General features: G+C 40.7%; 3 protein-coding genes and 1 long non-coding RNA gene across 12 annotated transcripts; 2 read left to right on the top strand and 2 right to left on the bottom strand.

The window, feature by feature from the left end:
* Positions 1-103497: 103497 nt before the first annotated feature.
* Positions 103498-130994, bottom strand: tent5c (terminal nucleotidyltransferase 5C). Of its 4 annotated transcripts, XM_073045421.1 has the most exons (3): positions 130752-130993; positions 120825-120910; positions 103498-107604 (listed from the first exon to the last, which is right to left on the bottom strand). In XM_073045421.1, the coding sequence occupies exon 3, from the start codon at positions 107578-107580 to the stop codon at positions 106426-106428; it is 1155 nt and encodes a 384-aa protein (XP_072901522.1). In that variant the 5' UTR covers positions 107581-107604; positions 120825-120910; positions 130752-130993; the 3' UTR covers positions 103498-106425. The 4 variants fall into 4 exon arrangements, with proteins under 4 accessions (XP_072901522.1, XP_072901524.1, XP_072901523.1 ...); XM_073045423.1 differs by lacking the exon at positions 120825-120910 and having other exon boundaries at positions 130752-130994; XM_073045422.1 differs by lacking the exons at positions 120825-120910; positions 130752-130993 and adding an exon at positions 112615-112682.
* Positions 130711-149330, top strand: LOC140727724 (uncharacterized). The gene is made up of 6 exons (XR_012098905.1): positions 130711-130822; positions 136670-136837; positions 137272-137392; positions 138982-139037; positions 143772-143903; positions 149212-149330. It is a non-coding gene; the product is annotated as an uncharacterized lncRNA (long non-coding RNA).
* On the bottom strand, positions 136794-199397 carry gdap2 (ganglioside induced differentiation associated protein 2). Of its 2 annotated transcripts, XR_012098904.1 has the most exons (14): positions 198622-199397; positions 186723-186862; positions 185478-185631; positions 184313-184401; positions 175963-176039; positions 173786-173945; positions 171633-171783; positions 161802-161878; positions 160488-160564; positions 153411-153550; positions 152056-152110; positions 146988-147131; positions 138400-138650; positions 136794-137014 (listed from the first exon to the last, which is right to left on the bottom strand). XR_012098904.1 is itself a non-coding variant. In XM_073045420.1 (13 exons), exons 1-13 carry the CDS (start codon positions 198798-198800, stop codon positions 143799-143801), a joined length of 1491 nt encoding a protein of 496 aa, XP_072901521.1. In that variant the 5' UTR covers positions 198801-199396; the 3' UTR covers positions 139918-143798. The 2 variants fall into 2 exon arrangements, 1 of the variants encoding a protein (XP_072901521.1); XM_073045420.1 differs by lacking the exons at positions 136794-137014; positions 138400-138650 and adding an exon at positions 139918-143846 and having other exon boundaries at positions 198622-199396.
* Positions 199398-200267: 870 nt separating this feature from the next.
* Positions 200268-257367, top strand: wdr3 (WD repeat domain 3). 5 transcript variants are annotated; one of them, XM_073045414.1, is made up of 27 exons: positions 200268-200507; positions 201072-201278; positions 202392-202601; positions 202791-202909; positions 203602-203680; positions 208126-208221; positions 212689-212784; positions 213213-213314; positions 214777-214874; positions 221599-221709; positions 223109-223342; positions 225449-225542; positions 229889-229990; positions 231206-231291; positions 234100-234235; positions 237885-237941; positions 238896-238996; positions 239915-240026; positions 243301-243435; positions 246694-246744; positions 247291-247356; positions 247460-247552; positions 253199-253246; positions 254178-254221; positions 254952-255080; positions 255812-255905; positions 256990-257367. In XM_073045414.1, exons 2-27 carry the CDS (start codon positions 201108-201110, stop codon positions 257143-257145), a joined length of 2820 nt encoding a protein of 939 aa, XP_072901515.1. In that variant the 5' UTR covers positions 200268-200507; positions 201072-201107; the 3' UTR covers positions 257146-257367. The 5 variants fall into 5 exon arrangements, with proteins under 5 accessions (XP_072901515.1, XP_072901516.1, XP_072901519.1 ...); XM_073045415.1 differs by having other exon boundaries at positions 200430-200501; XM_073045418.1 differs by having other exon boundaries at positions 200498-200515.
* Positions 257368-288358: the final 30991 nt, after the last annotated feature.

The raw sequence follows: 288358 nt of genomic DNA, 5'->3' as shown, positions 1-288358 counted from the left end.
TCCAGATTTGTACCCTATCAGTGTCCCGCTGTAACCTCTGACAGACCTCCACACTATCCACAACACATCCAACGTTTGTGTCATCAGCAAATTTACTAACCCATCCCTCCACTTCCTCATCCAGGTCATTTATAAAAATCACAAAGAGTAAGGGTCCTGGAACAGATCTTTGAGGCACACCACTGGTGATCGACCTCCATGCAGAATATGACCCATCTACAACCACTCTTTGCCTTCTGTGGGCCAGCCAGTTCTGGATCCACAAAGCAATGTCCCCTTGGATCCCATGCCTCTTTACTTTCTCAACAAGCCTTACATGGGGTACCTTATCAAATGCCTTGCTGAAATCCATATACACTACATCTACTGCTCTACCTTCATCAATGTGATCAGTCACATCCTCAAAAAATTCAATCAGGCTTGTAAGGCACAACCTGCCTTTCACAAAGCTATACTGACTATTCCTAATCATATTATGCCTCTCCAAATGTTCATAAATCCTGCCTCTCAGGATCTTGTCCATCAACTTATCAACCACTGAAGTAAGGCTCACTGGTCTATAATTTCCAGGGCTAATTCTACTCACTTTCTTAAATAAGGGAACAACATCTGCAAACATCCAATCCTTCGGAACCTCTCCCATCCCTATTGATGATGCAAAGATCATTGCCAGAGGCTCAGCATCTCCTCCCTTGCCTCCCACAGTACCCTGAGATACATCTCATCCAGTCCTGGTGACTTATCCATCTTGATGCTTTCCAAAAGCTCTACCACATCCCCTTCCTTTAATATCTACATGCTCAAGCTTTTCAGTCTGCTGTAAGTCACCCCTACAATCGCCAAGATCCTTTTCCATAGTGAATACTGAAGCAAAGTATTCATTAAGTACCTCTGCTATCTCCTTCGGTTCCATACACAATTTTCCACTGTCACACTTGATTGGTCCTATTCTCTCAGGTCTTATCCTTTTGTTCTTCACATACTTGTAGAATGCCTTGGGGTTTTCCTTAATCCTCTCCACCAAGGCCTTCTCATGGCCCCTTCTGGCTCTCCTAATTTCAATCTTAAACTCCTTGCTGCTAGCTTTATAATTTCTAGATCTCTATCATTATCTAGTTTTTTGAACCTTTTGTAAGCTCTTCTTTTCTTCTTGACTAGATTTACAACAGCCTTTGTACACCACAGTTCCTGTACCCTATCACCTTTCCCCTGTCTCATTGGAACGTACCTATGCAGAACTTCACGCATATATCCTGAACATTTGCCACATTTCTTCCGTATGTTTCCCTGAGAACATCTTCAATAATTATCAAAATCTCTTCTCTAGAATAGAGAACCAAGGCAGCTTCGGGTCTCCTGCCTGTCTGTTGTTATATCACCTTTGATTGCTTTCTTCTCTTGCAAGAGAAAAAGTGGATGAATAAGTCTGTTTGGATGATGTGACTGTCATATTTAAATATCAGCTTTTAGAGCTATGATATAAGGATGATAATATTAGAATGAGTTTGAGTGGAAGTACTATATAGAACTACTATTTGATTAATTAATGTGAGGTGATGTTGGGATATATAGCATGGATCAGTGTGTAAAGTTATTTGCATATTTGGGAGAATAGATAGGAAAATATGTTTACTGACCTTAACTGCCCTTGTGGGGTCCAGGTCCTTGCACTGGACTCCTGCACTGACTTTCACTGCAATCTTCTCCCACTGCTCCTTGACTTAGTACTCCCACAGATTCTTACTAACCTTTACTCCCCTCTACACTATAGTGGTAAATTGTAGGTCATGATTCATGGTCATGGGAATGAATGTGCAGGATTGTTTAGGGAGGTGAATTTAAGACAGAAATCAGCAATGCTGGTATAACATCGAATTCAGTAAGAGGTATGGTCAGAAGAACAAAGGACGAAGGATCTCGGTGCAGAGGCTGAAAGGATGGGAATTCAGAAATAGAAAAGGGAAATAGAAGGTGACACCAGTGCATTTCAGAGATGACTTCTATACCACTGAGGAATAGTCTATTAAATATGTCCTAATTGCAGTTAACCAAATTACTGCAACATTCAGACACATTTTATTGTTAAAGAGGAATACTTTTTCTGAGAAATTCCAGTTTATTATAAGTAGTGGGAAAAGGTTGGCGTTGCAAAGATTCAGACCTCAATATGGCAATTGATGTAAATGAGTTCAATTTTGATCCAAATCAAACAAACTCAGTTACTTGTTATCATTTCACTGTATAGCTCTTATAACTCTTGAACCATCTGGCTTGGGGACACCAGCTCCAACGCTAACCTATTTAGTGACAAATAATTTTAACTAATCTGAAAAATGTTGATAAACATTGATAATAAAGTTTGCTTAGTCTGTTTAACTGTACACACTGTTCACATTGCTATGAATGCCAATTATTTACTCTAAGATTTGACATATACTATTTTTTTCAAAGATTCCATATGCATATGCCAAATAATTTTAACCACTATGGAACAGAAGAAAGTTTCCACCTGTGTGATGGATGCCATGCACCTGGTTTTTACACACCTACTAAGGTTTCTGGTGTATTGAGTCTGTATTTGAAATCTCGAAAGGTAATTTAAGTATCAACTACATTTTGTCTGAAGAAACTATTTCCACTAAAGTAATATTTTTGTCAAAAATATTAGTGCTGATCCAAAAACGATCTGCTTTCCGTTTCCAATTCACTTTGTTTATGAACTGTTGACATTTAATGCTTGCCAAAATGAGTTTGATAGGATACCACTTAACTTTTAACCGCTCTTGATTCAACTCATCAATCACAAAGTATTCAAAGATCTTGACAGGGTTTAAGATATGAATTCAATGAACTCTGTGGCAGGTTAAAGGAAAACTCTACAGCACACTTCAAGCTTTCCCCACAAAGTTCCACGGGTTACAACCAAACTGAGGCCTACATCAGCATCAGGGAGAATAGCAGATGAGGTCATGCAAGTAAAATGCAAAGGATTAAGAAAGAGATTAACAAATAGGCTGCTGAAAGAAAATCTGCAGATTACTGAAAGTGTGATGTGACAGCAAATCTGTAGGTGTTATTGATGAAAGGCAGAAGAAAAGGTGTAGGAACTTGAGGTTCTGAGGGCATCTTCTTCTCAGGGAAAGATAAGCCTTGCATGAGTCAGGCAGGTTGCAACTCAATGGGAAGGCGACCAGAAGGGTCTCGGCCCGAAACGTCGACAGTGCTTCTCCTTATAGATGCTGCCTGGCCTGCTGTGTTCCACCAGCATTTTGTATGTGTTGTTGTTAGTCTTGCTAGTGCTGTTTGAAGGAATTTAAACTAGCAAGCCATATGGGATGTTATTCTTTATGGCACACAACATAAGAGTAGAAAGGCTGTACTAGAACTGTAAACACCCCTAGAGGAATAAAAGAATAAGCTAGAAATAGAGGAGGATGAGGACACACTCAAAGGAGGTACATAAAAAAATGAGAGATTTAGCTGCAGTAAATAGGATGGACCCATTTCCATTACCTGAGAGATTAAACGTCAGAGAGCATTGACTTAAATTAATTACTGGACGCATTAACCAGGAGATGATGGGAGGGGTCTGCAACAATGTCTGAAAGGGCATAGAGATAGAAACTCTCATTACAGTTAAACAATACTCTGATATGTATGTATAGAACTGTCACCGCTAAGGTTAAGACCCTCTTGATAGAAGACAGGATTAGGCAGATTACGGTAGTTTTTTGATGAGTATGAACTCAACTTAATCTGCTTAAAAGATTAGTTATTCAGGGAGTCATATAGCATTACAGCACAGACACAGGTCCACGGCCCAGTGAGTCCCATGCTGAACAAGGAGCCCATTCAGCTAGTCCCAATTTCCTGAATTAGACTCTTATCCTTCTAAGCCCCACCCCTCCAGGTACCTATCGGAGTGTTTCTTAGAAGATACTAATGTACCTGCCTCAACCACTTCATGAAGAAGTTGATCCTCAGGTCCCTCTTAAAACTTTCCCCTTTACCCTAAATCTATACTCCCTAGTTTTGCATCCCACAATCCTGGGGTAAAGACTGTTATCTTCCCCTTTAAGTTTCAAGTTTAATTGTCATTCAACCATACATGACAATACATAACCATACATTATGTCTTCCACATAGTCCATTGCTATTTTTATTAGGAGACATTGAAGGGACAATAACGAAATTTAAATTGAATAAGTATCAGAAAAAATTTATAAAAATTGCTTTGGCAGAAGCAAAAAAAGTTATCGCAGTTACTTGGAAATCTGATTTAAATTTAACTATGGATCGTTGGAATAATGAAATACATAGTTGTATTCCATTTGAAAAAATTATGAATAATTTAAGAAATGAATATGAGATATTTTTGAAAATTTGGTCACCATACTTACAAAAGATAGGATTAGATACATAGGTCCTTTGAAGATAAAATTATAGTAATTGGGGAAAGTGAAAATAAATATCAAAATTATTTTGAACTCCATGGAACATGTGGGGATCCTCCGATATCCAGGCAATCTTTCTTCTCTTTTCTTTTTTTTCTTTTTCTTTAGATAAGGGTTAAGGGGGGGGAGGGTTAATATCACTTTTCTTACTATTTTATTATTACATTTATTCTTGTAATTTCTAAAATTCAATAAATAAATAATATTTTTTAAAAACCATACATAAAACCCATGCATACAGCCAAACAAAACAGCATTAATCTATCTATGCCTCTTCATGATTTTAAACATTTTTATCAGTTGCCCTTCATTCCCTTACATTTAAAGAAGTAAAAACCTTGCCCAGTGAACCTTTCCCCAGAATTCAGTCCCTCTATTCCTGGTGACATCCTTGTAAATCTTTTCTTCACTCTTTTCAGTTTAACCACATCATTTCTATAATAGGGCAGCCAAAACTGTATATAGTATTTCAAGTGCAGCCTCATCAACACCTTGTAGAACTGCAGCATAAACAGTTCCTATACCCAGTGCCCTGACTGATGAAGGCACTCTGTCTACCTGTGAAAGTGCTTTCAATGAAATATAGGTCCTTCTGTTCCATTACACTCCTTAAAAACCTACCATTCATAGTGCAAATGCTACTTTGCTTTGAATTTCCAATCTGCATCACCTCACACTTATCTGTATTTAAATCCATTTGCCACTCCTTGGCCCATTTCCCCAACTGATCAAGATCCCTTTGTAATCCATGATAATCTCCTTCGCTATTAACAATTCCTAATTCTATGTCATCAGCATTCACTTCTAAATCATTTATATACGGTAAATAACAACTAACAACTGTTCCAACACTGACCCAAGCAGAATGCCACTTGTCACCTGTCTCCATTCTGAGAGAAAAGACCTTCAACTACCACCCTCTGAGCCAATTTTCAATCCACCAGGATTCCAAGGGACCTGACCTTCCAGATGAGACTACCATGCGAGATCTTGTTGAAGACCTTCCTAAAGTCCAAATAGACACCATCCACTGCCCTTCTGTCATCCAACTTCTTGGTTAACTCTTTAATAACCTCTAAAGGGTTTGTCAAGCATGAATTCCAAAACAAAAACCATGCTGACTCCTCCTAATCAGATTATACTTATCCAAATGCTGGTAGATCCTGTCCCTTAAAATTCCATTCAGGAACCTCTCCACTACTGAAGGCTGGCTGACAGGCCTGTATTTTGCTGGCTTATCCTTGCTAACTGTTTTAAACAATGGAACAACATTAGCTACCTTCCAGTCTTCAGGAACTTCACGATGCCTAACAATGGAACAAATATCTCTGCAAGGATCTCTGTAGTTTCCTCTTTAACCTCCCACAAAGTCCAAGGAAGCACTGACAGTCACGGCCTGAGGATTTCTGCACCTTATTCCACTGTAAGGCTGCAAATACCTTTTCTCTAGTAGTATGAATGTCCTCTGAAACATCTCTGCTTATTTCCCTTTTCTCTTGAACAACCTTGATTTTCTCCTCATAAAAACAAAAAGAAGTATTTATTAAAAATCCCACCCATCTCCTGCAGTTCAATATTTAGGCAGTCCTGCTCATTTCTCTGGGGGACCTACCTTCTCCTTAGCCATCTTTCTAATCCTAATATAGCTATAGAACCTCTGGTAATTTTCAGTAACCTTACCTACCAGATCCATCTCATACCCTCTTTGCCCTCCTAATTTCCATTGTCGTTTTTACCCTTCACCTTAATGGAAGATGCTGGACACTTAATCTTTTCCAACCCATCACTGCTCAACATAGCAAGAGGGCACCGGCAGAACAATGGGAATCATTCTAAGATTCAATATAATGATTATTTAGGTTAACATATTGCTTTCTTACTTTGCCAAATTAGGAATCTCCTATGAAATGTTTTGATAATTCAATATAATGTATAGAAACCATTTCCCACAAAATGTGTCTTGCAGTTGGATCACCAAGGATATTCTTACTTGCATACTGTCCATTACATTGCTGGCATTTAGGGCAGCAGTGAAGGTTTGTCTGTCCATACTGTCGCACACAGACATTGAAGGATTCTTCATTGCTGTTTCCATAACAATAGACAATAGACAATAGGTGCAGAAGTAGACCATTTGGCCCTTCGAGCCTGCACCGCCATTCTGAGATCATGGCTGATCATCTACTATCAATACCCGGTTCCTGCCTTGTCCCCATATCCCTTGATTCCCCCATCCATAAGATACCTATCTAGCTCCTTCTTGAAAGCATCCAGAGAATTGGCCTCCACTGCCTTCTGAGGCAGTGCATTCCAGACCCCCACAACTCTCTGGGAGAAGAAGTTTTTCCTTAACTCTGTCCTAAATGACCCTTATTCTCAAACCATGCTCTCTGGTACTGGACTCTCCCAGCATCTGGAACATATTTCCTGCCTCTATCTTGTCCAATCCCTTAATAATCTTATATGTTGCAATCAGCAACTAGTCAGGGTTTTAGGCCTGAGCTGAACCCCCAAACCTGGTGGACCATTAATAGTCTGGCCTCTACCCTTTGACCTGTTTGGCATGGGGGACTCTACCAAAAGCCAGATCACAAGGCTCTTACTCCAGCCAACATTCTCTCTGGATCATTGAGGCATGCAAGCCTCCAAATCCTATGACAAGGTTGTGGTCTGCTTGAAGGATATAACTATGTAATATTTGGAAGTCTTCCTGTTTTGTCTAAAACAGAAAAAGTCCATTGGTTTAAACTGTGCTTCTTATGAAGAGATGAACTGCATCCATGGCCAAATAACATTGCTCAGAACCCCTCCAATAACTTACGTTTGGAGAAAATAATATTTACGTATTGGTTAGCAGCATTGTAAATAAATTATAAATATGTAAAATACTTCAAATGCTGGAAATATAAATACACAGCATTCAGAATTCATCTCCAGGGAGAACCAGGATCATTGTTATACAAAATCAGAAGTAAATGATATTGTCGTCGTCGTTAGGTCACATCCGGAATTTCCAGTTGGCGGACTATTTCCCTCCATGCCACTCTGGCCCGACACTTGTCCACAACATCCCTAGTCTTGTCCAGTGTTATCACAAATGAATATTAGATACCTTTTTTTATCTTTTGGGTAATACTTCGTTATTCAAAGCAAGTTTTCTTCTAAATTGGAACCTTGCTTAGTGAGTATTAGTAATGGGACCAAAACATATGGTTGTCCAACAGTCACCTCCTGGAGCTTATCATGCCACAACCATTGTCAAGGTCACCTGCAATTCTACAGGACTGATGGAAACAGTTGTTTTTTAGGATGCAGTTTTGCTCCTTCCGCTGACCTGCACCACTTAGGGGCTCTATTTATTCATTCTTCCCTCCCCTACTCACTCTGGTTGAAGTTACTTCTGAGCAATGGAGCTAATCCAATAACAGAAGGCTAATGCTTCCTGCTTGACGTTTGGAGCACCAAACTCCACAACAGTTGCCACTTTGAACCAGATTCCATTCACAACCTTTTGTTAATAAGTTTCCACTAACCTTAGTAAGCCCACATGAAAATTCCTGTTTGCACTGCAGTGTAGTAAAGTACAGTATAAAGTTCAAAAGTTCAAAGTACATTGATTATCAAAGTATGCAGACTTTATACAACCTTCAGATTTGTTCTCTTCAGGCAGCTATGAAACAAAGAAACCCAATAATACCTATTTTATAAAAAAAGAAAACCATCAAACGTCTGATGTGCAGAGAATAAAGAAGTGCAAACAATAAAAATAAGCAAGTAGCATTTAGAACTGAAGTTCACAAGAAGTGAGTCTGCACTTTGATAGTTGCAAACCACAGCCGCAGTTTGGTGCAGAGGTGAGAAAACCTCGTGGAGCAGTGAGCTGGAGTTTACTCCTGTGTCGAGTAAAATTTGCAGAACAGCATCTAAATTGGCCCATCCTCACCTCCAGCCCCAACATCCTGACTTTTCGACAAATAAGTACCTAAAGTAGGAATACAGGCTGTTGGAGTTTCGGAATTTTGGAAATTGGAGAGATGAAATGAACCTATTAACATTTGTAAAAGAGGTGCAAATACATTATTTCCAGTTACTTTTAGAATCCATTTCTGAATTACTCTTCCAGTTTGTTTAAGCTATATTGACAGTTCCTAGTCTTATCATATGTTGTGGAGAGTTTATATTTTAATGGTTTTAATGAGTTGCAATAATTTTATGGAAAAAGTGTCAGAAGGATATAATGCCTCTGAACCCAGCACTCTGTATTTCCATTTGTTACTACAAGTGGGGCTGCAGAACAAAGGGAGGACCATTTGTTATGTTTTTCCATTTTTCCCAAAATATATCATGGGGCCACAAAAGGAGTATGAACTCTGGAAATCCTTCCAACAGCAGGCTTTATGAAATAATTTTTTATAGCTGAAAGGAACAGGGAGAAATAATATAACTCCCAAAAGTAATGGAATTGGATTAGAAAATAGGCTGGGATTTAATGTGGACTACATCAGAGCCCATCCTTGCAAATAAATTTCACACTCAAAATTTGGTTCTGGATTACATAAGTAGATGAGGGATATAACAGTGAAGACATTCACAAGTTGCCTCCAGATGTTGGAAACAGAATTCAATTGAAATTTGGAACGTAATTTGTTAATGAATATTTATCTTTAATGCCTAGGTGGCATGAGGAAGTTGTGCTTCTGATGCATTGTGAGAATTGCCTATGCCAGGGAATGCATAGAATTTTCCAGTGAGCAGAGCCCAGGACCTTGAACAGACAGGAATTAGAATAGCGCGGGACCATTCAATGGCATGTGGATGTTGGAGAAGGGGTCCTACGTAGGAGGGAAGAGAGAGATTCCAGAGCCGTGAAGCCATGAAGAGTCCTTGGGAAGAAATACTTTTCAGAATCTCTTTAGTAATCTGAAATAAAACAGAATCTGTTGGATAAACACAGGTCAGAAAAACAAATACTAGGAAATCTGCAGATGCTGGAAATTCCAACAACACACACAAAATGCTGGTGGAACACAGCAAGCCAGGCAGCATCTATAAGGAGAAGCACTGTCGACATTTCGGGCCGAAACCCTTCATCAGGACTAACTGAAAGGAAAGATAGTAAGAGATTTGAAAGTAGTGGGGGGAGGGGGAAATGCGAAATGATAGGAGAAGACCGGAGGGGGTGGGATGAAGCTAAGAGCTGGAAAGGCGATTGGCAAAAGTGATACAGAGCTGGAGAAGGGAAAGGATCATGGGACGGGAGGCCTCAGGAGAAAGAAACGGGGAGGGGGGAGCACCAGAGGGAGATAGAGAACAGGCAGAGTGATGGACAGAGAGAGAGAAAAAAACAAACAACTAAATATTGTCAGGGATGGGGTAAGAAGGGGAGGAGGGGCATTAACGGAAGTTAGAGAAGTCAATGTTCATGGCATCAGGTTGGAGGCTACCCAGCCGGTATATAAGGTGTTGTTCCTCCAACCTGAGTGTGGCTTCATCTTGACAGTAGAGGAGGCCATGGATAGACATATCAGAATGGGAATGGGACGTGGAATTAAGATGTGTGACCACTGGGAGATCCTGCTTTCTCTGGCAGACCGAGCGTAGGTGTTCAGCGAAACGGTCTCCTAGTCTGCGTCGGGTGTCACCAATATATGAAAGGTCACACCGGGAGCACCGGACGCAGTATACCACATTAGCCGACTCACAGGTGAAGTGTCGCCTCACCTGGAAGGACTGTCTGGGGCCCTGAATGGTGGTGAGGGAGGAAGTGTAAGGGCAGGTGTAGCACTTGTTCTGCTTACAAGGATAAGTGCCAGGAGGGAGATCAGTGGGAAGGGATGGGGGGGACAAGTGGACAAGGGAGTCGGGTAGGGAGCAACCCCTGCAGAAAGCAGAAAGAAGGGGGAAGGGAAAGATGTGCTTGGTAGTGGGATCCCGTTGGAGGTGGCGGAAGTTACGGAGAATTATATGTTGGACCTGGAGGCTGGTGGGGTGGTAGGTGAGGACAAGGGGGACCCTATCCCGAGTGGGGTGGCGGGCGAATGGGGTGAGGGCAGATGTGCGGGAAATCGGAGAGATGCATTTGAGAGCAGAGTTGATGGAGGAAGAAGGGAAGCCCTTCGTATAATTCTCCGTAACTTCCGCCAGCTCCAACAGGATCCCACTACCAAGCACATCTTTCCCTCCCCCCTTCTTTCTGCTTTCTGCAGGGGTCGCTCCCTACGTGGCTCCCTTGTCCACTCGTCCTCCCCATCCTTTCCCACTGATCTCCCTCCTGACACTTATCCTTGTAAACAGAACAAGTGCTACACCTGCTCTTACACTTCCTCCCTCACCACCATTCAGGGCCCCAGACAGTCCTTCCAGGTGAGGCGACACTTCACCTGTGAGTCGGCTGGTGTGGTATACTGCATCCGGTGCTCCCGGTGTGGCCTTTTATATATTGGTATATCCCGACGCAGACTGGGAGACCGTTTCGCTGAACACCTACGCTCGGTCTGCCAGAGAAAGCAGGATCTCCCAGTGGCCATACATCCTAATTCCACGTCCCATTCCCATTCTGATATGTCTATCCATGGCCTCCTCTACTGTCAAGATGAAGCCACACTCAGGTTGGAGGAACAACACCTTATATACCGGCTGGGTAGCCTCCAACCTGATGGCATGAACATTGACTTCTCTAACTTCCGTTAATGCCCCTCCTCCCCTTCTTACCCCATCCCTAACATATTTAGTTGTTTTTTTCTCTCTCTCTGCCTGTTCTCCATCTCCCTCTGGTGCTCCACGCTTCCCCCTTTCTTTCTCCTGAGACCTCCCGTCCCATGATCCTTTCCCTTCTCCAGCTCTGTATCACTTTCGCCAATCACCTTTCCAGCTCTTAGCTTCATCCCACTCCCTCCGGTCTACTCCTATCATTTCACATTTCCCCCTCCCCCCACTACTTTCAAATCTCTTACTATCTTTCCCTTCAGTTGGTCCTGACGAAGAGTCTCGGCCCAAAACGTCGACAGTGCTTCTCCTTATAGATGCTGCCTGGCCTGCTGTGTTCCACCAGCATTTTGTGTGTGTTGTCAGAAAAACAAATATATGTTTCAGGTCCATGATCTTTTATTAGAATTGGGAAAAATGATAAGATGCACAGCAACAGAGAGTGGCAGAGCTTCGAGCCCCAATTTACCCCTAGCCTAATCACGGGGCAATTTACGTTGACCAATGAACCTACCAACTGATAGGTGGACTGTAGGAGGAAGCCAGAACACCTGGAGGAGGCAAACACAGTGACGGAGAGAATGCACAAATTCCTTACAGGGGCGGCAAGGGCCACCCGCACTGTAAAGTGTTAGGCCAACCACCACGCTACGATGCTGCTGGAGGAAAAAACAAATGAAACATAAGATACTAGAAGCGGAGATTTTATGAACCAATTAACAGAACTGGACGGGATAAAAATGGCAGATTATCTGGAAATGTTGAATGCTAGGCTGTGCCTAAGATTTGTAATGTGCTTACAACTGACATGATGGTGTTGAAGTTATATTAGACTTTGCTGGAACAGTGTAGGAGGCTAATGACCAAGAATCAGAGTGGGAGTGGGAGTGAGACTGCAAGTGGACGTTTGTCCTTGTGGACTATGCATAGCTGTTCTGTAAATTATCCTAAATTCCTTTTGGTTTCCCCAGGGTAGAGGAAACCGGACTGTAAACATTGGAGACATTCACTAAGGATGTAAGGAGAATTTCTCTAAGTGAGGGGATAAAAAGTATTAACTGTGTTCTGTGAGAGGGGAATAAGTATCGATGGGGATGGAAGAATGGACCGTAGCGGCACTAATGAGCACTCAGTTGAAAGGATGGGGTATATGGTGATGGCATTGCAATAGATTTACACCCACTAATGGAATTCTTGACCTTCCAAAACCCTGACACCTACCTCTATCTCCCACCATAAGACCACACAATACAGGAGCAGAATTAGGCCATTCAGCCCATTGAGTCTGCTCTACCATTTGATTCTGGCTGATCCATTTTCCTTTCAACTCCATTCTCCTGTAACCTATCATGTCCTGACTTATCAAGAATCTATCAGCCTCTGCCTTAAATACTCCCAATGTCCTAGCCTCCACTGCCCGCCTCTGGCAACAATTTCCACAGATTCACCACCCCCTGGCTAGAGAAACTCCTCCTCATCTCTGTTCTAAGTGGATGTCCCTCTATTCTGAGGCTGTGTCTTCTGGTCCTAGACTCCCTCCATCATATGAAACATCCTCTCCACATCCACCTTATCGAGGCCTTTCGACATTTGATAGTTTTAATGAGCTCCACCCCCCTGCATTCTTCTCAATTCCAGCAAGTACGGTCCCAGAGCCATCAAACACTTCTCATATGATGAGTCTTTCATTCGTGGAATCACTTTCATGAACCTCCTTTGAACCTTGTCCAATGACAGCTCATCCTTTCTTAGGTAAGGGACCAAAAACTGTTCACAATACTCCAAGTGAGGCCTCATCAGTGCCTTAAAGGCCTCAGCATCACATCCTTGTTTTTATATTCTAGTCCTCTTGAAATGAATGTTAACATTGCATTTGTCCTCCTCACCACTGACTCAACCTGCAAGTTAAAATTTGGGGAATCCTGGACAAGGACTCCCAAGTCCTTTTGCACATCTGATTTTTGAATTTTCTCTCTGTTTCAAAAGTAGTTTATGTCTTTATTCTTTCTACTGAATTGCATAACCAGACGCTTTCCGACACCGTATTCCATCTGCCGCTCTTCGTCCATTGTCCTAATCTGCCTAAGTCCTTCGGTAGCCTCCCTGATTCTTCAACACTACCCGCCCCTCCGCCTATCTTCATATTGTCCCCAAACTTGGCCACAAAGTTTGTCATCCAAATCATTGACATATCATATAAAAAGAAGCGGTCCCAACGCCAGTCACTGCAGAACACCACTGGTCCCTGACAGCTAATCAGAAAAGGCCCTCTATATTCGCACTCTTTGCCTTCTGCCAATTAGCCAATGCACTATCCATGCTAGTATCTTTCCTGTAATACCCTGGGCTCTTATCTTGCCAAGCAGAATCATTTGTGGCACCTTGTCAAAGGCCTTCTGATAATCAGAGTACACAACATCCACTAATTGTCCTTTGTCTAGTCTGCTTGTTATTTCCTCAAATAATTCCAATAGCATATCCCTTAATAAAACCTCACTGAATTTGGTTTATTTCATCATGTGCCTCCAAGTACACTGAAATAGCATCCTAACATTCAATTCCAACAACTGAGGTCAGGCTAATTGGTCTCTAATTTCCTTTCTTCTGCCTCCCTTTTTTCATGAAGAGTTATGTGACATTTGCAAATTTTCGGTGCTCCAGAACAATGCCAGAATCTAGCGATTCTTGAAAGATCATTACTAATGCCTCCACAATCTCTTCAGCTACCCCTGGGGCAAAATACATCTGGTCCAGGTGACTTAGCTACCTTCAGACCTTTCACGTTCCCAACACCGACTCCCTAGTAATAGCAACTGCACTCTCTTCTGCTCCCTGACGCTCTCAAATTTCTGGCATACTGCTAGTGCCTTCCACAGTGAAAACTGATTATTCAGAGAAAAATACTTATTCAGTTTGTCCACCATTTTTCTGTGTCCTATTCGTACCTCTTCAGCTTTATTTTCCCGTAGTCCAATATCTACTTTTGCCTCTCTTTTACTCTTTACATACCTGAATAAAAACTTTTGGTATCCTCTTTGATATTGTTGGCTAATTTACCTCCATATTTAATCGTTGCCCCCCTTACGGCTTTTGTTTTCAGTTGCCTTCTGTTCGTTTTTCACAGCTTTCCAACCCTCTAACTTCCCACTGATTTTTGAGCTATTATTTGTCCCTTCTTTTTTTTATTGTGGCTTTGACTTCCCTCACCATGGTTGCATCAACCTACCTTTGGAATAGTTCTTCGTCTTCGGGAAGTGTCTATTCTTCATGTTCTGAATTGCTCCCAGAAATTGTAGTCACTTCCAATCAACTTTGATCAGCTCCTCCCTCATGCCTCTGTAATTCCCTTTACTTCACTTTAATGCTGATAGATTTGACTTTAGCTTCTCCCTCTATTCCATTATATTATGAAGATTGCCATCTTTTGCCTTAAGCTCCATAATCAAAAACGGTCCACTATTCAACACCCAGTCCAGAATAGCTGATCCCGTGGTGGGCTCAACCACCAGCTGCTCTAAAAAGCCACCTTATAGGCATTCTTCAAATTCTCTCTCTTGGAATCCAAAATCAGCAATAACTTTATTTTCCCAATCTGCCTGCATATTGAAATCCCCCATGACTATTGTGACTTTGCCCTTTTGACATGCATTTTCTATCTCCCATTGCAATTTGTAGCCCACATCCCAGCTATTGTCCAGAGGCCTGCATTAAACTCCCATCGGGGTATTTTTACCCTTGCATTTCATTAACTCTACCCACGATATCCTCTGATCCTATGTCACCTCTTTCTAAGGATTTTATTTCATTTGTTACCAACAGAGCCACTCCATCCCCTCTACCTACCAGCCTATCCTTTTGATAAAAGGTGTATCCTTAGATGGTAAGCTCCCAACTATAATCCTCTTTCAGCCACATCTCAGTGATGTCCACAACTGTACTACACGATCATCTATGTTATTCCATATAGTGTGTACAAGTAAATTTGTCACCTTCAGTCCTGTACTCATCACCCTTTTCGATTTTGTCCCCATGATACACTGCAACTCATCCCACTGACCATCATTTTGGCCTATCATTTGCAGACAGCCTGTTTATAAACCAACTAACTCATCCTCAGCCCTAACAGTTTCTCACCCCACTGCTAAGTTAGTTTAAACCCTCTCCTACAGCTCCAGCAAACCTGCCCATAGGATATTAGTCCCCCTCAGGTTCAAATGTAACCTGTCCCTTTTGTAAAGGTCATACTGTGATTGGAGACCTTAACAACTTCAGCTTCAGGCATTCCACCCGCAGGAGGCCTGCGTCCCTGCAGTAATAACAGTAGCCTTGAATCTGATGCTGGGCCCTCTCACCAGTGGAGAGCCTTGTGCAACCGAACTGCATGGGCTAACAGAGTCCTGAGCAGGACATGGGCTGGTCATGGTCTGAGATCGGGCGGTCGAACCACAATGGGCTGAGGCTGGGTTTGTGCTAGCCCTCTTCAGCCTCGTAATGTAGTCCCTCTTACACTCTACCAGTTGATTGTCAAGGTCAAGAGGACCTCCAAGCCCCCTTTTGGCTCTCCCAAGGCACGGGCATCCTTTAGTTTGTCCCGGAGTCCGTGGCAGTACGGAGTGGTCAAGGCTTCCCTCTTCCAACCACTCTCTTGCGTCAAAGTTCATAACCCAACAACATAGCCAGAAGCTGACTGACATCTGAGGCTCTGTTTGTGCCGGAACGATGATGAAATACCTGTCTCCCGGTGTCTGAATCCACACAAATCTCTGACCTTCATTCCCAGTGCACGGCAGCTCAGGCACGGGCTCTCCTTGTCAGGAGAGAGACCATGATGGCCACTTCTTCGCACTCCGAAGGGAATCAGGACAGCTGGAGTTTGAAGACCAGTGACCATTGAATGTGGAAGCCGTGGCAGGAACCAGGGTCTCCCTCGAATCTCTCCAGGGTCAGAAAATGTACTAGCTCCACAGAGTGACCAACAGCCTCACCTGAATGCCTGTGGAATCCTCCTTGCAATAGCAGCCTGGGGGTTGTGTATCTCCAAGTATCGTCTGGAATTCCTCTCGCTGTGGTTGGCTAAGCAGCCGAGAGACACTGATACCCCACTAGATCCACATTGGCTCAATCATACCACGATGAGAGTCCTTGATGAGGATGGTTTGGACCCAAATGCTGGAGGTTCGAAGCAAGGATTGAGAGACTGGATGAAACCGGATCACTAGTAGGCTTATGACTGATCATCGAACAGTTCAGGTGCTCTTTAAATAATCAATTCTTGGCACCCAAAACATGATTGCCAATTATCAGGACCATCCTGACCCCTTAACCGGGCTGCAACAGTTATCCATACTCCAGAGAGTTAAAACAACTAAATCCCGGACACTGGCACGGTTGGGAACATCTTGTGACACAAACTCCTGGGGGAACCCAGCATTAGGCAGCATCTATGGAAATGAATAGTTGATTTTTCAGGCCAAGCTCCTTCTTCAGAACTGGAAAGGAAGGGGGATGATGCCAGAATAAAAAGAGTGGAGGGAGGGGTAGGAGGATAACTAGAAGGTGATAGGTGAAGCCAAGTGGATGGGAAAGGTAAAAGGTAGCAGAGGAAGGAATCTGATAGGAGAGGAGAGTGGATCATAGGAGAAAGAGAAGGAGGAGGTGACCCAATGGGAGGTGATAGGCAGGTGGGAAGAGGTAAGAGGCTTGAGTGGGGAATAGAAGAGGGGAGGGGGAGAGAATTGTTTTTATTGGAAAGCAAAATCAATATTCATGCCATCAGGTTGACGAGTACTCAGATGGAATTTAAGGTGTTGATCCTCCACCCTGAGGGTGGCCTCATTGTGGTACAAGAGGAGGACATAGACAAACATGTCAGAATGAGAATGGGAATGGGAATTAAAACGTTTGGCCACCAGGAAGTTCTGCTTTTGGCGGCTGGAGCAGAGGTGCTCGATGAAGCAGTCTCCTCATTTACAATGGGCCTCACCATTACAGGGGAGGTCATATCGGGAGCACCGGACACAATAGACGACCCCAGCAGATTTTCAGGTGGAGTTCACAGGTACAGTTTATCAATTTCGAGTTCAAGTTTATTGTCATTCAACCCATATTCATGTACATCACCAAATGAAACAACGTTCCTCCATACCAAGGTGCATAACACATACATATAACTGACACACAACATTTAAAGTAATACTACCACAAATAAATTAATATATAATAAGGTACAATTATGACACAAGCTAAAAAGTAAACAGTATAATGCTACAGGTGCTTCATACGTGATGAGACCTGGGTGGTGGCCGGGAGTTTGGTAGCCTTACGGCCTGGGGAAAGAAACAGTTTCTCATCCTGACAGCTCTTCTCCTAATGCTACAGTTCCTCCAACCTGATAGTAGGGTGTCAGAGAGACGGTAGGGAGGTCAAAGAGATGGTTGGATGGATGGGAGGGATCATTGGAAATGCTAAGCGTCCTGTGTATGCAGCGCTCCCGATAAATATCTCTGATGGTTGGATGAGAGACCACGATGATCCTCTCAGCAATCTTCTCAATCCTTTGTAGGGACTTGAATTGAAAGAATTGACTTTATTTCTTACATCTTTCACATACATGAGGAGTAAAAATCTTTATGTTACATCTCTGTCTGAATGTGCAATGTGCAAATTATTGTAATTTGTAATAAATAGTAAGATACACAACAGAACAGTCAATATAGCTTAGAAATACAATTGCGTCAGTGTGAGTTCATCAGTCTGATGGCTTGGTGGAAGAAGCTGTCCCGGACGGAGTCTGTTGGTCCTGGCTTTAATGCTGAGATACCATTTTCTGGATGGTGGCAGCTGGAACAGTTTGTGGTTGGGGTGACTCGGGTCCCTAATGATCCTTCAGGTCCTTTTTACGCACCTGTCATTGTAAATGTCCTGAATAGTGTGAAGTTCACATTTACAGATGTGCTGGGCTGTCCGCACCACTCTCTGCAGAGTCCTGCGATTGAGGGAAGTGCAGTTTCCATACCAGGCAGTGATGCAGCCAGTCAGGATGCTCTCAATTGTGCCCCTGTAGAAAGTCCTTGGGATTTGGGGGGCCATACCAAACTTCCTCAACTGTCTGAGGTGAAAGAGGCACTGTTGTGCTTTTTTCACCACACAGCCGGTGTGTACAGACCACGTGAGATCCTCAGTGATGTGTATGCCGAGGAACTTAAAGCTGTTCACCCCCCCAACCCCAGATCCATTGATGTCAATAGAGGTTAGCCTGTCTCCATTCCTCCTGTAGTCCACAACCAGCTCCTTTATTGTCAGGTGGTTTGTGATCAGCTTCAATTCCCATACCAGATGGTGATGCAGCTGTTAAGGGCACTCTCAAAGGAATTCCTGTAAAAATTTGTTAAAGGGGGAGGTGGGAGGGAAGGGAAATTTCAGGAAGTGGAGACGCTGCTGTGCTTTCTTGATTAAGTATTGGTGTTGAGGAGCCAGGTGAGATAATCTGTTATGGGCACTCCCAGACACTTGATGTTTCTAACCCTAACTCTCTCCAAGGAGGAGCCATTTACATGCAGTGAGGAGCAGTCAGCCTGCACCTTCCCAAACTCCACAGTCATCTCGAGCAGTCAGCCCGCACCTTCCCAAACTCCACAGTCATCTCGAGCAGTCAGCCCGCACCTTCCCAAACTCCACAGTCATCTCGAGCAGTCAGCCCGCACCTTCCCAAACTCCACAGTCATCTCTTTAGTCTTGAGTTGTGCTCGCACCATTCTACCAGCTGCTCCACCTCCACCCTGTATGCTGTCTCATCGACATTGTTAATAAGGCGGTTCATATACGATTTGATCTGGATCTAGCAGTGCAGTTATGCGTCAGCAGTGTGAACAGCACCAGGTTAAGTACGCAGCCCTGGATGGCACTGGTGCTCAGCGTGATGGAGCTGGAGGTGTTGCTGCCAACACAAACTGACTGTGGTCTTTCTGTCAAGAAAGATAATAAATCTACCTTGACGTCGACTGTACCCACTAAATCTTTCCAGCATGATTCCTTTTTAGTTTTGCTTTTTTCTCAGTTGCATTTAGATTGGCTCCAGCCACAAGCCATCCACTTTAAGAGGTGATAATTACCATTTAGTAGGTTAAAGGTATCCCGTAGGCTGGTCCTCAGCTTGTGCTCACAATGAGAGCTCTAGTGGAATTTTCCCTGAGGGCAATTTGCGCTGCTGTGTTAGGAAGCTGGCTTGAACATTCCCTTCCCTGCTGAATCAGGAACTTGGTAGAAGGCTCGGCCCATTCCTGCTTCTCTCACAGTAGCTGTGAAATAGCTGGTGTGAGCTCATCACCACACGACTTAACATGAGGAGAGCCTCCGAGTGAGTGTGAGGAGGCTGCCTATGAACGCTGGTGTGAGTGAAGTGGCCATTCACAACCAAGCGTGGAGCTTAGGGCTGTGCTCGCTGGTGACTGTGGATCATTGCTGGGGATTGGCAGCGCCTGCTCCGTGCTTTGAAAAACCCAGAGCCTGCAGTCTCTCACAGTGGATGTGACGAAAGAAAACATATCCGCTTTGTCTGGCCACACAGCTTCCCCCAGTCCTGAGAATCTGCATGGTGACAAGTCTGATGTCAGATTTACTGTGTGGTCCAGGGCTGCGTAGCCCTGTGCCACACAGAGGTGACATGATTTGCCCTAGTCTGCTTGGCACTGGTCTTCTAAAGGCAGCCTCTGCATGCTGCTTCAGCCTGTTTCATAAGACATAGGAGCAGTATTGGGCCATTCAGCCCATCATCTGCTTAGCCACTCCATCATGGCTGATTTACTATCCCTCTCAAATCCATTCTCCTGCCTTCTCCCCATAACCTTAATGAAGAACTTATCAACCTCCACATTAAGTATACCCAATGACTTGGCCTGCACAGCCATCTGAGGCAATGATTTCCATAGATTCACCATCCTCTGGCGAAAGAAAATTTTCCTCATCTGTTCTAAATGGATGCCCCTTACTTCTGAGGCTGTGTCCTTTGGTCCTGGACTCCCCCACTGTAGGGAACATCCCCTCCACATCCACTTGATCCAGATCTTCCAGTATTCAAGTGGTTGCAATAAGATGCCTCCTCATTCTTCTAAAGCTCCAGTGAGTACAGGCCGTTTCATTCCTGGGATCACTTTCGTGACCCTCCTCTGGACCTTCTCCAATGCCAACACATCTTTTCTTGGGTAAGGGGTCCAAACCAGCTTACAATGCTCCAAGTGTGGTCTGACCAATGCCTTATAAAGCTTCAGCATTACATCCTTGCTTTTGTATTCTTGTCCTCTCGAAGCGAAAGCTAACATTGCATTTAGCTTCCTTACCATTGACTCAACCTGCAAGTTAACCTTTAGGGAAGCCTGTGCAAGGACTCCAAAGTCCCTCTGCACCTCTGATCTTTAAAAATTTTCTCCCCCTTTACAAAACAGTCCACACATTTATTTATTTTGCCAAAGTGCTTGATAATGCACTTCTCTTAATTGTATGTAATATTCCACTTTTGCCCATTCTCTAATCTGTCTAAGTCTAAGTCCTTCTGTAGACACCACAGGTCATCACTATCTGCCCTTCTACCTCTCTTAGTATCGTCTGCAAATTTGGCCACAAAACCATCAATTCCTGCATCCAAATCATTGACATAAATCATGAAAAGAAGAGGTCCCAACACTAACCTCTGCAGCACATCACTAGTCAACGGAAGCCAACTAGAAAAGGGCCCCTTAATTCCTACTCTTTGCCTCCTGCCAGTCAAGCAAACATCTATCCATTTTAGTACCTTTTCTATAATACCATGCTCTCTTATTTTGCTAAGTAGCCTCACCGGGAGCAACTTTTAAAAGGCTTTCTGAAAATCCATATAAACAGCATCCACTTTCTCTCCTTTGTCTATCCTGCCTGTTATTTCCTCAAAGAATTCCAACAGATTTATCAGGCAAGATTTCCTCTTTAGAAAACCATGCTGATGTTGGCCTGTTTTATCATATGCTTCCATGCACCTGAAACTTCATCCGTGATAATTAACTCCAACATTTTTCCAACCACTGAAATCAGGCTAACTGGCCTATAATTTCCATTCTTCTGACTCCCTCCCTTCTTAAAGAGTGAAGTAATATGTGCAGTTTTCCAGTCCTCAGGAATAATTCCCAAATCTAGTGATTTTCGAAAGATTAATACTAATGTCTCCACAATCTTTTCAGCTACCTCTTTCAGATCCCTGGGGTGTAGTCCATCTGGGCCCAGGTGACTTATCCATCTTCAGACCTTTCAGCTTCCCAAGCACCTTCTTCCTTAAGTAAACGCAATGACACCAACTTCTGACCCCTGACATTCTTGCATTTCTAGCATTCTGTTAGTATCTTCCACTGTGAAGACTGACACTAAATACTTAATAAGTTCCTCTGCCGTTTCTTTGTTCCCCATTACTACCTCTCCAGTGTCATTTTCCAGTGGTCTAATATCCATTCTTGTCTCTCTTTTACTTTTTATATATCTGAAAAAATGTTGTGTACCCTCTTTTATATTATTGCCTAGCTTAACTTCATATTTTATCTTTTGTCTCCTTATGGCTATTTTAGTTACCTTCTGTTGGTTTTTAAAAACTTCACCAAATTTCTAATTTCCCCATTAATTTTTGCTATAGTATATCCCCTCTCTTTTTCTTTTATGCTGCATTGACTTCTCTTCTCAGCTGTAGTTGCCTCATCCACCCCCACCTTTAGTATGCTTCTTCATCTTTGGGATGTATCTTTCCTGCACCTTCTGAAATTCCCCTATAAACGCCAGCCATTGCTGTTCTGCTGCCATCCCTGCTAGTGTCCCCTTCCAATCAACTTTGGTCAGCTACTCTCTCAGGTCTCTATCCTTTACTCCACTGTAATACTGATACATTCAGTTTTATCTTTTTCTTCTCAAACTGCAAAGGATGAATTCTATCATATTATGATCACTGTCTCCTAAGGGTTCCTTCGTCTTAAACTCTCAAAGCGAATCTGATTCATTACACAACACCCAATCCAGAATTGCCGTTTCCCTGGAGGGCTCACCCACAAGCTTCTCTTACAAGTTATAGGCATTCTATAAATTTCCTCTCTTGGGACCCAGCACCAAACGGATTTTGCCAGTCTACCTGCCTATTGAAATCCTCCGCGATTATCACGAGATTGCCCTTTTTACATGCCTTTCAATTATTCATTATAATTTGTATCCCTCGTCCTGGCTTCTGTTTGGAGGCCTGTACATGCCTCCTATCAGTGTGCATTTATCCTTGCATTTTGTTAACTCTAACCAGAGGGACTGTGCACCTTTGTTCCATTGCTGTGAAAGAGCCAGTGTTTTTGTAGAGCAGTGTAGCTGAGTTTTTAAACTTAATGCCTTTTTTAAACTTAAATGGAGTACCCACCTATGAGGGCCAAAAGCACAATGATGAGTCAGTATTACTCATTTACTTATTTGTTAATTTACAGGGTTTGTCTTCTTTGTCTGTCTTTGCTAGTGAGTAGTTTTTCATGGGTTCCATTGCCTGCAAGAAAATGAATCTTAATGTAGTACATGGTGACAGATAGGTAGTTTGATAATAAATTTAATTTGATCTTTGAACTTCTGAATCAGAGCTAATTTGAGGTACCGGTGTAAACAGTTGAATATAAATGGAAGACCTAACTTAATGAAAATGAGGTTTCCTGACCAATTTACTGGCCATGGCCCAGCCACATGATCATGAAGGTGCAGCTGGTGCTATTTTTTGCTCAAAAGGTGAGCCAAGGCAAACTTCTGCCCCTTCACATCAGGGATGTGGGAAAACCATCACGTCATAGCAGAGCAAAACCATCAGCACAAGTGTCCCATTCAAACTGAGTCATATTTATTCTTAGTGACGTTAATGCAACTTCCAAACCCACACATTTACCCGAGTCAAGTACATACCACAGCTAAAAAAAGCTCACAAATCATTGCTAAGTACATCTTGCAACGGAAACTTTGCACACCAAAATCCGTGTGCATATGCTTAATTTTCCACACATAACTGTTAAATCACTAAATTAGCTGTGAGCAGGTAACACCCTACAATCAAGCAGATGAGACACATTTTTGTCAGTTTCAGTGATGTACTGGCAAAGTTAAAGGTTAATCTATTGACATTTAAAAGTCATTTCATTGTAAAACTATCACTGACTGGTTCTGACAACAGTTTACTTAAAAAATTAATTACTTGGCTACTGAGTTTTTGGACAACTGAAGTATAGTCCTGCCCCAAGCCAATGAATCACTTTGACTGGCCATTATTTAAAACTAAACCCACCACTCACCACTTCTTTCTCCTTTTTGACCATGAAGTTAACTTCTGGATACTCCAAAACAAATTTAAAATTATTTGCTTCTTATTGCAAATGTCCAAGCATATCTTAAGTGATTTTCTACTAGGATCTTTTTGCATGCATTTGTAACCATTTGACATACTCTCCTGGCCAGTCTCCCACTTTCCATCCTGTGTCAGTATGAGCTCAGTTAAGCTAAAATTCAGGTTCTCCATTGTTACTCACACCAAGACCAATGCAACCATCACATTTGCTGACTTACGAGGGGTGAGTGATAAGTTTGTGTCCTAAGGTAGAAGGAGCCAATTTTAGAAAACCTAGCGCATTTATTTTTCAACATAGTCCCCTCCTACAGTTACACACTTAGTCCAGCGGTCGTGGAGCATACAGATCTTGGACCTCCAGAAAGTGTCTACAGGTGGGTGATTGATAAGTTCGTGGCCTAAGGTGGAAGGAGATGAGTTGCACAGCTCTGTTTACATGCACATGCAGGTCAACTCTTTGAGTGATTATGCAGAAAGTTTGAAGTTAATAACTCATCTCCTATCTTAGGCCACAAACTTATCAGTCACCCCTGATGACAGTGCGATCCTCTGGTGCCACAGTGTCAACAACTACACACAGCACAAAGAACATATAGCACATAGAGTTACAAGAACATATAGCACATAGAGTTACGAGAACATATAGCACCTAGAGTTACAAGAACATATAGCACGTAGAGTTATGAGAACATATAGTACATAGAGTTGCAAGAACATATAGCACATAGAGTTACGAGAACATATAGCACATAGAGTTATAAGAACATATAGCACATAGAGTTACAAGCACAATATACACATAGATTTAGGATAGCAGAAAAGCATACAGTCACAAAAAGCTAATATAACCTAGTCTCTGAATGGCATGGCCTACAGATTGATGGTGAATGTGACGTTATTCTAGAGCCATGTTTCTGCAAATACAAGCACGTAGCAGTTCCTCATAGTGCGCTAGTGCAGCCACAGAGGAACACAATCCAGTTTCCCTTCCAGTGAGTAAACACTGGAGAGCAGTGCCGACAGGAGGGCCAGCCCCCAACCCAGCAGATTCCAGCACGCCCACAACGGCCTTTGTTCTCTCCTACCCTGCCACCAGCATCCCCTCTCCTGGGTGGCTGCAACAGGCAACACGTGGCATGAGGGTCTGGTCCACACAACAACCAAGGCAACACAACTCCCCCGCTAATGAACCATGAACCGGACTTTCAGTTTTCTACATTACCAATGTCCAACAGGATTTTGCAATCACAATAAAAGGGCCCAAAACACACCACCTCTACACAACAACAGTCCAGGCGACAACACGGTATGCAACAAGTCCAGCTCCATCACTATTCAGCAACATGCCAGTGAGGTAAGCTTGCAGTACTCGAAGCTCTTAATATCCAGCAGCATTTTGCAATCAGAAAAAAAGATGTAAAAGGCAATCACACCACTGGTTGAACCCAGAGAGACTGCTGTGACCACGCACATCGTCATTTTATTGAAGAAAATCAATGCCTTCATCTTAAAATGGTCATTCGCATTTTCGAATCTCTCTGTGGTTTCCCCTTTTCAATCGCTACAGCTTTCTTCATCCTCACAACCAAACCTTGTTGGGAGCTTCCGGTCTCTTGCACATCCTGATTTTGATCACCACGACATTGCTTTTCCTGCTTTGAGATGGCCTAAAGCTAGTGTACTCTTTTAGAACTGTTCTGATTCTCTCTCTATTCCTTAAAATCATCTTAACCTGTGGACTCCAGTTCCTTTCTCACCCATTCTCAGTGGAAAAAGTTTGCTTCTATTTACACCCCTCATAATTTTGTATACCTCAATCTCCCCTCATTCTCCTACATTTTATGGAATAAAGTTTTAACCTATTCAACCTTTCCCTATATCTCAGGTCCTCAAGTGATGGCAACACCCTTGTAAATTTTCCCTGCACTCTTTCAAGCTCATTGATATTTTTCCTGTAAGTAGGTGACCAGAACTGCACGCAATACTCCAAATTCGGCCTCACCAATGATTTAAGATTTAAGCTAACATCCAAACTCCTGCACTCAGTATTCTCATTTATCAAGGCTAATGTGCCAAAAGCTTTCTTTACAGCACTATCTAACCGTGATGTCACTTTCAAGCAATTATGCATCTGTATTGCTAGACTCCTTTTTTTCTACCACACTCCTCAGTACTTTCTGTACCCTGGTTTATCCTTCCAAAGTGCAACACCTCTCACTTGTCTGCATTAACTTCCATCTGCCATTTTCTCAGCCCATTTCCCCAGCTGGTCCAGATACAGCTGTAAGCTTTGATAGCCTTTTTTTGCTGTCCACCGTGCCCCTGAACCTGCCGATTTGCTCTTCCAGTTTACCACATTATCATCCGGATAATTAACATAGATAACTAAAAAACAACACACCCATCACCGATCCTGAGGCACAGGACTAGTCAGAAGCCCATAGTCAGCGAGGAGACTACCTACTACCACTCTGACTTCTCCCACTATCCACTAACAATTCCTTGGAATCCTTTGATTATGTATAACTTATGTTTTAGTCAGTAAGGATAAAAATCCTGAAATTAAGATATAAAGGTGTGTAAAATGGATTTTTTGAAGGCTACATGATTCAATTCCAACATAAAAATCAATTTAAAGGAAAATCATGGACTTATTGTATCACACAATATCTATGATTTTCCTCTGCTTCCAACATGTGTTTGACAAGCCTGTGCACGGGTGTGCTAGACTTGTGCAAAGGCATCTAATGACATACAACGAAACGGAAAGTCTTTTCACCTGAGCTGAGAGAGGATTGCTTCAGCTGTACATGGAAAAGGTCTGTTTGAGCTGGTTCTTGGCTGTGAGGATTAACATTAAGTGCCAACTTCAGGAACCTGCCTTTGTGGCAAAGTACTTACCTGGAGCTCCCCACTGCTTTCGTGATCCTCAGCTGCCTTCTCCTGGTTTCCTGAATTTTCTAGTACATCTGCTATTTTTCTGCACACCATATGAAGACGCTCACATTTCCACTACCACCTCAGTGTCGCAGCATGAAACAAGTTTTTATGGAGAAGAGCATGTGTGGTCCCTGCACCATGAAACTTCTCGTGTCAATGGAAGAATTGTTAAGAATAAACATACATGTACAGGTGTTATATTAAATAGGTTTTTATTACTACATATATTCCTGCTAAACTTTCATTAAAGGTCAATTTACTGTATTATAACCACTTGTTTTTAACACTTTGTGAAGAAGTGAAACAAATGATGACCAGTTGTCTTCTCAAAGGAAGGCTGCACTGGTCTCAAAAGACTGCCTGAGCATGAAGTGATTGATGGAATTTTTTTACTTGGCTGTAGCTCAGCAGATGTGTGTTCGTGTAAACTCAATCTGTCTGTTCGGTTCATTGCAAAACTCAGGCACAACATTAGTGACATTCATCATTATATTTCCCATGGAAAGCACAAAGAGAGATTAAAGCTTTGGATAAAAGCAGCATCCTCTCAGAAGAAGACCAAAGGCGTACTGCAAAGCATTGGATAAACGTAAAATTAGTTCATTGTACTGAGCTTGTAATTTGCTATGGACTGAACTAGGGGCATTGGTCATGATAAGTACCATTAGATAATATTCACTTGAAGTACATCTTATAACTCTCATCCAAATTGTGTCCACATGGATTAACCATGGATCCTGTTGAATTCCGGTGGTCAGTAGATTTTAGTAATTCCACGTGGTAATAATCTGAATCAGCCCAAGTTCCTGGAACTGTTCTTCTGTGGTAGCATTTCTAATGTGACTGATTCAGAAATGCACAATGCAAATATTCGGTAGATGACTCACCATGCCTGTGGTCACATCCCACAGATGAAAACTGCCTAATTATGCATCACCTACAGTGGTTGGGTTTAAACTTGTGTGTATTTTACAAACAGGCATTAAGATAAATTGTAGCACAAGAGCAGTTTGGGTTGCTGTCCGGCTGACAAACATCAGACTATGAGACAGAGTGACAATGCTAAATGACATTCATTCATTCATTCATTCAAAATCCGAGCAAGGAACATCTAGCAACCTTGGGGAAACATGTGGATTGGTTATCTGATTGTCCCAGTGAAGAATTTCAACTGGTTGCCTAACGTTACCAGCAGAAAGTGCCAAACCATATTCTAGTGCCCACAGCTTAATTCAACAACCATTTGCCCCTTAGAGGAGTGTGCCAGCCTATGGCTAAATCATCTCAGTTTAATGTGCCTGTTGATTGCCCAGTAGACTAATAATAGTATCTGACTCTCCCGGACGAATGTGATAGTCCTCACGGTGTGAACCATTTTTCAGACCCTCAGAGACATAGGGTATTTCATATCTGAAATGCTGGCACTATTGCAAAGGTAGAGGAAAAGTTGACACAAGAGTCTCTGCAGATGTGGGAAGTCTTAAGCAACACACACAAAAAAACTGGAGGACTCAGCAGGTCGGACAGCAATAATGGAGGGAAATAAATGGTTGACATTTTGGACTGAGACCCCTCATCAGGAGGTAGAGTCATTGTGTCATAGAGCACCACAGCACAGAAACTGGCCATTCGGCCCATCTAGTCCATGCCAAACTATTAATCTCGCTAGACCCAGCAACCTGTATCTGGACCGTAGCCCTCCATACCCCTCCTATCTATTGGTAGCTCATTCCACACTCTCACCATCCTCTGAGTGAAGAAGTTGCCCTTCATGTTCCCCTTCAACATTTCACTTTTCGCCCTTAATCCATTATATCTAGTTTTAGTCTCTCCCAAACCCAGAGGAAAAAATCTGTTTGCATTTACCCTGTCCATATCACTCATCTTTATCAACTCTCCCCTCATTCTCCAACACTCCAGGGAATAAAGTCCTAACCTATACATATAACATACGTCCTCAAGTCCCAACAACACACTTGCAAATTTTCTCTGTACTCTTTCAATCATTGATATCTTTCCTGTAGATAATTGACAAAAACTGCACACAACACTCCAAATTATCCTCACCAATGTTTTATACAATATTATGTCCTCTACTGAATACTTTGATTTATGAAAGCCAATGTACAACCCTATCTACCTGTGACGCTTCTTTCAAGAAATTAGAGATCTATACTCTCGATCCATCTGTTCTACCACACTTCTCTGTGCCCTACTGTTCACTGTTTAAGTTCCACCCTGGTTTGCCCTTCCAAAGTGCAACACACAATTGACTGCATTAAATTCCATCTGCCATTTTTCCAGCTGGTCCAGATCCTACTGCAAGCTTTGATATCCTTCCTTGCTGTCCAGTCTACCCCCAATCTTGGTGTCATCTGCAAATTTACTGATCCAGTTTACTACATTATCATCCAGATAATTGATATAGATTACAAACAATAATGGACACAGCACCAACCCCTATGGCACACCAATAATCAGAGAGGCAAGCATCTACTAACACTGCAACACACACAAAATGCTGGTGGAACACAGCAGGCCAGGCAGCATCTATAGGAAGAAGTACAGTTGACGTTCCAGGACAAGACCCTTTGTCAGGAGTGTCTACTAACACTCTCTGGCTTCTCCCAAGACGCCAATGTAAAATCCAATTTACTATCTCATCCCCTATGCCAAGTGACTGAACCTCCTTGACTAACCTCCCACGTGGGACATCATCAAAAGCCTTGCTAAAGTCCATGTAGACAACATCCACTGCCTTTCCTTTGCCAACTTTCCTGGTAACCTCCTCAAAAGTATCTGTAAGACTGGTGAGATATGATCTACCAGACACAAAGCCATGTTGACCATCACTAATCAGTCCCTGTATATTCAAATACTGTACTTCTATATCTGGTTCCTTGGAATATCTTCCAATAACTCACCCATTACTGATGTCAGGCTCACTGGCCTATAATTTCCTGGCTTATTCTTAGAGTCATTCTTACACAACGGAACAACATTAGCTATCCTCCAATCCTCTGGCACCTCACGCATGGCTAAGGACATTTTAAATACCTCTGCTGGGCCCCAGCAATTTTTGCACCTGCCCCCCACAAGGACTGAGGGAGCACCTTGTCAGGCCCTGGGGATTTATCCACCCTAATTTGCCTCAAGACAGCAGGCATTTCCTCCGAAGTAATCCGTGTATGGTCTGTGACCTCACTGCTGATTTGCCTCACTTCTATAGACTCTGTGTCTGTCTCCCAAGTAAATACAGAAGTCAAATCCAGGTTAGGTTAAGGTAATGGTCTATTCATTTGCTGAAACATCTCAGCATCAGTGATATTAATGATCTGATAATTCATTAAGTGAGTTTGTTTGTGGAATAAGATTTGGCCAAGGTACAAGCACAATCACACGGCTTTACATCCACTTGAGGCCAGAAAGGACGCTTGTTTTTTTCATTTGTGATGAAAAATAGAGCAAAATTACCTTAGTACTGCTAAAAAATAATGAAAATGTAAATGTCTAACTTCTTTCTGCTGAGGTTAGTAAAGCTGTTGTGCATGTACTAACATTAACTAGGCATGGAGTCAGTGAGCAAGTGTCCCATCTGGAAAGTCCACAGATATCTTTGTTGCCCTGAATGACTCCATGGAGAGTTCAGCAGAGTAGGTGCCACCACTAGTTAAACCTGCTCCAATATTAGCTTTCAGCACTGATATTTAGATGGGTCCAACAAAACCTCTGGCACATAATTGGAAGATTGATCCAATATCTATTTATAAATATAATTGCTAGTAGGTTTATTCTGCAAATATATGACCTGCCTGAATAATAAATAATGTTTGGGATCATGACACAAAGTAACTTAAGTGAAGCTAGCCACTGCTTACCCCAGGGCAAACGTTTTTCAGACAGAATTAGGCCTTTTGGCCCATTGAGTCTGCTCCTGCATTCCATCATGGATGATTTATTGTCCCTCTCTCAATTTAATTATCCTACTTTCTCTCGTAACATTTGATGTCCTTACTAAACAAGAACCTAGCAACCTCCACTTTAAATATAACCAATGACTTGGCCTCCACAGCTGACTGTGGCAATGAGTTCCACAGGTTCACCGCTGCAGATTCGGTGTGCTAAAAATGACAGCAATGAAAATCAAGATTAGAATGAAGGTTGGGGTTGATGGTTTTGTCTGTGTTGTGAATGACCAATTGCTTCTTGGGCTGCCCTCTGCCTATTGGTAACAAATGAATATTTGAGAGCAAAAATTCTCTTATAGATTTCCACTGGTCTTGGAGAAAACATTATTATGGAAAATATGAAGTACTCCTCAATATTGTTCAAATTATTTTTCTCTATAATTCATTAAATGTGAAAATTCTATCCCACTAAAAATAGAACACACTGTGTATTTCTGCAGCTTATGGTAAAAGTCACAGCTGTTATACTGGATACCATCGTTTTGGGAAATCATATACTCTGAAGACATTGCTTTCCGTATCATTAAAAGTTGTATGAAACATCCAGTAATGATCAATTGTAACTCCTTTAACTATTGTTGTGCTTAAAGCCTTTAGTAACTGCTATTGAAAGTAGGAATTAAAGCTGTACCTGCAACAATGATTAAAATCACAAACAACAGAGAATCTGCAGATGCTGGAAAATCAAGCAACACACTCAAAATATCTGATGAAGGGCCTTAGCCAGAAACGCCGACTGTCCTCTTTGGATTCCCAGCAGCTGCAGATATTATCTTGTGGGTACTTAACCACCACAACAACTTGTGCAGCAACTTTGACGGCTCCATGGACATGGACCCCAAGATCCTACTGTCTGTCCATACCAGTAAGAAGCCTGCCATTGAGGTTCAACCTCCAAAGTGTATCAGCTCACTCTTTTCCTGATTGAAATCCATCTGTCATTTCTCAGCAGAGCTCTGCATCATATCAATGCCCCGTTGTAATCGAGGACAACCTTTCATGTTATCTACAGTATCACCAATCATCATATCATTTGCAAACTTACTGATCCACCCTTCCACTTTCTTACACAAATCTTTTATAAAAATCACAAGGAGCAGGGGTCTAGGACTGATCAATAAGATCCTAGACCTTGGCCTCAATACTTCCCTGTGCAGTTGGATCTTTCGATTTCCTCACTTGTAGACCCCTGTCAGTTCGGATTGCCAACAACACCCCTTCCACATTCTCCATCAGCACAGGTGATGCATCACTAGGCTGTGTGCTCTACTTGCTTTACACTTATGACTGTAGCTAAGCACAGCTCCAATGTCATATTCAAGTCTGGAGGGACCTACATTTTTAAAAAAAAACGTTGTTTAGGGCAAAGAAGTTAAGAAATTTCTTCACTTTTAAAAAAATAATTTATTATAGAGGTACAGTCATTGAATGTATTCAAGAAAAAGATAAACAGAATTTTATATATTAAAGGATACGGAAGCCATAGAAAGGGTGCAGAGGAGAATTACAAGGATGTTGCCTGGATTGGGGAACATGCCTTATGAGAATAGGTTGAGTGAACTCGGCCTTTTCTCCTTGGAGTGATGGAGGATGAGAGGTGACCTGATAGAGGTGTATAAGATGATGAGAGGCATTGATCATGTGGATTGTCAGAGACTTTTTCCCAGGGCTGAAACGGTTGCCACAAGAGCACACAGGTTTAAGGTGCTGGGGAGCAGGTACAGAGGAGATGTCAAGGGTAAGTTTTTTTACTCAGAGAGTGGTGGGTGCATGGAATGGGCTGCCAGCAATGGTGGTGGAGGCAGATATGATAGGGTCTTTTAAGAGACTTTTGGATAGGTACATGGAGCTTAGAAAAATAGAGGGCTATACGTAAACCTAGTAATTTCTAAGGTAGGGACATGTTCAGGTCAACTTTGTGGGCCAAAGGGCCTGTATTGTGCTGTGGGTTTTCTATGTTAAAAATGAATCTCAGAGTTGTATGTGTGGACATATATGTACTTTGATATTGAATTTATTTGAACTTTGAACAGATCCCTGTGGAACATCACTAGCAACTGATCTCCGTCTACTACCACTCTCTGACTTCTGATGGCGTCATTTCTGAATCTGCGCAGCCTAGTTCCCTTGCATCTGATGCTTCCCAACATCCTGAATGAGTCTACCATGGGGAACCTGGTCAAATGCCTTACTAAAATCCATTTACACCACATCCACTGCTCTACCTTCATCAATGTTTTTAAGTATTCTTTGAAGAATTCAAACAGGCTCAGAAGGCAAGAGCTGCCCCACACAAAGCCATGCTAATTATCCTTAATCAGACTATGCTTCTCTAAATGCTTGCAAATCCTGGCTGTAAGTACCCTCTCTAATAGTTTTCCCACCACTGATGTAGGAATCATTGGTCTATAATTCCCAAAATTATCCCTATTACCTTTCTTGATCAAAAGAGTAACATTTGTCACCCATCCAATCTTTTGGCACTACAGTGTATGGAATTGCATGTTCATGCTCTTTGGTTGAAAGAATATAGCATGAACTATTTTCTAAATGGGGAGTAATTTCAGAAATCGGAGATGCAATGGGACTTGGGAGTCCCTAAGTGTTAACTTGCAGGTTGAGTTGCTGTTAAGGAAGCCTTTTAAGGTTCTCTTTTTTTTCTCTCTTGCTCTGCTTAGCGTAGTAAATGGCCGATGTGTATTCTTCATGCATTCTTCATATTTTCAGAAGGCATTTGATAAGGTCCCACATAGGAGATTGGTGGCTAAAATCAAAGCTCAGGGCATCGGGGGGAAGACATTGACATGGATAGAAAACTGGTTGGCAGATAGAAAGCAAAGGGTAGCGGTGAATGGGTGTTTCTCGGAATGGCAGGTGGTGACTAGTGGGGTGCCACAGTGCTCGGTATTGGGACCACAGCTGTTTACTATTTACGTCAACGATTTGGATGAAGGCATTGAAAATAACATCAGCAAATTTGCTGATGATACTAAGCTGGGTGGCAGTGTGACATGTGATGAGGATGTTAGGAGAATTCAGGGTGACTTGGATAGGCTGGGTGAGTGGGCAGATACTTGGCAGATGACGTTTAATGTGAATAAGTGTGAGGTTATCCACTTTGGGAGTAAGAACAGGAAGGCAGATTATTGTCTGAATGGTGTAGAGTTAGGTAAGGGAGAAATACAAAGAGATCTAGGAGTCCTTGATCATCAGTCACTGAAGGTGAATGAGCAAGTGCAGCAGACAGTGAAGAAGGCTAATGGAATGTTGGCCTTTATTACAAAGGGAATTGAGTACAAGAGCAAGGAAATCCTCTTGCATTTGTACAGAGCCCTGGTGAGACCACACCTGGAGTATTGTGTACAGTTTTGGTCTCCAGGGTTAAGGAAGGACATCCTGGCTGTAGAGGAAGTGCAGCGTAGATTCACGAGGTTAATTCCTGGGATGTCTGGACTGTCTTACGCAGAGAGGTTAGAGAGACTGGGCTTGTACACGCTGGAATTAAGGAGATTGAGAGGGGATCTGATTGCAACATATAAGATTATTAAGGGATTGGACAAGATAGAGGCAGGAAATGTTCCAGATGCTGGGAGAGTCCAGTACCAGAGGGCATGGTTTGAGAATAAGGGGTAGGTCATTTAGGACAGAGTTAAGGAAAAACTTCTTCTCCCAGAGAGTTGTGGGGGTCTGGAATGCACTGCCTCAGAAGATAGTGGAGGCCAATTCTCTGGATGCTTTCAAGAAGGAGCTAGATAGGTATCTTATGGATAGGGGAATCAAGGGATATGGGGACAAGGCAGGAATCGGGTATTGATAGTAGATGATCAGTCATGATCTCAAAATGGCGGTGCAGGCTCGAAGGGCCAAATGGTCTACTTCTGCACCTATTGTCTATTGTCTATTGTCTTTTGAAGGTTGGAGTCATGGGAGACCCTTCAGCTTGTACGGGAGCATGAGGAGATAATTAATATGAGGTACAGGAAAGTGGTCACCCCAAAGTTGCAAGAGGTGTGTAGCCGGGTGACTGTCAGGAGAAATGGAAATGCGAATAAATGAACTGGATGAGGAAGTGGAGGGTTGGGTTAGTAAGTTTTGCTGATGACACAAAGATTGGGGGTGTTGTGGATAGTGTGGAGGGCTGTCAGAGGTTACAGCAGGACATTGATAGGATGCTAAACTGGGCTGAGAAGTGGCAGATGGAGTTCAACCCGGTTAAGTGTGAAGTGGTTCATTTAGGTAGGTCAAACATGATGGCAGAATATAGTATTAGTGATAAGATTCCTGGCAGTGTGGAGGATCAGAGGGATCTTGGGGTCTGAGTCCATAGGACACTCAAAGCTGCTGCACAGGTTGACTGTGTGGTTAAGAAAGCATACAGTGCAATAGCCTTCATCAATCATGAGATTGAGTTTAGGAGCTAAGAGGTATTGTTGCAGCTATATCGGACCCTGGTCAGACCCCACTTGGAGTTCTGTGCTCAGTTCTGGTTGCCTCACTACAGGAAGGATGTGGAAAGAAAGGAAGTTAGATATGGTCCTTGTGGCTAAAGGGATCAGGGGGTATGGAGAGAAAGCAGGTACAGGGTTCTGAGTTGGATGATCAGCCATGATCATACTGAATGGCGGTGCAGGCTTGAAGGGCCGAATGGCCTACTCCTGCACCTATTTTCTATGTTTCTATGAAACCATAGTAAGAGTGCAGAGGAGATTTGTCAGGATGTTGCCTGGATTGGGGTGCAGAGGAGATTTACAATACAATATGTATCCTTGGACATAGATCTCCCAGCTAAAATCTTCTTTCGCCCACAATTCAGTGACACCCACAGCGTCATATATGCCTATCAATAAATGTGCTTCAAGTTTTTCTCCCATATTCCCTATACTGTACACATTCAAGTCCTTCAGTCCTGTATTTACCCTTTTCAATTTTGTCCACCTTTTGCATTACATCTCATCCTGTTGACTGCAATTTTGCCCTATCATCAGCCTCTCCTTGCTAGGAGTCTCACTACACAGTGCCTCTGTTTGTCAACCAGCTACCTCATCCTCTGCACTAACACTCTGGTTCCCATCCCTTAGCTAAATTAGTTTCAACCCTCCCAAACTGCTCTAGCAAAACTGCCTGCAAGGTTTGCTGGAGCTTATTGATCTCCCTTGGGTTCAGGGGTAATCCATCCTTTTGACACAGGTCATACCTTCCCCAGAAGAGATTCCAGTGATTCATTGATCAGAACCCCTGACCCCTGTACCTGTTTCTCAGCTACACATTCATCCAAATTGGATGCAAAGTCATCCTATTCCTGTCCTCAATGGTGTGTGTCAGCAATCCAGAGAGTACTACCAGAGTGTAAGCTTTTCCTAAAATGTTGCCTGTTGTCTCCAGGCTCCTGTACATTAACTTTGATGGTAGTAATGAGAAGAAGGCATGTCCCCGATGGTGGTCATCCTTCATGATGGATGCTGCTTCTCGAGGCATCACATTTTGAGGATGTCCTCGACGGTGAGAAAGCTATCGCCCCTGATGGAGCTGGCTGAGTTTGCAGTCCACTGCAGGTTTTTTCCAAGTCTTCTGGATTCACAGATACAAAATTACATGGAGGCCAGAAAATAGGTGCAAGGATTGCAATACGTGATCAATCAATATTTATTTGATCCAAATCAGAGTTCATGCTGCACTTGCATTATGAAGACTTCAGTGACCAGCCTCTGCCAACCATGTTGTTTCCTGCCTTATTGCATATCTTAGCTGTGTCTGTACTTCTTAAGTGAGATAAGATTACAGCTGAGACCAGTATGAAATACTTTCTTGATGCTATGGAAGCTTGAAGGAAGAGATGGTAAGGGTAAGAATAGGCACCTTGATTTTGTACGTGGATATGGAAATCTGCTGAATGAGGAGAGAGACAGAAAGGGTGTTCTCTAGACAAAGGAAACAAGAAAGCTTCTTAATGTGTATCCAAATGGACTGGGAACAAACAGTTTGTACAATCAATATGAGTAGCCAAGGATATGGACATATTGCCAGAGAAACTCAATGATCTCGCAGACTGGCTCAACGTCAGAAAATACATCACAAACTTTTCCTCACCTTCAATCAACTTCATCACTAACCTCATAGATATCTCTCCAACACATGCTTGGGAAGATATTGCACCAAAGGGAAAATCAAGGATTATGGAGATTCACAAGAAAATTAAAATCAAATTAGTCATGATCAAAATGAATGGTTTACTCAGTTTATACAGGGCTGAAACCTGACATACAAATAGGCAAGAGACCTCACACAATCATCAGCATTCCAAAACACTTCCAGCTTACAAATACTGTTAACTATTCAATTGTACTAGTACATTAACAGAAACAATTTGCAGGCCTTGAATACACTTCTCTCTCTCTTTTGCAATAGAAGGTGGAATATTTTACCCTGTCATCAGAAACAATAGTGGCTCTTACTGAATCCTCTTTCAATGAATGTAAAACTTGAGCCCTTTGTTAATATATGTATATTTATACCCAATCTTCCTTATCATGTCTCCTTATCCCTTCTTTTGACAATCTCTCAGAGTTCACAAGTTGTATGGTGTAATTTCCACTTGGTCCAGACAGTGGGACAGTACCAAGTACTTAATAAAAAGGTGCCCATCAAAAAATTCAATGTTTCGACTCATTGGATCCTCCCTTTACTCTAATGTCAGCTTGGAGGCGAGATCTGTGCCTGGTGATTCTGGAGCCTGGGGAAGGGCAAAGAGTAATTCAGATGCTGATTTTCCAGGAGGGCGAGGTCACAAATGAGTTCTGTTACAAAGAATTGAATGAGGACATCCTGCACTGAGGGCTGAAGGGTGTGTATAATGAAATACAGGGACCTTCCATGCAACAGGGAGCTTTTGATAGACCAGTATGTGTTTTGTATAGAATCTGCAGCCCCTCCTTTCCAGCACAGAGGTGGTCCGCAATCCATTTCAACATTTGTGCACCCAACACTCATTTACTTTCCACATGATTTTCCGCAGGTCAAGGCAGCTTCCTCAGAAGGAAATGGACAGGCGATGTTTCAAATGAAGACCATTCCTCTGGACTAGAAGTCTAGAGGTATATATAGATACTGCTTAGGCAGAAGGGATTAGTTCAGTCGGGCATTTTTTTACTAGTTTAATTAGTCCTGCACAGTATTGTGGGATAAAGGGCCTGTTTACTCTTTTAGGAGCTATGTTCTATGCAAATGTTGAGCTCAGATGGTCTTATAGTCAATAATTGTGGTCAAACAAACAGACCGAGTTAATCAGTTACAAAGGGAAGGCAAGATGGGTATTGTAGTGGAACATAGAATTTATTTAATTCATCATGTGTCATCAGCATCTAAGGCAAAGCCAAAGTTGATATGCTTATAGCTTTTGGGAAAACAGATACAGTCTATATAATGAAGGTATTATTTTTGACCCAAAAAAGACATGTGTATATTAAGTTAGGATGTGATATGATATTGAAGGAATTTATAGCTGGTGGCGTTCATATTCACTCATTGGTTCTGCCTTGTGAATGGTAGAGATAGACAGTTTAGGGAATGCTGACATTTCAGTGGGGTTGGCTTGTGAGATTCCTGAAAGAAAATGTAACCCTTGTGTTCCAGTTAGTTACCGCCTGTTACATCACTTGCGCCTAGGGCAGCAATGAAGATCCTCCATCTCTGTCTGTCCTTGGCCATCTTCTATATTGTGCCCCATGTGGTTCAGGGCTCTCATTTCTGCCCTACAGTATGGCACCAAGTTGCCTTTGGTCTCCCGTGTTTCCTCCATGTTCAAGGGTCCAAGCAAGTGCTGGCTCAATGATGGAGCTGACATCTCTTCTCATCACATATCCAATCCTTCTCCAACCTTTCCTCATGATGATTGTGGCCATGTCCTCCTGGTGACACTGAACGAGTAGGGCCTGGTTGGACATCTTCCTTGGCCAGAAAATATGAAGACTCTTCCAAAAACTCATGGTGTGGAATGACAACAGCTTGGCAAGTTTGTTCTCCCGTCATGTGCCAGTGTTCTGACCCATACAAGAATGTGAACAGAACACAGCTCTGGTACAGCTTCATCTTAGTGTGGATGCTGTACCATCTTCCCTTTCTGAGTATAAAACTGCTTCACTAGTTGCTGCTTTTAGCCTGTCGGACCCTGTCCACCTGCTTTCATTGACACCCAGTGTATGTAGGTTGCAATGACAAATTTCAGCAGATATTTCTGCTAGCTTGCCAGTGTTGTACATGGTTAAGAGCATAAGAACATAAGAAATAGGAGCAGGAGTAGGCCATCCGGCCCATCTATAACAAGTGTATTATGCTCGAACAAGAGTGTAGTCCCAAAATCTAATTTTGGTCTTGATCTTGGTCGTGTTCAGGGCTTTCTTCAACATGCCAGTAGCTTCCTTGCGGTTTTCATCACTGTCCGACATGCAAATCCCAGGTGGACACTCAGGAATACTGTCACACACAGATATAGGATTCTTCATTGCTGTTTTCACAACAATTTTTTTTTGAACAGCCAGGTTTGTTAGCCCTGAGCAGAACCCTTGAACCTGGAGGACCAGTGGACCGCTCTTAGTCTGGCCTCTACCTTTTGATCTGTTTGGCATGGGTGACTCTACCAGAAGTCAAATCACAAGGCCCTGACTCCAGCCAATATTGTTCTCCAGGAGACAAGTTTTTGGTCCTCTTGGAGGTTGTGTTCTATGACACATATTTATGTCCGTAAGACACAGGAGCAGAATTAGGCCACTTGGCCCATCGAGTCTGCTCTGTCATTCCATCATGGCTAATTTAGTATTCCTTTCAATTCATTCCCTGCCTTCTCCACCTGACATTTGAAGCCATGACTAATCAAGAAACTAACAACTTCCACTTAAATATACTAAATGAATCGGCCTCCACAGACACCTCTGGCAATGAATTCCACAGATTCACTACCCTCTAGCTAAAGAGATTCTTCCTCATCTCCGTTCTAAATGGGCATCCATCTATTCTAAGGCTGTGCCCTCTGTCCTAGACTCACCCATTACAGGAAACATTCCCTCCTTAGCTACTCTACCTAGCTCTTATATTCTAGTCCTCTCAGGATAAATTCTAACATTGCATTTCCTTCCCTCACCACTGAATGAACCTGCAAGTTAACCTTTAGGAGATACTGTACAAGGATTCCCAAGTACCTCTGAAACTCTGATTTTGAATTTTCTCCCCATTTACAAAATGGTCTATGCCTTTATTCCTTCTACCAAAATGCATGTTCATGCAATTTCCTACACTGTATTCCTTCTGGCACTTCTTTGCTCATTTTTCCAATCTGTCTAAGCCTTTCTGCTGCCTCCCTGTTTTCTCAACATGTGCTGGAGATTTTGAAAAGCATTACGTTAGATAAGTCACAGGGACTGGACAAGATATACCCTAGGCTACTGCATGAAGCAAGGGAGGAGATTGCTGAGCCTCTGGCATGATCTTTGCATCATGAATAGGGACGGGAGAAGTTCCAGAGGATTGGAGGGTTGCGAATGTTGTTCCCTTGTTCAAGAAAGAGAGTAGAGATAACCCAGGAAATTATAGACCAGTGAATCTTAGCAAGTTGTTGGAGAAGATCCTGTGAGGCAGGATTTATGAGCATTTGGAGAGACATAATCTGATTAGGGATAGTCAGCATGGCTTTGTCAAGGGCAGGTCATGCCTTACGAGCCTGAATGAATTCTTTGAGGATGTAACAAAACAGATTGATGAAGGTAGAGCAGTGGATGTAGTGTATATCGATTTCAGAAAGGCATTTGATAAGGTTCCCCATACAAGGCTCATTCAAACAGTAAGGAGGCATGGGATCCAAGGATCCAGAATTGGCTTGCCCACAGACAGCAAAGAGTGGTTGTAGACAGTTCTGCATGGAGGTCGGTGACCAGCGGTGTTCCACAGGAATCTGTTCTGGGACCCTTCCTCTTCGTGATTTTCCTAAATGACCTGGATGAAGAAGTAGAAGGGTGGGTTAGTAAGTTTCCTGATGACACAAAGGTTGGAGGTTTTGGGGGTAGTCTGGAGTGTTTTCAGAGGTTACAGTGGGACATCGATAGGATGCAGAATTGGGCTGGAAAGTGGCAGATGGAGTTCAACCCAGGTAAGTGTGAAGTGGTTCATTTTGGTAGGTCAAATATGAAGGCAGAATATAATATTAATGGTAAGACTCTTAGCAGTGTGGAGCATCAGAGAGATCTTGGGGTCCAAGTCCATAGGACGCTCAAAGCAGCTGCGCAGGTTGATAGTGTTGTTAAGAAGGCATATGGTGTAGTGGCCTTCATTAAGCATGGGATTGAGTTCAAGAGCCTTGAGGTAATGTTAAAGCTATGTAAGACTTTATATAAGACCCACTAGGAGTACTGTTTTCAGTTTTGGTCACCTCACTACAGGAAGGGTGTGGATACTATAGAGAGAGTGCAGAGAAGATTCACAAGGATGTGGCCTGCATTGGAGAACATGCCTTATGAGAAGAGCTTGAATGAACTCGGCCTTTTCTCCCTGGAGCGATGGAGAATGAGAGATGACCTGATAGACGTGTATAAGATAATGAGAGGCATTGATTGTGTGGATAGTCAGAGGCTTTTTCCCAGGGCTGAAATGACTAAGACGATGTTGCATAGTTTAAGGTGCTTGGAAATAGGTACCGAGGGGATGACAGAGGTAAGTTTTTCACACAGAGAGCGGTGGGTGCATGGAATGCACTGCCCCCAACAGTGGTAGAGGTGGATACAATAGGGTCTTTTAAGAGTCTCTTAGATAGGTACATGGAACTTAGAAAACTAGAGGGTTATGCAGTAGGAGGATTCTTGGCAATTTCTAGAGTAGGTTATAGAATAGGTCCCTTTTATTTCCACTCCTTGCCTCCTGCCAGTCAGACAATCTTCTGTCCATGCTAGTATCTTTCCTGTAATACTTAAGCAGCCTCATATGTGGCACCTTGTAAAAGGCCTTCTGAAAATCCACTGGTGCAACATCCCCCGACTCTCCTTTGTCCACCCTGTCTACTTGTGAGGCAAGATTTTCCCTTAAGGAAAATGATGACTTGGCCTGTTTTGTCATGTGACTCCAAGTATCCCGAAACCACTTCTTTAACAATAGACTCCAACATCTTCCCAAACACTGACACATGGCTAACTTGCCTATAATTTCCTTTCTTTTGCCTCCCTCCAGTTTAAAAGAGTGGAGTGACATGAGCAACTTTTCAGTCCTATTCTTGAAACATCATTACTAATGTCTCCACAGTCTCTTCAGCTACCTCTTTCAGAATCTTAGGTTGTAGTTCATCAGGTCTAGATAACACCTGCTTTCAGACATTTCAGCTTCTCAAACGCCTTCTCCCTAGTAATAGTGACTACATTCACTTCTACCTGCTGACACTCTTGAATTTCTATCATGCTGCAGGTGACTTCCACAGTAAAGACTGATGCAAAATACTCATTCAGTTTATCTACCATTTCTTTGTCCCCACTGCATCATTTTCCACGTCTAATATCCACTCTCGCCTCTCTATAACTCTATATATGTATATCTGAGATAAAGTATTTTATATCATTGGCTAGCTTACCTTCATATTTCCTCTTTTTTTGATTGTCAAAAGCTTTCTGATCCTACAATTCCCCACTAATTTTTGCAAGTATAACACTTTCTGTCCTGTATTCAACAACTTTTTGAGTTTGCCCCTCTGTCACACTTCAACTCATCCCTCTGACTGCAATTTTACTTTATCATCGGGCTGTCCTTCCTCATAGTCTCTCTACACATTGCATCGACTTGTATACTAATTGCCCATCCTCAGCCCTATCACTCTCGATCCCATCCTCTGCCAAATTAGATTATGTTTTAACAGAGCACGTGTTTAATCATTCTTCACTGCACTGCTTGCATGGAGACAGCAAAAGAAATGTAAGAGTTAAGCATCCTACTTCTGATAAATTTGCATAAGTCTATATGTATTGTTGAAACTGATACTGCCATTGTTTAATTTGGGATACTGGACAGCCCAGAGCAGACCACAGACCAGCTGTTGAATTCAACCTTCCCTTATCAGCTACTTAAAGGCCTTGAGTTTCTACATTCATCACCTTTAAAAGATACTTCATAGCAAATTTGTTTTTCCATATATTTTAATTTTAAACTCTATGATAATTTAGTAAAATATTATAACAGCTAATCTCACATTCAATTTCAGATGACAAAATATGATTAAGTGTTAGAAATTACTTTACACATTCAGTTGACCAGTGTTTAAAGTGTCTGTTCACCATTCCTTTACTCACTATTTCGGTAGAGCTGTGTACAATTTTCCTGCCATTAAATAAAGACCTGCACTCATACTAATGTGCTGAATCTCTCAGGGCAAAAGTATGTTGTCTGCTCATAACCATCTGTTGTACAATCATTGTAGAAAATGTAAAGATGTTGTACAAACTTCATTAACCTCAACTATGAACTGTGTCCATAACCTACAATTCATCTTCTAGGTATTATTTATTTAATTTTATTTGCACGATTTGTCTTCCTTTGAACATTGGTTGTTTGTCTCTTTTTGCTTATGGGTAGTTTATCATAAATTCTATTGTATTTCTTTATTTTCCTGTAAGTGCCAACAAGAAAATGAATCTCAAAGTAGTATATGGTCACACACACACACTTTGATGATAAATTTACTTTGATTTGACATGACTTTTGGTTGATTACCATACGAAAAATAGGATCATAAGACATAGGATCACAATTAGGCCATTCAGCCCATCAAGTCTGCTCCACTATTCAATCATGGCTGTTCCTTTTTTCCCCTCCTCAGCCCCACTCCCCAGCCTTCTCCCCGTAACCTTTGGTGCCACATCCAATCAAGAACCTATCAAACTCTGTCTTAAATACAGCCAACAACCTTGCCTCCGCAGCTGTGTACGATAAGAAATTCCACAAATTCACCGTGCTCTGAATAAAGAAATTTCTCTGCATCTCCATTCTAAACGGACACCTCTCTATCCTGAGGCTATGCCCTCTTGTTCTAGACTTCCTCACTAACAGAAACATCCTTTCCACATCTATTCTCAATAGGCCTTTCAACGTTTGAAAGGATTCAATGAGATCCCCCCTCGTCCTACTAATTTCTAGTGAGTATAGGCCCCAGAGCTATCAAACTTTCCTCATATGAGAAGCTTTTCATTCCCAGACTCATCCTTGTGAACCTCCTCTGGACCCTCTCCAAAGCCAGCACCGGATACAGTTGATGATACCAAGAGACTTGTAGGTGAAATGTCACCTCACCTAGAAGGACTCTTGAGGCTCTGAATGGTAGTGAGAGAGGAGGGATAGGGGCAGGTCTGGCATTTCTTTTGCTTGCAACGGTAAGTACCAGGAGGGAGATCAGTGGGGAGGGATGAGTGGATAAGGGAGTCATGTAGGAGCAATCCCTGTGGCAAGTGAGGGAGTGGGGGGGGGGGGGGAGAGAAAGGTGTGCTTGGTGGTGCAATCCCATTAGAAATGGCAGGTTATGGAGAATTATGTGCTGGACGCAGAGGCTGGTGGGGTGGGAGGTGAGGTTAAGAGGAACCCTATCCCTGGTGTGGCGTGGGAGGATGGGCGAGGGTAGATGTGGTAAAATGAAAGAAATTAGGGCTATGGCAGCATTGATGACAGATATTGTGGAGAAAGAGGAACTGAGGGGAAATGGCATTTTTACAACTGGCAGGACAGGGAGAGGTATTGTCTAGATAGCTGTGAGAGTCAGTGGGTTTATAAAAGATATCAGTAGATAGACGGTCTTCAGAGATGGAGGCAGAGAGATTGAGAAAGGGGAGAGAGATGTTGCAAGTGGACCAGGTAAATTTGAGGGCAGGGTGGAAGTTGGAGGCAAAGTTGATGAAATTGATGTGCTCAGCATGGGTGCAGGGGCAGCACCTATGCAGTGGTCAATGTAGAGCAGAAAGAGTTAGGGAGCATTACCACGGAAGACTTAGAACATGGAGTGGTCCATGTAGCTGACGAAAAGACAGGCGTAGCTGTGACCCATACGAGTGCCATGGCTACACCTGGGGTATGAAGGAAGAGAGAGGAGCCAAAGGAGAAACTGTTGAGGTGAGGACCAGTTCTGCTAGACGGAGGACAGTGGTGATGAAGAGGAGCTGGTTGGGACTGTTGTCCAGAAAAAGAAGCAGAGAACTTTAAGTCCCTCCTGATGGGGGATGGAAGTGTATAGGGACTGGACATCTATAGTGAAAGTGAGACAATTGGGGCCAGGGAACTTAAAGTCATTGAAAAGATCGCAAGTGTCACGGATGCAGGTAGGAAGGGACTGAACCAAGGGGGATAAAACAGTCAAAATATGTAGACAGGAGTTCTGTGGGGCAGGAGCAGGCAGAAACAATGGGTCTACCTGAACAGTCAGGTTTGTGGATCTTGGGTAGGAGGTAGAACCGGTAGGTGCAGGGTAAGTGAACATTGAGGTTGGTGGTAATGGATGGGAGATCTTCAGAGTCAATGAGGTCAGTGTTGGTGCAGGAGACAACGGCCTGATGCTCCTTAGTTTGGTCCTATTCAAGAGGTAAGTAAGAAGGGGTGTCTGAGAGTTGCTGTCCCACCTCAGCAGGGTTTCAAAGGTTTCAAAGGTACAGTTAATGTCAAAGAAATGTATACAATATACATCCTCAAATGCTTTTTCACAACCATCCCCAAAGAATGAATGACAGTTAAATGTTAGAACCCCAAAAATTCCACCCCCAGCTCCCCTCCCTCCTGTGCGTAAGCAGCAACAAGCAACAATCCCCCCTTCGCCCACCAGCAAAAAAAGCATCAGCACCCGCCACTAAGCGCTCAAGATTGAGCAAAGCAACAGCAAAGACACAGACTTGCAGTTACCCCAAAGACTTTACACTTCACCCAGTACTCAACATACCACAGGCTCTCTCTCTCTCTCTCTCTCTCTCTCCCCCTCCTTAATAAGGGAGAAAGAGGTGTCTCCGATTTCACAGTGAGAGGGGAGACATAACAACTTGCTGGTTACAATGTTAAAAGTCTGTTACGTCACTTTTTTTTTTTAGCTCTGTGCCCAAAGATCTGGGCACACAGCCATTAATATTCCGACTCCCCCGATGATGTAGGGGTCTCCTGCCATGACACTGACCTTTGATTCACCCATCTCCAGAGCCCCGAGATCCTAGGCTTCCAAAGCTGAGCCGGACTTTCAGGCCGAGCCCCCGGTGTACCGAACAACAATGGCCGGTTATGAAACCTGGGAGCGGGTCCCATTCCTGCAAAGAACCAGAGTCAGCGTGTAACTCCAGGTCAGGGTCTTCAAAAGTGCCCTGAAAGGTAAAAATAGAGATATTAAAGATGGAAATAGAGCAGTTTCCAAAGATGCAAGAAAGGGAGTCATTGTTTAGTGCCATCTTCACTCTGCTCTGTCTCCAGGTGTGGTGAATCCAGGGCTTATCCAGATATGTAATTATTTGGAGCAAGAGCAATGGAAGAAAGCTGTCTAGGCACATGAATGAAAACAAGAATTCCATATAAGTTTGTGTTTACCCCAACATATATTACTGAGGAGCAACTGCAACAGATCTTTTATTCCTGGCGTAAACACAAACTCTTTTAGTGTTGGTCCAGACATACATATGTACAGCACTTACAACTCTGAAGTATCTCCATGATGTGATTGAGAAAAGATCTGGCAGGCAATGTGCCACACTCATCCAAGAACAGGTCTGTTTGATTTTTGGAATACTTTTCATCCAAGAGGAACAGATGGGAGTTCTCTGTTTGCCAGACCACAGTAATCCATCATTGACTCATGATGAGCAGGACCAAAGGAAAACTATGGAAAAATTATAACTGTTTTCAGTCTTTTCTTACAGAGAACTTCTTGTCTATTGTGAATAACTTTTTTTCCTGTCTCTGATCTGGCCCAGGTCTGCTGTTCCAGTGATTGCCAGATTGTTCTTTAATCCCTCTTCCACTTCTTTACTAAATCTGCAAAGTCTGCAGAGACAACAAGCCCCCTCAAAATTTGCCTTTTCCACAGAATCACATCCTTCTCCCAAAAAATCACAGAACTCGTATCCTTCTCCCCTCTTTGGATTCCTCGGCTCAGGGATACAAAAGCAAAATGCTGCATGTTCTGAGAATATGAACTGGAACCAGTCAATGTTAGGGATATAGGAAATGAGGGAGGCAAAGTTGGGAGAGAAGGAAAGAACGCAATTAAATGTCTTTGATGAATTGGACAGCTTAATCAGCAAAATTGGACGTAAAGAAGGACAATATTGGACAGTATGAGGGTAGATTGGCAGTAACAGAACCAACCCCACAGCTCTGAATCTGTTCTTCTCCGTAGAAACGGCCTAACTTGCTGAGTGCATCCTGTCGCTTGTTTTGCTCAGTTTTCTTGTCTTAGTTCTGCTGATGTGTAGACTATCATAAAGATGGAGTCTCTTCAGTGAATCACAGACACGTGGGATAAGGATATCAAAATCTTAACACCATGCACTAACATTGACCTTATTTTGCACATTGGTTATTTATCAGTCTTTATCAATAGTTTTTCGTAAACTCCATTGTATTTCTTTATTTTCCAGTAAGTGCCTGCAAGATAATGAATCTCATGGTAGTATATGTTAATGTATAATAATTTGATCAAGAATTTTACTTGAACCATGACTTTGAATATGAAACTATTGACAAATTGGCATACACGCTATAATTACCAATAACTTTCTCTTCTAACAGCTACTCTAACCATATATTGTGCGCAGTTTTGGCCTCCTTATTTTAGAAAGGATATACTGACACTAAGAGGGTTCAGAGAAGATTCATGAGAATGATTCCAGGAAAGAAGGGTTACTGTATGAGGAATGTCTGGCAGCTCTTGAGCTGTATTCCCTGGAATTACCATCAGGTAGGAGATACAGAAGCCTGAAGGCACACACTCAGTGATTCAGAAACAGCTTCTTCCCTTCTGCCATCTGATTCCTAAATGGACATTGAAGCTTTGGACACTACCTCACTTTTTTTAATACACAGTATTTCTGTTTTTGCACATTTAAAAAATATATTCAATATATGTAATTGATGTACTTGTTTATTTATTATGTTTTATTTTTTTTCTCTCTCTGCTAGATTATGTATTGCATTGAACTGCTGCTGCTAAGTTAACAAACTTCACGTTACATGCCAGTGATAATAAACCTGATTCTGATTCTGATCTCATAGAAACATTCAGATGTTAAAAGGCCTGAACAGATTAGAAATGACAAAGTTGTTTCCCAGGGTAGGGGATTCTAGGCCAAGAAGGCATGACTTCAGGATTGAAGGATGACCTTTTAGAACTGAGATGCAGAGAAATTACTCTAGTAAGAGGGTGGTAAATCTGTGGAATTTGTTGCCACAAGCAGCTGAGGAGGCAAAGTCATTGGGTGTATTTAAGACAGAGATAGATAGGTTCTTGATTAGCCAGGGCATCAAGGGGTATGGGGTGAAAGCAGGGGAGTTGAGATGACTAGAAGAATTGGATCAGCCCATGATTGAATGGTGGAGCAGACTTGATGGGCTGAATGGCCTACTTCTTCTCCTATATCTTATGGTCTTATGGTCTATATAATGATTCTAACTGATATCTCTTTAACATGATGTTCAAGCTAAATAATTACCAAACTTTGTTCAATTGTGATCATAAAAAATAAATTTGCATTCAAGGTGGGTATGTGCCTCTAATGCAATGTTTTATAGCATGTGGTAAGCAACAACATTGTTTTGTCATAGAGGCATCAGAGAGAATGGCTGAGGGCATAGTCTGGACCAGCAATAAAAGTGGAGGAAAGAAAGCAGCAGGCTAACTTTGGATTCAGTGATTAAATTGTGCTGGGTTTTGGTTGTAGGAGTCTGGAAACTGTTGGAGCAAGGACAAAGAATTGATTGAATAAGAATTCTAGAAAAACTGAAGTCCTGTGAAATAGTGGAGGTTACTGTCACCATGTGGCAGCAAGCTAGCACACACAAGCACCCATCCATCAGAGAACTTCTCTGATATCTATATCCTGATTTTAACAACATGGAGAGTTAGGTTCAGTAATGGCACTGTGGTCTGCCCAGTACATGATTGTTAAAGTTCATCCCTATGAAGTAAAGTAAAATACAACCAATCAACGTTGACTACTATAGTGAGTAGTGAGGTGAAATTCCTTGCAAAGTCATTATTACCAATATAGCAACGTTCATATTCTTTCATGGACAAATATCAAATATCAAATGTTGCAATGTGAAACTTGGTTTGTTTACTGCTTAGGGAATGAGTGTAATACAGACCTGTTTCTACCTTTAGCACTCCCATTATATTTTTGCTTGGGAAGACGAAACTTACATTTTCTCAAAACTGCAAAGGTTGTAATAGAACTTACTGTGTTTGGAGATCCATTGATTCATCATGTCTCTTTTTCTCCCTTTATCCTAGTTTAAATTCAGCTCAGACAGCACTGAGCATTCTTGTAGAACATAACTAAATGCTAAATATGACATAAACATGTTAAAGCAAATGGGAATCCAATCAATTTAAGTTTGACCCTCTTGGCACTTGCTTTTCCAGGACCCAGAGGCAGTTTGACTGTTGACATCCTTAAACTGAAATATTAATTTGGCTACATGAGGGCATTTTGTTTTATTCCAAGTGACATAATAGAAACATAGAAACATAGAAAACCTACAGCACAATACAGGCCCTTTGGCCCACAAAGTTGTGCCGAACATGTCCCTACCTTAGAAATTACTAGGCTTACCTATAGCCCTCTATTTTCCTAAGCTCTATGTACCTATCTAAAAGCTTCTTAAAAGACCCTATCATATCCGCCTCCACCACCGTTGCTGGCAGCCCATTCCACTCACTCACCACTCTCTGAGTAAAAAACTTACCTCTGATACCTCCTCTGTACTTACTCCCCAGCACCTTAAACCTGTGTCCTTTTGTGACAACCATTTCAGCCCTGGGAAAAAGTCTCTGACTATCCACACAATCAATGGCTCTCATCATCTCATACACCTCTATCATGTCACCTCTCATCCTCCATCGCTCCAAGGAGAAAAGGCCAACTACACTCAAGCTATACACTCAACCTGTTCTCATAAGGCATGCTCCCCAATCCAGGCAACATCCTTGTAAATCTCCTCTGCACCCTTTCTATGGCTTCCATATCCTTCCCCTAGTGAGGCAACTAGAACTGAGCACGGTACCCCAAGTGGGGTCTGACCAGGGTCGTATATAGCTGCAACATTACCTCTCGGCTCCTAAATTCAATTCCACAATTGATGAAGGCCAATACACCATATGCCTTCTTAATCACAGAGTCAACCTACACAGCTGCTTTGAGCGTCCTATGGACTCGGACCCCAAGATCCCTCTGATCCTCCACACTGCCAAGAGTCTCACCATTAATACTATATTCTGCCATCATATTTGACCTACCAAAATTAACCACTTCACACTTATCTGGGTTGAACTCCATCTGCCACTTCTCAGCCCAGTTTTGCATCCTATCAAAGTCCTGCTATAACCTCTGACAGCCCTCCACACTATCCACAACACCTCCAACCTTTGTGTCATTAGCAAACTTACTAACCCATCCCTCCACTTCCTCATCCAGGTCATTTATAAAAATCACAAAGAGTACGGGTAGGGGACCCAGAACAAATCTGAGACACACCACTGGTGACCGACCTTCATGCAGAATATGACCTGTCTACAACCACTGTTTGCCTTCTGTAGGCAAGTCTGATCTGGATCCACAGAGCAATGTCCCCTTGGATCCCATGCCTCCTTATTTTCTCAGTAAGCCTTGCATGGGGTACCTTATTAAATACCTTGCTAAAATCCATATACACTACATCTACTGCTCTTCCTTCATCAATGTGTTTAGTCATATCCTCAAAAAAATACAATCAGGCTCGTATGGCACAACCTGCCCTTTACAAAGCCATGCTGACTACTCCTAATCATATTATACCTCTCCAAATGTTCATAAATCCTGCCTCCCAGGATCTTCTCCATCAACTTACCAACCACTGAAGTAAGACTCACTGGTCTAATTTCCTGGGCTATCTCTACTCCTTTTCTTGAATAAAGGAACAACATCCGCAACCCTCCAATCCTCCAGAACCTCTCCCGTCCCCATTGATGATGCAAAGATCATCACCAGAGGCTCAGCAATCTCCTCCCTCGCCTCCCACAGTAGCCTGGGGTATATCTCATCCGGTCCCAGCGACTTATCCAACTTGATGCTTTCCAAATGCTCCAGCGCATCCTCTTTCTTAATAGCTACATGCTCAATCTTTTCAGTCTGCTGCAAGTCATCACTACAATCACTAAGATCCTTTTCCATAGTGTGGTAAACTATGTATACTTATCTGGACACGCCCCTCTGCTGACTGCTCCTGTGGCTCCTCCCAAAGACCCCTGTATAAAGGCCGTTGGGGCACTGCTCCTCCCTCAGTCTCCAAGATGTCATGCTCCCTTTTGCTGCTAATAAAAGCCTATTGTTCACTTCCAGTCTCCGAGAGTTATTGATGGTGCATCACATAGTGAATACTGAAGTAAAGTATTCATTAAGTACCTCTGCTATTTCCTCCGGTTCCTTACACACTTTCCCACTGTCACGCTTGATAGGTCCTATTCTTTCACATTTTATCCTCTTGCTCTTCACGTACTTGTAGAATGCCTTGGGGTTTTCCTTAATTCTGCCTGCCAAGGCCTTCTCATGGCCGCTTCTGGCTCTCCTAATTTCCTTCTTAAGTTCCTTCCTAGCAGCCTTATAATCTTCTAGATCTCTAACATTACCTAGCTCTCTGAACCTTTTGTAAGCTTTTCTTTTCTTCTTGACTGGATTTATTCCAGCCTTTGTACACCATGGTTCCTGTACCCGAACATAACTTCCCTGTCTCATTGGAACGTACCTATACAGAACTCTACACAAATATCCCCTGAATATTTGCCACATTTCTTATACTTTTCCCTGAGAACATCTGTTTCCAATTTAAGCCTCCAATTTCCTGCCTGATAGCCTCATAATTCCCCTTCCTCCAATTAAACGCTTTTCTAACTTGTCTGTTTCTATCTCTCTCCAATAATATAAATCTATCTATCTCCAAAGGAGATAGAATTATGATTATTATCTCCAAAATGCTCTCCCACTGGGAGATCTGACACCTGACCAGGTTCATTTCCCAATACCAAATCAAGTACAGCTTCTCCTCTTGTAGGCTTTTCTACATACTGTGTCTAGAAACATTTCTGAACACACCTAACAAACTCCACCCCAACTAAACCCCTCGCTCTAGGGAGATGCCAATCAATATTTGGGAAATTAAAATCTCACATCACGACAACTCGTTTATTATTACACCTTTCCAGGATCTATTTCCCTATCCGCTCCTCGATATCCCTGTTACTCTTAGGTGGCCTATAAAACACACCCAGTAAAGATATTGACCCCTTCCTGTTGCTAACCTCCACCCACAGAGACTCCGTAGACAATCCCTCCATGACATCCACCTTTTCTGCAGCCGTGATGCTATCTCTGATCAACAGTGCCACGCCCCCACTTCTTTTGCCTCCCTCCCTGTCCTTTCTGAAACATCTGAAACCCGGCACTTGAAGTAACCAATCCTGTCCCTGAGCCATCCAAGTCTCTGAAATAGCCACTGCATGATATCTCCAAGTACTGATCCACGCTCTAAGCTCATCCGCCTTGTTCACAACACTCCTTGCATCTTCGGTCTGAGCGCGTCCCTTCTCTATCACCTGCCTATCCTCCCTCTTGCACTGTCTACAAGCTTTCTCTATTTGTGAGCTAATCCCCTCTTCCCCAGTCTCTTCAGTTTGGTTCCCAGTCCTCCCCCCAACAATTCTAGTTTAAACTCTCCCCAGTATCCTTAGCAAACCTCACCGCCAGGATATTGGCGATTCAAGTGCAACCCGTCCTTTTTTTACAGGTCACACCTGCCCCAAAAGAGGTCTCAATGATCTAGAAATTTGAACCCCTGCCTCCTGCTCCAATCCCTCAGCCACGCATTTATCCTCCACCTCATCCTATTCCTATTCTCACTGTCATGTGGCACAGGCAGTAATCCCAAGATTACATAATGATGGAATTCAGCTAAAAACATTATTGTTTTACAAAGTGACCATAATAGTTTGAGGGAAGGCTGAATTACGTTATATTTAATTACAAGATCCAATGTAAGAACAGGAAAAAGTGCTTGAAATATTAAAATCACTAAAGAAAATAACCTTTGATAAGATAATATTCAGGGCATTTAAGATGTACAATGGAGTAAAGGGAATTAAAGGCACATGAGAGAGGAGCAGGCCAAAATTGATTGCAAAAGAACACTGGCAGGGATGATGGCAGAGCAGCAATGGTTTGAATTTCTGGGAGCAATTCGGTAGGCACAGGATATATACGTCTTAAGGAGAAAGAAGATTCTAATGGCCTGATGGCACAACTGTGGCTGACAAGAGAAGTCAAAACCAACATAAAAGGCAAAGAGAGGGCATATAGGAGAGCAAAAAATGAGTGGAAAGCCAGAGGATTGGGAAGTTTTTAAAAACCACAGAAGGCAACTAAAAAGTCATGAAGAAGATAAAGATTGAATATGAAAGTAAGCAAGCCAATAATATTAAAGAGAATACCAAAGGCTTCTTCAGATACATAAAGTGTACAAGAGAGGCATGAGTAGATATTGGACCACTGGAAAATGATGCTGGGGAGGTAGTAATGTGGAATAAGGAAATGGTGGACAAACTGAATAAGCTTTTGTCACTATGGAAGACACTAGCAGTATGCCAGAAGTTCGAGTTTGTCAGGGGTCATGAAGTGTGTGATGTTGCTATTACTAGACTGAAGGCTCTTGAGAAGCTGAAAGGTCTGAAGGTAGATAAGTCACCTGGACCAGATAGTATACACCCCAGGGTTCTAAAAGAGGTGGCTGAAGATATTGTGGAGGCATTAGTAATGATCTTTCAAGAGTCAATTGTTTCTGGCATGGTTCAGAAAGAATGGAAAATTGCAAATGTCACTCCAATCTTCAAGAACGGTGAGAGGCAGAAGAAAGGAAATTTTGGGCCAGGTAGCCTGAACTCAGTGGTTGGGAAGATATTGGAGTCAATTGTTAAGGATGTGGTTTCAGGGTACTTGGAGGCTCATGATAAAATAGGCCATCGTCGGCCTGGTTTCCCTAAGGGAAAATCTTGCCTGACAAATCTGTTGGAATTCATTAAAGAAATGACAAGTGGGATAGACAAAGGAGAGTCAATGGATGTTGTGTACTTGGATTTTGACAAGGTGCCACACATGAGGCTGCTTAACAAGTTAAGGACCCATGCTATTACAGAAAAGAGACTAGCATGGATAAAACAGTGGCTATTTAGCAGGAGGCAAATAGTGGGAGTAAAGGGAGCCTTTTCTGGTTAGCTGCTGGTGACTAGTGGTGTCCACAGGGGTCTGTGTTGGAACCGCTTCTTTTTTTGTTATATGTCAATGTCTTGGATGACAGAATTGGTGGTTTTATGGCCAGGTCTGCAGGCAATACAAAGATAGGTGGAGGAGCAGGTGACTTTGAGGAGGTAGAGAGGTTACAGAAGGACTTAGACAGATTAGGAGAATGGACAAAGAAGTAGCAGTTGGAATACATTGAAGAGAAGTGTATGGTCATGCACTTTGGTAGAAGAAATAACATTGTAGACTGTTTTCTAAATGGCGAGAAAATTCAAAATTCTGAGGTACAAAGGGACTTGGGAGTCTTATGCAGGATTCCCTAAAGGTTAATTTGCAGTTTGAGTTGGTGGTGAGGAAGGCAAATGCAATGTTACCATTCATTTCAAGAGGACTATAGTATAAAAGCAAGGAGTAATGCTGCGGCTTTATAAGGCACTGGTGAGGACTCATTTGGAGTATCAGGAGCAGTTTTGGGCCCCTTCTCTAAGAAAGGATGCGCTGACATTGGAGAGGGCTCCCAGGAAGATCACAAAAATGATTCCAGAATTAAATGTTTGTCATATGAAATGTGTTTGATAGATCTGGGCCTCTACTCATTGGAATTCAGAAGAATGAAAGGGGTGACCTCATCAAGACCTATCAAATGTTGGAAGGCCTCAATGGAATGGATGTGGAGAGGATGCTCCCTATGGTTGGGGAGTCAATAGGGCTGGAAGTATGAGAATAGGTTGAGAGAACTTGGCCTTTTCTCCTTGGAGCGATGGAGGATGAGAGGTGACCTGATAGAGGTGTATAAGATAACCAGAGGCATTGATCGTGTGGATGGCCGGAGGCTTTTTCCCAGGGCTGAAATGGCTAACTCGAGGGGGCATAGTATTAAGGCACTTGGAAGTAGGTACAGAGGGGATACCAGGGGTAGGTTCTTCACACAGAGGGTGGTGGCTGCGTGAAATGTACTGTTGGCGGTGGTGGTGGAAACGGATACAATAGGGTCTTTTAAGAGCCTCTTAGACAGGTACATGGAGCTTAGAAATATAGAGGGCTATGCAGTAGGGTATTTGTAGGCAGTTTCTAACATAGGTTACATATCAGCACAACATTGTGGGCCGAAGGGCCTGTGATGTACTGTAGATTTCTACGTTCTATGTTGTTCTACTCACTCCTTATGAACTTTGAATTCTTCCGTTTTCTGCCTTTTGTTTTTTAACTTGACACCTCTGCAGGGGCGGTGCTGCTTTTTTATACTCGCCCTTTCTTGCTGCGCTTTTTTAAAAACTTGAATGTCTCGCTGTGCTTCAACAATATCTTGGGTTTGCTTTAAGAACAGCTCAACACCGCTATCATGTTTTGTAACTTCACAACACTAAACTAATTCAAAGGAAGACATGGGAGTCTGAAATGTGAGCATCACTTTGGGTTTGCTTTTAAGTGAGGCATGCGTTTATCATATGGAAGCATCATGATGTCTGTATTTCACGTGTTTATACATGAATTGTTTAAACAAACATGGATTCTTAATCAACCAATATATATACTTAAATATCAACATCACTCTTTGCCAGAAATTTTGCCTGTCAAGTCTCTTTGACTTCCTTGAGGAAGTAACAAAGGATAAACAAAGGAGAATTGCAGAACGTTGTTTACTTGGATTTGCAGAAGGCCTTTGACAAGGTGCTGAACATGAGGCTGCTAAACAAAACAGAGCCTATGGTATTACAGGAAAGGTATCAGTATGGTCAGCAAACTGTCTGGCTGGCAGAGTGGGAGTAGAGGGGGCCTTTTCCGGTTTGCTGGTAGTGACTAGTGGCTTTCTGCAGGATTTGGTGCTGGGTCTGCTGTTTTTCATGCTTTATATTAATGATCTAGATGATGGAATTGATGGCTTTGCAGCCAAATTTGCAGGCAATACAATGATAGGTGGAGGAACAGGTGGTGTTAAGGAAGCAGGAAATCTGAAGTAGGACGTGGACAGGTTGGGAGAATGAACAAGGTGGCTAATGGAATACAACATAAAGTAATTTATGACCATGCACTTTGGTGGAAAGAATCAAGTCATTGACTATTTTTTAAATGGGGAGAGAATTCAGAAATCAGAGATACAAAGGGACTTGAGAGTCATAGTGCAGAATTGCCTAAAGGTTAATTTGCAAGTTGAGTCGGTAGTAAGGAAGACAAGTGCAGTGTTGGCATTTATTTTGCAAAGACAAAAAATCAAAGATCTAATGTCGAGATTTTATAAGACATTGGTGTCAGATTCTGATGTTTCAATCCAAGATTCTTTCAGAAGTTAGGCAAAAGGTACAAGTCTTGTTGCTTGATGTTTGTTTTATTGAGCGTTAATAGAACAAAGAGAGTGTTGAACATGGACAGTGATAGAGGCCTACTCGTTGAAGAGAGGGAGAGTCAAAAGAACAAAGAACTAAGATGGTGCTGGCCTGGTGGTCAGCTCATTATAGATAAGGAAAGTCCCATTCAAATTCATAGGTAAGATTCAACAAATGAGAAAGCTCTTATTCAAATAACGCATCACTGAGAAAAGCTCCCAGATCTTCCCAGAAATATACCAATATAACTACTAGGAGACATAATAACCGCATGTACATACCGTGGCCACTAGGAAGTATATTGAACTGTTACATGCATATCAGAAATAATTAAAATACAAGTAGAAAGTTAATTGTTAAACTGCAAAGAAATGAATAATTAAATAGTCTACAAAAAACCTAGGAATTAACCAGTCAGATCCAACATCGTTTAGTTCATATTTGGAATATTGTAAGCCATTTTGGCCCCCGTACCTAAGGAAGAATTTACTAGCATTGGAGAGGGTCCAGAGGAGACTTACCAGAAGAAAGGAATAATGTATGAAGAACATTTGATTGTTCTGGGCCCGTATTCACCTGAGTTTAGAAGGATGAAGAAAGGCCTGGATAGAGTATACATGGAGAGGATGCTTCCGGTAGTGTGCCCACTATTCCTGTAGTCTAGAACACGAAGGTGCATCCTCAGAATAAATGGACATCCTTTTTCCAATAGACATGAGGAGGAATTTCTTTAGCTGACGAGTGGTGAATCTGTGGAATTCATTGCCACAGATAGCTGTGGAGGCCAAGATATTGGGTATAATTAAAGTGGTGTTTGATGGGTTCTTAATTAGTAAGGCTATTAAAGGTGATGGGGAGAAGGTAGGAGAACGGGGATGAGAGGGAATATTAAAGCAGCCATGATCATATGGTGGAGTAGACCCAACATACTGGATGATCTCATTCTCTGGTTCAGTTAGTAGCTGGCTTGTTCCACGTTTCAGGATAGTCATCCCACCACAAGCATGAGATAGGAAATAGATTGAGAACTGCTGGGGTGAGTGGAAGCACACAGACTGTCAAGTTCCACAGGACTCCTCCACAGTGATGGAGATGGTTTTTTATATCACGATGGAGTGTATTTAATTTATGCAATTTTCAGCTAACACTAATTTACTTTCTGAGCCCTGGAAAGAGTAATAGCACTATTTTGAATTCACCATCACACACCCCCTCCCCACACCCCACACCCTCCCCCTTCCCCCAGTGGCTAGTGGTTTCCTATTGTCTCTTACAGCTTTAGCCACAGTGGATCACAATGTATCTAGACTGATATGTTGGTGCTGTAGTCAGTGATGGATACAGTGTGAAATTCAAGTTACTAAGATGGAATGAGTGATGAAGAATTCCAGTTACGTGGAGAGACTTGGGAAGTTTTAGTTCTTGTTGGAACAGAGACTAAGAGAGGACTTAGAGAGTCAGAGTCATATAGCTTAGAACTGGTCCATGCTGACTGAGTGGACGTCACAACTAAAATCAAAGTCATGGATTATTTTGCTGTGGTCAGTGAGAGGGACTCTGAGTCAAGGAAGGATTGACACTATCAGGAGGAGCGGAGGTGATTCAAGGAGACACATGAATGAGTCTATTTTGAATTAGAGGTCTCTTTGCTAATAAAGATTTCTTTACCTCATCATCAACATTTGTCGTTCAAAAAGGGATTAGATATATAGGAGATTGTTTTGAAGGAGGTATATTGATGTTGTTTGATCAATTAAAGAATAAATATAAAATATCAAATAACACTCTTTTCTGTTATTTCCAATTAAGGGCTTATTTAAGAGATAAACTGGATCAAACAATGTTAATGTCGAAACCTAATGAAATAGAAACATTAATTCAAAAAGGAAAAATTTAAAAATTTACTTCTTGTATGTATAATTTGATCCAAAAACAGACAATTAAAGCAGGAATTCATAAGTCAAGACAAAAATGGGAAACTGATTTGAATATTAAAATTGATGAAACAAGTTGGTCAAGACTATGTCTTGATAGTATGACAAGTACAATAAATGCCCGACTTAGATTAGTACAATACAATTTTTTGCATCAATTATATATTACACCACAAAAAATAAATAGATTAAATCCAAATTTATCTGATCAATGTTTTCGATGTAATCAAGACATTGGTACTTTTTTTGCACTCTACTTGGTCTTGTGCTAAAATTCAACCTTTTTGGATAAATTTAAGAGTTTTACTGGAACAAATTATTGGAACACAACTTCCACATAACTCAATATTATTTTTACTAGGTGATATTGAAGGAATCTAAATTGAACAAATATCAGAAAGATTTCATAAAAATTGCATTGGCAGTAGCCAAAAAGGCTATTGCAGTTACTTGGAAATCGGATTCATACTTAAGTATGGATCGTTGGAATAATGAAATTTTTAGCTGCATTCCACTTGAAAAAATTACTTATAATTTAAGAAATAAATATGACGTATTTCTGAAAATTTGGCGCCCTTACTTACAAAAGATAGGATTAAATATATAGGTGTTCCAAAGATAAAGTTATTAGTCATCTGGGGAAAGAAATAAATACATATATTAAAGCTATTTTGAATTCCATGGAGCATGTGGGGATTTTCCAATATCCAGGCAGTCTTTCTTTTTTCTTTCTTTCTTTCTTTCTTTCTTTCTTTCTTTCTTTCTTTCTTTCTTTCTTTCTTTCTTTCTTTCTTTCTTTCTTTCTTTCTTTCTTTCTTTTCCTTTTAGATAGGGATGTTAAGGGGGGAAGGGTTAAGGGGAGGGGAGGGCTGATATATATCATTATTCTATCATTCTATTCTATGTAATTATCTTTAAAATAGAATTTAAAAATATAAAAAATAAAAAAAAGACACATGAAGAAATGTTTGCAGAATGCTTTGTGATCTAAAATGCATTGCCTGTAAACACAGTGGAACTAGATTTAATAATATTCAAAAGAGGATTGAAAAAAACACTTTAAAGGAAAAGTATGGTGGATGTTGGGAAAGAGCAGGAGAGTGGGGTCAATAACATACTGTATTTCCAGAAAAAGCCCAACATAACTATAATAAGCATGAGGAGTTTTTCTGTGTTGTATCATTCTGTATATACAGAGGAGGAAAGTACTTTATTCAAACCTTCAAAGAAGGATTAATGGAATGCTTATCTATTTACTATTAGTGAGATTCCAATGCTTGAAAATTGACCCACAATTCAAATGAATGCCCTAAGAGCATTAAATAAAATCAAGTTGTGTCTCTGTGCCCAAGTTTACACCACCAGCTACACTAGCCACATCTACCCCTTACATTAGTTCTTCAGAGAAGTGAATCAGCTTGACATGTATTACCTTTAATGAATCTATTTTGGTTTTCATTTATTAGCCCATGCTTTTCCAAATATCAAAAGAACTCATCAAACATCCAGCCAGGTGGAAGGATGGGTAACGTAAACACACAGTATATTGAAATGATAGCATGCGTGAAAGTGCAAGGTATCAGCATTGACAATCTGATAATGTCTATGCATTGAAGTCTCAAACTCAGCTTATTCTTAAATTCAGATAATCTCCTGTCTTTCCTGCAGAACTTGTTGGTTTATTGAAATGTATCCTGCCAATGGTAGTTTTAAAAGTAGAAATGGTGCAAAGCTGAAATATCCTGATTAATCCCCTGAACTTCAGAGCATTGAACTCAATTTTTGGTGCAGTACAAGGGCCACATCTATCCCTGGACACCTGTCTAAGACCAGTGCAAAGCCTCCAGCATGACCTCTTACTCTTCCTGTGTTCTGAACTTGGGCAATCGCATTAGGTCTCAAGCCAGCTTGAGAGGGAATTGTCTGTTAGAAAACAGAAAATATAGCAATCTTTGGGCAAAGAAGCGGAAACATTAACCCAGTTTCTTTTTTCACTGAGTGTTTCCAGCATCTTCTGTTTTTAGTTCAGATTTCCTGCATCTGCAGCTTTTTAAAAATTTACTGTCTGCTCCCAGGCATGGTGCTGACACAGTTGTTGGGAAATGCTGTGGAGTGAAGGGGTGGAGGTGCAGCAGGAAAGGAGGTTTCATCTGTTTCACATTCTGCAGAGGCATCGTTCATCCATGTCTGAGCAGCAGTCCGAAGGAAGTTCACAGAATGTGAAACAGAGTTCCACCTGTTTGTACAATGCATGCCATTATCTGCCCTATGAATCTGAAATTAGTCTGCTTGTATATTCTAGCATCTGTGCTGATGAACATAGCAAAAATTATCAACATGGTTAAAATAAAACATGTTGTACCGCAATGGCTCTCTGGGCTGAATTGGATTTCATATATGGTCCTCCTTAAAGAAATGGTAAGGACAACTCTACATACTGATTAATAATTGAAACATAGATCAATTCTGCTGGCCTTTAAGTACTTTTAACCTCTCCTAATCAATTTTAGGATGTCACAGCTTGACCAGTCACTTGTAAATCATATTCTCGAGCCAACGAGGGTATTTGCTGCATGATTAGGAAACTAGTTTTAAATGATTAGGTGTTATGATTTTTGTCATCACGTTATAAATACGAACAAATCAGATGTTAATATTTGAAAACAAAATGGTTTATACTGTCTGTATTTAGTTATTTCATTGGAGTTTAATGACAAGTAAATTCAGCTACTTTTTGAAGCATGTGTAATTACATTATACTTTGTAATGGGGATAACAAAGATTTCTGATGCATACATGGAGATACAGAACAATTCCTGTCATAAAATACTGGAAGATAGCAGCAGACCTATGTACATTAAACAATGCTGTCACAGAATTTTTTCTAATTATTTGGCTTACCAGTAGTTGGTGGTGTTGAGTATAGTGTAGAAGGTTGCTGTAGTTTACAACAGGACATTAATAGGATGCAGAGCTTGACTGAAAAGTAACAGATTGCGTTTAATTCAGAAAAGAGTGAAGTAATACACTTCAGAAGTTCGAACTTGAAGGTAGAATATGGAATTAAATTGAATTGACTTTATTTTTTACATCCTTCACATACATGAGGAGTAAAAATCTTTACGTTATGTCTCTGTCTAAATGTGCAATGTACAATCATAATAATTTATAATAAATAGAAAATTCAATGTAACATAGAACTACACTCAAATCAGCATGAGTTAATCAGTCTGATGGCCTGTTGGAATAAACCTTCTCGGAGCCTTTTGGTCCTGGCTTTTATGCTGCAGTACCGTTTCCTGGATGGTAGCAGCTGGAACAGTTTGTGGTTGGGGTGACTCGGGTCTCCAATGATCTTTTGAGCCCTTTTTACACACCTGCCTTTGTAAATGTCCTGAATAGTGGGAAGTTCACATCTACAGATGTGCTGGGATGTCTGCACCACTCTCTGCAGAATCCCGTGATTGAGGGAGGTACATTTCCCATTCCAGGCAGTGATGCAGCCAGTCAGGATGCTCTCAATTGTGCCCCTGTAGAAATTTCTTAGAATTTGGGGGACCGTACCATACTTCCTCAAATGTCTGAGGTGAAAGAGGAACTGTTGTGCCTTTTTCACCACACAGCTGGTGTGGACAGGCCACGTGAGGTTCTCGGTGATTGTGGATGCCAAGGAACTTAAAGCTGTTCACCCCCTCAACCCCAGATCCATTGATGTCAACAGGGGTTAGCCCATCTCCATTCCTCCTGTAATCCATGACCAACTCCTTTGTGTTTGCTACATTGAAGGAGAGGTTGTTTTGTTGACAGAATGTGTCAGAGTTAATGGGAGGATTCTTAGGACTGTGGAAAGTCCACATCCATAGATCCCTTAAAAACGTTGTGTGAGTTGATAGGGTGATTAAGAAGACATATGGTGTGTGGCCCTTCATTAGTTCAAGAGCTGCAAGATAATGTTGCGGTTCTATGAAACTGGTTAGACCGCCCTTGGAATATTGTGTTCTGTTCTGGTCAACTTATTATTGGAAGGATGTGGTTGCTTTAGAGAGGGTGCAGAGAACATTTGCCAGGACGCTACCTGGATTAAAGAGCGTGTCTTATGAGGATAGGTTGAGCAAGCTAGGGGTATTCTCTTTGGAGTGAAGGAGGATGAGAAGTAACTTGCTAGAGGTGTACAAGATGAAAAGAGGCATAGATATTGCTCTGTGTATCTGACTGACTCACAAATAAAAATATATTGAAAAATGCTTTAATCCAACAATGTTGCATAATGAAGTTATCCAGAACATTATTTCTTAAAACTACAGCTTTATTATTTAAGTATTGGAGAAGTAATGTTTTAAAGTGATATTCCATTTAAGGTTTTGTAGATAATATAAATCTACAGAGAAGGGAATTATTTTTAATGAAGTTATTTGAGGTGCTTTAATGCTGGAAAAGTACACTCAGTGACCACTTTGTCAGGTACCTCCAGTACCAATCTCTCCATTCATCCATGACCCCTCACTTTAACAAGGCATTTTCTCCCAAAGAACTTCCACTCACTGGATGCTTTTTGTTTTCACACCATTCTCTTTAAACTCGAGGGACTGTTGTGCGTGAAAATCCCAGGAGCTCAGCAGTTTCTGAGATAATCAAGTCACCCACGATCATTCCACGGCCAAGGTCACTTAGATCTCATTCCTTCCCCATTCTGATGCTTGGTCTGGATAACGACTGAGCTGCTTGACCATGTCTGCATGCATTTTTGCACTGAGTTGCTGCCACATGATTGGCTGTTTAGATACCTGCATTGACAAGCAGGTGTACAGGTGCACCTAATAAAGTGGACACCATGTATAACTAAAGATCTGTTGTGTACATAGTTAGAATCTGTAGGCTCTTTCCTTCTAGCAAACTACCTAGGCCTGGAGACTGGTGAGCTGCATGGGTGGAGAAAGGAGGTGCTACCCAGCAACATCATCGTTGGGATGACATGGCCACAGGATTCAAAATGGGACACACTTCCACTGTGTTTACATTGTCAATATCTGTGCATGATACAAGACATGATATGTGTAACAAGTGTCTGTGCTTCTTCATATTAATGTCATTCGAGGCATAAGTGGTGGAGAGATAGCACTTTGAAATCATGCCAGTTATTCTTCCAATGCTGCAGACTCTAATGCATGAATCCATATGAATAACAAGGCAGATCCTAGCAGAGGTGTGGCCCATGACTGCAGCTTCCTAATGATAACTGACCGTTGTCAGTTAGAATAATGATGTTTTTAAATTCTTCTAGCCTGCGTTGGAAAAGTTGAGCTGTTCCTATTCCAGAAAGATGATACTTCCAGATGATTTGTGGTGATGGAACGAATTGCCAGACCTATTGAGTTATTTATACTGAGAGAAAAGCAGAAGCAGAAAGAATATTGCTTCCTGTTTTCTGCTTCTCTCCTTTCTTGAATACTGGCTTTACGTGTGCAGCTTTCCAAACAACCATCACCTCTCCAGAATCCAGAGGATTAAGACTTGGGAACAAAGGGATGCTGCCAATGTTTAGCCCATCTGTTATCCATGATCAGAGAGAGTTGCAGCTTATCAACCCATTGCTGTCACAAACATCTCAATGATGCTGACCATTTCTTCCCTACCAGGGAACAGAACATGAAGGAATTTGCTTCATATACAGAAGTAGAAACCATCCTCCCCTCCCAGCTGCCGATGAGGTTACTTCAGATGGGGATGCAGAGTTTGAAACAATGAGCTTCCATAGTTGGATCAAGGATCAAGAATCAAGTTTATTTGCCATACATATTTCCATGGATTAGAGATTTGCTGTAGTGTGTTGCAATGAAAAACTGGAACGTTCAATGATTATAAAGAAACATATAAAAATAATGCTAGAGGTTGAAGTAGAACATGGAATAAAATGTGTATAAATACATAAATACCAACAGGTATTCACAATGTACCAACATTATAAAAAGTGGTTTAAAGTGTTTACCACGCAGTGTAGTAAGAGGGGTAATAGATAGAGGGAGGTGGAGGTGACTAACTAGAATGGTTGATCAAATTAACTCACGGGGTAAAACTTTGAAGATGGGGTGAAGCAACACAAAAAAAATGCTAGAGGGTCTCAGCAGGCCAGGCAACATCTCTGGAAAAGAGTAAACAGTTAGCTGATGAAGGGTCTTGGCCTGAAACATCGACTGTTTACTCTTTTCTGCCTGGCCTGTTGAGTTCCTCTGGCATTTTGAGAGCATTGGCTGCTTTCTTCCCTGAGTTCTCAGAGCAGGCTTTCACGTGCCTCAGGATAAGCAGAAGTCCAGGCTTTTCCACTGATTGGCTGTTGGCAACAGTCTGAGCATGGTATTCCAGACAAGTGAACATTTATGGTGCTGTGCTATCACTGGGATAGGCAGGAGCCTTCCAATAACTAAGCTAAAGCCACATGGTGCCTGCACTTGAATCCCACATGTGAGAGAACAAGCCACAATAGCTCTAGGACTTCACATTTAAGACAAATTACTCCTTTGAATATTTCTCTGCAGTTTCAATTGTTACACTTATAAACGCATTCACATTGCAGCTGAAATGTGCTTTCACGTCATTTTGACTACACCTGTCACTGTGTGGAGCCAACTGAAACCACTGTGTCAGGTGCAGACCCTGCTGTTCGGACTGCAGTTTCATGGAGGAAGTTTGAGGACACAATACATGCTGCATGAGCATGCTCCAGACCATTCTTAAACATTGCCTTCCCCCCGATGATAGCAGCCACATGGTGACATTTGTAAAGGTATCCTATTGGCAATGCCTGTATCTGAGTAACACACACAAAATGCCAAAGGAGCTCAGCAGTTCAGGCAGCATCTCAGGAGAGGAATAAACACTTCATATTTTGGGCTAAGCCCCTTCATCGGGACCTGTCTATTCCTCTTCATAGATGCTTCTTGACCTGCTGAGTTCTTCCAGCATTTTGTGTGTGTTACTCAATATTTCTAGCATTTGACACTTTGAAGGATCTATGGATATAGGAGTGGCCACTGAAGATATTTCTATAATTTTTGGGCATAATGGCATCAGCCATTTAGGATATTCTCTGGGAATTGTTGTTAACTCTGATAAAATTGAGCAATATTTGAACAAATCCCTTTGAGCTTTAAAGGTGTCTAATCAGGTAACCTAATGTCAGCCATCACGTTTAAAGCACAGACAAACCTGGATGAAGACATTGATACGTACACAAATGATGCCAGGAAGATTTCAGAGTTGAACAGCCCAGAACAGATTTGGTGACCGGTGTTGTTTCTAATATTTTTTTTGGATCAGGACAAGAAGGGTGGCGTGACAGCTAAATTCTGAAGGAAGGCAGTTTTTAAAAAACTTCTTTCAGTACAAGAAGGGCGAGACTGCGCAGGCGGGTGACGTAGACAGGACAGTGCGGAGAGTTTAAAAAGAAGACCACCCTATACAGCGGGCAGCAGTCGGAGCGGGCAGCGGAGTGAGTGGCAGCAGAGTGTAGGGCTTTGGCTCAACGGGCTTAGGCGGTAACGGGAAGAGGCGAGAGGGAGGCACCGACTCTTTCTTTCCCCTTGGCGAATCGGCCCAGACAGAAGGAGGAAAAGCAGGGCTCACACAGCTAACAGTACAAGCTAAAGGTTTAAAAAGTTTGTGTGTTTGGTGAGGTAAGTGGGTGAGTAGACCTATTTTTCCTTGTTTCATTCCTGTAGAATTAGGTAGCATGACTGTAGGGTTAGTGCTTTGTTCAGGGTGTCAGATGTGGGAATCCTGGGAGACCTCCAGCCTCCCTGATGGCCACATCTGCACCAGGTGCACCGAGATGCAGCTCCTCAGAGACCGTGTTAGGGATCTGGAGCTGCAGCCTGATGACCTACTGCTTATTAGAGAAAATGAAGAGGTGATAGACAGGAGCTACAGGGAGGTAGTCATCCCTAGGCTACAGGGTCAGAAAACTGGGTGACTGTCAGGAGAGAGAAGGGAAATGCCCGGATAGTGGAGAGCACCCCTGTGGCTGCCCCCCTCAGCAACAAGTATATCATTTTGGATGCTGTTGAGGGGGATGACCTGACAGGGGACGGCCACGGTGACCAGGTCTCTGGCACTGACCCTGACGCTGTTGTGCAGGAGGGAAGGAGGGAGAAGAGGAATGCGGTAGTCATAGGGGATTCCATAGTCAGGGGAACAGACAGGAGATTCTGTGAGCCTGATAGAGATACCCGCATGGTGTGTTGCCTCCCAGGTGCCAGCATATGGGATGTCTCAGGTCGAGTCCAGAATATTCTGAAGGGAGAGAGCAAGCAGCCAGCTGTCTTGGTACATGTTAGTACCAATGACATAGGGTAAAAGGGAGGAGGTCCTGAAGAGAGATTTCTGGGAGTCAGGAAGGAAGCTGAGAAGCAGGACCTCCAGGGTAGTAATCTCAGGATTGCTACCTGTGCCATGTGCTAGCAAGGGCAAGAATAATAGGATCAGGCTGATGAATGCGTGGCTGAGAGACTGGTGCAGGGGGCAGGGCTTCAGATTCTTGGATCATTGGGATCTCTTCTGGGGGAAGTATGACCTGTTCAAAAAGGATGGGTTATACCTGAACCCAAAGGGGACCAATATCCTGGCGGGAAGGTTTAACAGAGCTGTTAGGGAGGGTTTAAACTAATTTGGCAGGGGGATGGGAACCAGAATGTTAGAGCGGAGGAGGGGGAAAACAGAAAGAAATCTAAGATTAGTGAGCAGTAAAGATGTCAGGAAGGACAGGTAAGTGATGGGGCAAATTTGCAGCCATTGGGATGAGTTTCAGTGCAATCAAAGCAAAAAGTACCAAATACTGGACTTATTACTGGACTTAAGGTATTATACTTAAATGCACACAGCATAAGGAATAAAGTGGATGATCTTGTTGTACAGTTACAGATTGGCAGGTATGATATTGTGGCCATCACTGAGACGTGGCTAAAGGATGCATGTCTCTGAGAGCTGAACGTCCAAGGATACACGGTGTATCGGAAGGATAGGCAGGTAGGCAGAGGGGCTTTATTGGTAAGAAATGATATTAAATCATTAGAAAGAGGAGACATGTGATCAGAAGGTGCAGAATCTTTATGGGTTGAGCTAAGAAATCGTAGGGGTAAAAGGACCCTGATGGCAGTTATATACAGACCTCCTAACAGCTGCAGTAATGTGGACTACAAATTACAACAGGAAATAGAAAAGGCTTGCCAGAAGGGCAGTGTTATGATAATTGTAGGGGATTTTAGCATGCGAATGGATTGGGAAAATCAGGTCGACACTGGATCTCAAGAGAGAGAATTTGTAGAATGTCTACGAGATGGCCTTTTAGAACAGCTTGTTGTTGAGCCCACTAGGGGATTGTCTGTACTGGATTGGATATTGTGTAATGAACCAGAGGTGATTAGAGAGATTGAGGTGAGGGAACCCTTAGGAGGCAGTGATCATAACATGATTGATTTCACTGTGAAATTTGAGAAAGAGATGCCAAAATCCAACGTGTTGGTATTTCAGTGGAGTAAAGGAAATTACAGAGGCATGAGAGAGGAACTGGCCAAAGTTGACTGGAAAGGGACACTAGCAGGAAGGACGGCAAAGCAGCAGTGGCTGGAGTTTATGTGAGAAGTGAGGAAGGTGCAAGACAGATATATTCCAAAAAAGAAGAAATTTTCAAATGGAAAAAGGATGCAACTGTGGCTGACAAGAGAAGTCAAAGCCAAAGTAAAAGCAAAGCAGAAGGCATACAAGGAAGCAAAACTTAGTGGGATGACAGAGGACTGGAAAGTTTTTAAAAGCTTACAAAAGGAAACTAAGAAGGTCATTAAGAGGGAAAAGATGAACTATGAAAGGAAGCTAGCAAATAATATCAAAGAGGATACTAAAAGCTTTTTCAAGTATATAAAGAGTAAAAGACAGGTGAGAGTAGATATAGGACTGATAGAAAATGATGCTGGAGAAATTGTAATGGGAGATAAGGAGATGGCAGAGGAACTGAACGGTATTTTGCATCAGTCTTCACTGAGGAAGACATCAGCAGTATACCGGACACTCAAGGGTGTCAGGGAAGAGAAGTGTGCGCAGTCACAATTACGGCAGAGAAAGAACTCAGGAAGCTGAATAGTCTAAGGGTAGATAAATCTCCAGGACCAGATGGAATGCACCCTCGTGTTCTGAAGGAAGTAGCAGTGGAGATTGCGGAGGCATTAGCAATGATCTTTCAAAAGTTAATAGATTCTGGCCTGGTTCCAGAAGACTGGAAGATTGCAAATGTCACTCCGCTATTTAAGAAGGGGGCAAGGAAGCAAAAAGGAAATTATAGACCTGTTAACTTGATCTCGGTGGTTGGGAAATTGTTGGAGTTGATTGTCAAGGATGAGGTTACGGAGTACCTGGAGGTATATGACAAGATAGGCCGAACTCAGCATGGTTTCCTTAAAGGAAAATCCTGCCTGACAAACCTATTGTAATTTTTTGAGGAAATTACAAGTAGGCTGGACAAGGGAGATGCAGTGGATGTTGTGTATTTGGATTTTCAGAAGGCCTTTGACAAGGCGCCATACATGAGGCTGCTAAACAAGATAAGAGCCCATGGAATTACGGGAAAGTTACATACGTGGATAGAGCATTGGCAGATTGTCAGGAAACAGAGAGTGGGAATAAAGGGAACCCATTCTGGTTGGCTGCCGGTTACCAGCGGTGTTCCACAGTGGTCCATGTTGGAGCCGCTTTTTACGTTGTATATCAATGATTTGGTTTATGGAATAGATGGATTTGTGGTGAAGTTTGCTGATGATACAAAGATAGGTGGAGGGGCCGGTAGTGCTGAGGAAACAAAGAGTCTGCAGAGAGACTTGGATAGATTGGGGGAATGGGCAAAAAAATGGCAAATGAAATACAATGTTGGAAAGTGTACGGTCATGCACTTTGGTAGAAGAAATAAACGGGCAGACTATTATTTAAATGGGGAGAGAATTCAAAGTTCTGAGATGCAATGGGACTTGCGAGTCCTCGTGCAGGATACCCTGAAGGTTAACCTCCAGGTTGAGTCGGTGGTGAAGAAGGCGAATGCAATGTTGGCATTCATTTCTAGAGGAATAGAGTATAGGGGCAGAGATGTAATGTTGAGGCTCTATAAGGCACTGGCAAGACCTCACCTAGAATACCGTGTGCAGTTTTGGGCTCCTTATTTAAGAAAGGATGTGCTGACCTTGGAGAGGGTTCAGAGAAGATTCACTAGAATTATTCCGGGAATGAGAGGGTTAACATATGAGAAACGTTTGACCGCTCTTGGACTGTACTCCTTGGAGTTCAGAAGAATGAGGGGGGACCTCACAGAAACATTTTGAATGTTAAAAGGCATGAACAGAGTGGATGTGGCAAAGTTGTTTCCCATGGTGGGGGAGTCTAGTACAAGAGGGCATGACTTGACGATTGAAGGGCGTCCATTCAGAACAGAGATGCGAAGATATTTTTTTAGCCAGAGGGTGGTGAATCTGTGGAATTTGTTGCCACGGGTGGCAGTGGAGGCCAAGTCATTGGGTGTATTTAAGGCAGAGATTGATAGGTATCTGAGTAGTCAGGGCATCAAATGTTCTGGTGAGAAGGCGGGGAGTGGGACTAAATGGGAGAATGGATCAGCTCATGATAAAATAGCTGAGCAGACTTGATGAGCCGAATGGCTGACTTCTGCTCCTTTGTTTTATGTTCTTATGGTCTAATATAAATGGGAAATACCCCTTTGAATCACATACTAAATAACCTGTGTACTAGTTAATTTGAAACATAACTGCAGGGTGCAAATTTTTGGCATGTCTCTGATCACAAAGAGTTGAGTATTTTATAATAACCTGCAGGCCAAAAAGTTAACTGTTATTGATAAAGATATCGATAAAGGTTTACTGATTATCAAGTAACCTTGAACACATTTATAGAATTCTATTCAAGTGCACACAATGCAATTGAAGGTGAATCTAGTTATCCAATTCTGCTCATGAAATCTGACCAACATAAGCAATTCATTTCACTTGCTTGAATAACCCATGCCAAATATTGGACACTTTCTAGAGCTTCCTTGCTGTGCTGGGGGTGAGTAATGGTTTGGTCATGTCTGGTTAAAGGATAAGAGCAATCGATTGTAAAAAAAGGCCATATTTTACAAACCTACAACACAGCACAGTATATGGTATTTTCTCTCTGTTTCATGATGTCTGTGAAGAGTAAGAATTTCAGGTTGTATACTGTATACATTCTCTGACATTAAATGGGACCATTGAACCATTGAATAAGTGATTGCTAAAAGAGAATGTATCAAAGATATGCTGACTGGTCTCTTGTCTTCTAGAAACAAGCTCATCCAAAACCTTACTACTGCCATTCCATCTTACATTATGTCATATTTCCCATCATGCTGTATGCCCATTTAGCAATCCATCGAATTTGGATTTACCCATTTAACACAGGGCTGAAAAATTTTCCCCCTCTCTGAAACTCACAATTCATTGAAACTCTCTTCAAAGGGTAAAGGTCTGAGTCTTCGAGCATTTTAAAGCAGAAGCAGATAAATACTTAAACTATAAGACATAGGAGCAGAATTAGGCCATTCAACCCATTGAATCTACTCCACCATTCCATTTTTTTTGTGTGCCATACTCTGCCAGAGCCTCGGAGACCACTTTCTTTTCAAGTGGTTGTCTTGGAGGAAAGAGAGGGCCCCCGCATCCTTCTCACAGTGCAGTTGTGTTTTTTTTTGTGAGGCTGAGTTGCAAGCTCGACCCTGAACCCAGCACGGATGGGAAGTGTGCCTGGGAGTGGCCCGACCGGGCTCGAACTCGGGAACCTTCGCTCTGGAGTCCGGCACTGATGTCACTACGCCACCAGCCGGCCCACCATTCCATGAGTGGCGATTTATTCTCCCTCTCAACCCCATTCTCCCCATAACCTTTGATGCCCTTAAAATCAAGAACATATTAACCTCTCTTTTAGGTATACCCAATGAATTAGCCTCAAATCCGTGGCAATGAATTCCACAAATTTGCCCCCTTTGGTTAAAGAAATTCCTCCTCATTTCTGTTCTAAATGGAGGTGCTTGTATTCTGAGGCTGATTCCTCTGGTCTCAGACTGACCCATTACAGGACAATCCTCTCCGTGTCCACTCTATCTGGGTCTTTCAATACTGACTGCTTGATAAGCAAGTCTGTGAAAGGGTATGGGGGGTAACTGAAAATGTGGAGTTAAAATCAGATTAGCTTATTCAACAGCAGAGGAGGCTCAAGGAGCTAAGTGGCCTACTACTATGTCCAGTTGTGATTTAAAATTCTCACCTTTTATGTGCCAATCAGTCTATGATCTTGCCTTCTTACAACTCCGTAGTGTTTTACAGCTCTACGAACTAGTGAACTTCCAATTCAGGCTTTACTTTCAGCTCAGATCTCCATCCCTGTTCTAATTCTAACTGTGTGCTCATATGCCAAGGCCCCAAGGCCCAGAATCTCCACTTTCCTCCTCTAAGAATCCCATTTTAACCAGCCACTTAGATGGCATGTGCCAATATCTCTTCTAGGTCATTGTCACATTTCCCGTGAAGTACGTTGGGGAATTTTACAACATGGAAGTTACTATCCTCATGTAGATCAGACTTGGTCATAGTTTGAGTCATGATCAGGGAGACGCTGACAGTGCTTAGTTTCTTGCATACCCTCTTCAGTACCTCAGTTTTCTGATGAAGTAGAAATTGAAATCCCGTTCTTATGAGCCTGTAACTCCATAATATGAGGTATGGCCATTGGTAAAATGACCAGCACTTTTTTGTCCATCCCCGGTTCCGATTGAGAAAGTAGTAAGCAGTCACTGAGACAAGTTTCGCTGCAGTTACAGAATAAGTATTTTGTGTCTGAGTTGCCATCTGATTTTATATATTGAAATAACATAACATGTTTCAAGGCTTTATTAGCCTTTGATGTCATTTACTCTAAGGCTATCTGTTGCTTATCAGTTTTTAAATTATTTATATATTGCCTATTGTAAACAGAACTTTTCACAATTGTGCACGTGGAAATTGGATGCAGGTTAAATATTAAATTAAAAATTAAGTCTTGTTGTTCTAAACTTGTGGAGGCATAAATGCAGCTGCTTTCTTTTTTACACCTTTAAAACCCTTATACAGTTTGGTACGGATCTATAAAAAGGAAGTTTGCAGGTTATATCTCTGTGAGTGTTAACCAAACTTGGATATGTTTTGAGGGAAATAGAGGTCAAAATTTTTCCTTTGACTCTAAAATTGTGTTTAACAGGCTGTATGCAATGAACCGACCATCACAAAATCCTACTGCACAAAGCCCAAGGCTTCATACACAGAGGAGTAGGCTTTACCTGTTTTATACAGTAAGGTCTCTTCTCTACATGTGGCGTTAGACAAGGAACACATAGTTGAACACTCACTGGGGAGAGAAGCCAAGGATACTGGACAGGAGGGGAAAACATCGGGAAATAGAGGTTTAAATTTGTATATGGAAGAGTTAATGTGGAGGTGAAACAGTTCTGGTTAGTGAGGGAATCAAACAGAAGTGTTTTTAGTATTAAAGTCTAAATATCCCTTATTACTTATTGGCCACTTTGAAACTTGTGAAAGAGTGGAAACATCCTGAATCATTACAAAGAAGGGTTTGGTTAAAATGACAAAAAAACCACAAAACAATCCTCTCAGTTCATTTAGTGTCAACAGTTAAGGAAGGGAACTTACAAATCCCTGATCTTTCACTTGGCCTCTTCAACTGAATAAACTGCATCAGATAACAATCCATGGAAGAATGAGGGCTTCAAAATAGTCATATTAGGTTGAAGAGTAATGGAAACTAACTTCTGAACTTTCATACTGCATATAGTTAACACAGTAGCAGGGCAATGGGGATTTTCCCATTCAAGGTTACAAATAGAAATTTATCATCCACACGATAGTTGAGCTTACAGCTGTATTCTACTAAACATCGGGGGAAATTATAGGTCCCTTTGAATTTCAGTTCAACGTAGTCATAAAGAAAAGTGTTGTTCAGTACTTGATGTTCTCCCACTCTTCACAGAAACATTGACTTAGTATTTCCGAGCAATGGCAACATTTCCCGTCACAGGGCTAACGTTTGTGTAGTGAATGAGGTGGGGGGATGGGGAAGAGATTAAAAGGCTGTATAACTTCTTGGGGCAATTCTTGCCAAGTTTCTTGCATATGCATCAATGAAGAGTTGACTTCAAAGAATAGCTCAATATGGAAACCAAGAAATCCATCAGGAACAGTAAAACTCTCACTGCATTTCTCAAACTCATTGGGCTTCGGTCTTTCAGTTTTTCTCCACATGACATAGAAGAAGGCTATTCAGCCCATTGAGTCTATACTGGCTCTGACAGCAATCTTATCAACCTTATTTCCCCACATTGCCTTGCAACCTAGTCTCTCAAATACCCTCACCACCCTTCCCTCTATTTCTCAAAGCCCAAGGTTTCATGCAGAGAGTAGACTTTACCAGTTTAATGCAGTCAAAGGTCTTTCCTCTACGTTTGTGTGTGAAAGGAGGAATTCACCAGCCATAATTTACATTGTCCAATTATCCTAAGAAACAGCATTTCCTTGGGGTAGGGAGGAAGCTCTCTGGGGAAACTCACATGGTCACATGGAAAATATACAAGCTCCACTCTGCAACAGAAGTCACAATCGAAGCTGGGTGCCTGGAGCTGTGAGATACCCAACTGCTACCTGGGTGAAAAGAAAGAATAATGTTTGCCATTATTACAGTATCTTCTGCAGTACACAAACATGCTCTTCATACCAAATCCTAAATAATATCCTTCAAGCTCAAAGTTAAAAGTAAACTTACTATCTCAGTACATATATGTCACCATATACAACCCTGAGATTCATTTTCTTGCGGGCATATAAAGTAAATCCAAGAAACACAGAAGAATCAATGACTAACAGGCCAGACAGACAGCCAGTGTGCAAAAGACAACAAACTGTGCAAATACAAAAGAAAAATAAATAATTATAATAATAAATACATAAGCAATAAATATCAAGAACATGAAATGAAGGGTCCTTGAAAGTGAGTCCATAGGCTGCGAGTCAGTGATGGAATTAGTGACGATGAGTGAAATTATCCCCATTGGTTCAAGAACCAGATAATTGAGGGGTAGTAACTGTTCCTGAACCTGGAGGTGTGGGTCCTGAGGGTCCTGTGTCTCTAGCTAGATGATGGAAACAAATGAAACACAGCTGTCAAAAAGTTAAGTGAACTTGTGATATTTTTTGGTGAATTTCAGAACAGTGAATTCAGACCACTGAGATGATTACTGTTCTGATTTAAAACCATTGTATGCATGTTGCGATGTTATTAGGCACCAGGACAAGTCTTGGTAATAAGATGATTACTCCATATTGATTTACCCACAGGGGTCCTTCACATTGTGTGAAGCAACACATCGTGTGAAACTTCAATAAATCATATTTCAGACTTCAAATATATTTTTCCTCTTGTAATTAATTTGAACGCAATTAGCATGTTTACAACCCAGCATTAAGTGCTGTTAGAAGCAACATTTTCCTCACTTTCTTAATCAGGCCATTGAAATGAAGAATACCAGACCAGACCACTTATTGGTAGGAGCTCAAAGTTAAAAGTACAGGATTTGATAAGCTGGATAATGAAGACTTGATGTACAATTTTCATTTCTGTTTTCTCCACATTGTATTGGTCCCCAGCCCCAATGTGATTCACATCACCCTCTGCTATACAATGCAATTTGCTTTCTGCTGTCTCTCACACTTTTATTGCCAGCCACATCATTTGTTTAGCAAATAAAACCACAATTCCAGAAAGCAGTTATTGTCAACATCTATTTCAGTCATGAATAGCTTGAGAATATTCCGCCTGATACTAGCTTTTTTTTAGATTTGTCTGCAGAGCTACATTAAGTCTTAAAGGGACCGTTCACTATTTGGAGAGCATAATTCTGATGAAATGCAAAATTGATGCGAGAAGTATTCACTGTCCACTTGGTAATTCTTTACATCATCATGAAGAAGAACAAACTTCCTTCCTTAGAACCCCTAACTTCAGCACCATCATTTTCCCAGCTCAGCTCTTCAACTATGCAATTTCCAGGAAGAGTCAAACTAAAAAGGCAAAATCTTGGGATAATTGTAAAAATAAGGCTGGAAATTCAACTCTGGCAATAGAAGCCAAACCAGGAGTTCACCAGGAGTTCACATGGATCAGAAGTCTCCACATGCATACCTTCTATATAATGTCATCTTTGCCTCGGCCCAGATCTGATCCAGGCCCATCTGAAGGAACAAGGAGGACAAACGCCAAATAATGGTGATATGTTCCAAACTGATCCTTCCCAAACCAGAGATGAAATCTGTGCATCCTTGAATTCTCTGATACGTTAAACTGGGAAATTCTCTAAATAGTAATTTTTAAAAGTTCTTTATGAATCTCTGTAATGTCAGGTCAAAGTCCAAATTCCTCCAAAATAAATGGACTGATGTTTTGAGGGTGATTGAGTGGCTGAAGTTATTGGTCAACTGCATCTTTTGGAAGAAGATAAGGACACACATTCTATATGATTATTCCAGATACTGGCAGAGAAAGATGAATTTTCTCTTTGAATGAAAATCCTTTGAATGCTACCAGTTGGTTTATCATTTGTTCATTCAAATTGGTTAAAAGTCTGGAGAAGAATTCCTTCTCTGTTTTGCCCAGCAATTGAGTGTCTGAAAAAGACAGACTAGAGGACGTAAGAAGCCAAGGGAAAGCTGAATAACATGTGAGGCTGTGAACTGGCAAGCAAGGTCAATGAACCTATTTCACTACTACGTGTCTGTTCTTGGTTGGGTGGAGACATTGCCAACTAATGGAATAAAGGAAAGGAGGTGGAGAGGTATAGGGAGGAAAGTGAAGGTGATGAGTAGATTGTGAGGGAAGGGGAGGAGAAAGAGAGAATGGTTAATGGTACCACAAGGATAAAAGAAACTGAGAGGTGTGGTGGGTGAGAGGGTGCAACAGAGAGGAGTAGTTACCAGAAGTTAAAGAATTTGATCTTCATGTTGACGTCTGTGTTGATACTGGCATGGTTCCTCTTCTGGATGCTCATGGTAACCTGAATCGTACTCACTTCCAGTTGGTAGTTCATTAGCGAACTGCCAGCGGGGTCCAGTGTGGAAATGCTCTGATCCTTAAGCCTGCATGTTGAAGCACAAAGTCAGTAATGAGCTTGTGTCCAAGTCCAGATGCAGATGCAGAGCTCTGCACTGCTGAGCTGGAAGGCACACAGTTCAATTCCAGCTCCTCGGCTTGGCAGCAGCCTGAACCTTTGATCTGTCAGACGGGTCCATTTTGCATAAATTAAAGAGAAGCAAGAGATATGTTTATTTTTCTTTATAGAGCTAACGCTTTAATTAATTTCTTGCACTTAGGGCAAGTATTTATTAACATTTTTCAGACAAGGCTATTTGAAAGGTATCTCAAAGACATTTAAAAATCATTCAAGGGTCTTTTACATGAGTGACACTCTGTCTATCCTTTGTATGCTGATCAGGTTAATGAATGTGGATGGGTACTGCAGGTACTGTCTTTGAGCTGCAGTCCAGATCTAACCATATTGCTTCCTTAAAATCGGTTGGTCACAACATTCTTCTCAAGATTAAATGTCCTGATAAACTATCTGTTAAGATTTTAGAAGGATGGTCATGAAACCCATCGGCAGAGGTCTGCTTATGTGTGCACCGTACTCCAGCAATGCTGTAGAGCGGAAGGAAGAAAACTGGGGGAGATGTTCCACACACTGCGGTAAATGCCCTTCAGAGTTGTAAAATTCAGAAGTGCGAAGAAATATGCCATACCAGCAGTTCAGAAATCGGTGGCAAATCTACTCAGTATATTCTCTATTACTATTATGGGTGGAACTAGAAATGATTAACAATCTTCAAGATTAAAGTTATAAAATATTAAAACTGAAAGCGGACCTATGGAGGATGTAAAATGCAAAATATGGATTGATGTCAGAGTGCACGGAACAGTTGAATGGATTCAATAAATAATTCCAGCAGTGCATAATTTATGTTGCTTTCATCCATTGTGTTGTTTAGTGTAGAACACTAAATATGTAAATACCACATTACCACTCACACATGTTTTGCTCTGGGTTATCCAGAATGTTATCAGTTAAAAGAAGTCTGATGAGATATTTTTCAAAGAAAAAATACTTTTGAATTTGTAAGGCTAAGACAAAAAATTACAAAGTGACTATCAGTGTGCTGCAACTTTAAGATGGTAGTTATATACACAGGTTTGACATTAAGAGTAGATCAGACAGTCGAAGACTGACAGCATTCACCTCAGCTCAGGCCCACCGCTGCTGGTGTCACATTCTTCACACTCAATAACATTTAGTTATCTATGTTGTCCCACACCAAGTACATACAACTTTTGATTTGAATTGTCTCTTTCTTGGTTCCACATCTACCCTGTCGTTATGAATGCTTCTTTGGCAAAATATCAGCAGGTCCATAAATTTTCAGTGGGAGGTCAAAGCACCCATGGAAACAAAGCAGAGTTTTCATCACAAAACGGTTTCATAAAATATGAATACCCTTTGTTAGTAAGCTGTATGCTAATCCAGTTTTGGAACTGCATCACTTATGTACAATGAATAAATATCAAGCTGAGAAAATTCTATCACATCGTGTAACAGTTAGTCAGCTGAGATCTACTCTGAATTGCACAGAACAGGTAGGCTTCCTCTTGCTAACAACGGGAATGCCAGCAAGATCGATGCTGGAATTGCCCCAGTGTGTTTATAAGAACATTGGCTTTATTAATCCCTGGTTATTTTACTGCACAAATATCCTGAAACGTAAATTCGCTGCCTGAGATAATAGTTTATCATCACACTTCACGTAAATTAATCAATTAAAAAAATGAGCCTCAAGAGCGTTTAGAATATTCACATTACATAATGTTAAAGTAATTATTCACACTCACTAGACACTCGTGATGATAGCTGGATGACTGGAGATTTATTATAAATGGTTTTAACTCCGAGTAGATGTGGTAAGGGATTTAATTATGTTTTCATCTGCAAATAATGTTAGGCTCTGAAATTTAATTGCACAGCTGGGTTAAACTTTGATTATGCAATACTTACAGAATAGATTAATAGAATCTTCCAGAAGAGAAACAGGATAGGCGGCGTACCAATTCTTAGAAAGAACTTCTTATCTTACTCTTCTGTTTCTTTTTGCCTTGAAATATTGTCTCTTTTAATTACTTACCCAGTTCTATTTTGTCAAAACTTCCATCAGTCATATTTGCCTGTCCTATCTCAATGTCCTTCTCTGCCTTTTCTATTCGAGTGTATAAACAACCCTTGAAGGTATAGGAATTGTATGTGACTCCACCTCCACTGGCAGTGAGTTCCAAACATCAACCACTTCCTTAAATCCCCTTTAAAACTCTCACCTCTCACCTTAAACCCATGCCCTCACCTCAAGCACGTGTCCATAAAACATAGATGCAGAATTAGGCCATTCAGCCCATTGAGTCTGCTGCACCATTCAATCATGGCTGATTTATTTTCCCTCTCCGTCTCATTCTCTTCCCCATAACCTTTGATACCCTAGCTAATTAAGTGTTTATCAACATCCACTTGGGCCCTGCAGAGTTACCAATCTTCATGCAGCCCATAATATCTAAGGCTTCCTCAGTCTGAATACTGACCTATACCAAATTATTCATGTACACCTCCCTGAACCCATTTAAACCCCAGATGTTTCTCCTTGCTCATCTCCATGTAACAGAAACTTTACAAGTTTGAACATAATCACAAACTAAAGACCAGTTAGCCTGACGTCACAGACACTGTGGCAAAGTAGCATAGCAAATGGAGACTCACAGCACCAGAGACCTACATTCAATTCTGACTCGGGTGCTGTCTGTGTGGAGTTTGCATGTTTTCCCTATAACCACACAGGTTTCCTCCAAGTGCCCAGTTTTTCTTCCACATTCTTAGGACTTGTGGGCTGGTAGTTTAACTGGCCACTGGAAATCACCACCAGCATGCAGATGAGCCGGGGCAGTCAGCGGACATATGGATAATGAAAGTAAATACGAGGATTAATGTAGGATTAGTGTAAATAGATGATTGCTGGTCAGATCGGACCACTGGGCCAAAAGGGTCTGTTTCTTTGTTGTACGTCTATATGAAGTCAGGAGGAGGAAGAGGAGAAGTACTGGAACCCATTATTAAGGAAAATAGAGGCAGAGTTTGTCACCCACAACTCCCCTGTCACTAGTCCACATTCACTCTGTTTAATATTTTAAACTAAATTATGTTTAACACCCCCTTACCTCCTCACCCCTCTCTACCTTCTGCAGGGATCATTCCCTCAATGATTCTCTTGTCCATTCTCCCCTGCCCACTAATCTCCTCCCAGCACTTACTCCTGCAAGCAGCCTATGTGCTACACCTGCTCCAACACCTCCTCGCACACCTCCATTCAGCGCCCCAAACAGTCCTTTCAGGTGATGCAACACTTCACCTGTGAATCTGCTGGGGTCATCTATTGAGTCCGGTGTTCGCAGTGCAACATTCTCCACACTGGTGAGATCCATTATAAATTGGGGGACTGCTTCATCAGACGCCTTGGCTCCATCCAGCATAAGTGGCACTTCCCAGTGGCAAAACATCTTGAATTCCCATTCCTGTTCTGATAGCTCTGTTCTTGGCCTCCTCTTGGCCCAAGAAGGGTGGAGGAGCAACACTTTATGTTCCGTCTGAGTAGTCTCCAACCTGATGGCATGAATATCGATCTCTTCTTCTTCTATTCCCCCCTCTGACCTTTTATCTCTCTCACCTGCCAATCACTTCCCCTGGGTCCTCTCCTCCTTCCTTTTCTCCTATGGTCCACTCTCCTCTCCTATCAGATTCCTTCTTGTCCAGCTCTTGATCTTTCCCACCCACCTCTCTTCACTCATCACCTTCCAGCTAGCCTCCTTTCCCTCCCCCCCCCCCCAACATATTATTCCAGTGTCTTCCCCCTTCCTTGTCAGTCCTTGTCAGTCCCAGTCTCTTGGCCCGGAACATCGACTGTTTATTCTTTTCCATAGATGCTGCCTGACCTGTTGCGTTTCTCCAGCATTCTCTGTGTTTGTGTTGCTTTGGGTTTCCAGCATCCGCAGACTTCCTTGTGTCTATAACATTTAGTAAACCCAAATTTTTGGGGTTGTAAGTGGCAGAATAAAATAAGCAGGAAACAGAGGTTGTGTATCTGTATTCTGAGTAAGCCTTTGATGAGATGCAATGCAAGAGGTTATTGAACAAAACTGAATCAGGAGTGATACACTGGAATAAATTGAGGGTGGTTAATGGGGCAGAAAGTCAAGTAGGATAAAACTGGCCCTTTTCAGGCTGGGTAAGTGTTTTCAGGCTGGGTAAGTGTTTTCAGGCTGGGTAAGTGTTTTCAGGTTGCGGTAGGTGGTGTACCACAGGGACTGGCCCTGTCAGCTAAAATGTTCAGTATCACTGATTTGAATAAGAGGACCAAATGTATCATATGCAGGTTTGCTGCTTGTGAAAAGATAGTTGGCAGATTGGGTAGTAAAATGGATGTATAAAGGCTTCAGGAGAATGTATACATGCTGGTAAAAGGGTGAGGGAATATTGAATACACTATGGAAAAATACACAAAAAATATGTAGAAAAACTAGAGAAATTGAGTATTTAAGTTATGAATGATTGAATGTTGTTGGTTCTCAGAGAGACCACTATCCTTGTACATGGACCACTAGAAATAAACATACAAATGCAGCCAGTAATTGGGCTGTCTTTGTTGTATTTGACTACAAGTGTAAAGATGTCTTGATTTAATTTAACATGGACTAAAGAAACTTCTGTTTTTCATGTTAACATATTGTTATGTCTTTCATGCTGGATACCAAGAAAATGTCTCCAGAACCATGCTGAGTACTTGGAGCATTGTGCGTAGAATTAGCCATGGAAGTCTAGCTGATGCCAGAGCACTGCTTTAGAAAACTTTGGCTGATCAGATAGAGAAATATGCTATTAACCAGCATCTGTACTTTAATGGGAAATCAAAGGTTTTGAAGATAATTCAAAAACGGTCCCCACAAATTTTGAAAGATTTCAAAATTTTGGTTAGATTCAGAAATTGAATAACGAATCTTTTCTAAATTTAAGCATGCCGTAACATCCCGTAACCACTGAGCTTGATTAGGTGGAGCAGCATCCTTCCATTTAAGAAAGAGCGCCGTCCTAGCCATAAGAGAGATAAAAGCCAGAATACGCAAGTCAGATGTCTTCAAAATGATATCTTTCCCTCCAACAATACCAAATAAGACAGTCAAAGGATTAGGCTTAAAATTTAATTTTATAAGTACAGAAAAAGTTTGGAATACTTCCTTCCAAAATTTTTCAAGACTTGGACATGTCCAAAACATATGAATGAATGAAAGGTTTTGCTTTCCTTTTTTTCTTTACCAAACAGCTTCAGCTTTGGTAGTGGGCGTAGATTTTTTTTATATATATAAAAAATTATTCATATCTCAACATACAAATTAATCTAATCTACATGAATATAGGGTAAGGAGTTCATTAATATGATTCAAATATAATGTATTTGGTATTGTTATATCTTTCTTTTGTTTTATAATATGTATTTTCTTGAACTCTGTATTCTTCTATGTAGAAATTAATAAAAATATTGAAAAAGAAAATTTTGGCTTAACTTCTGTTTTTGTACTATATGTTTGTATTTTGAATGTCAAGCATTCCTTCTATATTTTAACAGTTTTTGACATGTTCTGCATTTTTCAAACCTTATTTTTAACACTGATTTAAAATTGTATCTGTGGTTTTAAGTTTCCCCTCTTCGTTCTTCCTACGCAATAACTCTCTTCACACTTCTCTTCATTAAGTTGTATCTGCTCTGTGGCTCCCTATCTCATTCTATATCATTGTAGTAATTTTTTACAGTTGGTTGTATTTGTATGGGACTTATATTGGAGGGTAATGTATTTGGTGGAAATGTACATAATTCACAACCACCAACATGTAGTTAGGGTTTTAGTTAAGACCCTGGTCTGACATGATGATGTAATTATGTAAAGGGTTTTTGGTGTGCTTTGTGTTCAGTTTTTTGGTGTTCAAGAAGTGAGTTGCTTTACAGCTTTTCTGAAACATAAAATGCCTCCGCTGTTTTATTTGCGAAAACGTACATTGGTGACCCCATTGCTCTAGGAAGATTCCAGAGTTATTGAACATGTCGGCCAATGCAATCGCTTTGAAACTGCCAGAGTTTTGGGAGCAAAATGCTGTCACTTTGTCCATACAAGCCGAGGGTCAATTTGTACTAGCGTTGCTCAGCAACTCCACGGATGCAAGAGTGTTGAGTCTACTAGAACAGCTGCCTGAACATGATAAATATTGACCTCTGAAAACTCAACTTGTACAGACTTTTGGACTATCGGTGTCTGAGCGCGCCAAACTGCTGCTCTCCTTGGCCAGCCTTGGTGACGCTAAGCCATTGGAGCTAATGGACCACATGCTATCCCTCCTGGAATATCAGCACCCTCGCTTTATTTTTAAAGAGCTTTTCATGCTGCAAGTGCCTAATCAGGTTCATATAGCCCCTGTGATGTAGCCATGATAGACTGTATAGGGAGCTTGCTAAAATAGCTGATAGTCTACACTCAACTGGGCAGAGATGTATCATTCCTCCGCCTTTCTCTACCTCAATAAGCCCAGTCAGTAAGGCCTCCAGCCTAAGCACGCTGGTGCCTGTGAAACAGACAACACCGGGCCTGTGGTTTTACCATGCTTGCTTTGGTAGGTACACTAGGAAGTGCCATGGGTGTTTCAGGGCGACACCTCTTGTGGATACTATAGAAAGGGTGCAGAGGAGATTTACAAGGATGTTGCCTGGATTGGGGAGCATGCCTTATGGGAATAGGTTGAGTGTATAGCTTGAGTGTAGTTGGCCTTTTCTCCTTGGAGCGATGGAGGATGAGAGGTGACATGATAGAGGTGTATGAGATGATGAGAGCCATTGATTGTGTGGATAGCCAGAGGCTTTTTCCCAGGGCTGAAATGGCTAACACGAGGGGGCATAGTTTTAAGGCGCTTGGAAGTAGGTACAAGGGGGATGTCAGGGGTAAGTTTTTCACTCAGAGAGTAGAGTGTGCATGGAATGGGCTGCCGGTGACGGTGGTGGAGGCGGATACGATAGGGTCTTCTAAGAGACTCTTAGATAGGTACATGGAGCTTAGAAAAATAGAGGGCTATGTGGTTGGGGAATTCTAGGCAGTTTCCAGAGTAGTTTTCATGGTCGGAACAACATTGTGAGCTCAATGGCCTGTAATGTATTGTAGATGTCTATGTTCTGTGTTCTATGTTCTAAGTGATTGTGCTGCCAGCATTATCTATTGATGAGGAGGCAAAGAGTGATGAAACCTCTCCGGAGGCCCCCAACGACAGCAAGATCCAGACGTATAGGACATGACGGGTGACACTCTGTTTCAGTGGGTAATGTTGTCCTGACTAAAATAGCTAGAGCTCTAGTCAGTGCAGATTTCCTGTGTGCCCCAGGACTGTTGGTTGATCTTAGGAACTGCCAGCTTGTAGATAGCAGGGACTTTGGGTCATTACCCTGCTCCCCCAGTAAGTTCCCCACAACGACTCTGTCAAGCACATGCACCAGTTTACTCGACTGCTGGGTGAATTCCCAAACCTCACCAAGCCCACACTCTCCTCAACAGTCGCAAAACATGGACCGAGCACCAGATTTCCACAACTGGCTGGCCAGTCCATGTACGCATGCGTAGACAGGACCCAGAAAAGCTGGCAACCGCGAAGGCTGAGATTGCCAACATGAAAAGAATTGGCACTGTATGCCAGTTGAATAGCCCTGGGCTTCGCCACTCCATATGGTCCCTAAGTCCAATGGTGGTTACCGCCCATGTGGCTATTACCAACACCTTAATGACGCCTGTTCACTATCCAGTCCCAAACATCCAAGGCTTTTACACACGTTCAGCCAGAAAGTCAATTTTTTCCAAACTCGGCTTAGTTAGGGCTACCATGCCCAGAAGTCATTCCTAAAACAGCTGTGATAACCCCATTTGACCTCTGAGTTTCTGCTCATGCCATTTGGGCTGAAAAATGCAGCACAGACCTTCCAGTGGCTGACAGACTCTGTATGAAAAGACTTAGATTTCTTTTCCTTTTTATTGACCTGGATAACATACTTGTCGCCAGTACATCCAAACCCTAACATGTGTCCCATCTCTGCACACTCTGAGCACTTAAGCCAACACGGGTTGATTATTAACTCTGCTAAATGCCAGGTTGGGTTGACTTGGTCATTGACTTTCTCAGCCATCACATCTTCGCAAAAGATGTGAAACCCCTCCTATCGAAATAGCCACTGTTATGGATTTCCCACTGCCCAGCTCTACTAAAAAAACTACAGGAGCTTTTAGGCATGGTGAATTTCATCACCACTTCATTCTTTGAGCTGCTGAACTCATACTACCCCTGTATAGTGCACTTAATACTCGTAATCAAGGGCTTGACTGGTCAGCGGACGTGACCAGGGCATTTGATGATAATACACAAGTTCTTTCCAATGTGGCTGTACTGGTGCACCCGCTCCCCAATGCACCCATAGCCATTACTACAGATGCTTCAGCCTATGCTGTGTAAGGACAGTTGGTCGGAGGCGTGTGGCCGCCGCTCGCCTTCTTCAGCTGCCAGCTCCATCCCCCCGAAAAGAAGTGACTGTGAGCTTCTCAGTCTCTATCTGGCTGTCCACCATTTTCAATTTCTTTTAGAGGGTTGCCATTTTACAGCATTTGTTGACCACAAATACCTCGTGCACATGATGGGCAAAATATCAGACCCTTGGTCTGCATGGTTGCAATGCCACCTGGCCAAGTTCACAACTGATATACAACATAACAAGGGAGAAAATAACTCTGTGGCTGATTGCCTCTCACAGCCAGGCGTTGAGGCCATATGCATAGGGGTTGACTCTGCCAGCATGGCAGCTGAACAAGCTACTGACCCAGAGGTCAAGGCCTACCAAGTAGCAATCACAGGCCCGTGGTTGGCTGACATTAAGTTCGGGGAAGTTGCGGTATCTCTCCTGTGTGATGTCTCAACTGGTTGCTCTTGCCCCACCATGTCCACGAACTGGAGATAGACTGTTTATGACTCCACTTGTGGCTTCTGACAGAAACGGGTAGCACGAAAGTTTGTGTGGCATGGCCTTGGAAAAGACGTGAGTGATTGGACTGCAGTCTGTGTGGAGCGCCAGCAGGCAAAATTTAACCATCATATTCAGGTGCCATTGGCACCTTCTGAGATCGCTGAGTGACGGTTTGACTGTGTCAATGCGGACCTTGTTGGTCCCCTTCCTCCACCCCCCCCCCCCCCCCCGTGGTTTCTCACACCTCCTTACCATGGTGGATCTCACCACCAGGTGGCCAGAGGTCATCCCTCTAGCATCGGCTATGGCCACTGACACGGCTTGGGTGTACATCAGCACCAGGTTTGCTTGATTTGGTACCCCGTCTGATATTTCCTCTGACTGCAGTCCCCAATTCACATCAAACCTCTGGGCTGTGACAGCCCAGAACCTTGGCATTAGGCAACATCACACCACAGTGTGTCACCCACAGTCCAATGGCCTATACATACAGTTTCACTGCTCCTTGAAGGCTGCTCTGACGGCTCCCCAACTGATGAGTATTAGCTTGATCAGCTCCCATGGGTCCTACTGGGGCTCAGAACCGCTCCAAAAGAGGACCTGCAGTCGTCCACGGCTGAGTTGGAATATGGGCAGCCATTATGAGTGCCAGATAATTTTATTCCTAACACCACACCCGCCTGGTCAACCTCTTAACAGCATTCCACCCTCCTCAGTAAATTCAATTCCCTTGCACCTATTTCTACCTCCTATCATGGCATATAGCACTCTTGGGTTCCTGTTGTCCTACATTCCACCTCATTTGTTTTTCCTGCCATGATGCACACCAACATTTCCTTAGGCCCCAGTCAAAGGCCTGTTCTATATTTTGGAACAGGGAGAAAAGACTTTTATCATTGATAAGAGGGGTAAACCTGAACATATTTCAGAAGATCACCTCAAACTGGTCCACCAGGTTTCGGGGGATTCCACTACCATGCTCCTTTCGTCAAGACATGATTGTGTGTGTGCGTCCGCGCGTCAAAACACCTCTAGACAAGCCAGAGGCACCTGCTGTTCCTCCCCCCTTGGAACACAGGACCTGAGCTGGGCGTCTCATCCGAGCTCTCCAGACAGGCTCACAATGCTGGTGGGGGGGGGGGGGGGTGGTGCTGTGGAGGGTAATGTAATTGGTGGAAATGTATAAAATTCACATCCACCGACATTGAGTCGGGGTTTCACTTTAAGAGCCTGGTCCGACGTGATGACATAATTAAGTAAAGGGTTTTTAGCGGGTTTTGTGTTCCGTTCTTTTGGTGTTCACTAAGTGAGTTGCTATAGTTTTACTGAAATGTAAAATGCCTCCGCTGTTTTATTTGTGAAAACCTGCCTCAGCATGTCCTGAAACACTTTGCAACTATTGAAGTAGAATCGCTGTTGTACTATTGGAAATATCAATTCCTTTCTCATCCTTAACTCTGTTTGTAATTTGTGCCAACTCTGGACTGTATACTTAAAATCCATTTCGGGGGAGCAATAACTCTGAATCTCCCTTTAAGGGAACATTACATTAAACATCTCTCAGAAACAAGAGCTTTTTCATCACCACCTTCTGCTTCAAGTCCTAGGCTATCATACCTATGCAAACATTGTCCTCTTTTCAGTCTATAAGGTGTTTGTCTTACATCTATTGTGTATATTTTAGAAAATTCTTGCTGAATATCTATACCTACAATATAACCACAATATCCCCATTCATTCTCTCACTTTAATATTTTTCTTGCATTTTCTCTGTTACTTCCTGCAGTTTCCCTAGTGAACGTGAATGCTCTGTAGATCTGGATATCACGGAAGGTAGAAAAAAAACCCAGATATCAGACACAGAGGTCAACGTTGGAAGTGTCCATTATGAATATTGACAGCACTTATGACCATGCTGGCATTCAGCTGCATTCACATTTCCACATCATCCTCAAACTCCAGGTAAATTCAGATTTCGGAAACATTTTGAATGAGGTGTTCAGTCTTTAAACTGGGACGACTGCAAGAATAAATGAAAAATGTTCAATTATAAAGTGCTTGTCATTATTTTTTTTCCAGGATCCTAAGGTCTTTAAAGCCAATTACAAAGAGCTGCCCTTCTTTCATGAATAAAATCTAATAACTCTCAGGTGTTGTTGGGCAGATGGTATATGATCACTTGCAGTTTAGACATTCCTCTAAACCTAAATAAATGAAAACAGAAGTTACATACAAGTTAAGCTTTTGGGATTGGGCCACATAGATCAAGATCACAATTAGCAATGTTTCTGATCTTCTCATAATCCTGATCATGAAAGAGTGGTGGGGCATTATTCATCATAGTGGGTTTCAATGTTGGTTCATTCAGGTTTACACCCATCCTTGTGAATAGAGTTTGATGCTTTCACAAAACCTGCTCTGGAACTATCAGAGATACTGGTTAGAGTATCCGCCATTATCTGTCTCATTAAATTTATTGCAGATTAGGCCATCCCACTTATTACTGGAAATTACGAGCTATTGCAAAGAATGAATAAAATGGGAGTCTGATTCAAACAGCAATTCAGATGCCTACAGATACAAAGTACTTCTGTAACACAGACGCTGTTTCTTTTAGGTAAGTGAACAGTTTTACAAAGCGGCCCATGATGGGGAAAAAACTGCTAATCTGCTGTTGATGGTTAGAAGGATAATTCCTGCTTTTGTTGAAGAAGAAGCACATCAGGATAGACTCCAAGTGAGCAAACTAAGCTTAAAGCCTCTCCTGGAAGCTGGTCTACATTTCCTTATCGCTACAAAGAAGTGAGGGCTTAAATTAGAGGTCCCAAAGTCATGTGCTCTCCTCCAGTTTCCCATCTTCTTTCAATGCCATTAATCCTTTAATTGTCAATTGCCTGTCACTATCAACTATGTCCTTTACACCCCTCCCTGTGATATCACTTTCAGCAGATACCCCGCACCTCCATGATCTTTTACACACATAGACCTGGAATTACACCATTGTAGAATTTCCTCCCCTCACCCTCCAGTGAAGTCTTTGCCTACTTCTCGGTGTATGCATGCTGAAGTTTGTGAATGCCTCGTTCATACTCAAATGCTGCAGTAATTCTTAGACCCACAACATTGTATTGTAAAAATGCAAGGACTATAATAGGATCAAGAATTAACTTCTGCTTTAAATTTAATGCAAAATTTGAGGTACTTGAGCAAATAATATTCATCAATAATTGATACTTCTTCCAGCATTCAGTTCTTCCATTTTATTGCATGAAGCAAAATAGGAACTAAAACCAAAACTGGCAAACAAACTTGGTTGCTACCCCATAAATAAAGGTGATTATCAGTACCTTCCTGGCATGCTGTGCTCCTTATTGGTGTTGGTTTATTATTGTCATACATCCCAAGATGCAGTGAAGAGCTTGTCTTGCACACTGTCTATTCAGCTCAAATCATTACACAGTGCATTAAGCTAGAACAGGGGTTCTCAAGCTGGAGTCCACAAACCCCTTGGTTAATGGTAGGGGTCCATGGCATAAAAAAGCTAGGGAACTCCTGAGCTCGAACAAGGTAAAAGAATAACGATGTAGAATAAAGTGTAAAAGTTCAGTGCCTGTAAGCAGCAAGGAGTAAGATCACAACAAGGTAGATTGTGAGGCCTAGAATCCATTGTATCAGAGAAGAGGTCCGTTCAGAGTCTGATGACAGAAGTTGTCATCGAGTCTGGTGGTATGTGCTTTCAAGCTTTTGTTTCTTCAGCCAGTGGAAGAGGGAAGAAGAGAGAATGTCTGAGGAGGCTGGGGTCTTTGATAATGCAGGCTGCTTTACTAAGGCTGCGAGAATTACATACAGAGTACATAGAGGGGACATACTCTGCACTCAAACACATCTCTCCCATTTCCCGCACATCTGCCCTCACCCCATCCACCCGCCACCCCACTCGGGATAGGGTACCCCTTGTCCTTACCTACCACCCCACCAGCCTCCAGGTCCAACATATAATTCTCCGTAACTTCCGCCACCTCCAATGGGATCCCACTACCAAACACATTTTTCTCTCCCCCCCTTTCTGCTTTTCACAGGGATCGCTCCCTACGCGACTCCCTTGTCCACTCGTCCCCCCCATCCCTTCCCACCGATCTCCCTCCTGGCACTTATCCTTGTAAGCAGAACAAGTGCTACACCTGCCTTTACATTTCCTCCCTCACCACCATTCAGGGCCCCAGACAGTCCTTCCAGGTGAGGCAACACTTCACCTGTGAGTCGGCTGGTGTGGTATACTGCGTCTGGTGCTCCCGGTGTGGCCTTTTATATATTGGTGAGACCCGACGCAGACTGGGAGACCGTTTCGCTGAACACCTACGCTCGGTCCGCCAGAAAAAACAGGATCTCCCAGTGGCCACACATTTTAATTCCACGTCCCATTCCCATTCTGATATGTCTATCCATGGCCTCCTCTATTGTCAAAATGAATCCAAACTCAGGTTGGAGGAACAACACCTTATATACCGGCTGGGTAGCCTCTAACCTGATGGCATGAACATTGGTGAACATAGTTAAAGAACATTGACTTCTTTAACTTCTGTTAATGCCCCTCCTCCCCTTCTTACCCCATCCCTGACATATTTAGTTGTTTGCCTGTTCTCCATCTCCCTCTGGTGCTCCCCCCCCCCTTTCTTTCTCCTGAGGCCTCCCGTCCCATGATCCTTTCCCTTCTCCAGCTCTGTATCACTTTCGCCAATCACCTTTCCAGCTCTTAGCTTCATCCCACCCCCTCCGGTCTTCTCCTATCATTTCGCATTTCCCCCTCCCCCCACTACTTTCAAATCTCTTACTATCTTTCCTTTCAGTTAGTCCTGACGAAGGGTCTCGGCCCGAAATGTCAACAGTGCTTCTCCTTATAGATGCTACCTGGCCTGCTGTGTTCCACCAGCATTTTGTGTGTGTTCTTGTTTGAATTTCCAGCATCTGCAGATTTCCTCGTGTTTGCACATAGAGGGGAGGCTGTTTCTTGCGGTGCTGAGCTGTATCCACAACTCTGTACAGTTTCTTGTGGTCACGTGTATAACAGTTGCCATACCAAGCCATTATGCATCCAGACAAAATGCTTTCTATAGTGCATCAATAAAAAAAATGACATACTAAAAATTACGGCTTAAAATATTTGAATTAGAAACAGTACATTACCAGAAAACTCAGTTAATTTTTTTTAATTTTTCATAGCATAAACAAAAATGCCTGTATAAAAAGATGCATCAGGGCATTTTCTTTTAGTCAAAGAACATTCTTAGGAAGCTGATGTTTAAGAATTGATGATTTAGCAGAAATTTTCAAAACAAAATGAAATCTAATATTAATTTGTTTTGTGTAGAATTTTTTTTTAAAAAAACCAAAAGCTTCACCTTCATCCCAGCTACTCAATGGAACACCCAAATGATTTGGCCATTCTACGATGAGGAATGGAAAGGAGGGAAGCAAATTGAACAGCATTTAGCACTTGTATGCAATAATATGCTTTCTGTCATTCTTAGTGTCATCTGCCAAATCACTATGAATTGAATAAATCTTTTGTACATTGACTAGCTGGAATTATAATTCACTTATGAAAAAAAGCAGAGGCTTACACATCTCCCATAAAGGCTCATTCAACTAAGTGAAATGAATATACGGTAGTGCTCGAAAGTTTGTGAAACCTGTAGAACATTCTCTATTTCTGCATAAGTATGACCTCACATGTGATCAGATTTCACGCAAATCCTAAAACCAGATAAAGAGAACCCAACTAAATAAATAACACAAAAACATTATACTTGTTCATTTACTTATTGAGAAAAATGATTGAGTATGACATGTATTTGTTGGAAAAAGTATGTGAACCCTTGCTTTCAGTCACTGGTGTGACCCCCTTGTACAGCAATAACTTCAACCAATCGTTCCTGGTAACGGTTGCTCTGTCCTGCACATCAGCTTGGAGGAATTTCAGGCCGTTCCTCCTTACAAACCTGCTTCAACTCTGGGATGTTGGTGGGCTTCCTTACATGAACTGCTTGCTTCAGGTCCTTCCAAAACATTTCTATGGGATTAAGGTCGGAACTTTGACTTGGTCATTCCAAATCATGGAGTTTCTTTGTCAGCCATTCTTTTGTTGATTTACTCTCGTCTTTCATGGTCTTGTTGCATTACGCAACTTCTATTAAGCTTCGGGTGACAGACTGCTACCCTGACATTCTCCTGTAAAATGTCTTGATACAATTTTGAATTCATTGTTCCCTCAACGATTGCAGGCTGACCAGGCCCTGAAACAGCAAAGCAGCCCCAAACCCTGATGCTCCTTTCACCATCCTTTACAGTTGGGATGAGGTTTTGGTGTTGGTGTGCAGTGCCCTTTTCCCCTCCAAACACAGCAATGTCTACTTCTGCCAAAAAGTTCAACTTTTGTCTCATCTACCCACAGAACATTGTCCCAGAAGCATTGTAGAACATCCAGATGGTCTTTGGGAAACTTGAGACATGCAACCATGTTTTGTTTTGGAGAGCAATGGTTTCTTCTGTGGTGTCCTTCCACGAACACTATTCTTGTTCAGTTTAGTGAATCCTAAAGATTTCTGCAGGTCTTTTGCTGTTACCCTTGGGTTCTTTTTCATCTCCTTCAGCATTGGTGTGATCTTTACAGGAGCACAATCTAAGGAGAGTAGTAACAGTACAGAGTTTCCTCCATTTGTAGACAATTTTTCTTACTGTGGACTGATGAACACTATTGTGGTAACTTCTACTTTACAAAAAGACCACTTGACAACTTGATGGCCAAAAGAGCATCTTTATCTGGGACGGCAAATTATATTTACAATACAGAGGCTTCCAGGTACCTCGTGCGGCATGGGTGGAGGAACGATATACAATGCATACTGGGAGTAAAAAGAGCAGAAGTAAAGATCCCGCCAACCCCGGATCCTGCCTCTTGCTACCAACAGCACCCTGACTAGTATAAAATTACTTTTAACAATACTCACATTACAACAACTATGATGTTTAGAAATGCTTTTGTAGCCTTTTCCAGCTTCATGCTTCTTTACAATTCTTCTAAAGTCCTCTGAAAGTTGATTTGATCGAGGTATAGTACACATAAACAGATCTTTTTTGAGAAGAGCAGGCTCTGCCAGTAGCCTGACTTTGTATGTGTTTTTTTATAAGGAGGGGCACCTGTACAACCCACACCTCCAATCTCATCTCATTGATTGGAACATCTGACTCCAAACACTGTAGCTTTTGTAGAAGGCATTACTCCCAGAGGTTCATATATTTTTTCCAACAAATACTTGTAATATTGGAACATTTTTCTCAATTAATAAATGAACAAGTATTATGTTGTTGGTGTTATTTATTTAATTGGGTTTTCTTTATCTAGTTTTAGGACGTACTGAAGATTTTAGGTCATATTTATGCAGAAATAGAAAAAATTCTACAGGGTTCACAAACTTTCCAGCACAACTGTGTAGCCTTTGCTTGAAGGATGGCAATATGAATTTTACTAACATATTAAATATTATAAAATGCATTCCTCAAATAAATAATGCTAGTTTCTGAAATCCAAGTTTAATGTGACCTACTATTTTTTATTTATGTCATTGCTTTAACTCAGTGCCTCCAAGGCTGAAGATTATAAATTCAAAATTGACTCCAGAGAGCTGAGTGCATAATCCAGGCTGATTTTCTTTCTAAATTCCAGAGAACTTCAGGACTCACTCCTTCATTGTACAGACCTCTGATTATGAAAATCTATCATTGCCTCTTATCCAATTTTTATATTCTTCTTTGGGAAAGAAGAACGAAAAAGCACACTCTTTGTGTGCATAGTCATAGTACAGATATATTTTTAAGTCCAGACAAACACATAATATGCCACCTAGGAAATGAACACTGTTCTACCTGAGCACCGATATGCCTTCCCCTGATAGACTGCTGCTTTTGGTGAGCATCAAGAACCTACACGAGCTATCTCTTCTGCTCAAACTCTGCTGCTTCCTATCAGTAGGTGGCATTGGGCTTGCTGACTGCAAAGTTCTGAACTCAAACAAAGACCTTAGACATTATCAAACATAAATAGCCATGAGTACAGTCAGCAAAGAAAGATTATATTGTATCTACCCGATCTTCAAAGACGAGTTTAGTTCCCTGTTTTTTCTCCACTGTGAGTTTAGCTGCCAATACCCACTATCTGAACAGTGGGTCATCCTTCCCTACCAATGAGAAGAAACTTTCAGCTGAAAAAGTTTGTTTAAAAAAAACAGTTCACTTCTTTTCAGTGATACATGTTTAAATCCAAACAACACTCTTAAAGCAAAGTTTAAAATTCACAAAGAATCTCTATCTCCCAATTTCTCTCAGACAATTTCTATCTTACACAGTTATAAATTATATACTATTTCAGAACAAAGTGTTTCTTGAACATAAAACATCAAGCACAAAGCATTTCTTAAATGCAATGAGATCCCCACGCATTCTGCTAAATTCCAGTGAGTACAGGCCCAAAGCTGTCAAACACTCCTCATATGTTAACCCCTTCATTCCCAGAAAAATCCTTGTGAACCTTCTCTGGACTCTCTCCAAAGACAACACTTCCTTTCTGAGATACGAGGCCCAAAACTGTTGATAATACTCCGTGCAGCCTGACTAGTGCCTTACGAAGGCTCAGCATTATCTCCTTGCTTTTATATTCTATTCTTCTTGAAATAATTGCTAACATTGCATTTGCATTCTTTACCACAGACTCAACCTGTAAATTAACCTTCCGGGAGTCTTGCACGAGGACTCCAAAGTCCCTCTGCATCTCTGATGTTTAAAACTTCTCCCCATTTTGATAATAGTCTGCACTATTGTTTCATTTACCAAAATGCATTATTATTTCTCTACAAGTCATGTGCTCTGTATTATTTATACATTTATTTTATTTGCACAATTTGTCTTTTGCACATCATCAGTCTTTGTTTTTCATCAATTCTTTATTGTCATGTAAATGCCAACAAGATAATGAATCTCAAGGTGGTATATGGTGACATATGTTGAGAGTTTGGGAGTTAGGGGGCAAAAGTTTAAGGGAAACATGAGGGGGTATTTCTTTACTCAGAGAGTGATAGCTGTGTGGAATGAGCTTCCTGTAGAAGTAGTAGAGGCCAATTCAGTTGTGTCATTTAAGGTAAAATTGGATAGGTATATGGACAGGAAAGGAGTGGAGGGTTATGGGCTGAGTGCGGGTAGGTGGGACTAGGTGAGATTAAAAGTTTGGCACAGACTAGGAGGGCCGAGATGGCCTGTTTCCGTGCTGTGATTGTTATATGGTTATATATGTACATTGAAAATAAATTAACTTTGACTTTGAATCTGCAGAAGTCATCCTGGAAGGTGTGGAATATTAGATGATTAGATCCAAGGCATCCATTCGCTCTGCAGCTATCTCTTATCATGGCAGTAAACTTCCCTTTATTTTATAAATCTATTCCAATTTAACAATAACAGCAAACCTCTTTTCAGCAGAATAATAACTGCACTTTCCCGATACCTGGACTTTAAAAAAAAAACCTGGTTAACAGATTCAGCATATGTAAAATGTTCTTCGCAGAGGAAATTCCATTCAATCTAGAATTGCATTCCAGTGCTGTAGATAGCTAAATAAGGATAGCTTAATGCTTCGGTTATAACTTTTAAATGTTGTAATTTAATTGCACTGAAAATTCGCTTGCATTAGTAATTATTGATAAACAAATTTAGTGAAGAAATTGCCTTGCCAGTTCAAAATCTTATATCCATGTCTCTAGATGATTTGTTCCAGTTCACACCTAACCCATATTACTCAGTCTTCTCTCCTCTTCATTATAGGCTTGAATCTTGTTTGCACAAATCACTAGCAGTAATCGATGCCTCTCTCACCATTCATTCTAGCATTCATGTGACCTCACTGGCCTTTTTCTCCAGCCACACTGATTTCCCAATCACATATTTGCGTGCAATCTCACCGACCCTCTTTACACCTTTAAACATCTTCACGAGGGAAAGCCATCCAACCAGTGTTGCTTTATTTTTTTTTAAAAAGGGACAACTGCAGAATACAATCGACAAAGGTATAAATTATGAATGCAGACTCAGGAGAGCTCTTGTCAGCTCTTTGCTCAATCCATCAAGATAGTTATTAGTTATCACTCAATTCTCTAGTCAAAGATTCCCCCTCACTGCTAAACACTACCTTTTCTAACCATCTATCTAATAACTACTTTTTCTTTCTAGACCCTCCTTTAATGAGTACACAAGATCTTCAAATCCCCTTTTCTGGAGAGTTGATGAACACTCAGAGGCCACTTTATTAGGTACACCTGCTTACTAATGCAAATATCTGAACAGCCAATCAGGTGAGAGCATTGTAATGCATAGAAGCACGCAGACACCATCAAAAGGCTCAGCTGTTGTTCAAACCAAACAGCAGAATGAGGAAGAAATATGTTCTAAGTGATTTTGACTGTGGAATGATTGTTGGTGGTTTGAGTGTCTGAAAAACTGCTGCTTTCCTGGAATTTAGAAACATAGAAACCCTGCAGCACAATACAGGCCCTTTGGCCCAAAAAATTATGCCGAACATGTCCTGTCCTTAGAAATTACCTAGGGCTACCCTTAGCCCTCTATTTTTCTAAGCTCCATGTACCAACAGCATCTAGAGAATGCAGAGATGGTGTGAAAAACAAAACAAAACATCCAGTGAGCAGCACTTCTGTGGCTATAAATCCCTTGTTAATGAGAGAGGTTCAAGTAGTAGTAGGCCTGGGTCTGTGTGCAGGGGATGACCTGGTACGTGGACAATTTCACACCGGGCCACATGGACTGAAAACGCGGGATGTCAGGACTGGAGGTGAGGGTCTAGCAGATTCTGCTCCGCAAAGTTTTTACTCCACTCTCATCAACGCTGACTCTGGCTGCTCTGGGCTTAGCGTCTGCGAGCTTCATGGCAATTTGTCCCTCTGTGCGATGAACTGAGACCGAGACTATGGGCTGCCCCGACTGCTCTGGGTTTATGGACTCAATTTCATTCTGAATGCTGATAATTGCTTTATTGTTTGCTTGTCTCGTCCCCCTCTCTCACCTCACATTGGGCGTTGATTTTATTTTAAATTGGGTTCTTCCACGTTTCTTGTTTTGTGCCTGTCTGTAAGCAGACAAATCACAAGGTTGCATAACTTATACCTATGTTGATAATAAATATACTTTGAACAGTAACTCAAATAACAGTGGTGTGTTGAAAAGAACATCCTGAATGCACAAAAGGTCAAAACTTGAATTGAATGGGTTACAGCAAAAGGCCTCGAACCCATGATTGCTGGTAACCTACTGACTGCTTGCTAGAAAGACCCAGGGCCTAATTTGCATGTATTATTGGCCTGCATTGTACTGGCTTGTATTTCAGGGCCTGAGATCTGCAAAGTTGATCTCAAACTTGAAACGTATAAAATTCTAAAGGGATTGGACAGGCTAGATGCAGGAAGTCCAGAACGAGGGGTCACAGTTTAAGGATAAAGGGGAAGCCTTTTAGGACCGAGATGAGGAAAAACTTCTTCACACAGAGAGTGGTGAATCTGTGGAATTCTCTGCCACAGGAAACAGTTGAGGCTGGTTCATTGGCTATATTTAAGAGGAAGTTAGATATGGCCCTTGTGGCTAAAGGGATCGGGGGTATGGAGAGAAAGCAGGTACATGGTTCTGAGTTGGATGATCAGCCATGATCATACTGAATGGCGGTGCAGGCTCGAAGGGCCGAATAGCCTACTGCTGCACCTATTTTCTATGTTTCTAAAGTTTTTTTTTCTTCTAGGCTAACAGAGAGAAAACTAGGAATCACTCTTTCTAATAAAAGCTGAATAAAGGCCAACAAACAGACAAAAGTCTGCAGCAGTCCTGACTTCCTAACACCTTTAAATACCCAAAATAACCCAAAAATATTCTGTTGCTTTATTTTGTCAGTGTTAGGGAAAAGCAATCAACAGGACTTTGATTCCATCTCCATTCCCAGAAAACTAACCTTCTTCATCCACTGGAACTCTAAACCAGCATTGACCTGGCTTTCAGGCAATCATTCCTGAAAATTTCATTGTGCCAACCTTTTGACCTGCTCCAAGAGTAGGTACATGAACTGGTCCAATAAAAGGACAGGAATGAATGGGGCTCCTGTAGGGCACTTGGCTATGCCTCTGATTTGTAAAAAGTGGGAGGAAAAGAGAAGTTGAGCGTAAGAACAAGTTCAGCCAGGATGATAGAGTCAGTAGATGAGAACTGGTTGGATCTTTGTTCTAGAAGGCAACAGAGGGAACCAATACTTTCTTGATGACAATGGATGTGTATAAAGAATGGATGTTCTCTCCTTTTTTCTTCTCAAGAACTTCTTTCTTGATTTCTTACAATCTCTACAAGTCACCTTTGGTGGACATTCTCAGATTGTTACCTTATTCTCATAATGGCGCTGGCAAGGGTGATAGTGATGATAAAGGAATATGTCAAGGTGGCATCCAATGTCGGATTGTAACAGGTTAGAGGGATGTTTGTAATTCTGGATCTACTATGCCCTGCATGATACCAACAAATTAAAACCATGGATGAAAATGTAAAACATTCGTGAAGGAGCTATCGAGGAACACTACTGAGTAATACATGCCCTTTTTGAAAATATAATATTTCACACTTCAGTCATATTTAAGTGTGCCTGAATGATGAACGGGGATCAAATCTCAGTCTAGCTTGTTAGCCCAATGTTCTGCTGCACCAGAATTGTTAACTTTCTGACAAATTGCTAAAGACAAAAGATCTAAAGTGATGATTCAGAGGAGAAAACTTCTCACTAGTGTACAGAGCAATATTTATTCTTTTGCCATCCAAATCAAGTTGATCTTGGTCTTCTTTGTGAAAATGGTATTCCCTTATTAACAGTTGCAATGGACGTCAAAGGCACTGGTGTGAAGGGTAGTACACAAGTAGGCGTTTTACATAAGTACACAAATTGGACTGAGAAACTGGTTCCTCAGTCTAACCAGCAGATATATTGCCAACATGCAAATGTTCACTAAAGGTTGCTGTACCTTTATGTCCTTCACTGTCATTGACCTAGGTAATGTAATCTAATCTTGAATGTTGATATTTTCTGACTATATTTTTAATAAAGTTCTTTTGTCATTTAATCTTTTCATTCATTGCTCAACTAATGATAAATCTTATCTAGCTACCCATCTAAGACTTCAAACTAATATTGCCCCATAATCAATATTGCTCAGAGAAATAACCCCTAATTACAAGTGTACACAGTCAATAACTTTCTGGATTCATGGAAGCAATTTGCCTGACCCTTGCTATCTTCAGCAAGAACTCCGTAGCAAACAAAGGGCCCCTCTGCCTTTCATTACCATTGATATGCATTTACATATGCAATTTCAACTACCGTATTTGAGAACATACTTGCATTAGAGGCAAAGTGGGTTCACCAAGTTTGTTTATAGACTGAAGCATGTGAAACTTTGGACAATCCAGCCTATCCTCATTGAAGAAAGATGTTCTGATTGAAGCATTGTTTCAAGGCTGATTAAGAAGGTGGATGTCAACAGGATGTTTTCTCTAGTGGGGTTATTTAGAAAAAGGGGTGGGATTTCAACATAAGAGATTACCCAAGAAGATACACCAAAGGTGGCTTGCAATCTTCACCCTAGAGCTGAAGAGGCAGAGTCGTGGAATGTATTCAAGCCATAGATCAGGTCCCTTGCAGTATCAACACCTGTTAAAGTGAGAGCAGCAAGGTGGTGTAAGGCACTAAATAAATGACTTCATGAACGATGGTGTTATCTCAAACTTTACTAGGCTCATCAGTCCTGTTTTACAAGAGGTCAGTTTCACAAGCACGTGGGGATTTTAATGCAAGAGTTGGCAAAGGTAGCAGGACTACCCCGTTTTCTAATCTCACGGCTGAGACCCAACAACAGCTTTGATGACAAAGGGGGCATTGTCTCATGTTTGAGACAGCCAAACTAGAGTCTCAAGGCAGCCATTTGGAACTGAGAAAATGTGTTATAGAATTGCATATCTTTGGAATCCTTTATCCCCAAGGCATTTGTCATGTGCCCCAATCCTGTTATTTAACATGCAGGGGTTTCTTGTGAAGTATTGACAAAGATCAGCTTTGTATTTGGGTGGGGAATAGGGTTATAAGCAATAAATGGCATTGAGCAGAAGAATTGATTCCCAGAGGACACTGCTGATCTGTCCAACAACAGAAACAATTCAAGCCTCTGGAGCTGTATTTTTTTTAAAGTGAAGATTTTAGGATTGTGCTAACTATTCTGACAGCTCAAGTCTCAGCTCCACAAGGGGGAAAAAAATGAAGAACCTTTTGCACAGACTGGATTGAAACCAAAACTGAATAAACTGCTAAGAATTGGCTACACCTGCTTCATGTTATAATAGTACCTCATCACCCAAAGACATGTTACATTCCTGATTAAATTGTACAGATGGAAGCTAGCTCACACCCGCACATAAAATGAGCAGAAAATTAAATCCAGGCAATAACGCTACATTTCTTTAACCCACTTAGCTGAAGATTTGCCAGTGTTCTGGATCAAAATTAAATTTTAATGAACAGCAGCAGCTATAGCACAGGGACACTAACATCTAGCTTTCTCAAGATAACATAATAAACCCAGAAGGGAATAGACTAGCCAGACTGAATCTTTGGGCTAGACCGAAATGGCAGGGCCTACTCCAGAGAGCAAGATAGCAAACTGATGTTTGGCCGATTTGAATGCCAAACCAGATTAAAAAGATTATGGCACAGGGTGGAAAATGAGCCAGTGTCCAGCTCCCTACTCCAGGAGGCCTTATTCACCTTAGCATTGAACAGATTCTGGGGCTGTAGCATTTGCCTCAGCACTAAACCTGGCTCATGATCTGCAGATTGTTTGTTTTGTTTTTAAATCTCTTGCACCATTTGTTTTTTCTTTCTTGCACATTGGATGTTGATGCACCATCAATAACTCTCTGAGACGTGAGGCAAGATATCGGCTTTTATTGACTGGAAGAAAGAACAAGCAGCAATTGACCACCATGCTACATCCTGGAGACTGAGAGGCAGGGCTCAGGCCTCAATCGCCTTTATACCGGGGTCTGTGGGAGGAGCCACAGGAGCAGACAGCGGGGGGGGGGGGGGGGGGGCGTGTCCAGACAGGTATATGTAGTTCAGCACAGATGTATGACTGGCTCTCTGGTGCGTGGTTTCTCGTGAAATTTATGCTGTTGCTTTGTTCTGTGGCAAAAAGTTGAAACTGAAACTTGTATTTGGGATACACATTTTGACAATAGATGTACTTCAATCTTTGAAACCACTGTGCAGGTCTCATGCTGTGCAAGGCCTCAGCCAGTGCAATCTGGTAGCTGGCTCCTTTCCCTTATTAATGTTCAGTTTAATCCACATTACCCAGCCTCTTTAGAACATTAACAACCACAATCATATGATAATTATCCCCAAGAACCTACTCCAAACTTCCCTTTCATTCCCCTGCTCTTTAGTTCTTTCATCCCCTTAATGGTTGTCTGAATTTGTCAGCTTGGTAAGTGGTGATGAACAAGTCCTGATGAATTTTTATGCAACAGCTTTTTAGCTACCATTGGAGCACCAAAACGGTGCATGGAAGCGATTTACCAAAATGAGTCAATTTTAAGGCACTTGAGATATGTGCAGTTTGAAGGGGCTGACATCATTCTCCCTGGAATGGAGAAACTAGCAAGATGCATTGGATGAAAATAGTAAGAAAGTAATTGGCAAAGAATCAAAAATACAGTTAAGTGATTATGTTCTGGAGTACACTGCCAGGGATAGCATGGACAGATTCAACAGTGACATTGAAAGTGACAACTTGCATACTGAGCTGGTATTGACTCATTGGGTCAGAATTGGCTTCTGCTGTCATGAAGTTATCTTGACACATCAAAATTAGTGATGTTACTACATTTTAGAAACAGGCCATCATAATTCAGAGCAGATGTGAAAGCAAGAGATTGGGCTGGAACTCCATCTTGGAGACCAGCTTTCAGTGATGCTCAGACAGATCAGCATTAGAATACACTGCTGAGTGGCACATGAATGGAAATTGTAGGAAGCAGGAGGACTTGAAAACAAGGAACAGAATTGTTAGAAATCTTTGATCAATAACTAACATGGGACAGTGGGATCAGAATTAGGATGGGGTTGATACACTTATTGCTAATTGCAATATTTACAATAGCAAATAGCACATCATCTCATTTTCCTTTGAATTTACAAGGGCTAATCTTCTCAGTGGCTTGAAATTTGAGCACTTGCTGACGAGGAAGTGCTGAGTCAACATTATGTACTCCTAGACAAAAAATGCTTAATAAACTCCATTATTGATGTTTTGGGTCAAAATTCCACATCAGGACTTGAAACGTCAACAATTCATTTGCTCTTGCAGAATCCAGTTTAATATTGCTGTCAGGTCGGGAAAGTTGTTTTGCAGCAGGACGGTGCAATGCAAACGCTGAGTTACAATATATAAAAATTATATCAGTGCAAAATTATAGTAAAAATAGCAAGGTAGCATTCATGGGTTGCTTCACTGTCCATTCAGAAATCTGATGGCAGAGGGGAAAGTATTCCTGAAATGTCATGTGTGTCTTCAGTGGTCAGTTTGCCAAGTTCCTCAATAGACTGTTTGTTGGTCCAGATTCCAGCATCTCATGTCTCTAATAGATCATGTTGACTTCTATGATAAAGAGGGTTAGGGATTAATATTTTCTCTTTATACTTTTGCCAGCATGTCAATGAGAAAACATCTGTCCTTTACTTGTGTTCTGCCCAAATTGTTTGCATAACATCTATGTTCAAAGCACAGTGTTGACCCAAGCCGCTAACTGCCAGACTCCCACTTTGACCTAGCTTCAGCCCACTACATTTCCACCCCCACCCAAAACCAAGACTGAAGAGCCTCTATCTTGGCACAAAACTCATTTTTTGATAATCAACCATTGTAGTCTTGAATCTCACTTGTAGTTCTCTCTTTCACCATTTCCTCTTACTTGCATCATCACCTCCAACACCTTTCAGCTTGCATCATTTATCCATGCCCTTGCTCCTGCTTTCTGCCTCTCCTTTATTCAGAATTTAAGACCAAGAATTACTGAAAGTTTCTCAGCATTCTGATGAGTACAAACCCCCAAAACATGAACAGTTTCTTTCCACAGTTGCTGGCACACAACCTGCTGAGTATTTCCATTGTTTGGTATAGTTTTCAAATATCATCTAGTTCAGATTGGTTTCTATCTAGTGTAGGCCAATTCAACATTTCCACTCAAGGCCAATGGAACATCAATAATCGAACGGCTGATTCCAAGGTTACTAATCTTAGCAGGTTCAGTGCCCTTGACTCAAATGAAAGTGAGTCAAGAGTGTCAAAGTGAGTCAAGTTTCCAGAGTGTGATGCTTAGTGCGGCATTCTGCAGAAACAAGTTTACATTAAGTATTTTATCAAACTTTCATGTTAAAGCTTTAATGATTCAAGATTTCTTATGCATTCATTGATTAAACGAGAACTTGGATTCTTAAGTTGTTAACAACCTTGATCAGAAAATTGATGGCCGAAAAGCTGAGTACAGCTTTAAATACTCAGAATAAAGGGAATTTCAGAGTTTAGGCCTAGATAACTGAAGGCAAGAAAGCTACCTGGCAAGAAATTTGATATCCTTCTCAAGCATCGCTGTAGCAATTATGTACAGGTAAAACAGTAAATGAATTTAGAAAAATATTGTATACTATTAGCAGTACTTAGCAATCTTCCATCATTTGGAATTAAAGTTGGCTAGATCATATATTTTGTCTCATGTTCCATTACTGCAAACCACCTTGGAAGTTTATCAATTTCACTGCAAGTCAAATAAATTTCTTAATTATCCTTTAATAAACACAAGGGAGCTGGCCGTTTTATCAGATAGTCTTTATTGTCAAATAGGGACCAAAGGTCTACAGGTTCTTTGGTTTGTACAAAGCATGTACAGCAGCATAATCTGAAAACAAATTTAATATACAAACACTGCCAGTAACACCTCATTAAATCTGGAAATAAAAATGCAACTTTAAACTCCAGAGAGGTCTCAGTCCCAACATTCATGCTTTACTATATACCAGCATAAAATGGAAAAATAAATAGGTTGAGATAGTTCATTATCATTTCATTCTCAGGCTCTTGCAGGATAACTGGTTTTGAGTGTAAAACCCAAACAAAAATGTACACTGCACAAGAATTCCAGTGTATCATTCGCTCTGGCGTTTACATAATCCTGAATGCATTGAGTCTCATTTAGCTGCATATTTGTTAATGCAACATAAAACACCCACAAGACTGAGCTTACTTGTAGATCCACAAAAATACCCTCTCTAGATGTGATAATTTTCTAGTTAAATCCACTATGTGATTACAACAAACCATGAAGACCAGGAGGAGTACCTTAGGTTTGACTATCTGCAGTACTATTACCTCGCTATTTAGCCTGAGTTCTCCTCTTCCACTGACCATCACCTCCCATGTCCATATTTCCAATCCAGGTCATTTACTAGTGACTCTCTCAAAGTGCATAATTAAGTGTTTATTTGGAGGACAGGACCAGGTGCAGCTATGATGCCCCAAGGTATAACAACTCATTAACAACCTCACCAAATTGTGCAAGATATTAGGAGTCTGGCATTCCTTGTATACATTGCAACAAAAGTCAACAATATATAGAACTCACAGTGCAAGAAGAGAATCTAAAGTGAGTTTAAAATTCACAGAATGCTCCATTTTTCACATGCAAAGACATGTTCTGGAGACTGGGCACAATTCTTTTCACACATACAATTCAAACCAGGATTCACTGCCAAACATTGATAAATATTTGCAATAGATGTTGCAATATTCATATTTTGTACAATGCACTCCGATGGTCATAATACAATACTAGTTGCATTTTCTATTTGAATACTCTTAGCACTTTTGATGAAATTGTACTTTTTTGCTAGGCAGTGAAAAATAAATATCAAAAATAGATGGAAAGCCTTTCCATTTGCAAAGTTTATCCTATTTTCAGTTCCATGTATTCTAGAGCTGGTGTTTGGAAATACACATTTTTTTTATTAAAAAGATACAAATTGCCAATATTTTTGTCCCCTGCATTTAAAGTACAGCAATACTATGTTCACACTGGATCTGGAATGTGCACTGGACCAGGATTTCTGCACTGACTACATTTTTCACCTTTAGTGTAATGAAATCTCAAAGACAAAACCTCACCACTGTTTTCTTTAAAAAAACAAGTTCTGTATTTTGCCTGTAGTTGACTTTTTATTTAATGTGCCATGCAAAAAGAATTTATAAACTGAATATCCTTTCTGCTTTAAATTGCTTGCAGTATTTAAAATGAGTTATTAATGCCAGGTGATAAATAACATTTATTTGTTTTCAACACTCAAAGTATCTTCAGTTTGCTGCGAATGGTCAAAAGAACAATTCTCACATCTTGAAAGCTAAATGAACAAGAACCAAACTTCATCCTGAATCAAAGTGCAAATCAAATTTCAAACACCATCTTGATGCATAGTTTACAAAACTTATTCAAAGTGATCCAAATCCACAGAAAGGACAGTTTTCTTATCAGCTATATCCTAGCTTTAGACAACAGTCCGCAAGAGATTTTTCCTCCACCTGTTTCTTTATTCTGTGAATAAAGCTTCTGACAGACTTCAAATTGTGCTTCATCTGTCCTGACTCCAGTATACTCACTGAACATAGGGCAGAAGTGACACCTGTAGACCCCATACCCTCTGAAGCCCGTTTTACTGATTTGGAGAAGAGTACAATCATTTCCCTACATTTCCATTGCCTGGGAATATTATTTAGTTTAAAAAGGCTGATGCATGCAACCAAAAACAAAAACACTTAGTGCAGAATCAACAAAAGCATTAGCGCAATTTTCAGCACCAAAAATAATTCAACACTAACTCAACTCAAAGGAAGCACACTGAACTCAGAAACATGAACTAAATTGGCAGAGTATCATCTTGCTCTCCTCTATTTTCTGATTAGCTTAATACTATTAAGGGAGTGTGACAGTTCTAAAAATTATTAAAATGCTTTGTCAAAGGTTTGTTCTCCCTCAAGTTTGGAAATGGAAAATTTTATTATTTATTCAGGAGGCATAAATTCAGATCACAATTTCTTAGGATACTAAGAGCTTAGGTCACATGTAAATTAACCAACCAAATTTTTGCCTTCTACGCAATTTGGTTTTGAATTGGCACTTGGCAGCTTAACACCCCCATAATATAACAATACTTTTCTCCCAACACCCCCCAATCTACTTCAGAACTTGCTTATTAAAGCTGAGCACAATAAATTTCTGTCTGTGACCTACTAAATCAAAAAAAGTGGTGATAAATGCTCAATGTGCAGCCCTTTTATTTATTCACCATTAGATCAAGTTTCTTTTGTTTCCTTTTGTGGAGTATTTTTCAAACTGCTTACTTGTATTTTTGATCTAAAAATTTTTTTACAATACAGCTTGAAAGATAAACATTCTTTTTGAACTCCCTTCATAGAAAGCAAAAGTTTCATTTCCAGAACAGTATGACACAGTGTACTATCAGGACTCTTGCTAGAGACGAGTCTCCTTTAGATGTTCCAAACAATGTAGTGCCATTTGTTTTTGGATTTTCCCTAGACCAAAAATTAGTGTGCATATTATCATTGTATTGTCATTGCAGTTTAATACATGCAACATGTACAACAGCCAGAGGCTCGCTCCCTCGCTGCCATTAAGGCAAGTTGAACTGCATCAATCTGCACACAAGTCAACTGTGAACATAACATTGCTTACTAGTTGCATGGAAGCCAAGTAGGGTATGACTGTTGGTATGAGGTGGTACTGTGTGCTACATAGTAGTTGCTAAAGTTGGCATCACTGACATATGGAGCAGGCTGGTAATAGCAAGTTACGTTGGTAACACTGGGGATGATGTTCTGCTCTGCCAGCACCCTGAGAGCCAAAAGGCTGATTAGGTTGAGAGTCTGGCGCCTTTCGTGTCCCATCAGACAGACAGTGCTCTCATTCACAACATTTCTCAAGATCATCAAGTAGTCATATTTGCTTCTCTCCTCTCCGATGAAGTGGTTCTGGAGATACACTTCCAGTTTTCTTTGTTGTTCACTAATGTCCGGGAAATCAATAAAGAAGCGAGAACACATGTATCGCTCCAAGGATTTGATCACCTCTTCACTGGCTGGTTTGAACTCTCTCACCAGTAGATTACAATATTTCAGCAGTCCTCCTCCTCTGATCTCCTCTGGAGTCTTGGTTGCAATTAGTGTATTCCTGAGGTGACCTAATGCTTCTTCAAAGTCCCCATATACACTCTCTCCAATCACTGTTGGGTGAAAGTGCTCACTCATTGGGGTGTCAGAATAGTCATAGTAAAACAGAAGGGAATCCAAGATGATCTGGAAAGAGTCAACACTGAACTCAAACTGGCGACGGAGGGAATCCACAAATTTCAACTCTATATTCTTTCCATTATTGTTGCAGAGGGAGATTAAGCTCCAACGGTCTGTATCTGTGCAAACTTTTACCATTTTTTGCACGTAAGCCTCCTTGAGTGTAAGCGGTGTGATTCGTTCCTTATTGACACCTTCTGGAAGAAATTCCAACAGGCAACCCAAGACCACATCTTTTACCATCTGGAATTCGAGTTCTCCTGGTAGATTAACCCCAAAAATCAAGTCCAAATCTTTGTAGTTTAAGCCATTATCCTTTACTAGGACATGGCTAGCTGCTGACCCATTAAGACGGACGTCACGAACTGGAATCCCACTTTCCAAAAGCCTGTTTCTCACAGTCTTAACCACATCTTTCAGCCTGACTTCTAATGTTGGAAAATTCCCACGGCCATGAATAAGTACCACCTCAGTAAGGACATCATTCAAACTGCTGATCTGATCCCAGCTCAATACACTAGTGGCTTTACTTTCTGCCATACTGAGTCTTTGGTCTTCAATCAGCTGGAAAGAAACAAAAACAGGTAAACTATAACCTTATCTACTTTTATGTACAACTTCTTGAAAGATCAAAACAGCAATTAATACACCAGAGACAATCCAAATATTTTTCAGAAGCGAAAAGAGAACCACTAATTGAAAAATCATAAACACGAGTTGGCAGATGCTGGAAATCTACAGTAACACAGACAAAATGCTGGAGGAACTCAGCAGGCCAGGCAGCACCTACGTAAACAAGTTCAATTGGTGTTAACTGTACCCTTTCCTATAGATGCTGCCTGGCCCGCTGAGTTCTTCCAGTACTGTGTGTTGCTCGTTTTTCCAGCATCTGCAAACTCTCTCGTTTGCAACACTTGCAGAGGACTCTGGTCAGGCAGCATCTATGGAATTGAGTAAACAGTCGATGTTGAAGGCCAAGACCCTTCCTCAGGACTGAGAAGGGGGGAAGATACCAGAATAAAAAGGTGGAGGAAGGGGAAGTAGACTAGCCGGAGGAATGCTGGGTTGCTCCAGCATTTTGTGTTGCTTTGGATTTCCAGCATCTGCAGGTAATTGGTAAAGCCAGGCAGGTGGGAAAGGTCAATGGCTGAACAAAGATTCTGATAGGGGAGGCGGGTGGACAATAGGGAGGCGGGGGAGGGGGGAACCCAGGCAGAAGTAATAAGCAGGTATGAATTGAAAGGCCAGTGTGAGCAAAGGGGGTGGGGAAGGAGGAGAAGAGAAAGACACTTTTGCAGATGAATTACTCCAGCATTCTGTGTGCCACTAATTGTAGTCTTGTTCTGCTCATAAAGTCAGTTAAAAACACTTATAACAAATGCTCTTGCATCAATTAGATTGAGACCACAGTTTGGTGTTCTATCAATGACCAAAAGTGACTTTAAGAAAACTCCAAGCTTTTAGAAAATCCAATGCCCAAGATGAAATAAAAGAAATGACCGCAGCTACTGTATTTAGCTGGTAGCAATCCACCAGTTTTGTTTACAAAAATTAATTTGTTACATAGTACAATAACCAGACAGAAAATAACCAATGAGGTCATCTAAGTTCATGTCAGGGCACTTTGACAGCATTGCTTTAAGAGCCAGAGGTCAAAAAGAACTGAATCAATTGCTGCAACCATTCATGAGCTTCCAAGCAAAAACTGAAACTGAAAACTTTTGAAGTCCCCGAAACACTGAAGTTCTCAAAGTAGTTTTAAGAGCAAATAATATATCTAAAAGCTTGAGGTCATTACATGAATAATTTACAATTTAAGTTGAAATTTAAATAATTCGTCTATTTATACTGCAACTTCCATGCATTCCAGGCAGCCAGAAGACTTCAAAGCCAATATTTGTTTTTAAAAAGTCATCACTATGTAGGAAAAGCAGCCACCAGTGAAAATAATGCCAACTCCCACAGTAAGAAAATATTAGAACACAGACAGAGGCATGAGGACATTTAGGTGAATGCTTTTGCAGCATAATGCATCAATTTGTTGGAAATTAAACATCTAAAGGCTACCTCTCAGATATCAAACCTTAATAGTGAACTGAGCAGAGCAAATGGATATGATCTGCGCGAAGAACCAGCTCTGATGTGAGTCTAACAACTTCAGTGCACCGCGGACAGGAAAAGCAGTATGTATTTTGCATTTCTAACTATTGCAGGGTGCTAGTGGTTTTGCAACAACCCAAGGTGCTTGTTGGAGCTTTTCCCCAGACTACTCCTGCCACTTTGCAGCTTACCCAGTATATTCGATTCTCCCTTAAAGGATACTGTAATTCTTGTTTCAACTATTAAGAGGAATCTTAATTTTTTTTTTCCACATGATTTACCAATATCTTGCCAATCAAATTTTTTTCTTTCTCTCCAAGTTATACTTGCTACATTATTGTATTCTGTCAAAGTGCCAGGAATCACAAGTACAACTCTGCAATAGGTTGTTTCCGTCCTTGGTACCACTCTCTATTATATACTTGTTATAATATATGGTGAGGTCTTGACAATGCTTTCTAAAAACTACTTCTTGTTCTTATCACTTCATTACCTCTATTCATAAAAACTAGAATCAGATTCTATTTAAAGTAAAATATTTGTCTGCAATTCTATTATCAGTGAAATGGGAGCATGAACTATTGGTCATAGCTGATCTGCAGCATTCAGTAAATATATAATCACAGCCCTTGGCTTCTTCCTCAAAAATTAAGAACTACTTGCTTATCCATATGGGATTATACCTACTAGCTTGCCACTTCATTTCAAAATTTTGCTCCTCGCCATACAACTTTTTAACCATTTTTAAAACCAACAAAAAAAAATGCCTAGGTCACCTCAACACATCCCTAGAATAAAAAGTGGACTGATTAAGGAATCCTGGAAACTAATCCCTGGCAATCAACCAAAATGCACCTCATTTATCACCTTATCATTCAAGCAACTTTAAAAGTCATGGAATGGAAGTGAACTGTACTTTAATGGCACTTGCTGAAAATCAAGTTTAATTTCTCCTATTGATAGCTTTTAGTCAAACATTCAAATTTATCAAAATAGTTTGTGTTCAAAATTTACAGCTAATCATTAATAACACATGCATTTTTAAATTTGGACCAACTTAAGAGTAGATTTTATATAAACATAGAAAACCTACAGCACAATACAGGCCCTTTGGCCCACAAAGTTGTGCCGAACATGTCCCTACCCTAGAAATTACTAGGCTTACCCATAGCCCTCTTATTTTTCTAAGCTCCATGTACCTATCCGAAAATCTCTTAAAAGAGCCTATCATATCCGTCTCCACCACCGTTGCTGGCAGACCCTTCCATGCACTCCCCACTGAGTAAAAAACTTACCCCTGACATCACCTCTGTACCTTAAACCTGTGTCCTCTTGTGGCAACCATTTCAGCCCTGGGAAAAAGCTTCTGACTATCACACGATCAATGCCTCTCATTATCTTATACACCTCTATCAGGTCACCTCTCATCCTCCATCGCTCCAAGGAGAAAAGGCCGAGTTCACACAACCTATTCTCATAAGGCATGCTTCCCAATCCAGGCAACATCCTTGTAAATCTCCTCTGCACCTTTTCTATAGCTTCCACATCCTTCCGGTAATGAGGCAACCAGAACTGAGCACGGTACTCCAAGTGGGGTCTGACCAGGGTCCTATATAGCTGTAACATTACCTCTCAGCTCTTAAATTCAATTCCAAGATTGATGAAGGCCAATACACCATATGCCCTCTTAACCACAGAGTCAACCCGCACAGCTGCTTTGAGTGTCCTATGGACTCGGACCCCAAGATCCTTCTGATCCTCCACAGTGCCAGGAATCTTATCATTAATTCTATATTCTGCCATCATATTTGACCTACCAAAATGAACCACTTCACACTTATCTGGGTTGAACTCCATCTGCCACTTCTCAGCCCAGTTTTGCATCCTATCAATGTCCTGCTGTAACCTCTGACAGCCCTCCACACTATCCACAACACCTCCAACCTTAATGTCATCAGCAAACTTGCTAACCCATCCCTCCACTTCCTCATCCAGGTCATTTATAAAAAATCATGAAGATTAAGGGTCCCAGAACAGATCCCTGAGGCACTCCACTGGTGACTGACCTCCATGCAGAATATGACATGTCTACAATCACTCTTTGCCTTCTGTGGGCAAGCCAGTTCTCAATCCACAAAGCAATGTTCCCTTGGATCCCATGCCTCCTTACTTTCTCAATAAGCCTTGCCTTATCAAATGCCTTGCTGAAATCCATATACATCTACTGCTATTCCTTCGTCAATATGTTTAGTCACATCCTCAAATTCAATCATTATAATTCCTGGCTTATCTGAAATGAGAGCCCCTATAATGAATTCATAGAATATAGCACCAAAATTGCCCTTTTGGCCCACTTGCTCACAGTTGACTGGAGAACCTTCCCTAGACATCCCAAATGCCCATATCTGTCCAAGTCCTTCCCTTCTATTCAAATGCCTCTTAAATGCTACAGCAGAACCCATCTCAACCATTTCTAGTAGGTCATTTCAGATATTCACTACCTTTTCTGGAAGCAAGTTACCCTCCCAAGCCTTTTAAATCTCTCCCCTATCTTATGTCTGAACCTTCTAGAAATGGACACCCCAGTCCTAGTAAAAAGACCGGCTGCCCACCTTATCCATACTCATTCTGATTTTATAAACTTCTTTGAGGTCACTGCTCATTAATCTAACCTCCAAGGAATTAAAATCCAGCACAGCAACATCACCCTATTACTCAGATCTCTAACCCAGGCTAGATCCTAGGAAATCGCTTCAGCATCACCTGTTAAGTCATTCAAAATACCTTCAATCCCATAATGATTTGGTAGCCTACAGAATTCAAACAGAACTTCATTTTTAAAATAATTACTAAATTAATAAAATAAAGACTTTTCATAGCATCAAACAATACACTGTCCTAGGAGCATCTGAAAGTAGAGAATGCAACTTGAAAGCCCATTATGAATGGAACTATTAAAGAAAACTTCATCACTAATACACTACTGAACTACAAACATTGTTCATGCAAGTTTAAAAATAGTCCCAGCAATTATCCAAAAAATATTAAACATTACTTATTTAACAAAGTTAAAATGGAAAACAGTGATAACATAAATGTAAAATAATTTCTATACAAGTAGACCATAAATTAAGAAATAGACTTAAATTTACTTCCCAGGGAATAAAACTATTAAGTTATTTAATTCCTTTGCAGGAAGCCAAGTGAAGGCAAAATTGTAACTTTCACATTAGAAAGTAACTTATATAAGTCTAATCCCCAACACAAACACTAATGGTTAACAGGAGTTATACAACTAGACTGATCTATTCCCTAAATTAAGACCATCTAACAGTAGTAATGCAAAATTAATTAATACTATTAACATTATAAAACAACCTTCAGCCACCTGGAAAATAGGAAAAGAACTCTTTCAGTTATCTCACAGAACTACTTAACCAGTTTCACAGAGAAGGAAACTCCAGAATTACTCACGTTCCCTCACCCAACACAGAACACTAGCTTCTAATGAGTATCCTACTATCAGCCTTGTAGCAATTTATAGATTTCAGACCGCTTCACACACTATTGTGAGTGTACCGCTCCACCACACAAATAACTTTATCACAAAAAATTGGGAAGGGCAACAACCCGCCTTCAAAACAAAATGGCTCTTTTTTTTATTTGGCTTGGAAAAAAAACCTTCAAGCGCTTATTCTTTCCTTGGACTATTTCGCTGGCAAATAAAATTAATCCGAACGCCCTGCCTGATTGGCTACTTGTTCACGTGCTGATTGGATCCTCCGCGATGATACAGTTACCTCGGGGAATCTAAAGTTTCTGCATTTTAAGGTGCTGTTCTCCTATATCTGAATTATATAACTGTGACTGTACAGCAACATTATACTTAAACACTTACCAATATTTCACATTAGGTATACCATCAAGAAATTTGCACTTGCAACGTAAAAAAACCCTATAAGATCAAACTCGGAAATCAAAATAGATTTGATAAAGCATATATTCATGTTTTTGCCTTTTAAATGTTCTCCTATTAAAGTATTCTAACAAATTGTCTTCTTATTCGTTCCATGGTTAAAATAATATAAAATAAAAAAATAAACTATTACGTTGTGATAAGAGTATTTAAGATCATAAGAATGTTCGGCTCCCTCGAGGGGAGTGTGGAAGGGGGAAGGGGGTGCGAGTTTGCCGATAGACGAGCAGTAGAGTTGCCACATTCATTGTTGCCTTTAAGGTTCTCGCAACTGGTTAGTATCACTAGGGTAGCATAACGGGCGTATGCAAGTATCCCTTGCTTCTTTTTAAAGGGTAATATTAACTGTTTCTTAAGAGGGGGCTTTATTGAAAAATCTACTGTTTTCGTATCAGACGTTACAGAAAGATACATCAAAAGTTGCTCGTGAGGAAGTAGTCTTCTTATTGCGAACCCTACACACTTGACACTTCATCGAGCCGCAACCCGTGGCTGGGCAACGGCTCCCTCTTTTGGAGAAACTGTTGATCGCCACTTGAAGGCTCCTATTGAGATCAGATTGCCACTTTTCCAATGGCACAGAACTTACAGTGCCCCTTCAGACTGCACTAAATCTGTGATATTTGAAAGCGGAAGCGGGCTGCAGTGACAAGGTGATGGAATCAGCGGACAAGTGGCAGATTAAATGACCCAAAGCTAGTAGGAAAAAACGAGAGGCAATATAAACGGAATTGTAAAAATCGAATTTAAACTGCAAACGTAATTCTAGAGGCGCTGAGGAGTACAAAAATCTGGAAGTATACATGACGGCATGTGGGATTATACATCAAGGCACAGAGTGTACAGGAGCAAGAAAAAAAACATACACCTCCTTGTAAAACATGGCTTTGATAACAAATGGAATACTGTGCTTAGTTCTGGGCACCACACAATAGGATGCACAGCAGACTTATTAGAATTATTCCAGCGATGAGTTACAATTCTCTTAAAGGGCTTGAGAGGATATATGCTCCTGATTTAGAAGGCTAGGACTGGGGCCATTTTAGACAACAATGAGGAGAAACCTCTTCAGTCAAAGTGTGGTGAACCTTCAGAATTTCTCTACCATGGGGGCTATAGTGGCTTGTATATTGTGTTCACTGGAAACACAGATCAATACATCTCTGGATGTGAAGAGAATCAAGTGATAAGAGATGCTACAGAAAAGTGGCATTGAGGTAGAAAGTTGCTATGATCTACACGGCAGTCAAGCTCCTGTTCCTAATTCTGAGGTTCTTCTGAAGGGCTTCAATTACTAAGTGGAATGGAGAAGCTGGGGTATTCTGCTTGCAACAGAGGAGGTTGACAGGGCAAGTGGTGGAGAAATTTAAAGTCATAGAAGCTGTTTACTTGGGAAGAAGGACTAAGAGGTGGGGACATTACAAGGTAGGTCATTTGCAAAACAACAAAACACAATGACAGATTTTAAATGCATCAGTGGTTCAGATCCAAAGCAGGATTATCAGGAGAAAATTGTATTAGCTGAAATGGAACCAAGTGAGTGCAATGGCAATGTAGCCACAAGACTTCAGGAAGGACTGAAGGAATAGGCCCAGCTGGATTGCTGTTGTTTGGAGCGAGTACAGATTGAATCCCTTCTTCCCTAATTTCACTTACTCTGTTAAGAATGCTTACATTATTAAAGTTATGATTGTTTAATTTTAATTTTTAGTGCAACTTCATTACAAAGGATCCAGACCATAAGAATTATCCAAGTGGGCCTCCTGATTGGTTGTTTCCATGTTGATGAGAAATGCTTAAATAGAATAGTAGATTGGTGAATGGGTGCCTGTGTATTTGGAGTAGTAAAGCTGTTATGTGTACTATTAACATACATTATATCCAAACAGATTACCCTAAGATCATAGGACAGAGGAGCAGATGTTAGGCCATTCAGCCCGCCGAGTCTGTTCCACCATACTATCATGGCCGATTTATTTTCCCTCTCAATTTCTTTCTTCTGTCTTCTCCACTTAACCATTCATGCCCTTACTAATCAAGAATCAACCTCCATTTGAAATATACCCAATGACTTGGCCTGAGGCAATGAATTCCACAGATTCACCACCCTCTGGCTGAAGTTTTTCCTCATCTTTGTTTTAAAAGTAGGTCCTTCTACTTCTGCTTAGAGTCAGCATGGCCTTGTGAAAAGCAGGTTGTGTCTTACGAGCCTGATTGAATTTTTTGAGGATGTGACTGATCACATTGAGGAAGGAAGAGCAGTAGATGTGGTGTATATGGATTTCAGCAAGGCATTTGATAAGGTATCCCATGCAAGGCTTATTGAGAAAGTAAGGAGGCATGGGATCCAAGGGGACATTGCTTTGTAGATCCAGAACTGGCTTGCCCACAGAAGGGAAAGAGTGGTTGTAGATGGGTCATATTCTGCACGGAAGTCAGTGACCAGTGGTGTGCCTCAGGGATCTGTTCCAGGATCCCTACTCTTTGTGATTTTTATAAGTGACCTGGATGAGTAAGTGGAGGGATGGTTTAGTAAGTTTGCTGATGACACAAAGGTTGGAGGTGTTCTGGATAGTGTGGAGGGTTGTCAGAGGTTACAGCGGGACATTTGACAGGATGCAAAATGGGCTGAGAAGTGGCAGATGGAATTAACCCAGGTAAGTGTGAGGTGGTTCAATATGGAAGGTCAAATATGATGACAGAATATAGTATTAATGGTATGACTCTTGGCAGTGTGGAGGATCAGAGGGATCTTAGGGTCTGATTCTGTAGGACACTCAAAGCTGCTGCGTAGGTTGACTCTGTGGTAAAGAAAGCATACTGTGCATTGACGTTCATGAATCGTGGGATTGAGTTCAGGAGCCGAGAGATAATGTTGCAGCTATATAGGACCCTGGTCTGACCACACTTGGAGTATTGTGCTCAGTTCTGGTTGCTTCACTATAGGAAGGATGTGGAAACCATAGAAAGAGTGCAGAGGAGATTTACTAGGATGTTGCCTAGATTGGGGAGCATGCCTTATGAGAATAGGTTGAGTGAACTTTTTTCCTTGGAGCGACAGAGGATGAGAGGTGACCTGATAGAGGTGTATAAGATGATAAGAGGCATCGATCATGTGGATAGTAAGAGGCTTTTTCCCAGAGCTGAAATGGCTAGCACAAGAGGGCATAGTTTCAAGGTGCTTGGAAGTAGATACAGAGGAGATGTCAGGAGTAAGTGTTTTTACACAGAGTGGTGAGTGCATGGAATGGGCTGCCAGTGACGGTGGTGGAGGTGGATACAATAGGTTTTTTAAGAGACTCCTGGACAGGAATATGGAGCTCAGAAAAATAGGGGGCTATGGGTAACCCGAGGTAATTTCTCAGGTAAGGATATGTTTGGCACAGCTTTGTGGGCTGAAGGGCCTGTAGTATGCTGTAGGTTTTCTATGTTTCTACTCTTGAGGCTGTGTCCTTTAATCCTAAATCCTCCCACAGCCTCTCCACATCTACTCTATCTAGGCCTTTCAGGATGTGGTAAGTTACAATGAGAGACCCTCTCTTTCTTCTAAATAGCAGTGAGTGCAGGTCCACAGCCATCAAACGCTGCTTAAATGTCAACCCTTTAGTTCCCGGGATAATTCTCATAAACCTCCTCTGGACCTTCTCCAACACCAGCACATCCTTTCTTTAACATGGGGTCCAAAAGTACAAATGTGGTCTGACCAATGCCCTGTAAAGCCTCAGCATTATACCCTGGTTTTTATATTCTAGTCTTGAAATGAATGCTGACATACACATTACCAGGCTTGATTTCCAGCCTAAATTCATGGCTGAAAGTTTTCCTATATTCCATTAAGAACACATGTGCTATTCTCCAAAACAGAGTTTACCCAACCAGCCTAATTTGATTTTGAAATATCTCATAAGTCAGTACTGTGTTTCAGAAGTATTGCACTTTTTAGCCACTTATTCAAATCAAGTTGTACTGTCTGCCACGGAAGCGTTCTCCTAACTGGTTACAGTTCCAGGCTGGTACACTAGGGGATTCCCCCTCCCATTAACTTTGCAGAGGTGGTACATCAGCGACTGACTGCAGTGGTGATCATTAGTTTCCACTGATCTATGAGACACCTTCTGATGCTCATTACACAGGAAAGAACTTGTATTAACATAACTTTAAGACAATAAAGTGTTCAAAGAGTTTCCAGCCAATGAAGATTTTTTGAAGCACAATCACTATTGTATGTCTAGAAAATATACTCAGTGGCCACTTTATTAGGTACAGCTCCACAACTGCTCATTAGTGCAAATATCTAATCAGTCAATCATGTAACTCAATGCATTAAAAAAGGTCAACGTAGTCAAGATGTTCAGATGTTGGGAAGAAATGTGGTCTAAGTGACTTCGACCATGTTACAGCCACAGTGATCGTTAGTGCCAGATGAGATGGTTTGACTCTGCTGATCTCCAAGGGTTTTCATGTACAACAGTCTCTGGGGTTTACAGAGAATGGTGCAAAAAGCAAAGAACCATCCCGTGAGTGGCAGTTCTGTGGGTGAAAAGCCTTGTTAATGGGAGAGGTCAGAGGAGAATGGTCGGGCTGGCTCAAGCTGACAGTGACTCACATAACCACGTTACAACAGTGATGTGCAGGACAGCATCTCTGAATGCACAACACATCGAACCTCGAACGGAATGGGCTACAACAGCAGATGACTGTGAGTTCCACTCCTGTACCTAATAATATGGCCACTGAGTGTAGGTTCACAATGGTTTGCTAAGCAATATGTAACCACATAATTTGTCTTTTGGTTGAGAATTTCAACAGAAGCCCTGTTTTTTATTGCCTAAAGAGGAGATAAAAGTATTAAGATCATCATTTTAAAGAACACGAGGGCTGTAAAATTTAATTTTCGCTTTAGCTGGTTCCTTTTCAATGTGATTGAGAGAGAGAGAGATAATAATTTAGCTTCATGAGCCAAATACTTGGATCATGCCCTGGGGCAAGATTCATCCTAAACACAAATGAGATTTACAGCAGTAAGCACTTCATGTGACAGCTTAAACAGCACTACTAATTCAATAAAGATACTTACACCATTATTTAATTTTTTAAGCTAGTTACATGATGTCTTTCACACCTGTAGCATGCTCCGAAGTAATACACGATCTGTTAGCTACATCCTTTGCAATGCAACGATGGGCTTGAAGGAATGTGCAGCTGCGGGTTTGCTGATAAGAATCTCAATATCACTATGTAGAAAATCTGCTTTGGTGGGAATTGTTACAGTACAGTGTAAATGTCCGCCACAGTTGTGTCCAATGGCTACAGCTATGCGATGAAAAGTAACTTTATGATTTATATTTACCTCCACAGGCAGACAGTGCCTGGGTGATAAGACTGATGAGAATTTAGCACTTCCTCGGCACTGTAGAGCCAACCTGAATTTGTGTGCTCACTTTCCTGAATTGGAGCTCGTGCCTATGACTAACCGATCCGTTAATAGTACTGACACTGAAGCAAGTCAGCTCTTAACAGAGGAGCAAGGGAAGGCCCAGGGGTGCACACCTGACTGAATACACAACACCAGACTCTACTTTTTGTGTGAATGGAGGGAGGAAGCAATATCAAATAGAATCAAACTAAAGCTCCAACATTTATTTTGGATTATGATTATCTACAGAAGATGTTACTGGCCATTCTCTGGTACTCACTAAACAAACCTTTATTCGGCCGTGAACTTTGACAGTGCCAACAGACTACGCAGTTATGAAGGAATTATTGTCTAGGTTTAGACATTTTCAACCAAGTTCCCATAACTCACAGGGAGCTTTTGTTCAGAGATCAGTATCAGAAAGTCATGCAGGATTTTCAGTTTCTCCCTCTGTGAAAATTACCTATTTAATTAATACTGCAAATTGAATCTAGGATATTTCCGTATGGCTTAGCTGAAGAGTGACTTGGATCAACGTTAGAAATTACTTTGGTTATAATATTGTGAAATGAATATACCATATAATATAAATGTCCTGTAACTCAATTATACTATTCACAAAATTGTTACTTCATATTTACAATAGAATTATCTAAATAGTAGAAAATAAAATTTATACTGGTAAAATTGCTGTTAGTCGTTGGGGAAGAATAGATCTCAAACTGACCTTCATTTACAGTTACATTACTATTTGGAAAACTGAGGATGGGGGCCACTGAGGTACTACTTGACTGTCACACATCTTTAAAGGACAGGAGCTCCATGCCCTGGCTGGTTACAGTACCCACGTTATAACAGCAAGAAAGAAATCTGACATTGGGACTGAAAATATTTCCACAGCTGTGACATCACTATGACATCATAAAACATCTCATCTGATTTCACCAGTTGAAAAAAGCACTGATTATACTTTTTTTCCCACTTTTCATTCAGCACTTTCAAATACTATGCATGGAATGTATATGACGTAGACTTCACTTCAGTATAAAATTGTTAGCATGTGAGCCTGTCACATAATATATTCCTGACTTTATAGTTCATGAATCAGTCTCATTCACAAAGCTGTTTATTTTAACTTGCAAGGCCATAAACATTGTGCTTATTAGAAACATGTGATCAAATCATTAGGTTTCTTTGATTTCTCTCAGTCAAGCACTGTATAATTGTTCTCTTAAGTCTAATTAAGGCTGCTTCCTCTGACTTGCCATAAGAGAATTGCTTAGTCCATTCCATGGCATCACCCCCACAATTCTTATCTGTGCCCCCATTATGATGAAGGTTGGAGAAGCTTGGGTATTAATCTGAGATTGTTACTCTCTAACAAGGTATTTACTAGATAGTTCAATGACAACAGGGCATAATTTTTGCCAGATAAGTTGTGGGGGCTGCTAATGTAATATGTGCAGCCATATGATAACTTACTCAAAAAATAGTGGCCCAGATCACAAGAAAAGAGGAGTAAAAATGGGAAGAGAAAACAAATGAGAGAAAAAAAGAGAAGTGGAAAAAAGATTGAAACTGAATTCCCAAGTGCTAGGCACTCTCCTTGTGCTCTTTGTCACTGATGCCATGTGATGTAACTGGAGGTGTTTCATCCATCCGATTCCAAAAGCCTATTGAATGTGTAAAGTTGGCAATCAAGAAGATGCCTTTTAATGGGTTACTTTACTTGATGGCTTATGTGGTCTAGTATACACCTTGTTCCTTCTGCAGAATAATAGCTTTGTGATGTCAGTTTGCCATTGCATGCAGCAAAAGACATGAACTATAATCATATGCATGGCCACTTGCATTCATTACCGTGCCAAATCCAGTTTCAGTAGTTTCATGGAGACAGGAACACTGGTGTCATTCCTCTGGGATCTCAAAAGCAATATAAAGGTACACTTGGTACTCCAATATAAATGATTGCAAGTAAAGAAAGAAAATGGCTTGCATTTATTAAGGTACATTCCACAATGCAAGATGCCTTAAACTCAAAGAGGTACTTATGAAATATTATCATTGTTGCATTGTAGGAAACACAACACCCAATTTGAATGCAGGAAATTTTCAGAAATAGTGAAGACATAAGTGCATTAGGTATTGGTTGGTGGATATAGCACGTGTTGGGTTCTTTCTGCTCTTCTTTGAGCGGTGCAGGGGTCTTATTTTACATACCCTATAGGACACGTGGAGCTTTGTATCTGAAAGGCAGATGATATTAATATATAAATTTGACCAGTTACCTACCTTTAGATAACTGCTTGCTAGTAACTTGTTCACAGTTTTCTCAATCTGGAATCAGTCCTTCACTTCCTACAATCCACAAAAATGACCTAAATGAAGAGATTAAAAGTAGAAATTCCTTTGTTTGCTTTTGACATACAATGCTGGATTGTGGTGAGATATTGGTCTAAGAAAATAATACAGAAAGAAGCCATTTTAAAAAGCATCAATATCTAAGGAAACTTGGAATGAAATTTTTAAACTGGTTAATCCTTCATCGCTATGTGCTCGTCATTAACTCATACAATTTAAGGTGGTACATAGAGCTCATATGACTAAGGATAAGCTATCTCGTTTTTATTCAGATATATCTCCCCACTGTGACAGATGTAATAATGGAGAAGTTTCATTAATTCATATGTTTTGGACTTGGCCGAATCTTGAAAAATATTGTAAGGAAGTTTTTCAAACTTTTTCCTTACTTTTTAAAGTCAATTTTAAGCCTAACCCTCTGACAGCCCTACTCGGTGTTGTTGCAGGACAAGATAGTAAACTGAAGGCATCTGATTTACATATTTTGGCCTTTAGCTCTCTTATAGCTAGGAGGACGCTTTTGTTTAAATGGAAAGATGTTTTTCCTCCTACTCATGCTCAATGGTTATGTGATGTTATGTCATGTTTAGATTTAGAGAAGATTCGTTGTTCAATTTCTGAATCTCGTCAAGACTTTCAAATATTGTGGGGACCTTTTCTGAATTATTTTCAAAACCTTCTATTTGTTGTTTAAACTCAGATGTTGGCTATTATTAATTTTTATTATATGAGAAGATATTTTACCTTCTTTCTCCTTAATAAACAGCTTCAGTCATGGTAGGGGTTAGAATCTTTTTTTGTAAAAAATTAGTATATTTCAATATAACTACTGATTAACTTGCATGAATACAGAGTAATGAGATTGTTATTATGAACAGATATAATGTAATTGGTAGTTTTTAAAATCTTTTGACCTTTTATATACACTTTCTAATACTCTGTATTCTTCTACGTAGAAACTAATAAAAATATTGGAAAAGTAAAAGCTTGTATTCTGAGAACTTAACAAGTCCTCAAAAAAGAAGGGAAATCAAGAAAATTAAGAATCAACTATTTATTTTTGACATTGTGATTCCTGTTACATAAGTCAATGTGGTACTCCATTTGGGCACAGCAAAGTCCCATTAGCAAAAAAATGACTAAGCACTTAATTGTATTTTCTTGATATTTATTAAAGTAAGAATGTCAGCATAGGCAAATTATGAACCCTTCCTTGCCAGAAAATGCAGTCGATTCCTGTGAATTGGGCCATTGGTTAATCGGGGCAGACTCTTATTTGGGACATCTCTTAAAGAACAAAAACTAATCAAGAAAATAGCCAGGATTCCCTTCGTTCATTTGGGACACTATACTGTTTAATTGGGGCAGGAGACTGTTGCCAAATAGTTTCTAACTAGTGTTAGACGTGTGCACTTTGCAGCCGTTAGATACTACACAGTGCTCAGAACAAACTGTTTTTAAATAATGTCAGTTCTGTGTGTTTGTGTTCAAAAAGCAGTGATTTTTGTCACTGATAGTTGGTGAGAAATAAGTAGCAAGACAATTCAGAACTGTTTTGCTCACTGCGGTTTCAAGCATTGATTGCCAGAAATGGCCTGAAGTGAAAATGAAACAATTTGACTACTTCAACAAGTTAGGGACTGTGAAGAATTTGAAGGTATCAACAATCATCTTGAATGTTACAATGAAAATGACGATGCATTCGTTTGAAGCATTCCATTTGAAGGCAGCCCATTATCTGCATTAGGTGACTGTGCTGATTTTGTTCATTTATATCAAGATCACACATACACTGGATGAATTCCTCCAACGTTAAGTTCTAGGAACTAATACTCAGTTTTATGGTACTGTAGTAGTATTGATAGTGTTCTAATGTGTACTGTATTTCATTTAAATACATAATTTGTTACTTAGTTAAATGGTAGTTTGTCTTTTTTATACCTTTTTAACCATTTCCATGGAACTTCTCTGTTGTGTCCCAATTAACAGGAATCCATTGTAATTTTAATTTCCATGTCAATTACCCTAATGTAGTTTCTAGGGTAAATTGCAAACATTTTGTCAAATTATGTATAACTTTTTGTCGTCAACACCCATTTTTAAAATGCAATTTCAAAATGCCAAGGCGTTGATCGATGATGAGAAAAGGAAGCTAAGTATCTACAGCAGAATTAGATCCAAGTATACTTGCAAATACCCTGAGAGAAATCAAATATAATGGAGCAGATCATAAATCATGGCTTGTAGTTTAGGAAAAACATTTGCCAGTCCTCAGTGGCTATTTTGTATACATATTCAATTCTTCAAATAGATCTAATGAATATGACTTGTGAACAATATATTATTGATATAATTCCACTTTGATGTCCTGAAATAAGAGGAACTGGATGGTTATCTGATTGTTTTAAGATTCTAGATCAGAAAATGGCCCGATGCACTGGTTCAGAATTGCCACTGATCATTCTCTGCTCTTCCACCATGCTGAATCCCAACCTATATGTTACTTTTGAACCTGAAGTGAACTTTAAATTATTTAGTACTTCAGAGGCCCTATTGATCCACTCAGTAACACTATCCTGTCAGCCTTAATGGTAATGAAATCTGTGTGCAACTCTTTTTAGTGACAAATAGAATATTGGAACTTAATTATTTACATTTGCCGTTGAATGGTCAATGCGGACTCGGTAGGCAAGGGGCCTGTTTTTATGCTGTATCTCTTTATTACACTAGACCCTATATCACCTTTTCAATTAAACTGTGGGATGTGGGGAAAGCAAATGACTGGAGCTGAGGGAAGACAATTCTAACTTTATTGAACGGCGGAACAGGGTTCAGAGAACCAATGACCGACTGTTCAGATTTTGTATGCTCTTAGCTTCATCTTTTGCTCACCATTATCTCACCATTCAGATTTCTGCCTAAGGGTTTCACAGCCCTATTTGCCTACCACATCGACACTAACACAATAGCTTTCTTTTGCAAAACAATTTGGGTCACAAAATCAGCATTTGTGGCTTTGTGAGGCTTTTGCCTTCACGCATGGTTCAGGTTGTTCCTTAGTGCATTCAGGACTTTTTGTGGCCATAATATCTTCATGATCCGTGTACACAAATGACTAGCTATCTTCAAAATCACTCTCTCTCTGGCTTGTTGCCATTCAGTAATTATTCTGTCCAAATTAGCTGACCTCACATTTAGCAGTCTCAAAATCCATTTGGCAAGGTTCTGCCAGTTTATTCAATCCATTCATGTTTTATTGTAAATTGATTCTTTTACACATGCTGCTTAAAATGCTACCCAGCTTTGTGGCTTTAAATAACACGGGTATATTGCTTTTTATTCCAACATGTAACTCATTTAAAAATAACGTTAATATTCATCTTTGCAACATAGACCCTTGCAAGACACCAATAAATATAAGCTATCAATGTGTATTCTTACCATCAACATACTCAGCCATTTTACAGCCTTGGAGTGTTTCAGTGAATTTCCCAACAAATCAATGAAAATCAATGTCAGCTGAGAATCTCTTATAAGGAATCTTATCAAATTTCTTCTCAAAGTCTACAACAAAATCTTACAATTCTCTACTTCAGTCAGCTTTCACTCCTCTTGTCTGATGCCTTAACACAAGCGCATTCTGCCCCCTGCTAACATCTAAGCTGCCTACTGTGTCAGTATTTGTGATAATGATGACTGCAGGCGTTACAGTGAGTGAAGGAGGGTTTTCATCTTCACCCTCATAATTTTATCATCAGCTCAGAAAGGTGCAGGTCTTTTCCACCTAAATAAGCACAGGCATGAAGGTAGGGTTGTATTGCAGCCATTGGGCTGCATGCATCCTATGATCTGCTAATCAGAAGGGACTGTGGGATTGGGATGTAAACAGAATTAGCATTGTGGATACTGTTATCTCCTATGCTCTGTGCCAGGGCTCCCATGATGGGATGAAGTCTCTCCACCACGTCTGAGGTGATCCGCCTGTACTGGTTTGCTAATGCTGCCTGCCCTTGTGCATCACCCTGTCGTGCAAGAGAATGGGACAAAAGCATATGAGTTAGTGACATGCAAGGTGTGATATTCCTGTCTTCGATGACTGGTCAGCAGCATATGCATGCTGAGCGATGTAGATGTGAAGTTTACAGTAGGGATAGGCAGGTAAAATGCATTGTGCCATTTGAACGATAAGGATAATTAATGTTTGATTGAAGCTGTTGGTGTGTGTTGAGAGAAGGGTGCATTGAGCTTTGATGGTGTACTGCATTTGAAGATACAGCTACTGAATTGGGCCACAACTTTGAAATCATTGAACGTCTCCGTCCTCAATCATTGCTTCTAGCTTTCATACAACAGATGCCTTCCACCCCCCCCGCAGACTTTCTCTGCTCCTGGCCTTTGTGGAAGAATGACATCTATGATTCTCTCCGTGCCCTCCAGCAAAACTTTAGTGCATCAGAAAACCTTAAGGCCTGTCCTTTCCTTAAGTCATGAAAGCCGTTGTTTATTGTTTCCCTCGGCAGAATGAGTTCCACAATGCCTGTCCATGGCCATAAGTCACCAAATGGTGCACATTAGCTTTAAGAGAAGTTGAATATCAAGACAAACAGCGGCTAATCAGTGTGATTGACGCAGGCCACTGGAGCAATAATGCCAGTGACCAGACATAGGAACAGTGAAATGCTGCCTGTATCAGACGTAATGGGAGCAAGTGCAAGGTGATCCTTGGATGCATTGCTGGTGACTGAATTTAAAGCCCTAAAACTTTGGTGATGTTACTGTTATTTCAGCTGAATGAGAAAAATATCAATAAAATCCATATACAGCTAAGAAATAACAATGTACCACAAGTAAGCTTTTGTTAATTCATTATCCTGAAGAAAGCAGACAAATCAGCTTCTCCCAGGCTTCTGAAAAATATTATCATAAACCAGCAGTGCCTGGTTTGTGTTTGTTGGAGTTACCTCTTCCCTAATCAGTGACACTCTTCAACTATAAAACGACAATTGAGAATCCATGAAGTAAACCCAGTCTTTTACAATATAACATATTTGAAAACCTCTGCATACCTTATTTTCTATTGTATTCTTGTATTGTACTCATCTTCGCAAAATATAGTTGGGTTTTAATTTGAGACATTGGTGAATGCTTGTTAGCAAAGAGAACTGAAATGGCAGCATAAATTAAAAAGCTTGTTGTTGTTCTGATAGTCTTTAGAAAAGTCTGTATGCATGTATGTATGCAGAGTTGACAAATCTGGATATACAGTGGATTCTGGTTAATTGGGCCATCGTTTAATTGGAACAGAAATTATTTAGGACAACTCTTAAGAGAATGAAAGCTAAATAGAGAAAATACCCAGATTTCCTTCATTTATTTGGGATACTATGATGCTTAGTTGGCGCAGGAGATGGTTGCTGAACAGTTTCTATATGACTAGCAACAGTCATGCACTTGTGTGGCCATTAGACACTAGACTGTGCTTACAGCAATCAGTTTTTAAATTGCATCAGTTGCGTGTGTTCATGTTCAAAAAGCAGAGATTTGTGTCACTGATAGTTGGAAAGAAATAAGTAGTAAGATGTTTGAGAACTGTTTTGCTCACTGTGGTTTCAAGCATTCAGGCTTGGAGATGCTAGAAAAGGCCAGGAGTGAAAATGAAACTATTTCACTATTTCAATAAATTCTAAATTATGAAGAATCTGAAGGTATCTTGAATGTTACAATGAAAAAGAAGATCTGAAGGACGGAATTGTCTAAAGCATTGTATGAAGGCAGAAGCTGGCTGCACTGATTTTGTTCATTTTGGTCAATCAAAAGAACACTGCTGATGAATTCCTCTGTCAATAACTATTAGGAACTAACACACCGCTTTATAGTACTGTAGAGGTATTGGTACTGTTTTAATATTTTCTGTATTTTATTTAAATACATAATTTATGACTCAGTTAATACATAATTTATAGAACTTTGGCTAATTGGACCAGCTGCTTAATTGAGCCAAAATGTACTAGTCCCAATGTGTCCCAATTATCTGGAATCTACTGTATTTCAGGAATGTCATTGAATTACCTTTTACCTCCAATTGAATCCATCCATTGATTTTGTGAATGGTCAACCAACATCATCACCCTGTGGTTCACCTTCTTTTGGAACATGTGGGTGGTTCATGATGGTTGATTGGGGTTGTCGTTACATTAGCATGAGTTTTAAATCCCACCATGACATCAATGAAGTTTAGATTCAATAAATTGGGAATAAAAGGCTAGTATCAGAAGTGGTAACACTAGAACTCCAGGATTGTTGGAAAAATGCACCTGGTTCACTAATGCCCTTCAGGGAAGGGAATCTGTGGTCCTTACACAGTCCAATCTAATTATGGCTCTAGTCCCAGTTACATTGTTACCTCCTCCGTTCAAGCGCAAATAAAGTCTGGCACTTTCAGTGAAGGCTATATCACAAGAATAAATAAGTTGAAAAGTCATAAGAACTTATTTCCACTCTTCAAAGTCTCTATAGTAAATAGCGCTGTTTAAAGACATTTACAAGTATACAGAACTTTTTTAATGTATCTATGATTTTTGTCCTGGGTGCTACCAGCAGGGTGTGAAAGATTAACATTCAATTCCTGGGGACACCAAGACAATCCTGAAGTGTTGGCAACCCTGCATATGGAAAGAAAGACAATGGTTACCCTATTTTTTTTTACAATTTGCAGCCCCATAATTTAGTTAAATTAAACAGTACTTAGATAAGAATGGCTGCGCTTTGGTCCCAAAGATTATTTTGTAAATATGTAATTCAATTTGCATTAAATAATTGACCAAATAGAATAACTTAGTAGTGGTATGAAATCTACTGCATTTATGTAGTTACAGATCTTAAATGTAATGGAGCAGTTTCAACAGGGGAGACTGTTTATCCTCTCTCTCAAGAGGAACTTTGATTTTAATCCAAACAACACAATAATTAACCTGAACCTTAAATATCATAGGTGACATCACACATCCTGTATTTTTTTGGAGTCTGCCCGGATATCCGGGGAACAGGGGAGGGATCATTGTAATAAAGCTATTGGGATTTGTCAAATGCATTTAAATAACTTTCTTTAGAGTGTTCAACAAAGTAATATACAAAAACTATTTTGTTAGTGTGACACTATGCAGGGGAGAGATGAGTGGCAATCTCAGAAACAGAGAAATCAGAGAAAAAAGTAGTGGATCATTCTGGGTCTTATTTGGGAGAGCCGAAGATTTGGGATGCTCAGTAATATTTTGTATATTTGGTTGTTTTTCAGTTCCATAATATGTCTTAAAACAACAAGATGAGTTGTTTGAATAGGACCCCAGTGCACAGGATAAAACTTTATTCACCTCCTTCCAACCTTTGAGCAAAAATGAAACAATGTGATTTCTTTAAAAATTACACTGATATTGCCCCTAGTCCTGTGAAGAAGCCCAATGTTGTGTATCCCATACAATGGGAATGGAGATAAGACAGACCCCTCCCCCACCAACCTAAATACCAGAAACCAAGAGCCACCATTGACCAAGCTCACTGTATAATGTCATCTATCTGCAGTGTACTTCATTAAAAAGAACATTGTCCAACTCTCAAGTACCCGTAGCTACTCAAGCTCTTATTCTGCAAGTTTTAGGTTAGATTCCAGACAGACATTTAGAAATTATAAATAATGGAAGTCACCCTTCTTCTTTCGGTTCCTTTTGAGAAATGCCAGCACGGGAACGCCATGACCTGGGGTATCTGGATTTTCAAAAGGCTTCCTTCCATGTAGACAGCTGGAAGATTGAGCGGGCATTGTGGGGTGGGGAATTTGGATCGAAAAATGCAGTTAAAGGGCAAGAAACAATAAGAGGGGTTGGCAGAATTTTGTTTATTTTATTTGGTCGAGGAAGGCAAGTGTGCCTTCTTGACACCAGATGACGGGCCGCACGGCGAGCTGAGAACCACCTGGCGTTACCTCAACTTCTAAATTGTTGTAGCGCTGGTGGAACCCTTACAATACTGGAAATTTTTGAGGTAAGCAATGTAAGAGTGTAGAAAAAGATAACCCAGAAATAAGCTGTGGAAGTAGAACTGGACCTATAGCTTGACATCAGGAATTTTGCTTCAAAGAGTGGTTCATTTGCACAGGAAATTTATTTCCAGAACGAGTAAAAGATGCGAGAAGAAAAACTCAGACCATTAAAAGAAGCTGAGGGCAGTAGAATTCCACCAGCTGAACAATGGTGGATTGAGCATGGATCTGTAATTAACTTGTGACAGCCTCCGGACGCTGCCTGACCTAAATCAGCAGCGGACACTTTAAATATTCATTTAAACACGCTTCTGTCAGTTCTACCTATGACAACTCTGTAGCTGTCGATGGAATTCCTTCTTCCATTAGTCTTTAAATTATTTGCTAATATAAATTCGGTTTAACCTGAGGTATTGGGCAAAAATTTTGATCACTATCTGTCGTCTGCAATCAGTGGGTACATTAGTGATTATTTTACAACCCACGTGCTACTTTCTGATCCAGCAAAGGGGCGCCTGACTCCAGAACTTTAATCGTTCAAGAACATTTGGCGACGCAAAAAGTTCTTAAGAAATCAAATTTTTGGTAAACAATATGGTACACTTAGTTTTTATTGACGTATGTCTATGATGTAATTGGAACTTTGCGTTTTCCTAGTTTTCCTATCTCCTGCAACTGCACCAGGAATGCTTACAGTTTTGAGCAACCCAGGTCTGGAATGCAGGGGATAATCGGCGATTGACGGTTCCGCCACTCTCTGTACCGTTCTGTATCACAATGCAGAGTTGATACCTCGTTTCTTTTTATATTTACATCCGCAACGAAAAGATCTCTCGGTTCCAGGAGTCAACCAAACGTCTCCTTCACACATTAACTCAAAGCCCCTGTTTAGATTCGCATAAGAACTCGCCAGTAATTTAAGGATCGTTTTAAGATCAGTGGTCACATTTTGTTCGCAGCCTGAGCTGCCAAATCAGGAACAGATTCAGACGTGGTTCTTGTGTTATTTTGTAACATTTGTAGAACAAGGTGTTCTTTCAAATAAATCTGTCATTAAACGCCACTCTTCATATTAATTTTAAAAGGCAGTTCATGTTAACGACCAACGTTCGTTCTTAGGCCTATAGTACAAGATCCTGCAAATTAAAACTAATAACTGATGCAGTTAATATGTCATATTTATCTTATTTTTAAAGAAGGGCCTTCTAATTCACAGCTCCGAAAACACTATTTAAAACTACTTTCCATAAAAGTAGCTGTAGAATTTGGTGTACAGTACATGCATTTCGTCTTAACATATAAGACTTTCGAAGAGAATACAAAAAAAACAATCAGCTCTTTCCGGTTTGGTGCCATTAAACTTTACAATTCTCAATGCAGAATCACCGACCAGGAGCGTTAACCCGGTTTCCTCTTCCCACAGATACGGCCTGATCTGCTTTGTATTTCCAGCATTTTCTGTTTTTATTTTAGAACCCCATTACCCACTCATCAATCAGCTAACGTCGAGACTTGTTCGTTATAATGAATATTTATCTATATTTTAGCAGCTGAAATCGACAGACATTAAAAAAGCACCGCACTACACATGCTTTCCAACATGCAACGTAATAGCTAGTTCTGTTGGAAGTTGGTAGTTAACGTTACCTTATTTAAGCAAATGAATTATATATAGATACTATTTAACGTAGGCGCTAATATCCTTATCGGTCAGTTTGTAAAAATAGTATTAGCTGAGTCAGCGGCATTAGTGGTGGCGTTGCCTGCGGTGATTCTGTGACAGTTCACAGGCGGAGATACAACTCCTCTGCAGTGCTACTCACCTCTGCAAACAGCAATCAATGGAACTGCCAACCAGACTTTATGATTTTCAGAAATTCACAGCCAAAGCTTCGTGAGTGAATTACAGCATGATATTCTAAAATGTTTTTGTAATGCCTTGGATTCAGTCCCACTTGAAGTCCGTGTTGGGTAACTTGTGAGGATCTGTCTCGGTTTGCTCGCTTCACCTCCACCTAAACTGTGATCTATCGCTCTCTCGAATCATTCTGTATAAATGGGATCTCCGCTCTTATCCTCCCAGCGATCCGTACGTAAACTTATCTCCATGGCGACCATTTCGTCAGCCCTTTCGGAGAAAAGCCAAACTGACGGTCCAAAGCTGAGGACAACACCCCCTCTGCTGTCAGTAAAAACTCACGGCAAGAGGAGGCGCCAACTAAATATATTCCCAGCTCAAAATGTCACAGCAGCAACATCACTAACGCCTGGACTCCTTCCGTCTGCCTCCCTGTCTCTCTCTACATATACATCTCTTCCTTTTATTTCATCACTTCTGATTTAATTTGGTCAAAAGGCGTTTCGGAAACTAACTTAGTTCAAAAGCCGGGGAAGGGAAATGCAGATAAAAGGCTACATCTGCTAGTCTTTTATGCACGCAGTTCGTTTCTCATTGTACTCACTTTTGAGCTGGAGCTAATGATTTGTACTGGAATAAAGTGGTACCGTTCGAGTCGCATGTACTTTTGAAACTGCATAAGAAATAACACCTAGTAAAAACAACTCTGAAATATTTGACCTATTTAAAAGTTTTTTGGAAAAAAATGCGAGCTGTTAAAATGGCACGCTCTTCTTTAAAAAAAATAAATGAATGTTTCGCAATATATTAATTCTGCTCAGAAGATTAAAACACGATTAACCAAAACTAATTTCTGCGGAAATAACCGTGTCAGACATTCTGCTGCATATTCACTAATCACTAGCTACAGAGGGAAAACTGAATTTGTGAAAACCAGACCCAGACAAAACTGTCATGAGAAGTACCTTAGAAGGAAAAGAATTTGACGTTCCAGCACCTTGACTGCATATTTACTGTATATACGATACAATGGTGTTTGGCAAACAACCATCATTCCCGTTTCAAATCCACAGTCATTACCTACCATTTGTAGGACTGTTCCACATTTTCAATACTGTTTTCTGAAAAACAGCTTTCTAACTTATCCTTAATATCATCATCCTCCTGTCCTAGATTTCTATATATTTTTAATCCCCTTACAAAATCTAAATGTCAAATCAACCACCAATCTTCACTTCAAGCAAATAAGCCTGGTTTAATCAACTTCTCCCCATAACCTAATCTTTAATATGGTAAAATAAAGTATTTTGATTTAAAGGAATTTAGGGATATGGGCTCAGCACTAGTGAACGTTGAACCAAAATCCTATTAAGCAACAGAACATTGATGGGTCTTATTTCCAATAATGATGAGACAGCCTACAGAGGAGAAGTTAAAGTCCTGACACAGCAGGACGTTGATCATGCATTACAGGAGGAATAGGAACAGGCTAGCCCCCATTGGCATCAATGAGACTGTAGTTGAGAGGGTGAGTAGTTTTAAGTTCCTTGGTATACACATCACCCAGGATCTCAACTGGACTGTACCTACTGGCTGTGTGGTGAATAAGCACAACAGCACCTCTTTCACCTCAGACAGCTAAAGACATTTGGCATGAGTCCCCAGGTCCTCAGGACTTTCTACAGGGGCACCATCGAGGGCACCTTGACTGGTTGTATCATCGCTTGGTACAGGAACAATACCACACACAATCACAGGGCACTGATTGCGCATCTGACTGTATGTCGATCTGATTGCATATCTGGCCATATGTCAATCTGATTGTGTATCTGACTGTGCATCGATCTGATTGCGTATCTGACTGCCTCGATCTGATTGTGATTCTGACTGTACGTCAATCTGATTGCGTATCTGACTGTACATCGATATAATTGTGTATCTGTGCGTCAATCTGATTGCGGATCTGACTGTGTGTCGATCTGATTGCGTATCTGACCGTAGGTCGATATAATTGCGTATCTGACCGTACGTCGATCTGATTGTGGATCTGACCATACGTCGATCTGATTGCGTATCTGACCGTGTGTCGATCTGATTGCGTATCTGACTGTGTCAATCTGATTGCGTATCTGACTGCCTTGATCTGATTGTGATTCTGACTGTACGTCAATCTGATTGCGTATCTGACTGTATGTCGATCTGATTGTGTATCTGACTGTACATCGATATAATTGTGTATCTGACCGTACATTGATCTGATTGCGTATCTGACTGTGTGTCGATCTGATTGCGATTCTGACTGTACGTCGATCTGATTGCATATCTGACTGTACGTTGATCTGATTGCATATCTGACTGTACGTTGATCTGATTGTGGATCTGACTGTACGTCGATCTGATTGCATATCTGACTGTACGTCGATCTGATTGCGATTCTGACTGTACGTCGATCTGATTGCGATTCTGACTGTACGTCGATCTGATTGCAATTCTGGCTGTATGTGGATCTGATTGCGTACCTGTGTGTCGATCTGGTTGCATATCTGACCGTACATCAATATAATTGTGTATCTGACCGTACGTCGATCTGATTGTGTATCTGACTGTATGTCGATATAATTGTGTATCTGACTGTGCGTCTATCTGATTGCGTATCTGACTGAGCGTCGGTCTCATTGCGTATCTGTCTGTACGTCAATCTGATTGCGATTCTGACTGTATGTCGATCTGATTGAGTATCTGACTGTGGGTCGATCTGATTGCGATTCTGACTGTATGTCGATCTGATTGCGTACCTGTGTGTCGATCTGATTGAGGATCTGACTGTGGGTCAATCTGATTGCGGATCTGACTGTGTGTCAATCTGATTGAGTATCTGACTGTGGGTCGATCTGATTGTGGATCTGACTGTGTGTCGATCTGATTGCGGATCTGACTGTGCGTCGATCTGATTGACTATCTGACTGTACGTCGATCTGATTGCGTATCTGACTGTATGTCAATCTGATTGAGTATCTATGTGTCGATATAATTGTGTATCTGACTGTGCGTCGATCTGATTGCGATTCTGACTGTATGTCGATCTGATTGCGTACCTGTGTGTCGATCTGATTGAGTATCTGACTGTGGGTCAATCTGATTGTGGATCTGACTGTGTGTCAATCTGATTGAGTATCTGACTGTGGGTCAATCTGATTGCTGTTGTGATGGAAAATAACTGGTTCTTTGAGTCTCAACAGTAGAGGCCTGGACACACACAGTTTTAATAATAAGGAACTTATTTACAAGGGGATGTCGGGTCAACACAAGCAACAACAATATTCTAACAAAAAACGCTTAGGGTTAACACGTGTGGAGAAGGTCGTGTCGGCTGTACAATACACAGAAAGCAGTGTGGGGACAGGGTACAGTTACACATACAAAGAACAAGGGAAAAGCACTACAACAGCTATCCCCCTTGACCATGGATAGCTGCGGCTCCCTTACCAGGACAAACGATAAACCTTCCCAAACATAAATCAATGCACTTACCTCCAATGTGGTGGTCTGTAAGAGAGGGCGAGCCAGGCACATGTCTCACCTTTTAAAGCATGGGGCTGGGCGAGATAATCCAATTAAGGTGACCAATAATTTAGGTGTGCATTGATTAGTTGGGAGGGACCAAATGTTGATTGGCGTGTGGTGTGTCCTCCGACCAGCCAGGTGGCAGTGCGTCTGTCATGTGGCCAGTATCTCTGGATACAATTGCTTATCTGTGTGTCGATCTGATTGCGTATCTGACTGTACGTTGATATGATTCTGTATCTGTGTGTCGATCTGATTGCATATCTGACTGTACGTCGATATGATTGTGTATCTGTGTGTCGATCTGATTGCGTATCTGACCATGCGTCGATCTGATTAGGTATCAGACTGTGGGTCGATCTGATTGTGTATCTGACTGTGTGTCGATCTGATTGCATAACTGACTGTACGTTGATCTGATTGGGAATCTGACCGTATGTCGATCTGATTGTGAAACTGACTGTACGTCGATGTGATTGCGTATGTGTCAATCTGATTGTGTATCTGACTGTGCGTCGATCTGATTGTGAAACTGACTGTGCGTCGATCTGATTGTGAATCTGACCGTATGTCGATCTGATTGTGAAACTGACTGTACGTCGATGTGATTGCGTATGTGTCAATCTGATTGTGTATCTGACTGTGCATCAATCTGATTGTGTATCTGACTGTATACATATACTAAACAATTATGTATACAATTTTAGTGTGTCGGCAATATCCTCCCACATTTCCCCACTTGATTGCTTGTATATTGCGACAGAGACACAACATCATGATTTTTACTCCCTTGGATGTAAGGAAAAAGTAAATGAAACAAAACCTCTGTGAGGGGTGTGAATTGAGTACTTCTACTGCAGAGTTAATTCTCTCTTATGTTCACCCTGCCCTTCATACCCATAATATACTAATCTTTCCAAGATAACAAATACTTTCTAATGTGTATTACACCAAATTGTATGCTTCCAAGTGTGACATAATCAAGGCTGTGTAAAAACTGAATATATCCTTCTACCATGTTCTTTTCCTCTAATTACAAAAGTTAAAATTCCATTTACCCTTCTGTTTTTCTCTTGCAATAACTACGAGGATTGTGGGTGAAACTCCAACGCCCGATACAAAAATGCCCGATGAAGGGTCTCAGCCTGGAATGTCGACTATTTCGTCTATCCCATAGATGCTGCCGGGCCTCCCGAGTTCCTCCAGCATTTTGTGTGTTTTGCTTTGAATTTCCAGCATCTGCAGATTTTCTTGTGTTTGAACTTGTTTGCCTCTACTTTGTAGAGATTTCAAAATATAATGTAATACTGTAATTGTATCATATAATTCAATTAGGGTTCATTGGGACAGCTGCTAATTCTTATAGTTGGGACGACTCTTAAAGAACAGAAACTAATGAGAGGCATTGATCGTGTAGATAGTCAGAGGCTTTCTCCCGGGGCTGAAATGGTTAGCATGACAGGGCACAGTTTTAAGGTGCTTGGAAGTAGGTACAGAGGAGATGTCAGGGTTAAGTTTTTTTTTAAAAGAGAGTGGTGAGTGCGTGGGATGGGCTGCCGGCAAAGGTGGTGGAGGCGAATACGATAGGGCCTTTTATGAGACTTCTGGACAGGTACATGGAGCTCAGAAAAATAGAGGGCTATGGGTAACCCTAGGTAATTTCTAAGGTAAGGACATGTTTGGCACAGCTTTGTGGACCGAAGGGCCTGAATTGTGCTGTAGATTTTCTATGTTTCTAATGAAGAAAATAGCCAGAATTTCCTTCATTTATTTGGGAACCAGCCGCATAACTGGGACAGGAGACTTACCGAACAGTTTCTTACTAGCGACTGTCACGTGTACTTCTGTAGCTGTTAGACACTACACCATGCATAGAGCAAACAGTTTTAAAATAATGTCAGTTGCGTATGCTTGTGTTGTTAACCAATGCTAAATTAAAAAGCAGTGATTTTGACACTACTTCATGCAGGAAGCCAATGAAACAGTCCATTAACTGTACTAGATATCTGCACTGATGTTACTCATTTGCAGTCACTCAAAAAAACACAGCAGCATACGATGGATGAATTCCTCCATTGATAAATATTAGCGATTAATGCAGTTTTATAGTATTTTAGTAATATTGGTAGTGCTCTGTATTAAGTTGTATTTCATTTCAACACATAATTTGTTGTGTCAGTTTTAATTTTATAAATTTTTCCATGGAACTTCAGCTAATTGGGGCAGCCTCTTAATTGGGCCAAAATGTACTGGTTGCATAGTGTCACAATTCGCTGTATACGATTTGGGAACACATTAGGACTCTGTCTGTCCGTCTAGGTACCATATCCGATGCAGATGTTGGTGACCATGGTTTTCCATACAGATCTATCCCTTGTTCTTTGGATGACTTCCATTTCCTCGATGTGTAGCCACCTGGCTAGGCTTTTGATGTACATAAGCCAAGGTCTTCCACTAGGTTTGCTCCTCTTGATCTTTCCAGAGAGTGTAAGTTTTTCTAGTTCATCTTTCTGCATGATGTGCCCTAGGAATCTGAGTTGTCTTTCTCTTATTGTTGGTATGAGTGATCTAACTGCTTGGGCTCTTCTGAGAACTCCTTCATTTGATGTGTGTGGTCCATGATATTTTTAACATTCTCCTGTAGAACCATAACGGACTCAGACACTGTAAAATAAGGTAACCTTCATTTTAAAAGTTGAATGAACATTTCATTTTGTGAATAATATTTCTATTAAAGATAACTTTAAGGAAGAGCAGAATTAGACCATTTGGCCCATCAAGTCTTCTCTACTATTCATTGCTGATTTATTTTTCCTCTCCATCCCATTTTCCTGCCTTCTCCCTGTAACCCTTGGTGCCTTTACTATCCAAGATCTAATCAACCTCCACTCTAAATAGACCCAAAGACTTTGCCTCCACAGATTCACTGCTCTCTGGCTAAAGAAATTCCTTCTCATCTCTTTTCTAACGGGAAGACTGTGCCCAGTGGACCTAGACTCTCCTACTATTGGAAACATCCTCTCAAGTCCATTAAATATTTGGGTAAGTTTCAACGATATCTTCCCCCACCCCCTCATTTTTCTAAATTCTAGCGAGCACAAGTCCAGAACCAACAAGCATTATGCCTTTTATTCTCGGGATAATTCTTGTAAACCTCTGGAGCCACCCCCCCCCCCCCCACCACCACACCAGTGCAACCTTTCTTAGGGACCAAACTGCTCACAATTCTCTAAATATGGTCTGACCAATGCCTTATAATGTCTCAGCAATACATCCTTGCTTTCATATTCAAGTTCTCTTGAAATTAATGCTAACATTGCATTTGCCTTCCTTACCACTGACTCAACCTGCAAGTTAAGATTTTGGGAATCCTACACATGGATTCCCAATTCCCTTTGTACCTCCCATTTCTGACTTTGCTCCTTGTTTAGAAAGTAGTCTATTCCTTATATTAAAGTGTATGACAGTATGCTTCCCTATAGTCCATCTGCCACTTCTTTGCCCATTCTGCCAATCTGTTCATGTCCTTCCGCAGACTCCTGGCTTCTTCAACATTACCTGCTCCTCCACTTATTTTTGTATCGTCTGCATACTTGACTACAAAGTTATCAATTCCATCATCCAGATCCTGTAATTTAAGTTCCTGTCTTTTGCCTCCCTCCCTTCTTAAAGAGTAACATTTGCAATTTTCCAATCCTCCAGAACCATTCCAGATCTAGTGATTCTTGAAAGATCATTACTAATTCCTTCACAACTTTTTCAGCTACCTTTTTCAGAATCCTGAGGCGAGTCCATTGGGTCCAGTTGACATACCTACCTTCAGAATTTTCAGCTTCCCACACACCTTCTCCTAAGTAGTAGTGACTACACTCACTTCTGCCCCAACACTTGAACTTCTGGCATATTGCTAGTGAAGACTGACACAATCAGTTTGTCCCCCATTACTAACCCTCCAGCATAATTTTCCAGCTGCCCAATGTCTAATCTTTCTTCTTTTACTCTATGTATTGAAGAAAACTTTTAATATCCTCTTATATTAGCTATCTTACCTGCATATTTCACCTTTTCTCTTCTTATTGCTTCTTATTTGTTGTTAAATTGCAGATTTCAAAAATCAAGCCATATAAGTAGGGTTCAACATAAATACATCTTTTTTTCCCCTAGTACAAGGATGGTAATCTGCACAAGCTCCCCTCCCCATTTTTAAAATCCGCTGCAGCAACATTTAGCAAGTTAGATTAGACACTTTCAATATCCTGACAGTAATTTGAAAGCTGAAGTTTCCCATTTTCCATGAAATCTGGAATATACAAAAAAAATAGTTTATTCCATTGTCACATCACATTTCTTAACCAAAATAATACTACATGTTTTATTTCCTCCTGAAGGGAATCTTTATAAGTATCTTGATTGTCCCATACAGCACCTCAGATTGGTTTGGAGTTGTAACAACAATCTATCTAGTTAAGTTTATAAATGCTCACTGGCTTTTCATTTAACATCCCCATTCTGTAATATTTGTATTTTATCACTCTTCATTGCAAAATGTTGTGTGAATATAATATTTATCTTTTATTTTTTTAATGGAAATTCTGTAACCTGATCGAACCAATGTGTACTTCCCCCAGCAGTCAACACTAGTTTCCTGGAGTTACCACCAGGAAAAGAATCCCTGAGGAAGACAAAGGTAACTACAAGGGATTAAAGTGGTTCCTTGATTTAACGATGTGGCTGGAATTTAACAAATTTCCAAGAACATGTTTTGACCTTGAAAGTGGTTAATATTATCTAAGTAGAATTAAATGATAACTGTAGCTCATGAATCGAATCAGAAATACTTCAGGATTCATTCAGTTGAAGTTGACCAGTGATCTTCATATCCTATTATGACCCTATTTAGTATTTTTCTCAGATCTGATATTTCTCTAGAAGCATCTGACTTTTATTTTTGTCTCAGCTAGGTTTCCCCAGCAACTTTTACCAAGTATTTTCCTCTGTAAAACTTCTGGACAGATTCCACATAGTCTTCTTAAAAATATGCTTTATTTTTTAAAATGTAAATTCTAATTTAAATCCTCAGTCACCACAGCCATTCTCAAGTTCAGAACAAATTCCTTAGCCTTCCTCTCATTGAGACAAAATGCAATCTAATAGTGAGGTCATTCAGATGAAAGTTTTCATTCACATTCCCAATGTGCTTCAGGAATAGCAGTACAAAAGGCTATACGTGGTTTGACTTAAGATCTACACAGCAAAATACAGCAATAAAGAATGAAAGGCAGGGCAAAAGAAACTTCTATTTTTATAAGTTTAAAGAGCACCAGCTCTGAGATCTGATATGCTGTCAACATTGTATTTAACTGGAAAAGCAGCACTGCATGGTTGACTTAAAGAAAGTAAACTGGATTCCTATAGATTCAGCCAATATCCACATTGAATTTAGCCTTTTGTTTTATTTGTTAAATCTTGATTTAATTATTTGAATGTGTGTAAAGAAATAAAAGGGTAGAAAGTCCCTATTAAGATTTGATACTTTATAAGCAACTGAGAACCAAGTAACAAAGCCATTAAAGTATTCAAGGTTTTATTTGATTGATAATTTTATTAACACAAAATAAAATTTCCAAGCCATAAATCTGGCAGTTCTTATAGATTTCAGAAGTAATCTCATGGGGTTTATATCCAAATGAAAAAAATATATACAAATAAAGTGAAATCAGTTTAAACTATTAAAGTGATTCTATTAAAGTGCTAATAGAATCAACACAATGTACACATAAACATGTGAACAGCCATGAGCTGGATTAGTGTAAAGATAAGCTACAATAATAAAAGATACCTTGCTGAAATAAATAACCTGGCTACAATCTCATTCACATGCACATTAGGTTTACAGGTTCAATGTTGTCTGCGTCCAGTCAGATAATTTTTATATTGCTGTACATCATAGTATCTGGCTCCCACTGAAAAAGATGAAGGGAGCCTGATTCTTCCAAATACAATCAATGGCACAATGGAATCAGACCTGGCTTTGCTGAGAGCATGAAGAGAACAGTCAGCAGTGTAAAACAATACTAAAAATCTAAAGTTTAAATTCTGTTAAGACTAATAAAGAATTTTCTATTTGAATAGATATAAAACTTAAACTGCCTTTTTCTTGCATAATTTTCCTGATTGTGAACATTGAGATTCTTGCTGTTTCATTTCAGTTTTAAGTTAACTTAAGCTATTTTTATGTCAGAAAATTGCAGTTTAAACAAAGAGTTCCCTGCTTTATTTTAATTTAAGCTGCATGTTATTGATGGCTTGCCACAACTTCATTTGCATAGCATTTAAAGTCCCTAAGTGAGAAAAAGTATTTCAGTGATACCACCAAATTCATTGTGTCATTGTAAAATCTGATATCGCCTCCCCTATATGACCATTACCACTGGAGTTTCTAATTTCTTCTTCCCACAAAAGAGCTGTTATTACATGGCAACATTTTATGACATTGGAAACTTTCAGAAAGCTCTCAGAAATCAAAGTTCTTACTATCTTAAAGTTTTGGTTATTAACTCTTAGTAAGGCAAGAGAAATATTTGACGTATGTATATAGGCAATAAATACAAGGGGCAATTAATTAGAATGAGGATTGGTAACAACAGATTCAAGGAAGAATGAAATATAGCATTTTTTTTGTTTATGAGGTTATGTAGCAAGGAACTGATAAACCTTTTGGATTTTCCGTCCTAATACAAACTTATACCTCAAAAATCCAACTAGGGAAAGAATTTTTTTCTAATTGAGAAAACTAAATCAGGCACCCTGAATCTCCTCAACTGTTGGAAAAAAGACTTCAAGAATCTTGCTCATATTACATAAAAACTCAAAAGAAAGATATATACACCATTTTACAGGCTTATGCAAGGTTTTAGTCAAACAGCACAACTTTTGAGATGTTGGCATCAAATTCATGAAGAGTCAAATCCCAGTACTCTGATAATAAATCCATTGCTTTGGTTTTTCACCAGGGAGGCAGGGAAAAGCTCACTCAGCAGAAAAGCTAATATTTACCATTATGCAAAACCACTGAATATTTTGCCAGATTGGTTTCTGAAATATTAGTGGCTCTCCCATGAATGAAATAAGTCATAAGCTCAAAGTGTAAATATATAATTTATCACCAAAGGAGAATTAGCCACTATTAGATTCAAGAAAAAGGTCCCTCAATTTCACTAAAATGACATATCCAAACAAATCTAATTTATGTTTGAAGTTCAAATAATGTACATTAAAAAAACTAACAGAATTAAGAATGACACAATGGTACTGCATGTAGTACCAGAATTTTACAGCCTAGCAACCTAGGATGCAAAGAGACCTCTGGTGCTGTCTGTATGGAATTTGTACACTCTGTGTCAGACTGGGGATTTCCTTCAAGTGTCCCAATTTCCCCTCACATCCAAAAGGCTTGATGGTTATTAAATTAATTGCCTACTTTAAATGCTCCTTGGTGCAAGGAGAATCAGGGTGCTGTGTGAAAAAAAGTTGCAAAGAAATAGTAATAGAATGCTATTGATAGAATTGCTCTGGCATAGATTTGAATGGCCAAAATATGAAAATATTACAATAAATGTCTAAGTTTAAGTATTCAACTTACAAGCAAATCAAGAGGCAGTAAAAAGCTCTTAATTGATGAAGGTGCAATAACTTTACAATTGCAACTGTAGTTGTGGTATAAACAAAAACAAATGCAGAGAATAGATTTTGCACTTGAGAAAAAATAGAATAAGACCTAAAATGTTCAAGATTACTTTTGAATTTTAATAGTTTTATCAAACCTAAAATATGAAATATGGCACAAGATAACTCCAATTTCATATAAAATAACATTTGTACCAGCATGACATCTAGAGTGCTATCTGACTGATAGTATAAAGTAATTCACAATTGTATAAAGTAATTCACAATTAATTTTGTGCAGCATTCTCTGTAGGTAGTAACACCCCCAAAAAGTGGCACTGAAATTTGTAATTATCAGCTGGAACTCGTGTAAACTACCTTGTCATAGAGATACATAACACAAAAATTAAGCACACTAACTGAGGTAACTGTTGATCATATTTTAATCAGAGTTTGGTCAAGAAAAAATATCCAAAGGCAGTGTGAATTCATCTGAATTTTTTTCCCCCCCAAGGCAGGGAAATATAGAAGTAGACAGCATAGGCTTAACAGAAGAGGGGGAGAAAGTTAAAGGAGAACTTGGTGGTAAGTTTCAGCATACAAAGGGTGGAGAGTATCTGCAGTGAGAAGCCAAAGAAGATTTACAATATTTAAACGATTTTTGGACTTCAAAGTCCGATGCCCAAAGGTGTAATCACGCAGCAGTTAGCACAACGCATTACAGGTCGGGGCATCGGAGTTTGGAGTTCAGGAGTATCTGTACATCCTCCCCATGGAATGCATGGGTTTTCTCCAGGTGCTCCGGCTTCCTCCCACACTCCAAAGAAGTACCAGGTGGGTTAATTGGTCATTGTAAATTGTCCTGTGATTAGGTTAGGGTTAAATTGGGTTTGTCAGGAGTTGCTGGGCAGTGCAGCTTGAAGGGCGGAAGGGCCTATTCTGTGCTGCATCTCTGAATTAAAAAAATGTAAAAATTGGGCAGTATGGGCCTGGGCTCTTTGGGCTGGAAGGGCCTGTTGTCATGCTGTATCTCTAAATAAAATACTCTTTGATGGATACCTTGTGTCATCACTACCTAAAGTAAAAATAAATTTCCTAAACTTTAATAAATGCATTTGGAATAAGATAAATCAATTGCAAGACACATGTAAAACTGGTCACCCATTAAGAGTAGAATGTGCAGGTTTGCTTTAGTGCACTGAATCTGAATTGCTGGAGAAATGCTGACGTTCATTTAGTAACACCACTTAACAACAAATATTAGCACACATGTACCATTGTTAAAAACAAATCTATTAAAACACATCCCAAATGAACTGTGAAAATGTTATAGGCTGTACTCAAAGATAAATGTAGTAATACCAGAAGTGACTGTTGCTCTTCAATTTCTGATGTCAGGATCTGAAACAGTTTATATTCCATCACTAAGTATTGTTAGGAGGAAACCTTAAAGTTAATCCTCCCCTATTCCACCTCCAGCAATTTCCTCCATTTTGAATGGTTAATTATAGCCTTAGGCCAGTTATCCAGGAACTACTAGGATTTGAAATGAATGACCTTAAAATCAATTTTAAATTAAACTAGAAAAACATACTGTAAAAGCTTGAATCTTAAAAATAAATGTTGCTGTCCCTTTGCAATTTGTGACAAATACAATTATTTGATTGCTGCTCCAGAACATTTAAGAAAATCTGAGGAAATAAAATTTCTTTACTATAAACATATATTCATTCAGAACATTGTTTCTCATTTGCAGTTTTACATAGAAACACATGCTAGTTCTTCAGAGGTCTGGAGAGGAAGGGCATGAATACTGGTAAGGTCCATTAACCTGTGAACAAAGTATAGACAAGTGCTTACTGGAATTTCCTTCATGAAACACAGAACAGTAAGTACAGCACAGAAACAGGCCCTTTGGCCCATGATGTTATGGCAAACTATTTAAATTAGTAATCAAATGCCTAATTAATCTCTTCTGTCTACACAATTTCCATCTCCTGCACATTTATGTGTTTATTTAGGATTATCTTAAACACTGCTATGCTATTTGCTTCCTCCACCGCCCTTGGCAGTGCATTCCAGGCACTCAGAACTCTACAAAAACTTGCTCTGCACAGTTCCTTTGAACAACTCCACATTAAATGCATGCCCTCTAGTATGAGGCATTTCAAACCCTGGGAAAAAGATACTGGCTGTCGACTTATCTATGCCTCTCAATCTTATTGGATCTCCTTTCAGAGAGAAAAGAACAAGTTTGTCCAACTTCTCCTTAAGGCATATGCCCTCTAATCGGGCAGCATCCCGGTAAACCTCTTCTGCACCCTCTCCAAAGACTAAATTTCCTTTAAATAATGGGCAATCAGAAGAGAATTCAATACTCCAGTGGTGTCTAACAGGAGCTTTATATAGCAGAAATACAATTTTCCAACTCTTAAACTCAATCCCTTGATTAATAAAGGAGAGCATGCCATATGCCTACTTTATCACCCTATCAACCTGTGTAACCACCTTCCGGGAGCATCAACCTGTGTAACCACCTTCCGGGAGCATCAACCTGTGTAACTACTTATAAGGAGCTATGGATTGGACTACAAGATCCCTCTGCACATCAACGCTGTTTATAGTCTCACCATTGTACTATTTATTCCTTTACATTTGATCCCCCGAAATGCAACACATCACATTTGGCTAGGTAAAATTCCACCTGCCATTTCATTGTCCATATCTACAACCAATTTATACCTCGCTGTGTCATTTGGCAGTCTTCTACAATAGCTAAAACACCACCAATCTTCATATCATCTGCAAACTTAAACTCAATCAAGTTAGTAAAGCATAACTTGCCCCGTACAAAGCCATAGTTTTCCAAATGCTCATCAATGCTATCCCTAAGAGTACTCTCCACTAACTACTCTACCACTGATGTGAGGCTCACCAATCTATAGTTTCCAAGATTATTCCTATTTTCCTTTTTGATTAATGGAACAAAGATCCAAAAATTGAAAGCACATTTATTATCAAATAATGTATAAATTATACACCTTGAGATTTGTCTTATAGGCAGGCACAAAGTAAGCAACCCCGAATGATCCAATTTTTAAAAAGACCAAAAAACAGTGCAGAGAAAGAGAGAAAAACACAAATCATGCAAACACAAGCAAGCCAACAGTGTTCCAGACTATACTGAGTCTCCATATCCACTTCCAGGGCAGCTGGAGTAGGGCCAAGCCTTGATCCCAGCTCGTCACATTAGTGGGGCAAAAACGCATAGCAACTAGATCAGTGAAACACACACAAAATGCTGGCGGAACTCAGCAGGCCAGGCAACATCTATGGAAAAGAGTACAGTCGAAGTTTCGGGATGGATTGCTTGGATTTCCAGCATCTGCAGATTTTCTTGTTTGCAGCTGGATCAGTTCCCAGATTTGGCATCATGGAGAAAGAATAAATATTCACGGGACAGCGAGCGAAATCAGCCCAACCCTCACCTTTGTTCCCAATACTCAGGCTTCTAGTCTATCTGTGCCAGCGTTTAAATTGTCCAAATACCAGGTGATGTCTCACTCCGGCGCCACAATACACTTGGGCCACCCAGCCCAATACAGAAGAACAACATTAGCTACTGACCAGTCCTCCAAGACTGTCTAGAGAAAATATCTTGGTCAAGGCCCCAGCAAACTCATTTCTTGCTTCTCAATAACATGTGCTATATCTCATCCACCTAAATGTTCTTTTTAAGAGTCCCAACACTACCTCCTTCTTTATCTCAAAATATTCCAACATGTTTGTACTCTCCACACTCATTTCCCTATCCTCCATGCCCTTCAGTTAAGCATTTTTGCCACAGCAAAATACTACGGAACTGCAAACCTGAAATGAAAACAGGAAATGGTAGTCGAAGAGGGCAGGTAGCATCTGAAAGTATACTTTTTTTCTTTCAAAAAAAGCTTTCAAAAGGTAATTGACCTAAAACAATAGCTTCCAGTTCCTTTTACAAATGTTTCCTGATGGGCTGACCATCTCCAGTATTCTCTGGTTTCCTCTAACATTTAGGTTTTCCTCCACCTGTCAACCCAGTACTTCTTAAAAAGATATAACAATGCTCTCAAGCCTTTCCCTTTTGATGTACCATCACTGTACATAACCTGCTAAAATACTCACGGTTCATTAGTGCAATGGTTCCCTCTTACTCAGAAAGGCTATCATTAATATTCCAGTTACACTACCTGATGAAACGACTAAACAAGATTTCTATTGTAACTGGCATTATTTAGTGGTACATCACCAAAGCACAGCAAAATTCAATGCATTAGACACACTTCATTATAGAGAATTATTTATTCTCTATGGAGGGCAAAGCTGACAGGCGGAAGCTAAGACGTGCTGTTATCACCTACAGTGTTGCAGGCACGTAAACTAAAATAGGAAAAACTGTTTGACCAGACTATTTCCCTTACAAAAGATATTACAATTTCACGTATCCAAGCAGTTAAATAATTTCTCTATCCAAATTCCTCAGATACCCTGCCACGATCATTTTTTGCTTCACTCTGTGATAAGATGATAAGATGCATGGCAAGGAGCTGGTATAAACCACAATAGGAAGAAGATAAAGGAAGGCGGCCCAGCAAGTTAGCTTATCCAAGAATCTTCATAGAATTGGTGCAAGCAACAATGACTTACTGTAATTGTAGATGCATCACCCTGTTCAGGTTCTCTCACTAAAATTAAAAACCTTTTATTCACACTATCTTTAGCCAAGTCAATTTGAAAAGTGTCCTACATAGTGCAAAATAAGTTTCTTATTCACTTAGAATGATTAGACTTGCAGATTTAGGAAGTACGTAAGATTCCTAATTTGCAGCAAGGTACATCCAATTACAAATAAATATTATGAAATTTTAAATGAAAAATGACATTTTCCAAGAAGAAATTTTAAACAAAGCAGTAATTAAGAGATTTATTGTTTTACCCTAGCATCATATTCCAGCACAAAAGGAGGAATGTCAATCTGCTCCGGAGAAATAAGTGTAAACAACTGAGGGAGAGTCTCAACATAATGCACTTTGTCCTTTAATCCCGAAACAGAAAATGTTGTGAACATCCAGGTCATCATCTGGTAAACAGAAACATAATCAAAAATAAATCATAAGTTTGGAAGCTCCAAAATGTATTTTTTACATTTTAATTAGATAAGCAATTAGGTAGTGACAATTTATTCTCCTCTCTAGGTGCTTTCTGACTTGCTGAACTCCTCCAGCATTTTTGTGTGTTACTCTACCAGAAGTAAGCAGTCTCCTCAACAATGTGGCATTACTACTCTACAAAATGCATTACACAATGACAGAGAAACACAGAAACCCTACAGCACAATACAGGCCCTTCAGCCCACAAAGTTGTGCCGAACATGTCCCTACCTTAGAAATTACTAGGCTTACCTATAGCCCTCTATTTTTCTAAGCTCCACGTACCTAAGTCTCTTAAAAGACCCTATTGTATCCGCCTCCACCACTGTTGCTGACAGCCCATTCCACGCACTCACCACTGAGTACAAAACTTAACAATGACATCTCCTCTGTACCTACTCCCCAGCACCTTAAACCTGTGTCCTCTTGTGGCAACCATTTCAGCCCTGGGAAAAAGCCTTTGACTATCCACACGATCAATGCCTCTCATCATCTTATACACCTCTATCAGGTTACCTCTCATCCTCCATCGCTCCAAGGAGAAAAGGCCGAGTTCACTCAACCTATTCTAATAAGGCATGCTCCCGAATCCGGGCAACATCCTCTGCACCCTTTCTATGGCCTCCACATCCTTCCTGTAGTGAGGCGACCAGAACTGAGCACAGTACTCCAAGTGGGGTCTGACCAGGGTCCTATACAGCTGCAACATTAGCTCTCGGCTCCTAAATTCAATTTCATGATTGATGAAGGCCAATACACCATATGCCTTCTTAACCACAGAATCAATCTGCACAGCTGCTTTGAGTGTCCTATAGGCTCGGACCCCAAGATCCCTCTGATCCTCCACAATGCCCAGAGTCTTACAATTAATACTATATTCTGCCATCATATTTGAACCACCAAAATGAACCACTTCACACTTATCTGGGTTGAACTCCATCTGCCACTTCTCAGCCCAGTTTTGCATCTTATCAATGTCCCGCTGTAACCTCTGACAGCCCTCCACACTATCCACAACACCTTCAACCTTTGTGTCATCAGCAAACTTACTAACCCATCCCTCCACTTCCTCTCATCCAGGTCAGTTATAAAAATCACAAAGAGTAAGGGTCCCAGAACAGATCCCTGAGGCACTCCACTGGTGAGCGACCCTTATGCAGAATATGACCTGTCTCCAACCACTCTTTCCCTTCTGTGGGCAAGCCAATTCTCAATCCACAAAACAATGTCCCGTTGGATCCCATGCCTCCTTACTTTCTCAATAAGCCTTGCATGGGGTACCGTATCAAATGCCCTGCTGAAATCCATATGCACTATATGTACTGCTCTTCCTTCATCAATGTGTTTAGTCACATCCTCAAAAAATTAAATCAGGCTCATAAGGCACAACCTACCCTTGACAAACCCATGCTGACTACTCCTAATCATATTATACCTCTCCAAATGTACATAAATCCTGTCTCTCAGGATCTTCTCCATCAACTTACCAACCACTGAGATAAGACTCACTGGTCTATAATTTCCTGGGCTATTTCTACTTCCTTTCTTGAGTAAAGGAACAACATCCACAACTCCCCAATCCTCTGGAACCTCTCCCGTCCCCATTGATGATGCAAAGATCATCGCCAGAGGCTCAGCAATCTTCTCCCTCGCCTCCTACAGTAGCCTGGGGTACGTTTTGTCCAGTCTCGGCGACTTATCCGACTTGATTCTTTCCAAAAGCTCCAGCACATCCTCTTTCTTAGGCTATGTCCACACTAGACCGGATAATTTTGAAAACGCTGGTTTCGCGTAAAAACGATAGGCGTCCACACTATGCATTTTTAAGAATAGCTCTATCCACATTAAAACGGAGATTTCAGCGAATCTCCTCCTCCTGCGCATGCGCAGGACACATCTACCGAAAACAAGTGACATGTTTGGTGTCGAATCTCGCCGTAAAAGTGCACGTTTGTGTAGTTACAGACTAGAAAAACTTAAAATAACAGACAGCTGTTGGCTTTTACGCAGGAGAACTTAAAAGTTAAAAAAAAAACGAATACTGGAGTGTACAGAGGCAACCGACAGGGAGTTCACAGACAGACTGACCCGGCTGACGACCAACATTGAAAAACTGACCAACTCTGTTGCATTAATAAAGCACCTTGTTAAATGTATAAAACATGTCTGCATCAGTGTTATCTTGTATTTCCATACAATGTTACATTAGGCTGTTACACATTTATTGTCAGAGAAGTACTTGCATAAATAGGTAAACCACCTTCATGCACGCAAGGACAGAAAACAGGGCAAAGTGAGTATACTTATTTATTCAGTAAGTTATGGGTCAAAGTATTTGGTGAGTACATTTCTAACTCTTCTGGAGTCAGTTTAGTTGCTGTCTGTTCTGAAATTGTTAGGTTGCGTTCAAGAAAACAATGAAATAGCGCACTGCCGTCTGACAGTGTTTTCAGAAGTCTCCTGTTACCCCGTCCACACTGATCTGGCCAATCCGGCATTTTCAAAAATACACACTTTGGAGAGCGTTTCTGAAAAGCTCCGGTTTTGGGGGACAAAAACGTTGTTTTAGTGTGGACGAAGGGTAAAAATGAAGAGAAAAAGCTTCAGTTACGGATTTATCCGGTGTAGTGTGGACGTAGCTTTAATATCAACATGCTCAAGCTTTTCAGTTTGCTGCAAGACATCACTACAATCACTAAGGTCCTTTTCCATAGTAAAGTATTCATTAAATACCTCTGCTATTTCCTCCAGTTTACTATACACACTTTTCCACTGTCACACTTGATAGGTCCTATTCTTTCACATCTTATCCTCTTGCTCTTCACATACTTGTAGAATGCCTTGAGGTTTTCCTTAATTCTACCTGCCAAGGCCTTCTCATGGCCTCTTTTGGCTCCTAATTTCATTCTTAAGCTCCTTCCTATTAGCCTTATAATCTTCTAGATCTCTAACATTGCCTAGCTCGCTGAACCTTTTGTAAGCTTTTCTTTTCTTCTTGATTAGATTTATTAGATTTATTACGGCCTTTGTTCACCTACCATAACTTCCCTGTCTCATTGGAATGTACATATACAGAATTCTACACATATTTGCCACATTTCTTCCGTACTTTTCCCTGAGAACATCTGTTTTCAATTTAAGCCTCCAATTTCCTGCCTGATAGCCTCATAATTCCCCGTACTCCAATTAAACGCGTTTCTAATTTATCTGTTCCTATCTCTCTCCAATGCTATTGTAAAGGAGATAGAATTATGATCACTATCTCCAAAATGCTCTCCCACTGAGAGATCTGACACCTGACCAGGTTCATTTCCCAATACCAAATCAAGTACAGCCTCTCCTCTTGTAGGCTTATCTACATACTGTGTCAAGAAACCTTCCTGAACACACCTAACAAACTCCACCCGATCTAAACCCCTCACTCTAGGGAGATGCCAATCAATATTTGGGAAATTAAAATCTCCCATCATGACAACTCTGTTATTATTACACCTTTCCAGGATCTGTTTCCCTATCTGCTCCTCGATATCCCTGTTACTATTGGGCAGCCTATAAAAAACACCAAGTTATTGACCCCTTCCTGTTCCTACCTCCACCCACAGAGACACCGTAGACAATTCCTCCATGGCGTCCACCTTTTCTGCAGCCGTGACACTATCCCTGATTAACAGTGCCACACCCCCACCTCTTCTGCCTCCCTCCCTGTCCTTTCTGAAACATCTAAAAACCAGCACTTGAAGTAACCATTCCTGTCCCTGTGCCATCCAAGTCTCTATAATGGCCACCAATCATATCTCCAAGTACTGATCCTCGCTCTAAGCTCATCTGCTTTGTTCACAACACTCCTTGCATTAAAATAGACACATCTCAAACCTTCGGTATAAGCGTGTCTCTTCTCTATCACCTGCCTATCCTCCCTCTCGCACTGTCTACAAGCTTTCTCTATTTGTGAGCCAACCTCCTCTTCCCCAGTCTCTTCAGTTCGGTTCCCAGTCCTCCCCCCAACAATTCCAGTTTAAACTCTCCCCAGTAGCCTTAGCAAACCTCCCTGCCAGGATATTGGTCCCCCTGGGATTCAAGAGCAACCCGTCCTTTTTGTACAGATCACACCTGCCCCAAAAGAGGTCCCAATGATCCAGGAATCTGAATCCCTGTCCCCGCTCCAATCCCTCAGCCACGCATTTATCCTCCACCTCATTCTATTCCTATTATCACTGTCACATGGCACAGGCAGTAATCCTGAGATTACTACCTTTGCAGTCCTGCTTCTCAACTTCCTTCCTAACTCCCTGTAGTCTTTTTTCAGGACCTTTTCCTATCTATGTCATTGGTACCAATATGCACCATGCCCTCTTGCTGTTCTCCCTCTCACTGCAGGAAATAACAACACCTTCCAAAATCACAACCTCCACCACCTTTAAGGCGCGGGCAGCAGGCGCATCAGAGCAGCACATACTGTAGATACCCCTCTCCATGTCATACATCATCTCCACTTGGAATTCCATTACTAATGAGTAGTTCCTGGAACTTCCCACCCAGCATTATCTTGGGAGCTCCTTCACCATCTATATTGGTTCAATGTGGTGGCTCATGGCTGGCTATCATTTATCAAGCAGATTGGGAAGAGCAAAAATGCTGTAACATTACATCCAAAAAAAATGGCATGCAATAGCTAAGAATGCAATTTGAGGCATTTGCTAATTATGTATTGTATACAAAATTTATGTTTTGCTAAAACAAATGCAATGCATAATACTTTGTTCCTGCTCATTGTGCAACTTAGCTTTGAATGCCACCAGCAGTATGATTTAAAAGATCACTAATGCTGTAAATTATATCACATAAAAGTCATACCTTTGACCGAAATGTTGGATGTACAAAGTAAAATGCCTTCATATTTCTTTTGTATCTGAAGTAAGCACACAAAAAATAAAACATTTTAAGAGATTTTTACCATCATGTCACCTTTTTCCTAAGCAATTGGAGGCAAAAAATGATATCACAATTAAGTCCTTATTATCTACTGACACACCATCTAAGGATCCAAGTACACACAAGGCTGGGCTCACGAATGAGAGGTTAAAATATGAGCAGATTTGTGTCCGGAGCGGAGGCCCAGTGCATCTGCTGGGTATGTGGTCACAGATGGGATAGTGATGAAGAACACTAGGGGGTCAGGAATGTGAGGAGGCTTATGAACAAGCTGAAACTGAAACTAGTAAGCTAAAACTTAAGTTTTAAATTATTATATATATACACATGGATTGGTTGAACACCACACTTGAGGCTTTAGTGTAATGTCATTGTCATCAGCTTTCTTAAACACTTCCTTTTATTATCCATGGGAAATCAATGTCCTCTTGCCTGGTGATTAACAAGGACTTAAGTGAGACTGAAACAAAATTATTGCGACATCTTGTCAACTTTGGTTTGCATCCTGTCATCGCTTGCTGCAACTTAACTCATTTGCTTTCTCACTATTCCATTTCTGATGAATAGCCCCTGATCTGAAACTTGACTCTGTTTCTCTCCCCAAATGATGTTGCCCAACCATAGTTCTTCTAGCAATTACCTTTTGTTTTGTGTTTCCACCATCCACAGTTTTGAGTTCCAAGTGTAACTTGATTTTGTGCTCTGAACACTTATGGTTTCTGAATGATTATAACAATAGCTATTCAACTTTTAAATTTTCAATAGAAATCAGAATTCACAGGTGCCATATAACTACATGACACACCTCGCCAGATTTCTGTCAAAGCTAAACTCATTTCCCTGTGTTTGGTCCATATTCCTCTAAAGATTAGAATCTAAACCTTTAAGGCATAATGGGGAAAAAATTGGAACAAACACATGGCTGCCAATCAAAGCTCTGGGCCATTGATCCAGAGACAAGATTGAATGCCACAAAGTAATTACATAAATCTGGAATGTTTATAACAGCTGGTCTCAGTAGGTTAATCATCAAAATACAAAATATGATAAACCAATGTTCTTCAGATGAGGGATAACAACCTTTCTTAATTGGTGTGGCCTGCATTTAACATCAGACCCAGCAATGTCATCAACTCAAAACTCTCTCCTTAGTTGGGATGTTAATTAACATTAGATAATGATACCTGCATTATTGACAACTCTTAATTCCCATTTGAACAAAAATTGTGCAATCATTTATGTAAATTAAGTAAATCTGCAAAATGGTCAAGACTTACTTTACATCAACTATGTCGTATAGCTTCTTGAGGAACTCTGAGTCAGGATGATTGTGGTCGCCGGTTAAAGTATGAAAGTACACCATGACAAACTCCCTTACAGCAATGTGGTCCATAATGTGAATAAAATAAAGGAGAGCCTAAAGAAAATAAACAGTATGATAAACCATGGTCTATGTTTCAACTGCACTCTCATTATGTGTTGCTTTTTGGAAACAATATACACTAGTCCCTTTTTGTCCAATCATTGTAGACAATATGAAAATGTAATTGGTGGTAAATGAAAAGAAATGGAAGTGAAGTGCTTGAACCAAGCAGTAATATAGCAAATGGTGAAAAATAATTAGGCAACATATCTAGTAAAATGGAGTCATACTTATAATTTCACTATGGCACATGACTATGACTAAGTTCAGACATTCAATCTGGAAGCTGGTAGGTAAAGCACAATTTTAAGTGTAATGTTGTAGCATGTAAAATTGAGTATTTAATATATGAGTATGTGCCTGTACGTAGTTTGATTAAGCATTCTTGTTCATTTCATTGCAAGTTACATATAAAAATACGTGAATTGCGTATGTCATCACACTCCCGTATTACATATGTGCACCTTGCTTAAAGTAAACACGATGTTAGATTTGCATTCCTGGCTCTGTCTTTTTCTTGCAATTAATTTAATATTTTGAAGTTACAAAACGTAACAGTGGTGATGAGGTATTTTTAAAAACAAACCCAAGACAGTTACCAACCTGTTGAAGTGCAGTGAAACAATCGAGTTTAAAAAAGGCACAGCATGGAATAGTCGATAAAAAAAAACAATGCAGCATGTGCAGAGACAATCAAGTTAAAAAATGTTCCGAAAACGTAAAAAGTTCATGGGCTCATAAACAGTGAGTACCAGGTGATAAAAATCATTAAAAAAAAGAGCTGAAATGGCTAGCTACATTGGGAAGATTGACACTTTCAACTGTTCAACAGGTAACTGGCTCATGTATACTGAGCTAATTGAACAGTACTTTGAAGTAAATAGAATAGCAAATGAGAAGTACCAATTTTGCTGAGTGCTTTGGGTTTAAAGGCATACAGTTTGCTACAAAATTTGACTGCTCCTCCAATTGCTGTACCTGTGTCCTACTGCTTCTGTTTTAACTAATTTTCAGAAATCCCAAGTATTTAATCTCAAACGTGGCACCCGTCAGGGATGCCCCTTAAGTCCCTTTCTCTTTGATTTGGCTATAGAACCTTTGGCGATAGCATTTTGAAACTGTCCTGAATTGACCGGGATTTGGAGAGGGGGTGTTGAGCATAAAGTTTCTCTCTATGCTGATGACTTATTACTCTTTCTCTCAAATCCGTCTACATCCTTACCTCTAATGTTTTCACTTCTTGACCAGTTTAGCCAGATCTCTGGCTATAAACTTAATTTACATAAGAGTGAACTTTTCCCAATTAATAAAGAAGCACAAGAACTAATATTTCGTGATCTCCCTTTTAAAGTAGTCCATAATCAATTTACTTATCTTGGAATTACAGTCACAAGGAAGTTTAAAGATCTCTTTCGTGAAAACTTTGTCAATCTTTCATATGCTATAAAACAGAGTCTGGTACAATGGTCACCTCTATCTATGTCTTTGGTAGGTCGTATTAATGTTGTTAAAATGTATGTTCCCCCCAAATTTTTATACTTATTTCAATCTATCCCAATTTTTATTCCTAAATCTTTTTTTGATTCCTTAGACTCTATTATTTTGTCATATCTGTGGCAGAATAAGCGCTCTAGAATTAATAAAATCCACCTCCAAAAATCTAAAAAAGAGGGTGGCATGGCTTTACCTAACTTTCGCTTATATTATTGGGCAGCTAATATACATTGTGCTACCTTCTGGTCTTTCTTCCACGGCCAACCCGAGTGCCCTAACTGGGTGGCAATGGAGCTGAGCTCCACTAAAGAATTATCTATATCTGCACTTCTTGGCTCTGCACTCCCTAGTAGTCTGCCCAGATCAATAGCTAATCCTCTTGTTAGACACACTTTGCGTATATGGGCTCAGTTCAGGAAATGCTATGGTTTTCAGGGGTTTTCCGTTTCTAGCCCTGTCGCACATAATCACCTTTTTTTACCTACTACGTACGATTCAGCATTCCATGTTTGGTATAGGAAGGGCATTAGACATTTTGAAGATCTGTTCATTGATAATCGCTTCGCTTCTTTTCAGCAGCTCTCTGTTAAGTTCAACCTGCCTAACGCTCACTTTTTCAGCTATCTCCAAATCCGACACTTTATTGCTCCTTTAATTCCTAACTTTCCTGAAATGCCTGCGAAAAATGCTATGGACCTATTTCTTTCCATTAATCCACTAGGTAAAGGTTTAATATCAATTATCCGAGATAAACTAGCAGCCTTACGACGGGCCCCCGTGGATAAAATTAAATTGGCCTGGGAGCAGGATTTAAATATCCGAGGAGAGCTGGGACTCAGTTCTCAAATCGATTAACTCAACCGCTCTTTGTGCTCGCCATTGCCTTTTACAGTTTAAGATTGTTCATAGAGCCCATATGTCTAAATCTAAACTATCTCGATTCTACCCTGGCATTAGTCCGCTCTGTGATAAATGCAAGAGGGGCGTGGCCTCTCTCATCCATATGTACTGGCTCTGTCCTAGCTTGGAGAAATTCTGGAAAGATGTCTTCACTACATTATCGGGTATTCTGAATCAGCACCTAGAACCAAACCCCTTAATTGCTCTGTTCGGTTTTTGGGGTGAGACAGATTTATGTCTGGGTCCGACCAAGTGCCGAATACTATCCTTTGCCTCTCTCCTGGCTAGACGCTTGATCCTCCTTAGATGGAGAGATGTTGCCCCGCCCACTCATGCACAATGGCTTAACGACATTATGGCCTGCTTGGACCTCGAAAAAATTCATTATTCAGTTCTTAATTCGGATCTAAAGTTCCATAAGGTCTGGGGACCTTTTATCGAGTACTTTCATAACCTTCCTCTTGACTAGGGTTTTTTTTCTTTTTTTTTCTTCTTCTTTTCGGTCCCTTGCTTTCAGCTCCCTTTTTTTTTCTGGTAGTAGGCATTATTATCCTCTGTTGCTAAGTGTATTCACAGTCTGGGAGTTTGACTGTCCTGACCTATACTCTTTATATTGTGTTGTGGTCGGTCTGGAGTTGTTGTTTTTTTTTCTTGTGTTGTGGGGCTTGGGGAGGACACTAAGCTTACTTGTCTTTAATTTAGGTGCTTTTTTGTTAAATTCTCTTCCTTTGTAGCATATTGTTATTGTATGCTTAATTTTGCACTGTATTAATGCTCCTCATTGGGATTTGGGGTTTTTAATTTGTAAAATGTTTTGAAAAACTAATAAAAAAATTAAAAAAAAAAAAAAAAAAATTTGACTGCTCCAAACAAACCAGGAGAAATGAGCTTTGCTGTTATTGTGAAAGTGATACAGGAACATTTAGAACCAAAACCACTGTTGATTGCAGAACGCTTTAGGTTTATAAGTAGGATCAAAAAGTGTACATGGCTGAATTGAAGAGACTATCCTGAGCATTATCAGTTTGGTAATGGGCTTAATGATGCACTGAGCAAACATTTAGTTTGTGGAGTCTGACAAGAAAGCATTCAAAAATGCTAACCAAAGCACGAATTACATTTAGAAGAGCAGCTGAAACTGTTATATCAATGGAAACCGCAGACAGAGACAATTGGGTTGCAGTCAGGAATGAATGCGAGTGTGAACAAAATTGCAATGTCTAAACAGATACAGGCCTGGCAGAACAAATTATGTTAGCATTGTGGCAGGGGCTCACATACACCCTGAATCAATCTGAAATAAATCTGAATCAATTCAGATTTAAATGTGAAATGTGCAGAAAATCCAAAAAAGTAGGACGCATACAAAGAGCATGTCAAGCAGTCAAAAATAAATGGACTGTACAGGGAAGAGAACAAGATAAAAAGTTGCAGTTTCAAAAAGCACCAAATTGCATCTTGTTGATAAAAAATCTGATAATGAGGAGTGACACAGGCTTGAGTAGCCTTGAGATTTACAATTTGAAAACTAACAATAGAGAAGCAATATGGCTTATACCAGAAGTGAATGGCAAATTAATGAAAATGAAATTGGACATGGCTTGGCTGTATTAGTCATTCCACAATATGAGTTTGAATGGCATTTCAAAGATATTAAACTGAAGCCTGCAGATATCCAACTAAGAACTTATACTGGAGAAAAGATAACTCCTGTGGGAATGACATTCGTGACAGTGAAATACAACAACCAACAAGCCACATCGAGCTTGTGCATGGTATAAACAGGAGGACCAACATTGTGGAGATGTCAGTAGCTGAGACAGCTACAACTTGATTGGAGATCCATCCACCAGTTGCATGCCAGGTCTCCTGTGACTGAATTCAAATTAAGAAAGGTATTGGTTTATGCCTCAAGTGAATAAGTGTCCAGCAGAAGGCAAGCAGATGTTGGTGCCAACCTCTGTGCCTTTGGCTGGAAAGCATATTAGACCATGCTGCACAGAGGAATTGTGACATTGACAAAAGCAGTGGTTGGACTACAACAGTTCTTGCCGGGAACATACCTGGAAAATTTTTTTAAATGTTAATCAGACAGTTGCTTGTGAAATATAGCTTGGTTTTAAGTTGAAAAAGAGTTCAAGGAACTTCAGGAAAGTTGCAAGCATTCGACTTTTGTGAGTACAAACAACCAGATTCTACTGTATGCATTAAGGTTACTGCAGGAACTTCAAGTGCGAGACAAAAAGCTGCTTGTAAAAGTAGCTGCAAAGACCAAAGCCCAGCTGGGTGAATAGAAGGCCAAAAAGAAAGGAGTCAATGGAGATACAAAACAGAGGATTCGTCAAATGATGTTGTAGACGAAGAAACCAAGAGGAGAGATCAGATCATAAAAGGAGCAATAGGAGAATACTCCAGTGAACTAAATGCATCTTCCCAAGATCAAGATGTACATCCTAGAAAGAAGAAGATCCAGAGAGAAAGGCTGAGGAAAGGAGAAGAAAGGCTGTGCAGAGCTTCAGAACCACTTCCTGCAGTATCAGGGTCAACTCCTACAACCACCACAGAGGATGCCCAGAATCTGAGATTGTTTCACAGCCACAAGTCTCACCTGCCAAACAGAGTGATTCCCCCTTGTCAGGGAAGACATTACCCCAAAGGAGAAAGAAAAACTCTACAGTGATTAAATCTTCCGGTCTGAATGGGACAACTTAAAATTTACTATGCTGTGGATGCCTGCATAGTAGTTGTATTAAATAGTGTATTATGTATATTGCTGAGATATATTCTATATTGAGTTGGAGTTTATAGGTAAGCAGGGAGGAGTTTTGTGTATTTAATATTTTGGTAATATTTGAGTAATACTGTACACTACCACATGATACGTGTGCGCCTCACTTGAAGTAAACATGAAGTTAGACTCGCATTTCTGGCTCTGTCTTTTTCTTGCAATTAATTTAATGTTTTGAAGTTACAAAACATAACATTTATGTTCTCAAAATAGAGATCCTTGGGATGAGAAATTGCCAAAAGTTACAATGAGAATAATGTCTAGAAAATTTGTACCTCTATATTTTCTGATTTTTATTTAAGTTTCAATGGGTTGCTTTTTCTATTAAATATCTATTTTTTGTGTTGAAGAAACAGCACTTGTAGAAATGACACTTGCTTTGGAAAATGAAAATGATCCTCTGCAAACTTCCAGTTAATGCTTCATAACATTTTCTAATTGTTGAACTGCAACAACAAGACTAACAACTTTCTTAAGGCTAGAAATAATTAGTAATGGTATGCAATAAACATGGTTGTTCTCCCCCATGGGTGGGTGGGGATTGAGGAAAAAGTCAATAAAATTTTAACTTAGCTGACATATAAAACAGATGCAAACAAAGTGGAAACACCTTCTAACTCCATATAATATAGCATCATAGAAACATAACTGCAGAAGAAGCTCCTATTCTGCCCATCAAGTCTACATTGATTCTTTCTACACCATTCCAATCATTCCCCTAATTTCCCCCTGCAAATTATTTTCCTTTCAATATCTATGCAATTCTTTTTGAAAAGTCAAATTGATTCTCTATCCTATACTGTTAGGAATCTCCCGCAAATGAGGTTTAAATTAAGACCATAAGACATAGAGCAAAATTAAGCCATTTGACCCATCATGTCCACTCCACCATTCCATCATGGCGGATTTATATTCCCTCTCAACCCTATACTCCTGCCTCCTCCCCATAACCTTTGATGCCCTTACTAATCAATCACCTATGAAGCTTTAAATATACCTATGAAAATAAATTCCATAGATTCACCCACCACCCCACCACTCTCTGGCTAAAGAAATTTACTTGATAATAAATTTACTCTGAACATCATTTAGTAATTATGGGGATGCATTATCTTTAATCTTCAATCCTAACTGCATTCCTCCTCTTCTCTGTTCTAAAGAAATTTACTTCTATTTTGAGGCTATGTCCTTTGATTCTAGACTCTCCACTACTGGAAACACTCTATCCAGGCCTTTCAATATTCGGTAGGTTTCAATGAGATCCCCACCCCATTTGTCTAAACTTCAGCAAGTACAGGCCCAGAGTCAAAAACTGTTCATCATATGTTAAACTATTCATTCCCGGGATCATTTTTGTAAAACCTCCTCTAGACCCACTTCAAAACTGTATGTCCTTCATTAGATATGGGGCCAAGGCAGCTCACAAATGTGGTCTGATCAATGCCTTATAAGACCTCAATATTACATCCTTGCTTTTACTACCATTGACTGAAGCCTTCCCTTACACAATAAACATATACACAGCTTCCTGCATACTAATTTATAGCATTAAAATTTACGAAAGCACTGTTTTGAATAGAATTAACTTTTACATCTTTGAAACCATTTTTTTGCCGAGGGATTACCAAGAGCTTCACATTTATTGATGGAGAAAGATATGTAACTGTGTTGAAACACAGCAGTAAAGCAAGACAACTTTTGTATTTAAAAAGATTACCAATGTAGTAATAGCTTTTCAATGAATCTTACCTTATCAGGGTCTATTAATGTTACAGGAATATTTCTTCCTACTATCACCACAACAATATGGCCACTTTTATCATATCCTGCAACAAATTAAAAAGATAACTATTATGTTAAGAGGAAAGCAGGTGCTTAGAGGAAATGTTTACCTACAGAACAATACTTAAATACAATTTAAAATTTTACAAATGTGAAGTAATAGAAATTGCTCTTTAGAAAGCTCAACAATGCCTGAGGAAAAGAACTAATAACTTGCATGGAAAAACTATTCCTCACAGCACCTTTACTTGTGTAGTTTCATTTTGTAACCTCTACTTTCTGTGAATTTTCAGCAATATTTAAATATAAAAGTGCCACAAAAAGTGTGATTGCTTATAATCCTTCCAAAAAGTCACTGGATTGTTTTTTTTTTTTAAACGCAAACACGACAAAATACAAAAGACATACCAACACATTAACAGACCAAGTTATATTGTCATACTTCATATTCCCAACTATTGTAACAGCATAAAACTTGGGCAGAAACTGAACCACACAACCAAGTTCATATTGCTCCATTTTCCCTGAACATAGAATAGCAGAGGCATGAATGGTAGAAGGGGTTGTCAGCTGGAGTTTGAGCACCTGAAACAACCTGCTGAAAAATGCACTTGGGTTAACAACTGAAATACAACAGGATTTGGACTTAGCTGCCCAAGCCAAATCTACATCACCTAATCTTCATGCCTGCACAGAGACAAATAATTCTTGGCTAAGTATTCAAAGCATCCAAGGATTGGGGAAACTCATTTTCAACTTCATAAGAGTTGGAAGAAAGTGAAAATCTGGCAAACAATTACAAAAATACAAAAAGATGCTGATTTTCTATAAATAGTCTCAATAGAAAACTCGTTTTAGGTGCACTTGTATCATATTATTAAGAACTGCAAATAAGGAAAAAAATAATTGACCACCTTGAAGAAGAAAATCGTGTTTTTGGCTACAAAGATTAGTGCTTCACTGAAAAAGTACTGAACTAAGGATGACAAAGCCCAGAGGACAACTTATAGTGACCTTATGGTTTTTAGCAAAGATTTATACTTTATCTTTGCTACTTCAATCACATCAAAATAGCATTCAGCTAAGCTCCTGATCTAGTTTCCTGCTGTAATTGAAAGCAGCAAGAGATCACAAATATAAACATAAATGGTAAATCACTAAGCCAAATATCCCAAGTAAAGACAGCATAGACCCTTGAACATTAGAATCATAGATCAGCTGGAAAGAACCAGCTTGATATACATTACAGCTTTTTCTTGCTTGAAGTCATAAGTCACTCACCTGTCTGGTATAAAGCTTTTAATGAAGCAACATCAGAGAGATCAGCTGCTCTAGCTCTACACAGCCAACGGTTATAGCTAAGAGAGAATAAAGTATTGTGAGTGAATAGTATTTAGCAAGCATGAAAAGAGGGTGAATACATATAGATAAAATTAGTCTTTCATTGCTAGTTCTAACTGCATGTAAAAAAGATGACCAGCAGTTGCTGCCACACATTCAGTTTCTCTGAAGTGAAGCAAAATGCATAAAGATAGCCACTCTTCTCACATGCAGTTAAAATTGAAGATTAAAGACCATGCATCCCCATAATATTAAACAATGCTCAAAATAAATTTCTTATCAATGTACGCATATGTCACTGTACACTACCTTGCGATTCATTTTCTTGCAGACATTCACAGTACAACAGAATCAATGAAAAACTACACACAAAGACTGGCAAGCAACAAATGTACAACGGTAGCATAGTGGTTAGCGCGACACTATTACAGCTTTGGGCAGAGTTCAAATTTCAGTCTTGGTGTCCTCTGTAAAGAGTTTGTTTGGAATGTGTGGGTTTCCTCCGGGTGCTCTGATTTCCTCCCACAGTCCAAAGATGTATCAGTTAGTAGGTTTATTGGTCATTGTAGGTTAGTAGTTTAACTGGTCATTGTTAATTATCCTGTAATTAGGCTAGAGTTAAATCAGGGGTTTTTGGTAGCGGGGCTCAATGGGCAAAAGAGCCAATTCCATGCTGTTTCCCTAAATAAATAAATGATAAATTCCCTAAATGTGTGCAGGATAGTTTTTTGCAACAATACATAGAAGTACCGACTAGAGATGGGGCAGTGTTGGATCTCCTGTTAGGGAATGCGATAGGTCAGCTGACAGATGTATGTGTTGGGGAGCACTTCGGGTCCAGTGATCACAATAGCATTAGCTTCAATATAATTATGGAGAAGGACAGGACTGGACCTAAAGTTGAGATTTTTGATTGGAGAAAGGCTAACTTTGAGGAGATGCGCAGGGATTTAGAGAGAGTGGATTGGGTCAAGTTGTTTTATGGGAAGGATGTAATAGAGAAATGGAGGTCATTTAAGGGTGAAATTATGAGGGTACAGAATCTTTATGTTCCTGTTCGGTTGAAAGGAAAGGTTAAAGGTTTGAAAGCGCCATGGCTTTCAAGGGATATTAGAAACTTGGTTCGAAAAAAGAGGGATGTCAACAATAGATATAGGCAGCATGGAGTAAAGGAATTGCTCGAGGAATATAAAGAATGTAAAAGGAAACTTAAGAAAGAGATTAGAAAAGCTAAAAGAAGTTACGAGTTTGGTTTGGCAAATAAGGTGGAAGTAAATCCGAAAGGCTTCTACAGTTATATTAAAAGCAAGAGGATAGTGAGGGATAAAATTGGTCCCTTAGAGAATCAGGGTGGTCAGCTATGTGTGGAGCCGAGGGAGATGGGAGAGATTTTGAACGATTTCTTCTCTTCGGTATTCACTAAGGAGAAGGATATTGAATGGTGTAAGGTGTGGGAAACAAGTAAGGAAGTTATGGAACCTATGACAATTAAAGAGGTGGAAGTACTGGCGCTTTTAAGAAATTTAAAAGTGGATAAATCTCCGGGTCCTGACCGGATATTCCCCAGGACCTTGAGGGAAGTTTGTGTAGAGATAGCAGGAGCTCTGACGGAGATCTTTCAGATGACATTAGAAACGGGGATTGTGCCGGAGGATTGGCGTATTGCTCATGTGGTTCCATTGTTTAAAAAGGGTTCTAGAAGTAAGCGTGGCAATTATAGACCTGTCAGTTTGACATCAGTGGTGGGTAAATTAATGGAAAGTATTCTTAGAGATAGTATTTATAATTATCTGGATAGACAGGATCTGATTAGGAGTAGCCAGCATGGATTTGTGCGTGGAAGGTCATGTTTGACAAACCTTATTGAATTTTTTGAAGTAGTTACGAGGAATGTTGACGAGGGTAAGGCAGTGGATGTAGTCTATATGGACTTCAGCAAGGCCTTTGACAAAGTTCCACATGGAAGGTTAGTTAAGAAGGTTCAGTCGTTAGGTATTAATGCTGGAGTAATAAAATGGATTCAACAGTGGCTAGATGGGAGATGCCAGAGAGTAGTGGTGGATAATTGTTTATCGGGATGGAGGCCGGTGACTAGCAGGGTGCCTCAGGGATCTGTTTTGGGCCCAATGTTGTTTGTAATATACATAAATGATCTGGATGATGGGGTGGTAAATTGGATTAGTAAGTATGCTGATGATACTAAGGTAGGAGGTGTTGTGGATAATGAGGTGGGTTTTCAAAGCTTGCAGGGAGATTTATGCCGGTTAGAAGAATGGGCTGAACGTTGGGAGATGGAGTTTAATGCTGAGAAGTGTGAGGTTCTACATTTTGGCAGGAATAATCCAAATAGAACATACAGGGTAAATGGTAGGGCATTGAGGAATGCAGTGGAACAGAGAGATCTAGGAATAACAGTGCATAGTTCCCTGAAGGTGGAGTCTCATGTAGATAGGGTGGTGAAGAAGGCTTTTGGAACGCTGGCCTTTATAAATCAGAGCATTGAGTACAGAAGTTGGGATGTAATGTTAAAATTGTACAAGGCATTGGTAAGGCCAAATTTGGAATATTGTGTACAGTTCTGGTCACCGAATTATAGGAAAGATATCAATAAATTAGAGAGAGTGCAGAGACGATTTACTAGGATGTTACCTGGGTTTCAGCACTTAAGTTACAGAGAAAGGTTGAACAAGTTAGGTCTCTATTCATTGGAGCGTAGAAGGTTGAGGGGGGATTTGATCGAGGTATTTAAAATGTTGAGAGGGATAGATAGAGTTGACGTGAATAGGCTGTTTCCATTGAGAGTAGGGGAGATTCAAACGAGAGGACATGATTTGAGAGTTAGGGGGCAAAAGTTTAAGGGAAACACGAGGGGGTATTTCTTTACTCAGAGAGTGATAGCTGTGTGGAATGAGCTTCCTGTAGAAGTAGTAGAGGCCAGTTCAGTTGTGTCATTTAAGGTAAAATTGGATAGGTATATGGACAGGAAAGGAGTGGAGGGTTATGGGCTGAGTGCGGGTAGGTGGGACTAGGTGAGATTAAGAGTTCGGCACGGACTAGGAGGGCCGGAATGGCCTGTTTCCGTGCTGTGATTGTTATATGGTTATATGTTATATATGGTTAAATAATAACTAAAAAGACAAACTGTGCAAATACAAATGTGACATGGTGTAAGGTTTCACTGCTGTGTAACATGCTGTAAAGTTTCACTGATAATGTAATGGTTTCTCTGTAGCAGCAATGTTTGGGTTATGACTACAGTTAACGGGGTTTGGAATGCTGTTGTTCTTTCTTGTGAGTCTGGAAGAGAGATCTTTGCGGTCTTTGGTCGGCGAGAGAAGAAGGAAGACGCATGCGGAGAGAGCTGGTAGACCACCAGATGGAGTGGACTGGCAGTGAGGGTCCGAAGATCGGCAACGCTCAGAGGAGGTCGATGGCTGATGAATGGCCATACTTGTGAGCTCCAAAGTGCACGAGATTTATAAAGTTCAATCAGTTAATTGCATACGGTGTACTGTCTGATATTTTGCGGTGTGGATTTGTAACTGGGCAACACATCACGTAGCATCCACACAAACGAGATTTCTCAGTTTGGCGGGGCCAGAAGTTGTGATCCCCTAGATGAACACATGCTGGCCGAGCCTGAGGGTCACACAAAAAAAATAAACAAACAAACAAATAAATAACAAATGATATTGAGAACATGTGTTGTAGAATCTTGGAAGTGACTCATAGGTTATGGAATCAGTGCAGTGTGAGGTAAGTGAAGTTATTTATTCCAGATCAAGACTCTGATGGCTGAAGTGTAATAACTGTTCCTGAACATGGTGGTTTGCAACATAAGGCTCTTTTTGACCTACTTCCTGATGGCAGCAGCAAGAAGAGAGCCTGGCCTGGATGCTGAGGGTCCTTGATGATGGATGCTGCTTTCCTGTGGCTCACTGTAGATAGTGGTGGGGAGGGGGATTTTTCTGTGATGGACTGGGCTGCATCTACTACATTTTGTGGCCTTTGGGTTCTCTGGCATTGGTGTTTCCACACCAGTCCTTGTACAACCAGTCAGTTTATTCTTTACAGTGCATCTATAGAAGTTCGTCAAAGTTTGCAATGACATGCTGAATCTGCAAAAACTTCAAAGAGAGTAGAGGAGTTGTCATGCCTTCTTTGTAATGGCAATTACATGCCCTGAAATGGTAACACCAAGGAATTTAAAGCGCTCGACCCTCTGCACCACTGAACCTCTAATGAGGACTGGCTCACGGATCTCTAGCTTGTTCCTCCTGTAGTCAATCATCAGCATCTTTGGTTTTGCTGATGTTGAGCGAGAGGTGGTTGTGGCACCATTCAACCCGATTTTTGATCTCCCTCCCGTGCCAATTCATCACTTCCCATGATTCAAGCCAACAACACTGGCTTGAATATGGGACTTAAATAAAGCAAGTAAACTTCAATATGGCATCAGAGCAGTACTTAGCCTCACAGTCAGTAAGTATAAAGCAAGTACAGCAGAGGGCTAAGCACACAGCTCTGTAGTGCACCTATGCCAATCTGAATTGACTGGCGTCTACAAGTGAGGAAACTGAGAATCCAGTTGCACAAGGAGGTATCAAGACTTAGGGCTTGGAGCTTATTTGATTAGTTTTGATGGGATGATAGTGTTGAATGCTGAGCCATAGTCAATGAAGAGCACCCTGATGTATGCACCTTCACTGTTCAAAGTTTCCAGGACTGAGTGAAGAGCTAATGAAATAGCACCTGCTATTGACCTATTGTGACAAACTGGAGTGGATCCAAGTCACTCCTCAGGCAACAGTTGATAAGTTTCAGGACCAACCTCTCAAAGTACTTTATCACAGTGGATGCAAGTGCTACTAGATGATAAGTCATTGAGGCAGGTTATCACATTCTTTTTGGGCACCGGTATCATTGAAGCCTGCTTGAAGCAGGTGGGTATCTCAGACTGCTGAAGTGAAAGGTAAAAAATGTCAGTAAACTCCAGAAATTTGATTAAGATTGTAACATGGATCTGAGAATTTTAGGAAGCTGTAATGCATTGGACAATTATAATATGCCAATCAACACACACAAAGCGCTGGTGTAATGCAGCAGGCCAGGCAGCATCTATAGGGAGACGCACTGTTGACGTTTCGGGCTGAGACCCTTTGTCAGGGCTAACTGAAAGGAAAGATAGTAAGAGATTTGAAAGTAGGAGGGGGAGGGGAAAATGCAAAATGATAGGAGAAGACCGGAGGGGATGGGGTGAAGCTGAGAGCCGGAAAGGTGATTGGCAGAAGGGATACAGAGCTGGAGAAGGGAAAGGATCATGGGACGGGAGGCCTCGGGAGAAAGAAAGTGGGAGGGGAGCACCAGAGGGAGATGGAGAACAGGCAGAGTGATGGGCAGAAAGAGAGGAAAAAAGGGAGGGGGGAAAACTTATATCACGGATGGGGTAAGAAGGGGAGGAGGGGCATTAACGGAAGTTAGAGAATTCAATGTTCATGCCATCAGGTTGGAGGCTACCCAGCCGGTATATAAGGTGTTGTTCCTCCAACCTGACTATGGCTTCATCTTGACAGTACAGGAGGCCATGGATAGACATATGAGAATGGGAATGGGACATGGAATAAAAATGTGTGGCCACTGGGAGATCCTGCTTTCTCTGGTCGGTGTTCAGCGAAATGGTCTCCCAGTCTGTGTCAGGTCTCACCAACATATAAAAGGCCACACTGGGAGCACCGGACGCAGTATATCACACCAGCCAACTCACAGGTGAAGTGTCGCCTCACCTGGAAGGACTGTCTGGGGCCCTGAATGGTGGTGAGGGAGGAAGTGTAAGGGCAGGTGTAACAGTTCTCCATCTCCCTCTGGTGCTCCCCTCCCTCTTTCTTTCTCCCTAGGCCTCCCGTCCCTTGATCCCTTCCCTTCTCCAGCTCTATATCCCTTTTGTCAATCACATTTCCGGCTCTCAGCTTCACCCCACCCCCTCCGGTCTTCTCCTATCATTTCGCATTTTCCCCTCCCCCTCCTACTTTCAAATCTCTTACTATCTTTCCTTTCAGTTAGTCCTGACGAAGGGTCTCAGCCCAAAACGTCGACAGTGCTTCTCCCTATAGATGCTGCCTGGCCTGCTGTGTTAGCCAGGAGCCAGATCACTTTTCAGGAGAGCAATATTATGTGTTTTACTGAAACATGGCTGCACGAGGACATACCCGACCAAAACGTTTCCATAGAGGGCTTCCAGACCGTTCGGGCCGATTGGAATTGCACTGAGAGTGGTAAGCGTAAAGGAGGGGGGGCTTGCTGTTCTGGTTAACAACAGATGGTGCAATCCTGGTCATATTACGATCAAGGAACACATTTGTAGCCCGGATACTGAACGTTTTGCTGTTGGACTCCGGCCATATTATTTGCCAAGGGAAATCTCACATGCAATTGTGGTTGTTGTGTACATCCCTCCCTCTGCCAACCCAATGTCGGCGTGTAGCATCATTCACACCATCATAGCCAGACTACAAACCCAGCACCCAAGTGCCCTCATTACCATCTCGGGTGACTTCAACATGTTACCATGGCTAGAACACTGCCCAACTTCACGCAGTATCTGAGCTGTACAACCAGAGGGGAGAGGACCCTGGACTTGACGTATGCTAATGTTAAGGATGCATACAGCTCCTCTCCCCTCCCCCCACTGGGAAGGTCAGATCACAACCTGGCGCATCTCAAACCCTGCTAAGTGCCTCTGGTGAAGAGTAAACCGGCAACCTCGAGGACAGTGAGGAAATGGTTGGGGGAGGCTTATGAGGCACTCCAGGGTTGTTTTGAGGTGACAGACTGGCAGGCACTCTGTGAGCCACATGGAGAGGACATTGATGGGCTCACAGAGTGCATCACTGGTTACATCAACTTCTGTGTGGACTGCAATGTTCCAGCAAAACCTGTCCTTTGTTATTCAAATAACAAGCCATGGGTAACAAAGGACATTAAGGACATCCTGAACGCTAAAAAGAGGGCATTTAGAGATGGAAATAGGGAGGAGCTGAGGACAATACAGAGAAACCTGAAAGCCAGATCAGGGAGGCTAAAGACAGGTATAGGAGGAAGCTTGAGTGGAAACTCCAGCAGAACAATATGAGAGAGGTCTGAAGTGGGATGAGGACCATCACTGGGTTCCGGCAAACTAGCAACAGAGGAGTTGAAGGCAGTGTGGACAGGGCCAACGAACTTAACCTGTTCTTCAACAGATTTGACATTGTGGCCCCTTCCCATCCCCCACATGATTCATCTGTTGTCGGCCCCCAACCAACACATACTCCACTCTCCCCTCCTACCCCTCCTCACAGCCCCCCACCCTGCTCTCATGACTACACCCCTCCCCCACCTGGAAACACCACACTGAGCTTCACAGCTGTACAGGTGTGAAGACAGCTGAAACGTCTCCACCCAAGCAAGGCTGCAGGCCCGGATGGTGTCAGCCGCAGGGTGCTCAAAGCCTGTGCCCCCCAGCTATGTGGAGTACTTCACCTTGTCTTCAACCTGAGCTCGAGTCTCCAGAGGGTTCCTGTGCTGTGGAAGATGTCCTGCCTCGTCCCTGTACCGAGGACGCCGCGCCCCAGTGGCTCCAATGACTACAGACCGGTGGCATTGACCTCCCACATCATGAAGACCCTGGAGAGACTTGTTCTAGAGCAGCTCTGGCCTATGGTTAGGCCACACTTAGAATCCCTCCAGTTCGCCTACCAGCCCCGTCCAGGAGTTGAGGATGCCATCGTTTACCTGCTGAACCGTGTCTACGCCCACCTGGACAAGCCGGCGAGCACTGTGAGGGTCATGTTTTTTTGACTTCTCCAGTGCGTTCAATACCATCTGTCCTGCTGTGCTGGGTGAGAAGCTGACAGTGATGCAGGTGGATGCTTCCCTGGTGTCATGGATTATTGATTACCTGACTGGCAGACCACAGTACGTGCGCTTGTAACACTGTGTGTCAGACAGAGTGGTCAGCAGCACTGGGGCTCCACAGGGGACTGTCCTGTCTCTCTTTCTCTTCACCATCTACACCTCGAACTTCAACTACTGCACAGAGTCTTGCCATCTTCAGAAGTTTTCTGATGACTCTGCCATAGTTGGATGCATCAGCAAGGGAGATGTGACTGAGTACAGGGCTACGGTGGGAAACTTTATCACATGGTATGAGCAGAATCATCTGCAGCTTAATGTGAAAAAGACTGAGGAGCTGGTGGTGGACCTGAGGAGGGCTAAGGCACCGATGACCCTTGTTTCCATCCAAGGAGTCAGTGTGGACATGGTGGAGGATTACAAATACCTGGGGATAAGAATTAACAATAAACTGGACTGGTCAAAGAACACTGTGGCTGTCTACAAGAAGGGTCAGAGCTGTCTCTATTACCTGAGGAGACTGAGGTCCTTTAACATCTGCTGGACGATGCTGAGGATGTTCTATGAGTCTGTGGTGGCCAGTGCTATCATGTTTGCTGTTGTGTGCTGGGGCAGCAAGCTGAGGGTAGCAGACACCAACAGAATCAACAAACTCATTCGTAAGGCCAGTGATGTTGTGGGGGTGGAACTGGACTCTCTGATGGTGGTGTCTGAAAAGAGGATGCTGTCCAAGTTGCATGCCATCTTGGACAATGTCTCCCATCTACTCCATAATGTACTGGTTAGGCACAGGAGTACATTCAGCCAGAGACTCATTCCACCGAGATGTAACACTGAGCGTCATAAGGAAGTCATTCCTGCCTGTGGCCATCAAACTTTACAACTCCTCCCTCGGAGTGTCAGACACCCTGAGGTTTCTGCCTCCACCACCGCCGCCAGCAGCCCATTCCATGCACTCACCACTCTCTGCGTAAAAAAAACTTATCCGACATTTCCTCTGTACCTATTTCCAAGCACCTTAAAACTATGCCCTCTTGTGCTAGCTATTTCAGCCCTGGGGAAAAGCCTCTGATCATTAATCGTGTGGATTAATGCCTCTCATCATCTTATACACCTCTATCAAGTCACCTCTCATCCTCCGTCACCCCAAGGAGAAAAGGCCAAGTTCACTCAACTTATTCTTGAGGCATGCTCCCCAATCCAGGTAATATCCTTGTAAATCTTCTCTACACCCTTTCTATGGTTTCCACGTCATTCCTGTAGTGAGGCAACCAGAATTGAGCACAGTACTCCAAGTGGGGTCTGACCAGGATCCTATATAGCTGCAACATTACCTCTCGGCTGTTAAACTGAACCCCACGATCGATGAAGGCCAATGCACCGTATGCCTTCTTAACTACAGAGTCAACCTGCGTAGCAGCTTTGAGTGTCCTATGGATTCGGACCCCAAGATCCCTCTGATCCTCCACACTGCCAAGAGTCTTGCCATTAATGCTATATTCTGCCATCATATATGACCTACCAAAATGAACCACCTCACACTTATCTGGGTTGACAAATGATTACTAACAGTTTATTGAAGAACACACTGAAGTTACTAAATATTTCATTTCATATGCAGCATTACCCGCAGCTCATTTTCTGGCATAGGAACCTGAATAAAACAATGAAAGTTTGTTTTGCAATGAGCTGCAGCAGGCAAGATTGTTACGTAGGAGCGTTACATTACTTCTTCTTGAGTAATATGTTCCTAATTGGTTGCATTTCAATTCAATCCAGATTAGAAAAAATTATGAACTGATCCTTTTATTATTCAGCAGGATACAGAAGTATTTATATTTTATTTATTTATTTATGTATACAAGCATGATCTGTACTTACTTCCTCTGATGTGCTTTTTGAACAGCTGCATCTGACATCTGCCCTTGGAGAATCAGCCGTCTCTGCTTATCTACATCTCCTTCCATCTTAGCAAATGCATGTGTCCCAATGTCCTCTAGCTCAAGATGTTCCTCATCAGATTCAGAGTCAGCTATATTAACGATAAATAAAGCAGTATTCCTTAAGCCAAATGCTACCCCAAATACTTAGAGTTTTCACACAGAGCTGTGTGACACTGCTCCATAAAATCTGACAACACATAATTATCACTGAAAACAGATGTAGTGGCAAACTCATTAAGCACATCCAAAGTTTCAGAGCAACATTACGTAACTGCAATAATCAGCAGAAGAGCATTTCAAACATGTGGCTGATTTCCAAATCTATACTCTCAAAGACAGGACAGATTATAATAAATAAAAGAGAAAGAAATTGGAAGAAAACATGGGGTCAGGAGAAGTTCAGTTATTCCCTCAAATGAATGAGATCATGGCTAACCATAAATTTTGCAGACAGATTGGAGTAAAAAGAGCAATTACTGCCTTCAATAAAATCTGTAATCACTATTTGGCACATCTGGCAAGTTAGCAAATGAAGTGGATTATCTAAGGTGTGATAAATTTGTCAATGAAAGTTCACTGACCTGAAATTTTCTCTCCTCAGAAGCTACCTACATATTCGCTGCAACTATTTTACTTCAAATTACCAGTATCAGCAGAATTTTGCTCTGATAGTTTCCATTTTGATTGGTAATACTGCAGTGAAATCTCTCAAGATAATTAATTACTGCAAAGCATAAATCCTATTAATTATAGTATAGATGTAGTTTAGATTAAATCAGATGTAAAGCTTTCTCTACTTCCTGCTTAACCAACCATATTTAAGAACTTGTTCCAAAGAAAACGTACTGATTTTTAAAAAAAATCGTTATGGAACCTTTACCAATTGCTGAGTTAATCTCACTTGAATTATTGACCAAATTGAAGTAAAATTCAGAAATAAAGCCAGCAGTGTATAGCCAATGCGACATGACTGATGACACAACAAAAAATTTCCTTGGCAGGAGCAGGGGAAAAAAATAAAACAGGAACTACAACAAAAAAGAGAATGCACAATTACTTTGCCAGGCAGAGTTGTACAGAATGACCCATTGAGAACAAAATTAATGCTTGATAAATTAGCTTTCTAGCTTGACTAAAATGAGACACTGCATCTTAAAACCAAGTTACAAACAAGAGAAAATCTACAGATGCTAGAAATCCAAGCAAAACACACAATATGCTTGAGGAACTCAACAGGCCAGGCAGCATCTATGGAAAAGAGTACAGTCGATGTTTCAGGCCAAGACGCTTCATCAGGACTGGAAAAAAACATAAGAAGTCGGAATAAGAAAGTCAGGGGAGGACAGGAAGAACTACAAGATGATAGGTGAAACTGGGGGGGGGGGGTGAAGTAAAGAACTGGGAATTTGATTGGTAAAAGAGATACAGGGCTGGAGAAGGGGGAAATCTGATAGGAGAGGACAGAAGGCCATGGGAAAAGAAAAGGGGAAGGAGCACTAGAGGGAGGTGACAGGCAGGTAAAGAGATAAGGTAAGACAGGATAATGGAAATGGGGAATGTTTGGGGGGGGGGGGGGCATTATCAGACATTTGAGAAATCAATGTTCATGCCATCAGGTTAGAGGCTACCCAGACAGGATACAAGATGTTGCTCCTCCAACCTGAGTGTGACCTCATCACGACAGTACAGGAGGCCACAAACTGACATGCCGGAATGGGAAGTGGAATTAAAATGGGTGGCCACTGAGAGATCCTGCTTTTTCTGGTGGATGGAGCATAGGTGCTCAGTGAAACGGTCTCCCAGTCTGCGTCGGGTCTTACTGATATACAGGAGGCCACACCGGGAGCACCAAACATAGTAGATGAACCCAAAAGACTCACAGGTGAAGTGTCATCTAACCTGGAAGGACTGTTTGGAGCCCTGAATGGTAGTGAGGGAGGAGGTGTAGGGGCAGGCGTAGCACAAAAGATGACTGAGTTAGACAGATTACATTAACTGAGCACTCATTCCAAAAATGAAACCTTTACTGTCCTGGAAATGCTTCTTCAAAATACTTTGCAATAAAAATATTATTAGTACATCAGAACTTACAATGCAGTATCCCTGGTTTGTCCAGTATTCGAATCTGGCGTTCTGCAATGACTGGCTCTCCTTCAGCATTTCCTACATCAGCAGGAAGAATTGGCAAACACCTTCTTTCTTCCTCCAAAGATCGTGGAAAATACAGAGGCATCAATTTCAAATATGTAACCTGTGGAAAAATATATTTAATATTAATATTGCATCTTTCCTTTTACCAATGAAAATATTTTAGCAATAACATTTCCTACTTATGTAATACACTGCAAGATAATAGATAAAAGATTAAAAGATAAAAGATAAAAGTCCGCAAAAGCCCTGAACAACAACTTTAATTTAAAAGCAGTTCAAAAAGACTAATACCATAAAAATATCTTGAGCTTTGACTTCAATAAGTTCCAATGTGTCTTGAGAAGTTTTAAAATCTCCTTTAAGTAAAAATATTGGCTTAAAATTTAATGTTACACTGTAGTGTTTCTAATCTTACTTTAAGGAAACAGCTTTCTGACCACTAATTATCTCAAACATTAACAAGCCTTTAATACTTATTTTGGACAGAGGGGAGAAAATTATTGTTATAGTGTATCTTGCTTGTAGCCTTCAAATCTCAATGATGGCTTTCTTTCCAAATTTGTTAATTATTGTTTTATTCAGCAACATTAGCATTGAGGCAAGGACAACTGTTGTGTTAAAGTTAGGAATTAAAAGATTAGGAACACATTTAGGAATAAGCATTTCTTCATTTAAAAAACAGCTTTTAAAAATGTTATTGAAATATATAAGTACCGTAGATACCGGATTATAAGGCGCTACTTTTTTCCCACGCTTTGAACAGCTTTGAACACTGCGGCTTTTACTACGATGCGGCTAATGCATGGTTTTTTTTCATGTCGCCAAAAACATTTTGCCTTGTAACAGTAGACCAATAAAATTGATGAGTAGTTCACAGAGGTCCAATGAAATTGTACGATAAATCAAGCGCACTTTCACAATTAAATTATTGTAAATCAGTCATTTGTACTCACCCTCATCAACATGGAAAACACTCGAAGAAAAGCATTGTGCTGCCTTTATGGCAGTTATTTAGTTTATAATATTTTCGCTTAGTAATTCATTTGTTAGTATTTTCTAGTTAAAGTTAGAAGTGTTTTAAGTACCCGGTATATTTGTTTTCTGTACTACATCCCGGGATGCTATGACGTCACATCCGGTTTCGCCGCGTCTTGTGGGAAATACCGGTTTGCGATAAACGGAAAGGTGGGGGCGAGCGCATTAGACCCGAGCGAAAACGCTGCTTTTAAGTTAAAGGCGATCAATAACTTTTCCTGGTAGGCTGCAGTATATATTTTTTCACCAGTCGTTAGGAGATATTGGAATGTTGTTCGTGCACTGTTCAGTAAAAAAGTATACGCAACGTAATTTGTGTGTTACTGATACGTATGTATATTTAAAAGTAGCCGTGTTACAGGCACGGTTCGAAAAAAAGCATTTGCAATATGTATTTGTTTATGTTACCATACGGATTTAATTAAAAGTTAAAAAATCCTCACGTGTAATATCTTTCTGTGTAAATATCTCATATTACAACGTGGGACACCTGCGGCTTAAAATCCGGTGCGGCTTGTACAAGTACAAAATTGATTTTCTTTCTAAAATTAGAGCCTGCGGCTTTTAATCAGGTGCACTCTGTATTACGGAATCTACGGTATTTCTCCTGTATTGACAAACTTGAAAATGTTTGTTAAAGTTAGGATCCTGTATGGGCATCATGGTCAGCAAAGACACATTGGGACAAATGACCCAGTTCTGTGCAGTACAGCTCTATCAATCAATGACAGCCAATACTTTGGAATCAGAAGCATATTCTGAAGTCTGTTGATTTTTGGGTAGCTGACCAGTAGCTAGGAACATTTCATAAAGGCCAGTTAAAATAAAACATCTTCAATGGTGTGTATGGGCTGAAATAAATGAACCACCGCAGGAAAAACTGGCTTAAAACTGTAAATGATTGCAGAAGGAAGGATTGTCTGTATTTATAGGCAACACTGGCTCTGCCAAAACCAATCATGACTTTGCTGCTTTGACAGTAACATCAGATGATCATTAAGTGTTTCTCTCCACAGATTAACATGAGTAAATGAAAACTGTCACTCTAAAAACTCCCTCAACCAAAACAATTGATATTTTACCTCTTCCAGATCTGTAACTGCAAAGACAACTGTCTCAATGGTGTCTCCATGTTTCTCCAAAAATCGTCTAACTGTCCCTGAAAATTGAAAGGCAGAAAAATTAAAACTATTAATCACTCCCCAACTTAGATAGAAAGAGAGCTAAGTGTTTATTATGACTGGTTCTTCCACTAGCATAATGATCAAAGAACAGTGTGCAGTAGATTTCACTTGTGTAGATAATTATATAAACACTATGTGTAAAAATGTTTAAATGTATTTAAACACATATCATAACCTATACTTACAATGAAATGAACTAAAAGAATGTCTGCTTTCACCTCAGTTTAAGTATTAAACCAAAATGTTAATTACATTACTCAAATTGAATTAGTGATTAATTCTGAGTTAATGCCACCAGCAAAGCAGAATACTGCACATAGATTATGGTCTCTCTACCAAAGGAGTAATACGATTTCAACAACAGAATTACAATGATGATTCACCAACTGATTCTGTGAATGCAGGATTTGTCCCATGCGGTGAGATCAAGCATACTAGGTTTAAACACCCAAGAATGAGAGGTGATTTCATTGAAACATAGCAACATTTTTTAAGAGGTTTGAAAGATTCAGTTATATGGATGCAGTTATAAACAAGGCAAGACTATACTTGTTTAGGAGTTTGAAGAGATTTGGTATGTCAACAAATACACTCAAGAACCTCTACAGATGTACTGTGGAGACCATTCTGACAGGCTGCATCACTGTCTGGTATGGAGGGTGGGCTACTGTACAGGACCGAACAAAGCTGCAGAGGATTGTACATTTAGTTGGTTCCATCTTGAGTACTAGCCTACAAAGTACCCAGGACATCTTCAAGGAGCGGTGTCTCAGAAAGGCAGCGTCCATTATTAATGACCTCCAGCACCCAGGCCATGCCCTTTTCTCACTGTTACCATCAGGTAGGAGGTACTCACACACTCAGTGATTCAGGAACAGCTTCTTCCCTTCTGCCATCCGATTCCTAAATGGACATTGAACCCTTGAACACTACCTCACTTTGTTTATATTATTTGTTTATTTTTTTGCATGAGTTTTAATCTATTCAATATACATATACTGTAATTGATTGATTATTTTACTTTTTTCTATATTATGTATTGCATTGAAATGCTGCTGCTAAGTTAACAAATCTCACGACACATGTTGCTGATAACAAACCTGATTCTGATTAAATGTGCTTCTAGAGCCAGTAACCACTGTCTCAACACAAACTGGTAACACAGGCGGACAGTAAGGTGTAAGGTCATAACAAGGCAGATTATAAGGTCAAGAGTCCATCTCATCATACTAGCAAACCATCTAGAAGCAGTATAGAAGCTGTTATTGAGCCAAGTAACATGTGCTTTGGTATCTTCTGCTCGATGGGAGAGGGGAGAAGACAGAATGTCTGAGATGGGGTCCTTGATTGCACTGGCTGCCCTAATGAGGCAGCAGGAATGATAGTCTAAGCACATGCAGGGAAGGCTAATTTAGAACATAGAACAGTATAGCACAGTACAGGCCCTTTGGCCTACAATGTTATGCTGACTTTTTAACTTATTTCAAGATCAGTCTAACACCGCCCTGTATTTTGCTTTCATCCATGTGCTATCTAAGAGTTTCTTAAATATCCCTAATGTATTAGACTCTACCTGATCACGTACTAACCACTTCCTGTGTGAAAGAACCTATCTCTGACACCCGCCCCCCCCCCCCACTTTCCTCCAATCACATTAAGATGATGCCCTCTCACACTAGCTCTTACTGCCCTGGGAAAAAGGTATGGTGGTCTGCTCCATCAATGCTTCTTACCATCTTACACACCTTTATCAAGTCACCTCTCACTCTCCTTCACGCTAAAGAGAAAAGCCCAAACTCACTCAACATCTTTTCATAAGCTGGAGATTGTACGTTCTCCCTGTGACCTTGTGGGTTTCCTCTGGGTGCTCTGGTTTCCTCCCATTTGGTGGGTTTATTGGTCTTTATAAATTGTCCCGTGATTAGGCTAGGATTAAATTGGGGGAATCGGTGGGCAGCGCAGCACGAAGGGCTGGAAGGACCTACTCGGTGCTGCATCTCAATAAGAAGAAATAGGAGCAGGATAAGACCATCTGGTCCGTTGAGCCTGCTCCACCATTCAATAAGATCACGGCTGATATAGCCATGGACTCATCTCCACCGACCTGCCTTTTCCCCATAACCCTCAATTCCCCTACTACGCAAAAATCTATCCAACCTTGTTTTAAATATATTTACTGATGTAGCCTCCACTGCTTCATTGGGCAAAGAATTCCACAGATACCACTCTCTGGGAAAAGCAGTTTCTCCTCATCTCTATTCTAAATCTACTCCACCGAATCTTGAGGCCATGTCCCCAGTTCTACTCTCACCTACCAGTGGAAACAACTTTCCTGCCTCTATCTTATCTATCCCTTCCATAATTTTATGTTTCTATAAGATCTCCTCTCATCCTTCTGAATTCCAGCAAGTACAGTCCCAGACGACTCAATCTCTCCTCATAGTCTAACCCCATCATCTCTGGAATCAACCTGGTGAATCTCCTCTGCACTGCCCCCAAAACCACTATACCCTTCTTCAAGTAAGGAGACCAGAACTACACGCAGTACTCCAGGTGTGGCCTCACCAGTACAGTTGCAAAATAACCTCCCTGCTCTTAAATTCAATCCCTCTAGCAATGAACGCCAATATTCCATTTGCTTTCTTGATAGCCTGCTGCACCTGCAAACCAACCTTTTGTGATTCATGCACAAGTACTCCCAAGTCCCTCTGCACAACAGTATGCTCCATTTTTAAAAAACCATTTAAATGATAATCTGCTCTTTCATTTTTTCTTCCAAAGTGGATGACCTCACATTTACCAACATTTACTTACCAAAATAAATAAATATGCTCCCTAATCCAAGCAGCATCCTGTTAAATCTTTCTTTGCACCCTCTCTAAAGCTTCCACATCCTTCCTATAATAAGGCATCCAGAGTCAAACATAATACTCCAAGTATGGTCTGGCCAGAGTTTAACAGAGTGGCAACATTACCTCATGGCTCTTGAACTCAACCTGACTATTGAAGGCCAACACACCACAAGCTTTCATAACCACCTTATCAACCTACTTGATAATCTATGGATGTGAACCCCAAAATCCCTCTGCTCCTCCATACTGCTAAGAATTTTGTCATTAACCTTGTACTATTAATTTTGGAAGTTCAACCTTCCAAAGTGTATCATTTTACTTTTCTGGATTGAATTCCATCTGCAACCTCTCAGACCATATTAATGTCCCATTGCAATCTTTGACAATCACAAGCTGAAGTCAAACTTACTAACCCACCCTTCCACTTCCTCATCTAAGTTACTTATAAAAATTACAAAGAGCTCTCAAGACAGATCTGTGGGGAACACCACTATTCGTAAGACCTCTAGGCAGAATATTTTGAGATACAGTGCAGAAAAGAAACTTTTGGTCCTTCGAACCACACCACCCAGCAACCTCTGACAATCCTGATTTAACCCTAACCAAATTATGGGACAAGTTACAGTGCCTAATTCACCATGTGAGAAAGGGAAGGAGGAAGGGCACCAAGGAGAAGTGACCGGCAGATAAGGAGAAGAGTAAAGAGGGAGGCCAGAGTGGGGAATTGAAGAATGTGGGTGGGAGGGAGAATTACTGGACGTTAGAGAAATCAGATTGGAGGCTACCTAGACAGAAAATGAGGTGTTGTTCCTCCAACCTCATCGAAGCATAAAAGGAGGCCACAGATGACGTGTCAGAATGGGATGGGGATTGGAGTTAAAATTGATGGCCACCAGGAAATGCTGCTTTTTGTGGAAGTTGCTCAACAAGGGTCTACCAATCTACGTTGGGTCTGACCTAAGTAGAGGTCACATTGGGAGAGTCAGATACCAAAAGACCATAAGCTACAGGAGCAGAAGTAGGCCATTCAGCCCATCAAGCCTGCTCTATAGATGACACCAACAGCTTCGCAGTTTAAGTGTTTTGCGGCCCTGAATGGTGGTGAGGGAGGAAGTGCATGGGTAGGTGCAGCACTTTTTTCTCATTCAAGGATAAATGCCAGGAGGGAGATTAGTGGGGAGGGATGAATGAACAAGAGAAACACAGAAGAAGCAATCCCTGCAGAAAGTGGAGAGTTGGGGGGGGGGGGGTGAAACAAAAGATGTGATTGGTGCTGGACTCCCATTGAAGATGGCTGAGGTTGAGGAGAATGATGAGCCGGATACGGAATCTCAAGGGGTTGTAGATGATGACAGGAGGAACTCTCTCCTTGTTAATGCGGCATGAAGATGGGTAGAGGGTGGATGTCCAGGAAATGTGGAAGAGGGCAGCATCAATGGTGGAGGAAGGGAACTCCTTTCTTTGAAAAAGATGGACATCTCTGACGTACCAATGTTTTCAAGTTCCGGCACGTTCTCTTTCTTTACCTGGACATGTTCAAATATATCAGCCTGTTTTACACTGTCGTCACAATTGTCAAGGTCCCTCTCACTGGTGAATACTGAAGCAAAGTATTCACTAAGGACTCCCCACCTCTTCTACTATCCCTGATCAATAAATAGACAATAGGTGCAGAAGTAGACCATTCGGCCCTTCGAGCCTGCACCACCATTCTGAGATCATGGCTGATCATCTACTATCAATACCCGGTTCCTGCCTTGTCTCCATATCCCTTGATTCCCCTATCTATAAGATACCTATCTAGCTCCTTCTTGAAAGCATCCAGAGAATTGGCCTCCACTGCCTTATGAGGCAGTGCATTCCAGACCCCCACAACTCTCTGGGAGAAGAAGTTTTTCCTTAACTCTGTCCTAAATGACCTACCCCTTGTTCTCAAACCATGCCCTCTAGTACTGGACTCTCCCAGCATCTGGAACATATTTCCTGCCTCTACCTTATCCAATCCCTTAATAATCTTATATGTTGCAATCAGATCCCCTCTCAATCTCCTTAATCCCAGCGTGTACAAGCCCAGTCTCTCTAACCTCTCTGTGTAAGACAGTCCAGACATCCCAGGAATTAACCTTGTGAATCTATGCTGCACTTCCTCTACAGCTAGGATGTCCTTCCTTAACCCTGGAGACCAAAACTGTACACAATACTCCAGGTGTGGTCTCACCAGGGCTCTGTACAAATGCAAAAGGATTTCCTTGCTCTTGTACTCAATTCCCTTTGTAATAAAGGCCAATATTCCATTAGCCTTCTTCACTGCCTGCTGCACTTGCTCATTCACCTTCAGTGACTGATGAACAAGGACTCCTAGATCTCTTTGTATTTCTCCCTTACCTAACTCTACACCGTTCAGATAATAATCTGCCTTCCCGTTCTTACTCCCAAAGTGGATACCCTCACACTTATTCACATTAAACGTCATCTGCCAAGTATCTGCCCACTCACTCAGCCTATCCCAGTCACTCTGAATTCTCCTAACATCCTCATCACATGTCACACTGCCACCCAGCTTAGTATCATCAGCAAACTTGCTGATGTTATTCTCAATGCCTTCATCTAAATCGTTGATGTAAATCATAAACAGCTGTGGTCCCAATACCGAGCCCTGTGGCACCCCACTAGTCACCACCTGCCATTCCGAGAAACACCCATTCACCGTTACCCTTTGCTTTCTATCTGCCAACCAGTTTTCTATCCATGTCAGTATCTTCCCCCCAATGCCATGAGCTCTGATTTTACCTACCAATCTCCTATGTGAGACCTTATCAAATGCTTTCTGAAAATCGAGGTACACTACATCCACTGGATCTCCCTTCTCTAACTTCCTGGTTACATCCTCGAAAAACTCCAATTGATCAGTCAAGCATGATTTGCCCTTGGTAAATCCATGCTGGCTCGGCCCAATCCTATCACTGCTATCTAGATATGCCATTATTTCATCTTTAATAATGGACTCTAGCATCTTCCCCACTACTGATGTTTGGCTGACAGGATGATAGTTCTCTGTTTTCTCTCTCCCTCCTTTCTTAAAAAGTGGGATAACATTAGCCATTCTCCAATCCTCAGGAACTGATCCTGAATCTAAGGAACATTGGAAAATGATTACCAATGCATCCACAATTTCCAGGGCCACCTCCTTTAGTACCCTAGGATGCAGACCATCTGGACCTGGGGATTTGTCAGCCTTCAGTCCCATCAGTCTACTCATCACCGTTTCCTTCCTAATGTCAATCTGTTTCAATTCCTCTGTTAGCCTATGTCCTTGGCCCATCCATACATCTGGGAGATTGCTTGTGTCTTCCCTAGTGAAGACAGATCTAAAGTACTTATTAGATTCTTCTGCCATTTCTCTGTTTCCCATAACAATTTCACCCAATTCATTCTTCAAGGGCCCAACATTGTTCTTAACTATCTTCTTTCTCTTCACATACCTAAAAAAGCTTTTGCTATCCTCCTTTATATTCCTGGCTAGCTTGGTTTGTACCTCATTTTTTCTCCCCGTATTGCCTTTTTAGTTAAGTTCTGTTGTTCCTTAAAAATTTCGCAATCATCTGTCCTCCCACTCACCTTAGCTCTGTCATATTTCCTTTTTTTTTATAAATGCTATGCAATCTCTGACTTCCTTTGTCAACCGCTGTAGCCCCTTCCCCCCCTTTGAATCCTTCCTTCTCCGGGTGATGAACTGATTTTGCACCTTGTGCATTATTCCCAAGAATACCTGCCATTGCTGTTCCATTGTCTTTTCTGCTAGGATATCCGTCCAGTTAACTTTGGCCAGCTCCTCCCTCATGGCTCCATAGTTTCCCCTCTTCAACTGCAACACTGACACCTCTGATCTGCCCTTATCCTTCTCAAATTGCAGATAAAAACTTATCATATTATGGTCACTACCTCCTAATGGCTCCTTTACTTCAAGATCGCTCATCAAATCCTGTTCATTACACAAGACTAAATCCAGAATAGCCTTGTCCCTGGTCGGCTCTCGTACAAGTTGTTCCAAGAATGCATCCCGTAGGCACTCTACAAACTCCCTATCCTGGGGTCCAGCACCAACCTGATTCTCCCAGTTCACCTGCATGTTGAAATCCCCCATAACTACTGCAACATTACCTTTGCCACATGCCAATGTTAACTCTCTATTCAACTTGCACCCAATATCCATGCTACTGTTTGGTGGCCTGTAGACAACACCCATTAGGGTCTTTTTGCCCTTACTGTTCCTCAGTTCTATCCACACAGACTCTACTTCTCTTGATCCTATGTCCCCCCTTGCAAAGGACTGAATCACATTCCTCACCAACAGGGCCACCCCACCCCCTCTGCCCACATTTCTGTCCCTACGATAGCATGTATACCCTTGTACATTCATTTCCCAGGTCTGATCTCCCTGCAGCCATGTCTCCGTTATCCCAACAACATCATAGTTACCCGTTCACACCTGAGCTTCAAGCTCATCCGCCTTATTTCTGACACTTCGTGCATTCAGATATAGAATTTTTAGCCCACTTCTCCTCTCTCTGTTTAAATCACTGCCTATTGTGCTTAACCCAGATCCCCGAACTCCCTTCGGGCTATACACCCCTTGAATTTTGTTGTCCCTTCTAAATTTACTTATTCTTTCAGCACATTTAACTCCATGTTCCGTCAGACCATCCCTCTGTACGTGTCCTCATCACTTGTTCCACCTCACCTTTCTCTACTACACACTTAATATTCCAGAACCGTGTAGTCCCCACCTGTCCTTCATTCTTCATCTCGCTATCCTCTCTCACATTCTGGATCCCTGCCCCCTGCAAATTTAGTTTAACCCCCCCCCCCGAGAAGCACTAGCAAACTTTCCTGCAAGAATGTTAGTACCGCTCCAGTTCAGGTGTAAACCGTCCCGTCGGAACAGATCCCACCTTCCCTGGAACAAAGTCCAATTATCTAAAAACCTGAAGCCCTCCCTCCTGCACCATCCTCTCAGCCACGTATTAATCTGTATAATCCTTCTGTTCCTTTAAACTTAGTAGCTCTGCATTTTTTATGAATACCTTTTGGAAACGGGGAATGGTGAAAAGGGTGAATTTTACAGCAAGTGGCAATAAAAAAAAGCAAAAAACAGCAAATAATGAAGTTGATCATTTGTAAAGAAATCACAAGTCAATGAAATAACAAAATTGGACTCATGACTGAATGTAATTCAATTGTATTGAATTACAATACAATTCCAGTGACCCACAACCAGGGTCTAGAATGTGAAACTTAACAGATGTACAGATGGTAAAAGACATTAGACAGTTTTGATTAAAGCAGCAAAAGTATCCTGCTTTGGTTTTCGTGAAGTTAACTGGAGCAACACGTACTCAGAGCTATGTTGGTAGCATCCTCCAAAGGGTAGCCCCTTTTTGGTGTATTGATGACAGATAATCCCAATGAAGACATTGAATGCTCCCTAGAAGAGGTCAAAAGAAACAGATCAGGATGGTCTAAAAGAAAGCTAAGAGTCAACTTCACTTTTGGTGCACACATCTGAACTGACATCTAAAATGACTACAGAAAGCAACGTGCTAAAAATTGCAAAATACTGTTAGAATCTCTTTATGTACAATAGAGTTTAAAAGAAAATAATTGTGCTCTATGCCAGTGTACCAAATTGCATTTTTTTAAAAATCAGAATGATTCTTAAGATAATAAGCCTCAGGTTTTTTTTTGCTCTAGTACATTGCAGATGACGTGTGTGATTTCACTGAGAATCCTTTTCCATGCTCAGTCGGGTATTTCAAAGCAATGATTTTATTTAATAGTCATCTTTTCGTACTTCTGCACTTGTTAAATGATGATCAGAAGAGTAAAAGCTAAAAATCATAGTACCCTTTATACAGTATACCATGACTGTAGAGCAGCATATGGCAAGCAGTTAGCCTCAAATTCAGTGATCAAACTTTGATCTTGACCTCCAGTTATTTCTATGTGGAGTTTGCATGTTCTCCCTTTGAATATGTAGGTTTCACAAGCACTCCAGTTTTCCTCATGTATTCCCAAAGGCAAGCTGATACTATAAATTGTCTGTTGAAATTGCTCTTAGTGTATTATGGGCAGCAGGATAAAAAGGGGAAGAAACAAGGAGATGATGAGAATGGAAGATAAAATAGGCTACAGAGAGCCAAGTATGGGAAACGGACTCTGAGGGAATGTGCACAGAAACTTGGTATAGACCAAGTGGTCACCTCTTCTCACAAAAGGGCTAAAGCAAAAGCTAAAATCCAAAAATGGAAAGCAAGTCACTTTGATACCAAAATAATGCAACAAAGTACTGCTCTGGAAGATCAACTGGATCAATGCTATAGATAAAAATGGAAATGGGAATTCCAGTAAAATAGAAAATTCTAGTAGGCATGGTAAGTTTCAAAAAAATATATAATTCAACCCTTGCCCATGTGTTGAAATGGAAATCAGGATTATACATAAGAACCACAGTAAATCACTTCTTCCTCTACTTTTGTAACTATAAAATACAAGAATGCTTACCTGGCTAACAGAAGTACACTCCTATAGCAGCTGTACAAGGAACTTTCAGCAGCTGTTCTGTATTTAGCATTATATCGCGGCCCTACAGTATGGATAATAAACCTCGCAGCCAAATTAAACCCTTTCGTCATTTTCGCCTCCCCTGTGCGGCAACCTTAAAACAAAAATTATTTTGCATTTCAGATCACAATTTGCTGTTGCTCGTAACACATAACATATCTATTTAATTCAACAGAATGGATTTTATTAGCCTCTAAATGACAACATTTTTAAATGTAAATTCTTAACTCAGGTGATAAACCAACAGCTACTTATTCTAAGATCCACCTCATGCTAGTGCTGAAGGGATACAGAGGTTGTAAAGAACTCAAAATAGTAGTCAAAAACAGTATTGCCATGAACAAGATTGCAAGCTGAAAAGCTAATGAGATTAATAGAGAATGTACAGAAAAATATTTGGAGAGCATTACAGAACAATTAAAGCAGCAAGAGAAAAATCCTTGATAGCAACCATTTGGAAGATGATGGGGGAAAATATGATATTCAAAAGTAGCTCATTGAGTGAAACTGTAGAAATCGGAATTTTAATGGACAGGTATTAGGCCTGGGGAAGAAAGAGATGTAGAAGATGGTACAAGGAGTTGATACGTGACCACATTAGCACAACCAGTTTGGGTGGAGCTACTGCCAGAAGCAATACACAGAAGAGCTAGCTTCAAGAATAGGAAAACCCATAATCTCCCAATCAGACTATGTGGTATTTTTAGGGTGCTCCAGATCTGTCCCACATCTCAAAGACATGCTTACAATATTCAATGGATATAGCAACATAAAATATAAAGAGAAGGACAGTGTGCAGAAAGTGGTCAGACCTAACTGAATCCAGCATGAAAATTCCCAACAGCAATATCAGAAATGGAGCCAGTCAGAGTAGTTAGAACTAACTGCAACAGGAAACACAACCAGAGGTGGTTATAAATATGATGGCGATTTGGGCAATGGAGTGGAAGAGACTTCAGTGAACGTATCACATAGAATAACACCTCATTAAATCTACCATTACAACTTCTATTCAACATATAATAGCAAAGTTTTATTTCTTAAAGAAAATGTCCAAAGACAACTGAGTTTTTGTATAAAAGTGAGACACACTTCTTTGCTAGCTAAATGCATCCAACCCAAGATGAAACAGGGAATGTTTACTTCCTTGTTTGAACCATTTTGGATTTATAGGATGGATCTCACCTTTCAATTTCTGTAACTCGTCCCTGAGTTCAGGTCCTGCTTGCAGGTGGATACTTTCACTTATAGGATTCTTGTCAAATAGGGATTCATTAGTTGTGTTCACAATGGCTGTGCACCTCAGCAAGACTACATCGCCTTTCCTAAAAGAAGAACCACCCTGTTAACATTTGAACACTTGGTACCCATTTGAATTTGTTACATTTATCATTTAATAAAAACAAAGAATACCAACATACAAGGAGTGATTGATAAGTTCGTGGCCTGAGGCAGAGGAGTCAATTTTAGAAAACCTAGCACATTTATTTTTCAATATAGTCCCCTCCTACATTTACACACTTGATCCAGTGATCGTGGAGCATACGGATCTTGGACCTCCAGAAAGTGTCCACAGCAGGGGTGATTGATATGTTCGTGGCCTAAGGTAGGAGGAGATGAGTTATTAACTTCAAACTTTCTGCATAATCACTCACAGTTGACCTGCATGTGCATGTAACGAAGGCTGTATAACTCATCTCCTTCTACCTTAGGACACAAATTTATCAATCACCCCTGCTGTGGACACTTTCTGGAGATCCAAGATCCACATGCTCCACGGCCGCTGGACTAAGTGTGTAAGTGTAGGAGGGGACTATGCTGAAAAATAAATGAGCTAAGTTTTCTAAAATTGACTCCTTCTACCTTAGGCCACAAACTTATCAATCACCCCTTGTAAGTAATTATAAGTTGAGAGCCCACCACTCAGTGGTATCATCAACGTAGACCACAAGTTTGCAAACAACTTGGAACCTTCTACATGAAAATATCTCAAAACACTACACAAATCTTCTCAAGGAAGGAAATTAAAAATGAACAAACTACATCCTGAAAAGAAATGCTTTGATAAAACTTTTAGGAAGAGGGATAGAAGGACAAAGGAATTCAACTCTAGAGCTAGAGCAAGAACAAGAAGCTGAAGGCTCTGTTTATGTCTCAAAACTTCCCCTTATTAAATGCCACCCTTCCTGTTCATTAGCAACACACACAAAAATGCTGTGGAACTCAGCAGAATAGGTAGCATCTACGGAAAAGAGTAAACCGTCAATGTTTCGGGCTCAGACCCTTCATTAGGACAGTTTTTGGAGACGGGTATAAATAAAAGCCCAGAAAATGTTCAAGCTCACTTAATATATTAAAGTACCACCAAACCACACCTAAGGCACAAATCCTCTCTGCCAGTCCACTAAGTAACAATACATTGCCTAATTAGAAATATTGTCACAAATGTCCTGGTTAACAGTATCAAAAGTCCATTAACAATTATGCACTTTGATCACCTTTTTTTAAAAAAAAGTCACGTATGTGGAATGGAAAACTAGTTCCAAAGATTCAAAGACAGCTGCTGAGTACACGACTACTGATTAGGGAAATAGCAATACACTGGATGCTACATCTCCAAAGTACTTCAATCTGAATCAGAATCAGGTTTAACATCACTGGCAGATGTCATGAAATTGCTGTTTTGCAGCAACAGCACATTGCAATACATAATAATAAAAACTATACAACAACTGCATACAAAAAAGAAAATTAAATTAGTAGTTGAAAAAGAGGAAAAAAGTACTGAGGTCGTGTTCATGGGTTTATTGCCCATTCAGAAATCTGATGGCAAAGGGGAAGAAGCTGTTCTTGAAAGTTTGAGCGTGTGTCTTCAGGCTCCTACACCGCCTCCTTGATGGTAGCAATGAGAAGGGGGCATGTCCTGGGTGACAGGGATCCTTAATGATGGATGCACCTTTCGGAAGCATCACCTTTTGAAGGTTTCCTGGTGCCAGGGAGGCTAGTGCCCAGATAAATTTGGCAGAGTTTACAATATTTTGTAGCTTTTTTCGATCTTGTGCAGTCCCCTCGCCTCCATATCAAACAGTGATGCAACCAGTTAGAATGCTCTCCACAGTACATCAGTAGAAATTTGAGTGTCTTTGGTGACATACTAATTCTCCTCAAACTCTTAATGAAATAGCCACTGTCATGCCTTCATTATAATTGCATCAATATGTTGGGCACAGGATAGATGCTTAGAGATGCTGACACCCAGCAACTCGAAACTGCTCACTCTTTTCACTTCTGAACCCTCAACTTACCTTCCTTGAAGTCCATAATCAATTCCTTAGATTTACTGACGATGAGCGCAAAGTTGTTGCTCCAACACCACATCTTGCTCTTCTATGCCTCATCACCATCTGAAGTTCTGCCAACATTAATTCGTCTAAAAATTTATAGATGGCATTGGAGTTGTGCCTATCCACATAATGGTGGGTATAGGGAGAGTAGAACAATGGGCTAAACACGCATCCTTGAGGTGCACTAGTGCTGAATGTCAGTGAGGAAACGTTATTTCTGATCCACACAGATTGCGGTCTCCCAGTGAGGAAGTCAAGCATCCAGTTGCAGAAGGAAGTACACGAGTCCAGGTTTTGGAGCTTGTTGAATAGAACTAAGGGTATGACTGTGTTGAACGCTGAGCTGAAAACAATAAGCAACAACCTGACGTAGGTATTGCTATTGTTCAGGCTGAGTGGAGCAGCAATGAGACTACATGAGCTGTAGACCTACTGTGGCGAAAGGCAAACTGAAAGGATGGTAGATGAATTTCCAGAGATACAGAAGCAATGCCTGTGCCAATCAGTCCATTTATAAAATCAGTTTCACTGAAGCCTCTGAAACCATGTATTCTTAAATACCAGATCAAAATTCACATCCACTCCTCAGTCAACGAAATAGAATCTTTCGTAACAACCGAATTTTGATTGTACATGAAGCCAAAGTTCTGGATGGCACTCAGCTATTAGGGAAGACAAAGGAACAGAAGAAAGCAGAAGAGGTAGATTAGAGAAAGGGAAGTGGTTAGTATTACATTGACTCTCATTACTCCATGATTTGCAACAGAAATGATACACTCAATTCAAAACCCATCTCAGTTCTGCAGAAGGTAGGTGGGATCAGGAAAGGAAGCAGGCAGTGACAATTTCCATCTGTGATTCCTATAGCATCGCATTAACACCATGTAAATGCCTTCTTATTTATGTCAGCAAAGAAAGCTAATCTGTTTAAGCTCAGTTGATAGCATTATAACAAACACACGTCTGTAAGGATATAAATGCAAGATGAAATCCAGTACCAGTAAAATGGAGATGCTATGATGAATGCCTGAAAAAAAAGCACCAAGATACAATTGTAAAAAGCCAGGACAATGCAGAAGGACAATGCTGCTCCTTAGCCAAAAGGCAATAAAGTACTTACACTGTCAGTAGATTATGAGCTGCATGAGATATTTTGCAAAGCCAATGAGAAAACTACCATAAAGCAACAATCAGATTTGTCGATTGGTCTGAGCAGAAAATATGCTTTTTTTCTTATTAATGCAAATTTTGAAATTTTGTCTGAATAAACATGAAGTTTTACTGTAGTTTTTGCAGTTACAATTTTAGAGAAGGTGTATCCCAACAAGGTGCAATTGCACCCCTTGTCAGGAAATATTTATAATTACAAAATTCCATATTAAACACCACTCACCCTCTTTTCAACAGGGATCAAGAGAAATCTACCTTGCATTTGTTTTAATGTTAATAACCATTGCCTTAATACTAATATTAACTCACGTGTACTAGGAAAACCAACTGCTACTAATTATATTGGTGTCATCTTTTATCACTGATTACCTCATAAGACAATATCTTATAATACTCTTGGTCTGGTGAGATTGTGTGTTTGTATCTCGCCTGTGAGAATAAGTACAAAGTTCAAGTTAATACTTCAGAAGGAGCACAGTATTAGTGTTAAACAAAGCACTCCATCTGATAGATGGGAAAGGTGCTGTGGCATTTCGTCCATGAATAGCAAAACTATTGCTATTTCCCAATCAACATCCTTAAAATGCCATGATCATATTAGTAGTTCTGTGGAGGAAAGAAAAATAGCTGATTCTTTTCAAACATACTAAGTGATCAAACTTCAACAGAACCATGCATTCTCCAGTAACTAATGAAGCCAGTGTGGATGCCACAGACTTACACAGACATGGCAGAGGATACCAGATTGGATTGGTATTTGTAAGTTGATACAAACTACAATAATAATCTGCAGGTCCACAATGAGACAATCTCAGTGAAAACCTGTGCCAAACTTAACTCTATCAATGCCAAACTCTATCTTTCTTGCTATTTTCTGAAAGTTCACCACTCTCCGAATGAAAAGGTTTCTCATCTCAGATGTGAATGCTCTAGCCTTTATATTCTCAAATTGTGTTATCAGGTGTTGAAGTTCACATAGAGGACATATATCGATGGTTACTGGCATTGCCACATACACCAAGATACAGTGAAAAGCTTGCCCTGTATACTGTTCATACAAAACAAATCATTACACAGTAAGTACATTGATGTAAAACAATGACAATGCAGAATAAAGTGTAATAGCTGCAGAGAAAGTACAGTGCACGATGATAGGAAAAGATTGTAAGGCCAAGAGCCCATCTCATCCTACAAGACATCCGAGAGCCTGATAACAGGGTGATAGAAGCTGTCCTTGAGCCTTGTGGTCTCTGCTTTCAGGTTTTTCTCATCTTCTGCTTGATGGGAGGAGAGAGGATGTCTGGGCTGGGTGGGTCTGTGATTATGCTAGAGGTTCTACTATGGCAGCAAAGAGTACAGGTTGAGTCCATGGGGATTATCCATATCCTCCTTTAAGAGCTTGATATGTTTCAGTGAGATCTCCTCTAGCTTTTCTAAACTCCAGAAAATAAAACGATAGGCTACTTATTTTCTTCCCATCCCTGCAGGCAGCCCAAAAAATCCGATCCATGAGAACTATATCTGTTTTTAAAGTACAGAACCAAGGTCACACATAATATAGAAACATAGAAAACCTACAGCACAATACAGGCCCTTCAGCCCACAAAGTTGTGCCGAACATGTCCCTACCTTAGAAATTACTAGGCTTACCTTTAGCCCTCTATTTTTCTAATCTCCATGTACCTATCCAAAAGTCTCTTAAAAAACCCTATCATATCCGCCTCCACCACCATTCCCGGCAGCCCATTCCAAGCACTCGCCACTCTCTGAGTAAAAAACCTACCCCTTATATCTCCTCTGTACCTACTCCCCAGCACCTTAAACCTGTGTCCTCTTGTGGCAACCATTTCAGCCCTGGGAAAAAGCCTCTGACTATCCACACATCAATGCCTCTCATCTTATACACGTCTATCAGGTAACCTCTCATCCTCCACCGCTCCAAGGAGAAAAGGTCAAGTTCACTCAACCTGTTCTCATAAGACATGCTCCCCAATCCAGGCAACATCCTTGTAAATCCCCTCCGCACCCCTTCTATGGTTTCCACATCCTTCCTGTAGTGAGGCGACTAGAAGTGAGCACAGTACTCCAAGTGGGGTCTAACCAGGGTCCTATATTGCTGTATCATTACCTCTTGGTGCCTAAATTCAATTCCACAATTGATGAAGGCCAATACACCGTACACCTTTTTAACCAGTCAACCTGGGCAGCTGCTTTGAGTGTCCTGTGGACTCAGACCCCAAGATCCATCTGATCCTCCACACTGCCGACAGTCTTACCATTAATACTATATTTTGCCATCACATTTGACCTACCAAATGAACCACTTCACACTTATCTGCTACTTCTCAGCCCAGTTTTCTATCTTATCAATGTCCCTCTGTAACCTCTGACAGCCCTCCACACTATCCACAACACCTCCAACCTCTCTGTCATCAGCAAACTTACTAACCCATCCCTCGACTTCCTCATCCAAGTCATTTATAAACATCACGAAGAGTAAGGGTCCCAGAACAGATCCCTGAGGCACTCCACTGGTGACTGACCTCAGAGCATAATGTGACCCGTCTCCAACCATACTTTGCCTTCTGTGGGCAAGCTAGTTCTGGATCCACAACCCTCCAATCATCCGTAATCTCTCCCGTCCCCAATGATGATGCAAAGATGATTGCCAGAGGCTCAGCAATCTCCTCCATTGCCTCCCACAGTAGCCTGGGGTACATCTGATCCTGTCCCAGCGGCTTATCGAACTTGACGCTTTACAAAAGCTCCAGCACATCCTCTTTCTTAATATTACTAAAGTTTTTCAGTCTGCTGCAAGTCATCACTACAATCACCAAGATCCTTTTCCATAGTGAATACTGAAGCAAAATATTCATTAAGTACCTCTGCTATTTCCTCTGGTTCCATACACACTTTCCCACTGTCAAACCTGATAGGTCCTATTCTTTAATGTCTTATCCTCCTGCTCTTCACATACTTGTAGAATGCCTTGGGGTTTTCCTTAATCCTACCCGCCAAGGCCTTCTCATGGCTCCTTCTGTCTCTCCTAATTTCCTTAAGCTCCTTCCTAGTAACCTTATTATCTTCTAAATCTCTAAAATTACCTAGCTCTCTGAACCTTTTGTAAGCTTTTCTTTTCTTCTTGACTAGATTTATTACAGCCTTTGTACCACGGTTTCTGTACCCTACCATAACTTCCCTGTCTCATTAGAATGTACCTATGCAGAACTCCACACAAATATCCCCTGAACATTTCTTCCGTACTTTTCCTTGAGAACATGTTTCCAATTTAAGCTTCCAATTTCCTGCCTGATAGCCTCATAATTCCCCTTACTCCAATTAAACGTTTTTTCTAACTTTTCTGAGGAATTTTCTAAATATTCCTCAAATTAACACCAAGGCCCAATTCATCTGCACTAAGATTTCCTTACTCTTTATTCAAATCCTCTCATACAATTTGCCTGCTTCTTTGCTTGCTACACCTGCATGTTTGCAAATAGATCTTTTTTAGTATCAACACTACTTAACTGCCATATAACAAAAACAACTCACTTTTTGGTTATGTGCATTAAAGTGGATTACCTCATATTTTCCACATTATATTCCATCTGCCATCATCCAAATTATTCATATCCCTTTGAAGCCTCTTCAGCGCTCATGATCCCAACAATTTCACCAGTGTCAGCAAGTTTGGAAATAAAACACTTGATTCCCTCAAGCAAATCGCTGATACTGACTATGAAAAACTAGGGAGCCAATATCCATTCCTGTGATAACCTGCTAGTCACAACCTTAGAACGATTCATTTATTCCCAATCTTTGCTTTCTGTCCGACAACTTATTCTCAATTGAATTCTTATTTTATTTAGGATTAAAATTTCCAACGTCATGACGCCAGCACTCATACGAACCAACACCTAGCTAGCCTCCATTTCTTTACCACACCTTCTAGCCACCAGTTCTATCTGCCCCATACCTTTGACCAAACTCAACCCCCGTACTAACACACCTTCCGAAATGTGGAAATTTTATTTAGGAATTTTTATTTAGTTAAACGGTTTTGGTTAATATTTATGGACCAAATGTTGATGATCCCTCATTTTTTAAAGCTGTCTTTGCTCTATTACCTGATTTAAATGAATATATGTTATTAATGGGTGGTGATTTTAATACTTGTTTAAATCCTTTAATGGATAAGTTATACATTATCCTCAATTTCACATGTTATAACTTTGTTTTTTTATCAACTTTTTGTGTGGGACCTTATTGAAAGACATAAAAATACAAGAAACAGGACATACTAGTTAGTGCCCCTTCATCCACTTGACCAGTCACAATCACAACCTTAAAGAATTCCAAAAGATTACATCAATAGATGACCTTCCGTTTATAATCCAAGTTGGCTCTGTTCGATCCTGTAATTTTTCTCAGGTGCATCACATATTACAGATTCTAGCATTTAGCACACACTTAAGCCACCAAATTTTTATAACTTTTAAAGATGATAACCAGAGCACATGCAGATGCAAATTAGTTCTTTACTTGTCTACCATTTCCTTATTCCCAATCATAAGTTTGTCAAGTTTTCTTTAAGGGGCCTATATTTGTCCTCATTAGTCTTAGCACATACCTATAAAGTCTCTCAAAGCTCATTTTATGTTTCTTGCTGGTCTATATTCACAGTCAGTCTTGCCTTTCTTTGTTAATTTCTCGACCTTTCATTGCTGAGTTCAAAAAGGTTCCTAGCCATTCAGCTTACAACTATTTACAGCAACTTTAAAAGTTCTCTCTTGATTTAACTCGTCCATTAATTTCTTTTGCCTGATATGGATAAACACTAAGTGGTTGGGTCCTGCACTTTAAAGGAACACAATATGCATCTTGTAACTCAGGCATTTGTCTTTAAATGTTGATCATTGCCTATCCACCATCATATCATTTAATTAAAATTCAGGTCACACATGGAACTATACTGTCTTCTAAACTCAGGATTAAAGATCACTCTTCTCTGTAGGTCCCTTGACAACAATGTTATCAATTAACCATTTCTTGATGCACAAAAGAACCAAGTATCATTTTTTCAATGGTTGGCTCCTCTAGAAAAGCATTGTGTATACTTCCATGAATTTATCATCTTATCATGTCAGTTTTGAATTATTCAGCACACACATTAGTTAAGGCCTTCTATGATTACTGTATTATCTAACACAAGCACCTCCAATTTGCTGACTTATGATCCAGTTAATATTGTAAACGTTTGCTGCCAGACAAATAACTCCCATCAACGTTTTCTGATTTTTGCTATCCTTGGCTTGCCTAAAATGGATGTTTTCTACATGATCATCTATCAAGATCATTTCTCACTACTACACCGATCTCTCTTATTAATAAAATAACAGCACTCCCTTTTCCTTTTGTGTCTTTCCTAAATGTCAAATACCCTAATTTAGCTCCCAGCTTTGAACACCAAATGGCCACATTTCTCCAATATAATTAAATCATATCTGTTTAGTTTGTGCCAATAGTTCCTCTTCGTTCTTGAAAATGCTTCAAGCATTTAGATAAAGTACTTTTAATTTCATCATTAACATTTTCCTGTACTTTGACCCTTTTACTGAATGATTTTTTTTGCAATTTATTTTTCATTCTGGTTTACTAATTAACCCCATTTTCCCTTTGAAACTCCTCCTGCCAAACCACCTTAAACCCTTCTCAGTAACGCTGGCAGACCCAGAAAGGACATTGCTTATGGTGTCGCTGAGGTGATTTGTACTGGTTCTTCCTATCCCAGAATTCATTCCAGTGTCTTAGAAATATACAATTCTTCACCTCTCCAGCCACACATTCACATGCTCCATCATCTTATTTTTGTTCCAATTAGGACATGGTAATCCAGCAATTACTGTTTGAGATCCTGCTTTTCGACTTCTTTTCCAGCAACCTAACTCTGCCCGCAGAACCTCATACATTTTCCTGTCTATTTCAAAAATACTATACTATACTATTGATACTATTTCAAAAACTACCTCTGGTGCTTTACTCTCCTGTTCACAATGGTCTGTATCCACACACGAGCAAGGATTCACACAGTTATAGAAATGCTCATTTATCCCCTTTAATATTGATTATCACAATTGATTTTTTTTCATTCTCCTTCCTCCTCTCCAGTGTAATTGAGCCTTTACAGTGCTATATGATGGCAGAACAATAGCACTCTAACTTCCCAGTGGCCAAACATTTTAACTCCTATTCCCATTCCGACATGTCGGTCCACGGCCTCCTTTTGTTCTAAGATGAAGCACCCATAGGGTGGAGAAGCAGCACATTATATTTCGTCTGGGTAGCCTCCAACCTGATGGCATGAACATCGATTTCTCCTTCCAGTAAAACATTTTCCCCTCCCCTCTTCTTCTATTCCCCATTTCAGCCTTTACCTCTCCTTGCTTGCCTATCACTTCCCCCTGGGCCTCTTCCTCCTTTCTTTTCTCCCATGGTCCACTCTCCTCTCCTACCAGATTCCTTCTTCTCCAGCCCTCGACTTTTCCCACCCACCTGGCTTTACCTATCACCTTCTAGATAGCCTCCTTCTCCTCCCCCACTTTTCCCCTTCCTTTTCTGTCCTGAAGAAGGGTCTCAGCCCGAAACGTTGACTGGTTATTCATTTTCATAGACGTTGCCTGACCTGGTGGATTGGTGTGAGAAGAACAATCTAAGTGAATATGGAGAAAACCAGCGAAATCATTGTGGACTTCAGGAAGGTAAAGATGAGCCACCCCCTCCGCGAATATATGGCTCCTCCTTAGACAGAGTATTAAGTGCACCAAGTTCCTCAGAGTTCACATCACGAATGACCTCATCTGGTCCCTAATATCACCTCCCTGAATAGGGCGGCACAGCAGTGTCTCCACTACTTTAGGAGATTGAGGAAAGTGAGGCTTCCCCCACCCCACCATCTTAACTACTTTTTATAGGAGCACCACTGAGAGCATCCCGACAAGCTGCATCTCCATCTGGTATGGGAGCAGCCGAACATCAGACTGGAAGTCTCTACAAAGAACTGTGAGAACAGCTGAGAGGATCTCCCTACCATCCATCAGGAACATTGATCAGGAGTGCTGTGTACACAGGAACCATAGTATTATTAAGAATCCCACCCATCCATGCAGCATCCTCTTTGACATTCTACCATCAGGGAGGAGCCTGATGCATAAAAACAAAAACGGTCAGGGTGGGAAACAGTTTCTTCCTTCAGGATTCTGACCTCCCTACCGCATTGTATTCAAAGTGTCACTGGTTAACCTCTTCTGTCCCTTACAATGTTTAATTTATGCACTTTATTTATTTGACGTTCATCTATAGACTTTATCTTTACTTTGATAAGTTATTGTGTGTTACATGTACTACAACTCTTTATACCCTTGTTCAGAAAAACATTGTCTCATTTGATGTACAGATGGATATAATTAAATGACAATAAACTTGGCTCGACCTGCTGAGTTCCTCCAGCAGTTTGTGTGTGTTACTCCACTTGAGCTGTTACCTCACAGCTTCTGTGACTCATGCTCAATCCCGACTTCAAACATTGTACACAGTTTACCCAGCATCTGCATGGGATTCCCCTAGCTGTTCCAGTTTTCTCCTGCTCCCAAGGTGTAGTTTAATTCATCAATGTAAACTTTGCCCAGCATATAGTACAACTGATGGGGGGGGGGAAGAGATAGGATTCATGTAGAATAGCGATTGTTCACCCAGCAATTCAGCACTCTAAATGAATTGTTTCTGTGTATGTAATTATGTCTGGCTCCTAGCCGTGGCTGCACTTCTTTCAGAAAACACCATCCTGAACAATGTCCAAAAGGGAAAATATGCTAGAAAATTAGATCCGTTTATAAGATCCTACTCCACTTTGTCTCTTTGACAGTCAGTAATGCTCACTCTACCTGCTTTCGCTTGTACTTAAGGTTTGCCTCCCTAAATGTGTTGTTCAAGAATGAAAAACAGAAAATGCTGGAAACGAAAACTCAGCAACTCAACCATGTTTTTTTCCTGTGGATACTGTCTGATCTGCTAAGATTCTTCTAGCATTTTCTCTTTTTGTTTTTGATTTTTGTCATCTGCAGTTGTTTTCAATTTTCATGTACTATCCAAGTTATCAGCTGCACCGTGACCCCAACATGATACCAACTCCAATCTCCATAGATAAAGTTGGAGGAAGACAATGGTTAATCACAAACAAGAGAAAATCTGCAGATGTTGGAAATCCAAGCAACACACACAAAATGCTGGAGGAACTCAGCAGGCCAGACAGCATCTATGGAAAAATGTACAGCCCATATTTCGAGCAGAAGCACAATGGTTACCCAGTTATCTCAGTCAACTGAGCAAAGACTTGCAGAGGTGCTTTAAAATTCATGATTCAAAAGTTAGTAAAAACTGCAAGTATGATCAATTTTGATTACAAATCTTGTAAGGGTTATTATAAACATATATTTACTATGCTTTTACAGGAATCAGTTAAACGTCTTGTGAGCCAATTTGAATAAAGAGGGAAACAAATCCCTAATACTTACCAAAGAATTACTTTGTTATTGATATCTTTCCTGTAAGGGAAAGGAGAAGGGATGGAACAGTCTTCTCGTACTTCACTACTGAGTCCATCCGATTCAGTGTCAAGTTTATCTAAACTGTTGGCCCAGCAAGAGAGAGTCTGAATGTCGACAATGGGAGAACGGGCTCCTAAGGGATCCATGTTCCTTTCACCAAGAAAACGATCAACTCTTCAATCGGCCACTGTCCCAAGTTCGGTCTTCGCCCCGAACCGTGTCTTTAGTTCTCCGACCCTATTGATAAGACGATCACTTTCGCTGTTGAGTGCTGGAAGGTGCCACAGATCTGCGGATGTGTGCGTGTTAGGGGAGGGAGTACAAGTGTGTTTTGTGTGTTGGAGCAGGGTGCATGAATGTACAAGACAGCGTGTTTGTGGGTATGGAGCGTGCGTATGAATGCCCAGGCGATGGGTGGGGAAGGGGGGGGGAGGGGGAGGTGGTGCAAGGGCTAGTGAGCTGAGAAGGGGAAGGGCAGCCAGGGATGGAGGTAGGGGTGTGGAGCCACTGGTCGATCTCCTCTCGCCGCCTGCTGCCCTGCCTCCTCCTGCGGACCTCGGAGGATGGCCTGCCTTCTCCACCACCGGGGCCCACGGCCTCTCACCGGCCTTCCCCGCAGAGTGTCAGTGCGGCGGCTGCGACCGGAGTCGCTGCGCAGTCACAGGCTCGCCGAACAGCCCGAGCTCCACAGCCCATCGCACAGGGCGACGGTGACCCCGAGTAACCCTCATCGTCACTTCCCGTCGGGAAGCAAGCTCGACCAGTCGAGCCGGCGCGCATCGATAGCCCACTGCTTCTGTGCAACTGAGGACTGAACTGTGAAATCGGTTTTAATTACAGAGCCTCTGTAATATCAGATATCAAATGTTTTGCTTCTAGCCTATAGCGAAAATGATAATTTTGATTATCGGTGTTGTGATTTCCCTGTTCTGGAAAAGTAAAGCATCTGGTCGATACATTGGAAGTTTGTATCGCATGGCTGTATGACTGAACATAGAATTCCATTATCTCTGCATTTTTACAAAAGTCGAATGCCCCAACTAGCAATTATGAAAACATGATATAAAATCCTCGTCTGAGTATCTTGTTCTATTGTCGGAGACCCCGCCCCCGAGATCTTATAAGTTTCTGTGAACTGTACATAATCATTAATCCTTTCGAAATCTCAAAAGAATAAATTCTGTTGCGCCACAGGTGTATTTATGTATGGGACTGAAACTTACACTGGCACCTTTATAAGTCCGAGAGATTTCATTTCAACATTGAGCTCGAGAAAATTTCTGATGGACGAGGAAATTAGAATCAGAGTCACCATTCTCAGAATACAAAAAAAAAGGAAATCATTTAGGACCGAGACATTTCTCCATTTAGAGGGTAATGAATCCTTGGGATTCCTTACACCAGAAAGCTATGGCAGTTCACTCATTAAATTCATTCGACAGTGATCAATAGATAAAGAAAGTTCTGGAAGCACTCGACATTTCAGATTCCAATCAATATAGACACATGTTCCTTAAGCAAATGTTAACTGTTTTATCTCGCTTGTGTTTTCTATATTATTCAGTATTACAGTGTTCTGAACACTGGGTATATATGATATTAATGCAATAGACTGGAAAGTGCTCAGCTTGGTTTCAAAGGTAAAGCCCGGGTAATTCAGCAGGAGATGACTACAGGCAGACTGTTTATTCCCTGTTTGGATGCTGCCCGACCTGGGGCATTCTGTGTGCGTGAGTTCCAGCGTCTGCGGTTTAGGAGCCGCGAGTCCCTCGTTCGATTATCGTGTGATCGAGTCTGTGAGTAGCCGTTCCGCGGAACCTCCGGGTGGTCTGGAGTGAAGCAGCAACGTGAGAGTGAGAATGTGGGGAAAGGGCCGAGGGGTCGGGGACTAACGGAGGAGGGAAAGGGGAGGGGAAGATGAAGGAGGGGAGAGATGTTGAGCAGATTGTGTTGAAGTGAAGATGGGAATTGAGGAATGGAAGACCCGGTGAAAGGGAGTAAGCGGGGGACCATAGAGGGAAGACTGGTCAGGGGAGTGCGGCAAACACGAGTAAAAGGCAGAAAGTTGAGGAAGGGGTTGGGAAGGAGCTGAAGATACTGAAGGGGGTGAGGAGTTGAAGCATATTGAGGTAAGAAGAGCAAGGGGAATGGAGTGAATAATCTGTGTGATGGAGTACATTCACTGATGAGAAGTAATCGATGAAGGTTCGACTGATGAGGTTTAGAGCAAATGCTTGGTGTTGATTGATAGGTAGAAACGAGTAAAGTATTGGCAGAGATGCTGAGAAGCTACAATAACCCAGTTTTATTTTTCGGCTATGTAGTAGTTCACAAAATTATCCTTTTTTCATTAGAAAACACAAATAATATAAAATATAAGTTTAAGTAATTCACCACTTGTTCTTTGTTTTCATCAGATTTTTTTTATGTTCTACCAAGCTTAGCCCTTGGTCATGGGACTGACAAAGCAATATCTACGCTACGCTGCCAGTGCAGTTTTTGGAGTAATTGCAAGTCAGAAGGCAAATATTGTTTTTGTACAACTACGTGGAGAGAAAGGTCGATATGTGGCAGTTGCGGCCTGTGAACACGTGTTTATTTGGGATATCCGAAAAGGAGAAAAGGTTAGCAACACTCTAGGCACTGGTTATTTAATTTGCTTCGTTCTTGCTTGTAAATCAAAGTTCAAAGTAAAAATTATTGTCAGAGGACATGCATGTTACCATATACAACCCTGAGATTCTTTTACTGCGGGCATATTTAGCAAATCACTAGAACAGTAACTGTGAACAGGATCAATGGACAGCAAACTGGGCAAATATAAATAAATAGCAATATATAACAAAGTAGAGTCCTAAAAGTGAGACCGTTGGTTGTGGGAACACCAGAAGTAGAATGAGTGTAGTTATCCCCTTTTGTTCAAGAGCCTGATGATTGAGGGGCAGTAACTGTTCTTAAAGTTGGTGATGTGAGTCCTGAGGCACCTATACGATCTACCTGATGGTAGCATTGAGAAAAGAGCATGGCCTGGGTGGTTAGGATCTTTGATGATGGATGCTGCTTTACTATGGCAATATTTCATGTAGATGTGTTCAATGGTTGGGAGGGTTTTACCTCTGATGTACTAGGCCGAATCCACACCTTTTTTTGTTAGGATTTTCCGCTCAAAGCCATTGGTGTTCCCATACCAGGCTGCAGTGCAGCCAGTCAGCACACTTTCCACCACACGTCTGTAGAAGTTTGCCAAGGCGTTTGATGATATGCCGAATCTCCGGAGACACCTGAGGAATTTGACCATTAAGTGAGGAAATTCTGAGATTGCTTAAAAAAAAGACAAGCCGGAGGGAATATATCCACCCAAACCCTAACCTATTTAAACCTGCTATGTCATTAATTAAGAGCACAACTCATTCTGTGCCCTATGTCCATTATCCATGTCAAATACTCTTGTCTCCAATTTTGGAAATCTGTTAATATTAGTCTTGGATATTCAATGGCTGAGCAACTATGATTATCTGGCATGGACAATTTTAAAGACTTGCAACCTGTAGCGAAGAAATTTTCTCCATTTCAGAATCTTAATGAAAACATCATTCATTTCTAGTACCAACTAGTACTAGTTCAGATAAAGTAAATGTCACTTAAGTATTTGAACATATTCTGTTAATGTAAAATTCCCCCAGAGAAGAGTTGAAGTGCTATGTTTTTAATATCTTTGCGGTCTGTTGTAATTACAGGTGTGGATTCTTAAGGGCATTAAGCATGATGTAACTTATCTGTGCACTGCTCCTGATGGCCAACACCTGGCAGTTGGGTATGAAGATGGCTCTATACGCATATTCAATATCATAACTGGAGAGAGCAATGTCACCTTTAATGGGCACAAAGCAGCAGTGACGACTCTCAGCTATGACAGCCTTGGAGCACGACTGGTTTCAGGATCAAAGGTACGTTAGACCATTTGCACCAAATGAAGGAGCATGCATCTCCTGCTATTCATGCAAACATCTTGCAGACTAATTGAATTTTAAATCTTTGACTCCCTGGAATGTTTTGTCAGCTGCACGTATTAGCAAAAATCAAATCAATGAATATGACCTGACTGAATACAAGTCTCTTGTTTTAATATTCTACAGGACACAGAAATCATCGTATGGGATGTTATCAATGAAAGTGGATTATACAGGCTGAAAGGACATAAAGATGCTATTACTCATGCCAAGTTTCTGAAGGGCAGGAATTTTCTGGTTTCAAGGTAAGAAAACATCAAAAGAGTTGAAAAGAGTAAAATGGAACATAGGATACACGATTAAGTTATTAATGAAGCCATTCTTGTGTTTTCAAAAGATCTGCAGCTGGTAACAAGAAAATGTAGAGAGAAAGGTGTGGAATTTTGGAACTTTTAGATCTTAACTTAAGATGTGATAATTCCCTTAATTTAAACACTTCACAAGATCTTTAGCTATGGTAACAATATTGTTAAAATGGAAACTAGAAAATGTACAATGGCTGATTGTAGTTATAATAGAGGTGCATAATTATTGTAGGATTTAACAACTGCCAGTAGGTTAGGATTCCTCTACTTCAGCCTCTACCTTCCAGCTAGTTCAATGATACAATAGCCAGCGGAGGGGTTGACAAATCATAAAACACAAGAACAGAAGAACTGAAAGCAAGAATAGCCAATTTCCACGCAACTATGGTCAGCTGTTCAACAACATCAGTGGGCTGAGGTGGAGAAAATTCCAATGGCAGTGTGTTAATATCAGTTATGGTGGAGCAGTACAGCTTAGATTTGGATCAGAATGGTAACTATTGATGCGGATGTTCAAGTGAGCATTTATTTAATTATTCTACCAGGCTTTTGCTCCGCGAGTTTTCTAATTATAAATATTTGATGCACACATATATCCTGATTTTTCATGAATATTTTTACTTGTCTTTTAGCTCCAAGGACACATTAGTTAAATGGTGGGATTTGGATACACAGCATTGCTTCAAGACGTTGGTTGGCCATCGGAGTGAGGTTAGTCACGTTCTGGTCTAGCATCTCATCAGATAAACAGTTAAATGCCTTTATTTGTGTTCAGGATGGGTTCTCAGCAATGAAAGGGTCAATGCTAAATCTGGGCATATTTACAGTGATGTTACTGCATTGTTAATTCACCAATAGTCTGGATCCAGCTCTACCCCTGCTCGCTATTGTGCCTGGAAACTAGCTGAAGGATCATTCCTCCAGCAATACTTCTGCCTAGAGATATCTTTATGGTAATAAACTCATAATAAGTTTTATGGTGGTCACTGGCTTTTTATGTTGTTACAGCAGAAATCTTTGGCTGGGGAGTGTTGTATGGCCAAGCAAAGAGAAGGATGTCAGCACAGCTCCCATCATATCTTAAACCATAAGACATAGGAGCAGAATTAGGCCATTTGGCTCTGCCATTCAATCATGGCTGATCCTATTTTCCCCTCCTCAGCCCCTGTCCCTGTCCTTCTCGCAGTAACTTTTGATGCTGTGTCCATTCAAGAGCCTATCAAACTCTGACTTAAATACTCCAAACAATCTGGCCTCCACGGTTGCCTGTGGTAATAAATTGCACAAATTCACCACCCTCTGGCTAAAGAAATTTCTCCGCGTTGCTGTTTTAAATGGATGCCCCTCTATCCTGAGGCTGTGCCCTCTTGTCCTAGACTCCCCTACCATGGGAAACATCCTTTCCACATCTACTCTGTCTAGGCCTTTCAACATTCGAAAGGTTTCAATGAGATCCCACCCTTATCCTTCTAAACTCCAGTGAGTACGGACCCAGAGCTATGAAACGTTTCATTCCCAAAATCATCCTAGTGAACCTCTTCTGAACCCTCTCCAATGTCAGCACATCTTTTCTTAGATGAGGAGCCCCAAACTGTTCACAATACTCAAGGTGAGGCCTCGCCAGTGTCTTATAAATCCTCAGCATCACAACCCTACTCTTGTATTCTACACCTCTTGAAATGAATGCTAACGTTGCATTTGTCTTCCTCATCACTGAGTCTACCTGCAGGTTAACCTTTAGGGTGTTCTGCACAAGAGCTCCCGAGTCCCTTTGCATCTTAGATTTTTTGGATTTTCTCCTCATTTATCTCCACTACCAAAGTGCATGACGATGCATTTTCCTAATTACATTTCATTTGCCACTCTCTTGCCCATTCTCCTAATCCAAGTCCTTCTGCATCCTACCTGTTTCCTCAACACTACCTGTCCCTCGACCAATCTTCGTATCATCTGGAAACTTGGTAACAAAGCCATCTATTCCATCATCTAAATCAGCGGTGTACAGCATAAAAAGAAGTGGTCCCAACTCCAACTACTGCGGAACACCACTAGTCACTGGCAGCCAACCACAAAAGGATCCTTTTATTCGCACTTGGTGCCTCCTGTCAATCAGACAATGCAAAAACCATGTTAGTAACTTTCCTGTAATACCATAGGCTCTTAACTTGGTAAGCAGCCTCATGTGTGGCACCTTGTCAAAGGCCTTCTGTATGTCCAAACATACAACATCCTCTGCATCCCCTTTATCTATCCTACTTGTAATCTCCTCAAAGAATTCCAGATTCCAGCAGGCTCATCAGGCACGATTTTCCCTGAAGGAAACCATGCTGACTTTGTACTATCTTGTCCTGTGTCTCCAAGTGCTCCAGCAGCTCATCCTTAACAATTGCGTCTAACAATCTTCCCAACCACTGAGGTCAAGCTAACTGGTCTATAATTTCCTTTCTGTTGCCTTCTTCCTTTCTTAAAGAGTGATATTTGCAATTTTCCAGTCATCTGGCATCATGCCAGAATCCAATGATTTTTTTGAAAGGTCGTTACTAACGCCTCCACAATCTCTATTACCTCTTTCAGAACCCTAAGGTGCAGTTCATCTGTTTCAAGTGACTAATGTACCCTTAGATCTTTCAGCTTTTTGTGCACCTTCTCCCTTGTAATAGTAACTGCACTCACTTCTCTTCCCTCACACCCTTCAACATCTGGCACACTGCTAGTGTCTTCCACAGTGAAGACTGATGAAAAATACTCATTTAGTTCATCTGGCATCTCCTTGGCTCATTATTATTTCTCTGGTCCCATTTTCTAATGGTCGTATATCCACTCCCATCTCTCTTTTATTTTTTACATACTTGAAAAAGCTTTTTACTATCCAGTTTGATACTGTTTGCTAGCTTGCTTTCATATTTCATCTTTTCCCTCCTAGTAACTCTTAGTTGTTCTCTGTAGGTTTTTAAAAGCCTCTGTCGGTCATAGTTGTACTATTTTGCCTTTTGAGTATTCCTTTGTTTTTGGAATACATCTATCTTGCACCTTCCTCATTTTTCCCAGAGACTCTCACCATTACTGCTCTGCTGTGATTGAGTTGAGCTCAATCATTTTGCGATCACTGCCTCCTAAGGGTTCTTTTACTTGAAGCTTCCGAATCATCTGTTCATTACGTAACACCCAATTCAGTATGCCTGACCCCTAGTAGGCTCAATGACAAACTTCTCTAAAAAGCTATCTCATAGGCATTCAACAAACTCACTCTCTTGAGATCCATTTCCAACCTGATTTTCCCAATTGGTAAAATCTCCCATGTTAAAATCTCCCATGACTATCATAACCTTGTCTTTTTGACACACCTTTTCTATTTCCTGTTGTAATCTGTGGTCCATTGTTGGGAGGCCTGTATATCACTGCCATCAGGGTCCTTTTACCCTTGTAGTTTCTTTACTCAACCCACAAGGATTCAACATCATCTGATCCTATGTCACATCTTTCTACTGATTTGATGACATTCTTTACCAGCAGAGTCACACCACCCCCTCTGCCTACCTTTGTACCCCTCCGATACAACATGTGAACTGGGACATTCAGGTCCCAACTACAACCATCCTTCAGCCACAATTCAGTGATGGCCACAACATACCTGACAATCTGTAACAGTGCCACAAGATCATCCACCTTATTTTTTATACTCGGTGTACTGTGATATAACACTTTGAGCACTGTATCTGCTACCCTTTTTGATAGTGCATTCCTAATGCACTGACACTCACCCTGCTGATTGCAATTATGTCCTATCATCTGCCAACCCTTCCTGACAGTCTGACTGCATGCTATTTTTGCTTTTTTACCATCCTTTCTATCCCGAGTCCCTTCACTCTGGTTCCCATTCCCCTGCCAAATTAGACAATAGACAATAGGTGCAGGAGTAGGCCATTCAGCCCTTCGAGCCAGCACCGCCATTCAATGTGATCATGGCTGATCATCCACAATCAGTACCCCGTTCCTGCCTTCTCCCCATATCCCTTGACTCCGCTATCTTTAACAGCTCTATCTAACTCTTTCTTGAAAGATGTTTCCTGCCTCTAGTGTGTCCAATCCCTTAATAATCTTATATGTTTCAATCAGATCCCCTCTCATCCTTCTAAATTCCAGTGTATACAAGCCCAGTCGCTCCAATCTTTCAACATATGACAGTCCCGCCATTCCGGGAATCAACCTCGTGAACCTACGCTGCACTCCCTCAATAGCAAGAATGTCCTTCCTCAAATTTGAAGACCAAAACTGAACACAATACTCCAGGTGTGGTCTCACCAGGGCCCTGTACAACTGCAGAAGGACCTCTTTGCTCCTATACTCAACTCCCCTTGTTATGAAGGCCAACATGCCATTAGCATTCTTCACTGCCTGCTGTACCTGCATGCTTACTTTCAGTGACTGTTTAAACCCTCCCCAACAGCTCTAACAAACCTGCCAGCAAGAATGTTGCCTGCCCGCGAGAATATTGGTTCCCCTCAGGTCAGGTGCAACCCGTCACCTTTGAACAGGTCATACCTCCCCCAGAAGAGGTCCCAATGATCCAAGAACCTGAAGCCCTGACCCCTGCACCAGCTTCTCAGCATTAATTTACCAAATCATCCTGTTTCTACCCTCACTGGCACGTGACAGAGGCAGCAATCCAAAAACTACCCTGGACATCCTGCTTCTCGGCTTTCTACTTACCTCTCTAAATTCTCTTTGCTTTTCCTTCCTATGTCATTAGTACCAAAATGTCCAACAGAGAGTTTCGTTATTGCTTCAGCATCGGGTTCCTGACACAGCATTTTTTTCAGCCCAAATTTTTCATTTAAGTGTAGTGATTTACTTACTTACCAAGATCAGTATAATGAAAGTACACTCAGCAGGGTAGCATTAAGCACAGTATCCATGTGCACAATTGCTATCATTCTTTGAAGGAGATTTGTGACTCTCTTTTGTCTTCCCAGTCACCTGAACAGTACTGTTGGGGTCATCTACACTATTTAATACATCAGATGTTCGTTTTAGTAAGAAAGTATTTAATTTGTTTTCTTAGTTCATCTGCAGTTTGGTACAATGTGCAAATTGTGTGAATCATGATAAAAAACAAACTGTTAAGTATTGTTACTCTGGTTGTATTTTCTCTCCAGGTATGGAATTTTGTGCTGCTTTCAGATGAAAAGCGAATAATGACTGGATCATCTGACAGTGAACTGAGGGTGTGGGACATCCAGTATCTAGATGAGGTAAAGTTCATGAATGAGGACATGTGTGAGATAACTGTTAAATAGTTTGGACTTATTCTTTTGTATTATAGTTTACTTAGTTTTAAATTTGTTATAAATTACAGGTATAATTTAGATGTTGGAACAACCCATCATAAATCGCCCTTTAACTAAAGTCCTGCACTTTCTCAATTTTTTGCCCCATTGAATCTGGGTTTTTTTGGCCTAGCTGACCTACAAAGTTTGGCTAATGACAATAAATCATGTGAATGACACAAAAATTCTATAGTTTACATTAATCAATACTTTAGTGATACTACCATACAATGTAGTACCATGTATCTGTCAAGCTCCATGTGTCCCCCAAAGACTTTTGGAAGGTTACGTGGTATTGTTGACAATCCTGGAGTGTCTCATTCTTCATGGTATTGTATTGTTACATTGAAGTACCTGCAGTATAGATACAGTCATAGTCTTAGAGATCTGCAGTGTAGCAACAGGCCCCTTGGTTTATCTAATCTGAGCTGAACTGTTATTCTGCCAGGTTCCCTCAACAGGTAACTGGTTTATAGCCCTTCATACCCCTCCCATCCATGTATTTAAACAAATTTCTCTTAAATATTGAAAACAAACCCACGTCCATCACTTCTACTGGCAGCTTGTTCCACTCTTGCATGCTCCTCCGAGTAAAGAAGCTCCCCTTAAATATTTTACCTTTCACCCTTAACCTCTGACCTCTAGTTTTAGTGTCACTGACCCTCAGTGGAAAAAGCCTGTTTGCATTTACCCTATCTATACTCCTGATAATTTTGTATACCTCCATCCAATCTTCCCTCATTTCTCAACACTCCAGGGAATAAAGTCCTCACCTCTTTATCTTTAACTCAAGTCCCAGCAATAACCTTGTAAATTTTCTTCATCCTCTTTAAATCATTTTGATATCTTTCCTGTAGTTAGGTGACCAAAACTGCACGCTATACCCCAAATTAGGCCTCACCAACATCTTCTACACCTTCAGCTTAATATACTAAATCCTGTATCTAAAATACTTAGATTTATGGTCAGTGTGCCAGAAGCTTTCTTTACAACCCTATCTACCTCTGACCACACTTTCAAGGAATTATGGATGTTTGTTCCCAGATCCCTCTGTTCTACTGCATACCACTGTACCCTACCATTCACTATATAAATCCTACACTGGTTTGTCCTCCCAAAGTGCAACACCTCAACCTTGACTATTCCTTCTGCTGCTTTTCAGCCCATTTTTCCATCTGGTGCAGATCCTGCTGCGAGCTTTGATAGCCTTCCTCACTGTCCACTACAGCCACAGTCTTCTTGTCATACATGGAATAAAAAGACTCAGAAGCTGTTATTTTTAAAGCAGAGAGTTGATAGTGTTAATGTGAAAAACCTCTGGGAGCAGCCCTTAATAAGCCCTTTATTTGTTTGAACTACGTTCCTCTAATCTATTCTTGGGAATGTCCAAGTTTACCCTTTCAAAGGTATTTTATATCTAGTTTCATCTCTGTATCTCCTTTCAAAGTATGTTTTCACCAGTTCATAACAGAGTTCCTAGATGCTGTGAATCAATTAGATCAGAACACTCAAATGTCTCTCCAATGTTTTGGTGACCAGGCATAGATACAGTTCTGAAGTGGTGGTTTTATGAAATATTTGGCCTTTTTTTTGACATTACAATTGTTTTCTTTGCTAATTAACTTCAGGTCCATCGTAGTTCAAAATGAGGAGTCCTTGCACATGACTCCACTCGAGGTTAGCCAAACCTCAGTAGCTGAGCTGCAGTATGCAGATGACATTGACATTTGTGTTTTGTTTGTCCAGAGCCTAAGCTCCAAGCCATCATCAATGCTTTCAGTAAAACATAGAGAATTGGCCTTGCTTTCAGTGTCCACAATATGAAGGTCCTCTTTCATTTCTCCCTGCTGTACAACATTGCTCTCTAACAATAAAAATTTACAATGAGATGTTGAGTGCATGCACCTCTTCCCAGGTCTTTGGAGACACCTCTTAGTGAAGACAGTGATGAATCTTGCCACTGAATGCAAGTGTGCCGGCAGTCTTTGGTCATTGAAGTAAGGTTGATTTGAAGATCAAGACTGGAGACCTTGCACAAAATCATGTTCCACTAGTAGCAATGATTCATGCTTTCCCATAGGTTTCTGAGACTTGGATTACCTAATCCAGGCAGTTCAAAGCACTTGTAAAATTCCAATACCTTCGGCCCTCCTTATCCGCAAGAAATTGGTTCCGGGACCCCTCGCGGATACTAAAATTGTGGATGCTCAAGTCCCTTATTCAACCTGTCTCAATGCCGTGGACCTTAGGACCCAGCGGAACCCCAGACCTTATTTAACCTGTCTCAGTGCAGTGGACATTAGGACCCGGCACAGCTCTGAATCCGCAGTGTTTCTGTTCACGAAAATAATCACGATCACGATTGAAAATAAAGTGGAAATAATAAAGTGATTGGAAAGAGCTGAAACGCCATCGGTCATTGGAAAAGCATTAGGCTACATTGGTCAACGATCGGAACAATTTAAAAAGATAAAGTGAAAAAGGCTCTGCCCTTATGAAAGCTACAATTATTACAAAACAACGCAGTGGTTTAATTATTGGGTTTTGGGGTTTTGGGTTTTTGATCCTCCACATCACCCGGGAGCGATCTGTCACTAGATCGAACTTGGGAACTTCCGTTCCCGTGCCCAGTGCTGAAACATACCTTCTTAAGTGTTTTATATGCATAGAAAGGTAAAATATATACTAAGACAAATGTTTGACTAACTGACGCTAAATAATACCGGATGTACCTGTTCCGACTTACTTAGTTAAGAGAACTTCCGACTTTTTTTGATCCCAATCCACGATAACCCACGCACATCCTTCGTATACTTTAAATCATCTCTAGATTACTTATAATAGCTAATACAATGTAAATGCTATGTAAAATAGTTGTTATACTGCATTGTTTAGGGAATAATGACAAGAAAAAAAAAGTCTGTACATGCTCGAACAACAAGTGCTGGAGGAGCACTTCTGGGTTTTTGCAATTCGCGGTTGGTTGAATTTGCGCATGCAGAATTCGCGGATAAGGAGGGCCGACTGTACATTGGATTTTGGTTAATTGGAACCCATCAGGGCCGGTACATTTTGGCCCAATTTAGTGGCTGTCCCAATTAGTTAAAGTTTCATAGAAATATTTAAAACGGTATACAAAAGACAAACTACCATTTAACTGAGTACAAGTTTGAATGACATACAGAAAAATTACAATACTACCAGTATTACTGGTGGTTGACTGTTGTTTCCTGACAATGACAGGAAACCTGTGAGGGAGAGTTTTTTAAAAGTGGAAAAGCTGTTGCACTGGGGCAGTTCCACTCTCTTGACCGGTGGGACAAGTAGACATTGCAACTGGTGTCTTCTCTTGTTGCAGTGGACGATCGTGTCTTCTGTGCCTCCTTATGCCCTTTGTTCTCCATGTAGCATTGCAGTTTCGCCTTCCAGGCCGTTGGACCTCACTAGATCCCGTCCACCCAGTCCACTGGAGCTGACTTCACATATTAGCACAGGCATGTCCCTATCTCACTGAAGTATGAGACCCGCCGGCTACTCTCACCTGGTTTACTCGGCCTGTTGAAGTGGTGTGCTAGTGTGTGGCTGCAGTTGCATGCAAACAGGTACTTGAACCCACAGATGAGAGCTGAGTGTCCAGTGGGGACAAAGGTAACATTCAGTATGATTTTTGATTGCTTCAAATTCTTCATAGTATCTAACTTATTGAAATAGTGGTCATTTCATTTTCACTCCTGGCCGTTTCTGGCATCTCCATGTCTGAATACTTGAAACTGCAGTGAGCAAACCAGTTCTGAATTGTCTTACTGCTTATATCTCACTAGCTATCAGTGATAAAAATTACTGCTTTTAGAACACAAACACACATAATTGATAGTTAAAAGCAGTTCACTCTAAGCACGATGTAGTGCCTAATAGCCACACATTGAATACATGACTGACGTTAGTTAGAAACTGATTGGCAACAGTCCCCTGTCCCAATTAAACAGTGTATTGTCCCAAATAAATGAAGGAAAACCCAGCTATTTGTTTTTGTTCTTTAAGAGTTGTCCCAACTAAGTGGCTGCCCTGATTAACCAATGACCAAATTAACTGGAATCTACTGTACTTGCATCAATTAATGTAAAAAAATAGTAACTTTTCATTTAATAACTTCAACATGAAGCATTTGACAAGGCAGTACATCTGTGCATTATTTCAAAATTTACTGAGCTTGAGCAAGATAGACAAGCTTGATGTTATTGGTTTTGTAGAGCTTAACATTCACAATTTTCTTCTTTGAGACTCTGTCAATGCTAAAATGATTAAACTCATTTTTTGTAACGTGTCTACAATTAGTTAAAGAAAGTAGACCATTTATTTCATGTACAATATACACTGTGGATTACTTTTCAGGCAAAAGAAGCTGGAGAACCAGATGCAAAAAAGACAAAAAATTCCTTAGGAAATACTGAACTAATTGAAGAGGAATTGGATGAAGATCCTGAGGAGGTGAAACTTCTGTAATTGTAGACTTGTACTGTAATTTCATCCTAGATTAACACCAACTGAACAGAATCACTTCTTTTCCTAAATTACAGGTGGCATTGAAGTTCATAAGTTAGAATGGAAGAAATAATTTGAGTTAACTCCTCTCAGCCTGAATTTGTAAGCAATTATGGATTAAAAAAAACTGATGAAGCTGTATACAAACTAAAATTTGCTTTCAGAAAGTAAAAACATGGAAATTATAAATAAAATAAAATTTATTCCAAATACATTTAATTGGAAATGCAGTTCAACGTGTATGTGGTTAGTGAAAAGCTTGTTTTGTGGAACTATGCAGGGATATATTTTGATATTAAGTGATTTAGGTGAGATGTTGTTATGGATCTTATGAAGCTTTAAATAATTATTATAATTTTCTTTTGTCTCTACAGCGTTTACTATCTTGTCAGAAGATTGGATCTGTATTTAGGGCGGGCAGGAATCGTGTTGTTTCCTTAGCAACTGATCTCAGTCAGAAAGTTGTTATCTGTCATGTAAGTATCACTGCGTTCATAAATATGTTGATTGAATAGCCACCAAGTGGAGTAAAATTCTGTAATATTCAGTGATTTAATACATGTTGATTAAAAATAGCAGCTGTGTTTGGTATTATAGTATTAGGTAACACGTGCACTCTTCAGCTTGCAGTTGCTGGTTGTGCAGAGGTTAGTATCTTTCATGTTTGTACCTTGAGACACAAATGATTAAGTATGTAGAACTCGAGTCCACAAACTTGCCACAAATCAGATAAAATAATTTTGTAATGAGTACTAAACCCACTGGCATCTTTATCATTTGCTGCCTTTAGTTCTTAAAAAAAGTGAGTCTGCCCCTTTCTATTTTTATCTCTGTTCCTCTTTGATTTGTAATTGTGGCCAATGACAAACAGTTGAAATTCAACATTTTAAACATACTTTTGTTTTGAAGGCTGTACACTGAGCTTCTCCTGACTCTCCCTCTTCCCCAAGTTGTCTCCCAGCTCCCAAGCCCCACGGTGGCTTTGTCTCTACACATTTCTCAAGAGTATTTTAGCCACTGGAAATAGTGTTCTGGTGTTTTTCAATGAAAAGAAATGTGCAATGAATGCAGTCTCACTTGTATTCTTCCTATTTCTTAAATGCTGACTCTTATAAAGTTGAAAGCAACATTTTACCCTGAATTTATTTTTTTTTCACCATTGTTTGACATGGGTAAACATGGGAGAGGTGAGAGATATTCTTCAGTGTAGCTGTCCTATAGTGGCATTGTGAATACTGAATGCTCCACTTTCTCAGCATGTGCTCTGAAATTGAACTCCAAGCAAATTTATCAGATCAAGATTTAGGGCTTTACGCAACCTTGAGGGATTCAAGTATAAATTTTAGTTAAAAAATGAGCCAATTCTGTTTAAAATGTAGTCATGTTTCTTGATTGTATTTATCATGTTTATTAAGGATTGGAAATTAATATTCTCCAAAAACACTTTTTGATTTAATTACTCTAGTTTTTACAAGTAAAATCATGTTTCGATGACACCTACAGGTTGTGCAATGAAATGGGGATAATTTTATTCTCGGACTTCCTGTGAAATTGCTTGTGCTTGAGATGCTAAGTATATTAATATGTTTAGAGAAATAGTTATTTAATAAGTAAACTTAAACAATGCACAGCTAAATTTATCTTTGAGTTTTAATATTACTCCCACGTGTTAAAATTCTACCTTAGTCAAGAATCAAATCATCATACATAATTTAGGTCCTTCAAACTATTAATTCAAAGATCTTAGGAAACGAGTTGCCCCTTATATTATAATTTGACTATTTATTCTTTATGTAGAATAGAACAAATTAAGTGCAATTTAAACATATTATTACATTTTTTTAATCAATTGTTCCAAATTGTGATGGAGCTGAATTGAATAAGAAGGGCTAACCAGTCTTATGGCTATCTCTTTAATTATTGTACAATTTCTTACAGGGCACAGATAGTGTTCTTGAAGTTTTTAAGATTCTAAGTGAAGAGGAAGTGAATAAAAAGATTGAAAAGAAACAAAGGAAAGCCAAGAAAAAGGCAAAGTAAGTGAAATACAATTGAAGTGGCTTATGGTAGTTGTCATTTCAAAGGAAAGTTGAAACTTTCTCCTCCACTGTAAACACACTCATATTCTCATTATGATAGAGGAGGAGCTTTCTTGGCTCATTGAATCAATGGCATTCTCTTAGAGCAATTCTATCTGTTCCATTCTTCCAGCTTGTTCTCTTACACAAGCCCATTAACTTCTCCAATTTCCCCTACTATCAAGCCCCAATAGAGAGAAATTTATAATTACCAGATAACGCACCATCCTGTACCTCCTCATATCTTTGAGATGTGGAGAAAAGTCAGCATCCAGAGGAAACCGTTGTCATCTCTGGGAGAAGATGCTGACTCCACAGGGCAAACAGTACCAGAGTTTGGAGTTCGGAGATAATTGCACGGTCTTTAGCACAGGGTTGCCACAATTTGATGAAGACTGCTTCATCACCAAATACCTCAGTAAAATGAAAGTTGTTTTAGTTAGCTCATTAGTAAACATAAAATAAGTTGTTGCTTTCAATAGCAAAAACATCTTATTCTGAATCCTGATTGAGAAGTTGCAGAACCTGGGCCTCTGTACCTCCCTCTGCAATTGGAGCCTCAACTTCCTAACTGGAAGACCACAATCTGTGCAGATTGGTGATAACATATCCTCCACGCTGACAATCAACACTGGCACACCTCAGGAGTGTGTGCTTAGCCCACTGCTCTACTCTTTGTATTCACATGACAGTGTGGCTAAGCATAGCTCAAATGCCATCTGTAAATTTGCTGACAATACAGCCATTGTTGGTAGAATCTCAGATGGAGACGAGGGCGTACAGGAGTGAGATATGCCAACTAGTGGAGTGGTGTCGCAACAACAACCTGGCACTCAATGTCAGTAAGACAAAAGAGCTGATTGTGGACTTCAGGAAGGGTAAGACGAAGGAACAGATACCAATCCTCATAGGGGGATCAGAAGTGGAGAGAATGAGCGAGCAGCTTCAAGTTCCTGGTTGTCAAAATCTCTGAGGATTTAACCTGGTCCCAGCATAACTGTTGTAGTTATAAAGAAGGCAAGACAACGGCTATACTTCATTAGGAGTTTGAAGAGATTTGGCATGTTAACAAATACACTCAAAAACTTCTATAGTTGTACCTTGGAGAACATTCTGACAGGCTGCATCACTGTCTGGTATGGAGGGGTTACTGCACAGGACCAAAAGAAGCTGCAGAAGGTTGTAAATCTAGTCAGCTCCATCTTGGGCACTAGCCTACAAAGTACCCAGGAGATCTTTAGGGAGCGGTGTCTCATAAAGGCAGCGTCCATTATTAAGGACCTCCAGCACCCAGGGCATGCCCTTTTCTCACTGTTACCATCAGGAAGGAGATACAGAAGCCTGAAGGCACAAACTCAGCGATTCAGGAACAGTTTCTTCCCCTCTGCCGTCCGATTCCTAAATGGACATTGAAGCTTTGGACACTACCTTACTTTTTTTTAATATACATTATTTCTGTTTTTGCACATTTTAAAAAATCTCTTCAATATATGTAATTGATTTACTTGTTTACTTATTATGTTTTATTTTATTTATTACTTTTTCTCTCTCTGCTAGATTATGTATTGCATTGAACTGCTGCTGCTAAGTTAACAAATTTCACGTCACATGCGGTGATAATGAACCTGATTCTGATGCATTCTTGCAGCATCAGAGTAAATTGGAATTTAAGTGTAACATTTTGGTTAGATCTGTATTATATTAGACACGATAGGAATCTCACTGTCCACAATGGAAGAGAGGAGGATATCGCATATGACAACCTTATGAGCTATGATAGAAGTCATAGACCCCTAGTATTTATGAAAGATTCACAAAACTGGACCTGTGACTCTGAAGAAGAGACAGTTTTTTTAAGACATGTTCAGAAAAGAAAAAAAACAGAAATATTTTACAAAATTAAATCATGACCACACAAAACAGAAGTGCAAGTTGCAACTAATAAAAAGCAGTTATAGAATACACGTTGACAATTGATTTAAGTTGAAAGCATGATATGCAGATAGGATGGATTCAGAATACTGTACATACGGAGTATAGTGATGGACATACATATTGACAAACTGTAATTTCTTTGGAATGTGTCCTTATAACATTGCATTGCTCTTTAATTGATACATTGGATATTACTGGAGTAAAGCTTTAACTGCCCTGAAATCTAAAGAAATTAGAATCAAAAACAAGAGATGCTGGTAATCCGGGCAACACCCACAAAATGCTGGAGGAACTCAGCAAGCCAGGCAGCATCTGTGGAAAAGAGTACAGTCAATGTTTTGGGCTGAAACCCTTCAATAGGACTGGAGAAAAAATGCTGAGGAGTAGATTTAAAAGGTGGGGTAGGGTAGAGAGAAAAACACAAGGTGATAGGTGAAACCTGGAGGGGGAGGGATGAAGTAAAGAGCTGGAAGTTGATTGGTGAACGAGACAGAAGGCCTTGGAAGAAAGAAAAGAGGGGAGGAGTACTGTAGGGAGGCAATGCCCAGGAAGGCAGATGTGGTAAGAGAGGGAAAAGGGGATGGGAAATGGTGAAGGGGTGGGGAGTGGGGGCATTATCGGAAGTTCGAGAAATCGATGTTCATGGCTTCAGGTTGGAGGCTACCCAACCGGAATATCAGGTGTTCCTCCAACCTGAGTTTGGCCTCATCATGACAGTAGAGGAGGCCATGGATAAACATATTAGAATGGGAGTGGGAAATGGAATTAAAATGGGTGGTCACTGGGAGATCCCACTTTTTCTGGCGGACGAAGTGTAGGTGCTTGGCAAAGTGGTGTCCCAATCATGTATTGTGTCCGGTGCTCCCGATATGGCCTCTTATAAAGCTTCATTCTAGAACAAAGGAAATGTCCTCCCTTTTCAAAGAAAGGGGCTTCCCTTCCTCCACCATCTTCGCTGCCCTCAACCACATTTCTTCCATTTCACGCACGTCTGCTCTCACCCCATCTCCCACCACTCTACCAGTGATAGGTTTCCTCTTGTTCCCACCTACCACTCCACCAACCTCCGTGTCCAGCACATAATTCTCTGAAACTTTCGCCATCTCCAACGGGATCCCATCACCAAGCACATCTTTCCCTCCCCCCACCCCCGCCACTTTCTGCTTTCTGCAGGGATCGCTCCCTAAGCGACTCCCTTGTCCATTTGTCACTCCCCACTGACCTCCCTCCCAGCACTTATCCTTGCAAGCGGAGCAGGTGCTACACCTGCCCCTACACCTCCTCCCTCACTACCATTCAGGGCCCTAAACATTTCTTCCAGGTGAGGTGACACTTCACCTGTGAGTCCGTTGGGGTCATATATTGTGGCCTCCTGTATATCAGTGAGATTTGACTTAGATTGGGAGACTGCTTTGCCAAGCAGCTACGCCCTGTCTGCCAGAAAAAGGATCTCCCAGTGGCCGTTCATTTTAACTTTACTTCCCAGTCCCATTCCGATATGTTTATCCATGGTCTCCACGACTGTCTTGATGAGGCCACACTCAAGTTGGAGGAGTAACACCCGATATCCTCCAACCTTCCCCATAGATGCTGCCTGCCTGCTGAGTTCCTCCAGCATTATTGTGTGCGTTGCTTGGAATTGGAATCAACTTTCCTCAATATTTTCTACCATATCATTCATCATTTGTAATTGAAGTTTTAAGGTGACATATTGATGCACCATCAATAACTCACGCCGAGACTTAGGAAGTGAGATATCGGCTTTTATTGACTGAAGGACAACACTACATCCTGGGGAAAATGAGGGAGAGCAGCAGGCCACAGTCGCCTTTATACAGGGGTCTGTGGGAGGAGCCACAGGGGTAGTCAGCAGGGTCTTGGGAGGAGCCACAGGAGCAGTCAGACAGGTATATCTAGTTCACCACACATACAGTGCAAAGTATTTTGATGTCCTGCTCCAAACCACTGCCTAAGTAGACTGCAGTAAATGGTACTGAATCAAAGATTACAGGTTTGATTTCTGATTATTATGCTCATTTAGGTAATTTCTACCAGATTGCTAGTAAAGTAACTACTTTTGATTTCAGTGGCTGTTCACTGGATAAAGGAAGGATTAGTCAATGATCTTTAGGTTGTTATCTCAATCTTACAGAATGCTAGAACAGCAAGTTGGCAATATAAGGTTTGGCTGTGATGGTCTGAAAAACATTTTATAAGAAGATTGACAAATGCTCAAGAATTACTTCTCTCCACAGGCATATTTTTGCTTTCAATTGTTGGTTTCTGAGCAGGCAGGCAAGAAATGAGAATAAATTAATAAATAAATTCCGTTTCTAGAAAATAGAGGTAATGTTAGTTAAGTTGCAGCATATCAGCAGACTTAAAACGGTGACAGGATCCACATAACATGAACTGTAGTGTGTAAAAGTGCAGCACTAGGGAACATTCTGTTCTTGGCTCATGTTCTGCTGTAGCACTGTACTTGGCAGTCTTGCAAATAGCATTGTAGAGCTGTTCTATATTTTTTCCCATGTGGCTTTGCTGATTGTAACTTTTGATTAATTTTTCAAGGTTTTCTTTGTCAAGGAACTAGATAAGTGCTATTAAAATAAAAAAAAATGCCTGTAATAACTCTCTTGGGTATTTTTGGAAAACAGCAAATTTGCAAACGTAGGAAGCTGATTGATATTCCAGGTGATTTTTCGGGACAAAATATTACTTCTTATTAGTTGAAAGCATTTTGTTTTCTTGCGTAAAATGTTTGCTTCCTGATTAATGCTGATTTAAGGGAGCAGCTTTCGGATTAAAGACTTGAGCACGGTAACTGGATAGAGTACTGTCTGTCTGAATTTTGTAAAGAGCTTCTGTTTCCTTAAACCTTATGGAAGTTCATTACACTGAAGGTTTCTTTCATTGCATCTTCAGCAGAGAACGTGCCAGTTGGCACCAAACACGTACAGTTTAGATCCACTGTTCTGCTAGTTGTATCTGCTGAGCCAGGCATATACTGTAGACCAGGCAGTCACTGAAGAACTTCCTTCGGCTAAGGTTCATTTGTAAAGCTGTTTTATAGATGTGCTCCCTCTTCAAGGAAGATGCTGTCATGATGACTTTATTTGCTTGAGATCTGCTGACACCACCAAGTGCCAACTACAATTTTAACTCTTCTTGGAACAGGAAAGCTGTTACTATTTATCTGCTAGAAGTCACTTCAGAGAGGTTTTGTTTCACTTCCCTTGTGTTTTCACTTGCCGCACTCGGAATGTTCAGGCCTCCCCTGCTCCAGGCTTCTCCTGATTTTCTTTGGAATTTCACTGCCACACAAGCAGCCTACTTATCTGACGAGAAGTATTTATTGCCTCTCATTCCTTTGTGTGTTTCTTTAAAATGTACACCATTGACATTATACCATGAAAATGTCACCACGGCTTAGATCTGACAGATTTAAGTTTTATTATTTTTCATGTGCAATAAATAATATTTGTTTGGTTATTGTAGTAGAATTTACCATACAATATCTCCATCCATTGCCAGCAATGCATTAGAAAATATCAAATGCTAGAGGATGTACGTTTAAGGTGAGAGAGGAAAGGTTTTTAGGGCGAGCTGCAGGCAGATTTTTGAACCCAGAGAAGTAGGTGCCTGGAATGGGCTGCCAGGGTCGTGGTGGAAATAGATATGATAGTGGCCTTAAAAAAAAGCTTTTAGATATATGCAGAGAGTGGATTATGTGCAGACAGAAGAGATTTGGTTTAATTTGTGTTTGATACAGATATTATGGATTAATGAGCCTATTTCTGTGCTATACTTTTCTATGGTCCTATGTTCTGTCCACATTTCCTCAGAGCCAACACTTTACAGTGATTGCAACTTCTTTGTAAATCTCCTCTGCACACTCTGCACCTTATTCAAGGCAGTCACATCTTTCCTGTGTCATTGTGGTCAGAATTATACTGAAACTGTGACTTAACTCCAAGAGCTGTTCTATCATAATCTCTATTATTTTATTCTATGTGCTAGCTAAATAAAATGCATTTAGTATACCTTTTTTAAGATGCTGCTATCCTTTAAGATCTGTAAATCAACTTTCTAAAATCCACTGCTTTAAAAAGTAAAGAAACATTTCTGTTGCTGCACTCATTGTAGTGATCGAGTGACACCATTTATTATGAATGAATTAATCAATATGTACCAGTGCATTGCTTCCTGTATCCAATGGAGAGCAGAGGTAGAAGGAGCTACAAAGATCTGGAAAGATACAATCTTGGATCTGTTTGTAACTTAGTCTCAACGGCAGGAAGATGGACATTCTGTTGTCTGTTATATGGTGTCATTTGATTGCCACAATGAGAGCATGCAATGGAAGTATTTTCTTTCCAGTTGTTCCAGGTACTTGTATACTGATGCTCATCCTATGGTTATGGGTTTATTGTTTGGAGAATGTGTGAAATCACACCCACGCTGATATTGACTAATTAAACCATGTGCCCCTAAAACTTTATGTTATATCTTTATCATAACTATTGTGGAGCTATACACCTTATTCATGTAATTAAGGATATCTACTAATGGAAGAAGAGATAATTTTCTATTTAATGAGTTGTAATCTGGTGGGGGGGGGCAAAAAGAATTGTCAAATATTTCAGGTCTTCGATGTTGAATACAGTAAATAGCAAACTTTCTGTTTGTAATTACCTTATTTTACTGTATTTAATTAAATGGACTTTATTTTGGTATTCTTCCGTAGGAAAAGAGCTGAGTCAGGGGAATCTGGTATTGACTTGGAGCCTACTGTGGAACGAACCCTAAAAGATGAGATTCAGGAGGTAACCAAAATCAAAGCCTCAGCAAAGGTCAGGTAAGGCATTGTACAACTGTCCCAAAAGTAAGGTTAACCTGTAATGTAGTTTCTTTTTTAATCAAAAATTTGAGTTCTAGCTCATTGAGATATTTAAAAATAATTGCTTCAACATTTAAAAAGAAAGTCCTGAGATTTTTGGCTAAAATTGAAATGACCATGCGTTTCTTTTCTGTACGTAGGTTTGGAAACCTGAAACATAATTGTGTATGGAATGTATGTACAGATCTATACATTATTGGTCAGATAAGGTTAATACATTGCACTTTTCTGCTGTGCAATGTAACTATAGGACTATCCTCTGTAAAGTTATGTTATTATATAAGTAACAGATAATTTTGAGCTGAGCCTCCCCGGTCAGTGAACTGCACAAGCTTATTATTTGCCTGCCCTTGGACTATACCATTTCTTGTAATGTGACTCCCAGGGACAGTTCTTCATTGGGAAATTGATGCCCAGCTGATCCGCAAGGGCTGTCAAAGCCGTAGTTCAAGCATGCCTTTGACAGCAATGAAGTCCTACGCAGGCTCACTGACTGTCACAGCCTCCGCTGGATGTTTATGCCATTCACAAACATTTTGAAACACAGAAGCACTATTAAAAATGAAGATTATATTATAAAAATGTTGTCCTTTATAAAAAAAATTAAATACATCAGATAAACTGTTACAGAAATTTATAATTATTTAAACACATGGAAATCAATTGAATTGATTCAAATGTTAAAGGAACCGTATGGTTCTGTGGACTCCATGACAGTTTCGCTAATGTGGGCACAGCACCTAATGGAGGTAGAAGGTTGTGCTTCAGCCAGTGATGAATTCCAGGCTGCCAGTTGGTTAAATGCTTAAAGCCATGTTGATATGGCTAATCTCAGCTTTTAAATATATATTTGGATACTTTACTAATTTTGAACTGTATTGTCATCATATGAAGGTAAGAAATCTTAGTAGGCATCACTACAGCCACATCGTATTGAAACCAGAAATGAAACAGGGCTGAACAATCCATTGTTGCCCCATTTTCAGGGGATAGCCTTAATTTATAACTAGCCCATGTAACCTAATGTGAAGTTCCACCAAACCCGGCTGCAAAAGGAGGTGGCTTGGGCATGGACATGGGCCTAGCAACCCCATCCTGTTAAAAACCCAAAGGTACAGAAGCTCCAAAGACCTCATCCCTGGGAAAGGAAGGATACACTAAGAAGATGCATTACATCTAGGGACAAATTGAAAGACTGGCCCAGAACAGAGGACTCTTATAAGCTTCTGTCAGTAGCCTATTCCCCAGTGAAGGGTGATGTGCTTAAGAAGAAGAACAAAACGTAGCTTTCTGACTTTGGCCTTGGAGTATGACCGATTACTGCTTTGACGTTTTGATCCTGATTTGTTTTCTGTAGATCATTCAGTGTTCTTCATATGCCAAATGGGGGACTAAAGATTGTAGTGCTGTTGCAGAACAACACAGTGGAAGCATTCAATCTGAATATATCAACAGAGAAACCATCAGAATGCACACAACTGGCTAGAGTAACTGTTGCAGGCCATAGAACAGATGCAAGAACACTTGCCTTCAGTTCTGACAACATTGCAGTACTTTCTGCTTCGGCTGAGACTGTCAAAATATGGAACAGGTTTGTGGCATTTGACTTTTTGTTATCACGTTTTTTTGAAACCGCATTTAATGCCAAACTGTGTGGTAAAATTTAAAACACAGAGGAAACAAAATAAGACAGTCCAAGAGAAAAGCCTCTTAAACGGGTCTCAGTCCTCTCATTTGCTTGTACTGGGTCAGAGAACCCAAACAAAATGTTGAGGGCACAAGCCACTGCAGACGCTGGAGTGTGGAACAAAAAATAAACTGCTGAAAGAACTCGACAGTCAGGCGTCTGTGGAAGCAGGAAGGATGATTGATGTTTTGGGTTGTGTTCCTGCATCAGGACTAAGAGGGACGATGGTCAGTATGTAAAGGGAAACAGATTGGTAGGTGATAGGTGGAACCAGCTGTGAGGTATGATGGGCAGATGGAACCAAGTGAAAAGGAGAGATGAAAGGCAGGGAGAAGAAACCCAGGTAGATCAGAGTGTGGGTGTTGAGCAGATGCAATCAGGTTGAAAGTATGTTTAAGGTGATGAATTTTGGTATGGGAGTTGGAGGTAGGAGAACAGCTGGGAATGGAAACGAATATAGGAGCAGTGGATTACCTGGAAATGGAAAGTTAAATTTGAGATGCTGTTCTTCTGTTTGGACCTCACCCTGATGATGGAAAAGGCTGATGTTAGGTCAGTGTGAGATCAGGAAGGAGAGTTGAGATGCCATACAATAAGAAGCTCAAGACAATTGTTTTAGTCAGAACGTAGGTGCTTTGCAAAACCGTTGGCTAGTCAACAGTGGTCTTTTCTCAATGTAGATGAGGCCAATCAGAAGTGGCTGAATGGAGTAGATGGAATCCCTTACAGCTGGTTCCACCTGTCACCTACCGACCTCATTTCTACAACACCTGAATCGTCACCTCATATGGAAAAGCTGCTTGGGTCCTTGGATGTGGTGGGGTAGAAGGTACAGGGACAAGTGTTGTATCTCCTACACCTCAGTACAGGGGAATTTTGATCAGCTAGGGAAGTGGGCAGAGGAATGCAAATGGTTTTCAATACAAATAAGTATGAACTGAAGCATTTTGGAAAGTCAAAGTAGCTCAGCACTTACGCGGTGTGTCAGGACTCTGGCGACAGAGGTACCTCGGAGTACAAGTGCCTACTTGGTTGAAGGCAGTGTCACTGGTAGGGTGGTGAAAGGGGCGTTTAGCATGCTGACTTTCATCAATCAAGGTATTGAGTGTAGGATTTGGGATACAGGATTTAAACTGATGCTGTACTTGGAGTACTCTGTACAGTTTTGGTTTCCCTATTATAGAAAAGATGTGGTTAAACTGGAAAGAGTGCAGGAAAGATTTACGAGGATGTTGAAGGGACTGGGGGCTTGAATTACAGAGAGAAGCTAGCCAGGCTAAGTCTTTATTCCCTGGAATGAGGAGCAGCCATATAGAGATGCTTAAAACTATGAGAGATGTAAGTGAAGTTTAGGATGGTATGGAACATTGGTAGCACGGGTTAAGGCTTTTGATGTTGCCATGTTTGCCGAGCTTAGCATTTAGCTTGCAGACGTTGCATCACCTGTCAAGGTGACATCCTCAGTGTGCAGTTGTTGGTGTTACTCTTTGGGAGTTCTTGTGTTTATAAGGGCCCCCCATTCGCTTGCCGCTGTCTTGATTGGCTACCCCTTCAGTTTATGGTGTTATCAGAACCACCCTTCTGATACAGACACAAACTGGCGGTACAGAGACATGATCCACTGTTGATGACCTCGGCACATGAAGACCGAGAGGGACACCACTTTAACTGGGACACCGCAGAGGTTCTGGGCCAGGCAAATGTGAAGCAGGCGTGAAAGTTTTTTAAAGCATGGTTCTCTTCTGATAACTCCATAAACAAATATGTCGAAATAGATTCCATCTGTGATCTCCTAGGAGCCAAAGAAATGCAAGCCAAGATAGTTCAAAGGTCAACTGAAGTGGCAGCCAATCAGTTTTGGTTACAATATTGGTAAACTATTGATGCATGCTAAATACCTTATAAAGTATTTTCCACATGCATGCTTGAAGCATTAAACCATTTTGTTAAACAGAAAATGTGTGTTGTATATTGAACAGATCCTGACAGCCATGCTTTTCTAATCCTCAGGTCCAGTTTACAGTGTATCAGAACCATGGACTGTGAATACTCGCTGTGTTCCCTATTTGTTCCTGGAGATAGACAAGTTATTTTGGGAACTAAGGTAAGCGATCTGCTACTCTACAACAGTTATCCAACATTACAATTTAATGTTTGTTCATGTGAATTGTTCTGATAAAATAATGATATCATTTCTCAGCATTTGAGTATTGTAATTCCTACGGTGGGGAATTGGAATAAACTGAAAACAGACTTTCTTTGCTATTAAAATGCTCTTTACAGTAACATACTCACCATCTGTAGATCTCTGCATACATTGTGATAAAAGATCCAAAAGTATCATGATCCAGCATTAAGCAGTGCATCTACCAAGATAATCATCAGATGATTCCGTAACAAAATTCTTTAACAATGTAAATGACAATTACCTGGTGCTTATTGATCAAAACAAGCCTTTCTCTAATTACATTACCAAGATCACTTAACTGATTATTTTGTTATTTCCACCGTCTGACCTTTTAAGCAGATCTCATCTCTTGTTTTCAAAAGGAATCTAATTTTTTTTGTTCATAACATCGAATAGTTTTAAAACTAGGAATCCACTTAACATCTCATTTTCTGGTTCAAAAGCAAGCATATCATAACATATTGAAAGTTTTCAAAAATAAAAACCAATACCTGTTCTCAGAGGAAGAGAACATGGTGAAGTCAAATTCCATCATTTCACTTCAAGTTTTATCCAAATTGGGAACAATGGTAACTAAGTTCAAGTTTATTGTAATCTGACTGTGCATATACAAGAAAATGAAACAACATTGCTTCAGACCACAGTGCACCCACAAAAAATTTAACATACACAGCACATAAACCAAAATATCACCATAAGTAAGTTAATAAAATATACAGTCAGCTCTCCTTATCCGCGGGGATTGGTTCCGAGACCCCCCCCCCCCCCGGCACGGATACCAAAAAGCGCAGATGCTCATTAATTTATAATCCAAGTCCAAAGATTAATTACAACAATCTGAAAAGTTCAGACTACAGGTCAAAGCTCCTCAAGTCCCTTATTTAACCTGTCTCAGTGCGGTGGTCTTTAGGACCCAGCGGAACCCGGACTTTATTTAACTTGTCTCAGTGTGGTGGACATTAGGACCCAGCGGCGCAGCTTGAATCCGCAGTGTTTCTGTTCACGAAAAGAATCATGATCACGATTGAAAATACGGTGAAAATAATAAAGCGACCGGAAAGAGGTGAAACGCCATCGGTCATTGGAAAAGCATTAGACTACAGTCGGTCAACGATTGGAACAATTCTAATGGAGTATGTAAAAGGCCCTTTGCCCCGATGAAAGCTACAATTATTACAAAGCAACGCAGTGGTTTAATTATTGAAATACATATGTTTCTTAAGTGTTTTATATGCATAGAAAGGTAAAATATGTATTATATACTAAGAAAAACTTTTGACTAACTGACGCTAAATAATACTGGATGTACGTGTTCTGACTTCAAATCCGACTTAAAGACGGACTCGGGAACGGAACTCATTCATAATCCGGGGACTGCCTGTACTTTAAAATAATACCTAATACAATGTAAATGCTATGTAAATAGTTGTTATACTGTATTGTTTAGTGAATAATGATAAGAAAAAATAGTCTGTACATGCTCAAGCAACGAGTGCTGGAGAGAGAACTTCCGGGTTTTCCTGATCCGTGGTTGGTTGAATCCGCGCATGCAGAATCTGCGGATAAGGAGGGCCGACTGTAATTCAAAATCCATGCAGCACAGGTAAACAGTACAGTAAACAGCACGCTGACCTACTGACAAGGCTTCAGTGGTGGCCGGTTATTCATTAATCTCACAGCTTGTGGGAAAACGGATTTACCCAATCTAGAACCATAGAACAGTACAGCACAGAAACAGGCCTTTAGGCCCTTCTTGGCTGTGCCGAACCATTTTTCTGCCTAGTCCCACTGACCTGCATCTGGACCATATCCCTCCATACACCTTTCAACCATGTACCTGTCCAAGTTTTTCTTAAATGCTAAAAGTAAACCCGCATTTACTACTTCATCTAGCAGCTTATTCCACACTCCCACCACTCTCTGGTGTGAAGAAGCCCCCCTTCCTAATGTTCCCCCTTCACCCTTAACCCATGTCCTCTGGGTTTTTTTTCTCCCCTAACCTCAGTGGAAAAAGCCTGCTGGCATTCACTCTATCTATACCCATCATAATTTTATAAAGACCATAAGACAAAGGAGCAGAAGTCGGCCATTCGGCCCATCAAGTCTGCTCCGCCATTTTATCATGAGCTGATCCAATCTCCCCTTTAGTCCCATTTCCCCGCCTTCTCACCATAACCTTTGATGCCCTGACTACTCAGATACCGATCAATCTCTGCCTTAAATACACCCAATGCCTTGGCCTCCACTGCCACCCGTGGCAACAAATTCCATAGATTCACCACCCTCTGGCTAAAAAGATTTTTTCGCATCTCTGTTCTGAATGGGCGCCCTGCAATCCTCAAGTCATGTCCTCTTGTACTGGACTCCCCCACCATGGGAAACAACTTTGCCACATCCACTCTGTCCATGCCTTTCAACATTCGAAATGTTTCTATGAGGTCCCCCCTCATTCTTCTAAACTCCAAGGAGTACAGTCCAAGAGTGGTCAAACGTTTCTCATATGTTAACCCTCTCATTCCCGGAATCATTGTAGTGAATCTTTTCTGAACCCTCTCCAATGTCAGCACATCCTTTCTTAAATAAGGAGCCCAAAACTGCAAACAGTATTCCAAATGAGGTCTTACCAGTGCCTTATAGAGCCTCAACATCATATCCCTGCTCCTATACTCTATTCCGCTAGAAATGAATGCCAACATTGCATTTGCCTTCTTCACAACCGACTCAACCTGGAGGTTAACCTTAAGGGTATCCTGCACGAGGACTCCCAAGTCCCATTGCATTTCAGAACTTTGAATTTTCTCCCCATTTAAATAATAGTCTGCCCGTTTATTTCTTCTACCAAAGTGCATGACCGTACACTTTCTGACATTGTAATTCATTTGCCACTTCTTTGCCCATTCCCCCAATCTATCCAAGTCTCTCTGCAGACTCTCTGTTTCCTCAGCACTACCGGCCCCTCCACCTGTCTTTGTTTCATCAGCAAACTTAGCCACAAAGCCATCTATTCCATAATCTGGCAGTGCTAATCCTGATGCTTCTGTAGCTCCTTCCCTGATGGTAGTGGGTCAAAGAGATTATGGAATGGGTGGGTGGTGAGGATCCTCAACAATGCTTTGGGCCTTTTATCTGCAACGTTTATGGTAAATATCATGATTAGGGGGAAGGAAGACCCCGGTGATCCTCTCAGCAGTTTTCATCATCCTCTCTACGGGTTGTGGTCTGATACCTTGCAGCCTCTGTACCACACAATGATGCAGCTAGACAGGACACTGCTAATGGTGCTGCTGTGCAAATGGAGGCAAGCAGCCTTGCACGCCTGTCTCCTCAGAAAGTGTAGATGCTACTGTGCCGCCTTGACTAGTGAGGAGGTGGTGTGGGTCCAGGTTAGATCGCCCGTTTGTGCACACCAAGGAACTTTGTGCTCTTCACTCTCTCCACCGCAGAGCCATTGATGTGCAATGAAGAGTGGTTGATCTGAACCTCCCTGAAGTCCACAATCATCTCTTTTGTATTGTCTACGTTGAGACTCAGGTTGGTGTTCTTGCACCATCTGACAAGCCTGTCAACCTCTCCTCCGTGTGCTGTCTCATCATTGTTGCTGATGAGATCAGCCACTGTAGCATCATCAGCGAACTCGTTGATGCGATCGGAGCTGAATATGGCAGTGCAGACAGCAGCGGGCTGAGCACACAGCCCTGGGGGACACCGGTGCTCAGCGTGATGGAGCTTGAGATGTTGCTGCCAACTCGGACAGACGGGTCGTCCTGTGAAGAAGTCCAAGATCCAGTTACAGAGAGGGGTGTTGAATCCCAGTGAGGACAGTGTACTCAACAGCCTTTGAAGCATGAAATTCTATATTCTCATAACCATAACCATTTTTGTTTATGGAAGGAATGTCAATTCATTTGATTTCCAAATTGGCCTTGAATAATTCCACTGAATTCTGTAGGAACTCATTATTCCAAAGCAATCTATAACTGTTACAGATTAGAAAAAAGCAGATGTATGAATGTAGGCACGTGGATCTGATCAACGTGGAAAGCATTTGAGAATGAAACAATTTGGGCGTTCAATGTAAAATATGAATTTACAGCTCTTAAGCTAAATGTATTTAACCATCGACAGATGTTCATATCTGGAAAGTATGAAGGCAACTGATTGATAATAGTTGATATAGGTTCAGCTTAGTATCAGCATACAGCTGATTTAGATTAAATATAAAGTGCTGTCACATTTTGTGTCATTCTTCTTGTTTTATACAGTTTGGAAAGCTGCAGCTCTTTGATTTAGCTTCGGGAAATATGTTGGAGACATTTGATGCCCATGATGGAGCAGTGTGGTCTCTTTCACTGGCACCAGACCAGGTAATGTGTTCTGTACAATTTTAGGCCTGTAGTTCGATTCTAAAAATTGCTATTGTGTTAGCCTTATGTCTTTGTTATCCTTACCACAAAAGCTGTGAGTAAGCATGCAGACAGAATTTAATGAATGGTAACCGTTTACATATCAGCTGGTTATGGAAAAATGTATATAGGAATAGTAAGTTCCTGCATTTATTTTGCATTCCTGCACATTAAATGCAGGAAATGTCCAAATTTATATCAAGGAAACTTTGAAGCCTACATATAATTAATTTAATACATTCTCCTAGAAAGGAAAATCAAAATGTATCCACTACCTGAATAAATTAATTACATCTGTGGAAGATAGTTATGGCGCTGAAACACATAAAACAATGTGCCAAAATCCATTTCTTTTCATGTAGCAGGAGCCTTAATCCATGGCCAGAGTCAAGTAACATGACACCCTTGACTCTGCTGATAGAACAAAAAAAAGGCAATGGATTAATTCCAAGAGTAGTGTTGGAGATTTTTTTTTTGCAGAGTGGAAAGTTGTGTGGTCCACTGAGCCTATTCTGGTCCAAGAGTGTGATACAATTTGTCCGGTGGGTACTCAGATACAGTAGATGGACAAAGGGAATGGCACAGGGGATCCTATTTATCTGCAAGCTCTCTCCACTCTGCATATTATGCTGGTTGAGATTTATAAAGGCAATCATTCTTTCATTATCGCAGAACCAAACCTCTGGTGTTCACCACTTTGGGTGTGCTTACCCAAAATAGAGTACAGCAGCCCAAGACTGCTGCCTTCTCAAAGACACTTGATCGGTAATAAATATTAGGTGAAATTGATCTGGTCACTGCCCAGGACCTCCACTCTGCTACACCAGTGCCAGACGCAGAGGGTTGAGCTCATTGACACTATGGCCCTGGGAGCCGGGTATTAAGCTGTAATGGGTCACAATGACAGAACTCAGAAGTAGGCCATTGTAATGCCATCCCAGAGTGTCCTGATTATCTCTTACAGAAGGCAAAACCGGGTGTAGAACTTTATCTGCTGTCAAAGGCTAACCAAGAAATGTGAAATAGCATTCAATGAAGAAAGAAGAAATTGTCATTTTTTGGGTTAGACTGTCATTGAAAGCTGAACTGAAAATATGTTATTGTGCATTGAACTGTGCAATTCCCTCAGAATCACTTTATGAACGTTGATTATCACTTCTAAATTCCTCTTTCTAGCGTGGTTTAGTTTCTGGAAGTGCTGACAAGACAGTGAAATTTTGGGAATTTGAATTGGTGAAGGATGAAGATTCCGCACAGACAAGGTAAGCTATAAAAAGAAGAATAAATTAAGGTCTGAATTAATGCACGAAGAATAGCTACCTGCTGTGCTCATCAAGGGGCCTGGTTACAGTTCCTTCTAAATATATTCAGCCTCCAACCCTTTGCTGACATAAATACAACCAGGGATCTTGATCAATTTAACTGAGAATTTTTATTTATGAATCACTTGCTCTGTTTTTCACAGTAGAGCCCCCAAAAAAAGAAAAATTGTAAAGGATGAAAAACTAAAAATTAAAAAACTGAGAAGTCAGCAGTCATCCCTTTTTGCTCAGTACTTAGTTTGAACCATCTCTTGCAGCTATTACAGACAGTATTCTTTCTGGATAAGTCTCCATTAGCTTTACACAATTTGGTGGAGCAACATTTGTCCATTTCTCCTTGCAAAATTGCTCAAGCTGTGCCAGGTTAGTTGGGGAGTGAGAGCGGACAGCGATGTAGAGGTCTTGCCAGAGATGTTCGATCAGATTAACATCAGAACTCTGAATGGGCCACTCAAGGACATCAATTTTCTTAATTTGAAACTGCTCCTCTGGCAGTGTTGGTGTCCTTCTGAAAGACAAACTTCCTCCCCAGTTTAAGCTTTCTGGCAGAGACTAGCAGGTTTTTATCCAGGATCTCTCTGTATTGAACAATATTCATGTTCCCATCAGTCCTGACTAGATCTCCAGTCCCTGCAGCTGAAGAGCATCCCCATAGAATGAAGTGTATACAACATGGCTGTTGTGAAGTATTAGATTTATGCCACGCATACCGCTTAGTGTTGAGGCGAAAAAATTGCATTTTAGTCTCATCCGACCACGAAAACTTCTTCCACATCTTTACAAAGTCTTTGGAAAAACATTATGAGCAAGGATATGCTTTTTTTTAAGCCAGGAGTTCTTCAAAGTTCAAAGTTAGATTTATTATCAGGGTATATACACATCACCATATATAACCCTGAGATTCCTTTACTGTGGGTATTCTTAACAAATCTATAGAAGAGTAACTGTAAACAGGATCAATGGTCAACAAACTGAGCAAATGCATATACAAGTAAATAGCATGAAATAACAAAACAAGGTGATCTTAAAAGTGAGATCATTGGATGTGGGAACATCAGAAGAAGAATGAGTGTAGTTACCCCTTTTGTTTAAGAGCCTGATGATTGAGGGGTAGTAACTGTTCTTGAACCTGGTGGGATGAGTCCTGAGGCACTTGTACCTTCTACCTGATAGCAGAAGCGAGAAAAGTGCATGGCCTGGGTGGTGAGGCTGATAGATGATTGATGCTGCTTTTCTACGGCAATATTTCATGTAGATGGGCTCAATGGTTGGGAGGGTTTTACCTGTGATATACTAGGCTGAATCCACTACTCTTATAGGATTTTCTGCTCAAAGGCTTTGGAGTTCCCATACTAGGCTGTAATACAACCAGCCAGCACACTTTCCAGCATACATTATAGAAGTTTGCCAATGTGACCTGTCAAACCTCTGCAGACCCCCGAGGAAACAGAGGCACAGTTATACTTCCTTCGCATAATATTTATATGATAGGTCCAGCACAGGTCCTCTGAGTTAATGACATACAGGAATTTAAAGTTACTGACCCTCTCTACCTCTGATTCAACAATGATTGCTGACTCATGGACCTCTGGTTTCCCTCTCCTGAAGTTTACAATCAATTCCTTGCACTTACTGACTTTGAGTGAGAGGTTGTTGTTATTGCACCACTTGGCCAAATTTTCAAATTGGGCATTTGCAAGTGGGAAGAAGTAGAGTGATATTTGGAAACTTGACTTTTTAAAGTGTCATTTAGCAAGCAAATCACACATGGATGGTCTGCAAAAGCTCCAGTGAGAAAATCCTTCATTACCTGCTAGAGGCCTGCTGCATACGTTTTTTTGAGAGTGCATCAAACATAGCATCAAAAATTGTCTTAAATGGGGTTGATCTGAAGGGGCTGTCCATATGCCTCTTCAACTGTGCCTCCAATGTGTTCAAATTCGCAGTTCTTGAAGGCAGAGAATCAGAAATGCATCTAAGAGGAGCTGCTGGTCAATGAAAATCTCATTTGAATTGAGACTTTGTAGATGAGTGTGCAAGATTTTCTGAAAAGATCACTGATTAAAAGTGTATTATGGCAAATGGCTTGTCAAAGCCATACCCTTATTAATACCCAGGGTAGTTGTAGTAAATAATGATGTAAATTGGTAAAGAAAGACTTGGTTTCATATTGAGCATTCCCAGTTCCTAAAAATGCATGTCAGAGTACTTTAGAGCTGATAAGTGTTTATATAGAATTCTCCATACTGGTCAAACAAGCAGCAGCCCCTTTGACATTATCCAAAGAGCTTTATGGGTGACTGAATGGTTTATTTTGATGAGAATGCCAGTTGTAGTTCTTTTGGGCTTTAAGTCTCTTTCATGGAATCTTTTGTGCTTCAGAGAGAGCTGATGGAGCTGCAACTTGACACCTAATCTGAAAGCTGGACTTCCTATAGTGTAGTCAGTATTCACTGAAAGCTAAGTGGCCTGCTCGTGCTCCTATTTCCTTATTGTCAGGCAACGTTGACGCCATTCCTGCATTGTTTTGGCAATTTTAATCTGAACTTCCTCGTTCTATTCTATAGATTACTTTGAAATGGTGTTACAAACTTGCTCTCTCTCTCCCATTTGCTGTGTCAATTATTTCTTTCCTGGTGATTTTTTTTAACTGAATGGTACGTTTCATCTAATGATGTGACATTTCAATTCTAATTACTTATGAGCTGGCTGATTTTGACCTCGAACCTCCTTTTACCACAATTACAGACTGTCTTTGAATCACACCCGTACACTTCAGCTGGATGAGGATATACTCTCTGTGTGCTACAGCCCTAATCAGAAGCTGCTGGCTGTGTCATTGCTTGATTGTACAGTTAAAGTATTCTACGTGGACACACTGAAGGTAAAAGATTCATGAAAACTTGCATTTGCTGGTACATCGAATGCCACGACTTCCAACTTCTCGGTTAAGTTGGTCATCCTACTAAATTGCAGATATATCATTGTTCCTTTGTTGTCAGTGGGTAAAGTCCTGATCCTTTTACCCCGGTGCACCTGCAGTGACAATACCTGGACAAGTAGGGGAGCTGCAGGATGTTCAATCACAATCAGGTTTAATATCACTGGTATATGCCGTGAAATTTGTTTTGCGGCAGCAAAATTGAATTATGTAATATAAAAAGTAAATTACAATAAGAAATAGATATATATATAAACAAACTGAATAAGTAGTACAAAAAAGAGCAAAAAATAGTGAGGTAGTGTCCATGGGTCATTGTCCAATCAGAAATTCGATGGTGGAGAGGAAGAAGCTGTCCCTAAAAATGTTGTGTGTCTTCAGGGTCCTGTACCTCCTCCTTGATGGTAGCAATGAGAAGAGGATATGTCCTGGGTGATGGAGGTCCTTAGTGATGGATGCTACCTTTTCGAGGCATCGCCTTTTGAAGATGTCCTCGATGCTGGGGAGGCTAGTGCCCATGATAGACTGCTGAGTTTGCAACTTTCTGCAATTTTTTTCCGTTCTAAATGGTGATGCAACCAGTTAGAATGCAATTCACAGTACATTTGTAGCAATTTGTAAGAATTGTTGGGTTCCCCCTTCCAAAAGTCCACGCTCAATTCCTTAGTCTTGTTGATGTTGAGTGCAAGGTTGTTGTTGTGACACCACACAACCAGATGACCTGTCTCACTCCTGTACATCACCTTCTGAAATTCTGCTAACAATAGTTGTGCTATCAGCAGGTTTATAGATAGTGTTTGAGCTATACCTTGCCACACAGTCATGAGTGTAAGAGAGTAGCACAATGGGCTAAGCACACACTTGAGGTGCACCAGTGTTGATTGTCAGCGAGGAAGCGATGTTATTTCTGGTGTGCACTAACTGTGGTCTCCTGAAGAGAAAGTAGAGGATCCAGTTGCAAAAGGGAGGTACAGAGGCCCAGGGTTTGGAGCTTGTTTATTAGAACTGAGGATACGACGGTGTTGAACGCTGAGCTACAATCCGTACCCTGCTATGGTCACCTGACCATAGCGTCACTCTTGTCCGGGTGATTCAAGGCAAAGTGGAGACCCAATAAGATTGCATCCTCTGTAGACCGACAGTGTTAAGGTAATAGGCAAATTGCAGCATCCTTGCTTAAGCAGGAGTTGATTCTGGCCATGACCAACCTCTCAAAGCACTTTATCACAGTAGAAGTGACTGCAATTGGGTGCTAGTGGTTGAGGCAGCCCACCCTGCTCTTCTTGGGTACTGGTATGATTGTTGCCCTTTTGAAGCAGGTGGAAACCTCTGACAGCAGCAATGAGAGATTAAAGATGTCCTTAAACATTCCCACCAGTTGGTTGGCACAGGTTTTCACCAGGTATACCATCAGGGCCTGACACTCTTGAAAGATTTAATGTCATCGGCCTCTGAGACAGCGATCACAGGGTCAGCTTATGCTTCCAGGGTTCACATGGGTGCAGTTTTATTCTCCCTTTCAAAGCGCACTTAAAAGATGTTGAGCTCATCTGGGAGTGAAGCATCACAGCCACTCATGATGTTTGGTTTCAGCTTGTAGGAAGTAATGGCCTGCAAACCCTGCCTGAGCTGATGTACATCTGATTCTGTCTCTAACCTCAATCGGAATTTATTCGCTTTTTAAATAGCCTTCTGTAGGTCTTACCTGGACTTCTTGTATAGTTCTGGATCACGGTCTTGAATACCACAGGTCTTAGCCCGTAGCAAACTACGAATCTCCTGGTTCGTCCGCAGCTTTTGGTTCGGGTATGTCCGGTATGTTCTTAAAGACACACACTCATCCACACAGGTGTTAATGAAGTCATTGACCTCTGTGGCATATTCATTCTGATTTGAAGTCAGATCCCTGAATATTGCCCAGTCCACCGACTCAAAGCAGTCCTGTGAGCGTTTCTCCACCTCCCTTGCCCTTAGCTTCTTGGTCCTCACCCCTGATGCTGAGGTCTTCAGTCTCTGCCTGTATGCAGCAAGTAGAAGCACAGCCAGGTGATCAGGCTTTCCAAAGTGGGATTGCACGGTAAGCATTTTTGATGATGGTATAACAGTGGCCCCTTTGGTTCACAGATGATATGCTGGTGATAGTTGTTCAGAGACTTCTATAAGTTGGCCTTGTTTGAATACCTCACAATGATAAGGAAGGCATCAGGGTGCTTTACTTCATGATTGCTGATCATAAGACCATAAAGACATGGGAGCAGAATTAGGCAATTTCGTCCATCGAGTCTACTCAGCCGTTCAATCGTGGCTGATCTTTTTTTCCCTCCTGATTATGGTGCTCAGCAGAAAACTCCCTTGACAGATAAAATGGATGACGCTTGACTGCTAGATGTTCCAGGTCTGGTGAGCAGGATTGAGACAGAACCACCATTTCACTGCACCACAATGAGTTAATCATGAAGCATACTCCACCTTTAAAAGACTCAACTGTCCTGTCATTGCAGTGAATAGTGAAGCCCTCGAGCTGCAGTGCTGCATCCAAACTGGCAGGAGGGAGTTTCTGTGAAGCAAAGTACACAGCAGTCCCTGATATCCCTCCGGTACAGCAATCTTGCTTTGAGGTCTTCAGTTTTACTCTCCAGAGACTGTACATTCACCAGCAGGATAGTTGGATGTGGCTGTCTAAGGACACTATATTTCAATTGTATCTGCAGATAGGCCCTCTTTTTCTAAAAGGTGAAGTACATCTGGGGTCTGCCGGTTCTGAGGATTGATAGATTTTTTTTAATGTCTTAAAACAATTTTGCTTATATGGCTGTGACTGGATTTCAGCTGTTGTAGTACTAAACTGAAATATTTGATGATTCTCATCAGAGCTGCACACAAAGAGTTGCCACTTTTTAGTTGAAGGAGGCAGTTCACCACCACTGTTCCAAGTGCAATTGTGGTTGGGCAATAAATGTCACCGATGGAGATGCCCACATCCTCCAAACAAATGTATTATGAAAATTACTAAGTCTGTACTGGCTTGACACTGCAACAACAGAACAGAAGATTCCAGAGAAGAGAGTATCCTATCACTTCAAACTAATTTTGGGCTTTGACAACTCATCTAGATGTTTAGTGTCTGTGCAAAGCCATTGATCACTTGCTACCAATGCTGAGTTTATAGTGTAGATGTACCCTATATAAATCTTTGTATTATGCACACTTTAGAGAAGGTCTTAATTTCTTCATAACTCCCAAGGATGAGTGATCATTAATGCTGTGGTTGTCGGTGAGAATTATATTGTGTAACTACCTGATGTAGATAAGATAAACAGTGGCATGACATGCGAAGATAAATGAAATGTATGTGTACATTGATTTCATGGTGGACGGGAAACCATTGAATTACTTTGTATATAGTTAAAGGTATTGGATAAACCAGCAGACTTGAAACATGTTTCCTTGGTGCAAAAGATTTTAAGTGTAGCTAAAAATAACATTTTTGAATATTGGTGTTTATTATTGCAAGTAGAAATAAAATTGTAATTAATGAGATCAGAAAGGGAAAAACACCAGTTTCTATGTTTCTTTTTGTTTATTCCTACAGTTTTTCCTCTCTCTTTATGGACACAAGCTACCTGTGCTTTGTATGGATATCTCTCATGTAAGTGTGTTCTCCATTGCTTGTTTCTATTCAGTATTAGTGTATATTGTGGAATAAAAGGAGAGCAAATTGATATAAAATATTGGGATAGTTTTTTTTCCATTGGTTACCTCTAACTAAACAAGTAAGTTTTTTTCATAAAGTAAAAGCAAAATAGGCTTAGGCGTAATTGAGCAATGATTCACCATTGACCTATCATCTACTAATATTAGATAAATCTGGAGTTTTTTCTGCCCTCAGTCTGCATTCTACTCCATCAGATTTTCTACTGTGAATTTGAAAGTTGTTGCTATCCAACTATTTGCAAGATTGTAGAGTATAATTGACATCATGCTCATGGTGTGCTTTCTAACTAACAATTCTATCTTAAAAGAAGTATCCTCTGAGTGTAGGGCTTTCTATTCCTGTAAGACCAATGTGTTTTCTTCAAGTTAAACAACCTCCCACTCCATTTTTCATGATACCAATGAGTAAATGTTCTGCATCGAGGAGAGCACTCTGAAGGTTGGATTGGACAGTGAAATGCGGCAAACTTTGCAGTAGATGGCACAGATTAGAGTGAGTGGGCAGGGGAAGAGTGGTGAAAGATGGATTGAGCAGACGAGAAACAATGGATGGCATAGATCAAAGCAGTGAACAGTGGGTTGGCATGTCATAAATGGGGCTGCTTAGAATAGAGAACGATCTAATGAAATAGGATAGCACACAGTGATGAGTTGTGTGTGGGCTGTTTGGAACAGTGAACAGGGTCACCGTAACCTATTTTGTATTGGACCTGACATTTCTTTATGGAACAGTATTAATTGTTACAACATTTACCTGTCTGGTCAGAGGGGTTGTAGTTATTTAACTTAATGCTTTGTGAGGATTGGTAAGGTACTTCCAATGAGCATTTTCTATTTATATATCCTTCCTTATTTTATTTATGTATCGTTCTTAATTTATAATTTCTAGGATAGCTCTCTGATAGCAACTGGTTCAGCTGACAGGAATGTGAAGATTTGGGGACTGGAATTTGGTGACTGCCACAGGTCACTCTTTGCTCATGATGACAGGTAAGGGTAGTTTCACAATAAAGAAGAGTTCATTATTCCTGATTTATGTCTTTATCAAGATCACAGGAGGAGCAGTCACCTGTGGCTTCAATTGATTGTTGCTTCAACACAAAGAATGGTTTTGGTAATGATTGCCATTCTTGTTGCATTAAACTGTACTGGGAAATTGTACACAAGGGTCTCTCTGAGTTCGTATATAAAAGCAGCAATAACTAAATGTTAGTTTGCAGCATTAGACGCAATTGTAGCAATGGGCTAAGTGCACTGCTCATATGAATGAATATACTTTGCATGCTGTTTGGGCATATGAATGGTAATACACAGTTTATTTACAGTAAGGGAACTGAAGACTTCTGTTACGTTGATTTTTGAAATCTGAGCTTAGACATACATTTATTAGGTATCATTTCAGGCTAGCCTTCGTGAGTTATGCCATTCCATTTTTGCTTTGTATGTTGGAAAGAGGACGCGAAGTTGGAATTGATGTCTAGAAAAATAAGTACTTTAAGGTTCAAAAAGTTGAAGCATTTTTAAAGGAATACCTTTTAAATTTATGAGTACTGACAAATGTCTAATAAAGGGCGCCTAAATAAACACAGTAAAAATAAGAATCTGAATTGAAAGTATTCAGTAAAAGTATAAAGATACAAGGGATTGGAGCAGGAATGGTTGGAGAGGAAAATAATAAAAACGGTTAAAAATAAAGCACCATGCAGATTTAAAAAGAGAAATTTGACACGGTGCTTTTCAGAACCATATTTTTTTATGGAGAGATAAATCAACTGCATGTGATAATTATTTGTTGTGCAGTCAACTTCCAGCAATTTTAGGGTTACACAACAAAAAATGGTAAATTCTGTATAACTAAAGGAAAGATTAAGTACTTAGAAAAGCCATTTTTTCTCTATTTCCCTGCAGTGTAATGTCCTTGAAGTTTGTAGCAAAAACTCATCTCTTCTTCACTGCTGGGAAAGACAGGAAAATCAAACAGTGGGATGCTGACAATTTTGAGCACATTCAAACTCTGGAAGTAAGTACAACTTCAGTGGAAGTTGCATTATCTAGTTAAACATTCAAGACTTTCCTCAAGGAGCTAATAGAAACATAGAAAATAGGTGCAGGAGTAGGCCATTCGGCCCTTTGAGCCTGCACCGCCATTCAGTATGATCATGGCTGATCAGCCAACTCAGAACCCTGTACCTGCTTTCTCTCCATACCCCCTGATCCCTTTAGCCATAAGGGCCATATCTAACTTCCTCTTAAATATAGCCAATGAACTGGACTCAACTGTTTCCTGTGACACGGAATTCCACACATTCACCACTCTCTGTGTGAAGAAGTTTTTCCTCATCTCAGTCCTAAAAGGCTTCCCCTTTATCCTTAAACTGTGACCCCTCGTTCTGGACTTCCCCAACATCGGAAACAATCTTCCTGCATCTAGCCTGTCCAATCCCTTTAGAATTTTATATGTTTCAATAAGATCCCCCCTCAATCTTCTAAATTCCAGTGAGTATAAGCCTAGTCGATCCAGTCTTTCTTCATATGAAAGTCCTGCCATCCCAGGAATCAATCTGGTGAACCTTCTCTGTACTCCCTCTATGGCAAGAATGTCTTTCCTCAGATTAGGGGACCAAAACTGCGCACAATACTCTAGGTGCGGTCTCACCAAGGCCTTGTACAACTGCAGTAGAACCTCCCTGCTCCTGTACTCAAATCCTTTTGCTATGAATGCCAACATACCATTTGCCTTTTTCACCGCCTGCTGTACCTGCATGCCCACCTTCAATGACTGGTGTACAATGACACCCAGGTCTTGTTGCACCGCCCCTTTTCCTAATCGGCCACCATTCAGATAATGATCTGTTTTCCTGTTCTTGCAACCAAAGTGGATAACCTCACATTTATCCACATTAAATTGCATCTGCCATGAATTTGCCCACTCACCTAACCTATCCAAGTCACCCTGCATCCTCTTAGCATCCTCCTCACAGCTAACACCACCGCCCAGCTTCGTGTCATCCACAAACTTGGAGATGCTGCATTTAATTCCCTCGTCTAAATCATTAATATATATTGTAAACAACTGGGTTCCCAGCACTGAGCCTTGCAGTACCCCACTAGTCACTGCCTGCCATTCTGAAAAGGTCCCGTTTACTCCCACTCTTTGCTTCCTGTCTGCCAACCAATTCTCTATCCACATCAATACCATACCCCCAATACCGTGTGCTTTAAGTTTGCACACTAATCTCCTGAGTGGGACCTTGTCAAAAGCCTTTTGAAAATCTAAATATACCACATCCACTGGCTCTCCCCTATCCACTCTACTAGTTACATCTTCAAAAAATTCTATAAGATTCATCAGACATGATTTTCCTTTCACAAATCCATGCTGACTTTGTCCGATGATTTCACCTCTTTCCAAATGTGCTGTTATCACATCTTTGATAACCGACTCTAGCATTTTCCCCACCACTGATGTCAGACTCACCGGTCTATAATTCCCTGGGTTTTCTCTCCCTCCTTTTTAAAAAGTGGGGTTACATTAGCCGCCCTCCAATCCTCAGGAATTAATCCAGGATCTAAGGAGTTTTGAAAAATTATCACTAATGCATCCACTATTTCTTGGGCTACTTCCTTAAGCACTCTGGGATGCAGACCATCTGGCCCTGGGGATTTATCTGCCTTTAATCCCTTCAATTTACCTAACACCACTTCCCTACTAAATGCATTTCCCTCAGTTCCTCCATCTCACTAGACCCTCGGTCCCTTACTATTTCCAGAAGATTATTTATGTCCTCCTTAGTGAAGACAGAACCAAAGTAGTTATTCAATTGGTCTGCCATGTCTTTGTTCCCTATGATCAATTCACCTGTTTCTGACTGTAAGGGACCTACATTTGTCTTGACCAATCTTTTTCTTTTCACATATCTATAAAAGCTTTTACAGTCAGTTTTTATGTTCCCTGTCAGCTTTCTCACATAATCTTTTTTCCCTTTCCTAATTATGCCCTTTGTCCTCCTCTGCTGGTCTCTGAATTTCTCCCAGTCCTCAGGTGTGCCGCTTTTTTTTGCTAATTTATATGTTTCTTTTTTGGACTTGATAATATCCCTAGTTTCCCTTGTCAGCCACGGGTGCACTACCTTCCCTGGTTTATTGTTTTGCCAAACTGGGATGAACAATTGTTGTAGTTCATCCATGCAATCTTTAAATGCTTGCCATTGCATATCCACTGTCAACCCTTTAAGTATCATTTACCAGTCTATCTTAGCTAATTCACGTCTCATACCTTCAAAGTTACCCTTCTTTAAGTTCAGAACCTTTGTTTCTGAATTAACTATGTCACTCTCCATCTTAATGAAGAATTCCACCATATTATGGTCATTCTTACCCAAGGGGCCTCGCACAACAAGATTGCTAACTAACCCTTCCTCATTGCTCAATACCCAATCTAGAATGGCCTGCTCTCATTGGTTCCTCGACATGTTGGTTCAGAAAACCATCCCACATACATTCCAAGAAATCCTCTTCCTCAGCGCCCTTACCAATTTGGTTCACCCAATCTATATGTAGATTGAAGTCACCCATTATAACTACTGTTCCTTTATTGCACGCATTTCTAATTTCCTTCTAATTAGCTGCTTTTGAATTTATAATTATTGTTTATTGTAATAATTACAAAAAATAGCTGCTCTGACTATAACATGGAAATGAATTCTTGCATTGAGTTTGTAATGATTAGTATTGATTAGTAGCAGTAGCAAAATTGTTGCTCTAGACTAAGACAAATGATGATAAGAAATGGAAGTAAATGACTCACGTGAGCACTTTAATTCACCACTCAGTAAGATAGTCGCTAAACATCTGTCTCAAATCCACTTTGTCACCCAATCTCCATAAATATCTATTGATTTTAGCTTTGAATGTATTCATGACTCACTTCCACAGCACTCTGAGTAAAGGAGTTTTAAAGCCTCACAGATCTTTGCACAGTACTGTATTTGTCAATGTGGAGCAGAAGCAGGTTTGTAAATCTGGTTTGAAGCAAAAGGTGCTGGGAATGTTGAAGGTGGATCACCGTGGGTAGATAAAACATTTGAATTTTGATTTGGCTGGTTTATAAATAATTAAGTCTAAAACAGCATCATGATTGGAATTATAGACTGATATTCCACAGGAACTGGTTTCTCTATTGTTCTTTAAATGTGTAGTTCCTGGTAACTGCTGAGGAAATGTGGCCACTTACAGTTTCACTATAAATCAGCAAGCCTACTTGATCCAGTATGATTGTTTTCTGTTTTCTATAGGGACATCACGGGGAGGTCTGGTGTCTGGCCATCAGCCCAAATGGAGATCACATAGTTTCGTCCTCTCATGATAAATCTCTACGACTGTGGGACCGAACGAGAGAACCAATTATTCTGGAGGAAGAGAGAGAAATGGTGATGTGTCATTTACTGTTGTTCAAGGAGAAATGGGTTATATTGATTTAGATGAAATAGGCCTGATTGTTTGGCATCTGGCTCAGCCATTACTGCAGAACATGAGCTAGGATCCAGACTGCAAGCAGAGAGCTGAAGGCACAGTGTGCAAACAGGGCAGAGCGATGCCATGGCAGAGCACAGAGGTCCATCTGCATTCTCCACCAACAAACTCTGTCTATTTGCTGACAGCTGTTGCTCTTGGAGAACTAGGCTGAGACCATTCAGGTTTTATAAATTTCTTAGAAAATCATTGTTAACCTTTAGTAAAAATAATTCCCCAACTTTGCAGGAGGGAGCATTGTCAACTAGGATTTGACATTGAACCTTCAAAACAAATATTACAACAAATAAGCTCGAGGATATGTGCAGATGCTGGTATTCCAAAGCAACACACACACACATGTTGGAGGAACTCAGCAGGTCCAACAATCAGTTGATGGTTTGGGCTGAGACTCTTCTTCAGAACTGAGAAGGAGGGGGGAGGATGCTAGAACATAAAGGTGGGGGGAGCGGAAGGAGGATAGCTAGAAGGTGATAGGTGAAGCCAGGTGGGTGGGAAGGTAAAGGGCTGGAGAGGAAGGAATCTGATACGAGAGAGGAGTGGACTATAGGAGAAAGGGAAGGAGGAGGAGACCCAGGAGGGAGGTGTTAGATAGGTGAGGAGAAGTAAGAGGCCAGAGTGGGATATAGAAGAAGAGGGGAGGGAAGTCTTTTATACCCGAAGGAGAAATCAATATTCATGCCATCAGGTTGGAGGCTACCCAGACGGAATATAAGGTGTTGCTCCTCCACCCTGAGGGTGGCCTCATCTTGGCCCAAGTGTAGGCCATGGACCAACATGTTGGAATGGGAATGAGAATTGAAATTAAAATATTTGGCCACTGGGATGTTCTGCTTTTGGCGGATGGAGTGGAGATGCTCAATGAAGCAGTCCACCAATTTACGACAATTTAAGCTAGTGTAGAGGAGGCTGCGGGAGCACCGGACATGTGTGAATTATAATGACTAAAACTTTATCTGAGTGGGATTTAAATAGCACCTTAACAGCAAGGTTGGTGGAGACGATTAGGGATTTAGGGAGAGAATTCCAGAGCTTAGATGTTTGCATATCATGGTATGATGATTAAAAGGACAGAAATATTGGAGAACTGGCATTACAAAGATGGTGGAGAAGTAAAATGTTGGAGGAATTGAAAAATAGGGATGAGAATTTCACAACTGAAGCATTACTAGACCGGAAGTTAATTTGTATCATTAGCACAGATGGGGGTTGAATAAGGTAAGGTGCAAGTTTGAATTAATCTGTGGTAGAGCAGAAGAACTGGGTTGCAAAGTAAATGCTCAGAGTAGTTAGGCTTGACAAAAACAATGGCATAGGTGAGAATTCCAGCATCAGATGTGCTGAGATAGAGCACAGGGAAGGAGTGTAAGGAAGATGGAAGCAGGTGACCTTGTTCATAGGGAGAGAGATCAGAAATTCATCTAAAGATGAAGTATAATGCAAAGTTTACGAATGATCTTGCTTCATTACAAATGGTGGATAGGGAGAAGAATATTACTTATGGTTACCTTAGTTCTGTGTAGCACTTAGATGGAGGAAATTCCTGTTTATCTAGCGCTGAATTTTGGACAAGAAGTGTGTTTGATTCAATGATTTTTCAGAATCATGCATTACTAGCAGTGCAGCTGTTTGCTGCCGATCTTTAACTGCCCTTGAGGAGACTCCACAGAAAAGCTGCTTTTAACTTCTACGGTCCATCTGAAATTATCCATTACCCCTGATTTGTTGGGGTGAGAAAAATAATATTGAGGTAGAGATGGATGTTCTCAACATGTATGGTATGTGGAAGCCATTTTCACAATGTTGCTCAGGACAAACAGGTTGTTGAGAAATAGGTGGATAGGTGTTACTGAGGACTTGAGCAGGAACTCTTCCAGCATTTTGTGTGTTGTTCCAGATTCCAGTCTCTCCAGTCTCTTGAGTCTCCAGGTAGAAACGGTATCAATCTAGACAAATTCAAACTTTTATTGATTGACTTCAAGAAGTCACAATGTTTGCTCAACTTTTGTAAAAAGTTAAATTATGCACAGCTTATGTAATGGACTCAATGCTTTTCAGCTGTTACCAGCATTATCAATGTTGTAATGATGGAAAGATCTTTGAATATCTGGATGGAGGGGAAATATGTTTTGTACTTCCCTTCCATTTATCCCCAACCCATTGAAAATGGTTTTCTTGGTCACTTTGGCTTATTTTTCCCGGTAACCTTTGGGCTCACGTTTTGGTCAAAAAGCAGAGAAATGGGCTGCAAAATCTTGCCAGAATAAATAGAGAAAAAAGGCCAATCTCGTAGGGACATTGGAGGAATCTATATCTTTAAGTTAAATCTTTATTGAGCAAGAACTATTTTAAAAGCAGATCATTCATGATTTCTCTGCCAGCATTTCAAGTTTAACTTTCATTCAACTATACATGAATGTGCATGCATACAGCCAAACAAAACAGTGTTACTCCAGGATCAAGGTGTAAAACGCATTGCCAACTATCATACATAGCACAAGGCACACATAGCACATAAAAGACAGCAATAAAATATAGTCACGCAAAAAAAAAAATCCAAATCCATGAGTTCATGAATGTTGCGGCGGTCCGCAGCTGAACACAGTACATCTTGCCTTCTGACGCTTGTGGCTCTCCTGGGCGGCTGCAGGCAGGTGACATTACAGCTTGAGGCCTGGTCCTCGCTACGATGAAGGCAACGCAGCTCCCCATCGTTCACCAATAAACCAGTGAATCGGACTTGCAGCATTCCACGTTAGCAATGTCCAGCAGGGTCTTGTGATCACAAAACGACTAAGACGATCACTTGCTGTTAGACTGCATACCTCCATTGCACACTGACTCCTCCAACGCCTCTCTGTCACAGGCAGCCGTGCGATCTGCACCAAGTCCAACTCCTTCAGTTTCTCCGCCAATGAAGAACTTGCTGATGAGTAGACTTGATGCCCAGCTGAGTGTTGCGATCGTAAAAAATACATTAAACAAAGACAATAATACCTTTGATTGGCCCCATAGAAGCCGCTGTGTCCAAACGCACCGCCATCTTACAGGAAGCATTTAGAAAGATTGAACTGGCAGTTGTGTATAGAAGCAGATGTTGTTATATTTCTGAACTGTTTGCATTTTGGAAATTAATTGTTGTTAATTTCCCACAGCAAAGAGAAGCAGAATTCGAAGAGAGTGTGGGAAAAGGAGATGAACCAGTGGTGAGTTTTTCACTGATGCAGTAGCTTTTTAGTGCACTATTTATAATGGTCCCTTGGGAATCAGTCAATTGCATTGTCAGGCTGCAGGTGATAAACTGAGCTTCTCTCACCTGCAGAGTATTAAAAAATCCATCTCTTTGTCTCCTGCTTCTAGTCTGTTTTATTGCCACATCATACGTGGTCAATAAGGAGTTCTGTAGTACTATTTCTAAATGGGAAATTTTGGTTCTTTACATAATCCACTGAAGCTCATTAACCTTCTTGACATGAATACAGAAGAGCTTTGGTGGATATCCAGGTTTTCTCTCAATATTTGATTCTTGAAAATAGCTGCCTGAACTATATAACTATTGAGATGGTGTTGGGTGTTAAATAGAAATTCTTCTGTAATAATGTGCATGTTAAGTAGAATTATTGATCAGAAGTACTAGATTAATAAAAACGTTCTCCTTCTGAATTCATGCTATTTATAATATTTCCAGTCCGTTATCAATGTGCCTGACTGTGAAGTTGTGAACATAAAAATGACGGAGTTTTGTTTTATAGATTCCTGGAGAGAAAGAAGGGGAAGCAGGGTTAGCTGGGAAGAAGACTATAGAAACTGTTAAAGCTGTAAGTACATCAAACTAAATAATATTTTCTATAATTTATAGAATAGATTAGTACATTACCTCTGAGAGCCCAAGTGGATTCATTTGTTCCATGTTCTTGGCAGGCTGAGCGGATCATGGAAGCAATTGAACTTTATAGAGAAGAGACCAAGAAACTGGAAGAACACAGAAGAGCCTGTATAGTGGCAGGCAAAGAGGTTAGGTTTTTCCTTTTTTTTTTCAAAGTTCCTTATTAACATGCTATTCCATAGTCAGCGAGGCCAACTATATGACAAGTCAATACAAATGCAAAACAATAAATTTTAGATTTGTATATCTTGTCAACTAGTCACATCTCAAAACACTTGTTCTTCCTATTATCATGTGATGATTTTACAAGATTAAGTTAGCTTTCAATCTCAACCTTAATATTAAAATTGGTTTATAAGGTCTTGTTTCTAATTTTGTGTAAGTTAGTGAAGTAAATAAAGTAAAGTAATTTTTCAAAGTAACTTTTCATCCCCCTTGAATTCTAAATTTTTGGCTCTCATTTATCATGAAATCAATGGAATACGAGGTGGAGAGAATTGAGGGATTTAGCCAAAATCAATCCTGGAAGTTTGGGCAAGGTCCAGTTGCAATAATTAAATGCCATCTATTCCATTCAGAACTCCTCTCAAGAGATAGCACCAACACTTGTTACATACATGCAACCCTGTAAAAGTATCAGCAGCAATAGGACACCCCTGGAGTCTGGTGTTGCTGTTAACAAATCACTATTTTATTAGTAACTACCAAATATAGAAACCAAAAGCGACCACAACTCCCTTAGCTTCAGCATAGCTATGGAAAAGGATAAAAACAGACAAAATGGGAAAGTGCTTAACTGGGGAAGGGCTAACTATGAAGGGATGAGGCAGGAACTAGTGAGAGTAAATTGGAAACAGATGTTCAAGGGTGAAAGCACAGAAGTAATGTGGAGGAAGTTTAGGGACCACTTGTGCTGGGTTCAGGATAGGTTTGTCCCACTGAGACAAGGAAAAAATGGTCGGAAAAGGGAACTGGCTGACAAAACACGTGAAGCAACTCGTCAAGAGGAAGAAGGAAGCATATGTTAAATATAAGAAGCAGGAAGCAGGAGGGGCTCATGAGAAATATAGGGTAGCCAGGAAGGAGCTTAAGAAAGGACAGGAGAGCTTGAAGGGGGCATGAGATGGCCTTGGCATGTAGGATTAAGGAGAACCCCAAGGTGTTCTATGCATATGTGAAGATCAGAAGGATGTCAAGATTGAAGGTGGGGCCGCTAAAGGATAAAGAAGGCAATGTGCCTGGAGGCGGAAGAGGTTGGGGAAATCCTAAATGAATACTTTGCTTCAGTATTCACAAATGAAAAGGACCTTGATCAGGGTGAGGTCGAAATAGAACAGGCCTGTGTGCTGGACAATGTGGAGATTAAGGAAGAAAAAGTGTTGGATCTTCTTAAAAACATCAAGATTGATAAGTCCCCAGGGCCAGATGTGATATACCCCAGGTTGCTGTGGGAAGTGAGAGAAGAGATCGCTGGAGCAGTAGCTATGATCTTTGAATCCTCTTTGGCTGCAGGGGAGGTGCCGGAGGATTGGACAATGGCAAATGTAGTTCCCTTGTTTAAAAAAGGTAATAGGGAGAATCCTGGGAACTATAGACCGGTGAGTCTTACGTTGGTGGTCTGCAAACTATTGGAAAGAATTCTTAAGGATAGGATCTACGAGTATTTGGAGAAGTACAGTCTACTCAAGGATAGTCAATATGGCTTTGTGAAGGGAAGGTTGTGCCTCACAAGCCTAATTGAGTTTTTTGAAGAGGTAACAAAAGAAATTGGTGAGGGTAGGGTGGTAGATGTGGTCTACATGTATTTTTGCAAGGGATTTGACAAGGTCCCCCACAAGAGACTCATCCAGAAAGTCAAGTGGCATGGGATCAGTGGAACCTTGGCTGTTTGGATAAAAAATTGGCTTACAGGAAGAAAGCAGAGGGTAGTAGTGGAAGGAAAGTATTCTGGTTGGTGACTAGTGGAGTGCCACAGGGATCTGTCCTGGACACCTGCTATTTGTGATTTTTATAAATGACCTGGATGTAGAGACGGAAGGATGGGGAGTAAGTTTGCAGATGACACGAAGATTGGAGGAGTTGTGGATGGAGTTGTAGGTTGTCGAAGGTTACAAGAGGATATAGACAGGATGCAGAGTTGGGCAGAAAAGTGGCAGATGGAGTTCAATCTAGATAAGTGTGAGGTGATGCATTTTGGAAGGACAAACCAGAATGCTGACTACAGGGTTAATGGTCGGTTACTTAAGAGTGTGGATGAACAGAGGGACCTTGGGGTTCAAATCCATACATCCCTCAAGGTCGCTGCACAGGTTGATAGGGTAGTTAAGAAGGCCTGTGGGATGTTAGGCTTCATTAATAGGGGATTGAGTTCAAGAGTAGAGAGGTCATTTTGCAACTCTACAAATCTCTGGTGAGACCACACTTATAGAGTATTATGTTTAGTTCTGGTCACCTCATTATAGGAAGGATGTGAAAGCTATGGAGAAGATGCAGAGGAGATTTACCAGGATGTAGCCTGGATTGGAAAACAAGTCTTATGAGGCAAGGTTAGCAGAACTGGGACTTTTCTCTTTAGAGCATAGAAGGATGAGAGGGGACTTGATAGAGGTCTACAAGATTATGAGAGGCATAGATAGGGTGGATAGCCAGTACCTGTTTCCCAGGGCATGAATAGCAAACACCAGAGGGCATATGTACAAAGTTAAGGGGGGGGGGGAGTTTAGGGGAGACATCAGGGGTAAGTTTATTACACAGAGGGTTGTGGGTGCCTGGAATGACTTGCCAGAGATGGTGATGGAGCCTAAAACATTAGGGGTATTTAAGAGCCTCTTGGACAGGCACATGGATGAAAGAAAAATAGAGGATTATGGGGTAGTGTGGGTTTCATATTTTTTTAAGGAATATATGGGTTGGCACAACATGGAGGGCTGAAGGGCCTGTACTGTGCTGTAGTGTTCTAGTGTTATAGAGGAGTAAATAAAGTTCCCAAACTTATTCAAACTCAGGTGGCAAGAGTTACAGTCTTAGAATGGTATGTAAGAAAGTTCAGTTCAATCCTCAGAATTAATTAATACGAGATATTTGTAATCCAAAGGCGAATGTTGTGAGAAGGCTACTACGTCGATATTCCACAGCAATACAAAATAACAATAGCAGTAGGTTTTATCTCCAAAGTTGTTCCACTCCACACACGAAGTATCGCCGACAGTGATCTTCAATGAATATCCTTCCAACACGAGTGGTACCACCCCCGAATTCAGCTGTGGGACATCGCAAACTGGTGGTCACAGGGTCCTCAAACAGAATCCACGTATGGATTATCACCAACAGTAGCTTATCACAAAGGGATCCTCTTCCAGGGAAAACCACCACCCAGGCAAGGGTAGACACACCAGTAGATTCCACAAGGTTACCCAACCACTCAACGTGATAGCCACTTATCCAGTTCCACGACATGCGAGATAACTCGCCACAGGGTTGCCTTCCTCAGTGAAATACCACACCCCAGACAAGGGTAAACGCACAAGTGGTATTCACAAAGGTTTCCCCCTCACCAGAGAACCCACTCCTGTGGATTAACTATGTGACAATCACACTTTTGTATTCGAATGGAATCAAACTCATCGTCACGGGCTACTTAGAGAGAGAGTCCAAACAGTGATCTTTTTGTCATTAGGTTGCTTCTGTTTCAAACCTTCCTCTCCTCTCCTTCCTGTAAGCTTCTTCTAGTTGCAGAACTTGTGAGAGTCATTTATCAATACTCTGGATCGATCTCAACTCACCCCTTTGGGCTACTGAAAGTTTAAACCAGCGACCACACTCACTGTTCTCTTTCATTGACCGAAACCATCTCGACTCTAACTGTGTGTGTCTCTGTGTCCTTGTATATTCAAAACAAGCCGCAGAAAAAATGTAAACATTCATTGTCCATCAAATAACTCCACCTCTCTCACATAGTAATTAAGCAATTTTGTAGTCAGTAGAAATCCAACAGTGTCCAAAAGTCAGTCTCATCCTCTCAGCATTTTAAAGTGACAGTCCACAGAAAAAATGAACCCTAGGGGTACATAACACACTGTTTTCACAGTACCATCCAAATACAGTGTCTAGGTGTCCTCCTAGGCCAATACTCTCATCGTTAAAACCCTATTTAAAATCCAATGACTGCATTCTTTTGCTTGGTCGAAGTAACCTGCAGAGAGTTCTATAATTAGTCAGCTCCATCAAGGACACTAGCCTCGACAGTATCCAGGACACCTTCAAGGAGCGATGCCTCAAAAAGCTAGCACCCATCATTAAGGACCCCCACCACCTAGGATATGCCCTCTTCTCTTTGCTACCATCGAGAAGGAGCTACAGAAGCCTGAAGATACACACGCAACGATTCAGGAACAACTTCTACTCATCTGATTTCTGAATGGACATTGAACCCATGAACACGTGCCTCACTACTTTTTAATTCTGTTTTTGCACTACTTATTTAATTTAACTATTTAAAAATATATATTTACTGTATTTCAAGTTTATTTTCTATTATTATGTATTACATTGTACTGCTGCTGCAAAGGTAACAAATTTCAAGACATATGCCAGTGATATCAAACCTGATTTTGATTCCAGACTCCTAAAATACACATGATGTACCTAGCTTTGTTATAGCCAGGTAATCAGAGGCAAAGGATATTCTCAAAGCCTCCTTGTAAAAGCACCACACCTCCACTTGCTCTTGGGATTCTGATCCTTGACTGCTCAAAAGGAGAAGGAAAATTTGGGATTGCAGTAAGGACTAAGGCTCTATAGAGCACACGGAAGCCTAGTGAAGGCAATAGGAGAAGAGCAGTCCCCCCCAGATTACCCACTCTCCAATCCTGCAAAGAGTCTCCTGCCCCATTTTTGGCAGAATCTGCAACTACTGTATTTGTCTCATTATTCACCTCAGAATCCATAGAACTGGAGTGGAAGCGAGTCACCCTCAAGCTAAGAAAAGGAACCATATCCACATATTATTGGCCTCTTAGTTTGTTTCAAAGCATTGATTGACAATGTCAGCAAAGTAAGAAAAAAGATTAGGTCAGAATTTGCCTTTGCCTTCCAAGTGTCTGCTCTCAAAGTTCCAGTGATCATGGCAAAATAACATGCCTTCTCTCACGTCCACGACCAAGCACCAATGCAAAGCTGTTCCTAGTGTACAGCAGCTGTGATGAGCAGCCATTCATATTAAAGAAGGTTTGTGCAGCTAAGCAAGAAGCAAAAATACCTCATAAATTGTGCAGTAAAACAAATTTATATAGAAACTCTAATATAACATTTTCCATTTTAATTCATTTAAAAACCTTTATCTTGAAATGTGCTGGTGAGTCACAATATACTATCAGTGGTTTTAGTGCTGTTTGCTTTGCCTCAGCAATAATTAGGCCTTAGTGTAGCTTTGAAAAATAACTGGTATGTTGCAACAAAGGATGTGAATTTTAGATAATTTTGTCATGGGGTTCATTTGTAAGTAGCTTGTAAGTTCAGCTGTTTTCTTTTTACTTCCCAGTAGAATTGCACAACAATTACTGTGAACAACAATAGTTTCATGTCGTTGCCCAAAATAATAGTGTAATGATCCTTCATCAGAACTTTGTCAGGGTTAGAGAATGATCTTTTTTCATTTTGTGTAAATAACAAATGTAATAACTCCAGCCTAGCAACCTTGCATGTCTCATTTTCACATCAGTGTTGGCTGTGTTCGTGTTGTGGAAGGTAACTTGCATTGTCTTTATTCATCTCAGCTTCCACTACCTACCAACCCTATACTGGCTGCATTTGGAAATATTTCTGTGAGTAGTTAATCCTCCCCAGTACTTTTATTATTCTTGTTATTATGAAATATTTAACAGTTTACCTGTTAGTTTTGAGTTACTTTGTAGACTGTGATTTCATTCAAGATTGAGAAATAGTCGGTAAAAGGCACTGTGATTATTGGGCTGACAGGCACCTTTAGGAAGAGCGATGTTTGAGGGAATGGAGGGTAGAGAATTATTAATGGAAACATGCTGTGTGACTTTTGCTGTGCCTTAGTTAGAGTCAAGAGCCTGATGCATGACTGGGAGCATGAACTAGCATGGACGAAGATATTTCTTCCTCTGAGATATTTAGGATGCTGCAGGGTGAATACATATTCGCACCATGAGATCTCCAAACTGGGAACTATTATGCAGTAGTCCATCCAGCAGTCAAATTGGAAAAGTGAGAGGAATGTCATCAAATGTGACGTTCCATTTGAATGACCATAGTTTGTATCATTTGGATCAATCTGGAGTAAAGTGTTGGCAAGAGGTGGAGTGAGAGAGGCTCCACTCCTTGCCAACACTGAGTCCAGGACCAGCCTGTCTCACTTTGTGACGGGGTGTTCTCTGAAATTGTGAATGTTTTGAACTTCTTTAAACTCACATAATTAATTCTTCTTTATATCTTCTTAGGAAAGTATTACATTGTTATAGTTACAGATGATTAAAATTTATTCCTCATTTAATATAATGCTATTGTTATGAAAAAAGCTGTCTAATTGATTTTGAGTGCAGTATTAGGATTTGCTTTAAGATAGTACTAATAAAGACATGAAAGGAATTTTCCAGTTCCAAACTATTTTGTTACTTGTTTACCTGTGCTAATGGAAATTTTTTGATGCCTTTATGTTTTTAGCTTGCAGTATGTTTAATAATTTAGTATTAAACTTTCTTTATCTTGTTACATTTACATTTTTGTTAGCCTTCACGTTACGTCTTGGACGTTATTCGAAAAGTCAAGTCAAGGTGAGTGACAATGTAACACCTTTATTCATATCAAACACATTGTAGACTTTACTTCTGTGTTCTAGTCCCATATCAACAATTTCAGCACATAATCTTCAGTGTCACTCTAGGACAGTGACAAGGGAACAGCAGTTCAAAATATGGATTCTATTTTGTAGTGTAATTTTCCTAATTAATGCACTGAGTTGATGTTCATTAAATGTGAGGTGCAGGTGCCGCAGGTAAGCTAAGCTTTCATTGCCTGGCCCAAATCGCTGCTGATCTAGGTGCTGTTGATCTAGCCATTTCAGAGAGTCATGGAAAGTGAAAGAAGACTGCAGATGCTGGAACCTGGGACAGAAACAGAGTGCTGGAAAATCTTAAGTGATACAAACAGCATCTGTGGTGGCAAAAGGTATAGGTTAGCTTTTCAGGTCGAGACCATGCAGCAGGGATGAGGGCTGATCTGGACTATTACTTCAGGTGTTGAAATTGTTGTAAACTATCATAAGAAATATGCCACTGAATCCCTAAGTTAAGCATTCTGGTATCATAGCATTTTGCCTGTGGGACAAAATTTGAAGTTAGTGAAAAAGAATAATAATGAAAAATCTGATTTTAATGTTTATAAATATTCATCAGTCTTGAAATATTTAAAAAATGTAGGGAAACTAATCTAAAGTTGCGAGCACTTCCAATTTGAATTGCGCTTACCATTTGACCATTTATCCTTACCTTGGCTTTTTTCCAGTGAACTGGAGGAATCATTGCTTGTGCTGCCATTTTCCTACAGCCCTGATCTGCTAACTCTATTTAATGAGTACATTCAACTTTCTCTAGAGGTCGAACTCATTTGCCGATGCCTTTTCTTTCTTCTTAAGTAAGTACTTAGAATAAAATATTTAGATTCTTCTTTACCTTCCACACAAAATTTGTTCCCTTTTGTTCTTTTACAAAGAAAAGGAAATGAATTTGCATAAATTGTTGTTTTTGTGGATTGTCTTTCAATGAGTAAGTGTGGCTGCAGTCACAATTTTCTTCCTCATGGCTATTGCATATGCTTGGTTCAATCAAATTCTTCTGTGCGCCGAGCAACTTCAGAAAAAAATCATGTATAGCGGGAATACACATAACAATAAAGGCACTCTTGTTTGTGGAACTAGAGCTGGATTTAGTGAATATCAATGATGTGAAAATTTTGTCTCTAATGTCTGTACGTTCTGACCATTCATAGCCCAAAGCTGATTGTGTGAACCTTAACCAGAACATTTGAATAATTTGTGGTCAAAGAGGGTGCATGAATGAGTGATATACATGTAGAAAATTTATTACTGGTCTGTATTGTTACTGTTGTGGAGGCCAAGGTTAAAGAACTGTTAGGTTAGGCTGCAGTGGCATACTTCAGCAGTTGTCCACAGTTCTCCACAGGAAATTCAGAATCTCAACCATGCCATTGAGGAGAAGCTGAAAGTGGGACCTTTGTTGTTCTTCAGAAGTAAAGAAGGGTTGAGTGTTCTTGAGTTTCTGCTATATTTGGGATCAAGCTGATTGCTTATTCTGGTACAAGATTATAAAACTAACCAATGGCTTGTATAATTTTTTTTCCATCAGAATTCATTTTGGACAGATCACAAGTAATCAGATGCTTCTTACAGTTATTGACAGTTTGAGAAAAAACACAATGGGAAAGATCAATGAAATGAAGGTATGGATACAGTTCTTCCATAGCGAACCAATAGATCATAGGTGTAAGCAGAGACAAAATTACAGTACTAGACTATCATTTGACGCGCTGAACAGGAAATAAAATCTAAAAACCTATAACACCTCTAAAATACATTAACACTAAAACCAAGAGTGTATATAAAACATCAAGACCGCTGCAACAAACAACCGCTAACAGTGGGTAACCATTTCCAAATGAATATACTGACTACATTCAGGAACAAAATTATTAAGGGATGTTTTAACACGTTTTTTCAATTAGACTGTATTTAGGAGTCATACAGAGCATATTGTCATGCACTTGAGCTTCATCAGCATTTTCTGTTCATAAGCAACAGTGAGTAGTTGTCTAGTTTGCAGAATATCATGCATGCATTCCGATAAGATTTTGTTTCACTTAGTAATTATACCAGGCTCGAAGTTATCACAGAGAAGTAATCTTACTGCATTTAGAACGAGTTAGAAATAAATTATACATTTTGCACAAAGCTGATTTAAAAGCTTTTATTTATCAGATTGTGTAGAAATGCATGGAATAATTGTAATCACTGTTTTAAAAAACAAAATTAGTGCTGGAAATACTTAGCTGGTAATGCAGCATCTTTTGAGAAAAGCACTTAATGCGAACATTTATTTTTGTTGAACAAATTTAACAACTCTTTAAATCTGAGCAAGGCAAAAAATAAATGAAAGAACCATAATTGTAAAAATAGGTAACAGCTGCTAAAAATATCAGGTCCTTCTATTAATCTATCCAAACCTTACCGAAGCAACATGAAAAACTGATTCCTTCATCGGTAAGTAATGTACAGTGAAAAAATAAATGTTAGGTGGCATGACAGTAGATCCTGCATATCCTATCTGTGTAAAGCGTAGAATTTATTATTTGGGCCATCTGGAGGCGCACCTGCATTGGACCTGCTATATACTGTATAACAAAGCTTTAGAGTTGCTGTTTGACTCCAGGCAGAGTAAGCAACCAGAAATTTAGCAGTTACAGCATCCTGTTAAGCTGATTGGGAGTAGTGTGGATTTGGTATGAATTTCTGGTTCTGCTTTTACAGGATCTCATTGGTTTCAATATGGCTGGACTACAGTTCTTGCAGCGTGAGATGGAAGAGAAAGAGGATGTGACCTTTTTTGCTGATGCAACTGAGAGGTTCATCGAGAAGAAAAGGAAAAGGAAGATAAGAGAGAGAGCTATCCTCACCACTGCTTAAGACCCATGCAAGTTTAATTTCCTATTGCACCACATAATATCACTGTGATGGCTCAGCAGAACTGAGAGAAATGTGTACCTGATCCAGTCAAAGTGCATTCCGGTTCATGCACCTTATGCTACACTCAGCTGCCTTGTCTATTCAATGTAGATTTATTTGGAAAATGGCTCCTCAGCCACTCTGTGTAAATGGGCTTTAATAAAAGATTACTTTTTAAAATTGTGTGCATTTGCTGAAGTCAGCTGCCTGTACTTTGAGGGTCTGTTACTAAAAATTACAGTATTCAAGAGAATGGATATTGCATACATTTCCCAAACCTTTTGATTACATCATAATTTAGACAAGGCCATTACTGTTTAAAAATATCACTTATTTTAGTAATTAAATTCTGGTCTCTCTAAAAGTGATTGTGAATCTTTTGAATGTCTTGTAAATCCAGTTCAGTCATATCCTTTTCTGAAAGTAAAACCTCCAAGCCTGACCTGTGATCTCTGTGTGTGACTCCAATCTTGCATCATGTTAAGTGTAAATGACTAAGTGTCGCTAACTGTTGTAACTATCAGCTTTGCTCGTGACACCTACACCCTAAGGTCTTTCCAGCAATTTCTAAACATATATAAGGCAATATTTTGGGCAGAATATAGGTGACAGGGTGATGGGAGTCAGCTACTGATAAGGAAAGTCTGCTAACAATACAGTAAATGCAGAGAGAGGATGCTGAGGAACCTCAGGGTGTGATGATTGATGTGAGTCCTGCACCAGCAGAGATAAGGATTTCCATGAGGTTTACAAGCAGTCTCAAGTACTTTGCCTATTAATATTTACTAATACGACTCCTGCCAGCCTCCTACAAGAGTCTCATCTGCCACAGAACTCCATAGCAGTGAAAAGGAAATGTGGAAACAGCAGGAAGTCAGTCTGCTTTAAGCTTCCGTGTTCTTTAACCACTGATAGAAAAGAGGTCATTTGTTCTGTTAATACTGAATATCAATGGGCTTGGTCAAGATCACTTAAGAAGTACGTACAAGAACAAAAATCTTGCTGTTTTGTGTATTATGAACCCATTTGTTGATGACTCAGATTTTGTCTTATCTAATGACAAATTTGTCTTATCTTATTTACCTAAAAGTAATTGTTGTGTTTAAATTTTTTAAATATTTGAAAGAACTCTCATTACATCTTTCTAAAATATATGCACATCTGCTTTAGGATCAACTGGTGATCTTGAAACTAGCTGACTCGGGACCTGTCAGTAGAGGGTGCCCTTGTTTAGTTGTGGTTAGTGGGAAAATGCAAGCACCTTTAAACTCCATCTAACTGTACCTTACTCAAGCCATGGAATGAATAACGACAGGCTGAGATGGATGATGGCAGTTTGGTGGTCTGAAATGTCCTCTTGGTTTTAACACAAGATCAGTGCGTTGTTCAGACATGGAATGAATTGAAAAAGCACAAAGGATCACACTAAAATGCAAGTTCTTCCTGTTAGAATATTTCTGAAGCTTTAGATAGATAGATAGATACTTTATTCATCCCCATGGGGAAATTCAACTTTTTTTCCAATGTCCCATACACTTGTTGTAGCAAAACTAATAACATACAATACTTAACTCAGTAAAAAAATATGATATGCATCTAAATCACTATCTCAAAAAGCATTAATAATAGCTTTTAAAAAGTTCTTAAGTCCTGGCGGTTGAATTGTACAGCCTAATGGCATTGGGGAGTATTGACCTCTTCATCCTGTCTGAGGAGCATTGCATCGATAGTAACCTGTCGCTGAAACTGCTTCTCTGTCTCTGGATGGTGCTATGTAGAGGATGTTCTTTAAAAGTCCATTTGCTCACTGTTAACCCTGCCTGCAAAACTGAATAATCACCGTTATCCCTGTCAAGGGCAGCTCAGCCATACTATTTGCCCCAAGAATTCTGAACACTTATCCTTATTGAAATACAGCTAGACTAACAATGGAAGCAGAGCCCATGAATATTTTAATGGAATAATCATATAATATCTTGATAAACAAGGAGCAAGAAGTTGCATTTCCATACATGGAACATAGAAATTTACAGCAGATTACAGGCCCTTCAGCCCACAATGTCGTACAAACCATGCAATGCAGCACAAAAACTAGATGGCCAATCTAGTCTATTGACCTATTTTACTGCCTAATCCCAGATTAGACCTGCATCTGGATTATAACCCTATATACCTCCCATCCACATAGCTATCCAAATTTCTAGATGTTGCAAATGAATCTGCATCCGTCAGTTCCACTGATGCTCATTCTACACTCTCACCAATCTGAGTGATTAAGTTCCATCTCAATTTCCCCTTAAATATTTCACCTTTCAACATTAACCTGTGACCTCTAGTTCTAATCTCACCCAGCTACAGAGGGGAAAAAAACACATATATTTGCACTATTTATAAGACCATAAGACGAAGGAGCAGAATTAGGGCATTCATCCTATTGAGTCCACTCGGCCATTCTATCATAACTGATTTATTATCCCTCTCAAACCCATTCTCCTGCCTTCTACCTGTTACCCTTGATGCCATGACTAATCAAGAACCCATCAACCTCAGCTTTAAATATACCCATGACTTGGCCTCTACAGTCATCTTTGGCAATGAATTTCACAGATTTACCACTTTCTGGCTAAAAAGATTCCTCTTCTAAAGGGATGGTCTTGTTTCTGAGTCTGTACCAGGCCACTGTACTGGTCCTTCCTTCATTGTTAACCGAACTTGGTCGAAATAAAACTTTGTGCTGGTGTCGTGCAAAGTTTATTCCATTATACTCTGGATGTAAAAACTAAAATTCAATTAGCCTTTGTGGTCAATGTCTTTACGTGCCCATGGCTTTTGAAAAGTATGCATCCCAAGCTTGTTTGGACTTCCATTGCCTCCAAATACCCCAACAGCTCATCCTTAATAATGGATTACAACATGTTCCCAGCCACTGAAGTTAGGCAGTATCCAAAGAGGCATGATTATTGAGGGGAATGGCCACAGGGGTTCCTTGTACTGGCTGCCTATTCCCTTTCCTTCTCCTGACAGGCACCTGACTCCAGCAACTTAGGGGTGGCTACCTCCCAGTAACTTTCTCATTTTCCTGTTTGAGCCGAAGTTAATTGAGCTGCAGCACCAGTTCCTTAACACAGCCTCTAAGGAGCTGCATCTCGATGCACCTCGTGCAGATGTAGCTAACAGGGAGACAGGAGATGTGAATTTCCCGCATCTCATACCACTGATCCTAGGCACATTCTCACCAGTCTAGCTATGTAAAAAAAGGAAAAATATCTTACTAGAAGCTTACTTAGATGCTTCGCCCTTTCTCACATAAAGCCTCTTGAGCCAAAGCCAGACCACACTAAGCCTGGCCACTCCGGTGACACTTAGCTTCTTTGCCAACTCCCTAATAGACCATTATCCCAACTCCCTAATAGACCATTATCCCAACTCCCTAATAGACCGTTATCCCAACTCCCTAATAGACCATTATCCCAACTCCCTAATAGACCGTTATCCCAACTCCCTAATAGACCATTATCCCAACTCCCTAATAGACCATTATCCCAACTCCCTAATAGACCGTTATCCCAACTCCCTAATAGACCGTTATCCCAACTCCCTAATAGACCGTTATCCCAACTCCCTAATAGACCGTTATCCCAACTCCCTAATAGACCGTTATCCCAACTCCCTAATAGACCGTTATCCCAACTCCCTAATAGACCATTATCCCAACTCCCTAATAGACCGTTATCCCAACTCCCTAATAGACCGTTATCCCAACTCCCTAATAGACCGTTATCCCAACTCCCTAATAGACCGTTACTGTACAGGAGGTCCTTTGTCATCTTTAGCTTTTGCAATCAGTCAGAGAAATCTTATTCTCCCACTTAATTCCCTGTACCCTATTCTCTCACATGTACCTATTAACATCCCCAAATTCTCCCTCCTCCCTATCTGCACTCAATAATTTAAATAGTGGTTAATCTAACAACCAGTACATTTTTGGTTTTGAGAGGAAAATATTCCTGAGTGAAGCCTACAGGAAAAACATCCAAATTCTACATAAGCACCAATAGAGGCTGGAATTGAAACTGGGTGGTTGCATTAAACAATGCAACTGTACTAGTCCTGGGGCTGGGTTACCAAGGACAGTGTGGAGCTGATGTTGTAAAAGGAACAATCAAGATCCTAGTCAATGACAAGGATAGGCTAAGGGAGCCAGGTAGCCTATTCTGGCTCCTAATTCATCTGTTTGATTTGTGTTGAAGCTTGTGCAAACTTTAACATGCCCACATACTGCCAGACATAAGTATTTTCAAAGTAAACATATTGTCATTTTTTTTATCAAATGAAAGTAAGAAATCAGCTTCGGCCTATCTGTCACCACCTCGTTTGAGCTGAACGTCATTAAGCTGCAGCTCCATTCCTTAACACATTCTTTGAGGAGTGTGCATCTGGTGCAGATGTGGCTATCCCAGAGGCTGAAGGTCTCCCAGAATTCCTACATCCCACAGAAAGTCCCTGGAGCCATTTTCACTGCACTACTTGACAAAGACTGCAGAAGTAACTTACCAAAAACTTTCTTGACCCAACCCTCCCTCCCTCCCTCTCTACTCCAACACTGGTCCACTTCAACTATGACCACTCTGGTTCTCCCTACCTTATATTTATTTGCCATTGTTAATAAAGCACAATTTGATTGGACCATTGGAATAACCAGAAAGCCCCTCCCTTTTAAATCTCTCACCCCAACCAGTGTGTAGTCTCCTCTCTCAATCCGATTGGGTCACTGGAAAACCCAAAAGCCCTTTTTTCTCATATATTTCAGATTTCAGCATCTAATTTTTAAAATCTTTATCCTTTACATTTGCACCTCCTTTAAAATATGCTATGTATCTATACTATTACTATACTATCCATCTTTATTCATTAGCCCTTTGGGTATTGAGCAACATGTGTTGATCAGTATTTGTTAGAGTATCATGTTTTCCACTTGTGTTGTGAGGATACACAATCAAATCTGTTGTAGTCCTTGTGCTGAGGAAACACATATACGTATGTTCTGGAGTCAGCTGCAGCATCAGGGGAGTTAGATCACAGAAAGAGAATATTTCCAAATGAAGATTTCAAATGTCTTGAAATGCCTGTTTGTGTAAACATCTGACATGACGCTTAAAGATGGAGAAGGTGAAGTCTTTTTCATGATGGTGAGAGAACTTCCACAAAGTTCAGCAAGCTATGACGGAGTGTAGTTTTGTGTCACTAACGGATTGCAGTGATAGTTTAGGGCAGTTCATGGATTTGGCAGTGTGTCAGACATTATAATTGAAGCAGAGCATTGATTATTGATTAGGGGCTGATCTTGTAGAGTCAAGTGGTTAGGTTTCCTTTCAAGATGCAAGTAAGTAGCTTCATTGCTTACTGAAATGAAGCTACTTTCCTTCAAACACTTGACTCTTGAACCAACCTGCACATCTCTAATCACTACTTCAGTATAGCAACAACTGACTACATTGTGCTGCAATGGACTTCTTTTGTTCTAATTGTGTTCCTTATACTATAATATTGTGTAATTTATATTTAGATAGATAGATAGATACTTTATTCATCCCCATGGGGAAATTCAGCATTTTTTCCAATGTCCCATACACTTATTGTAGCAAAACTAATTACATACAATACTTAACTCAGTAAAAATATGATATGCATCTAAAATCACCCTCTCAAAAAGCATTAATAATAGCTTTTAAAAAGTTCTTAAGTAGTTTACTTAAATACATTGAGTCCTAACCCCGGCACTTTAACATATCTTACTCCTGGCGGTTGAATTGTAAAGCCGAATGGCATTGGGGAGTATTGATCTCTTCATCCTGTCTGAGGAGCATTGCATCGATAGCAACCTGCCGCTGAAACTGCTTCTCTGTCTCTGGATGGTGCTATGTAGAGGATGTTCAGGGTTTTCCATAATTGACCGTAGCCTACTCAGCGCCCTTCGCTCAGCTACCGATGTTATACTCTCCAGTACTTTGCCCACAACAGAGCCCGCCTTCCTTACCAGCTTATTAAGACATGAGGCGTCCCTCTTCTTAATGCTGCCTCCCCAACACGCCACCACAAAGAAGAGGGCGCTCTCCACAATATAAGTTTGTCTTGTAAATGTGTCTCTGATGCTATGTGCCTGTGATGCAATTGCAAGTAAGTTTCTCATTGCACCTCTGCATACCAGAACGTGTGCATATTGCAATTATCTTGGCTTGACTTGTTTTGACACAGGAGAATCAGCAAATGCTAGTAATCTTGAGCAGCACACACAACATGCTGGAGGAACTCAACGGGGCAGGCAGCATCAATGGAAGAGAATAAACAGTAGACACTTTGGAACAAGACCCTTCATCAGGACTTGAAAAAAAGGGGACAGAACCCAGAATAAAATGGTTGTAGGACAGGGATGAATACAAGATGGCAGATTGTAGGTGAAACCAGGTGAGGTGGGTGGAGAGAGGAGATGCCTTAAGAAGCTGGGAGGTGATTGTTAGAAGAGGTAATGGGCTAATTAAGAAATGTAATATGAGAGGACAGTGGACCATGTGATAAAGGGAAGGAAATGTGGAACAAGACAGAGGTGATAGGTACGTTACGAGGAAAAGAGAAAGCTGAGAGGGCTAACAGAATAGGGAATGAATACAACATGACTTGAAAGCACTGTACTCCAAAGGGAAATGTGATATTGCAAGATAGTTCTCACTTCACACATTCGATCATGACAAATTGTTAGGTAAGATGGTCATGACATCACCACCTGCACTGACATTGTTGTAGCACCAGCCATTCCATGTCTGACTACTGGGGAAGAGTCAATGGGTATCGCTAATGGTATTGAGTTGCAGGAAGTGGATGCGACATCTATGTGGATACTGACAGGCACCAGTGTGACTGTATAACTTGCTGTTCGAAATTCCAAACTGTTTGAGGGGCACAAACTTTCTACAGGGGCACAATTGAGAGCATCCTGACTGGCTGCATCACTGCTTGGTATGGGAACTGTACCTTCCTCAATCGCAGGACTCTGCAGAGAGTGATGCAGATAGCCCAGCACATCTGCAGATGTGAACTTCCCACTATTCAGGACATTTACAAAGACAGGTGTGTAAAAAAGGCCTGAAGGATCATTGGGGACCCGAGTCACCCCAACCACAAACTGTTCCAGCTTCTACCTTCTGGGAAATGGTACAGCAGCATAAAAGCCAGGACCAACAGGCTCCGGGACAGCTTCTTCCACCAGGCCATCAGACTGATTAATTCATGCTGACACAACAGTATTTCTATGTCATATTGACTGATCTGTTGCATATACTATTTATTATAAATTACTATACATTGCACATTTAGACTGAGACATAACATAAAGATTTTTACTTCTCATGTATATGAAGGATTTAAGTACTGTAATAAAGTCAATTCAATTCAATATTGTCATTGCTCAGGATCCCATGGCTTAATGGGGTGAATCTAGTGGAAGGAGATCCTCAAGCAAACTTATGAAATACGTAGGTATGCTCCAAACACACAATTAGAGAGGGCCTTTCTTCCTTACTATCTGCTATCATCATGACCATGATGTTTTGCAGCAATGTGACAAGGCAATAAGCCTTCTGGGGGAGTCCTCTGAGTTGTTTATCACTAAAATCTCATCTTGAAATCCCAATTTCAGGAAGTCAACGGTACCCTGTGTTGGCCTTTGAGTGGCTGGATCTCTGGTTACAGGAGGTGACAGATCTCCACCAGCATTTCCTTAGAAAAAAAATGATACATACAGCACTTCAAAGAGAGTCTGTAAAAGCATTTCCACACATTGATTTTTAATTCTGTTTCAGCATTTTAAAAAATGCTATGAAGTGATCACTGTACAATGATTACAGGTTTTCACTTGAGAATTTGGGGTCCATTTGCATTTAAAATGGTACATAAAGAATACTAGCCCAATTTTCCATGCACACTTCTATTTTTGTCATGAATATCAACAAAATGTTTCTGATAGAACATGTAATTTTATTTGACATTTCACCATCTAATTGGAACTGAGATCTGGGTCTTGGAATGGGGACCTGGAGCTACAGAACTGTAAATACTTCAATGCAGATGAAGTCAATTGCTGAAATATTTAATCAGGCATTGCCAATTTTTTTCTGGAAGGAACTGTAACCAAATAAACTAAATGTTATCTATGGCGTTTTATCAACTTCCTTGCATACTGTGTGTATTACAGAGTGATCATCGTAATTACTAACTAGAATTGTGCTGTATTTTAAAGAAATAAGATCAGTAATAAGCCCTGTCTTAAAGTCAGGTCACACTGGCCTTTCCTTCCCTCCATCCTCACCATATTTATTATCGTCAAAATCTTTCTATTTTGCCCTGAAGTTTAAATACTGCAATCCTCTTTCAAATTCTTCATTCCTTTCATCTAATCTTGTGTGATTTTGCCTCCCACCCCATTTTTGTCTCACTGTTGTTGATTCGGGCACCAAATACTTGGCCCCCACTCCATTGAAATCACTCCTTAAATTTTCCACTTCTTTGACCTATGACCACAGTTCTATTCAAACCATTGATCACCCATCTTCTTGGATCCAGTTTCGTTCAATGCTTATCTTTTCTTTTGCCTTGATGAAATGATTTGGGGTATTTCCCCTAAGTTATTGATGTTATGTAAGCAGTTGTTGTGTATGAAATATATTTAATGAACCTGTTCCCAGAACCACTCAGAGGATTAAAGATCCAGTTGTGTATCTTCCTGACTGACTCCTGCCTGCCCTCTTCCCTCTTCAATTTTGTTCTTGCTTCTAGAGTTAGAGTAATCTGTGATGGTCTCCATAATCCATAATTGATTGCTTCATAATTGATGGACTATTAGTCTGAAACTTTTTTTTGTCACGGTGTCAACACATAATCGTTTAGAGTGTTGGCAATCAGTGACTTGAACACTTCCAATTTGGGGGAGTAGATAGGGGAATAGGACTAGTTGAATTGCTCTTGCATAGAATTGACCAAGATTCAATAAACCTCTTGAGAGAGCAAACAGCATTTGGCCTTTACTAAGGGGACAGATTTCAAGAATAGGAAGGTTTTGTTGCAGTTGTACAAGGTGTTGGTTGCACCTCATCTGGAAAGTTGTGTACAATTTTGCTCACCTTATTTAAACAAAGACATAGTAGCATTGGAAGTATTCCAAAGGAGATTTTTTAGGGAAATTCCTGATATTTCAGGATAGTCCTATCTTGAGATGCTAGACAGTTTGCCTCTGTATTACTCGGAATTTGGAAGAAGGGGTGACCTTATTCGGACACCTGAGATCCTAAGGGGGCTTGGTGGGCTAGATGTGGAAATCTAGACTGAGATCCCACTGTTGAGAGTGTTATGAATGAATGGACCTACGTCCACTATAGGGGGCCTACCATTTGAACTGAAGTATGCTGAAACCACTTTTCAAAGTATGGTGAACCTTTGGATTTCTCTGTCCCTGAAGGTGGTGGAGCCTATGGAAATGATAGATAAATACTGGAAAATTGAAAGAATAGAGAATTATGGGAGATTGGAACAGAGGAGGAGTTAAGGCCAGCCTAGATCATCCACAATCAGATTGAATGGTGGGGCAAGTTTGAGGTGCTGGTGGTCTACTTGTGCTCCCATTTTCTTGTGAACAAATGGCTTCCATCCATGGTGTAATCCTCCACTTATTCTGATGTAAACTGTAGTAAATTAGCATTTTCTGCTTCAGGATATAAAACTTGAAATAATAAAAAATTACATTTCTTTGCCAAATTTATTTTATTGTTACACACCAGAGTAGTTCTGTAAACGTGTGCTTGCACACAGCTCTGAGCACTTAAATGTGTTCACATTTGCTTTCCTGATTTTTTTTTTGTTCTCATACTATGCACCTGGAATTGAAGCTACCATCACCTGTTAGATTCCCACCTCAACTATTATATGCTAACTTGAGTCAGTCTGAATCACATTTCCAGCAAAGACAAAATCATCATGTTATTGGGAGCTCACAAGTCTGTCAAAGCTCTGCAGTTCTTTGCAGTTTAGATTAAATTTTGGAGACAGTGTAGAAGGAGCTTTAGTCCACTTCCTTTCCTTGTAGGTACATAACACTATATTCACCAAATGAAAAATGAGTGATCATGGTCAATAATAGAAATTGGGGTTGGAGGGGGGGAACGGGACCTAACCGGGGGAAGCAACACCAGCCATGCCTCTGGCACTGAGTCTGGCCCTCTGGCTCAGAAGGGTAGGGAATGGAAGAGGGTGGCAACTGTAATAGGGGACTCTATAGTTAGTGGGACAGATAGGCAATTCTATGGGTCAGAAAAAGAAATAAGGATGGTAGTTTGCTTCCCAGGTGCCAGGGTCTGCGATGTTTCTGAACACGTCCACAATATCGTGAAAAGGGAGGGTGAGCAGCCAGAAGTTGTGGTACGTATTGGTACTACCGACATGGGTAGAAAAAGGGAGGATGTCCTGAGAAAAAGTATAGGGAGTTAGGAAGGAAGCTGAGAAGCAGGAACTCAGGTTAGTAATCTTGGGATTGCTGGCTGGGTCCACATGCTGAGATTGCAAAGTGAGCTGGAAAGGGCATGTAATAAGGGTGATGTAACAATTTTAAGGGTGGACTTCAATATGCAAGGGGATTGGGAAAATCAGGTTGGTGTCGGATCACAAGAGAGGGAATTTGTTGAATGCCTACGAGATGGCTTTTTAGAGCAGCTTGTGCCTGCGCCTACTCAGGGACAGGCCATCTTGAATTAGGTGTTATGTAATCATCCAGATTTTATTAGGGAGCTTCAGGTAAAAGAACCCTTAGAAGGCAGTGATCACAATATGATTGAATTTGAGAGGGAGAAGCTTGAGTCAGATGTATCAATATCAGGATGGAATTACAGAGGTATGAGAGAGGAGCTTGCCCAGGTGGATTGGAGGAGGATACTGGCAGGGATGACGGCAGAGCAGAGATGGCTGAAGTTTCTTGGAATAGTTCACAAGGCACAGGATAGATATGCCCCACAGAAGAAGAAGTTCTCAAGTGGCGGGGGTAGGCAACTGTGGCTGACAAGGGAATTTAAGGACTGCATAAAAGCCAAACAAAGGGCACATAATGGAGGAAAAGTGAATGGGAAGTTGGATGATTGGGAAGTTTTTAAAATCCAACAAAAGGCAACTAAAAAGGCCCTAAGAAGGGAAAGGATGCAGTATGAGGGCAAAATAGCCAAAAAGATTGTTCAGTTATATTAAATGTAAAAAGGAGGTGAAATGGTGGATGAACTTAATAAGTTCTGTGCATCAGTCTTCAGGTACCCAAGTGGGGTACTTGGAGACTAATGATAAAATAAGTCAGTCAGCAGGATTTCTGTAAAGTGAAATATTGCCCAATATAGCTCTTCAAGCAAATAACAAGCAGGGTGGACAAAGGAGAGGCAGTGGATGTCATTTACTTGGATTTTCAGAAGGCGTTTGATAAGGTGCCACACATGAGGCTGCTTAAGAAGATAAAGTCCTGTGGCATTACAGGAAACATACCGGCATGGACAGTGGAATGGCTGACAGGCAGGCAAACAGGTGAGTGGGAATAAAGGGGCCTTTTCTGGTTGGCTGCCAGTGACTAATGGTGTTTCTCAGTTGTCAGAATTGGGACCGCCACTTGTCACAATGTTTATCAATGATTTAGATAATGGAATTGATCACTTCGTGGCAAAGTTTGCGAATGGTTCAAAGATAGGTGGAGGGGTGAGTTGTGCTGAGGAAGCAATGTAATTGTAGAAGGATTTATACAAATTGGAAGAATGGGTAAAAAAGTGTCAGATGGAATACAATGTTGGGAAATATATGATAATGCAATTTGGTAAAAGGAACAAAAGTGCAGATTAGTATCTAAATGGGGAGAAAATTCCAACATCAGAGGTGCAGAGGGATTCAGAAGTCCTCATGCAAGACACCTGGAAGGTTAATTTACAGGCTGAGTCTGTGGTAAAAAGGAAAATGCAATGTTGGCATTCATTTCAAGGGGAATAGAATATAAAAACAAGGAGATAATACTGTGGCTTTATAAGACACCAGTCAGGCCGCTTTTGGAGTACAGTATTGTCAACAGTATTAGGCCCCTTATCTTAGAAAGGATGTGTTGTCATTGGAGAGAGTCCAGAGGAGGTTCAGGAGGATGATCCCGAGAATGAAAGGGTTAACATATGAGGAGCATTTGGCAGCTTTGGGCCTGTACTCACTGAAATTTAGAAAAATGCAGGGGGATCTCATTGAAACCCACTGAATATTGAAAGGACTAGATAAGGTAAATGTGGAGAAGATGTTTCCTGTGGTGTGGGTGTCCAGAACTAGAGGGCACAATCTCAAAACTAAGGGTCAACCCTTTAGAACAGAGGTAAGGAGGATTTTTTTAGCCAGAGAGTAGTGAATCTGGAATGCGCTGCCAAGACCATGGGTATATTTAAAGCAAAAAATTGATACTTTCCTGATTGCTCAGAGCATCAAGTATTATGGCGAGAAGGCAGGTAGGTGTATGGGGTTGAGTAGGATCCGGGATCAGCCATAATAGAATGGCACAGCAGAATCGATGGGCTGACTGGTCTAATTGTGCTCCTATGTCTTATGGTCTAAATATAACAGACACATTTAATGGATTTTTGCGGAATTATTAAGACATCGCAGCATGGTTCCTTGTAAATGGAGGCAGAAATAGAACCTAAAATGGCATAAATTGGGCCATTTTAAAATTCATTAAAAAATTTCCATGTTCAAAGTTAGGATCAATTACCTACATTATCTGGGGTTTTAATGCATATGACTAACATATTGTTGTTCTCAAATGAATTAAAGTCTCTTAAAATGTTAACAGAAAATTTCTTCAGAAGACAATCCCTCACTATGAGGGACTACCTATTATGACTAAATTTAACCACAATGATAGGAATATAACTTGAGCCTATTTTCACTATCAGTTCATCACTAACAGTCCCCCTTTTCATCTCATATTTGGATTGTAACAGGTTCCAATCTCCTCTTCAAATTGTCTACATTATTCTGGACAGGAAAAGTGCTGATGCTGGGAATGTGGAATTGAGTGACTCCTGGTGTGATCCATCTCAACATCAGCACACATTAATCCAGGGCAGTATTGTTTTGATTTGCTTCATTGCTGGTCTGGTTGCCTAAAGCCATGGTCTGAAGTCAGTATTCAAATTCCAATTTGTTGCTTTATTGTTTCTTTGGCACAGCAATCTTGGCATAAAGTCAGTATAAACTTGGTATAAACGTGGAATAAGTTGGAAATGAACACAGAATCAGAGGTAAATTAAAGTGACATTCCCCTATAATTCCACTCACTGGACTACAAAAATATATTTTAATGCACATTGCTTGTGTTTATAATAAGATTATACAATGTATATAAAATGTGCAATATATGATATATATGCAAACAATGTAAAGATTATGTAAGTGAACTGCAAAATATTGCATAAATATTCATGAAAATGTACAGCAGATTTATCTGTTTCATAAAGAAGTATACTGTCCACTGGAATATAACCGCTAATCCAGTTCACGTTATATTCTAATGGAGTGTAGAAATGAAATAACTGACATATGGAAATAAAGATTTCAAACTCTCTGGATGGTTAGTTTGGTTATTCATTATAACTTCAAAGATCCCTGTCACTTCTGACCATACTAATCTTTATCTGACGTATAAAGGAATTTCCAATATTGATTTTTGCTAGGCAAATTATTTCAAGTTTGCTCTCTTTCTATGTTTCAAAATTATGCTCTTAGGTAGAACTAGCAGGTAGGTTCAACATTGATTGTTCAATATAATGTTGGCATTGTATTTCATACATATTCCAATGCCAGCAATAAGAGTCATTTTTCAAAGTCTAAAAGGTGGTCTCTTTTAAGCTGGTAGGACCAGGCCTATTGCTGACCTTCCTCAGTCAAGCAACCATGAAAACAGATAATTGGTCATACATACAGTAATTTCTCTTGAAAGACAGTGCTTGCCACAGATCATCGCCTGTGCATGGTAAAAATGATTGATTTTATTTTAGAACATAGAACAGTACAGCACAATACTGTACTTCAGCCCATGATGTTGTAGTGAATATTTAACCTACTCCAAGATCAATCCAACCTTCCCTCCATTTTCTTTCACCCATACACCTTCCTAAGAGTCTGTTAAATGTCTCTAGCGTACCACCAACCAGGCAGTGTGTTTCATCCACCCACTTGTTTGTGTAAAAAACTGCCTCTAATATCCCCCTATACTTTCCTCCAAGCTAATACAAGGAGGCAATTTGTATCTGCATCCTATCAATGTCCCATTATCAACTACTTCAACCCTCTACACTATCCACAACACCACATCTGCAATCTTACCATACCACCCTTTCACTTGCTCATCCAAGTCATTTATAAAAATCACAAAGAGTAAGGTCCAGCACAGATTTCTAAACAAGCCTACCATGCAAAACCTTGTCTAACCTTACTAAGCAACACACACAAAATGGTGGGGCACTCAGCAGGCCAGGCAGCGTCTATGGACATGAATAAATCGTCACTGTTTTGGCTGAGACCTTTCATCCAGCATTTTGAGTGTGTTGCATTGGATTTCCAGTATCTGCAGATTTTCTTATGTTTGTGAAATGGCTTACTAAAATCCATATACACCACATCTGCTGCTCTTCTTTCATCAATATGTTTGTTACTTCCCAAAGAATTCAATCAGTCTCGTGAAGTTCAACTTGCCCCTCACAAAACCATGCTGACTATCACTAATCACACTGGGCTTCTCCAAATGCTCATAATCCTGTCTCTAAAAATCCTCTCCAAGAGTTTGCCTACTGCTGGCATAAGACTCATTGGTCTATAATTCCCAGGATTATTTCTATTACCTTTCTTGAGCAAAGGAATAACATTTACCACCCTTTAACCCTCTGGCACTACTCTTGTGGCCACTGAGGATGTAAAGATCAGTGCCCAAGGTGCAGCAATCTCTTCCCTTGTTCCCACAGTAAGCTGGGGTATATCCCATCCTGCTCTGGGGACTTAATTATCCTAATGTTTTTCAAAAGTTCCTGCACAATCTCTTTCTTGACGTCAACATATTCCAACATATCAGCCTGTTCTACAGTCACTTCACATTCATCAAAGTCCCTCACCATGGTGGATACTGAAGTAAAGTATTCATTAAGGACCTCTCCTACCTCCTCCAAGTCCAGGCACATGCTTCCTCTGTTATCTCTGATGGGTCCTATTGTCACTCTAGCCACCTTTGTGTTCTTCATGTATGTATAAAACACCTTGGGGTTTTCCTTAATCCTACCACCAAGGTCTTCTCGTGCCCCTTTCTAGTTCTCCTAAGTCCCATCTTAAGCTCCTTCTTCCCTAACTTGTAACTTTTAAGAGCTATACCTAATACTTGCTTTCCAAACCTTAAATATGATTCTTACTTCCTCTTAACTACTGTATATGTTCCACATCTCTTGTCAGCCATGGTCCCTTCACCCTACCATCGTTTCTCAGCTTCAATGGGACAAATCTATACTGAACCCGAAAAAAGTACTCCTCGAGGAACCTTCACATCCGTTTCCAATCTATGCTCTCAAGTTCCTGCCTAAGGGCATCATAATTTGCCCTTCCTCAATTAGATACTGTCCCATACTGATTGTTATTATCCTTGTCCAAGGATATAGTAAAAATGCTTTGTTCATCTTCAGGGTGTAAATTCCCCTTTATATAAGAAATGAAACAAAAAGTGGATGGGTTGTTGTAATAGTTGCATTTTTATTCAGATCAGGTGAAATGGTTTCCATATTGATTTAACAAGGAAGCTGTGACCTGAGACAGCCCATGAGAGTTAATATATTCTTGACTGCCAGAAGCCACCAAGCATTTGCTGCATTTCAATAATTTCAAGCTAAAAGGTTCATTGACTTGTTGCATGGCTGGATGCCAATACGATCTTGATGATATGTGCTTTTCTCTCTTATGACTTAGTGATAACAATGACATTTAATATAATGACACCATATCTTTGGGAAACAAATTATGAAATCTAATTAATGCAAAGTTGATTCCATGGACTATCTAAACGTCAAATCAAAAGAAGACACTGGAGAAAACGTTGCAGAATTTTAATTGGAGAAAAATCATTACCCATTTTGGCTCAAGCATCCAACCAGAGACTTCAGTTACTCTCACGGCTCACCTGATTTCAATGTGGTTAGTGGTCTTTAGTTGCTGAAAACACCACTGTCATTGGCTGAATTAAAGGTGGTGGTGGAGCATATAGGAAGGAATCTGAAAATCTAGCTGAGAGGTGTCGCAACAACCTCTCACTCAATGTCAGCAAGACAAAGGAGCTAATTATTGATTTCATGAGAGGAAACCGGAGGTCCTTGAGCCAGTTCTCGTTAGGGGATCAGAGGTGTAGAAGGTCAGTAACTTTAAATTTAAAGAGCCATTATGAAGAAAGCACAACAATGCCTCTGCTATCTTAGAAGCTTGCAAAGATTTGGCATGTCATCTAAAAGTTTGTCTAACTTCTATAGATGTGTGGTGGAGACTATGTTGACTGAATGATTGATTGATGGTCTGGTATGGAAACACCAATGCCCTTGAAAGGAAAAGTTTACAAAAAGTATTGGATATGGCCCAGTGTATCACAGGTAAAGCCTTTCCCACCATTGAGCACATCTACAGGAAAGCAACAGGGACCCCCACCACCCAGGTCAAGCTCTCTTCCCACCTGTGCCTTCAGAGAGAAGGTATAGAAGCCTCAGGAACCACATCACAAAGTTTAGGAACAGTTATTATCCCTCAACCATCAGGCTCTTGAACCAAAGGGGATAACTTCACTCAACTTCTCTCACTCCATCACTGATCTGTTCCCATAGCCTATAGACACACTTTCAAGGAGTCTTCATCTCATGTTCTTGATATTTATATTTTTTCTCAACTCAAGCCAAGCACACTTATTTCACAATTGCTAGGAACTTTTGGACTATTCTAGTAGTGTCTGGTATTGTGGCACTTTACGTAAATACTGTTGTGTAGCCCTAATTGTTTAATGCTGTTGTCTAATGACTTTGGGATGATACCAGTTGGGATGATCCCATATTCCTATTGGGATTATGTATACCCTGTTCATGTTCCATAGTCCTTCAATTTCCTCTTTTAATTCAGCATATTTCTGGTGTTTTTCACATTGATTTCTGTACATTATGTGTGAGTTGGATTGTCTATATCTATGAGGTAAGTTGTAATTGCTTGTTTATCCTCAATATTATACTTAGACCTTTATTATTGATTGTCCTACCTGTAATAATGGATCGATCATTATATCATTTCTAGCACTCTCATTCTAAAACTGCATCCGGCTTGCATTTATATGGTGTCTTTTATGAGTTTGTATTTTAAAGCAAGATTTTGGTGAATGATGTTTGCCACTTAATTGTGCCTTTGTAAGTCATCAGATTGAGCTAAACTGCTGCAGGATCCTGTAATATGTTGGATTGTTTTTAGTTTCTCTTGGCATTTTTTGTATTTATTGTCTTGAATTTTTTGGTCTTTTATTAAGTATTTTTGATTTTTTTTGTGTGAGTGTTAATCACCTGGTCCTGTATTGCTACAAGGAACTTTTCTGTTTCTGGGAAGAAGTCTCCAATTCTGAGCCAGATGCTTGTTGTTTCCTTGTCGACATTATAATCATTATTTTTTTTGTACTTTCTGTATTTGCACAGTTTGTTGTCTTTTGCACATTGGTTGTTTATCTTACTGTGAATACCCAAAAGAAAATGAATCTCAGCGTTGTATATGGTCACAAAATGTACCTTGATGATAAATTTACTGTGAACATGTTGGAAGAATCGGTCACTCCGATCAAAAAGCCCATTGTGTTGAATAGTTCATTTCACAGCTTAGAGCAGTGGTGTGCTAGCACAACTCATTGTCGTACAGAAATGAATCAGGGTAAGAGCAGGATTGGAGTGACGGTGATAGTCAACAATTAAGACAAGGGAGATGATGGAGGAAATGTAATCACTCTCTGATTGGATACTGCTGACCAGAGAACTTCCCCATAGGAAAGGATCAACTTCATCCCTAATAATAATTAGTGAGCTATTTATTTATTTCTATTAACACATCAAATATGAAGAGGCTGAATACTGTAGTCAAGCTGGCACTGGAGTAAACATAGTATATGCCATGGTACATTTGATGTTCAAAAGATAAGCACATAAGCAATAATTTATTTTAGGCTTGTGTAGATGGAAATAGCTGAGAGCAGACAGATGGTGAGTTAACTTCAGGATTGAAACAATCAAGTTAATAACTCTGTCACAAGTGATCCAATTATCCTTCTACTTCTTTAAAGAACATGTTTTCTAGTTACCATTGTTCAGCTGCTTTGCTGGATAATCATAAACCTGGGAAATACATGGCAAAGGCTGCTGACAAGATAGGTAGAAGAATGGGCCTATAATAAAGCCCGGGCTTCTGCAGTACTTACAATCTCAATGTGGTGTGCATCTTCAGTGCATCCATGTTTTTAGGAGGCAGCATTAGTTCCTATTCTTCTCTTTTCGATTCCAATCAATATTTTGTGCATGAGGCAAGTCTGACATCAAAGAATGACTGACGTAGTACACAAGTTGTGCCAGTAAAGCTTTTGATATTTGAGTGCAGCTCTGTTAACTTGACGGATCCAAAACCCCAAACAATCCAAAGGAATAGGAGAAGTACGTGCTAGACCACACAGAATGCCAGTGTATGTGTAGCTTTCATTGTTGGCATTAATGGAGAGAAGTGCTTACTGCGATAGAACTGCATGTTAATTGAGAGCTCCAAGTGTTGACTTTGTCTGAAATCAAGACAATAAAAGCTTAAATATTGTAAACCAAATTTTATTTGCTAAGGAAAGAACTTCAGCGGTGAGATAAAAACAGTAAATGTTAGAAGTACTCAGCGTGACACACAGCAACTGTGGAGGCCAAAACAGCTAATAACTCAGTCTGATAATTTTTTGTTATGGTGATAACTAATGAGAGATCACTAACCAACAATACTGACATTATTTCTCCAGCGTTTTCTGATTCTATTGTTCTAGATTTATCTGCTCGAGTATGTTGTTGGAGCAGTAAGATTGTTTTCACAGGCTTTGTCCTGGCAAAAGTCCTGAATGACTAATCAGAATCAGGTTTATTATCACTGGCACCAGTTGTGAAATTTGCTAACTTAGCAGCAGCGGTACAATGTTAATATGGAAAGGAAAAAAGACAAATAAATAACTAAATAAATTGCAGTAATTATGTATGCATATTGAATAGATTAAAAATAGTGCAAAAATCAGAAATAGTATATTTAAAAAAAAAAAAAGTGAGGTAGTGTTCAGGGATTCAATGTTAATTTAGGAATCAGATGGCAGAGGGGAAGAAGCTGTTCCTGAATCACTGAGTGTGTGCCTTCAGGCTTCTGTATCTCCTCCCTGATGGTTACATTGAGAAGAGGCCATGTCCTGGGTGGTGGGGTCTTTAATGATGGATGTCACCTGTCTGAGGCACCACTCATTAAAGATATCTTGGATACTACTTGGCCTAGTACCCAAGATGGAGCTGACTAATTTTACAATTTGCCTCTGCCAATATAATAGAAATGCAGACAATGGAGATTTCATAGATGAACCAGGCTGTCTATTACCTGAGAGCCTTAAAAGTTCGCTCAAGGATAATCTAATTCTACTGATAGTGCAGCAAGTACCAAGATCAGATGTATGAAGGAAGTAAACAATCATACTTTGCCAACACTTAGACCAATGGCATAGGAGCAGAATAAGGCCATTTGGCCCATCTTTCAGTTCTGCCATTCCATTATGACTGATTCATTATCCCTCTCAACCCCATTCTTCTGCCTTCTGCCTTTACCTTTGACAGCAACACTAATCAAGAACTTTTCCCAATCACTGAGCCTCCACAGCTGTCCATGGCAATGAAATCCACTTTGTCTGAAAGTGCCTCACAACTGATTGCATTTGATGTCCAGTCATGAATGTTTCCCTGCATCAGAATGTGGACCTAACTAGTTAATTAAGTGGGCAGGCTATCTTTAAGAGACAGCATCTCCAAGTTTGTAGCAACCCTGCAGTTTTTATCACTGGAGTGCCAGCCAACAGTCTGGTTTCAAATCCTTCAAACTGGACTCCATTCTGTGGCTTAGCTGCTCAATGACAAGGATGGCTCAATGTTTCTTATTTGTTGTTTTCCTGATGCACCTTTCTGACCATACCTTCCGGTGTTCTATGTCGCAGTAAAGTAGGCATCATAGAAGTGATGCTTAAGATAAAGACAACCAATCAACCCGTTTTCAGAAATCTGTGCAATAAGCAATCACTTCTAATTACTTCAGATTCTGTTGCAGTGTATCACAGTCAAGAACTTTGTCAGAACTTGGCTTCGTGGTACATACTGTTCTACTTTGTTCTACTCAGTGAAAAACAGCAAATAAAGTGTGTCTGTATTTTTTAATATAGTATTAATTCAGAATATATTAGAAATTAATGCAAGGTCATATAAATTTATTTTACAGTTAGCCACACTGTTAATACAAATTGTAATTGAAATCAAACTCAGTTTAATTATATTCTGAACAATGATGGAAATTTAATTATCTATACAACTTAAATTAATTATAATGAAGTATCACATGTAATAACTGAAGAAATAATGCTAATGATAAAATGAACTCATTTTGTTTTTTAGTTTGTGATATAGCTTGTAATTTTTATGGTTCAGGATTGGTATTTCCATGTTTCAAATCAATACTTTTTATTTAAGTCATATGCCAGAAATAACAACTGAAATAAATTCAGAAAAGGGAGTCTGTAGGACTTAGATTAGAATAGAAGTGGCAGATGAATACAGTGAAGGGAAGAAGACAAAACACTTTTGTATTCTACACTTTTGGTAGAAGGAACAAAGGCAGAGACTATTTTCAACATGGAGAGTGAATTCACAAATAGAGATGTAAAGGCACTTGGGAGTCCTTGGGGTTCCCTGAAGGTTAACTTGCAGGTTGAGACAGAAGGCAAATGTAATATTAGAATTCCTTTCATGAAGGCTTGAATATAAAAACAAGGATGCAATGCTGTGGCTTTACAAGGCATTGGTCAGCCTATACTTGGGGTATTGTGAGCAGTTTTGTGTCCTGTTTATCAAAAGGGATGTGCTGGCATTGGAGAGGGTCCCGAGTTCTGATTGAAGTGATGGCCAGGAATGAAAGGGTTAATATATGAGGAGTGATTGATGCCTCCGGGCCTGTACTCACTGGGATTTAGAAGAATATTGAAAGGCTTGGTGTGGTCATGAAGAGGATGTTTCCATTAGTGGAAAAGTTGACGCCTGGAAGGCAGAATCTCGGAATAGAAGGATGTCACTTTTGAATAGCAATGAGGAGGAATTTCTTTCGCCAGAGGGTGGTGAATCTGTGAAATTCATTGCCACAGATGGTTGTGGAGGCCAAGTCATTGAGTGTATTTAAAGCAAAGGTTGATAGATTTTTGTTTAATAAGAATGTCAAAAGTTATGGGGAGAAGTCAGAAGAATAAGTTTCAGAGTAATGTTCCCTCTATGGTTTGCGTGTGTGTGTGCACATCTTTTGCTACAAGCGCACAAAGGAATTTAAACTGTACACAAAAGTTTGTCACCCTTTACCTCATTGGCATGTTAAGTATAATTCACGATCATAGATCGTATCACGATTATTTCCTTTTTCAGTTGCTGATGTGGATGATGTTGACAACGTGGAGTTTGCGATGATTTCTCTGCAAATTTGTCTGATTTTAGAACTGGCATACCTATACTGTTTTTATTGAGGAAATTATTGATCACCATGTCGAATTCTAAAGAAGCAAAGGGCATGAAGCGCAAAAGAACTGCTAGTTCACTTAAAGCAGAATGGCTTAATGAAACAGTAGAAACTGCTGCACCAAAAGCTCATGAGGTCAGGAACGTGCAGCTATGAGAAATACTTATGTACAATACAGAAACTGGTGTTACCTGTGTGTATTGTCGTGATGCAGAAATTGCTGGAGAATTTGCAGGTGGGAAAAAGTGGAGAGACATTTGGAAACTTGACAGTTTGAATTGTCATTTAGCAAGAAATCACATATAGATGATGTGCAAAAGCTCCAATAAGAAAATCTTTCATTACACACTACTTTATGTTTTGTCAGAGTGCAAAAATAATGATACCCAGAGGAGATCAAAGTTATCATTGACAGTGTTTTGCTAGCTATTAAAATTATTACCTCCATAGATAAAATTCAGTGCACGCATATTGTTGTCACTGGGCAAAAAAATTGCAACAGCACGAGATTTTTGTGCACACTGGTCCTTACAAATTAGAGGGAACATTGGTTGAGAGTGAAAATAAATCAGCCATGATTGAATAGCAGAGCAGACTCAATGGATCAAATGGCCTAATTCTGCTCCTGTTGTTCTTGCAGTTTAAATGCTGGAACAATTCAACAAACCAGACAATATTTGTGGGGAAAGAAACGAATAATATTTCAGGTCCTTCATCAGAATTTCAAATCAAATCAAATTATCATTCAAAACATACAAAGATACAGCTGAGTCAAGATCTCTGAGGATCTAACCTGGTCCCAACATATTGATGTAATTATAAAGAAGGCAAGACCGCGGCTATAGGAGTTTGAAGAGTTTTGGCATGTCAACAAAAACACTCAAAAACTTCTATAGTTGCACCGTGGAGAGCATTCTGCCAGGCTGCATCACTGTCTGGTATGGAGGGGCTACTGCAAAGGACCGAAAGAAGATGCAGAAGGTTGTAAATCTAGTCAGTTCCATCCTGGGCACTAGCCTACAAAGTACCCAGGACATCTTCAGGGAGCAGTATCTCAGAAAGGCAGCGTCCATTATTAAGGACCTCCAGCACCCAGGGCATGCCCTTTTCTCACTGTTACCATCAGGTAGGAGGTACAGAAGCCTGAAGGCACACACTCAGTGATTCAGAAACAGCTTCTTCCCCTCTGCCATCCGATTCCTGAATGGACATTGAATCCTTGGACACTACCTAATTTTTTTAAATATACAGTATTTCTGTTTTTGCACGTTTTTAAAAATCTGTTCAATATACCTATACTGTAATTGATTTACTTGTTTATTTATTTTTTTTTAATTTTTTTTCTCTTCTATACTATGTATTGCATTGAACTGCTGCTGCTAGGTTAACAGATTTCACATCACATGTCGGTGATAAAAAAACCTGATTCTGATTCTAAACGAGACAGCGTTCCTCTGGGGCCAAGGTGTGAAACATTCAAAATAGCAAGAAACATAATTCAAAATATTGAGCAAAGAAGCATATTCACTCAAAAAAACATATATAGTTCAGGAGCCTGAGCGACGTTGTCCAGCAATCGATGGTACAGTCTCCCAGCAGTATATAGACACACGCAATCCAGCCTGTAATTCCACCACTTGAACATGGGAGGGCAGCACTGATGGGCAAGGCCAAGCCCCAGCCAAGTTCAACCATGCTGTAGCACTTCCATACGAGCCTGAAGCTTGAGTCCTAGTTCCTGCTACAACTGAGGTTACACAACTCCCACGTCAACTGTTCCACCACCAGACAGGGGTCACAGGCCTACAGCAACTTACATTATCACTGTCCAACAGAGTCTTGAGATTGCAAGTGAAATGTCCAAGACAATCTCCCACGTTTATACTGCACCAATTCTCATGCTTCCGAGTAGCAGGCAGCAAAACGTTCTGCAGTCAGGTCACCTCCTCTAATATCCCGACGGGCTCCTCTATCCCGACCAGTTCTTCCATCATTCCAGCTGGCTCCTCCGTACTCAAACCAGCTCCTCCGATATCCTAACCAGCTCCTTCAACACCTCAGCCGACCCCTTCGACATCTCGGCTGCCCCCTTTGACTCCTTGGCCAGCTCCACCTCTGGCACCTGCCCAGCTACTCCGATTAACGAGACAGAGTAGCCCTGCGGTACCCAATGTTCTTGGAGTAGAATTGTGTTTGGATTGTAAAATCAAATTTTACAAAGATAAAAGCACTTCAGGTTGGCCCCCAAGATGCATGTGCTGGCATCTTATCAGAAGTGATACCAGAACTTCAAATGTTGACTAATTCTTTCCACAGTTGATGCCCAACCCGCTGAGTTTTTTTCCCATCATTTGCTGTTTTTATTTAAAGCACAATATTTATCTCAAATAATTACCATAAAAATAATTAAAAATATTCTGAAATATGGCATCATTATTTATGAAAAAAGCTTGGGAGTTCCTGATGTCCTAATCTCATTTGCAGTTTATTCATTTTGTCAGAACATGGAGATTGTGGGCAAGGCCTGCTGGTGAAGATGATGAAGATCCTGCAATAATGAGAGTTGTTGAAGCCATATTCATATAAGACAGTGCATTATTGCACCATCACTACAGAATATCCAGACTCTGATTGTTTCATGTTCCCATGTGGCTGGTCCAGTTGTGCTTCCAGTTAATGGCGTCTGCCAGGATGCTCCACGATGGTAATAGTGTCAAACGTCAAGGTGGGTAGACTCAGTGCTTTTGGAGACGGCGACTGCTTGGCGCTCTTGAGGCACAAATGATATTAGTCCATGTTAAGCGAAAATTTTTAAAAAAAGCAAGTAGTTATTGAAAATCGGAAATAAAACCGAGACTGTTGGAAACACACTCAGTATGTCAATCAGCATCTGTGCAAAGAGGAAAAGAGTTGATGATTCAGAGAAAAGACTCTTCATCGGAACAGGGAAAGATAGAAAACATGTTGGTAGTGAATTGCGGAGAGGGTTGAGAAAGAATAAATGGATCAAGGGGAGATTGTCTGCCAGGCTGAGGCCATGGTTGCTTCAGCAGTTACCATTTTTATTTGAGATGTTCAGCATCCACACTTTTCAATTTCCATGAACAGAAGAGGAAATTTGTATAAAATTATCTGATGTCTGTGTTTACAAAGCAATACAGATTTCACTGTAAATGTCATTTAATGGATATAAATATCCTGGTGACATACAAAGGTAGATAATATAATTTCAATACTAACTTTCTTCATTGCGCCTGAAACCAGCATTAACTTGAGATCTCAAGCACAAGAAATTCTGTAGATGCCGGAAATCCAAAGCAACAGACACAAAACACTGAAGGAACTCACCAGGTCAGGCAGCATCTATGGAAATGAATAAACAGTCAACTTTCAGGTCAAGGCCCTTCTTCAGGTGAGAAGCCAAAAGGGGAAAGTGCCAAAATAAAAGGGTGGGGATAGGGGAAGGAGGCTAATGGGAAGGTGATAGGTGAAGCCAAGTGGGTGGAAAAGGTCAATGGCTGCAGAAGAAAGAACCTGATAGGAGGAGAGAATAGACAATAGAGGAAAAGGAAGGGGGAGGGGATCCAGGGGAAGTAATAGGCAGGTAAGATGAAGTGAAAGGAAGAGTGGGGAATAGAGGTGTGAGGGGGGATTTTGTTTACCAGAAGGAGAAATTGCTATTCATGCCATCAGGTTGGAGGATACCCAGATGAAATATAAGGTGTTAGTTCTCCACCCTGAGAGTGGCCTCATCTTGGCACAACAGGAGGCCATGGATCAACATTTGGAATCAGAATTAAAATGCTTGGCCATTGGGAATTCCCACATGTGGTGAATAGTGCGGACATGCTCAAAGAAGCAGTTTCCCAGTTAACGACGAGTCTCACCACTGCAGAGGAGGCTGCATCAGGAGCACCAGACCCAACAGATGAGCCCAGGAGATTCACAGGTAAGTGTTGCCTCACTTGGAAAGCTGCTTTGGGCCCTGAATGGAGGTGTCTGGGCAGGTGCAGCACTTAAGCCACTTGCAGGGGTAAGTGTCAGGAGGGAAATTAGTGGGGAGGGAAGAATGGACAAGGGTGTGTTACATGCGGAGGCTGATGAGGTGGTATGTTAGGATAAGAGGGTCTCAATCACTATTAGGGTGGCATGAAGATGGGGTGAGCATGGATATGGAGGAGATGTGGGTGAGAGCAATAATAATAGTGGAGGGAGGGAAACTCTGTCCTTTAAAGAAGGAGGACATTTCTGACATCCTGGAACAGAAAACCACATCCTGGGAACAGATGCAGTGGAGGTGAAGAAACTGAGAAAAGGGAGTAGCATTTTTATAGAATATAAGATGAGAAGAGGTATAGTCAAGATAACCGTGGAAATTGGTAGAGATGGAGACAGAGAAATCAAGAAAGGGGAGAGAGGTGTCAGAGGTGGATCAACTGTATTTAAGGATGGAAATTAGAGGCAAAGTTGATAAAATGAATGAGCTCTGCATGGGTGCATGAAGCAGCACCAATGCAGTCGTCAGTGTAGCGGAGGAAGGGTTGGGATTGTGGGAATCGGTAGGTTTAGGAAAAATGTTGGCGGACAATTGTCTCCAGAGATCTATTCCCAAAAACCAGCCACCCATTTTTCCCACTCATCTGTCTCATCTATCATCGGCCAGCTTGTATTCCTCCATCACCACCCCCATCTTCCCTATTCTTACTACTTTCCCCTTCCTTTCCAGACCTGATGTCAATAAACACCGACTGCCTATTCACCTCTTTGGATGTTGCCTAACTTGCTGAGTGCTCCAGCGTTTTGTATGTATTGCTCAAGATTTCCAGCATCTGCACAATCTCTTGCATTTATCAGTTAACATGATACTAATTGTACTTTGCTTTGATGCCATCTCTTCTGATTTGCTAAATGCACTGTGGCTGCTTGTTTGAGGTGCTTTGTGTTTCTTTAAATATATTTTCAAATAAGATAGGTGATGTTTTTTTCCCTAATCATCTTCAGGATCTAGGCATCATTGGCAAGACCAGCATTAATTGTCCATCCCAATGCACCTTTCAGAAGGTGATGATGAACTGCAGATTGGTGTTGGGCAGGGAGCTGCAGGATTTCAATCCGACAACGATGAAGGAACTGCAGAATGTATTGAGTGAAGAAGGTGTGCAGTTCGGATGAGAGTCTTCGGGCGACGATGTTCCCATGTGTACCTGTCCTTATTGGGAGTAGAGGTAACGGATTTGGGAGATAATGCCATGTAGCCCAAACTTTTGGGGCTATATATGTCCCAAGTTAGATAATTCAAGAATGGCAATGGAAGTTAAAATGGTCTAATTCAATAAAAGTAATTGTCTTGAAGCCCAGTTGAAGAACCTTGCATTATACTGTATACGTGTCAGAAGTTGGCCAAGGAGCCTGCTTCCATACTTCATGACTCCATTCTGCTGAGACATGATCCTATGCTTTATTGGGTTGGGCTTAGCTTGAAAGGAGTCTATGCTAGTTTAGTAGCAATTGTTGGCAGCTGGTAAAATTATATAATGGATGCTGAATTCAAGCTATGTTCTTTTTGAGCCAAAGCTTATTGTTTCTTTGACTGCATTTTAGTTAAGGAGGCACAAAGACAAAGAAGATGGTGATGGACTTCAGGAAGAGTAAGTCTGCACTGCTTCCCATCACTATTGATGGTGAGGACATGGCTGTGATGAGGACCTACAAGTACCTGGGGGTGCATCTGGGTCACAGACTTGAGTGGAGCACCAACACAGAGGCTGTGTACAGGGAGGGCCAGAGTTGCCTCTACTTCCCGAGGAGACTGAGGTCCTTTGGAATATGCAGATCTCTCCTTCACGTGCTCTACCAGTCTGTTGTCACCAGTACAATCTTCTATGCGGTAGTGTGCTGGGGCAGTCGCATCAATACAGGTGATGTCAACGGCTTCAATAAATTGATTAGAAAGGCTAGCTCTGTTACAGGAGTCAAACTGGACACACTGGAGGCTGTGGCAGAACAAAGGACACCACAGAAAATCCTGGCAATTCTGGACAATGTTTCTAACTCTCTGTATGCCACCTTGGCTGTTCGGAGGAGCACTTTCAGTAATAGACCCAGACAACTGCGCTGCTCCAAAGAGCGTTATATGAGGTCATTCTCACCCTTGGCCATTAGGCTCTATAATGAGTCAACCTATAGCTGGGAAGTGATGACCCCCTCCTGTTAGACTGTTTGTGGTAACATTTTTTATTCTTTCTTACTTCTCTTCTAATAGTTGTATAATTGTTAAACTGTGCACTTTTAATGCTACGGTGACATTATAATCTCCTTTGGGATCAATAAAGTATCCACCATTCTATCTATCTTCTACCTTCCCTCATTTCTTGTGTAATTCAGGGTGACAATTAAATAAAATGGAAAACTAACTGCTCTTGTTAAAGTTCCAATAGTTAATCTACCTGTAACAGATCTGTTAGGTTTAATACCCAGTCAAATTGTCAGCTTTTGGACTGAAGATATTATGGTTAAAACTCTTTTCTCTGAACAATTTATATGGTCAGATGTGCTGTTGAAATTGTGGATGGAATTGACCTTGAGGGGAAATGAATCTGTATTGTGTGAGAGGTGATAAGGTTACCTGTCTACATCTTAAATTCATTTTCATTTGGCCTCCAACTTGGCCCATTCACTTGTACATTAAATTTAAAAGTAGTGCATAAGTTATTTAATATTCATTATTTAGTGAAAAGTTAATGGTGTGATGCAATAAGTAGATTATTTTTGTTTCATTTTTGTCCGGATATTTTATGCCTTCAGGAAATATATTTGAGACATCCTTATTGCTATTATCTAATTGTAACATAATCTTTTTTTGAAACTCTAAAATTCTAAATTGAGATTCATATAAACTTTAGTAATTTTGCCAAAATATTTATACTTAAGTTATCATTTCTCTTTATTTACTTTGGGGATCTGTGATGTATTTTGATAATTTCATATAAATTTATGGATTGAATATATTATCCAGATTATAATATATCCCAGTAATCACTGATATTTCAATTCAATGCAGAGATATATATATTTTTATGCACAGGAGCCAAGTTATCTCAATGTACTCCAGACAAGCATCAAATCCGGACAATTTTTTAAGTCACTGAAGGAAATCATCAAATCATTTGTTAACATGACAGAAGCTAGCAGTTGTTTATAGTATAATCCTTTTTTAATACTCAACACACACTAAAGTAACACGGAAACATTTTTAATTCTTAAGAAACAAAAATATAAAGTCAATTTTTATGACTTAGTTGGAATGAAATCCATTTTTTAAGTATATTAGAAATCCCTTTATGCACAGGCGTAAAAATGTAATTATCTTATACTCCACATACTAAGCTACAAATTAAACAGCCTTTCTTTTTATTGATATATCATAGCCGCTGTTGTCGTATATATGTGATCAAGAGTGTTTTTTAAAAATTACCAAATTAAATGTGGACAACATTAAGGCAGTAGTATCTCTATTTTCTTTTTATGTCTGACCCAACCCACACCTATCAGAGTCCAGTCAGCTGTCTGGACACTGCAGACTTGATGAATGTTAACTGCTTCCTGAGCTCCCTGCATTCTCTTGGCTCCTGATGAGCAGCCAGTAGCCTTATGTACCAGAGGACCAAAAAGTGCTTTTGTTTATGAAGAGAGGGTCCCACCAGATCCCAACCAAGGCAGGGGCCTTATCCATCTCTACCAAAACTCAGCACATATAGGAAAGACTTATTTGGATTTGGGCTAAGCAGCCTGACTCGATCTCCAATACCTTAATAAGATTATAGAGATGAGGAAGGTTGGAAGCAATTGAAGAACCGTAAAAATGAGGCATTACTAAAGTAGGCTAACAAGACTTAGACTGCATTGGAATAAATGAGTCTCGGTGTTACAAAGAAATGGAAGAAAGATCTCGGCAGCAGATCAGCTGTGCCATGGGTTGAGGAGGAATGGTCTTACTGACAGTGCAGAGAATGTTAAGTCTTTATGAAGCTCTAATTATAAACTTGGATAAAGCATATGTTGCAAATGTGATTGGTAACATGAATGAAATAAATGACTTGGACCATAAGACATAGGAGCAGAATTAGGCCATCTGGCCCATTGAGTCTGCTCCACCATTCAATCATGGCTGATACTTTTTTCTCTGTCCTCCTCAATCCCAGTTCCTGGCCTTCTCCCTGTAACCTTTGATGCCATGTCCAATCAAGAATCTATCAACCTCTGCCTTAAATACACCCAACTATCTGGCCTCCACAACTGCATGTGGCAACAAATTCCACAAATTCACTACCCTTTGGCTAAAGGAATTTCTCTGCATCTTTGTTTTGAAAGGGCTCCCTTCTATCCTGACGCTGTGCCCTCTTGTCCTAGACTCTCCCACCATGGGAAACCTCCTTTCCACATCTACTCTGTCTAGGCCTTTCAACATTCAAAAGATTTCAATAAGATTTCCCCACTGAATTTCAGCCAGTTCAAACCCGGAGCCATCAAACGTTCCTTGTATGATAACCCTTTCATTTCTGGAACGATCTTTGTAAACTTCCCTCTGGACACTCTCCAATGCCAGCACATCTTTTCTAAGATGAGGGGCCGAAAACTGTTCACAATACTCAAGGTGAAGCCTCACCAGTGCCTTATATAGCCTCAGCTTCAATTGTCATGCCTATTTACAAATAATTTAGTACATTTGTCATTTTCCTTAATCATAAGGATGTTGAGAATCCATGTGCCATTAAAGCAATTACATTTCACATTTAAATGGAAGTTTCAGCTCCTTTCAACTATTGACATGGTTCTCTTAATGCTCTTACCTTTTGGGCAATTGAGTTTAAACATACAGGACATTAAAGCCCCTCATATTTCCACAAAGCTTTAACCTGCTTTCCATGGCAAACAATATTGAACTTTACCTTTTAGCCTAGGAACTGGATCACAGCACCCATCTGATACATGCTACTTGTCGATAGGTTGCTCTGGTGATCATTTTGAGGTAAAATCACACGGAAGGAAAGTTGGCCTTGGTACTTTTGTGAATTCTGTAGTGTTTCTGGCACTTTCCCAGCAGCAGTTGCACACCTAATCACATGACAATTTGTGCAGAGCAAGTTTTCTCCCGTCTCATCACAAACTGGAGCTCTAGGGTACATGCCTTAGTTTTGCTGAATACTTACAGTGCAGCTAGGAGAGTGTGGTGAACTACATATACCTGTCTAGGCACGCC

The sequence above is a fragment of the Hemitrygon akajei genome, chromosome 5, assembly GCF_048418815.1.
Source record: "Hemitrygon akajei chromosome 5, sHemAka1.3, whole genome shotgun sequence".
NCBI classification, from domain to species: domain Eukaryota; kingdom Metazoa; phylum Chordata; class Chondrichthyes; order Myliobatiformes; family Dasyatidae; genus Hemitrygon; species Hemitrygon akajei.
The sequence above is the reverse complement of the archived record's forward strand: the minus strand, read 5'-3'. Positions and strand labels throughout refer to the sequence as shown.

Excerpts from the sequence above, each read along its gene's own strand:
- tent5c (XM_073045423.1), bottom strand. The coding sequence starts at position 107,580 with ATGGCAGAAAGTAAAGCCACTAGTGTATTGAGCTGGGATCAGATCAGC.
- gdap2 (XM_073045420.1), bottom strand. The coding sequence starts at position 198,800 with ATGGATCCCTTAGGAGCCCGTTCTCCCATTGTCGACATTCAGACTCTC. Across the intron at positions 186,863-198,621 it reads AATAACAAAGTAATTCTTTG|GAAAGGCGATGTAGTCTTGC; the intron begins GTAAGTATTAGG and ends TTCTTCTTTTAG. Across the intron at positions 171,784-173,785 it reads CAAACCAGGGATACTGCATT|CTGACTCTGAATCTGATGAG; the intron begins GTAAGTTCTGAT and ends TCGTTAATATAG.
- wdr3 (XM_073045414.1), top strand. The coding sequence starts at position 201,108 with ATGGGACTGACAAAGCAATATCTACGCTACGCTGCCAGTGCAGTTTTT. Across the intron at positions 221,710-223,108 it reads AAAGCCTCAGCAAAGGTCAG|ATCATTCAGTGTTCTTCATA; the intron begins GTAAGGCATTGT and ends TGTTTTCTGTAG. Across the intron at positions 240,027-243,300 it reads AGCACATTCAAACTCTGGAA|GGACATCACGGGGAGGTCTG; the intron begins GTAAGTACAACT and ends TGTTTTCTATAG.